The sequence below is a fragment of the Pongo pygmaeus genome, chromosome 5, assembly GCF_028885625.2.
Source record: "Pongo pygmaeus isolate AG05252 chromosome 5, NHGRI_mPonPyg2-v2.0_pri, whole genome shotgun sequence".
Classification (NCBI taxonomy): Eukaryota; Metazoa; Chordata; class Mammalia; order Primates; family Hominidae; genus Pongo; species Pongo pygmaeus.
The window spans coordinates 7,609,722-7,892,873 of NC_072378.2; the positions used below are offsets into that span (position 1 = coordinate 7,609,722).

Here is a 283,152-nt window from a genome sequence, read left to right on the forward strand (position 1 = left end):
AGTAAAAAGGGTGTGGACAATTTCCTCAAGTGAAACTTGCTTGGATAATCGGTGGCTGAACTAAAAAATTCACTTATTTAGACTTTTTACCAGTTTCATAACTAAGTTCTTCTCCAAGAGAGGCTGATGTATATTTATGTAACCATCTTTTAGGGCTTAAAAAGTTTACAATTTCAAAAGACTCCTGCAAGGAAACAGGCCCTATTTTTTCTCCCAAATACCCTGAACTTTGGAGCTAGATAGCTTCTTAGTCTAACCGTAACAAAGGAATCCTTTTGTTTAAGATCTTTGTTCATTCGACTTTTGATATTTCTTGCTTTTGTCAACAAGTTAAATTCTATGTGAATTCATATCCCAGCATGATGTTCTCAATAAGCTGATCCAATTATTGCTTTAAAAATGCTCCTTTTAAAAAATAGAGACCTGTCTCAATTTCTTCTCAATGGAATGTGCAGTGTGTATTCCTAAATGAATTGAAAAAATAGATGTCAAGTAGAAGCAGGTGGTGTCTACATATTTTTGCAGTACTTAAGCAACTAATTGGCTTATTTCTTTTTAAGAAAAACTAATGAGGAAAACATCCTTTTCTAAAGAATTAAACTTAGCATCATCATCATATTATGTTTACTTAGCACTTTCCAGTTTGCAAAGCATGTTTCCTATTTTTTTCGTTATTCAATCATCACAATAATTCCATTAGTACTAGTTAGGTATGATTGTTACTCCTGTTTTACAAATGAGAAAACTCTGACTCAAAGGGCAGAGCCAGGGCTGTCTGCCTGTGTGTTTAGCTGGGTTACATCCGTTCCATGACATCATAGGGACTTGTGATCAGAAAAAGGAAGAATTTTTTTCTGACATTTTTTTCTGAAAACAGGATTTTTTGCAAATGATATGATAGAATATAATTGAATTTTAAAATTAGACAAGGTTTTTCAAAATAATTATTCACTTTATTCGGCAAATTAATTTTATTTCAAAATAGTAATTTCTTTTATTCGACAGGTATTTGTTCAGTAACTCCTGGGAGCCACAAATAATTCTGGGTTCTGGGGTGAAAATGCACGTGGTATAAGTTGTATGAAAGGTATCATCTGCCCTCTTGAAGGTTATGGAGTTCTCAGCAAGATGCCCATTAAACAATCACACACAAATGGATAAATGTTTAAATCGATGGTACATACTAAAACAAACTTTAGAGGGAGCTATGAGAGATGATTACCTGGGAACTCAATTTAGACCGGGAAGGCCTCTTGAAGAAAGTGGTATTTAAGCCTTGAAGTAGGATACAGCTGGGTGAAGGGTTGGGGAGGCGAGGGAAGAGCATTCTAGATGGAGCAAACAAAGTGTGCCAAGTGCCTGAGGCAGAGACATTGGGACCTCTAGGAGATGGAAGCAGCCCAGATGTGAAAAGAGCACAGCGGATGATGAATGCTTTTGAGGCTGCTGAATGTGGGGAGGCCATTAACATTTTTTGAGGAGGGGTACAGTTTACATTTGAAGACCATCATGCCTGCTGCTGGAAAAAGGAGGGGCAAGGAGTTGGAAGAAGGGATAGGATAGACCTAGAAGAGGAGGACTCCCTCAAAACCATGCCATGAGGGTATTTTAAGAACGAGGGAGAGGTGGAGTGTGTTAATTGCCATGAGAAGCTTCCAAAGCAGCTCTTGGACCTGACAAACAGGGTGTGGGGTGGAAGCTAGTTGGGGTGAGTTGACGTGGAGACATTACTTGCAGACCCACTTAATAGGAATTTAGTTGTCAAGTGAACGGGAAAGATGGAGAGGGTGTTGCACGGTCTGAATGTTTGTGTTCCTCCCTAATTCATATGTTGAAATCCTAACCCCCAAGGTGATAATATTAAAAGGTGGGGTCTTTGGGAGGTGCTTACGTTGCAAGGGAGAGCGCCCTTGAGTGGGACTAGTAACCTTATAAAACAGGCCCAAGGCAACTTGTTTTGTCCCTTCCACCGTGTGTGCTGGCAGTGAGAAGATGGCGGTCTACAAACTAGGAAGCAGGTCCTCGCCAGACACCGAGGCGTCCGCTGGTGCCCTGATCTTGGACCTCGTGCCTTTCAGAACTGTGAGTTTCTGTTGTTTAGAAACCACCTAAGTCTAGGATATTTTGTTTTTTGTTTGTTTTTTTGAGACGGAGTTTCCACTTTTGTTGCCCAGGCTGGATTGCAATGGCACGATCTCGGCTCACTGCAACCTCTGCCCCGTGGGTTCAAGCGATTCTCCTGCCTCAGCCTCCCTAGTAGCTGGGATTACAGGTGCCTGCCACCACGCCTAGCTAATTTTTTTTTTTTTTTTTTGATTTTTAGTAGAGACAGGGTTTCAGCATCTTGGCCAGGCTGATCATGAACTCCTGACCTCAGGCAATCCACCCGCCTCAACCTCCAAAGTGCTGGGATTATAGGCGTGGGCCACTGCGCCCAGCTCTAGGATATTTTTGTTACAGCAGCCTGAACAGACTAAAGACAGGGTGTACATAGGGCAGGGAATTGAAGGAAGGTGTTTTTTTGTTTTGTTTTGTTTTGTTTTGAGATAAGGCCTTGCTCTGTTGCTCAGACTGGAATGCAGTGGCACGGTCATGGCTCACTGCAGCCTCGACCTCCAGGACTCAAGTGATTCTCCCACCTCAGCCTCCCGAGTAGCTGGGACCACAGGTGTGTGCCACCACACCTGGCTAAGTTTTTAGTTTTATTTATTTTTTGTAGAGACAGAGTCTCCCTGTGTTGCCCAGCCTGGCTTTAAACTCCTGGGCTTAAGCCATCCTCCCACCTCAGCCTCCTAAAGTGCTGGGATTACAGGCCTGAGCCACCATGCCTGGCCTGAAGGGACGATCTTGAAAGTGGAGCATACTAAAGTATCTGGGCACAATAATGAAAGTCATTCATCAGTGAAGGAGGGATTGATGATGGTGGTGGTGGTGGTGTGTAAGAGAAAGAATCTGAGACAGACATACGCTGTCAGCTAATCAAAGAAGGAAAGCCCCTGGGCAGTCACAAGAAGATGTGGCCAGAATGCATGCAGAGCATTTTACACTGTTTTATGCTGCTCCTGGGATAAGAGAGACACTTCCATTGTGGTAACAAGAAGGAAAGGCGGAGAAGATGGGTTTACAGATTTGGTTTGGGAGGATGAGGACATTTCATTCCAATGGTTGTTTTTTTTTTCCCCGCCTTTAGGAAGCATGAAGTGGGGTCAGAGCGAAGGGCAAGAGGAGAGCTGGGGTTGGGCAGACTGAGGCTGTCTGGATCGATGATATGGCCTTCGTGTGGAGGTGAAGAGAAAGCTTGCTAGTCAGTGTCATTGGAAATGGGTGAAGATGATCTTGACACCAGTCCCCGTACTGGGTATTTTTCCTCAGCAGCATTTAGCTGTGCAGTGTATGGGGTTCATCTAGTTTTGGGAGACTATTGGAAGAGTTATTGGTTGATTCAGATGATTAATAATTGAGTTGGGCATGCTTTCTGAAATGCTTATGATTTCTATCAAAACATTCAATGTGAATATGATGCCACAAGGGGAACCCCTGGAATCCATGGCACTTCCACAGCACTGACATGGCCTTCCTAGCTTCTGTATTTCTTTTGTTGGGAGCAAAGGCAGAGATGGAGACAAAGAACTGGAATTTAGACATTGGAGATTTAGTTTCTGGCTGCTAAATTCCACTGCAGTGTTACATAGTTCAGAAGGCTGGTAAGTAAAGTACAGTGAGTCCCATGACCAGTTTAGAAGTATGCCTCTCTGGAACTCACCATCATCTCAGAGCACAGAGCTGCAGGAAGCTCACGGAGTCACTCTCAGGTCACTTCTCTGAGTTAAAGTGGAACCACCTGCCCACCCACACCTTCCTTCCTTGACCGTGCCCCCCTCCGGTTTTCTTATCTCTTTCTTTCCTTCACAGCAGGCCTTCTACTTCTTCTGCCTCTCTCTTTCTTCCCTTCTCATGAACCCTTCAGCGCCTTAAATGCCAGCTTCTACCTCTCTGCAGCTGCACTCCCCAGGCTCTCAAATGACCTTCTGGTGGCCACAGCCGGTGGAAACTCTCCAACTGCCATCTTACTTGATTTGTCCTGTATTATTTCCACTGCGCTGTCTCCTGCTTAGTGAATTCTATGGGCCTATTCTCTCCTTAGTTTCCCACCTATCTCAATGGCAAATTCTTCTTAGTCTCTTTTGTGGGTTCCCCTTCCTCCTCTCACTCCTAAATCATAGGTCCCTCGAAACTGTCCTGAGTCAAATTCATGTCTCCAGCCAGGCTGACCCTGAGGGCTATTCCTGCCTAACTAGGCAGCTCCATGTGTGTGTGTTCTATAAAGGCCTCAAACTTCATATGTTCAAAGTTGACCTCATCATCGTCTGCTGAACTCTGTTTTTGTAAATGTCACTGCTGTTCACCAGGTTCCTCAAGTCAGAAACCAATGGATCATTTTCAATTTCTCCTTCTCTGTTTTCCTGTACATGTAATTAATCACAAAGCCTCATTCAGTGTGTATCTTAAACACCCCTCACCTCTGTTTGCTTCCCACAACACAACTGCCATCACTCTAGTACAGGGGCTTCTCCCCTCTCACCTGAAACATTAGTAACACCCTTCTTTCCTTCCTTCCTGTTTCTAGATTCATCTCCATAATCTACCCGCCACAATGTCAATAGAATCACCTTTCTAGCATGCAAATTGTCTTGTCGCCTCTTTGCAAGAAATTCTTCAGTGACTCTGTCTCACCTATGGCACATAATTTTTACCCTTTTAGAAGGACACAGAGGTGTCTTTACAACCAGGCCTACACTTGGGACCCAGGTCTTCAAGCCCTTGCCAATGACGCATTTTGATCTACTTCTCAGTAACTATGATCTTGCATGCCTCTTGGTCTCTGCATATGCTGTTCCCATCCCCTGGAATATCCTCCCATGCTTGTTTGTCACACTTGGTGAAACATTTGCCATTTTCCTGGCTCAGTACCTGGAGGTCCAAAATGGAGGCTAGAGAAACAATAAGTACCAGAAACTGCCCACATTTAGAGCCAGACACTCCATCAAGGATTACTAAAGAGTCTGCACAATTTCCTTACAACCCTCAGCCATGACTCTTATCTTTCCCTGTGTTCCCAAGGAGGGTAGAGAGAGGGAATCATTGGAGTCAGTAGTCACTGGTCTGGTGAGGGAATGTATGGCTTTTCCACTTCCTCACCATGGAGTAGGGAGGGCTGTTGCCCTTAAAGCCGAGTGTGTATGGCGAGCAGCAAGAGAATCACTTGCAGAGATGAATCACAAGAAGGGAAGGCTGGTGTCACGCTCTCTGACTGCATGCCCATGAAGCTGGAAACCTATTGGCCCACTCTTGTGCTGCCAAAGAGCAGATGGGAGCCTGGGGAAGGGAATCCTGGGGGAGCCTGACATGTGTCCTGGGAGTTTAGGAGTACACATGTACGTATGTAGAAATGGATGCCTCCTCTGCCTGGAACTCTAAGACATGAGCCTTTCTGGAATAGCCCTTGCCAGGAGAGGGAGTAAAAAACACACAGTTTAGTGTGTTTTATCAAGCTTGTCCAACCCATGGGCCACATGCGGCCCAGGACAGGTTTGCCTGCAGCCCAACACAAATTTGTAAACTCTCTTAAAACATTATGAGATTTGTTTGTGAATTTTTTTTAACTTATCATCTATTGTTAGTGTCGTTAGTGTTAGTATATCTTTTTTTTTTTTTTTTTGGTGAGACGGAGTCTTGCTCTGTTGCCCAGGCTGGAGTGCAGTGGCACTATCTTGGCTCACTGCAAGTTCCACCTCCCGGGTTCATGCCATTCTCCTGCCTCAGCCTCCCAAGTAGCTGGGACTACAGGCGCCAGCCACCATGCCTGGCTAATTTCTTGTATTTTTAGTAGAGACGGGGTTTCACCGTGTTAGCCAGGATGGTCTCGATCTCCTGACCTCGTGATCTGCCCGCCTTGGCCTCCCAAAGTACTGGAATTACAGGCGTGAGCCACTGCACCCAGCCCAGTGTTAGTATATCTTATGTGTGGCCCAAGACAATTTCTTCCAGTGTGGCCTAGGGAAGCCAAGAGATTGGACACCCCTGCTTTAAATGAAGAGGAGATCTCATTTCAGTTCTCTTTGGCCTTTGGGGTACGTGGAAAATGACTTCAGTGACTTCTATGGGTATTGAGCACAGAAGTTAGGTGAGAAACAGAAAGAAGAGTAATTAGGAGATATCTGAGGCAAAAGCAGGTCCAACTCTGAGAGGAGATTGAGAGTGTGGGCCACTGTCAGAACCAGACACATGGCTGCCCCTTTCTGAAGGGGCCATCAAGGATGGGGAAGGCAGAGGTGAGCCTGAACTCGCCCCCTAAAACCACACATGCTGCATTTGTAGAGACCACCATATCAGTAGAGGGCACCAGCATCAGATTGAACCAGAGTGGACCAGAGATGCATCCCATCACCATCACTAGTGGGACAACAGATGCTCAGCATAACCTCAGGTTTCCTGTATGTTTCCTCCAGTCTTCATTCCTGCCAGAGGCAGACTCAGGAGAGGGAGGAGAAGCAGATGTTCCATGACTAGATCACACTCTTCTGTCCACGTCAAGGTGCTGGCATGGGAGGGTACAGAACGGAAGAAGAGATTTAAATTGCACATGTGTGCATGTGCCCTACACCCATACAAACACACACACAGAGTTTTAGGCATCAAGAAAGGACTTGGAAAGATAAAATTAAATGATTTTGGTGTTTGAGAGTTTCTATAGGCCAACCTATCCTAGGCTTTCTTAAATCAGAACATACTGATATGATAAAATGATACAAAATTAGCAAGGACACACAGGATATTTTGCAAACTTGGACTAATGTAGTGAAATACTGGCTCACTGACTAGTTAATTCCTCTAAGAAATCATTCCAAATGTATTCATATCTGTGTTAGTTCTTTCAGGCTGCTATGACAGAATACCATAAACTGGGTAGCTTATAAACAATAGAAATATATTTCTCAGAGTTCTTGGGGCTGGGAATTCCAATATCAAGGCACCAGCAGATTTTTGTCTAATGAGGGTTTGCGTTTATCTAATGAGGATCATAGATGACACCTTCTAGCTGTGTCCTAAATTGGTCCAAGGAGTGAATGAGCTCCCCCGGGCCTATCTTAGAAGGGCACTAATCCCATTTATGAGGACTCTGTTCTCATAACTGATCACCTCCCTTTAAAAGGCCTCACTCCCAATTACCTTGGAGGTTAGAATTTTAACATAAAAATTTGGGGGGAACATGAACATTCAGACCATAGCAATATCCGTTTAAACATAAGAGATATTAAAGGAAGAATAACATATCAAAAGGGTTGAAATTTTGAACAAGATATCTAATATAAATGAATGATTATCAAATCAAAATCAAGATGTACATCGAGGCAATAGTAAATTAAGAAACATTTATATTCACCAGTAAGCAGATGGAAAGCTGTGGATTCATGCACCAGCCGATCAAACTCAGTGATTCCCAGCATTTTCTGATGAATCACAGCATTTTTTAAAGGCAGGCTATCAAGAATTAAGAAACACACAACTTTATAATACAGTTAAATATTTTTCTTATAGTTGTACTTTAAATGCCTTCTAGAGAAAATAAAAGTAGCATAAGATTTTTGCTTTGTTTTGGCAGAATTTTAAAAAATAAGGAGCTGTACTATTTTGTGAGATACCCTCTGTGAACCATTTGTGGTTTACAGCACTGATTACCCAAGTTGTGGCCCAAACAATGGGTTTGGGATATTCCTTCAAAATCTTAGATGTTTTAATGAAGAAATCAGACGGTTAAATAGTATAGACTTTTAAACTGAAAGTGAGTGGCAACTTACTAAATCTTCCCCAATGTGTTAAGAGATGGGAAATAGGGATTTGAGAGAGAGTACAGTTGAATGCATAGATTGGAGAAAAATATAACATGATTTACATTTTGACCCCCCCAAGTTAATACTTCTAAATAAACCAGTTATTTAATACTGTTTGTCAATAGTTCTTTAGTTAACTGAATTTCTTGTTGTTGAAGATTTCTGTTCTTTGCTTTTTCCTCTATATTAGTTTTCTATTGCTGTATAACTAATCACCCCAAAATTTGACAGCTTAAAACAACAAACATTTATTATCTCATGGTTTCTGAGAGTCAAGAATTTGGATGCAGCTCAGCTGAGATTCTAGGACTCCATGTCTTGCATGAGTTTGTGGTCACAGTGCCAGCTTGGGCTGCAGTCTTATCTGAAGACTCAAGTGAAGGGAGATCTCTTCCAAGCTCCCTCATGTGGTTGTTGGCAGGATTCAGTTCCTCATGAGTTGTTGGGCTGAGGGCCTCAGCTCCATGCTGACTGTTGGCTAAAGGTCTCCCTCTGTAATAGGTGGGCCTCTCTACAGGGCAGCTCACAACATTGTGGCTAGCTTCCTTCAGAATGAGTGAGTGAGAAAGTGCCAAAGAGAAAAGTCACATTTTTTTCATAACCTAATCTCAAAAAGGACATCCCATCACTCCTACCACGTTCTATTCATTAGAAGTAAGTTAGCACATCCAGCCCACACTCAAGAGGAGGAGATTGCACAAACTCATGAATAACAGGAGGTGGGGATCACTGCAGGTCATCCTAGTGGCTACTAAATCCTCTCTCCCATACCACTCCCTTCCCTCTACTCTTTTCTCCATAACTCCCAGTCTCACCCAGTGACCTGGCCTCCTATTCTTTAATAGGAGGTAAGGTTTTCTTTTATCTTTTTCCAACTAAGTCTCAAATCTTCTTCATCTTCAGCCATTGTCTTCTTTCCTGTTGTTATCACTGACAAATTGCCCTTCTTTCTGCCCTCACCTGTCACAAATAAAAATGTCCCTAGGCCTCCTTGTTCTCCTTAAGCTATCATCTCATTATTCTGCTCCCTTGTACGTAAACCTCTTTGAACAAGTTGCCTTTACATGTTCTCTCAACACCTCAATTCCCATTCACTCATTTGCCTTAATCAAGCTTCTGCCTCATCACTTCATTGAAATTAGTTTTGTCAAGATCACCGATGATTTCTATGTTGCTGTATCCAAAGAGCATTCATCTGTCCTTGATGACATTCAACATGGTTGGCCGTTTCTTTCCTTCTCTCTTGGTTTCCATGACACCACACTTATGTGGCTACATATTTTTTTTCTAATGACTCTGGTCACTCCCTTCTAGACTCTTTTGTTGGCTTCCCTTCTATCCAGGTTCTAAATATTGGTATTTTCCAGGGCTCAGCCTGTGTCTTCCCTCTTTCCACAAGTGACCTCATTCATTTCTGGGGTTTTAAGAACCACTTAGATGTGGATTAACCTAAAGTTAACTTATTCAGTCAATACATCCTCTGAACTATAGAATGGGTTCTTTAACTGTTTACTTGATAACTCCATTTGGATATCTGAAAGGGACCTCCGACTGAATGTCTATAATAGAACTTCCGGGTTTTCTAACTTCCCTCTCCCTAACTTGTTTCTAGAATTCCCCACCTCCATAAATGGAGCTACCAGCCAACTTGTTTGCTCAAGTATAAATCCTTGGTTCCTCCTCTTCCTCAGTCTTCCATTCCAATCTATCCACCAAGTCCTGTAATTTCCCTATTTTCTGAATATATGTCCAATATATTCCACTATTTCCATTCTAATCTAAGCCATCTTCTGTCACCTGGCTCACTAGAGTAGCTCTCCGTTGACATTCGCTCTGCAAAGAAGCCAATTGGATAGTTTAAAATAATTTATTGGCTTATATTTCTCTTAGTGAAAACCCTTTCGTGCCATCCCTCCATCCTTTGAAAATCTAAATTTCTCAAGGTCACGTATGATATGTCTCTTGCTGATCATCCCTGCCTCAGATCACCCCATTCACCCTGCACTTACTATGTGTTAGCTATATTAGCTTTCAGCAGTTCTGAAGCCCACCAAATCTCTATCATTTCCAGGCCTTTGCACATGCTATTCCTTCAGCTTCAAATGCGTTGCCTCATTATTTCCCCATGGCTGGCTCATGCATTTACCAAAATAAGTAATGATAGATTTATTCATTGTTTATTTATTGCTTACCTCATTAGATTGTAAACCCCATAAAGTCAGAGACCAAGCCTGCTCTGTTCACACTTGTATACCCAGCATCAAGCACTTAAAAAGTATTCAAAAAATATTTGAGTAAAGAAACAATCTCACAGTCTTACATTCGTGCTCCAGGTCTCAATTCAAATCTGCCTCTTTAACAACCTTCCCAGCCCATGAAGCCTTCCCAGATTCCTTCCCAGACTGACCCACGGATTCGCCTCTTCTATATATTATTTATATATTTTACGTGCCTCCACTGGAGCAGTTGCTATGGTGTTAAGAGTTCCTTGTACATCCCTCTCCATGATAGCCCATAAACTCATTGAGGTCAGGGACCTTATCTTTTCATCACTAAAACCCCAAGCCTGCTTTATAGTGCCTGGGGTCCACCCAGCAGGTGCTTCACGCATGTTTGCCTAATGGTGCTCTGAGGGTCCTTGACAGCAGCCCTCTTCTGGCCTTTGGATGAGAAGAAGGAAACTCTTTTCCTGGCTCAGGCATGAAACCCAGGCCCCCGACTGCTGCCAGCTGCCTCCCTCTGGAACCTGCAGCAACCTGAAGCCAAGTCTGAGCTTCTCTGGGAAGTGCCCCTTTGAGGCCCTGAGATTTTGCTGAGTGAAACATACTTACAGTAGGAAAGAACATAGTCTTACAAAGAATGTTTCTTGAGTGCCTCTACTAAAAGGTAAGAGAAAATGACCTAGGGCAAAGGTAATTATTGTAAATGGTTGACATGGAGCACACACTTTCCTAAACTTGTAAGTGATAATAACATCACTTTATTAATTGGATTCAAGTAGCATCTTTCTTTCCCTTTAGTTCATTTCAGATGACAGGGACAGACCCCACTCTTTCCTTAGCAAAGTGTGTCCTGGTGACCGCAGCACCATCCTTCTGGCATTGTCTGGAAGAGCTCCCTTTTACCAATGCTGGGGAGTCTGAATTTGAAGCAGGTGTATGAATGCATTTGAAAGAATCTCTTCCAGATGCCAGAAGATTCAGTTCTGGAGAAGGACGTGAAGGAAAATTATGAGAACAAGTGTCCTATTCACATGCTAGGAAAATAAATGTTTTACTAATCCTTAAATAACATTTTGCTCTGAGGTGTATTGGCAAATTTTAGTTTTATTTCGGTATGAAAGTCTCATTTTTAGGAGTGTGATTTATACACATTTAAGCAGTAGAGGTGACTGCTAAAATTAGCTTCTGTCATCCCATGCTAATGTCTGTATAGGAAGAGAATAATGTAATTTTAAAGTCCTGATATTTTTGTTATGTTTAGTAGATAATTTATTATTTATTATCATTGGATACAATGTAGTTTAATCATTAAAAATGCACACACTTTCCTACATTTTGCAGCCTTCTCATGGTAGAGAAAGTATGCCATCAGAAAGATGGCCTATGTGTTCTGTTTCTCTACTCAAGGCTTAATGAATACAATTCCATCATTAAACAAATATTTGTTTAGCACCTTTTCGTGTGCCAGGCACTGTGCTATGTGCTGGGATACAACAGAGCTTACAGTCTGGATTTTTGGCTAGATGGAAAGTGGGGTGTGGTGGATTCTCACCTGTACAAATCAGACTGGATATCTGAGGAGTGACTTAAAAGTTAGCTATGTGTTACCTGTTCTACCCTGTTCATTTGTTTATAGAGTAAACTCACAAGCCTCCATAGGAAATTTGGGAAAATAATACCGTCTAAAAGCCCAAACAGTAGTTTCTATTTATATGGAATATACCACCATATGGATCTTATTGGAGTAGATTTGGCATATTTAATGTATTTTATTCAAGTAAAAGGAAAAATCAGCATGTACTCATCAATGCAGAGAAATAGTGACTGCATTCATTACATAGTCATTAGAGGAAACTGTCCTGGGACTAAAATTTTACTGCAATTAATAATATCTGTAGATAGTAAATTCTCCCTAGACAGTAAATTATCTGGGTGTTTAGAAGCTGACTCCAGGGAAGCCCCCTCATCCCTGAGGGCCTGACTCCCCTCTCCCATCAAGAGACACCTGGTGGCCTGGGCTAGGGAAGGCCCTTCTCTCTCTTCAGGCAGCACCAGCAGGAATCAGTGGGAACCCCAACAGCAGCAGAAAAACCAAGCAGACCAAGATAACAACACAAAGCCTCTGGAAATTAAATTGCCTTTGGAACCATCACCCACAAAATTAGGCCAGGACCTGCATACTGAACCTAAACAGGACAACTGCCTGATAAAATACAATAGGTAAATAGAACTCCGAGACTGTTAACATAATAGACAAAACATCCAGGATACAATAAAAAATCACCTTCATACCAAGAACCAAAACTTCCCAACTTTAATGAGTAAAGACAATCAACTCTTCACATCATTAAGTCATCAAGGAAATGCGAATTAAAACAACAATGAGACACCACTACATCCCTGTTAGAATGGCCAAAATTCAAACAATGACAACACCAAAAGCTGGTGAGGCTGTGGAGCAACAGGAACTCTTACTTATTGCTGCCAACCACTTTGACAGACAGTTTGATGGTTTCTTACACAACTAAACATTCTCCTACCATATGATCTAGCAATCACACTTCTTGGTATTTATCCAAAGATGCTGAAAATTTATATCCACACAAAAACTTGCACATAGATGTTTATAGCAGCTTTATTCATAACTGCCAAAACTTGGAGTCAATCAAGATGTCCTTCACTAGATAAATGAATAAATAAACTATGGTACATCCAAACAATGAAATATTATTCAGTGCTAAAAAAAATGAGCTATCAAGCCATGAAAAGACATGGAGGAAACTTAAATGCATATTACTAAGTAAGAGAAGCCAATCTGAAAAGACTACACACTGTATTGTTCCAACTAGATGACCTTCTGGAAAGGCAAAATTATGGAGACAGTAAAAAGATCAGTGGTTGCCAGATGGTGGGGAGGAGGGAGGGGTGAATGGGTGGAGCACAGAGAATTTTTAGAGCAGTGAAACTACTCTGTGTTATACTATAATGGTGGATACGTGTCATTACACATTTGTCCAAATCCGTAGAATGTCCAACACCAAGAATAAAGCCTAATGTAACTATGGCCATTAGGTGATTATGATGTGTCAGTGTAGGTTACTCAGTTGTAACTTCTGGTGCAGGATGTTGATAATGGAAGAGGGTATACATGTAGGGGAGGCAGGGAGTATATGGGAACTCTCTGCACCTTCCTCTCAATTTTTCTATAAACATAAATTCTCTAAAGAATAAAGTTTAAAAAAAGACAATCAACTGACATCAACACCAAGAACAATCAGATGTAGGCGTTATCCCACATTATCCAAATCATCAGGAATTTTAATGCAGCTGTCATAAAAATGCTGCCACATTTAATTACAAATTGTCTTCAAACAAATGAAAAAGTAGAAAATCTCGGCAAAGAAAGAGAAGCAATTAAAAAAATGGAAATTATAGAGCTGAAAAAATATAATTACAGAAGGAAAAAAATCTTCTGGATAGGCTCAATCGTAGAGTAGGATGACGGAGAACAGAATCAGTGCACTTCAGAACATATCAATAGAATTCGTCCAATCAGAAAAACAAAGAAAAAATAGATGGGAGGGGCAGTGTGTGTTGAGGGGAATCAGTAGAAACTCAGGAACGTAGAACAATAACACAAGATGCAACAATTTACTGTCAGAGTCTCAGGAGGAGAGGAGCAAGAGAATCAGACTCAAAGAGTATTTGAAGAAATAATGGCTGAAAACTCTCCACATTTTTTGAAAAACACACACGTACATGTTCAGGAAGCTGAGCAAATCCTGAACAAAATAAACCCAAAGAAATCCATGTGAAGACACGTCATAATTAAACTTCTGGGAACTAAAAGTAAAGAAGTCTTGAAAGCAGCCAGGGAGAAACAATTCGTTACTTCCTGGGGAAAAACAATTAGAATGATGGTAGATTTCTCATCTGAAACCATGGCGGCCAAACAAAGTGGCAAAACATTTTCAAGAACTGAAAGAAAACAACTGTCAACTGCAAATTCTATATCCAGTGAAGCTATCCTTCAAGAATGAAGGAGAAATAAACTAATTCTTAGACAAAAGAAAACTAAAAGACTTTGTTGCTAGTGTACCTACCCTTAAAGAATGGCTAAAGAGAATTCTTCAACCAGAAAGAAAATGGTAAAAGAAAGACTCTTGGAGCATCAGGAAGGAAGGAGGAAGAATTTAAAGGGCAGAAATATTGGTACATACAATCGAATATGAATTTCCTCTTGAGTTTTAGAAATCATATTTAGGCCAGGCATGATGGCTCATGCCTGTAATCCCAGTACTTTAGGAAGCCAAGTTTGGGCAAATCACCTGAGCTCAGGAGTTTGAAACCAGCCTGGGCAACATGGCAAAACCCCATCTCTACAACAGATACAAAAATTAGCCAGGTGTGGTGATGCATGCCTATAGTCTCAGCTACTAGGGAGGCTGAGGTGGGAGGATAGCTTGAGCCTGGGAGGTTGAGGCTGCAGTGAGCCATGAGCATGCCACTGCACTCCAGCCTGAGCGACAGAGAGAGACCCTGTCTCAAAAAAAAATCATATATGATGATTGAAACAAAAATATAACACCATCTTATATGTAAGACAATGAGATAATAATATTTAATAGTGGGAAAGTAAAGGGAACTAAGTGAATTGAACCTCAACTGAAGTAGAAATATGTACAAATATGTTGATACCAATATACTGTGATAAGTCACAAATGCATATTTTAGTAACCTGAGCAACCAGTATGAAAGCTATACAAAAAGATAACTAAAAAATGCTATCAATCAATCAATCAATCAATCAATCAAAGTGGAATCCTAAAAACAACGTGCAAGTAACTTACAGGAAGGCAAGAAAAGTTGACACGAAATTTAACATATTTAGGTAATCCCATAATTTTGAGTTAAAAATTAGTTATGGAAAAACTCAACACTAAGTTGCTTGAGACAATGTGTAAGGAAACAGTAAATTGGGAACTAAGAAGCTTGGCTTTAGTAATAATTGATTTAATATAGAATAATAAATTCAATCCTGAGTAAAAACTTAGTGATATAATTTTGTCATTACTAATCTAATTGGAATAAAGGCATGTATTACTTTTTTTTTTTTTTTTTTTTTTAAGACAGAATCTCGCCCTTGTTACCCAGGCTGGAGTGCAATGGTATGATCTTAGCTCATTGCAACCTCCGCCTTCCAGGTTTCAGCAATTCTCCTGCCTCAGCCTCCCAAGTAGCTGGGATTACAGGTGCCCACCACCACACCCGGCTAATTTTTGTAATTTTAGTAGAGACAGGGTTTCACCATGTTGGCCAGGCTGGTCTTGAATTCCCGACCTCAGGTGATCTGCCTGCCTCGGCCTCCCAAAGTGCTGGTATTACAGATGTGAGCCACCGTGCCTGGCCCAAGCATGTATTACTTTCTACAGCAAAGGAGGTAACTGAGCTTTAATTATTACATCCTAAGATTAAAGCTACAAGAATGCTTTTTTAAAAAATTAGCTTTAATTTTAGCATAATTTTTAATCTATGGAGAAATTGCAAAGAGACAGAGAGTTCCTGTATATCTTACACCCAGTGTCACCTATTATTATAACATGACATTTTACATCATAATTAATGAATCAACGTTAATATAGTATTACTAAGTAAACTCTATACTTTATTTCAATTCTATTAGCTTTTTCTTAAAGTTCTCATTTTTGCTTCAATAACTCATCCAGGATACATTTATAGGAGTCCTTTGAAAATGAATACTTAACCATCCTGGCTAACACGGTGAAACTCCATCTCTACTAAAATACAAAAAATTAGCCGGGTATGGTGGCAGGCACTTGTAGTCCCAGCTACTTGGGAGGCTGAGGCAGGAGAATGGCGTGAACCTGGGAGGTGGAGATTGCAGTGAGCCAAGATCGCACCACTGCACTCCAGCCTGGGCTACAGAGCGAGACTCCGTCTCAAAAAACAAAAAGAAAAAAAAGAAAATGAATACTTATTGGCTAAACTTCATATCTTGGAAGAAATTTTATGTTCAGAGATGGAGCTATTATGTTACTACAGAGGGAATCTTGTGGGAAGGCTATTAGGGGACTTGTCTTGAAGCTGTTCTTTCGTAGCACGCCCTCTGAATGTTTATTATGAGTATTATGAGTGGCTTTTGTAGCGTGGGTGCTGATGCCAAAGCTTCTCCAGGCTACTTTTTGGCATGGTCAGCATATTAACCCAAAATCATTAGTGCATGAACACGATCTTCCTCAGCCATAGTCAGTTCACACTACTACCCCAGGCTCTGTGCAGTGGGAAGGACCTCTACAGAAGGAGAAGTTGTTGCATGCCTTGTTTTTCCATGCAATGTGCACATCCTCTTATCATCGGTGTTTGCCTTCAAATGTGTCCAGAATCCAACTACTTTTCTCTCCCTTCACTATTTCCATGTGAGGTCCCCTATGAGCCGTTATCATTTTTTTTGTCTAAGCATAAACAGTTTCCTGACTAGTGTCCCTGATTCTGCCCTGGCAACTCCATAGTCTGTTCTCAACACAGTGACATGAGAGACTCTTAAAATTTAAGTTGGCTCCTGTCACTTCTCGCTCGAAACCATCTAACAGCCCTCCCATCTCACACTTTGTTCTTGTTCTCATACTTATTTTTTTAAACCAAAGTTTTTATTGCAAAGTAACATACGTACAGAAAGCATACAGAGCCTCTGTGTAGCACTCACGAAATGATTAAAATTGACTATACCTGTATAACCACCACCCAGGTAAGGAAATAGACCAACTGTTGGGAAACCCCACGTGCTGTCATTCAATTAATACTCCCACTTGTCTCTCCAAAGGGAAGCACTGCGCTGTCTTCTAGATTAGGTAAGCCTGTTTTTGAATTTTATGGAAATAGAATTACAGTATGTGTTGTTTCTTATCTGGCTTCTTTTCCTCACTGTTATGTTTGTGAGATTTTTCCATGTTGTGCCATCTCACGCTTTTTTAAAAGCCCAAATCTTCTCCAAGGTGTCTGGTGTCCAGAACTCTATAGCACCTTGGCCCCAGTTCTCACCCTCCCTTGGCTTTCTGATCCAATTTCCTACTGTTATTCCCTCTCATGTCCTCTGTTCTAGCCTCACTGCCTTCTTGTTGTTCTCAAACTCACCAGGCATGCCCCTGCCACAGGGCCTTTGCACTTACCATTTCTACTGCCTAGAGAGCTTTGTCTGAAGGTATCCCCATGGCTGGCTCCACAGACTCTGTCAGGTCTCTGCTCAAGTGCTGCCTTTTCTGTCAGGAGGTGATGCCTTACCTGACCATCCACACACTCCCTAGCCCCTCCCCCTGTTTGAATTTTCTCCACAGCACTTATCACCTTACTATATATGTGTTAGTTTCCCATTGTTGCCAAAACAAAATATCGCACATTTAGTGGCTTAAAACAACACAAGTTCATTGTCTCAGGGTCCCGCAGATTGGAAGACCAGTAGGCTAGGCTCCGTTCTTCGTTCTGGGTCTCACCAGGCTGACATCAAGATGTCACCTGCCCTGGCTCTTATCTGGAGGCTCTGAGTAAGAATCTGCTTCTAGGCTTATTCAGGTTGTTGAGAGAATTCAGAATTAAGACTGGGGTTGCTGTTTTCTTGCTGGCTTCCAGAGGTCGCCTGAATTCCCTGGCCTGTGACCTCTTACCCTTCAAAACCAGGGGCAAAAATCATGAGTGCCAACATCCTACCACAGTATACATTCCTAGTTATTTTGTTTACTATCCATTTCCACATCTAGAATCTATGTGGACAGGGATTTCTGTTTGGTATCCCAAAACCTAGACCACTGCCTGGCACATAGGCATGGAAAGATGTGTTGAATGAATGAATGAAGACTGGGTAATTAGCCTTTCTCTTCTTTTTAAAAAGCTGTCAGTGACTTTCATTTTAACCTGATTTTACCACCAGTGTGCTTTTCCCTGGCTCCACGTGCCACTGGTTACAGCTTTGCTAGTTAAGGGGATTACTAACAGGATAATGTCATATTTTTATGTTACCTCCTAGTGACACAGAGACACATCCAGGACAGGAGGTACAGAGTGGGGTCACAAGATGGACTGAAGCTCAGAGGCCAGCACAGGCCAGGGAGCCTCATGCACCCCAGTTGAACTAAGTGTCCAATCATTTCTTGGAATAAAACTCTTCAGGGATAGTAAAACTAGTCATGGAAACGTGTTAAGCATTGTTTTGCTCAGAAAAAAAAATTGAAGACTTAGTCTGCACATGTTAATTACTCAATGAAAATTTCATAAACGATTTAATCATCTGGATGTCTCGAAATACTCTGTTGCTTAATATTATGTAGACCGCCTACATCCTAGGATCATAGAGATCTGAGCTTGTGTGAAAAGTTTGAAACACGTACAAGTAACAGATTTGCTATTTGGGTTACGGTGTGGAAAAAAATCTCTGGAAACAGATTTATGTATTAGTTTTTCACTTTGCCACCAGATGTCCTTCATGAGTAGGAAAATATGATGACTTGAATGATATTTTGAAGTGTGAATGCCCAGCATTTTTGAGTAGACAGTGAAAGCGGAGTGTGACTGAATGTAAATGTTACCACAGACTTTTGGATGAGACACGACTTTTGAAGGCTGTCTTACAGGTGTAGCTTTCAGAAGCAATACTTATTTCACTTGCAAATTTTCATTTCTCATACTCTACAACCATTTATCTATTTTCTTTTCACTCAACTCTAAATCGATATTTTAAAAATTTGATCAAATTATTATACTTCGAAATTAACATTAAGAAGTACTCAGGTCCTTATGCTAATAGTAAAGATAAAAAGTTGGTCTTTGGAGTGGAACTTCTCAAGAATTCAAGGAGGCTAGACCTCAGTCTTTTAAACATGACAGCTACACAGTTTACAAGATTTTTTTTTTTTTTTTGAGACAGGGTCTCGCTCTGTCACCCAGGCTGGAGTGCAGTGGTGTGATCTGGTGATCTCGGCTCACTGTAACCTCCACCTCCCTGGCTCAAGCAATCCTCCCACCTCAGCCTCCTGAGAAGTTGGAACTACAGGCGTGCACCACCACACCCAGCTAATTTTTGTATTTTTTAAAATAGAAACAAGGTCTTACTATGTTGCCTAGCCTGATCTCCAACTCCTGGGCTCAAGTGATCTGCCCGCCTCAGCCTCTCAAAGTGTTGCTATTACATACCTGGCCAAGATATTTTTATTAAGTTAATTCTAAAAGCAGCAACTTACATCTTCAGGAAATGCAGTTGAAAGGGACCAATGTAAAATTTAATATAAAATCCAAGACTGAAGTTGCAGTTTATTGCTAATAATGTAATATAGAATATGTGTTTAATATGTCATATTAATAAACAGCATGTTTACAAAATAGAAACTATTTGGTCAAGTGTGTTATAAATGTATAACAGAAACCCTCATAATATATAAGGAACAAGGACAACTACAGGTTTAAAGGATTTGTTGTGCGAATTACATGGTGCCTTAATAAACACTTGGAGACAGAATTCTCGTCCTAGTCCCACTATCACTGGAAGTATGGGATGAACCTGTGCTAAAAACCAAAAGGTGAGGGTTCCTCATTTCTTCATTAAGTGGGGCAGGGGGGTGGGACAGGCAACCTGTTGCCAGAAAACTGAAGGCCATCTGCATGAAATGTCAGCCAAGCAACCAGATGTTTGATGTGGATTGGCTCCCACATCCGGCTTCTTGATCGAATTCCTCCTCTTTCCACTCAGATGTTTTAGAAACACTCACAGAGAACTTCATGAAGCTTGTCCCGGGCCCACAGAGGAAGGGGCGGTAATATTTTGGTGTCCTGCAGGGGGCGAAGTTACCTCTAATTTTATCAAGTCGGTTTATACATTCCAGCGGACTTCAAAGCCAGATCTGCTCCTGTCCCTCCAACTCCACCCACCCCATGCCTCCTCCTCTTGAATCACATGTGGACGTTGTCTAGCTCCCTGTCCTGAGGCTTCCAGGGGAGCACTGGGGCTGTCTAATGGGGAAGGGTCCCAGAAGCAGGGAGTAGACAAGGTGGGGGTTAGGGGATTTTTATCCACCTAGAGATCCAACTGGCTTGGAGAAACAGTAGTCCCAATTCCGAGGTTATTAAAATCCTAGAACTGTATCTCTTTTCCTGTCCCCTTTGTCCCAATGGATACAAGGGCTTGCCTGCATGTGTCCCGCAAACATGATGTGCACATATTGGGAGCCATAGTGGACAGAAGAGGAGCACATCCTCAGTTGGATGTCACTGTCCTTATGATCATTGTAATGTCTCACTGCACATCTTTTTTAGGAGCTTCTTCTGGCTCTTAAGGGAGATGTGCGTTCTCATATTCATCACCTGGAGGTACTCTCGATACCTCCTCATTCTAGCCCCATTCGACAGAAACTGAGAATCCATCTTGGTGGGGTGAGGAGCCTGCAACAGACCTGAATCAGAGTTGCTGCTCAGATGTTTAGTTGATAGTCACTTTAGACTCATGTCACATGAACTCATCTACTTCTAAGTGTCTAAGGAAAGGGAGAGATGGCGTGCGTGTGTGTGTGTGCGTTCTGCACTAGGTCCACTCCATAGATGCATACACAAGTTGAGTATCCCTTATCCAAAGTGCTTGGGACCGGAAGTATTTCAAATTTCAGGTTTTTAGATTTTGGAATATTTGCATATACATAATGAGATATCTTAGGGATGGGATCCAAGTCTAAACATGAAATTCATTTATGTTTCATATATATCTCATGTACATAGCCTGAAGGTAATTTAATACAATATTTCAGACAATTTTGTGGATGAAAATTTTGACTGTGTTTTGACCATGTCCCATCCTATGAGGTCAGGTGTGGAATTTTCCATCTGAGGCATCATGTCAGCTCTCAGAAATCTTTAGATTTTAGAGCATTTTGGATGTCAGATTTTTGGGTTAGGGATGCTCAATCTCTACAATAGGTGGGTCACGCCTTGATTTTGTGTTTGAAATGACATAGCCCCACCAAGGTGCCCTCGTCCATGCTTGAAATGCTGAGTTTCCTGTGTCTTCCCCACTGCCCTCATAGGTAGAAAGTCTTTTACTCTGCCTGCATCTCACCAGAAGTCTTATGAAGAAGGTGCAACTAGGTTTAAAAAAGGAGGCTCTTGGCAGGAAGCCTAGGTGTATTTGCTGGAATTTCAGATCTTCTGAGCAGAGCTCTTGGCTGCTGTGGGCACTGCAATGAATTTATGTCCCTAACATGTTCCATACAGAAAAAAGAAGTGACGGGGCTCTTGAATTCTAAGGGTCCTGGTATCTCAGACGAAGTATCGTGTTATCTTTTTGGATGGAAGAAATCCCTGTAGAGATGGTTAAAGACTGGCATTCAGGGGTGCTTAGTTTTGTGCCCTGAAATTAATAGCTATCAGATATTTGTAGAAATAAAGACCCTTCTAAATGACCACTTGTGTCTGGGCCAAGACAGAACTAGAAAGAAGGACTCAGTGGGTGGTTGGAGTCAGTGGTGGTCTCTATTTACCCATGAGAAATAGATTCTTGGAAATAGGATAGGAATGCTTATAAGATTTGGACCAACAGAAAGCCTATGATATCATTAATTCATGAATCCCACAGTCTATAATCTATTTGACTTCACTCTCAAATGCCTAGGACCATTTGGACTAAGGCTGGCAAGTCAGAAAATTGCAGTTTTTATTTTCAACTCCACACAATTTTCACCAAGTAAAAAACCTTCATGTTTTACGTGAATTTGCTTCTACGATCCATAGATGACTGGATGTTCTTGGGCAGGGTAAAGGCAAATGAATTTGCGTCCTCATTGGCAAATGGTGTTGGTGGTGGTGTTATCTTGTCTAAAATCCACAGCAACCTGTGTTTCAGGACCCTGTCTATTGTCCTGACCATTTAGAATGAATGCCGAGCCCCCTGCTCTTCCTGGAATTATCTTTATCACCTCTCCTCAAGTTTTATCTTGCACCATATAAGTCACATTGTATTTCAATATTAAAATGCAACATTAATAGATAAGCTGGAGAATCAAGACATTTCCAAGAAGACAGGGGACGCCTTTTCTAATATATTGTCTGATTACACCTTCTTTCTTTTAGGTGCTAGCTTAAGAAGCCAAACCAAAGCACAAATGAACAGATAAGTCAACACATCCGACCCCAAACCCTCAGGACGCTGGCTTGGGTTACATGTGGCCCTCTCTGTGGTCAGTTTGTGAGTAGCCTCCCCAGAGGGTGTGTCCCAACCTCCAGCAGCTGCCGTGGAAAGCCACGTGTCCGCTAAACGCCTACATTACATCAATTAGAGAAACTAAGGAAGGGATGGAAAAGCTATCATTTTTCTTTTCTTCCTCAGTTCTGGCAGTATAGTGATTTAATCGCCGTTATCATTTTTATTTAGTTAAAGCATCAACTTAGGCCTTTTAAATGATGGTAAAAGAGAAAGCTTCAGATCGGGGTATTGGTCAGATCATTCTTACTAGCGATGACCTCTTCGCCTTTGGCACCTCGCGGCTCTTCGCATGCCTCCAAGAATTCCCGGGTGTTGAAACCTACGCGCTGCGGAGGCTACGCCTCTCGGGAGACGGAGGGTGAAAGAAGGGGCGGGGCCATTTAAATAGCCCGCGAGCTTCGCGTTCCCATTGGCTGCCAGCCTGTCGGTTACCGCGGGGCGGGGAGTCCCCGGGGCTGGAGTGCGGTACCTGAGCCCGGCGCGCAGCAGAAAGCCCACGTTGGCCGCTGCGGGGAGCGCGGTGTGGAGAGGCGGGAGACTGCGAATTCCGGCGCCGCTACCGCGGTCGCTGCTCGGTGCACTAGCCCCCTTCTTTCCCATCCTTTCTTCGAGCGGGTTTGCGGGGCAGCCGGGCGACCGCCGAACGGAAAGCAAGATCCTCGCCGCCTCCGCTTGAGGAGGCGTGCGGCGCGCGGAGATTTTGAGGGGGAGCGACGGTGCCGGAGAGCTCAGGGGCGCGGAGTTCGTGAGCGAGAAGGAAGTTAAACCTCGCGGAATAGACTGGCATTTCGGGACGCCTTGTCGCCGCAGCCTGGGCCCTGCGCCGGGGTAAACTTCATGGTGGCCCTGCGATCCGGGGAGGGGCGTGCGCCACGGTGATGCCGGGCATCTCCCGCAGCTCGTGAGCGGCCCCGCTCCCCGCTGCCCCGGGTCCCACTCAGTCGGCAGGGAGAGCGCGGGGCAGCGCACGTGTGCGGCCAGCGAGGCCCAGAGTGACCGCGCCGCGACTCGCAGGAGCCAGGGCGCAGGCTGCAGTGCAGCCCGGACTCGGACGCACCTGGCCTGGACCGCGCGCCTCTAGAGACTTGTCGCGAGGCTGTGAGGCTCCCCTTCCTCCCCTCCAAGCGGTTCTCCTGGTGATCGCCCCTTCGCCACCCCTCTAGCCTGGGCAACTGGGGGCGCCCCGGACGACCATGAGAGATAAGGACTGAGGGCCAGGAAAGGGAAGCGAGCCCGCCGAGAGGTGGCGGGGACTGCTCACGCCAAGGGCCACAGCGGCCGCGCTCCGGCCTCGCTCCGCCGCTCCACGCCTCGCGGGATCCGCGGGGGCAGCCCGGCCGGGCGGGGATGCCGGGGCTGGGGCGGAGGGCGCAGTGGCTGTGCTGGTGGTGGGGGCTGCTGTGCAGCTGCTGCGGGCCCCCGCCGCTGCGGCCGCCCTTGCCCGCTGCCGCGGCCGCCGCCGCCGGGGGGCAGCTGCTGGGGGACGGCGGGAGCCCCGGCCAAACGGAGCAGCCGCCGCCGTCGCCGCAGTCCTCCTCTGGCTTCCTCTACCGGCGGCTCAAGACGCAGGAGAAGCGGGAGATGCAGAAAGAGATCTTGTCGGTGCTGGGGCTCCCGCACCGGCCCCGGCCCCTGCACGGCCTCCAACAACCGCAGCCCCCGGCGCTCCGGCAGCAGGAGGAGCAGCAGCAGCAGCAGCTGCCTCGCGGAGAGCCCCCTCCCGGGAGACTGAAGTCCGCGCCCCTCTTCATGCTGGATCTGTACAACGCCCTATCCGCCGACAACGACGAGGACGGGGCGTCGGAGGGGGAGAGGCAGCAGTCCTGGCCCCACGAAGCAGCCAGCTCGTCCCAGCGTCGGCAGCCGCCCCCGGGCGCCGCGCACCCGCTCAACCGCAAGAGCCTTCTGGCCCCCGGACCTGGCAGCGGCGGCGCGTCCCCACTGGCCAGCGCTCAGGACAGCGCCTTCCTCAACGACGCGGACATGGTCATGAGCTTTGTGAACCTGGGTAAGGATTTGGGGTAACGTAATGACGAGAACATTTCCCCCTTTTCAGTGTCTCGGGCCCAGGGGATGGAGTGAGGGGGTGGAGGAGCTCCCGGCGCGCGGGTCCTGCCTGGTGCGCCAGAGGACGCGGGGACAGGCAGGCTGTGCTCCCGCCACCTGCGCGGCGGTGGGCGGCACATGCGCTTCCCCGCGCCGCGGGCAGGGCTGCGCGCCGAGACCCCGAGAGACGGCTGGCCGGCCGGGCCGCGGGGCTCCGGGAGCGCTGTCCCCAGCGGGCGTGTATTTGAGGACACCCTGAGCACGTTCCGCGCTTTTTTTCACTCCTGCCCAGCTCTGGCCAGGTTAACTCAACTGCAGCAGAAAAGTCCAGCCCGAGTGTGGCCATCCTGGGAAGAGGGCTCTTCAGTACGATTTTTCCCTCTAAACTGCCTTCTTTTGCCCCTTAACTTGGAGTGCAGTTTTCCCACCGAGACTTTTAGGGAATCCGACAGCGGCTGGGAACTTTGAAAACTTGGCACAAGTATGTTTAGAGGTATCCACGGCACTGGGGGAGGTTGCAGAGGGAAGTCCCGAAAGCACCGCGGAAGGCGCTCGGATCCCGGCCGGGCGGGGCTCGCTCCTGTTTGGGGCGGGATGAAAGCTCAACTGGGGTAATCCATCCTGTGCCCCCGCTCACATGTGCCCTTGGCCATTGTCCCCAAAGGCTGAACCTTTAATCAATGCAGCCCAAGCTGCACGGGCAGAGAAAGAGTGCGGGGTAGGGGCCGGGGTTGGGCGCAGAGCTCCTCTGAACCGGTTGCCAGGCAACAGAATGGAAATTCAAGGGCGGCTAAATCGAGCTCCGCCACAAATGTTCTGTGGCAAACCCGGACCGAGTCACATCGCTCTTTCTCCCCCCTCCCACCTCCCTGAGTTTTCTCATCTGTAAACGAGAAGGGTGCAAAGACGACTTTTCTTCGGAGTCAGTGCCTCCGGTTTGCACTGCTTTTCATTCATGAGCTGACTTAGTTTAGCGCAGACATAGGATGGAGGGACGCGCTGTCAGCGGACAGATCATGGGTGCAGTGGCTACGCCCGGGATGGGTGCAGCTGCGCGGCGGGGTGGGTCTTCGCGGGCCTCCTTCCCATGTGAGACGGTGGTTGTGCCCAGGCCCTAGAGTGGGTGAGCAGACACTCGCCAAAGGAGCACACGGGTTTCCCAGCCACGTCAAAGACGCTCGTCTTTTAACGGCATTACTTACTGGAATGATTCCCGCCTAGACTATCTGGGTGATTTCTTTACCAGCCTATCTATGATTCCCAACTCCGCTGAGCTTTGAGGGAGAGAACGTGGGGGGTAAGAGCCAAGGGAGGGTGTGGAGGCAGGGCGATTGGCATCCAAGTGGTGCAGAAATCCTCCTGGGAAATTCGTGAAACAGAATCTCACAGGAGTCCAGGCTCAGGGCCTGCCAATCTGGCTGCTTGCACTGCCCGGGGTTCTGATTGGACAAGAATTTTCACAATTTATTGGAACCAAATCCAAGGTTGAGCCACCTCCAGGAAGCATTCTAAGGAAATTATCATGCCAGTCAATAAAATTTGTAGTGGGTGGGGGCCAGGGTGGCAGAGGACCAGCGCTGTTCCTTATTCGAACTTTTCTGCTGCTTCTGACTTAGTAAATTCCTCCCCTTGCTCTCTTCCTCTCCTCTCCTTCCACCCTCACCCCCCGCCCCCACCCCGCCTCCACCCCGCCTCCAGGTTTCCTGGCAGCTCTGGGGAAATGTTTTATTGCCTTTTGGGGGTAGTCCTAACCTGGACAAAGGGGAGGAAGACTGGCACTCCTGGCTACTTCACAGAGAATCGTGTTACAGTCCCTGGGAAAACAATTCCTGGGCTTGGACCGAGGTTCTCAGCATTAGCTGCCCTGTAGCATCACCCGGGGGACTTAGAGATCTAGGGGGCTTAGAGATCTAGGGTTATTAGGGCCGCTTCGAGGGCCCAGATCAGTTAGGTCAGAATCTTTTGAGGGTGGGACACAGGCATCATTTTTTTTAAGTACCTTAGGTTTTTCTAATATGCTACCATGCTCAGGAAACACTGGCACAGGAGATCCCAATGTCTGAAGGAAATGGATACATTGTCCCAGTGAGAGATGAAGAGCAAAGCTTTCAAACATTGCTACACATTAGAATCAGCTGGGTGTTACGTGGGAGGTGGTGGGGAACGCCTTAAAAAAATCCAGAAGCCCAGGTGGCACTCCGTATCAAATCAGAATGTGTGGAGGTGGAAACCAGGTAGTAGTATTTTTTTGTACAAAAATAAAGAGGATCTCCCAACGTTGCCCAGGCTGGACTCAAACGCCTGGCCTCAAGCAATCCTCCTGCCTCAGCCTCCTGAGTTGCTGGGAAGATAGGAGTGTGCCACCATGCCCAGCAGTGTCATTGTTTTGTCAAGATCTTAGGTGATGTCAGTGTTTGGAAACCACTGCCTTAGATGGTATTTGAAATTTCAAGAGCTGGGCCTAAGGCGAATTTGTAAAGTACAGTCACATTTACTGTATTTAGTGATCCCCAAATTCCCCTTATTCCTTGCTTCTCTGACTTTTCGTGGGCTACAGGGGCACACTGCCTCTGAGTCACACTGCTTAAAGCTGGCTGTCAACTAATCCTTGCTAGGGTGATGTTTTAACATAGTATCTCCCTAGGGATATTGACATTTTTCATAAAGGATTTTGAAAGATATAAAAAAATCCCCTAAAAATTTTCAGAACTCACCCAATAGTGCAATTCCAGGCCCCAGGACAGGATGACATGGAACTGAAAGAGAATTCTAGGATGGGAATTCTATCCCAAGCCCCTCATATTCCCATCACTGGGCTCCTTGTACAAGTTGTAGCTACTGTAGGTCCAGCTCTGGACTTTATACTGATAGTATGAAGAGAAAACCTTTTGCAGGTAAGTAGAATCCAAGCAGCAAGCCATGCCACCTGCCAATGAAGCAATTCTATTTCATCTTAATCCATTTAGCAGTAGGAAAGGGGTATTTCATCATCAGAGGCTAGAATGGGGTAAAATCTGATCGCCATGACTCTGAACATAGGAAGGACAGTTCATTTAAGAAAGTTATTGCGTACCAATGTTGGATTCTCTATATAGGGATGCTAGAGAATTACAGATTTCCTAATTGGTGTCAATGCCATGTTAACTGCCACATTACCTGACTCATCTATTAAAGAATCTACAGAAAGATAAACATTACAGCGCTGTGTTTTAAAGTACTCTTATACCTACTAGGTTAAGTAAATTACAAACGAAGTACAAGGGAAAGTATTACATAGTTGTAAACATCCGACTTCCCTGGGACTTGGGGGAATAATTTACTCATGAAATACATTTGAAACACCCTGAGCCTTGTAAGCCAGCCGGACTATCAGGAAGTATGAATCAACAGGATAAATTTCTCTCTCATAGCGCAAGTGCTGGTCATCCAACCAGCTCATTGTTGTTTATGTTGACTGTTTCAGACTCTTTCTGGGTGAATAGGCTGGGATGTGTCACCTTCTAAGTGCTAACTGTCTGCTGCCTGGGCTGCTGGTGTGCAGAGTGCCTCGGTGAGCTCGTGAACTTGCATTAACTCAGGGCCACAGATGCCATTTTCTATTTGTTTTCTAATGCTAAAAATGTCTTGGCAGCCTATTCAGCATCCCTGCCAATTTGGTGACCTTGGAGAGGTATCCTTCAGGTCTTAGCTTAAAATTCACCTAAGAGAGACCTTCTCTGCCACTCTATATAAACTGGTCATGCCTCCGTCCCACCCACTTCTGTACCATGACAGCACTCTGTTTATTTCCTTCCTTGTACTTATCACAAGTTTTTCTTTTTTCTCGTTAAATTTGCTTACTCATGTGTTTGTCTCCCCTGTAGGATGTCAGCCTCCAAAGGCGGAAACCACACTAACCCACCACAGTAGCCCAAGTGCCTAACATAATGCTGACCACATGGAAGGTGCTTTGAAAAGGCTGAATTAGTGAACATATAGACATAGCCCATGCTTCAAATTCATATTTTACTGATCTGGAAGATGTGATTATTTAGAAAGGGTATACCTGATTTTTATTGAGTAAAATGTTTAAAGTGAAGACATTTAGGACAGGGAGGTTCACAGTATTTGAGGTAAATCATCGTGCTTTATTAATACACCTTTTTTATTAGTCACCCATATGTGTATGAATTTGTAATATGCATTACATTTGAGAGTAGTAAAAACATTTAATTAAATATCTGCATTTCAGATTTAACTTGTTTATTTGAATTCACAAGGTATTTATTTCCAAATGCTAGGATTAAATGGAAATGTAAAAAACTCAAATTATGCTCAAAAAAGGGAAGGGAATCAGTATATATTAGTACAAGCAGCAAGAAACTTGTGCTAAAAATACTGGCAATCTTCTGAACAAAATTACTCTTGGGAAACATAAATAAGAAGAAAAATGGAATACTCCCTACTTGTATTTGTAACTAGATATAATGCACGATTTCTTTCTCCTAAACGTAGCATCAGTAGTACTGTTTTTCATTTAAGCTACCTGTACTTAAGAAGATTTTTGTTAGCAGAAAATAAATCCATGCCTGCAAGCTACTCACAGCAAAAACAGTTTGGAGAATTTGGTTGCAAGTGTGTGATTCAAAGAAGCAGTAGATGTTCTTCTAAAGAGATTACGAAGAGTAAATTTGAAATTCAGTGGCATTTCAACAAAAAACAGTTGTACAAAGTGTTCTTAAACTAAGATCAAAGGGCAAGCAGATACTATTGTTCAGACCTCAGATGGTGTTTCCTCTGGGTGTCCTTCTAAGAATGGGTATAAATCCTTTTTAAATGTGCTGAATCATGGTTAGTTCCTCTATTTGAGAGCTTACCGCTGATCAGCTTGGAGGAGGGCTTCCCTGGGATAAGAATCTGTTTAAATACAAAAACAATGCTAAGTGCTTTCTTTAGCATATAATAATTTGTTGCCTCTCTGTGTCTTCAGAGAGTAGCTACTTTATATGTTGGATTTCAAGTTGATACTTGACTATGAATACTGGCTAAATACTGGCTATCAAATGTAGTATATCAAACGTAGCAAACTAAAAGATAGCAGCTCTGCTGTCTTTGCCTCACTCCTATTTACGAAGGTGAATTAGACAAGGAAAATGAAGAGGGTACGATGTCTTGCATCATTAAGCAGCTTTCTGTAACTTTTTCACAAACCAGTCCTTCACTTTCTGCTTCCCATCTTATATCAAAAATGAACTATTCTAGGGAATTTTTTATTTTTTTATTTTTTTTAGACAGTGTCTTTTTCTGTCACCCAGGCTGGAGTGCAGTGGCAAGATCTCGGCTCACTGCAACCTCTCCGTCTCCTGGGTTCAATTACTTCTCCTGTGTCAGCCTCCAGAGTAGCTGGGATTACAGGTCTCTGCCACCACACCCGGCTAATTTTTTCTTTTTTTTTTTTTTTTTTTTGTATTTTTAGTGGAGCTGGGGTTTCACCATGTTGACCAGGCTGGTCTCAAACTCTAGACATCAAGTGATCTGCCTGCCTTGGCCACCCAAAGTGCTGGGATTACAGGCTCACGCCACTGCGTCCGGCCAGGAATGACTATTGTTCAACTTAGCACAACGTCATTACAGTTTTAATTTTTCTACTTTGATCTTTATTCTGTTTTTCTTTGTCTTCTGTTCAGAATTTTAGTCATTTTGCCATCTTTGGTGCTTCCAGTAGTGGGAAGAAAAGTAGACAATATTTTAATTAGACCATTTTGTTTTTCACTAGGAGTTTTCATAAATATCTGAGTAAAAGGAGTAGAAATCACTACAGAAACTCCGTAAGAGGAATAGACAATTTACCAAGGCCCCATTCACGTAAACAGTTGTTACGCATTAACCATCCTGTCCCACCCTCCCGAGGCCACAGCACAACCCAGCCATGTGCCCAGCAGCTGGGCTGCTCCAGCCGCAGGGTGTCACCTGGGGGGCAGATATAGGGGATAGCTGGCATCTTCTCTTGTGTTCCCCACAAGGAACCAGTGCGTTATGTTGTTCTTCTTTCCCTGTTTTCATCATGACAGCGGAGTTAACTTTATTCAAATACACTTTCTTTTCTGATCATACCCTTACCTTCTCTTCAACACCCTCACTCCCATCTCTGATCCAGCTTCTACCCACTGGAAATGTGTGAGTCAGAAAACGGTACTAGTCTCTCCTGGAATATATGACAGAGGTGATAGTTGTATGAAGAGGGAGGGAAGCCATCACCACTTCTAATTTTTCAGTGCCATTAACCTCTGAAGTTTCGAGAGTACCAGAAATTCTCAGAACCTGCATTCCCCCTGTTCACCTTTTACTACAAGCATTAGAAATCAGTAACACATTGTGGGTCACTGAAAGTTATCAGATTTTATGTTCAGTCACTAGTGTTTTGAAGATTTTGTTCTCTATACTTTTTTTCCAGTGTGAATATATAGTATTTCAGCACCCTATGCATAAAGTTAGTCTGAAGCCAGGCTGGGAACACAGCCACCATCCCTAACATGGTTTTTCTGGGGACATGTATGCCCCAGCAACAGAAAACCCATTTGGGGTTTATTGGTTAAATGAGTTTGGGATGACTGGTGAATGTATGTTCGCCATAGATCATAGAATTTAGAGCTTGAAAAGTTCTTGCATATCATCTAATCTGTTTGTTCGTAGTTAAATTTGTTAGATGTTTTCACCACCATTTTCTCTTTACTGCTGTTACCTTTTAAGGTTGAGGGACAATCCATGAAAACACACAGAGATCCTAGTGCATCAGAGCAATAGGGCTGTTGGCCAGGCTGGAGTGGATAATGGAGGAGAAATTACAAAAGCAGGCAAGAGCACAACCCTGGAAGAGCCGAGGAAGCCCAAATCTGGAATTGTTGGGGTTTTCTCTTAGTGGATAGCATCTTCTCCAAGAACTCTACTTTTAGAAAAGAAAATGCTATGTATATCTATAAATATCCAAAGGACTGTTGACCCCAAAGAATTGTTTTCTGCTCCGAAATTGAGTTGAAAACCACGTTGCTCTGAGCGGCATTGTTCCACTGATATCCACTGATTCTCTTCCTGCCCTTCCCATCTCCATTATTAAGGAGATTGGGTCCATAATAGAGATGATATCTAAATTACATCAGTTAATTCCTTGATGGGTCCCCACAGTCTCGTTATCTCAAACACAGTCCCAGATGACTGGGTCGAAGAATCTCCTTCAAACATTTTTGCAGGATGAGGTTCTGGTTCCAAGTGGGAGAGCCTTCCTGACTTTCAGATTCATAGGCATACGCCCTTGATGACTGATCCTCTTGCTGGCCAGGTCAGGATTGTCCTAGGCCTGAAACATCCTTGCCACACAGTGCCGATTATATGTTCAGATTGTTTTCTTATCACCAAAGAGCTCAGTTGGCCACCGGGAGGAGTGGAGTGGAGTGGATTCACAGCGCGCAGAAAACAGTGCCCCCTGGGAGGCAGAGCCCTGGAGCCCGCTCCACCCTGACCTCCGATATCCGCCACGGGCCTTATTATCACTCTCCTGCCGCTTGCCCTTTCACCGTCCAGAACATCTGCGTTTGTTGATTGTTGTTCCTGTGTTTACAGTCCTGTTGGTTTCCTGTACATGAACATGGGCTGGAAAAAAAAATTCTGATTCGTGTCTCAGCAGAGCATGAGTGAACCATATCATTGGTAAGAGCTGATTAGGCCAGAAGATTTTTTATAATATTAGCCTTGCTTATTCTCTGAGACCAGTTATTTTCCCTCCCTCCTTTTAAATCTATGAATTACGTTTAAATAGTCCAAAGACTGAGTTTTGTAAACTACAAAATTAAGGACTAAAAGTTTTTACTTGACTTTGATTTTTATTCGGATTTTATTTGTAGACTCCCATATCAGAATAAGTTAACAACGGAGAAGCTGTACATTTTTTAGAAAGAGAGGGTTTTTTTTTTTAAGATCAGTTTGAGGTTCACAGCAAAATTGAGCAAAATTTTGCAGAGATTTCCCATGTACCCCCTGCCCCACAGGTGCACAGGCTCCCCCATTATCACCCAGCAGAGTTTGCTATCTTTGTTGCAGTTGATGAACTTATATGGACACATCATTGTCACCTAAAGTCTATAGTTATATCCCGGTTCACTCGTAGTGTTACAGATTCTGTGGACTTGGACAAATGTGTAATGACGTTATCCACCACTATAGTATCATGCCGAGGAGTCGTGAAACTACTCTGCCCTACAAATCCTCTGTGGAGAAGCTGTACATTAAACAAGGAAAAACAAGTCAATGAAAGTATAAAAATTCAAAATATGCAGAGTTTGGGGAAAGAATTACAAAATACCTCAGTTGAAGAATATTTTGTTTCTGGGGTTTTACTAAAGTGGTCCCTAAAGAAGTAATTTTGATTGTCTGTGACAATGTGGGATTTATTTTATAGTGCTTCTATGTGTTGACCACAAATCCATCAGAAATCTTTCTTTTTTCTTTCTTTCTTTTTAAGTCTAGGAGTTTAAAAATCTTTTTTCCTCCACATAGTTTCACTGAGGTGTCTGTCACCATAGTACCTAGACAATCCCTCAGGCAGAGATATGAGTGATTAAATTTCTCCCTGGCTTGTGCCCTGTTTGATCCATGCTAGGCAGGATTTGGGGGAGTAAAATAAAGAAGCCTGAAGAATGAACAAGAATTATAGGAATTCTGTGCTTGTGAATTATTAAAATTTGGGGAGGTTATTAGGGGAGAGGTTAAATATTTTTCCTTCCTTTCTGAAAACTTATATTAAAACTTAATGTGACTTTAGAATTGAGAAACTGACAAAAATATCGTACTGGCCCTAGAGGCAGGATCAGGGGACTTTAAAAGGCTTCCTCAGGAGAGACTATTTAGATCAGAGTAAAACTAAATTAATAGAGACTCCATAAATCCAGAGGTCTTTGTAAGTGATATATTGAATAGACTTATTTGCCTTTGGACTGTTTTCTATGAAAAAGAGCTACACAGGTTAATGGTAAATAAATATGAGAAGACAATAATGGAGACAGAAATGTGGTAAATGAAGAGCAATTCGTTTGAGGGATATTAGGGATTTGTGTTTATTCCTTTACAAATATTGTGCAGGTGAGACATTTAGTGAATTCTCTCCGTCTCTCTTCATGTCAATTACTCATTGTAGTGGCGTATTACTGAATTCTAGCTAAATTGCCCACCTGTTATCTCCCACCCTATTCTGCTCCCTTACAGAGGAAACCTCTTAAAAATAGGGAAGAGGGCTAGGCGCAGTGGCTCACACCTGTAATCCCAGCACTTTGGGAGGCCGAGGAGGGTCGATCACTTGAGGTCAGGAGTTCAAGACCAGCCTGGCCAACATGGCGAAACCCTGTCTCTACTAAAAATACAAAAATTAGCCAGGCGTGGGCGCACACCTGTAATCCCAGCTACTTGGGAGGCTGAAGCAGGAGAATCGCTTGAACCCAGGAGGCAGAGATTGCAGTGAGCCAAGATTGCACCACTGCACTCCAGCCTGAGTGACAAAGCGAGACTCCATCTCAAAAAAAAAAAAAAAAAAAAGGTAAGAGCTTGGGGCCATGGCACTGTCTCTGGGCTTGAGAAATTCAGCCTAGTCTCATAACATCTGACTTAGGATGTGCTGTCGTTTAATACTTCTCTGTGGGAGGATAGGTAGGTGTTTGTTTAATGGAGCAAAAAGAGAAGTGATATCCATGGGCAGGACTAAGGTGTATGAAGGGAAGAGTGAGAAGGCCATAGGTACCTGGAGCCAAAGATACCTGGAGAGTTGCCTTTCTCCCCAAGGGCCATGGAGCAGGCCTTTGCATTTTTATGGGGTGTGTTTAGGGCAGAGCCTCCTAACACCAACTGTTGATTTGTTGAGATTGTTTGACCCTGTTGTTATGCACGCACATACTTGTCATCATTGTAAGATGATCCCACGTGGCTGCAGGGGTGAAGGAGGTATCCAGTGGATGTTAGAGTCCCTTTCTGTCTTGTTTTCCCTTTTTTTTTTTTCTCTTCTTTTCCTCCCATTAATAAAATTGGCAACTCCATTGCACTTATTTCCGCTTTCGTATGTGCTCTTACCTATAGTTTTGGAGCCTTTGCTATGGATCTAGCAGAGCAGATTATACACGTCCATGGAGTCTGGGAGTTTCCTACCACAGAAACGATTCATTTTCACCCACTACAATGGTTAAGTAGCTGGTTTTCTTGACAGTGCTGGAACATGCTTATGATTGGTTTATTATAGAGGAAAGAGAACTGGATTAAGATCCAGGAGGCTTGAATTTGGGCTCTAGTTCTTAGTATTATTCTTTTTTGTAATATCTTCTTCTTCTTTTTTTTTCTTTTTTGTAATATCTTGTTCAAGCCACTTAACCAAATTTCTAGGTCTCTTTCCTTGCCTGGAAACTGTATTGGCTAGATCAGCATTTTTCAAAAAGTTACTACTTTTCCAAAATGTTCTGCAAGAAAAGGCTGTAGAAGCACTTTCTATTCTATTCCTCTCTTTGAGGTTTACAAATCTTTCTCCTGTTAATGCCCTGACAAGGCCAGAAAGAAAGATTCCTGCTAACTTGGTTCAGCAGAGTTTGAACTGACTTTTACTCTCTAACCCCTTTTGGCTGAAACCCCCTTGTGTCAGACCCAGGCCTCTCTGCCTCCACACCCACTCCTGAACCTTCTCCTGTTGTCCTCATAGATCAGGGGAGGGACCCCAGGAGGCTGCGTTTCCAGCTGCTCTGCTCTTTTGTGGCTCCAGCTCTCTCTGGTCCACACCTTATGCTAGGGACCCCTTGGCTCTCCTCCCTCCTTCATGAGAGGGAACGTGGCTTCCTGCAGTTGCCAATCCATGGGCTGCCTCACCTGCTTGGCCGCGTAGCCCTCCCGCTTCTGTGCTACCAGGTCTCTGCATTAAATCCCCTCTGTTGTAAACTCTTGCAGAAGGTTCTCTGTTCCTGGTTGGACCCTCATTGCTAAAGGCTCTTAATTCCCTGGAACACAGTTGAGAAACCCCAGGCTAGATAATTCCCCAGACGATTCTTTTTAAATTTTTTGGTAATGCAGCTTAATTTGACACATTGACGTATAAGGAACAGCTTAAAGTGTACAGTTCGATAAGCTTAGACATAGGTAGGCACGGCTGCAACCATCACGGCAGGGAAGATGGTGAACACATTCTGAGCTACACTTTAAAGAATCTCCTATGCTAGGGAATGAAATCATCACTCCCAACACACAGGAAGTGCTGTGCAAAGTCCCATCTTTCATCGACACCTTGGCTCTTCTTGCTTTTCTCTTATGGGCTTTGAACATCCTTAAGAATGGAATTTGCTGAAGATCCTCATGGCTTGTTTTCTTGGATCAGAGAACCATGGGGTCAAATCTTCACAGGGTCAAGCCTGCTCTTGGCAACTGTGATTGACCTTTACCCTATATCTCACTTTCCACATTGATTTTGGGAAATAATAATAAAAATAGGCAGACCTCTTTTCTAATTTTGGAAGCAAGTGTCTGGGTGTAGTTTTGCATTGTGGTGACCCTGTCAGCATTTTGTTTCTAAAGACTGAAATTTAGAAGATTTGATCCTGCCGGAACACAGCACAAAGATGCTTCCCTGTGTTTCCGTTTTAAATTTGGGCAATTTGGTTAGGGCACAAATCCAAGAACTCTAGGAAAGTAGACTCCAATTTACCCTTGACATTTTCCCTATGCTCATCCTTCTCCAAATGTTCTGGAAGCTTAAATAGAAATTGCATTTTTTTTCTGCACAAAAATACAAGTACTGTATTTCTTTATGGCCTTTTGCCTTGAAGAATGGCTGATGTCACTTATTATCCTATTATCTCAGCAAGGCAAATACTTACACTTTTACAGCTGCAGATACGTAACAGTTCTTACTTTTACAGTAAGAACTAGTAGATAGTAAGATAGGGGAGAATTTGGAGGTTTTTGGAGAAAACTAATATTTAGAGTAATGTTAACTGAATGTTCCAAATAGCACCCAGTCATGTAATAGAACAGTTTTGTGAAATAACTTAACTGTCCCCTAACTGCCCACCATTCGGGGAGGTTACTCTTTCCTTCCCCCTGTCTCCTCTGCCCTTGTGGTCTGACTTCCATCCCCATCCCTCTGCTGGAAGTGTTTCGTTGAAGGCAGCTAATGACTGTCCTGAGTCCTCATCCTCGTTTCCAAAAGGCTTGATCATGTTGATGATGCTTTTTTCCCTACTGGGCTATTTTTTAGCGCTTCTAAAACATCCTCTCCTTAGTTTCTACACCACTGCCTGCTCACTCTTGGTTCCTTTCCTGTCTCGAAGACTGCTGCTGTGTTTGGGGATATTTTCTGAAATACAACAAAAGATTCAGAAGGGTTGGCATGTGGCATGAGACCTGCACACTGGGCTGAGACAGGACACAGGCAGGGAGCTGGGCGTAGGGAGGAGGTCACACCCAGTTGCAGGAGTAAAGAGATAACATGTGGCCATAGGTCAGGATGATGGGCAGGTACCAGGCTCCCAGGTGACCTGCCACCAAGGCTCTGTGGCCTGGTGGTAGCTGTTGTGTTCAGAAAGTCAGATGCATCTGCAGAGGTGTCCCGCAGCTGTGAGTGCCTCCTCACGTGTTTGCCTTCTTTCTTATGACCCGTCCGTTCAGAGCATGCCCGAAGTGTGGTCCCATCCCAGACTCATGCAGCACAGCTTTTCTCAAACTTTGTGCAACAACCACTTGGTTTTTCAAATTTTTTAAATTTTTGTGGACCCATACTTTTGGGTCCACAAAAATTCATTACAAATGCATTACTAGAAAAATGACATGAAAAAAAACCCGAAATATGTTCAAAATCAAGCCTCAACTTTTAATCATTAGATTCCGTTTGTAGAAAGTTGTCAGTCAACTTGCTATTAAACTATCTAAACACTCCATTTCTGTACTCTCATTGCAAGCTGGCAACAAAGTTTGTGGATCAGCACAGATCTATTAACAAGCAGCTTCTTGGACCCCACCCCTGACTCTGGGGATTTGGGTGTGGGAATCTGCATTTTAACAAGCGGTGACTGAGGTTTGGGAACCACAGTGGTAGTTACTCAGGCTTGACTTCAATCTTTGCCCTCATGCCCACATCAAGTCAGTTGCCAGGCTTAGTGATCCTGCTTTTGAAATCTCTTACTCCTATTTTCCCTTCCCATCCTCTTTTCCATCTATCCCTAAGTTCCCTGCAGAAGGTCTTTATAATCATTGGCCTTGACTTTTGCACTGACAGGTTGGCTTTTCTGTGGTGCAGGTGTGATCTGTTAGTCCTCCTCCATCACCTTCATTGGCTCCTGTGGCCACTAGATTAAGCTGATGTCTCTGAGGTCCACCCTGTCCATCTCCTCTACTCATCTTTCCATATACTGTTATCCAGCCAGCGCACTCTGCTCTGCTTTTGCCCATTTACCTAGTGAAACTGCCCATTGCCACATTCTCAATTCTGTTTTTTAAACCCCAGTTCAAATGCCATCTCGTCAAGAAAGGCTTTCCAAAATTTGCTTACCCATGTGCCATGGCTCTTGAGAAGAACATTTGGGGCCAAATGACAGGGGACTTGTCCTATGCAAAGAGGCATGGAGCAGCACTCTTTATTATTATTATTATTATTATTATTATTATTTTTATTTTTATTTTTGTAGAGACAGGGCCTCTCTGTCACCCAGGCTGGAACGCAGTGGACGATTATAGGTCACTGCAACCTTGAACTCCTGGGCTCAAGTGATCCTCCCACCTCAGCCTCTTGAGTAGCTGGACTACTAGGCATGTACCACCATGCCTGGCTAGTTGTTTTAATTTTTTGTAGAGATGGGGGTCTCATTATGTTGCCCAGACTAGTCTCAAACTCCTGGGCCCAAGCGATCCTCCTGCTTTGGCCTCCAAAAGTGCTGGGCTTACAGGCATGAGCCACCAGACCCAGCCTAGAGCAGCATTCTAATTTCTGATGCCTGTTTGCAGCTGAGCTGCATGAGGCTTCAACAAAGGAGTTGGAGGTCTGAAGTTCCAGTGTTGGCTCTGCTACCCCTCAGCTGTGGGATTTGGTGAATCACCTTCAATGCTGACTTCTCTGATTCCTATCCTATTAAAATGTTTTATTCATCTTTGACACATCCCTCCTCCCCCCAAGTGCCTAGCATGGTGCCTTTCCTTAGTTGATACTCAATAAGTGTACATTGAATAAATGTCAGTTTCTCAAAAATAAAACTGGTGTATGCCGTCTCCTTCCATTCTCTCATTACAAATAACATCAAGCATTTGAATGAGAGAATTATAAACTGTGAAGCATGTGTGCTATTATAAGAAATGCTTATTAAGTTCTGTATGTGGCAGTGGTTATAAAAAGGGAAAAGAGAAGTTACCTTCTTGCAGGGTTTATGTTCTGTGACTTTCTAAATTTTTTTTAAAGGCTTTGGGAAGAAGAAATATTATTTTCCTTCTATCTGATGTCATTATGACTGTAATAAGTATGAATACAAGTCAGAAAGACATGCCACTGAGTCTAAATTTAAATTTCCTGGCTGTGCCAGGCACAAAGCTTCGAGCTTTCGTGCATGCAAGGAGGCACGACTCTTCACGCAGGTGCCGTTGCAAAATACTTATCTTGTCAGCTTCCACTTCAGGCTGGCAGGCTTGGCATACATTGTGAAGGTGTTAGACATTCTGTTTACATAAGGACTGAGGGGTGACATAATGTCTATTGAAGCAAAGTCACTTAGCTCCCCACTAGGCAACAGGGAGCATTTAAAAACTGAAAACTGATCAAAGCCATGGGCAGGATTGAGATACCTTTACTCAGGGGGCGGGTGGTCTCTTGGTTCATTGCCCGAAACAGATGTGCATTATTGCTTCACTGTATTTCCAGACCATTGGTAAAATGAATCAGGCAGAATTAAACCCTGAGTGGCCAATCCGGGAGAGCCTGCTTAAGTGGGCACAAGTGCGTCCAAATAGGTTGGAAAAAATGTCAAATCAGAGTAGGCACATACAAGATGTGATGTTTCTCTTTTTATAGACTGCTATAAAAGTTGTTTAAAATTAAACAACCCTTCAGTACTTAAATTATGTATAATGAGACAGGTAGGTCCTGGAACAGAGATCTTTCCCCCCCTTCTTATCCCACTTAAATTTTGCACTCCCTACCAGAGTATGTGAGATATAAACACTTTCATTTCCAGGATATAGTGTAGTCTTAGGATGGAGCAAAAGGAGAGAGAGAGATGGCTTGACATAGACCACAGAAGTAGCAAATATCTTTCACATTTTATTCCATGAACTTCAAGGATGTAGCCAAGGGAAAAATGAAAATAATTTCAGATGCAGCTGTCCTACCAAGTGGTAATCTTCTGTATTTTACACTTCCGAAGTACACGTAGATATAGAGGAAGGTGTATTCTATAGTGTATATTCCCTCTACCCCCCTCCCAAATAAGTAGTTTATTGCTGTTTTGCTTTTTATTTTGGGGGGCTGTATTTAGGAACGAGCAATAGTATGTAATGTTGCATTATTCAGGGTTGACAAGGTTAATGTGTCTTGACAATTGAAATATCTGTGCCCTTTTTTCCCATTTGGCTGGCTTCTATTAGAATCATTTATCTTGTGCCTGTAGGATGCAATCTAACTAGGGCACTGCTATTCTCCTCTCAGTGTTGGATGACATGAGATGCTCTTTTCTGAAGCCAATGGATTGGGCATCTCTGATTTCTTGTTCACCTAGAGGACTTTGTTTTCAGGGCAGGGTAAATGCTTGTTTATTCTCCTGCATGCATGCTCTCCCTCCCTCTCTCATTGAGTGTGATGTTTTCGTGGCCCCTTGGTGCTTGAGACCTGGCTCATAGGAAGCTGAACTCAGAATCACAACTTTTCCTGAGGTGCCACCTAGCATCACTAACCCCAGAGATGACCGGGGTAACCCTGTTAACACTACACAAATAAAATATGTCACCAGAACATTTCACTGAGATGAGGAATTTATTTCCATGATTCTCTAAGGTTCAACTATAGTACATGCTGCTTTTTCCTACTGGGCAGCAAACATGTTTTACTAAACTCTTACCTAAGTGCTTTCTGTTTACAATTCCACAATGAATTCCTGGCTTCCTTCATGTTGATTTCTACAAATATTGTGATTTACTTCCACACCTTTTTGAGGAAGCAAATTCCAAGTTGTGATGCATCTTTTAACTTTCACCAGCATTTTATTGTGAACAAAATTTCAACATATGGAAAAAGGGGAAGATTTTACAGCAAATATCTCTATACCCTCCACTTAGATTCTATGATTAGCATTTACTGTATCTGCTTTATCAGGTATCTATTGTGTTCATCCATCCATTTTCCCATTCAGCTGTCCATCTTTTTTCTTTTTTGATACATTTCCAAGTAAAGTTGCAGACATCACCGGACACAGTTGCTCACGCTTGTAATCCCAGCACTTTGGGAGGCCGAGGCAGGCGGATCACCTGAGGTCAGGAGTTTGGTCTCAAACGTGAAGCCTTGTCTCTACCAAAAATACAAAAATTAGCCTGGTGTGGTGGCAGGCGCCTGTAGTCCCAGCTACTCAGGAGGCTGAGGCAGGAGAATCACTTGAACCCAGGAGGCCGAGGTTGCAGTGAGCTGAGATCGCACCACTGCACTTCACTCTGGGCAACAGAGTGAGACTCCATCTCCAAAAAAAAAAAAAAAAAAAGTTGCAGACATCAGTACACTGCTTTCTAAATAATTCTGTTTGCCTGCCATTAAAGTTCAATGTTTATAGTTTTTTGAGGTAAAATTTCTATACAATGAAATGCACATTTCTTAAGCATACCATTTGATGAGTTTTGGTGTGTGTATACACCACTGTAACCCAAACCTCTGTCAAGATACAGAACATTACTAGAAAGTTCCCTCAGGCTGCTTGTTATCTGCCCTGAGCATGGGTGGTCCAGGAGTCACCCAGAATTTAGGACCATACCTCTCTTCATCTTTCCTTTCCGAGGTTCCCTTCCTTTCTGGGATGCCCCAGATCTGTTCTCTGATTCTCCAGGCAGAAAGACTGTTGGTTTCCTGTTGGCATTCCTGCTGGCCAGCCTGGTGCAGACCAGGCCCTCCCTTTAAGCCAGAAGTCATGAAATTGGGAAATACATACCGTGCTGTTTCCTGCTTCCAGTGTCAGTGCCCAGAATGTGCCTAGTTTTGGTCAATCTCCAGCGCCTTCAGGTAGCTGGGTGTTATTTTTTAAAAATCGTTTTTGCCAGAGTTTATGTTTCTAATCTGTGGGAGGGTCAGTCCAATAGGATTTTATTGGCCATTGCCAGAAATGCAACTGTGTTCATTGTTTTCATAATTTTTTTTTTGTGGAATGCCCAAAAGATCTATTTATAAAAGGATTTCAAATAGCCTATGAAGGAAAAAGTGTATAGGTCCTGTTGCTGCATTGTGTTACGTTCTGGGAGATGCAGTGACAGTGTGTCTCTAAAAAAATGGCATCTAAGGACTACTTGACACACCCTGAATGAAGGGGTTTTTGTTTTGCTTTGTTTGGTTTTGAGTCAGAGTCTCACTCTGTCACCCAGGCTGGAGTGCAGTGGTGCAGTTATGGCTCAAGGCAGCCTCAAACTCCTGTGCTCAAGCGATCCTCCCACCCTAGCCTCCCGAGTAGCTGGGGCTACAGGCGTATACCACCACACTCAGCTATTTCTTTTTTTGTAGACATGGAGTCTCACTATGTTGCCCAGGCTGGTGTCTAATTCCTGGCCTCAAGTGATCCTCCTACCTTGTCTTCCCAAGGCACTGAGATTACAGGCGTGAGCCACCATGCCCAGCCTTGAATAAAAGGTTTTTAAACTCAGGGAGTGTCTTCAGTGTTAGACATGACAGAATTAATTTGGTTGTCCAGTGTTTATTGATCCCTTTCAAGGCACTGCGGTGAGCACTGGCTGCAGTAGGGAGGGGGCAGGATGAGGATACAAATGACAGGAAGATGTGGCAGCTGGCTTGAGGGAAGGAGGAGATGCACAGATGGCTGGCCCAAACAGAGCATGATGGTGTCTATGATAGAGGTGAAAAAAAAAAAAAAAAGAGGCGGGGCACGGTGGTGCACGCTTGTAATCCCAGCTATTCAGGAGGCTGAGGCAGGAGAATCACTTGAACCCAGGAGGTGGAGGTTGCAGTGAGCTGAGATTGCAGTGAGCCAAGATAGCGTCACTACATTCCAGCCTAGGCGACAAGCGCAAAACTGTCTCGAGAAAAAGAGAGAGAGAGAGAATATTGAGGGAGCACCAAGGAAGGTATGGTTAAGTTCAGGGTACATGACATTCAGGCTGAGTGTGGAAAGAGAATTTGGATTTCCCTCGGTAGGTATAGAGGCAAAGGCATTACTGCCCAAGAAATGCATCAGGGGCAGTGCTGATTCGATGGTGCTGTGGGAGCCGTGAGCGATCTGAGGTGCCTGAATCCGAGCGTGAGTGGCTACTGGTGCTGGCACAGGACTTGGCAGGGGAAGAAGAGATTGCAAAGGTACGCTGACGCCAGTTGCTGAGGGATAATGAAGCCAGTCTAAGGAGTTTGGACTTTATTTTGTAGGCGATGAGGAACTATTTACAACTTTTTAGTAAGACTGTGGAATGACTGATGTGTGCTTTGAGAGATATTCCTGGCTGCAGTGTGGAAGAGGCCTGAAATGGGAGACCAACTGGGGCATTTTTGCAATTGTCTAGGTGACAACCCCCCCCCCCATTTAATCTGTATTTATATATAGCATTTGAGGGTCTTTTTGAAATTTTAAAATAGTTTACATTTTTTCTTTCCTGCAATTAAATTTAGACTGTTTAACCAAGAGGGGCAATTAGGTGACAAATTCGTGAATCGCACGAATTTGTGGAAAAAGTACTAATTCCAGTAACTAAAATCTGAAAGGTTACGATTTAAATAGACATTTAAATAGACTTAACCTGGTCCTCCTGGAACTCTTTCCCTCATTCCTCCTTACAATTAAAAAACACACCTTTGTGAGCTGGTTGCTTAGAATTAGGAGTGTCATCTGCCGTCACGGTGCAGATGGTATTCGCGTCTTTGAAGCTAGTTGGCCCACGGGGAAACTTCATCAGTGAGCTGGGCCTTGTTCACAGGTGCTGAGCCACCTGAAATGACCAGATTGAAATCCAGCTTCATTTTCCACCTGGTTTGCTCTAGTCTGTTGGCCAACTCACACCTGTTCCAGGTAGCGTGAGAGAGAGCTGTCATCTCCTGGGGATGGAGATTTGGCAGTGCCAGTTCAAACTGGTGACACACTCTCCTCCTTTCTACCTTCTGAACGAATCCCATAAGGCCTGGCTCTTAAGAAAGTTTTATTTACTGAGTACAATCCACAAAACTTCATTACTTCGGTTCACAAAAACAAGGGCCGCCCTGTGTATGGGAGATGATTTAGAGAAGTTTAGATGTTTGATGTCAGTGTTCGCGGTAGGCAGGATTCCAGCCCCGTGGGCTTTGCCTCCTGGTGTTACGTCTGTGAATATGCCACCTTATATGGCAAAAGGGAATTATGGTTGCTGAGCAGCTGGCCTTAAAATAGGGAGATTATCCTGGATTATTAATCACATAGGCCCTTATAAACAGAGAAGAGGAAGGCAGAAGAATCAGAGGCATTTGAAGGAAGAAGAGGCAAGAGGGACTCGAAACACGAGCACCTTTGAAGATGGAGGAAGGGGTCCCCAGGCCGAGGAATGCAGTGGCCTCTGGAAGCTGGGAAGGGCCCTGAGCTGACAGCCAGCAAAGAAATGGGGGAGCCCAGCCCTGTACTTGTGAGGAGCTGGATTCTGCCAACAACCTGAATGAGCAAGGAAACATATCCTCCCTTTTCCCTCCAGATACGAGCACAGTCCTGCTGACACCTGGCTTTTAGCATAGGGAGACCCCTGTTGGACATTTTTTTCTTTTTCAGACAAGGTCTTGCTCTGTTGCCCAGACTGGAGTGCAGTGGTACAATAATGGCTCACTGTAGCCTCAACATCCCGGGCTCCAGCGATCCTCTCACCTCAGCCTCTCCAGTAGCTGAGAGTACAGGCATGCACTACCTTGACTAGCTAATTTTTTTTTTTTTTTTTTTTTTGTAGAGATGGGGTTTCTCCATGTTGCCCAGGCTGGTCATGAACTCCTGGCCTCAAGCGATCCTCCTGCCTCAGCCTCCCAAAGTGCTGGGATTATAGGCATGAGCCGCTGTGCCAGGCTATGGACCTCTAACCTGCAGGCCTGTGAGCGAATACATTTGTGTTGTTCTGAGCTGCTCAGTTTCTGAAGGCAGCAATAAGAAATGAATACAGTGTTATTTATACAGGGCTTTGTTCCCTTTGAACCTTTTAAATTGGAGTGATCTGGGATGCTGGCATTTGATTGGCAGGTGCTGGAGTCAGACTGTGTTTGAATATGGGCCGTAAGTGTTTGGTTTTAGGTGAGCTTTCCTCTCTGTGCTCCAGTTTAGCACTGTGAAATGAAAATAAATAACTGCATTGGGTTCTCAGGGTGGTTGGGAGGATTGAGATAATACATGTAAAGAGCCTAGCCCAGTGGTTGGTACGTCTTAAGTACTCAGTAGTTAGAAGCTTTTATTAGAGTTGTTTGCAATAAGGGGCCATTAAAAAGATCTTCATGTTCCATACCTGTCATACTATTTCAGACATCATTGTCTTATGCTAAGAGCAGGAAACCATCAAAAAGAAAACTGGAACAGTTTAGGCAGCACTTACTGGGTTTCTGAGTTCTAGAAAGCACTTACATATGATGGACCCTCTGGCACTTGAGCAGATCATGCTTATGAGAGAAACCTACGAAGCTGAAGCATTATGTCAATGCAGGGAAAATGAAGTAGGACCCTTGGGAGCTATGCCAGTTTGGAGGACCACAAATATCCCGTGAATAAGCTCAGTTCCTACAGTCAGCTTCTGACTGGGGTGGAGACGTTTCCTATTATTAAGCTTACCAAGGTGAACGATGAAGATTCATTGCCAGTGTCCAGATAATCATCATGTCCTGAGAAACATTTCCAATTCCTTAGTTGTGCAATTTCAGAATTTCATGCTCCCATAATTTCCATAGTCCTCTAATGTTCTTGCATCTCACCACACCTCCATCTCTAGGATTGTGAATTTCCTGCTATGTTATGATGATGTCCTAATCCTGGAATCAGTAGAGGATGAATCTGTCAAAGCAAAAAATCGGGAAATCCTGTATTATTTAGCAGCATCAGGCGTCTTGGTAAAAGAGGAAAGACCTGTAGTACCACCATTTTGATCTTCCACATTGATGCTACTAGTATTGTACCCTTCCGGACAAGAGCTTAGCGCTTTCCTGCAGATTTCCATTGTCCACAGTGTGTTTCAGCTACAAAAGGCAATCGCTGATGAACTCTTGTACCTCCGCCGGGGAGGGTTGGAGATCAGGATTCCACGTCACGAATATGATTTGCAGAGTATGAAGCTGTGCTTAGCTCAGATTGCCAGTATCAGGAAAATTCAGTATTTTTCTAACAACTGTTGTTTTATCTTATGAATATCGAGACTCTTATAAATGATCATGTTTCTATATTCTTTGGTCACTTCGAAAGTCGGATCAACCTCTCTTTATCATATGGTATTTATTATCCTATATTAACCGTATCTTATTTTCTTGCCCCATTTTCCCTTCATTCCTATTTCCACATATGTTCAATGTTTATTCCATAAAATGGTATTTCTATAAGTTGTCTCAGATCTGTTTTCAGAACGAGGCAGGGGCAAAACGAATTACTGCTCAAAATCAATAATAAATGGTCAAAGGAACTATAGCCTGTTGTCATGGGAGCCAGTAGGTCCCACACCTATCTCTATGGTCATGCCTTTGGGACTATCCTCTGAGGATGAGCCTACACCCTGTATTATGTCACCATGTGTGTGGGGCTGGAGTCTTTTGCCAAGTGATTATGTGTCATGCACAGCCCTGAGTGCAGATGGGACACCGTGACATCACCTGGTTGATTCATTTTGAAGGCATCACTACCAGGTTTGACTTGACATTAAACTTTCTTAAAGTATGGTTCATGGATAATGGGCATCAGAATCAATGGAGGGGCTTACTCCCCGAGATTTCAATTCAGTATGTCTGATCTGGGACCAAGAAATCTGCATTTTAAGAAGCATCCCAGATGGTTTTTAATCAAGTGGTTCATGGGCCAGATTTTGAGAAGTACTGCCTTAAAGGGTTGGTAGGATTTAAAGAGGCAGGGGTGTGCACTTCAGACTATAGAACTGGTGGAAACAGAGGCACAGATTCTGGCAATGGGCACAGTGGGTGAGACAGGATGCTTAAGGGTGGGTGCCATGAACCCTGAGGGTGCTTTTACTCACTGTCAATGCCATTTGTAGATCTACATCAACATTGAAACATTCAACGTCAATATTTGAGCATGCTAGCTCAAACATTTAACATGTTGTGTGCCCTTGAACATCTGGGTGCCTACTGTGCGCTGGCTGATTTGACAGGTGCCAAGGATCCTGAAATACTAAGGCCACATTCGTCTAAGAGCATGCTGTTCCAAAGGAGAGGCTGATGCGTAGATACATGGAACTTCTGAACTACAGAGGTACTATGATAGAGATATGTTTGGGGGAGTATCAATGAGGAAACGATAAGGGCAGGATGAGGAAGCAGAGGAGATCTGAAACTGAAAGCTGAGCAGATATTTTTGTTCTTTGGAGTTTCTGAAATTGTGCAGTGCAGTGTTTTAGCTTAACATTCTCACAGTGACTTTTGCAATAACAATAACTTTTGTTTTTATTGGATGGTTTGCTTGTGTGTTACCTGTCTTTTTGCCGCTTAATTAAATGACCCATATAAATATAGCAGCCATGACTAGGTGTATGTATCTTGAGATTTTTCCAGCTGGTTCTGGAACTTGAAATTTTTTTTTAAAAAGTTAAAAGTCTTCTTTGACTTTTTATTCCCTATTCTTAAAAAACAAAATGACCTTTATTTGAAAGATTTAAAATGGCAAGATTTTAAATAACTTGGCTATTTTTTATTTCTTTTTAAGTCATGTTTCCATGGTCATCAAACACTTTATGACTAAATATAAGATAACCTCCTCACTCTTGTCCACTTCTGCCCCATTCTGAGATGTTTGAGCTGTAATTCTACCCACCTCGCTTCTTGTCCTGAACTGTATTAGCAGTGATGTTGGATGGATCCATCTCAGGATACAGCTTAAGTGACTCTAATTTAGAGTGAGAGCTAAAATTCTCAACCTACTTATCCTTGGCTACAACCCAAAGCTTCAAATGTTGTTGGATTACTCTCTTCCCGGCCATATTAAGCTCAGAGCCTTTGATGTAGCTTGAAGGCAGACTTGACCAAGTGGTATTGCCTCCCGCTGATACTTAGGTGGAAGCCAACACCATAAAAATGAACGTTTTACTAAGAGTGCTTGCTCTACTACCTGCAAACCCAGCCAGTTGCTCTGCCAAATTGGTCAAAGAAAGAACTGGCTTGAGAATTGCAAAGTGTGTTCCTCTGGCAAAGAAATGGAGCTCAGATCAATCTCATGGGGCTCCCTAACTAAAATGTAGTAGACACGTCAAACACTTTAATGGGAAACTTCCAAAAAATACCCATCCCAAATGCTTAGTTTATTATAAAAGCAATTTTGTTAAGAAATGAATAACAAGGATGAATCTTTGATATCTTTTTAAGCCTTACTTTAGTCTTCCACGAGCCCATGCACCTGAATTTCTAGGATACAATACCTAACAGTGCAGCAGATATTTCAGAGTATATAATTGGGTTGACACATATATTTTCTGCCTCGGCATTCTCTATAAGGTTGCAGAAAGATCTGGCAATCTGAATTACACAGAAACATCATTAAATTATATTTACAAATCTCTATGGAACAACCATAGCATGTTAAGACCTATAATGGCTGCAGAATTAGACATGGCTTCTGTCCAGTGGAGTCACTTCATTGGGCCAATTACAGATGAACTGGCAATCAGAAGATGCCCAGGGATCTCCTTAGAGAGCCTGATTTTCTTAGTTAGAATGTGAGATGTTTTCTTTGTTAGTCAAGTGAGACTATTTTTCAAGAAGTCTAATCTGGACCTCTGAGTAATTGATTACATAAAATGATGCAGAATCTCAGAAGTGATTTAATGGTGTACCTTTGAATGGTGCATACATCTCCTTCAGCACAGTTCTAAGCCGGGGTCCTTTAAGAGCTTCTTAAACACTTCCAGCTACAGGAAACTCACTGCTTCACAAAGACACTTCATTTGAATTTTGTACTGTGATAGTTGATAGCTTTCTACTCAGTGGAGTAATTTTCTGCCCCCTTAAAACTTATTGGTCCTTGGTCATCCTTCTAGAGCAGGGGTTGGAACATTTTTCTTAAAGGGCCAAATGGTAAATATTTTCAGCTTTGCAGATGTGATCTTTGTCTCAGCTACTCAACTCTGTCATGGCGGTGCAGAAGCAATACTGCAACAAACAGACATGGCTGTATTCCATTGAAACGTTATTTATAAAACTAGGTGGCTGGCTCATGAGCTGTAGCTTGGTGACTCTCATTTTAGACCTGTGTAATCTGAGTCCTGAAAATGAATTACTCAAACTCTTAATTCCAGGTGGTTTCCCTGACATATAAGGGGCACTCACTCTCCCTTTGTATAGGCTTGATGAGTGAACTAAAAAAGTCTATCTAATGCCATTCAACTAATCTTATCAAAGTTTTTAAAGTCCTAGTAGAAATGAATTTGTAACTGGAATTATCTGTGGTTCTAAATATGTACCTCATATTATTATGGAGTTCAACATAGTTTTTTTTTTTTTTTTTGCTTTTTAGAAGGAGGTCATTTTAATGCTATATAATTTGTTGTGTGTGCCAGAAAGCCATAACTTCAGGAAGGTGCTTTTAGTGTTCCATCATTGAGCTTTCTCGGATGGGAGGTGGCAATCTGGAGGTGAGAAAGATACAGGTGAACAAAAATCTTTGCCCTAAAAGTGTAGACTATTTTTATGGTTCTGAATACAGCCCTCCTTTCAGAGCCATGGATTATAATTTAGATATCTGCACAGAATAGCTACCTGATGCACTGCCCATGTGTTTTCCCCCTTTTCTCTTGGCTCTTCTATAGGGCTGTGGTAGTGCCAGCTTATTATCTGCTGGGTGTAATAAACACCTACACCTAGCCTCCAGGGATCAAGAAACTGGGTCAGCCAGGAGTCAGCCTATCACGCTGCAGAAGCTGGTAATATTAAGCCCAGAACCAGCCTCATTTTAAGATTTTACATTATATAATGGTAAGAGCAATGCTGATGTTAAAAAAAAAAATACCGGTTGGAGTCCAAAGTAATTTTAGACATTAAAGAAAGGTTTCAGAACATTTTAAGTAATGTTTATTAAAGCTAACCCTGACCTCAATCAAGTACCTGCTACTTAATTGATCAAATGGTCACTGGTAAGCCCTGTCTCTTCTAAAGTGACTTCGCCCCAGTCACCCACTGACCTTTGCTCGGCACTTTCTCCAGAGAGGGGAGAGTGTACAAGAGGAAATGAAAAAACAGATTTGGTGGGAATTGTTGTTCCTGGTTGAAATGAAATGTATGCATCCCTGCTACCCAAATGTGGTCTGTGGACCAGCAGCAGCTGCTTCACTAGGGAGCGTGTCAGAAATGCAGCACCCCAGGCACCTTTAGACCGGCATTTACAAGACCCCTAGGTGATTCATAGGCACAGTAAGGTTCGAGAAGCACTGATCCAACCCACAGCCTTCCTTCTGCACAGAGGTAACCCAGCAGGGCCATCATTGTTTCAGAAGCACCCATATTACAAAGAGCTTGAGTTATTCTGGGGAGGTAAGGTAAAGGAGAGAAGTCATACTTCCAATGGCAGTGAGACTTTGCCCAGAAATCTACAAAATAACATTACTCTGAGTGCTAGAACTGTAAGTACTTTCATCACTCTGCTATACAGACTTTTCTAAATAAGCATTAAAGGATATAGGTTTTCGTCTAACATCAATTTTTTTTGATATGTTGTGCTTTCTATTTGCATTCAGTTCAAAATATTTTTAAAATTCCCCTCGTGATTTCTTCTTTGACCTGTGGATTATTTAGAAGTATGCTGTTTAATTTCAGAGTATTTGGGGATTTACTGATTTCTAGTTTAATTCTGTTGTAATGAGAGAACACTGTATGATATCAATCATTTTTAATTTTGGTCTTATTTTAGGGCCATAATATGGTTGATCTTGGTGGATGCTTCCTGTGCCCTTCAAAAGAATATGTGTTCTGTTGTCATTGGGTAGAGTGTTCAATAAATGGCAGTTAGGTCAAGTTAGTTGATAGTGTTCTTCTTTATTGTCTTTTTTTCTTTCTTTCTTTCTTTTTGAAACAGAGTCTTAATGTGTCATCCAGGCTGCAGTGCAGTGGTGCAGTCACAGCTCACTGCAGCCTCTCCCTCCTGGGCTCAAGCGATCCTCCCACCTCAGCCTCCCCAGTAGCTGGGACTACAGGCACATGCCACCATGCCTAATTTTTGTGTCTTTGGAAAGATCAGGTCTCTCTATGTTGCCTAGGTCTCAAACTCCTGAGCTCAAGCGATCTGCCCTCCTCGGCCTCCCAAAGCGCTGGGATTAGAGACATGAGCCACCATGCCCAGCCCAAGTCTTTATTGGCTGTCTTTGTACTTGCTCTATCAATTACTGGATGTTGAGATCTCCAATTATAATTAAGGATTTGTCTACTTCTTTTTTCGGTTCTGTCATTTATTTTTCCCCTTCCTGTGTTTTGAAGCCCTATTCCTGGGAAATCCACATTTAGGACTGTTAGGTCTCTGGATGAACTTGATTATTCAGCACTATATAGTGTCCCTCTTTGTCCTTGATAATAGTCTTTGTTCAGCAGTCATCTTTGTCTGAAATTAATATGACCACTCTAGCTTTCTTTTCATTTGTGTGCACATGGCATAATTTTCTAACCTTTTTGTTGTTGTTGTTGTTGTTTGTTTGTTTGAGACAGAGTCTCGCTCTGTTGCCCAGGCTGGAGTGCAGTGGTGTGATCTCGGCTCACTGCAAGCTCCGCCCCCTGGGTTCAAGCCATTCTCCTGCCTCAGCCTCCCGAGTAGCTGGGATTACAGGCACCTGCCACCACGCCTGGCTAATTTTTTGGTATTTTTAGTAGAGATGGGGTTTCACCGTGTTCTCCAGGATGAGCTCCATCTCATGACCTCGTGATCTGCGTGCCTCGGCCTCCTAAAGTGCTGGGATTACAGGCGTGAGCCACTGCGCCCGGACTAATTTTCTGACCTTTTTAACTTTTAACTTATCTGTGTCTTTAGTCTTTATATATGAAGTGGGTTTCTCATAAATAACATAGAGTTAGGTCTTGTTTATTTCTTGAAGCAATCTAACAATTTCTGCCTTTTAATTGGTGTGTTTAGAATATTTACATTTAATGTGATTATTGATGTGTCTGGGTGTAAATCTACCATCTTGCTATTTGTTTTCTATTTGTCCCATCTGTTCTTTGTTCCCTTTCGCCCCTTTTTCTGCCTTCTTTTGGACTGTGTATTTTTTATGATTTTATTTTATTTCCACTACTGGTTTATACCTTTATGTTTTATTTATTTTTAGTAGTTGCTCTAAAGTTTGTAGTATATGTGCTTAACTTACCACAGTCTGTTTTTAAATATTTTACCACTTCACATAGAATGTAAGAATTTTACAAAAGTATACTTCAATTTCCTTTTTCTGTTCTTTGTACTATTGTTTTCATATATTTTATTTCTGTTTATGTTACAAACCCCATAATACCCTGTTGGTGTTTGCATCAAGCAATCAATCATGTTTTAAATAAATTAAAAATGAGAAAAAATCTCTTATGTCCACCCACCTATTTACCATTTCTCGCACTTTTTATTCCTTTTTGTAGATCAACTTTTTTTTTTTTTAATCTAGATTCATGTTCCTTCTGCTTGAAGAACTTCTGTTAACTTTTCATGTAATACTTGTCTACTGGTGATCAATCCCCTCAGCTTTTATTTATCTGAAAAAATTCTCTATCTGTATTGTGGAAAGATTTTCACTGGGTCTATAATTTGAGATTGACAGTATTTATTTCCCTTTCAGCACTTTAAAGATAGTGTTTTACTGACTTCCACCCTGGATGGCCTGATGACATCTTGGTTCCTTTGTACATAAATTGTCTTCTGTTATACAGCTGATTTTTAAGATTTTCTCTTTATCACTGGTTTTCAGAAATGGTTTTATCATGTGCCTTGGTGTTGTTTTATTTACGTTTCTTCTGCTTGAGGCTCTTTGAATTTCTATTTGTGAGTTTATAGTTTTATTTAAATTCAGAAAAATTTGGTCATTACTTCTTCAAGTCACTTTTTGGCTTTCCCCTATCATCACCTCCTTCTGGGTTTCAAATTACCCATATGCTGGAGTCCTTTATATCTCACGCTTCAGTGTTTTGTTTTGTTTTGTTTCCTCTCTGTGTTGTCTCATTTGGGCAAGTTTCTATTGCTATGACATCAAGTTCACTAATATTTTCTTTTTCAGTATCTAAACTGCTGTTAATACCATCTAATGCATTTTTCATTTGACTAAAAGTTTCATTTGCTTATTTTGAATGTCTTTCATGTATTTCCTTCTCATGCTCATGCTTTTCTTTGTATTCTTGAGCATATATTTATGATTTATAATAGCAATTGTAAGGTCCTTGCCTTAGTCGTTCTATTACCTCTGTTATTTCTGAGTCTGTTTTTATTGAGTGATTTTTCTTTTAGTTATGAGTTATTTTCCTACATCTTCAAATGCTCACTAATTTTTGAGCATGCAAAGATGCTGTGTGCTGGATTTTGTTATATTCCTTTTTAAAAAGTGAGCATGCAAAGATGCTGTGTGCTGGATTTTGTTATATTCCTTTTTAAAAAGTTAGATTTTATTCTTCTGTGCAACGAAGTAACTTGCAGATCAATTTGATCCTTTTGAACTTTGCTTTCAAGCTTTGTTATGGTGGATTCAGACAGGCCTTTATTTTAGGATTAATTTATCCCCTCTTAAGACACATTCTTTTAAGAACTCTACCTAATACTTCATATATTATGAGGTGACTACATTGTGGTTCTCCAGCACACAAACTTTCCCCAGCCTTGTGTAAACTGGTAAATTTTTTTTCCTGCTACTTTCCCATAGTTCTTTCCCTGCCTTGGAGGTTTTCTTTGTACACAAGCAGTTCAGAACTCAGCCAAAGGTTAGAGAAGACCCCTCTGTAGATCTTTGGAGCTCTCTCTCTATGTAGCATTCTCTTTTCCAGTATTTAGCCCTGAAAATTTAGATGGCTTGGCCTCCCCAAACTCCAATCTCTGTCTTCTAAACTCAATGAGATTGTTGGACCCTATTTGGTAGCCCTCTCCCTGGGCTGCCACGTAAACATATAAGTATCCTTCCATTTGTGAAATACATAGCACAGTGTGTTAGTTTCCTAAATCAGCTACAAGTGGATGACTTTAAACAACCAACTTTATTCTTTCATAATTCGGGAGGCTAGAAGTCTGAAATCAAGGTGTCAGCAGGTAGTGCTCCCCCTGAAGACTCTAGGAAGGATTTTGTTCATGCCTTTCTCTTAGCTTCTGATGTTGCTGGCAATCCTTGGCATCCCTTGTCTTGTAGAAGCATCACTTCCATCTCTGCCTCGGCCATCATAGGACGTTCTCCCTATGCCTGCTTATGTGTCTCTTTTTCTTCCCTTATAAGGATATTAGTCAGACTGGATTAAGGGCCCACCCTACTCCAGTATGACCTCATCTTAATTATATCAACTAGGATGCTATTTCCAAATAATGTCACATTCTGAGGTTCTGGGAAGGACATGAATTTTGGGGGGACACTATTCAACCTAGTACCTATGGCAACTGTGAGTCCCAAAGTTGCTTTGATCCCTTGATAAGGAAATTCTTTATGCTGAGATAAGACTAGTTTCAGATATGGTGCCTGCATCATTTCCAGACTGCTCTCCCTACGTCTCTGCCCCCTACCTGGTAATCTGTGAGTGTTCTTTCATAATTATACAATGTATCCACAGCTTCATCTTCATAGATCAGGAATGCCCATTTCCTTGCAGATTCCCTGTCTATTCCTAATTTCAGGGCAGTGAGAAAATTCCATCTTGTGTGTCACTGCATGCCCTTCGTAGCTTCAGTCATAACTGTTCATCATCACTCTCTGACCCTGCTAAAATGACCACTCTGAAAGTTTGCATGTTTCAGAATCTTGCCTCTAATTACCTTCACAAGTTTCCTTCGTGATGCATTTCCCTAGAAGTGGCTCCTTTTCTAGATCAAAGTTCTGCAGATGAGAAACAGAATTATAGTAGATTACCATTGCTGGTAGAGAAGAATGCCCCTGCATGGGGAAGATGCCAATCAAATATAACATTTTCCGCAAACGTTTTGCATATTGTCTTATGTTATAGCCCAGCTTCTTTCTGGAAAGATGACAGTCCATACAGGCCCCAGCATCTTTGTGAATTCGTACTGAGAATGTGAATTCGCAGATTGAATAGCCACCAGACTTAGACAAGTGATCTCCCAGCTATCCAGGCAAGGAGCTGGATAAAAAGATGATGATGGTCACCAAGGTTAGAAATAACTGGCAGAATCAGGAATAGATTCAGTGAGTTTTGGCTCAAAACTCACCACCAGGCATTTTTTTTCCAAGACAAAGAAATCCATCTGGGTTTCTGTTGGGTCCTTGCAGGACCTTACTAGATTTGTGTTTGGAAAATTGCCATACCAACAACTACGGTTTGCAACCAAGCCTATTTAAAACAAGATCAACAAAACCCCTCTCTTCCCTACAGTGCCTTGTGGTATTTGAGTGTTAATTTTGACTTCTTTTGAATAGCTGTGGTGGCAGTGGCTAAAGGGTGAAGCTTTAAGATGCCTTAGAGGATCAGTCATAGAAGGCGGCTTGCCAAGCCTGACACCGAAGAAAAACGCAGCCCTTGGGTCCGGCTGTGCCTTGCAATTCTGGCATCCAATCTTTTCTCTGACCCAACCACAAACCCCTTCACCCTTCTCTCCACCCACTTCCACATGCTCACATGCACACGAGGTGGAGCCACTGTCCCCTTCTCTGTGTGCTCTCTTGTCCACGGATGCATTTGTGGTTGGAGGGGACTCGGTGCAGCTGTGGTAGAATAGAGGTCCTCGTGGAAGACTAACATGAGTGGTCTGTTTACTCATCTGTGCTTCCCACTAGACCAAGAGCTCCTAAGAGCAGAGACTGTCTTATGCTTGTTTATATCTTCAATGTCCAGCACAGTGCCTGCTCAGGACAGCCATTGAATTATCTCCTGAATGGTTAGATGGTACAAGGAAGGCTTCCCTTAAAGAATATCTTGCTGCTGTCTTGGGATTTGACATTCAATGAATCAGGAGATGATTCTTGAAGTTTCATATCCTTTAAGTTCCTCATTACCATGTATGTATGTATGTATGCTTGATACTAGTAATATCATCAATCTTACCAGGAACCTGGCGTCCCCAGGAAGGTCATACATTGCCACAGAATCTGGCCAAATGGTTCCTTGAGCAGTTCCAGGTGGAGGGGACCTCTGTGCACATGAGTGGATAAAAAATGCAAGCAATGCTGTTGAAAGTTAGAACTCAGCTTTTTTCCCCTTGAGGTCCTCAGCCACCACTCAGCTGCTGAAATCCAGAACACTTTGGTTCTAGTCCTGGTTCTGACACTAAGGTGCTGGTGACCTTCGATTCACTTAACCTTTCCAGACCCTAGTTTTGCCTCATCAGCAAAACACATGCTCTTTAAGGCCCTTATAACCCTAAACTCTTGCCTTGAACCTGCTTTGAGTTTTAAGTAATGAACACGTGAGACTAAACAAATCAAATTTTAAAAGCTTGAGTGAAATAAAAGAATTTAAAAAAAATAAGTGAATTTTAAAGACTAATTTCTTTCTTTTTTTTCTTTTTTTTCTTTTTTTTTTTTTTGAGACTGAGTCTCACTCTGTTGCCCAGGCTGGAGTGCAGTGGCACAATCTCAACTCACTGCAGCCTCTGCCTCCCAGGTTCAGGCAATTCTCCTGCCTCAGCCTCCCAAGTAGCTGGGATTACAGGTGCCAGCCACCACGCCTGGCTAATTTTTGTATTTTTAGTAGAGATGGGGTTTCACCACATTGGCCAGGCTAGTCTCGAACTCCTGACCTTTGGTCTGGAACTCCTGACCTCAGGTGATCTGCCTACCTTGGCCTCCCAAAGTGCTGGAATTACAGGCGTGAGCCACCACACCTGGCCTCTTTCTTAATTTTATCTAAGAAAGCAGAATTTCACATCTTAATTTTTATTTTTCAACTTTTTTTTTTTTTTTTTTTTTTAAGATAAAGGATCTCGCTCTGTCACCCAGGCTGGAGTGCAATGATTATAGCTTACTGCAGCCTCGAACTCCTGGCTTCAAGTAATCCTCCCACCCCAGTCTCCCAAATTGCTGGGATTACAGGAATGAGCCAGTGTACCTGGCCTTCAAGTTTATTTTTTGAGGTGGTATGATAGACTAGTGAAATTGAAACAGGAAATGTGAAATTATAATTTATTTGTTCCTTTTCCTGAATATCTTTGTCAGTCTGCATGTGAATTAAAGTAATTATTTACTTTATATCAGAGTAGAGCGAGGAACACCACACCGTGTTTCCACCTTGACTTTGCTGCTCTGGGTGACTTTGGGCAAGTAGTTTAGCTCTCTTGGACCATAGTTTTACTTATTTATTTATTTATTTGTTTCTTTGAGACAGAGTCTTACTCTGTCACCCAGGCTGGAGTGCAGTGGTGCAATCTCAGCTCTCTGCAACCTTCGCCTCCCGGGTTCCAGCGATTCTCCCTGCCTCAGCCTCCCAAGTAGCTGGGATTACAGACGCCTGCCACCATGCCCAGCTAATTTTTGTATTTTTAGTAGAGATGGGGTTTCACCATGTTGGCCAGGCTGGTCTCAAACTTCTGACCTCAGGTGATCTGCCTGCCTTGGCCTCCCAAAGTGCTGGGATTGCAGGCGTGAGCCACCGTGCCTGGCCGGACCATAGTGTTTTAACATGTGAAAGTAGATGTCTGGTGAATAAAAGTTAAAGTAAAGTTTTGAATGCATCAGAAACATCTCTGTGAAATAAGTGCTGTTATGCGGGGCCTCCAAAATGAGTTTTCTTCACCTCGTGCTGTAATTAGTGAGTAGAAAGTCTCCAGTTAATTTTGTAAAATATAAGCCATTGCAGACATTGTTCTTTCTCCCTGGATTAACAACTCCAGCAGATCTGAATGGCAATAGCACATGTTAGTTGAACGAGGGTCAATTTGGCCTTTGCCTTATATATTCGGCATTATTGTTACAACGCGATACAATATCCTCTTCAAGATTCAAGCTTTCTTCTCTTATTTTATGCTTTTCTATGTCACATTTCTCCAAGACTATCTTTGGATTACTTATACACACAGCTGTTTTATGAGACTCTGTTGGAGCTTATGAGTCAGATTACTGTTACCAAAATGTTTGTGAAATCACTTCTTAAGTCATATATTTGCATCATGTACAACCTGTTTGACAATCAAAACATTATGCCCTTCAGCACTTGGCTGGTGATGATAGTAAGTTTTCCAGTAGAGTGTTCCAGCATAATATAATTGGGCAGTAGACAGAAGGAGCACAGTATATTATTTTAACATAGAATTCCAAGTGCATTTCTCTTCTTGTAAGATTGAGAAGGACACATAATATTCTGTAACAGACTCAGGGTGATCAATTAATAGCATAGAGAAATTCCAGTGCAGCTGGGGCATTACCAGGTGCAGCCATGGAGCCAACAGGGTGGATGGAAGGACGGAATGGCCGGAACACAAGACACAGACGTGGCCACTGACACAGCACTGCCTGTCTGTGTTGGTCAGTATCTCAGGCACCTGCTGACACTGGCTGTTCTTTACTTGCTCTTGGCCAACCTTCAAGGCCCATCTCAAATGGTGGCTCCTTCAAAAAGGCTTCGTTGATATCTTCAGAGTAGACTTAGAGACTCCCTTTCCTCAAAGTCTTTACAGCATTTTCTTTGTACTTTCTGATCGCTCAGTTGTCATTTGTCATTTGTTATTGTCTCATTGCCCCCACTTGTCTGTAACTTCCTTGAGGACAAGGAATGTGTCTTACTCCCCTTGGATTTCTTTTCTTTTCTTTTTCTGAGACGGAGTCTGACTCTTTTGCCCAGGCTGGAGTGTAGTGGCGTGATCTCGGCTCACTGCAACCTCCACTTTCTGGGCTCAAGCAATTCTCCTGCCTCAGCCTCCCGAGTAGCTGGGATTACAGGCGCCTGCCACCATGTCTGGCTAATTTTTGTATTTTTAGTAGAAATGGGGTTTTACCATGGTGGCCAGGCTGGTCTGGAACTCCTGACCTCAAATGATCCACCTACCTCAGCCTCCCAAAGTGCTGGCATTACAGGTCTGAGCCACCGCACCTGGCCCACCTTGGATTTCTTAAAAGGAAGGGGTTGTATCTTGATCAAGGTGTGAGTGGTCAAATGTCAATGCAGTGTTATTATATGTCATTTTTCAAAGGACACATCCAAATTCAGCCAGTGACTTCCTGGGTTGACACTTGAAGGTCTGCTTTAGTGATCTTGAAGGTTTGCTTTAATAGTCTTTCACAGTAGTACTGGGCACTGACTTTTGCTAAGGCATGATGTGGGGGAATTGAAACTTTCATGCAGTCAGCCTTGCCCTCTTGGAGTTTATGACATTATCAGGGACAATATACAAATATATAACATACATACATGTGTCCTAAGTGCTAGCTGAGTAAAATGGCACATAAATTCTATAGAAATATAAGCTTCATCCCCAGCTTACTAAATAAATATTCTTTCTAGCTCTAAACATGATTGCATCTGTAACAATGCTTATATTCTGATTAAATAAAATGATGCAACTCAATGTGCATGTCTGAGTGTGTGTCCACACATTTTAAGCGTTTTTCCGGTGGCCATAATATGTCTTATCAACACATTGATTTTCTGTCCATATTCTCGCAGTTCTTCTCCAGGGGATAGGAGTATGTTGCTAGAGGGGATCTTAATAGTTGGCTTGATGTTTAAGCTGCCGGGTGACGCAGATGTGCAGCCAGCTGAAGTCCGTTTTGCAATGACGGTATCCTGGGTGTCTGGAGGAGAAGCCTTTTAACGACTGTGAGATGTAGCCACAGCCCATAAAACGTGGCCGTGCGGCAGGGGCCCAGCTTTCCACCTGACCTCTAAACTCCTATGCGCCTTTGCATCCCCACACTCTGCTTGCAGATACTCCTGTGAATTCTGCAAGTCTTGGTAAATAGGTTAGCTTTTAGAAACCTGTGTTTTAAAGTACAAAGCATGCATCTCAGATGCGAGTTTAGAACTTGGAGAAGGTTCTCCCGTGTTTTCAGCCTCCACTGTCTGCAGCCAACCCCAGGGGAGGAATAGTATGAAAGAGAACTCAAAGAAATGAAAGCACAAGATACCCCTTTACTTTGAAACAAGAGGCCTGTAAGTGTTCATGAAAAAAGTCATGGTAAAATTCTGTTTTCTTACAGAATGATGATCCTCTTATTTTAAAAGTTGTGGGGAGGCACTGTTATGGGAATAAAAAGACGCCAAAAACAAAGCAAGAAGAAAAAGTATTTTTCTACGCAGAAAAACTTCAAGAAAACATCCCATCGCCTTTTATGTCCTAGCCTTTTATCCTTATTCTTTAAAAACACCCATTAAAAAGAAAGAGGCTAACGGGTTTCATGCTAAAAGCTATTTGCTACAGGGGACAATTTGCCAGATATGAAAGTGTGGTTTGTGGGTGTTGACATTCGGGTTTGTCCTATCATGGCTGGGCAGAACCTCTGATGGACTCCACTGGGCTATTTACTGGGCTGACCCCTCTGAGAAGTGGAGACACTGTCCCTCCATTTTAAGGAAATGGCAGGCTCAGATGGTGAATGCAGGTGCAGTCCTTGGCCCCGCTAAAAGGAAAGAAAAAAAAATCTGTCTATAGAATGTGGAGCAAATAATACAAGTTTGCCCTCCATGGTGACCTTCTCTCTACCCGCTCTCTTGGCTCACATCAATGGCAAGTTATAATTGCACTACAAGGACCAACATATTGTGTAGTCTAGAGGGGAAAATGCCAAAAGAAAAACTCTGTTGGATCAAGCATATGTGTCCTGCGTTCATTTCTAGGTCTGTAAACAAACACAGCTGTTGAGTGAAGGATCCGTCTTCAGAAATGGTGAAAAAACAGCCATGCCCTGCCAGTGAGAGCGCAGCAGGGGAGAGTTGTTCCAGGGCTTGGGAGGAGCAGGCGAGGCGCAGCAGGACCGGGACCATGTGTCTCCTCCGTATTCCAGGAGAGGCCATTCTGTGTTTTCAGCTGAGGCTGTTGGAGCATGGAGAATGATGAGTGTGGGAAGGTTGGGAGGGAAGAGGATTCTGAAATTTCATCTGCTTTCCTCAAATTAAACCTTTGTTTAACATACAAGACCTTGGCTGCCTTTTTCTGGAGGTGGTGGAAGGGAACTTGTATCTTTTTCTCTACTAATTTTAAAATAATCTGCAACTTGGAGTAAAAGACATTAGAAACTCATGGGTCCAGCAGCTTGTATTTGTATCAATTATTGCTAATTTATATCAATTACTGCTAAGACGAAGTTTTGGGCCTTACTCCTGTCTCTTTTCTCTCTCTACAGCTAAAACTTAGGTAATATCTATATTGTGTAGAGAACGTGCTATTGCGATGGACCTGCCATTTGCACATCAGATGTTCGTTCTGATGGTGTGATATGGAGGTCAGATTTCTGCACCATGATGGACCTCTGGCTTTTGGTTGCCTCCCAGTCCCCAATTCTTTTTATTAAAATAAATTTTTTAGGGGCAGGGTCTCGCTATGTTGCCCATGTTGGATTCAAACTCTCGGACTCAAGACATCCTCCCATCTCAGCCTGTGGAGTAGCTGGGACTACAGGTATGAGGCCCCATGCCCGGCTGCTCTTCGCATTTTTATTACCGGAAGTGCAGGTCCCTCAGCAGTAGCTGATGCAGGACGAGGCCCAAGGGAGAGTAGGGGAGTGAGGTCAAGGAGGGATTTACTTTATACCTGGAGATCTTCTTAGCTTGGCAGTTGATGGCTTGAGGCTTCCCTTCATGCCTTCATTTATATAATAGACATTTACTAAATACTTATGCTGTGCAGGTAATTCGTTGACTTCCTTGCCAAATTTTTTCTCCATAGTGGGAGACTGGTCGAAAGTTTGAACTTTGGCTTTTTGCAGTTATATTCCTCCCTGCTCCCACTTGCAGTGTCATTTTGAGTGAATCACTGCCCAGGCATGGACCATTCCCAAGACTTGTAGACCTCGAGTTTCCCAATGATTGGTTGATACTTCTGCCTTCTGATTGGTTGGGTGAGTTGGCTGGTGCAGGGATGCTAATGAGCCCAGGATTGTGGATTTATTCCCCCAAAAGTTTAAATTCGTTTCCCAGAGAGGGGGAAACCCCAGTTTGAGCACATTTATTATTTTATTTGTTGCCTCAGGATTGTAGGAGGGACAATGTAATAATCTAACAACTCTCAGCAGTACAGGTAAAGAAAAAAAGACTCCCCTCAAAAACAAAACAATACAAAGCTAGGTCAATCCTTGCTTTGTGTAGTTAGGTTACGTTGCCCCGTGACCACACCTGATATTAATAAGGGATGCGTAAGTGTATCAAAAACACACATTAACCAAGGTACATTTCTCTCCATGTCAGCAGCATCATCTCCCGGGGGAGGGACCACCCTGATTCCTGCTTCTCTATCACTCATCAGCTTGGCCCTCTTTTAGCACATGCTGGTAGACGGCAAGCATGTTTCTTGTGGCTGCTGTCACAAATTACCACAAACCTAGTGGCTTACAACAATCCACAGTTATTCTCTCACAGCTGTGTAAAGCAGAGGTCTGGTATGAGCCTCACTGGATTAAGATCAAGGTGCCGGCAGGGCTGTGTTCCTTCTGGAGGCTCTAGGGAAGAATCCATTTCCTCGCTGTTGCCAGTTCCTAGTAACCGCTTGCATTCGTTGGCTTGTGATACCCTCCTTCAAGTTCAGATTTCTCTCCGTTACTCCCACTTCCATCACCACATTTCCTTTTCTGACTCTCCTGCCTGCTGCATTCCCTTTGTGGGCCCAGCTGGATAATCCAGATCCTTTCTCCATCTCAAAACTCTTACCTTAAGCATTACTGGAAGATATTCACAGCTTCCAGGGACTAGGATGTGGACATCTTTTTTTGAGGGGCAGGGAAATGGCATTTCTCCATCGGCCACGATAAACTTAATGTCTTTACAATGAGTCACAATTTTTAAAGGGGAGATTCTTTCTGCATTTAGTGTGTGCTTCCAGTTTTTTTGTTGTTGTTGTTTGTTTTTTATTTGGCAGATGGAAGAAAGATCCTATGAATGTTGAGGACTGTATCTTGTCTGCTGATTTTCTGAGTGGCTTTGCAATCTACCTCTAATAATGAGCTAAATAAAGTGGATTATAAGAAATCACTAGGCTGGGTGTGGTGGCTCACACCCGTAATCCCAGCATTTTGGGAGGCTGAAGTGGAAGGATTGCTTGAGACCAGGAGTTTGAAAACCAGCCTGGGCAACATAGTGGGACCCTGTCTCTACTAAAAATGTTTTTAAAAAATTAGCCAGATGTGGTGCACACCTGTAGTCCTGGCTACTTGGGAGGCTGAGGCAGGAGAATCACTTGAACCTGGAAGATCAAGGTTGCAGTGAGCCAAGATTGTGCCACTGCACTCCAGCCTGGGCATCAGAGTGAGATCTTGTCTCATAAAAAATAAATAAATAAAAAGAAAACACTAATTAGAAGGTATGTAATTCATAGACTATTTCCTTGCTCCTAAGTGTAGACTTGTTTTAAAGAATAGCCTACATTAAATAAAATCAGTTCTATATTTTGAAGGCATATCTTGTCTTCATGGTACATGTGAAGACATTTTAGCTATCATTCCTATCCTATTGGTGAATTGATTGCTCTCTTTCAAAGACTATTTTTTAAAAAGTCAAACAAAATCAAAAAGAATCAAGTACCTTCAGACACTTAGGATTGGCCCAGTAAGGTATAAATCAAATGGATATGGAATAGTATAATTTTTAAAGATGTTTTTTGCTTATTGTGCTTTTTATAAAAGATAGCAACAATCTTCCAATGAAGTCATTCATTTCTGTTGGTACAGTTCGAATGTGTGTTTTCCGGGTTGGTCTCTTTGAGTTTCTTTTGGCATAGAGCAGTATTCTCACCCTGCATGATCATCGCAGCACCTGAGATGCTTCGTAAAGTGTAGGTCTGAGCCCCACCACGGAGATTTGGATGCAGTAGGTTGTGAGGGGGGAGCGTCGAGCTTCTCAGGAAACCTAGTTCTCAGCTGTTTTTCTCCAGATACAAATCTGTAACTTTTTGTATTTATCTTAGGGTGAAGATTTCATACTATGAGCTCATTCAAGCCAGAGATAATTTCTTATCCAGGAACCAGTTGGCAACTCTTTTGTACCTGCAGTTAGTCCTACTTATTTTAATTTCCTGATTTGATAATTCCAACAGCCCTGCTACGTCTGAGTCTGCTTTTGGTGCTTGCTGTGTCTCTTGTGTTTTTTGCTTTTAGTGTGCCTTGTAATTTTTGTTGAGAGCTGGACATGATATCCTAGGTGAAAGGAACTGCTGTAGCTAGGCCTTTGGTGAAGTGGAGGTAAGGTGTTGTGGAGGGGAAGCCCTCTGTGGTCCGTGATTAGATCTGGGTCTCTTTAATGAGCCTGTGCCCTGGGCTCAGCTTCTTTCTTTAATGACCCTGTGCCCTGGGCTCAGTGGGTCTCAGGTTTTTTTCTCTCAGCTTGGGTGGGACAGGATGGCTGGAGATAGGTATTTTCCTTCTCTCCTGGGGAGGCAAAAGCGGGCAGGAAGTACGCATGTCCCTTCCCCCAGGTGGTTTTGGCTCTGGTTTATTAGTTTTTCCTGAGGGCAGGCCTTGTTAAGAAGGACGGAGTGCTCTGGTATATTGCAAACCATTCCCTTTCCTCTCCCACTGTGAAGTATGAAAGGATTTTTCTCCCACATTCACTTGGAGGACCTGGTCCAGCTCCTGGAAGTAAAACTTGTGAAAGCATGCCCCTCCCATGACTGGGTCGCCCTGGAGTTTTTCACTCTCAGTCTTGTCCATGCTGAGCCTCCAGCAATTCGTCACTTAGGATTCAAGGTTTCCCTGGCGTTGGTTCCTATGGAGGTTTCTGCTCTGGTAAGTTTGAGTCTCTGTTTTGCCCTGGGCAGAGCTGGGTCCTCTGGGTGTTTCTGCCCCATGGGTTCTGGTCTCTTTGCATCTATGTCCCAAGGCTGTCTTCTGGTATTTGCCACCTGTTTCTGAGCATGGGTCTCAAGCCTCGAAATGGCCTCACCTCAGCGTCCTCAACATATGTGTTTACCATTCTTATTTTCCCCCCATTCTTATTGACTGTAGTAGTTCCTCTGAAAAAAGTCACTCCACCCAGCCTGGCATCTTTTTCTCACTTCTGCCCAGTCTGCACAGGGACACAAGGGGTTCCTGTTTATTTTAACAGCTTTCTAAGAGTGCCGATTTAATCAATCCTGCATCATTATTTTGAGCGGTAAAAACATTTCTCCCTCTCTTGAATTCCCCTAACACTTTGTGGCTTTCTTGTTGTACTCATCACAGCTTGCCATGATCTGTCATATATTAGTTATGTGTGTCCTTTTCTACCATTTTATAAACTATAAAACCAGGAGGCCAGAGACTGAACCTTAACCAATTGCTGTTACTTCCAGGGCCAGAAATGATATATTGCAGTCAACATTGCATAACAGCTTTGCTGACTAGATACAACGGTTCAAAAGGAATATACACTTCTCCCCAAAACTAAACATATTCATTGAGTATGTGATGTGTTAATATGCTAATGCAGATAGGAAAAACAAAACCCAAAGCAAAGAAGTTTTGCAAATGTCCCAGGTAATTTCTAAATGAGACTGGCTAAAGGTAGGGCAATTGAGCTAGCTGTTGGGAAGGTCAAAGCGGAACTACACTGATCAGCTCTTCAGAGCCCAGACTGGCCAAAATGATGAGCAACCTGAGAATTGTTTCAGCTAGTGGCTCCCAAACTTTGTTAGAATTACCTAGAGAGCTTTTAACAGCCTGATGCCCAAGTTACACGCCATCCAAATCAGGATGCCTTGGGGGTGGGAGTTTGGCATCAGCAAGTCTAAAAAAGCTCCCCAGGTGATTCTAGCATACAGCAGAGTTTGCTATCGCCTGGCTTTTGCATCAGATGCATTGAGTGGGGGTCAAGTTCTGCACAGGTGTATTTGACCTTACGCCCTTGTTAAGACCTCTGCAGGGTTTTTGTTTTTCAGCATTTTCTGGCCTTTGAATTTAAGACTTGAAAGACTTAACTGGAAGGATCACACATAAATCAAGCATGGGAAAACCCTTATGGTAGTTGCCTTAGGGTTTTGGAATTTCAGGGGGAAGAAACAATTTAGAAAAACAATTCGTGTTACAATGTGTAAATTGTAATTTCACAATTATTTTTAAAAGTCAAAGAAGACAATCTGTGATGCAAAGAGGTTGATCTTGAATGTTTGAGTCCTACCGCATATCTGCAAATGCAGATAGTTTTTCTTTCCAGTATTCATAACTCTTGTCTTTTCATTGTCTAGGACCTTGTCAAATAGATCATAATGACAACAGGCATCCTTGAAAACAGTGACTTGTGTAAACAGATTTTCTAATGTTGAGTCATCCTTGCATCAAAAACCCTTAGTCGTCATATATAATTATTTTAATAGACTACTATTTTAGCATCTTTGGATGTAGTCAGATGAGGCTGCCTATGTCCCCTCCTCCAACACCACCTCCCCGCACCTCCCTTCACCCCCTTTTTAAATGCTGCTTGTCAGGTTTTGATATCACGGTTATATAACCACTTGTAAACTTCAAGAGTGAGGATGGAAACTGCCTTTTTCCTTTTTTAAAAAAATGCAGTGGAGCAGTTTAAATGATACAGTATAAGATTGATTTAAAATAGGAAAATAAGCCACATCCTGTTTTTAAGCGGTTGAACATACTTTCAAGTGAATTGATATCTAAATGCTTCTTCAGTGATGTGAATACAGCTTACATCATTGTTAAATACTAGGTCCTGGTGGTTTGGTTCAAATAATAGTGAAAGAAAAATCCCTTAAGGAATGACTGGAACCACATGTAACAATTGGTTCTGTCTCTGGGTCTTGTGACCTACTCTGTAAAGATTGCATAGTCTCGGAACTGGGAATGTTTTTCACCGTTTGTCTTCATCTGAGTCCTAGACATAGGTTGGGACTGGAACAAAACCTCAACTGGAGGGATTCTGGATTAATAGACGTAAATATGTGTACTTGGAGTCATTACTGTCAATTTAACATCCCTGTTGATTTTATGGTATTACCCACACCCCGCCCTAAAAGTGCTCCTTGTTTTCTGAAGCTTTTGATTCTGTACATCACCTGGGGTGCTCGTAAGGATTCCTGAGCTCCTTTCCAGATTTACTAACTCAGAAGTTCTAGGAAAGGGGGCTGGGGAAATCTGTGCAGTCAGCAGTTACACCAGGTGATCCCTATTATTTGAAATTCATCACAGCAGTGACTCCTAACCTTGCCTTGCATTACAGTCACTGTGGAGCGTTAAGAATCTTGATGCCCAGGCGTCCCTTATTGAGTGAATCCATCTCTGTAGGTGGGGCCTGGGCATCAGGATTTTGTAAACATTCTGCCAGCATTGAGAGTCATTGAGTTTCAGCATTCTTAGGAACTGAGTGGTATTATTTGAGATAATTGTCAGTTCCTTGGCTCGTTGGAAATTCAAGACTGGGTATAACTGAGTAGAATCTGTGTTTTTGCTTATAACAGAAATGAGACTGAGATCCTCATTCTGCTCTGATTTTTATTTTTTTACCTCCTCTTCTCTCGGATTTAATTCTACTTAAAATCATACTGGTCAGTTAAGCTGCTGCAGAAAAACAGATGTGTACCTGACACATAGTAAATGTTTGATAAACATTTAATAAACAGATTCCCCTCCCCTAGTTGGTGTTCCCATTCTCACATTTCCTCTTTAGCTATTTTACTAAACAATTACTGTTACTGGAATCTAGATGTCAGCTGGGCTTGTCCAGCTCCTTAAGCTGATTGCATTGAATCTCCAGTCCATGTCCTCAGAACATCTGCTAATTTGATGTTTGTGGGACTCTACTGGCCTCTGCCTTGGTGTCTGCTGCTGTGTCTAGAGTTGTTCTGCACTGAGTTGACTCAGATGTGAAATCACCCCTCCTTCACACAAAACCCTCATAATAATACCATATATATATAGTACCCACATAAGGTAATTGCTGTCATTATCCACACTTTGCAGATGAGGAAACTGAGGCAGAGAAGTTACATAACGTTTTTCCTAGATTATCCAGTAAGTGCGTGGTGGAGCGGACATTGAGCCCAGGCATCTTGGCCCCACAGTCTGTGTTGAGGTTTCATGGTCATATTTGCTGGCCTCTCAGCAGCATTCTACTGAAAACTTTGGCAGGGCATGGAGGGGTGTTACACAGAGGGTGGTGCAGGGCAGGCTGTATAGCAGAAACCCAAAACTGCGCATCAACCATTCCTTTCCTTAGAAGTCCTTTTAGGTTGGATGCAGTGGCTCATGTCTGTAATCCCAGCACTCTGGGAGGCCGAGGCGGGTGGATCACCTGAGGTCAGGAGTTTGACACCAGCCTGGCCAACATGGTGAAACCCTGTCTCTACTAAAAATACAAAAATTAGCTAGGCGTGATGGTGGGTGCCTGTAATCCCAGCTACTTGGGAGGCTGAGGCAGAGAGAATTGCTTGAACCTGGGAGGTGGAGGTTGCAGTGAGCCGAGATTGCGCGATTGCACTCCAGCCTGGGTGACAGAGCAAGACTGTCTCAAAAAAAAAACACACACACACACACAAAACCCCTTTTAGCTGTCATGCTTCAACTTCTTAGGGTCACCCGTGGGAACTCCACACTCCCCTCCCTCTGTTTTACAGACCACTCTGCTCTCAATGTGCATAACCAAACTCATTCAGGTCCTAAGCCAACAGAGTGGCCTCCAGTTAACGAGACACCCTGTGTCTTCTTGTCATTGTTCACGGAAAAGGCATGGTCCTGTTCGTTACTTTTCTTGCTTTCTCACATACAGAATTATACCTGTTGGGATCTTTTCATTGGTCAATTTAGAGTCTGTCTTAAAGGCCCACAGCCCAATCTGTCAGTAATGAAATTATTTATTTATGATGAAATTATAAGGACCAAGGGGACCAGACCACTCTAGTCAAACAGCCAGAACACTCTCTCCCTATAGATGGGGCCAAAGCAAGCCAAATCCCAAACTCAATGCCAGTTTGTTGATTTACAATGAGAATGACAACTGCCAATGGGACCGAGCACCATGCCTTTCTGCCAGTGTGTCCTCTCCCTCAGGGCCAGTGCTACGGGGGTAAAATTATAACCAATAGCTGGTTAGGCAAAACCAGAACCAGGATGCAAGAATCAATGAGACTTCCAAAATTTGGATTTCTTCTCAGAATCCATGAGGCTAAGTCTCCTCTCCCTCTGGACACCGCTTGGGGAGAATGTATCCTGTCTTTGTCTCTGGACCCTTCTATCTAAGGTCCCATGGCTGGCAGGTGACAGATTCCCCTCCCCTAGTTGGTGTTCCCATTCTCACATTTCTTCTTTAGCTATTTTGCTGAACATTTGATCTGATTACTTTCATGCTTGACAGGCCTGGGAACCACTCTGTCTCCTTGCGGTGGTTTAATTTATCTTAATTCATTATGGGTTGATTTTAAAATGCAATTTTCCGAGGGCAATTTTCTCTTATTTCCAGAGTCTTGGAGGGGACTCTTCCAAGGCCCTACAAGGGCCCTATGTGCCATTAACAATCAGGAAAATGGCAGAAGAAAAATGCTTAGATGAACGTAGCAGATGCTCTGTTATGAAATTTTGCCCAACTGATGCCTGATGCTGTTTCTGTAGTGCTGTTTCTTGTACCTGCTCCCGAATGGTGCACCTAACACCCCAGTGTGACCCTGCCTCTGCCCTTCCTCTCCATGTACACACATGTATACAGCCCAGGAGAACTAGTTCTGTAGATTATGCCGTTTTAGGCAAAGCCAGATGAGTTCCCATATTCCAAAAGGAATTAGGGAAGGGCCAGAAGAGCAGAGAACACCTGTTGTTGTGTGTTCATTCGCCACGGTGCATTTTCCTAGTGAAGGTGATTAGGCAGGGTTCTAGGGAGCGACTGGAAGGCAGAGGTCACTGTGGAGAGTATCCTATAGACAAAATCAGAAATAGGGGAAGGGATAAGTAAGCCAATCTCTACGTCATGCATAAACATAGGCTCAGAAAGGATATGCAAATGACTCATACAATAGCAGAATGTGCACAGTAGCTATTTTCCATTCAATGTATTTTCTTTCAGAAAAAGTATCCAAAAGTTTTAAAAGGAAAGGGATAAAGAAAAATTTGAACAATGGTTAAATTTAAGCACAGGATTTAAAAATTTAAATATTCTAAGGGAAGCCTTCTAGCTTAATTGAACCATGTTCATGGGGCCTTTTCAGAAGCAGCCCACTAGATTGCTTGGGATTTCCACGTGTTGACTACCTGACTTCTGGTCATCTTGTTTAGGCTAGGGTTAATGGGACAGGTTCTCTTCCTCATTTCTCTCTCTTCTGGGTGAGCCTGTTTTCCCAGGCTGTTTGGAGTTTTTGGATAATGGCATTTTATCCAGTTGGTCGTTATTCCTTGGGGATGTATGAAAGGGCCGGGAGCCCTGAACATCTTTGACCATCACCTCTGTTATTTCCAGAGAGACGTGGTCATTCCAGCCTCACCTGCCGGAGGAGGTGTAGTCCTGGGCCGAGGTGGGAGTGGACCGCAGTTAGCAGTGGTACCTGGACTTCACGGAATGGGTCTTAGAGGCTAGAATAAGGTGTTTTTTGATGAAGAGAGAGAGACACATGGTGCTCAATCCACGGCAGGGTTTGGGTGGCTCCCTCAGCCCGGAGGCAGAGAAAATTCTCAGCTTGCTTGCTCTCATTCCTGCTCTCTGCCTTCCACCCAAGAAAGCATAGCAGGCTGGGTGTGGTGGCTCACGCCTGTAATCCCAACACTCTGGGAGGCTGAGGAGGGTGGATTACTTGAGGTCAGGAGTTTGAGTCCATCCTGACCAACATGTCGAAGCCCCGTCTCTACTAAAAATACAAAAACTAGCCGGACATGGTGCTGGGCACCTGTAATCCCGGCTACTCAGAAGGCTGAGGCAGGAGAATCGCTTGAACCCCTGGGAGGCAGAGGTTGCAGTGAGCCAAGATGGCGCCACTGCACTCCAGCCTGGGTGACAGAGGGAGACTATGTCTCAAAACAGAACAAAAATTAGCCAGGTGTGGTGGCACATTCCGTAGTCCCAGCTACTCGAGAGGTTGAAGCCCCTCTTGAACCCAAGAGGCGGAGGTTGTAGTGAGCCCAGATCATGCCACTGCACTCCAGCCTGGGTGACAGAGTGAGACTCCGTCAAAAAAAAGATCAACACAATACATTTTCCTGGACCCTCAGCTTTCTTTCCTTATTGAAACAAACATGGATATTGCCTTAGTTCCTTTTTGGTTGCTATAACAGAATGCCACAGGCTTGGCAATTATAAAGAAAAGAAAATTGTTTGACTTACAATTCTGGAGGCCGGGATGTTCAAGAGCATGGCACCATCATCTGTTTGGCATCTGATGAGGGCCTTCTTGTTGTATTATTTCATGGCAGAAGGTGGAATGGCGAGAGAACACTCAAAGGAGAAACAGAGAGGAAGGGGGCTGAACTTACTCTTTTATCAAGAACCTACTCCTGAGTTCACTAACCTACTCTCACAATAATGGCATTAATCCATTCATGAGGGCAGATCCCTCGTGACCTAATCACCTCTTAAAGGTCCCACCTCTCAACAGTGTTGCATTGGGGATTAAGTCTCCAACACATGAACTTTGGGGGATACCTTCAAACGACAGCAGCTATATTGAGGAATATAATGGAAATTAAGATGAATGTTTGAGATAAGGCACAAGGTGTTAACAAAATTGTGGCCTTTTGGCTAAGCTGGAGATCTGTAGGACATATAAATCCTCTCTCCTTTGCTCCAAGGATGATGACCTTGGCAGTGAATGTTGAAGGTCACAGAGCTGCTGAAGTGGTCCTGAATGGCTGTGGAGACCAAACTTTTATTTTGGAAAGATACAGAACACCCATGGTGTTCACCACGAGCTTGTGATTTAACAATAATCTCCTGCGTGCTCTCAAAGCATCATGCAGATTTTGTTTTTTATCCATAATACATCCATGTTTATTGTAATGTAAAAATAATGTTTGTAATTATCTCCTAGTGATTAAAATAGGAGGAAGATGTGCTCATTAGTCTGTGTGTCCGCCTGCCTGTTGTCAAGTAGTCAAGGGACCAGGTTCATGTCCCCAGTTGTAGAATGTGGTAAGGTCAGCTCTCTGATTCTGTTACCCTATCCATTGCTTGCTTCCCATGTCAAAATTTCTTTTTCTTCCAGGCATCTGGGGTCAGGTTAGTTCTTCTTGATTGTTGGAGATAAATTTGCTAATGTTCTTCATCAACTCCAATGACTTAGTTCAGTATTTATAATCTATTTTCTGTGATTCCAAAACTAAACATTTGGGGTAGCAAAGAATACACCATTCTCTATCTTCTAAGAAGAAATTATATTTGTTTTCAAATAACTTTACTTTGCACTCATTCTACTTACATTAGAATGAAACAGCACTTCATCTGCGTCCATACCACCCTGAATGCAGTTGATCTCGTTGGAATGAAATATCACTTCAAGTACACTTTCTGTGCTTTTCTTTAATTAGAACAATGAACTAAAACACTAGATGATGTTTGCTTTATAAGCAAGAGAGAGAGTAGAAGGTAAATTTTGCAATGCTTGGAAATTGTTTGACTTCTTAGGGGCGGTCACCTAAGTTGAAGCAGAATTTAGAGCTGAGTTAAAGAATTTAGTCACTGAGATAGTTGCCCAAGTTATACACGCAGACATTGAGCTCAGAACTTCCACCACTGCCTCCCTTCCCTCAGTTTTCTCACTTTGGCCCAAGGGCTTTATCTAGTTGATCCTGGACTGGAACATTTAAAGGAGATTTTATAGAGACTTTGATATAGTAAAAGATGAATCAACAGTAACATGAAGCAAAGTTGTCTGGCTTAGATGTATAGCTTCTTTCATGGGTCTCCAATAAAAATGATGGTGCCCAACAAATCTTTTATTTAGTCGGCAAGTCATGTGCCCATTTCCAGTCTTCTAGGAGGAAGAACCTCATGGTGTCAGTCAACCATCTAGTCATTAGGGTGGCTTCCTCAGAGTCACTGGTTCTCTAAAACTTGTTCCTATGTGTGTCATTCCCCAACTTTACTATTGGTAGTTGTCAAATTAAGAGAGTATTAGGTACAAATACTCTGTGTGTGTGTGTGTGTGTGTGTGTGTGTGTGTGTGTGTGTGTGTGTGTGTGTGTGTGTGTGTGTGTGTAAGTAAGAGACAGGGTCTTGCTCTATCACCTAAGCTTGAGTGCAGTGGTGCAATCATGATTCACTGCAACCTTGAATTCCTGGCCTCAAGCAATTTTCCCACATCAGTGCCCCAACTAGCTGGGATCACAGGCAGAGATAGTATTTTAACATTTTTATTGATATGGGAAGCTTCTTAGATCTGTACCCCAGTTTACCTTACAATAATAGCAAGGAAGAGAAGGTGAGAAGATATAAAAGAAGACATATAGTAGGGTGAGAATTGGGTTCTTAGGAATACTGCTCAGTCTGGCTACAACTCAACTATCTATGCCCAAATGTTTTCTTTGAAGATCAAGCACCTACATTACTACAATATGGGGAGGACATAATGAGAAACTTGGTGGTATAGAGCTGAGAATGGCTCCTAAGCCTTCTAAATCACAGCCCTTAGGGCTCCCATGGGGAAGTGGAGTTCATATGCCATGATCTAGCAAGGATATCTTCCACCTGAGAAGGTCATCCTTGGAACTGGCAGGTGCCTTCTGGATCTGTGCATGTGGTGACGGGAAGGAGGTCAGAGGTGCTGGCTGAGTCATTCGGATTAGCCCTAGTGGTGGCAGGTGGCCTTCACGTGTGTTTCAGCTGACAGACTTTAACAGACGTGCACATTCAGGCACATACTTCAAACAGGCAGCCTTCAAGGCAAGGGAGAGGGGAGTGGATGCACTTTTATGCACTGTGGTTTTCAGAATGTTACAAGTAATACATGAATACTTTCTTCCAAGTATTCTAAAGCTCCCTCAGAGTACCTCTGTGTCAGTGGAATGCCTCCTCTCTGGCTCCAGTATGGAGACTGGAGAATTGAAGATACAGAGGAAATTGAACTCCCTTGAGGCCAGTTGGGTAAGAAGGAAGTGCCATGTTTCTTAGAAGACTTCTGGTGTTTGTAGATTTGAGAAGGGAGGTGGGAGAGGACTTAGGTGAATATTAAAACAAACACATAAACCAAATGAAGACCTCTATCTTTCTGGCATCACTAACTAAAAAAAAAAAGGGAGAAAAAGCTGAAAGTAAGGCATAAAACCCCAGTAAACACATCAGAACTACCAAATTAGTCCTCTGCACAAACACACCTTTATATTTAGAGCTGGAACCACTTTGGGAGTGACCTTTCTCGGAGGTTGCTGGCTTGGGCAGCAGTGGGACTCTCCCAAGCGACAAACACTCTTCAGAGCCCCCGTCCGGGACACCACTGTATACATTAGTTCATGTTTTCTTTGGCTTAAGGAATAGTGATGGCATTGCCCTTCTGTTTTTCCCCCTTTCCCAAAATGAGTGCTAATAACTTTTATATAAGGAACATTACCTGTTAGCTCAGAAGTCTGGTTACATACTCCCAGGCAGAAGTGCACTTCCCTGGAGAAGGAGACTGTGCCATTTGGAAATTATTTTAAATTACTGTTTACTGACTGTCGGCGACCATCAGAGCACAGTAGGAAACTTTGTAGGGAGAGGTGTGTAATAAAAGGCGTGACATGTCTTTTAGACACCTTCCTCTCAAAGCAGTGGGAGTACACAGGATAAATGCACGTTGTAGAGAAAGAAGTGTGTATGGGTGCAGAACTTTAAAACAAATATTACTAACAGCTCACATGTATTGAGGGTACTTGTTCCAAACATCGTACTCTGTTCTTTAAAAGTGCTTTCTCATCGAATTTCCTCAATCCTTGAGGTAGTTGCTGTTATTCCTATTTTAGAGATAAGGAGACTGAGGTTTTAAAGAAGTTCAGTGCCTTGCCCAAAGTCACACAGCCAGCAATGGCAGAGTCCACGTGAGTCTGACTCCAAATCCCATCCCTTGGCCACAAGAGGATTCTGCCTCTTTCGAACTGAGCACATGTGGGGAGCTGCTTCCTAGACATTGTTTCTGTGGCGGTAAACTTTCAAGTTTCAAAAACTGAGGCACAGGGTAGACTTGAAGGAGAAACTGGAACTGTGTCATAATTTTAGGGTTTCAGACCTAGAAAAGAGTTTGGGGTTATCTGGTCTTCACCTTCACTGTTTTTGCTGGAGTCTGTATGAAGTAACTTCTGAAAGTCACTAAATGAGTCAGTGGCAGAACTGGAATCGAGTCTGGACACCAGACACCACCTTTCTGCCACTTGGCCTTCATCCTTCCCATTCCCGGAGGGCACTGTCTATCGTTTCTGTTACCTCTATTCATCATTTGGTGTTTACTCATCTGGCCTCACTGATTATTTTCTCCTGTATTCGTATCCTATTTCTCCAACAAGATTATACACTGAGGACAAGTGCTGTGCAGCTTCTTTTTCTCCAAGCTCACAGTCCACTGCCTCAAACAGGTAGGCATTCAAATCCTGTGATTTTAGTGTTGCATTAGGTGTGCCATACAACTGTGCCTTTCGGGAAGCAGTGTTTCCGGACTCGGCTCTGGATCCTGAGGGTCTCTCCAAGGAGCCGAGTAGGAGGACCCATTCTTGCCCTGTGGCCCAGGCTATAGCCCAGCAAATATTTGTGGTGGGTGCCCAAGAAATCCAATACTTTATTGAAGTGTCCCCAGTGCCAGGCAACCATGGTGCCCTCTGGGGGACGCTGAAGTTATTACCTCCACTCTACACCTGGGTGGATTTAAGCTCTAGTAAGATTTTAATTTGTAAACTTATTTATTTATTTATTTTAATTTCTTGAGATGGAGTCTTGCTCTGTCTGCACATCCCAAGCTGGAGTGCAGTGGTGTGATCTTGGCTCACTGCAACCTCCACCTCCCAGGTTCAAATGATTCTCCTACCTCAGCCTCCTGAGTAGCTGGGATTACAGGCACCCACCACCATGCCCAGGCTAATTTTTATATATTTGGTAGAGACAGGATTTCACCATGTTGGCCAGGCTGGTCTTGAACTCCTGGCCTCAAGTGATCTGCCTGCCTCAGCCTCCCAAAGTGCTGGGATTACAGGCGTGAGCCACTGCGCCCAGCCAATAGTGCACTTATTAAGAATGATAATAAAAATGCCATTACTCTTACATAGAACATTCTCTTTGCCCAAGTGTTCTCAGGTGCACTATTTCATTTCATCTGTACTGAGCTCTCATGAGGCCATTATCCTTATTTTAGAGACAAGAAAACCAAAGTGAAGGGGGAGAGGGGTACTCAAACAGCAAAGAGATGCCATCTGAGGTCAGGAAGGGATTGATGAGAAACAGCCTTTTCCTGGTACCTCCTTGGGGCTTGCTGTGTCTTTTTGTGGTGTCTGGTGAGTGTGTTTGGGTGTGTATGGGCTTTCTTCCCTGAAACCACAGGCCACCTTTGGGAAACCAATTTACAGCTCTGGTTCACCTCACTGTACCTTACTCCATGGCTGTGTGGTTGAGCATGTGTTTGAGTGAAGTAGGCTCTAGATAGCACACACACTCATTTATTTCCGTGCTTCCTTCATTTCACCGTAGTGCTCATTGGTCCAGGCTTATTCTAGGGAAGCAGGAATAAATGTTCTCGCACTTGTGTTTCTGTGAGCAGTTTAATTCTGCATCTCCTAGTGGGTGTTAGACTGTTCACCCACCACAGTGGCACTTCTAATTCTTTTTAAAAAGCAAGGGAGGCCGGGCACGGTGGCTCATGCATGTAATCCCAGAACTTTGGAAGGCCGAGGCAGGTGGATCACCTGAGGTCAGGAGCCTAAGACCAGCCTGGCCAACATGGTGAAACCCCGTCTCTACTGAAAATACAAAAAATTAGCCGGATGTGGTGGCTGGCCCCTGTAATCCCAGCTACTTTGGAGGTTGAGGCAGAATAATTGCTTGAACCTGGGAGGCGGAGGTTGTGGTGAGCCAAGATCGCGCCATTGCACTCCAGCCTGGACAAGAGTAAAATTCCATCTCAAAAAAAAAAGCAAGGGAGACTCTTCAAACTTAGTTTCTTTTAATCCTTGACTTAATATACATTTTTTTTTTGTATGTCCCTCAGACAGCTTCTAACTTAGTAAGGGATCAATATATATTTGTTAAATGTGACACAGACAATTCTATTTTTATTTTATTGTTATTATTATTATTATCATTATTATTTTGAGACAGTCTCAGTCTGTTGCCCAGACTGGAGTGCAGTGGTGCAGTCTCAGCTCACTGCAGTGTTGATCTCGGGGCTCAAGCCATCCTCCCCACTCAGCCTCCCAAGTAGCTGGGACTACAGGCAGCCCCTGCCACACCTGGCTAATTTTTGTATTTTTTGTAGAGATGGGGTTTCAACATGTTGCCCAGGCTGGTCTCAAACTCCTGAGCTCAAGCGATCCTCCTGCCTTGGCCTCCCAAAGTGCTGGGATTACAGGCATGAGCCACTGAGCCCAGCCAACAACTCTTTTTTTCAATCTGTACCTCTTAACAACTTCCTAGTCCAAACAGTACAGTGCATCATGTTGCTGTCCTTTATTTGCCCTAACACTATCATTAAAGCTATGTCCATGGTTACTTCTTGTCCCCTCTTATTGAATATTTAGTATTCAGTAGCCAAGAGACTGTTTATATTCTGCTTATTCCTCACCAGATTTCTGCAAAATAAGTAGTATCTTTACTTTTATTACTACTTTACAGATGAGGAAGCTGAGGCACAGAAAGATTGAGTAATGTGCTAAAGTTCCCATGGCCAGTAAATGGCAAAACCCATGCTCGTTCATATGTACCATGCCACTGTCTCTGTCAGCTTCAAGGTGTGCTCCTTGGGGATGTGGGCTGAGGCTTAGTGAGCTTGTCTATTTTTGCTGTATTTGTACAGATTCAGCCTCAGCAAGCACACAGCAGCCCTGGCTGTGGGAGGCAGTGTGGTTTAGAGCAAAGAGTATGATAGCCTTTAGCATTTGTTAGATCTGGCTTTGGCTTGTACTCTGTCACTCACTGTCTCCCCACATTATTTAATTGAGTCTCTCCATTCATTCATTCATTCATTCATCCCAGTGTTCACTGAGGGCCTATTGAGTGTCAGGAATTATGCCCAGTGATACACTTAAATAAAAAACAGACATGGTTATCAATCAAGTGATCATAGTTCTGAGTATCATGACAAACTGAGTGAGGTTCCCTGAATGAGCAAAAGCCAATAAGGAAGACTGGGAGGTCTGGGAAGGTTTCCTGGAACAAATGGCGCTTGGTCAGAGGCCCCATGTCAGTGGGGGAATATGAAACTCTTGGAGAACTGAAAAGATAGGTGAGAAGTGCGAGGTCTTTCAGGTCATATTCAGGGTCTCCACCTTCTTTCCAAGAGCTGTGAGTAGTCATGAAACGGTTTTAAGCAACTGTGGTGAAGATGATAGGGGCTGCCTTGATCACACTTGGAAGGGATGGAGTGGACACAGGGGTCCCATTTAGGAAGCTTTTTAGTAGCTGGGTTGAGAAATGGTGGTGGCTTGAATGGCAGAGGAGGTGGAGAGAAGCAAATGAACTTGAGAGAGATTCAGGGGGCAAACTGCCAACAAGACATGGCAATGGATAAGATGTGAAGGAGTGCCCGAGGGAGGCAAGATGCACAGGCTTCCAGCTTGCCAACCTGGAAGGAGGGCACCTTCTTCATTGAGATAGGGAACTCTAGGAAGCCCCCCACACCAGGTTGGTGGAGGGAGATTGTAATTGGGGCATGCTCGTGTTGAGTTTGAGGTGTTTTTGAGACATCAGAGGGGGATTGTTGAGTAGGCTTTGGTTGACAGAGTTCTGGAGGCTGAAAGGGAGGTGGGGTAGGGGATAGGACTTGGTGCTCTGTGTGTACAAAGTAACTGAAGCAGGCCAGGCATGGTGGCACACGCCTGTAATCCCAGCACTTTGGAAGGCTGAGGCGGGCAGATTACCTGAGGTCAGAAGTTTGAGACCAGCCTGGCCAACATGGTGAAACCCTGTCTACTAGCAATACAAAACAAGCCAGGTGAGGTGGCCCACGCCTGTAGTCTCAGCTGCCTGGGAGGCAGGAGAATCACTTCAACCGGGAGGCAGAGGTTGTAGTGAGCTAAGGTCGCACCACTGTACTCTAGCCTGGGTGACAGAACAAGATTCCATCTCAAAAAAAAAGAAAAAAGAAAAAGAAAACAAAGTATAGATGAACTTGCCCAGGAAAGGAGTATAGAGCAGGCAAGACAGCCCAGGACTGAGTTTGGAGAAGAAACTAAAAGGGAGCAGCCAGAGAGGTAAGAGGAAAACCAGGAGTTCTGAGAAAGGGCTTGTCAAGAGGAAAGGCAATTAACTGTTTAAAATACTGCTGCTGAGATCTCGGTAATACGAGATCCTAAAATATGAGAACTGAAACTTGGTTATTGAACTTTGCAACATGGCGGTCACTGATCATTGAGATCCATTTGGTAGAGAGATCTAGGCAAGAGTCAAATAGGAAAGGATCAGAGTAAAAATAAGAGATAGGGAAATGCAGACATAGGGTCAAGACAGCTTTTATGAAATCTGGCTGTGAAGGGGAGGAGAGAGAAAAGGTCTGCACTGGAGAGGATGCACAGCAAAGAAGCGTTTGTGGCATTTGTATGATTAGAGAAGCAGAGATCTGAGTGTATGTAAATATTCCCTGGGAAGGATCCAGTGGAGACAGAGGAGCTCACTCTCCAGGAGAGAGAATGGATGATTGAAAATGTGAAGTGGAACTATCTTCCCCATAAGACTGTTGTGAAAATTAAATGAGATAACATGTAAAGTGTCCGGATCAGTTGCTGTTCCTGTCCTCTGTGACGCTGTATATTTTTATTGGGTCGCTTCTAAGGTTCCATCTTTCTGGGTCTGAGAAGTCTTAATTATTTTTTATTCCTCTTTGCCACTTATTTTCTTTATATAGAAATGTGGTTTCTTTTCATTTAATTAGGTCCATTTTAATAAAGGGTATAGGAGTTTACAACTCAAAACAATTTGTAAGAACTATCAGATACATACGATAAATCGTACCAAGGGCGCAATAACATAAATCCAGTGGTCTGCAAATAAGAGGTATTGCAAAAATTGTTAAGATTGACTTTCATGTTTTCCCCCTCCTTTCTCTTGTTCACAGCCTGAGATTATGTACATATTGTTTTCTGAGGCCTGATGACCTCAATACTCCTTCTGGCTGGAGAGACCTCCTCATTCAGTCCATTCCCCAATAGTCAGCAGAGGGAGTTCACCTCTTCTTCCCATTGGAATGAGCATGGTCCTTGTCCTTTATTATTTGGTTTGTGTCTCCTAACAAATGACATTAAATGTTCCCTCATTCAAAACATCTTGCAGGCCTTGTGGAATTCTGGTCACTGTTGCCCTCCAAATGCCACACATGAGCCCTCAGGATGAGCCCTACAGAGTTTCATCCTTGTGGATAGGAAGATGTGTATTTGGGAATGAGGCTAAAGCCATGGCTGATTTCCCCAACATGCTTTCTATTTCTATTTTCATTAATCTTTTTAAGTTCAATTTTTAAAATCATCTAAATGGATCTAAACATTCTTTAGCAATTTGCTTAAATCATCTTGTATATTATATAGAAGTGTTAGATGCATTTATTTCTAGCCTGCTTACTCTGTATTTCACATAGGAACCAAAAATAGTCTCCTTCTTCCCAGTTTCCTTTTGTGATTGTTGACATTATTTTACATTTCATCATTAAATTTATGACTTATCTTCTTGTACCTCCACCCTGCTTATTATCTAAGTCCATCCTATCTATTTTTAAGGAATATGAAAGTATGAAAGTAATCTTTAGTGCCAGTTCTTTCCAGATGAATCGACTGTCTTTTCATAGTGCTCGATGGGTCTGTGTGTAGGCGTCTGAGTGTGTGTAGGCGTCTGAGTGTGTGTAGGCGTCTGAGTGTGTGTAGGCGTCTGAGTGTGTGTATGCGTCTGAGTGTGTGTTCGGATCATGTGATAGTAAAGTGTTCACAGTGTTATCACAAGTGTTATTGCAAAATAAAGCTTCTCTGTGCCAGGATAAATTTTTAAAAAATTCATGTCTCAATTCAGATATTTTTTCCAGAGTTGCTTTTTTAAAAAAAAAAAATTAACACATTTGGCAAAATTCACTTTTTCTTGCAAACTCCTTTGAACTTTAAATGACAATGTTTTATATGAGCAAGGGAGAAGATCAAACACAAAAGAGAAGGAAGTGTAGTAAGTTGATCTTGGACCATACTTTGAAGTGGTCTGTTTTCTCAGTAGGATGCTAACCTACAGCTAATAGGAGCAGCTGAGGGAAGGAGGGACCAGCTGTCCCAACGGAGTTTGGCAGCCTTCTACCTTGGGATTGCACAGTCACCTCCTCCTTGCTGGGGCTGCAGAGTTTACACTGAGGAAGTGAAAGAAGGTTTTGTGTTTATTACAGTTTGAGGTGTACTTTTCACTCCAGGAAGGGGAAGCCCCTAGAACTTTTCCCATTTGGCAAGGGGTAACCAATGCTTGCAAACCAAGAAGTGTAGTCATGGAGATGAGAAAGTTTAGATGAATTATGATCTCCCAGTCCCAAGCACCTGTTCCAGGTAGCTAGACGCAGGGAGCCCCTCAAGGTTGAAGGTGTGTAGTAGTACACCAGATAGCTTTTATGGTGGTCTGCTTTTAGCATTTTATAAAAAGTGACTAGTACTTGTCTTCTACCCACTAGTGTCGTAAGAAGCAAAGAAGATAGCGGGTCTACTAAGTTGGGTGTTCTTCAAATAGATGATATTTTAAAATGCAAGGAATTATTGCTGTAATTAATATAGCTGGGAGTGTGGTGGCTAATTTGCTTGTTTCTCTCAATTTCTTTTCATGTGTCATAACTGAGTGCTTATTTGTAGCTTCCTTTGTAAATCAGAAGAGTTATTTGGTGTTAGAAACTCAGAATTGTCAGACACAGTAAGATTGGTTGTGTTTTATTATAGGATTTAATGTCAAGCCTGTCATTTTGAGTGATGAGAAACTGGGAAAGGCGTCCTTCACTGACATAGTAGGAGAAGGAGGCACTTTTGTTTTCAACTCCAATTTGGTCTGAAGCTATTAAAGGAATAAATGGAGGTCGTGCAACATGTTGATTTTAGACCCTTCCTATGTCTGCTGCTAGAAGGAACGTGAGGAGCAGCTTAGTATTTTGTTGTGTCTTGCAGACTTCTTTTGCCTTAAAAAAAGTCTGTTTATGGAGGGGGAGGACATGGCTGAAAAAACACTGGTACATAAAACAGCTGTTAAGCGAATCTCCACACACTGAGATCAAGAGAACGTGAAGAAATATGTCCTTCCGAGGACCCTTTTGCCAACTTGGAGCCTCCTTCAGAAAATAAATACAGCCACGCTACAAGTTTCTGGTAACTTAGTTACTGAAAAATAAATTGAGCTACTTAGACCCTTGAACCTTTATTTAAAAAAAAAATCTCTGAATTCTATTGCAGTGATGCAAATGAAGCCAGAGAAACTATGCAGAATGTTTCTTTTGCAGAATGTTTCTTTGCCCTTTTATTAACGAATGTGCCCCTGAAGAGGCCTGAAAATGCAGGAGGCAGAAGCCCCGGCCTCCTAGTAGAGGGAAAGCAGGTACACGCGTCTTTGGTCTCTAAGCTCCATCTGCAACAAGGAAAGATTGCCTGATAGTGAAGTTTTCTGTGGATTTTTTTTTCCTTCTCCGTGATTTGCTGTGGTGAAGGACAGTTGTGCTCAGTGGCTTCCAGAAAAGCTGGACGTCCCACCATGATGGCACATCTGGGCACACCACACCTCTTCTCTCCACTACTGGGAACACTGGAGAGGACTGACTGCGGCATATGCCCTGTGCTTGGAGTGTTGCTTATGAAAGATGAGGCCCCTTTAAAACCTCATGCTCACACTTAGAGAATTCTGGTCGTGTGCTACAGATGTTTTACAGTTTATTTCCAAACAGCTGCTTTTCCCTTCTTTAGTCTGTTTTTTTTTTTTTTTTTTAATTCCCTCTGGAAACCTTTCAGCTCACATCCTTGGCAATGCTTCCTTAGTACAAGTCCTTGCCTTCTATGCCATGACATTCTCCCAGCCAGCACCTGTTACTATAGGCAGGCCATCGATTTAGCAGGTTGCTGTTCTGTGAGTTAGAAGTACTATTGTGTATGTGGATCAGAACTGTAGATTCAATCAGCCTAGAACAGACAGCCCCCAGTGACAAGCCCTCCCTAGCATTTCGTGAGAATACACAGAAAGAAAAAGGAAAAACTTGACTTATAAAGTCTCACTCGGAACATCAGGTAGAAAAGCCCCATGCAGGTGACTCAATCCAGGGTCAAAGCAGGGAGGGTTTCCCTGAGGGCACAGCAATTTGACAAATGTGTCCTATTTCAAACTTCCCCAGCAGCCAGCTGTCAATAATATCTTTGACCTTCAGAGGTAGGAAGAGCAGGAATAATTAAGATCCACAGATGATCCCCAAATCCTGGTAATGATTCTCACATCCTTTTTTCTCATGATCCTTTTCCCCAGAGCTGCCATTTCTGTAAACTAAAGTGATGAGTGTAAGTTCAGCCTCCTTTTGTTTCTTTTCCAATAATCCTCTGATAAAGATATTAGGAAGAAGTAAAAGTCCAATTGAAGAGGGCAGTATCAGGGAGGGAACAGAAGTAAAGAGTTTGGGAGATCATTCCTTGAATAACTAAGTGTTGATCGGCTCTTAGGAAAATGTGTTGATTTGTCTTCTGGCCAGTTGTACATATGCAGATACACCATCTGTACTGAAAAATATGCATGAACTTCTCTGGAAGCGCCTGAGTGAGTCAGTGTCTGAAAAGGAGCTACACCTCTAAAACAAGTTATCAAGTATTTAGGGATGAGGTGCTGCAAAGCCAAGAGAGTGAAAACAATCCTTAAAGGCGTGTTTGGCCAGCTCTCAAAAATCTTAGACAGTTGCAACACAGTCCTTGGCCCAGACACTGGATTTTTCCCATTCATGTACTTTTTTGACAGATGAATTGTTGCAGGCTGCAAAAAAAGCTCGAAGAGGAATCTGTTAGACTCCTCACTCAGAGCAGGGATCTATTTGCTTGCAATCCTGTTAGCAAACCAAGGTGCCATTTGCTTTGTGTGGTGTGCTACTTGGCCACTTTTTCTTAGCCGTGGCTGCTCTGTCTGAAACGATCATGGTCTCATTCAGCTCTAGCATATTTGCATGTTAGGTTGGAATGAAGATTCTCAATTTAGTAAATACTAGACACTAGGATAACTTCCCTGAATTCCTGCCTCTCAACTCCTATGGAATGTTTATGGCTTTCTTTATAGTAATAACAAGATTTCTTGCACAAAAACTCACTTGACCTTGGCACTTTCTTTCTAGAGCCATCCTTCCTTTTTGCTGATTGGTGGGTTCACATTTATTTTTGGCATGACTTTTTCACCTTCTGGATTGCTGAGTATGGTAGATTGATTTTTTTTTTTTTTTTAAAGAAACGCAAGTCATTTTGATGAAACGATCAACCCAGCCTGATATAACTTTAAGTATAGTTTCACACCACATGTAATAAATGTGACCCTTTAGAGATACTAGAAACTGATGATGAATGTTTAGTTACAAGAATAGTTCAGACCCTCAGGTATGGGCAGCCTTTGCACAACTCTGGAATAGATTTCTTGAATCACTGGAAGACGATGGAGTCCTTGGAAACATGTTGTCAGGGGCTCAATTACCTTTAGACCTTTAAGTGTTCTTGGCCAAAGGCTTGGTAGTAATTATTTGAGGGCATTAGTGATAGACCGCATGTTAAGGCTGTAGCTCAAACCAAGAGTCATCATAAGCATCCAATATGGAAAGAACTGGGGATCATACTTCAGTCTTTCCAGCTAAACTATGTGTGTACCATCAGTAACTTAAGAAACACTGTGTATGCTATTGTGTGCTGGTACACAATGGGGAAAATGACTGGCTGCCTTCAAATACTGTCTTATATGTCTGGGCTCAACAACGGTAGACCCCTTCATATGTTTTTATGCCGAGAACTAAAGAATTTTAAAAATAAACTTGGATAGTTTTAAAGGGTGTAATATCCTATGAATTGTAACACTGTATATATGCCTTAAGTGTATTATCAAAGAGTCAAAGTTGTGGACTTTTCTCCTTCATACTTGGAAAATGTTCATCATTGTAAAACAAATGGCAGCAAAGCCAGTCCTTAGGATGAAGCAAATCAGAAGGAGTGACTTTGTTTTTAAAATTTAAGTAAATTTGTTAACATGTCATTTCAAATAATCATCTTGCTTCTGAATTAAAATCCTAAGATATGTAGACAGAAAAGGCAGTGAGTTTGTCACCTGGTAGAAATAAGATCCCTCCCCACCCCTTATTCCATCCTATCTCTGTTTTTTTTTTTTTTTTTTTTTTTTTTTTTAAGTGTTCTGTGCTTTGCTCTCCAAGGCGCTTCCTCAGGAATGCATTCTCAAATTACTCCTTGTATTTGGCAACCCAAGGAGCTTTTTCCTCCAGCTTTATTGAAGTATAGTTGACAACTAATTGTATATGTTTAAGGTATACAACTTGATGATTGGCATATGTATACATTGTAAGATATCCAGTAGAATCAAGTAACATATCCATCACCTCGGTGTTGTTAACTATAGTCAGCATGCTGTATGCTAGACCTTCAGAACTCGTTCATCATGCACAGCAGGGATTCTGTACCCCTAGCCCTACGTCTCCCCAAAGGCTTTACTACACTGGTCAGTAAAGGGGAGGAGGAAAGGAGAACTGAACGAGCAATCTCAGGCTAATCGGTTTCAAGAAAGAGTTCATATGGAAACTGAGGTTCTGGAAATGTAATCTACTTTTAAGAATCAACCACACCTGTGCCTCCTCCAGACCCTCTTTGTAGTGAATGACTTTTACCAGGCATATATGTAGAGGAAAAGGTCAAAGAAAAACATTTCCAAAGATACTGTGAAAAATAAAATTGTATTTTATCATAGAATTATAAAAGGCATAACTGGGGAAGTTTAAACATGGGTAGAAAAACGGAAAGAAGAATGAGACTCATGAGACAGTAATTCACATGAATCATTGATGTGAAAATATGTGGATGATATTGAGGGACAGACGGACAGACAGGCTGGCAGGTGCTCCTGGAGTCTCATGGAGAGGGGGTCACTTGCTCCCAAGCAGCCAGTTCCAAAGTGTCTTGACAGCTTCCTTTCTGGAAGTACTCCGGGCTGGTTATTAATTATTTCCCAGCTTATGGGATTTCTTAGACTCTCCCTGGCTGGCCTTTTAAAAATGAATGACCCTCCTATCCTTTCAAGATGAAGCAGGCTCTTTAGGCCCTCTGATACCCCTTGCCAGCCCACACTGAGCCTGTGGGACCTAGAGACAGGCAGCTTTTCACACCTTCTGGATTGGTGATTATGGTAGACTGATTTTTTTTTTTTTTTTTTTTTTTTAAGTAAAATCAAGTCATTTTGATGAAATGACCAACTCAGCCTGGTATAACTGGGTCTGCTGCAGGAGCAGGCTGACTGGGTTCTGTGTCCAAAGACCTGGGCCTGCTGTGTTGCTCCTTCTCAGGGTTGCCAGTGCTACTTGGCACTGTTCAGTGTCTGTGGAGGTGTTGTCTAGGGCTGTTCCCTCTGTCCATTTTCTGTGAGCAATACATGTCCCCTGCTCCTTTCCAGAAACCACTTGTATTTTACTAATTGCTACAGTCAGCATTCTGAACCTGGGCTGCTTATTTTGATGCTGGCTTGAGAACACACACACAAGGCTGGGTGCAGTGGCTCACGCCCGTAACTCTCACACTTTGGGATGCAGCAGCAGGCGGATCTCTTTAGCCCGGGGGTTTGAGACCAGCCTGGGCATCATGGTGAAACTCCATCTCTACCAAAAAAAATACAGAAATTATCCAGGCATAGTGGCACACTTCTGTAGTCCCAGCTACTTAGGAGGTTGAGGTGGGGGGATGACTTGGGCCCTGGAGGTGGAGGTTTCAGTGAGCTGAGATAGTACTGCACTCCAGCCAGGGTGACACAGTGAGACCCTGTCTCAAAAAAAAAAAAAAAAAAAAAAGGACACACACATACACAGCTGTTCTTGTTGGGGTGTGTGTATATTAAGTTTGTTTTCAAGTAAGCTTCTCTGCCTCCTGCCCTTCTACTGGGTGATAATTTTTCTAGCATCTAGCAGGGACAGCATGTTGTTGGTGTTGGCAGAGTTTGTCCGTAGCATCATGGTCCTTGAGGCTTTTGTAGTACAAACAAAACAGAATACCACACAACTACCAGTTCTCTCACTCCACAGGACGTCGCCACATGGCCCAATACTCCTTCTTGCAGGTCTGTCCTTGTCACACGGAGGACTCTAACATGATTGACTCTCTTGGGTCAATTTCTACTCCCAGCTCTTCTAGCCTCACAAATCCACTTATCTCCCTTCCCATTTGCATATTTGAGTCCACCCTTTCTGTAGGCTCCTTCCCATGGCATTTATACACGCTTGACTCTATCTTTCAGAAACTTCCCTTGGCCCCTTCCCCCTAAAGCACATGTGTTCTCTCCCCTCTCCTCAGATAAAATCCAAAAGTATTGTCTACGCCCATACTTCCCTTCCTTCTCTTCTGCTCCCCTCGACTCCCTTGCCTCTGGTTTACCCCACCAGAGGGTGGAGGGGGTATGGTCACTTGCATGAGAGGATGGCAGAGTTCCTTCTTTCTTAAAATATGTGACTTCTCCATCATCCCAGAGCAAATCACATCCCGTTCCACTACTTACTTAACTAATGTCAATGACTTTGGACGATCCTAAAGCATTTTCAGACCTGTGAGTCCCTCCTCTGTGTTTGCGTCCACTCCCACTGCTTCGGTGAGATGGATCACTGATCCATCTCTGTCCACCATGGATGCATCCATCCACCATGACTCTGTCATTGCTACCCATCTTCTTCCTGTGGGGAGCAGCATCTTCCCCTAGCTTCTGTGCCACCCCATCTCTGTCTGTCACCTCTACAGTCACTGCCTCTGGCCCCTTAAATGTTAGAATTTTTCAGGCACTGCCCTTGGTCCTCTCTGCTTCTCCATCTTCATGGCAACCTCACCTCCTCCCAGCGCTTCAGTTGGTCATTGAGCTGCTGCCCCTTAACCCAGAATTCTGTCTCTGGAAATTTTGACTCTCCTAATGGCGCTCTGAACATCACTACGTGGAAGTCCCAGAAGCCCCTCAAATTCAGCATGTAGGAAACTTATTTCATCGTGACCCCCATGCCTGCCACTCTGTGTTCTCTCTCCAGCGAATGACACTGCCGTGTACTCAGCTTCCTAAGCCAGCAAAAAGGGCTTTATCTTAGATTCCTTCCTATCTGTTGTCTTATCCCCAGTTTCAATTGCCAAATCACATCCATTCTACCTCAATATATTTTATATCTGTCTACTTATTTTTATCCTTTCCCACCCTTTGCCTCCTACTTAATAATCAAAAACCCTGGAAGACTTCCTTGACCTCATAAGAACAGGTTAGATTCTTGTATCACTCAGAGAAACAGGACCAATTGGATGGATGGATGGATGGATGGATGGATGGATGGAAACTTATTTTAAGGAATTAATCGTGAGGCTGACAATTCAAAATCCATAATTGTGGGAGGAGGGTGCTAATAATTCTGAATCTGTAGGGCAGGCTGTAAACTCAGGCAGGAGGTGATGCTAAAGTGTCGAGGTGGAATTTCTTCTTCCCTGGGAAACCTCCGTTTTTGCTCTGAAAGCCTTCAACTGGGTGGATAACCCCTACCCACATTGTTAAGGGTGGTCTCCTTTGCTTAAAGTTAACTGCTTGAGGATGTTAACCTCATCTATAAAACACCTTCACAGCAACACCTAGATTAGTGTTTGATTACATACCTGGGGACTGTAGCCTTGCTCAGTTGACACGTAAAACTGACCCTCACAGTTCTCCCTCTGGGTGGATGTTCCCACACCACACATCTTCTAAACAGTATTTTACTATATTGAAGTGGGCTGTGTGCTCACCTGTGTCCCCCACTGGACTGCAGGCAGGTATTGTGTCTTGTCCACCTAATGGCTGCATAAAATAGGAATATACACAGACATACCCAACTCAAACAGATGCAAACACATAGACAGGCACACAGGTATACCCAGATGTGTGTACATATCTGAAAGTGAATGAATGAATGTTCTTAGCCTTCTATTTTTTCATGGATGCTCTGTAGGAAGCAACATTCCAACAAGGCAGAGCCAGTAACAGAGGACACTTGATGGCAGGGAATGGTTGTCAGATATGAAAAATGTTTCAATGGGCCCTACAACCAACATGTGGAAGTTTACACTAGCCTAGGTCTTGATTCAGCCATAGCAGGCAAACTGCAAGAGGGAAACCAAAGAAAAGATGAGCCCCTTTGCAGCTGAGTGTTTCATACTCAAGGGTCTAGTAACATAAACTAACTATTGTCTACCATGTATCAGATGCTCAAATAGTTACATGATTTTTTCATTATGTAGCAACTATGCATCTTCATGTCACAAACTTGCAAGAAATAGAATTTCTTTATTATCTTATAAATTGGTTTGTCTCACGTGTCCCACTTCTGCCTGATGGGAGAAACTTAATATAGTTAATGCCGGGAAAACTCAGTCGAGTAAGAGTTTTTTTCAGGTAAGTCTTAATATTCCTGTAGATGAATGGATAAACAAACTGGCACATCCAGATGATGGGCTATTATTCAGCACTAAAAAGAAATGAGCTTTCAAGCTACAGAGGGATATAGAGTTTGCTCTACATATTATTAACTAAAGAAGCCAAACTGAAAAGGTTACATACTATATAGTTCCAACTATGACATTCTGGAAAAGGCAAAACCGTAGAGACGGTAAAAACTTAGTGGTGGCCAAGGGTTTGGGGGAAGGAGGGATGATAGATGGAGCCCACATGATTTTTAGCACAGTAAAAATACTGTATGGTACTACAATGGTAGATGTATGTCATTATACGATTGCCCAAACCCATAAACGATACAACACCGAGAGTGAACTCTAATGTCAACTGTGGACTTTGGGTGATAATGATGTGTCCATGTAGGTCCACCGATGATAACTAATGTACCACTTTGGTGCAGGATGTTGATATGGGGGAGGCTGTGCTTGGTGGGAGGCAGACAGCGGGCATATGAGAACTCTCTGTACCTTGTGCTCAGTATAGCTGTGAACCCAAAAGTGCTCTAAAAGATAAAGCCTATTAAAAAACAAAGTCTTATTAGTCCTCCTCCATGGGGTTGCTTTTCATTAATGGGGAGTTCACATGGCTTCAAAGAAGTGAGAGGTGTGTGACCATCCTCAGTCGCCATCATTCCAAATATCCACGGGCTGTCAGTCTTCTCATCTTGTCCCCAGGCACTGCCTTCCCTCCACCGTGATGCCTGCTGATGTGTCTGTGTTTCTGCCTGAGCCCCAGCCACCTAGTCCAGGCTCGCATCTGCTGCTTTCATACTGCATGGCATTTTCAGAGCTGCCAGCTGCCTGTTCCCCAGCACAGGATCCGCAGGCCTATCTGGGAGTTCTGTTGCTCTCATTCGCAAGCTCTGTCCGTGGGTAAGGCTCGTACTCGGAGGCCTGTGGCACTGATGCTCTTCACTCTTGCTCCTTATGGCCCCTTGGCTTGGAGATTCTTTTTGTGTCTGGGAAGGAGTGGAGGGAGGTACACGTGGCTCAGCATGTGTTCTGTCAAACCTATTACTTATCAAGGGTCTTGACTCTTGAAACTCAAAAGCCAAAAGTTGGGCCATTTGGTTCTCTTGTTCTGCTGTAAGGATTTCTCTCTGGAATAATGGGTTGCTTCATGTCTAGTAGCTCAAATAGAAAAGTGTCATGGGGTAAAAACAAGAATGTACACTTTGGGAGGCCAAGGCAGGAGAATCCCTTGAGCCTAAGAGTTCTAGACCAGCCTGGCAACATAGCCTCTCTACTAAAAATTTTTTTAAAAATAGCTGGGTGTGGTGGCTCATGCCTTTAGACCCAGCTACTCCAGAGGCTGAGGCAGAAGGATTGCCTGAGCCCAGGAGTTCCAGGTTGCAGTGAGTTGTGATAGTGCCATGGCACTCCAGGCTGGGTGACAGAATGAAACCCTGTCTCAAAAGAAAAAAAAAAAAGAAGAATGTAAAGGGTGTGGGAAAGTAATATGTTAGTTGATACCTTACAATAAATTTGCCACATTTACAACCTTAGGAGATCGTATTCCCTAGGTTGAAGGTGAGGAAATGCGATGCAGGGAATTGGAAGAGCCTTCACTTGCCCAGGGTAGTAAGTGGTAGGACAGGGATTTGGACACAGGTTGGTCTGACTTCACTGTGCCATACTGCTCATAAGAAGAGAACATGGAGGAACGATCACTTTCTAAGGGACACCCATCAGTGTGAAAAGACCCATTTATAGTAATTCTGAATCCTGGAAAGGCTCTCCCTATTCTATAGAGAAATTTTCCAAGACCTCAGAATTCCAGTACTATCCATGGGAACACAGGAGTCCTTGACAGGAAACATTTATGTTTTTCCAGAGTTTATTAAACTGCAAAATAACAGCCACCCAGTTAAAGAAGGAAAGCATGTTGAACATCTCTTTGCCAGGCACTGGAGATAAAGCTCCTGCTGTGTGCTGGGTTTTGCAGACATAAAGAAAATGAAGCATTGTCCCCGTGTCTGTAACCTTTCATGGGGAAAAACACAGAGGCAGGCAATTTTCATTCATCCCCACTCAGATTTTGAAAGAGGCATGTGCAAGGGCAGCCAGAACCCCAAGGAAGGACCCTGGCCTGGTCTGAGATGGTCAGTGTGGGTTCTTGAAGGACAGAGTCAAGTCCTAAGAAGGAGAAGGAATTGGCCTAGGAAGATGATCTAGAGAGTGTGACTGGGGAGTGCTCCAGGCTGAGGGGATGGAGAAACAAAGCAAGGCAGTGGTAAAACAGCCCTGTTAGTTCAGGGATCCCCAAGGCAGAGGGATGTAGCTGGACATAGAGTCAAGGTCCTGGCTATAAAGGGCTAGTTTGTCATGAAGCCACTTAGATTCAACCCCACAGCTGATGACAAGCCATTGAGGGAGTTTAATCAGGAGCGATGTGACCAGACTTGTATTTTTAGGTACACTGCTGGGTGGCAACGAGGAGAGTGCATGGGATAGAACTTGGAGAAGGAAGGCTATCACATTGTCCAGCAGAGAGATGAGGGCCTGGGCTAAGGTAGGGATGGAACAGATGGAGAGCAGAAGACAAAGCCAGAAAACCCCGGGGAAGTCAAGTAAGTGGGACTTAGCGCTGATTGGAAAGGGGAGAGCGATGGTAGGGAAGGAGGTGTTGAAGATGACTCCTGGGCACCCATCTTGAATGTATGGGTGGATGGAGGTGCCTCTAAGTGAGTTAGAGAGTGAGGAGCAAAAGTAGATTTGGGGGAAAAGATGATGAGTTCAGTTTGACATATGTTGAATTTGAGGTATCCTTGGGAGATAGCAAGTACGCAGTTGGAGTCAAATCTATCTTGTAAGAAAGATGATAGAGATTTAGGATTGGAAGTCTATAGCCTGGAATAAGAGTTAACACCATAAGGGCAGATGAGATTGCCCAGGGAGAGCACCCAGGGTGAAAATGAAATAGTTCTTGAGATAGACAAAGAAGCAAGCAGTGAAGAGAGGATCTTGGGGAGGAGGTTGGACACAATCAGACATTTATGGAATCCCAAAAATGGAGGAGGCCAGTGGGATCAGTAATGTCACATTCTGCAGAGAAGTCCTTAAAAAGAAGAGTGCCATCTGGATTGCCAGAGGGAACACATTGGTGGCCCAAGGGAGGAATGTTTTGGCAGATTTTATGAGGATGAAGCCAGACTGCCACCCTCATGGCCAAGATGACCTTGATCCTGTCGCAGGAAAGTCCCTTCTGTGCTTGGTAGAAGAAGAATACTTTTTTCACCCTGTTCCCCACACTGTTGCATTAAGCATGCTAAATAGCATCACCCCCTTCCTCATCTATGGGAATATTAATTTTAGGCTTTGTCTTGCTGTCACAATATTTTAACTAATTTTTCCTAAGTTCTTATCAGGTACATAATGGACATTCTAATTAGGAAAAAACCATCCGTATGCCCTAAACCTTAACTCTGAGGGTATCTTCATAGTGAAGAAGTTTCTATTTTGCCAGAAAAAAAGCGATACTTATAAAATAAATGTTTTCTCTTTTACTACTTAGTAGAACCAATACATAATGGAATTTTAGTTTCATTTCATACAATATTTACTCTGTAAGCAAATTAAAGTGACTTTTTTTAAACAAAAGAAGGTTGCTGTATTCACCATTGAATCACATCTTTAGATTTCCAAATTAGTGAACTAATTCTGTGAAATAATCATCTTATTCATAGCTATTCAAATCTTTCTGGATAATTCATTCTGTTTCCCAGATATCGGCACAATCATAGGCTCATAAACAGAACTCCAATGCGTTTCTCTTTGTCATGTGATTTAGGGTTTATTTTTGTTTGTCAATTTAAATTGTAAGAATCTAGATCTCAGTGTCTCCTTGAAAGAATACTTTATTAAGTACTACCTATTTGTAATATGTTTCAATGTAGACTAACCAACCCAATAATGAGTATTTGGTAAAGCAATAGGAAACTTTGCAGTAACTACAACAAATATACGTCATCATACTCTTTGTGGAGATGACACGCTGGAAATTTCAGGTGGTGCTTATTTTTAAATGTATGCTCTATTTAATGTGTCCCTAAGTTCTCAGTCTCCAAAATAAATCTAACATGGGCAGCACCCCCTTCCCATCCGCCACACAAAACATGAGCTGTTACACATCCCGAGCAATGAAGTGTATAGTCGCTTCAACTTTCTCTTGGCATCCGAGGCTAAGGAGCTAATATTCTAAGAGGTGATGTATTTTAATCCTAATAAGCACCTAAGAATTCATTGAGTGAAAAGTTAAGGTTAGCAATTAACCTTGGCAAACTGATGCTTATAAATTATACCAATGTGAAATTGTGTTTGAGGTGAGAAACAAGAGTGGGTGCTGAGAGGGAGTAATAAACCATCCAACTGCAAATGGCGACATTTCATCACACCACTGTTCTCATTGGACATTATTCACAAGCATACTTTTGATTTATTTTTCTCAGTGGGTCTGTAAATCTCTTTCTTGGAGTGCAAATTGCATGAGTAGTAAGTTCCATGTGCCAGAAGATGGCTTGGTTCATCTCTTAGACCTTGACTTTATTAATAACAGCAACAAAAAGAAGAGACCGATGCAAGTTTTAGAGAACCTCAAAATGAAAAGCAAATTTATTCTAGATTCTACCTTTTTGTTTTATGTGTATTTTTCTTTTACTAAACAATCTTATCTGGTAATTTGTTCCATCGTGATGCTTTGAGAAATGTAGAAACTGGTTATTGAAAAGATCAGATGTATACATTGGTTTGTCCTTCCCCTAAGATAGGGTGACTTCTACTGCCATTGTGTTGTAGATCTTGTGCTTCTGTCATTCTTTCCCTTAAGCTAAATATGCTCTAGTACTCTCTATGAGTCTAATCTTATAGTCTGTTAACTAGTTGACTTGTTTGGTGGGGTGTGAAGTACCAAGGAGACCAGCCTTGGATTTAATGATGACAAAAGGCAACCTATATTCCACATATGTCCATATCTCTGTAGAGACCATTAGGCTTCTTGTATTTGAAGGCCACAGGGTATACCTTTAGGCCACTCAGCCAAGTTCTTGCCATGAGTCACAAAGTAGAACCAGATGTAAGACCAGAGGGTGAGGACTCCGAGCCCAGCGGGGACCACAGGGATGGTCTGGACCACTTTCCTCACCTTACTGATGGTGAACTGAAGTAAAAAGAGGTCAAGTCCCTGTTCGCAGTCGTGCAGCCCCTTAGAGTTGGTTCTGGGTGACCACCCTTCCAGTCCAGCGCTGTTTCTGATACAGTGTGTGTGAGCATCTCAGCAAATATCTCACATCATTTTTGCAAATGAGCAAAACCACACTAATTTAGGGTTCGTGTTCTACCTGTTCCCAACAGTCTGCTTCCTACTCCCAATGCCAGTGACATTTTGCCAGTCCCATTCATCATGGGGACAATCCTCAGATGTTCCTTCCACACTCACTCACTCGGTACTGCTGCTTGTCACACACTGTGCTTTGGTTGCAGGAACAAGGACAGACCTCCACCTGTTCAGAAAAACTATTTCAAAATAATCCTCGTCACCACACCACATGTAGCATAAGGAAAATTATAAAGTAATTCCCTTAGACTTAGACTTTGTAATAACCAGCTCAGGAACCAGAGAAACCCCTGCTAGGGTTAGAGGTGACTTTATTTCACAGATTCCATGGCCAGATGCCAGAGTGATACAGAGAAACTCGGAACGTGGTCACCAGTGGGCCTTCTGGCAGGCCTAGGGAGATTGGATCATCTCATTACATCATTTTTAATTATTACCTCTTGACCTCACTCACTTTCTCTTACCACATCATGTACTGGTTTTAATTGGTCAGTAGCCGAAGAGTAACAAGCTTACTCGAACTTTCCAACATAGAACATGAAAACTTTGGCTACTGCAAATTCCAAGGTTTTGGATGGCAAAAATCTGGCAATGACTCCAAAGGAGGGAGAGAGGAGAGAGCAGCTTGTTCAATGGAATAACCTCATTTTAAGGCTGGAGTGCCAAGCTAATTTGTTAAAATTACTATACTCCATTCTCAATTATCCATCTCAAGGTTTATTTATGTTGTGGATTTGTGATGGTCGCCACATCTCAGTCAATCAAAGTAGGGGACAGGGTCAGGTGCTAAATCAGTAATTCTCTATAAAGTAGAATTCAGAAAACTGCTAGTCACTTGGATTAATTCAGGGAAGTCCTGTTCAGATTATTGAAAAGACCAAAGTTATGATTTCTTTTTTCAAAGAAGGGCTATTTGATTCCAACTGAACGTTAGTGTGCCAGTTATTTAACTCTTCTGGGCCTTCCTTATAAATAAGGAGTATAGACAATGATGAAATTATGGTCTCTTTCAGGCAGGCATCCTATACAAATAGAACTATTATTTTGAAATACCTACAGCAACTGGTAATGAGCTGGCAGAGTAGTCCTCACCACTCAGCTTACTTTAATAAATAAGCAGCCATGATTTATAGTTGACAAGAGCACCAGCCAAAATCTATTCTCCTTGACTTATAGTCACACTGTTTATTAAAAAAAAAAAAAAAAGATAATGTTTCTGGTGCTTAAAAGCGTATTATCATAGTCTTTAAAACTTGAAAGGATCTTGATTTTATTCTCTACTCTCATTCACAGTTGAGCCTGTGCCCTGACCTAGGTGTCATCTGCATTTGCTTAAGGAACCGATCACTTATTGATAGGTGCAAATGTTGAAGGGTCAGGTGTCATCAATAAGCATACATTCCAAAATCATGAAGTCCTGAATTGATGAAGTTCTACTGCACGGTTCTTTTGGAGTTGTTTATATTAACTTTATCAGGATATCTTCTCTCATCCAAAAGAGATGAGTGTTATTACGATAAAGGAAGGGGTGTGTGTGTGTGTGTGTGTGTGTGTGTGTGTGTGTGTGATCTAAAAGAAGCCACCCTGGCATATGATTTCTTCCCTCCTCACATACCCACTTCCAAACATGTCAGATTTACTGCAATCCTTTATCTCAGATGCCTGTACTATAAAATGGGATAATCCTTATCTTTCCTACTTCACAGTGAGTAGTGGAGACAAATGAGATAGTAAATAGGAACATTCTTTGAACTCTTATGGATAGAGCTTTTAAATACAGACTTTAAAAAAGAGATAATTCTAGTGGAAAATTTTGTAGATAATCAATAATGTCCATAAAATGTTACATTAGATCTCACATCTCCTTCACAGAATGGCCTTTGTCACTACAGCCTGAGTGTCTCACAAAATCTCTAACATTTATATCCTGAAAAAGCTCTTCTTCTGTCCCTTCCCTGCCCATGATGTCTGGGAGGCCCAGTCTAAACCACGTCTGGGTGGCAAGGTCTTTGTTCTCTTCTTATTAAGCTCTGGGGGTTTGATTGTAGCTCTCCCCTACTATAAAAGCACCTTTCTTTTCCTCTAGGGTTTGGGGATGGATTGATATATTTACTTCTAGTTATCCTGGGGTTCCTTTTATTGTTCCATCTTATTTCCATATGCAGGAGCATGATAGAAGTATTTATTGGACTTTGTTTTACAAACCAACCAATAAATTGATTCATTAAAACTTCATTAATTTAAAGAAATCATATTTAACCCACATTTTCTAGGGTTCTAGGGCCAATGATTGGTCATTTGAACTGGCTAGGGTTTAGGTGTTCAGGCTGTGGTCATAAAATAAAGCGGGGGGGGGGGGGGCACATGTCCTTGACCTTGGCTCCAGTCAGTCAAGTTGGTCAGTGCCACCATGTGTACTTCCGTGAGAGCTTGCCGCAGGTATCTAAGCTTTTCAGAACTGAGACTGTTCTCATCTGGCCGCTTAATTTGGAGGAAGATATGTAACTCAGTTCCAGAATGTAGTAACGAAGGCAAAAATGAAGCAAAATATTTCTGAATTGATGGTCTCTCCTGCACAAATGAATAGTATTCGTTCACTTTGGGTGGCATGGCATCAACTTTTTAAGACAGCCTTTATTAACTCGAACCAAATCCTCTTAAAAGTTTTCTTGCATAATTTCCGAACTGCTTTGTTTACTGTTTTCTTGAAGACCAGTCCTCTTGTTTTTGGCATTGGCTGATACTATTGGACTTCAATCCAGTGCTTCATCGCTGAGCGGTGACGCACTGAGAAACTCGATAGAGAAGCACCTGCAGTGAGTGACGCTCGGGTGGACTCTGCCAGGCTGGATCTGAATAAATCCTTAAGAGCAAACCCAGGTGAACAGGAAATCATTTCCTTCTGGTCAACATTGAGCTCTGAGATCCATAGTGATCAAATGCTGAGGCCCAGGACAATTGGGTGCTGCCAAGTCATGTTTCATCCACAGGCTTGGCATCACCTGTGACTTCAGTGGGTTCTGTGAAATAGCTCAGGGGCTGAAGAAGTCTGTCCAGATAATAGAGCAGTGTCAGAGAAAAATTTTCCCACCACTTTTCCCTCCCAGTCTGGGAGATGTGTGCCAAATTGGGGTGGGTGGGAAGCTGAAGTGGCTTGCAGAATGCAGCATGAACACAGATGCCTTCTGCATCTTTGCAAGGCTTATGGAGAACTGAGACATGGGGGTGCTGCTCATGATTTAGTGGGCTCCTGAGCTACAGTAGACACAACAGATGCTGTTCTTGTTGGCAGAAGCAACAGCCTGATATCAAGCAATATGGGGTGCCGATGGTCCTATACTACAATTGATGAATCCGGTCAGCTTGCTCTAGGTCAGGGAGACATAGGCACTGTCCAGAAATTCATAGAAGGCCCCTTCTGTCAGGGAGATGTGGAGTGCCCCCAGCCAGACAGAGATCCAGAGGGTACATTCCAAATCTGCTTCCTGAACACAGAGGACCTGCCAACAGGCCATTTAGAAGGCATTTGGTGGAATGCTCAAGAGAAATGCAGCCTGGATGAGAACCTTATGTGAGCCATTTAATTTGCTACCTAACTCAGTTCATCTCTTTGTGTCTGTTATTAAAGAAAAAGCTCTATTGCTTACAGGTATTTTGGATTTAAGAGAAGAGTATGATTGATTATATAACGGAGCCCAATGGGAAGAGTGTCTTATTTGATGTTTTCCCTCATTCAATCATTAAATGTTAATTGAGGACCTCTGTTCTCAGCACCAGCTATGATGGTAATGAAACAGGTATGATCCCTTACCCCTCCCTTGAGGCCCATTCAGTCATACGATGGAGCAGCATTCAGAGACCAATGATGGGCCCAATAGCTGTCCTTTATTAAACTGTTTCCCAGATGTTGTAATCCTCACAAGTAAGGAGTTTTTAATAAGGCAGTCAAAATTAATGGAATAGGCACAGTGTTCAGCACGACACTGGATTTGTGGCAGGATTGAGTGAGGACAACACTATCTGATGGGCTTGCATCAGGGAGGGAGGAAGACAGGGCAGTCACTTGATGAGGAGGGAAGGGTACTGCCATCAACAACAACCTATGCACTTTCTGAGCAGGTCACTGAAAGGAGAGGGAGGTGGCAGTGTCCTTGGGTGGACTGAGACTTGTCCTTTGATTGTCACCTGACAGTGAAGGGTTTCTTCATCCCAGAGAGACATTCTCAGGCAATTGCCTTCTTTCCAGATGGTGAGACTGAGTAGGTCTGGGGCCCATCTGGCCTTCTGGCTTAGAGCTGAATATGCGGTAGGGAAGGAGGGGGTCAGACACTCACTTATTCATTCACCAAATGCTCATAGAATGCCTGCTCCCTGCAGTTGCTGTGGGATACAACAGATGCTAAGAGAGATATGGTTGCTATACCGATGAACCTTTCTTTCCAAGGAGGGAGACAAAAGCAAATCGACCTGGGAAGAAAAACACTTCAAGCTATGATGGGTGCTAGGAAGGAAGCCTGCAAAGGCTTGAAGTGTGGGAGAATAGTAGACTCCGGATGGGGTTGGCCAGGGCAGGTCCCTTCTTCCCAGGGAAGAGTGGCACAGGCAGAGGGAGCAGCGTACATCCACCTCAAGGTAGAGAGACCGTGACCGGCTCAAGCTTGGCTAGGCCATCCATGGTCAAGAGCGGTGGGATAGGTTGGAGAGGGAGGTGACGGCCAGATCATTGAGAGTTTTAGCTTCCTTGAAAAAGTCTGGGTTTGGTCCAACTCAAATCCACTGAAGGGTTTGAGCATAGCTGTGATGCCATCCTAGACACCACTACCACATTAATGGACTCTGTGGGTTACGATACAACACTCAAATCTTAGGGGGTTCCCCACTGCCTTCTCATTGGCATCAGCTTGTCTTAATCTTTCATTTCTTCCCATCCTGCACCTTGAGCTCCAACCTAATGGCAACCTCTACTCCCTACACATTTACATTCTACTTCAAGCCTTTATCCATGCCACTGTCTCCACCTACAGAAAACTCCCCACCCTGCAAGGCCTGGTTCACATGGCATCCCCTTCACCATGCCTCTCTTTTGTAGTTTTCTCGGCCCAGATGTGATTGCTCTTCTCTGCCAGCCCTTTGTAACTTACGAATACCACTATATTTCATTGATTTCAAGATGCACCATTTTTTTTTCACATTTAACTTCCAAAATCAGGTCGGGCCTAACAATTGCTAGTGTATTGTTGTTTAATTGGCCATGCTTTTCCTCTCTTAGCAGTTACATAAATGAACGCTACATTTTACTATCACTGGCATCTTAGATTGGATGAAATATGGTAATTAATTTTTACCAGGTACTACAGTAATCAATATAATTGCATTTTCCCCTCTTGAAATCAGATCTCTGAGCATAGGACCACGTGGTGCCCCTTTCAGTATCCCAAGGTAAGCACACTTTTTGACATGCAAAGTTGGTGCCCTCCAATGAATATAAAATGCTAAATGAGAGGAAAATGTGCAGGAAACAATAAGGGATTTGTTCCAGCTGGATCTGACACACTAAATTGGAGCATTATAAGAGATGGAAACGTCTAGAGTGGGATGGGTGACCCGTTTAGTAGTAAGCCCAAATGTCAAGCTAAGGAATTCTGATCTCTCAAGGATTATCCCACACTGTAAATTGCAGGCAAAGCCATCGGGTAGGAAATTAAAGCAGAGGTTAAGTAACTTTTTTTTTTTAAACTCTCACTTAAAACTTACATATTTTTAAAAATTACCTCCTCTTCTCATTAGCCATCTGGCCATGCAAACTGGCTTTCAACACTCCTTTCTTTCCTTTGCTTTTTTCTTTATTATTCATTAGAGGTGCTGGTTTTATACATAGTGATTGTCAGGACAGAGTTTTCAGGCAGCTCTATGACTATTGGGACCAGTCGCCAAAGTCCTTCATTTAAATGACCAATTTCACATTCAGTCTGGACTTCAATGGGGATGAAGATTTTAGAACCCGAAGACACATGGGTAATGCTGGAAGTCTTTTTCTCTTTCCCTATGAATGGCAAATTCATTCATTCATTTAGCAAACATCTGGTGTCTTTTACGTGCCAGTCACTGTGCTGGGTTTGAAGAATACACAGATAAAAATATGCTCGGTCCCTTCACACAGCTTCTATTCTAAACACAAAGAGAGTTTGTTAGTAGATTATTTATACAGTGTCATGTATAGATGTATAGACTACCTTCTGTACTGGATTGGTTTAAATTAGATGATTTCCATGATGGGACTAGAGGATTTTAAGAATATTTGCCAACCTTTCTACAACTGATTTTTTTTTTCTTAGTGTATTAAAAAACACAGCCATTGCACAGAAATAACCTCCCACTTTCCAACCAACCTGACGCTTGTAAAGTCCCTCTCAGGTCACACCAGAGGGATGAAATCTTTAATAGAAAGCAAATTACTATTAAATCCTAAGCAATTTTATTGTTGAAAGTTTAACCCTATTTATATAATACTGTCGTTGATGTGATGTAAATTTTCTTTGCCCATTTCAATGTTTTGTCCCTAGTCTACGGATTCTATTAGATCCAGTAGACAGAGTGACGGGAAGGATTATGAATCCTCCCTGAGGTCTTTGCCGTGTAAAAGAGCTTTGTTGGTTGCTCATCTGTCATCTTTTCAGTGGAGCCAGAATAATCGCTGAGCTCACTGTCCATATCTTATACAGTGCAGACTTCATAAATGTTATCTTTTGGATTACAGAGCTGCACACTGACACACAGGTATGTGAAGAGATCTGTATCTATTCAACACACACAATTATTATCTTGGTTGTAGTCACCTTAAAAAGTAGAATGAAATTTGTGTTATTTTAATGAGAGATACTGAGATGCTGCTATTCTTTGTGGTTTTCTATTAGGTTCATTTAAAGAAGCAAGCCTGTCCTGCTGTCTTATTTTAATGGTTTAGGAAGGATGGAATTTTAGTTGTGTAGATGCAGCAGATCCTTTGGAAGGAAACCAGATCTACCCACATTAGAGTTTTGTAGAGGTTTCAAATAACAGGAATGAATGTGAATCAACCAGTGCCTATTTCATTATGACTGGGGAAAACAAACAGTGTGAATATTTGGTACAAGAGCTGTTCCGTTTTAAAAGAGCACCATGTAAGGGCCATGTAAAGCAAAATAAAACCCCACAAAGAGAATTTTGAGGGTCAGTAGAGATCATAAAATATTCTAGCACAGAAATCAAAAGACCGTTAAAATCTTAAGTATGCCATGATTTGAAAAACGTCCCAGTGAGGCTTCCCACACTAAGCGAGGTCATCGTAGAAGGCACGTTTGAATCTGTTTATCTCGGGTTGGAATGACACATGACTGCAGCCACGTTCAGGCTCATTACTGCTGAAGTGTGAAGTGTCCACTTGGAAAGAATGCATTCTTTCACACATAAAGATTGCTGCATTCTGAGATGTGGGGTCAGCAATGTGGTTGGATGTTTTTTAGGAGATTAACATCGAACATATTTTCTACAAAGCCTGCTCAACGAGTTAACCACTTGGTGCCAGCCTCCTGGGGGCCCAGGGGACATGGGGCAAGCACTGCTCTGGGGATTTCCAGCATCCTGAGACTTTCCCTCACCCTCACACGTAGCGGATCAGGGTCTTCAAGTGCAGGTGACACATACATTGTGATCCACCTCAACTTGATGAAATTGATTTCTCTTAGTACCTATTGCTTCTACATGTGAATAGGCAATCTATAAGTTACATTCCCTATGTCCCATTTTTAGGATTACTAACCAGCTGATTGCCCATGTGAAGACATCTTTATAATTATTTGCGTTATCCTGGTGAGAATTTATGTAGCTCTTCTAATGTGTAAATTGTTAAACTTTTTCTTCCCCTACTTGAAATTTTGACTTACATGTTTATGGCTTTTGTAATTGTATGAATGTATTCTACTGGCTATTGATGGTTTCTCTGATTCTAAGAAACACATACTTCTGCTGATCCTGACAACCAGAAAAAAAAAAAAAAAAAAAACCAAGTGATTTAAACAAAGCAAGTACAAAGTCATTACAGAGATTTCTTTTTTTTTTTTTTTTTTTTTTTTAGTATGGACTATTCTTAGTTATCTTTTTCTTTTCTTGGGTTGGACAATTTTAAATATTTTATACATCCTCACGAAATTAATATTTTCCACTGAAAATAGCTTATCTTGTTGAACTGTGATTGGATTGCTAAATAATTTTTAAAAGAAGATTAAAGTTTCATGCCTTGTCAAGAGGCCAATTAATGTAGCACAGCTAGGCAGGTAGGAAAGAAAAACTTCACCTATCACAAGATAGGAATGTGTTGGTTGATACCCCCTGTCTTCCTTTGAAATCATACCATCGAAATGAAAGTTGTCCCTAGTTTTAATAACCTCCTGACAAGAGGATTCCACTGTTTCTCTGCTGTCCCATTTCAATATTAAACAACTTTCTAAAAGTCTGAGCATCTCTTGCTTCAGATTGCCAATTTTTCTGTTATTGTTAGGAAACAGAGGGTCATTCTCTTATGTAATACTCTCCTTATGATTGTGGTCGGGGAAGAGAATGGTGCCCCACAGGAATCTTAGACCTCCTGTTCCATCTCCATCCTTTCGATATACAAAGGGCAGCAGTTCTCAAAGTGTGGTCCACGGACCAGCAGCATCAGCATCTCCTGGGACCTCGTTGTTTTTTGTTTGTTTGTTTTTGTTTTGTTTGTTTGAGACAGAGTTTTGCTCTTGTTGCCCAGGCTGGAGTGCAGTGACACGCTCTCGGCTCACTGGAACCTCCACCTTCCAGTTTCAAGTGATTCTCCTGCCTCAGCCTCCAGAGTAGCTGGGACCACAGGCCACCACACCCGGCTAATTTTTGCATTTTTAGTAGAGATGGGGTTTCACCATGTTGGCCAGACTGGTCTTGATCTCCTGACCTAGTGATCCGCCCGCCTCGGCCTCCCAAAGTGCTGGGATCACAGGCCTGAGCCGCTGCGCCCAGCCGGGACCTTGTTTAACATGCACGTTTTGGGGCTCAATCCCAGACCTACCAATTCAGAAACTCCGGGAGTGGGTCCCAGCAATTTGTGTTTCTACTGGCCCTCCAGGTGGTTCTAATGCATGCTGAGTTTGAAAACCCTTGTTCTGTTGGAGGTTAGAGAGAATCAGTCAGAAAGAAGACAGAACAATTCAAACTACCCTAAGAGGAATGGACAGCCTTCACCTTCCACTGCACTTCAGGTACACTTTGAAGACAACCAAAGAATGCAGACATAAGCCTGCAAATGCCTGTGCCTGCAATTGATCGCATTTCTTTTTGTATTACTAACGGAAAGTCTTTACATTTTTTTTTTTGAGACAGAGTCTCGCTCTGTCGCCCAGGCTGGAATGCAGTGGCACAATCTTGGCTCACTGCAATCTCCACCTCGCAGGTTCACGCCATTCTCCTGCCTCAGCCTCCCAAGTAGCTGGGACTACAGGCGCCCGCCACCACGCCTGGCTAATTTTTTGTGTTTTTAGTAGAGATGGGGTTTCACCGTGTTAGCCAGGATGGTCTCGATCTCCTGACCTTGTGATCCGCCTACCTCGGCCTCCCAAAGTGCTGGATTACAGGCGTGAGCCACTGCGCCCGGCCTTAAATGTTAAAAGAAAAGAAAATATGCATATAAAGAGATTGCACTTAAAATTAGTCAGCTTGTACTTCGGTTGATAGAAAACAAACTTCTGCAAAATCTGAAGATTTACCGATAGGTGGATGAGGAAGTATTTCTGAAATGTGTTAACCACTCATTTCATTTACCAGAAACTGCTCAGAGCCTCTTGAGGGGGACCATTGCAAACTTAACAAAACCAATTGCCTGAAATTTCTGCATTGCACTTAACTTCTTAAGACTGCCAGTTCTGAATTGTCCATTTTAAACTTTGCATTTATTCTTAGGACATGGGAAGTCTAAAGAAGATTTGGATGTTCCCAGAAACACTTTCCTTCTTCATTTCCAACTAGCACCAAACTTTTGTCTGATTTTATTTACCTTCAGAAAGTTAGGCTGGGCACAGTGGCTCGGGCTCATGCCTATAATCCCAGTGCTTTGGGAGGCCGAGGTGTGAGGATTGCTTGAGTACAGGAGTTTGAGACCAGCCTGGGTAACATGACAAGATAATGTCTCAAACAAAAAATTTAAAAATTAGCCAGTGTGGTGGCATGCTTTTGTGATCCTAGCTACTCAGGAGGCTAAAGCAGAAGGATTGCTTGAGCCCAGGAGGTGGAGGCTGCATTGAGCTATGATAGTGGCACTGCACTCCAGCCTGGGCAACAGAACAAGACCTGTCTCTAAAAAAAAAAAAAAAAAAAAAAACTAGGTGAACATTTACCTACTCTGATCAGAGGCATCCGCTTCCCATGAGCACTTCCGTGCCTTGAGGATCCTGAGCATATGTGATCAAAAGGAAAATTTAGGGCTAATTTTAAAAAATATACGGGTTTGGTGAGGGCTCCATTTCTTCCGATGGGTGTATAGTTCCCCCCCCACTCCCTCCCCCAAAAAAATGCTTTTTAAACATGTTGACTAAAAAATGTAAAAGTGATAACTTCCTTTAAAAACTTTGGACTGGAGTTTATTTAAGTGGAACTTTCTGGTAGCTTTTTGCAACCTGTAATAAACTCATCGGAATGAGCGGGAAATAGATATCATATGTTTCCTGAGCCTTCCTTGGATCCATGGCCAGGAAAAAAAGCTGCTGTTCAAGGGGTTAATGGTGTCCAAACCTTATTTATATTTGTGTGATTAGGGATGTGCAAAATGTGCCTCTTGCACTCAATCCAGGTTTGTGGAAGATTAGCTGTTCTAAACAGAAATGGAAGAACAGCCCAGAAGAATTGTAAAAAGAATGCGTAGCATGAGCAACAGGATTTTTTTTTTCCTGTGTGTGGCTATGTAGAGGCGGAAAAGGATGAAATGCGGTTTAAAAATTAAATGCAGACTAACTGCTTTCCTCCTCTGAAGAATGCCAGAAAACATTTAATCCAGGAGATACTCCTGACCATTGACCACATTCCACCCACCACCATTCAGTCGGAAGCTTCAGACTCTGTGAAATAGGCGGACATGGTTATTACTGCAAATGCTATTTGTTGATTTTTTTTAGGGTCAACAGCCCAATGGGTGAACAGTGCATGATCGAGTATGAATTCATACTGCGTTCAGCTTGCAAAAAAGGCTTGCTATGTACAAAGTAGCCTCATCAGTTTGAATGCTTAGGAATTTTTCCAGGGAACAAAACATGATCAAAGACAGCAAAATTAAGGGAAACTGAGTAAGATTATTAAAATAGATTATATTAATGCCAAAATCTCTTGTACAGAGAGACCACTTATTCATATATTTATTCCCTGAGCAAACATTCATTGTTACCTATTATGCACAGCTAGAGAATGTTAGCCCAAAGTTTTCAAACCATTTTTTTAAAACAAATATGTTTATATGTCCTCTACAGATTCCTAAAGTTGGATCTTATTTTCTTGGTTAATTGTATGTATTGATGAGGAAAATTTTTTAAAGTCATATTCAAATAGATTTCTTTGATTCACTGGAGAATAAGAATTGGACATTTGCTCCAGGCCAGTTGTTCATCTTATCCATAAATAGCAAAATGATGTCACTCAAGTTGTGGGATAACCCCCCAACCTGCCCTCAAAGTTTAAGAAAACAGCTACGTAGATAGCATTATGGAATTCTTAAAGCTCCAAGGGGTATTAGAAGACATCAGTTCAATATCTTGAATTTGCAAAAGAGCTCACTGAGGCCCAGTAATCATAGCTCAAGTGACTTTCCCAAGGCTCCAGAGGCAGCTGGTGGCAGAGCCAATCCTGGCAGCCATGGTCGGTCTTTTCTTGTGTTTCCCTCCAGGTCTTCTGCATGCATTAAACTCTTACCGAGGTACTGACTTGGTTCCAGACATGTACATGGGAAGTCCCTGTACTTGGGTAGCTCATGGTATTCATATTTGTCTTAGATCTTTTTTCCTTGGATATTACAAAGTGGAAGCTTATGAAGTGTGAAAATTAACCAAAGGATCTTAGAATCCTTCAGATTATTTTCTGAGTCATTCATTATACTTAATAATTGCATTCATTGTATTTTACTAAAACTGTGTGTATAAAGCATGAAAATACATTTGTTCTTGAAAGAAGGGAACACTCAAAGTATATGCTACATGTGGCTTTTTCTTATCTTGCTTCTCTGCTACCTAGGCCAACACTGATTCTTGGTGATGGGGTCTCTGAGAGGAAACATCCTTAGCTACACAATCCTGTGGGTATGACAACAGGGTGGGGCTGTCATTCAAACCCCGCCACAGCCATACTTTGAAGCCTGGGTCTGAAACTGGGCCCTCATTGAAGTATCTTCAATGTGTAGGGCCTGATAGGTACCCCCATGTGGCCCCCAGGGCCCCCACCATGGCCTGATAGGTGCCCCATTACCTCAGGACAGCTCATCCTTTGGGACGAATCAGTCCCACTTGGTAAATCTCAAGGCTCATGCTCAAGGGCATCAAAGGCCAGTGTGTAAATTGGGGCTATTCTCATCTTGAGAAGGCATCCACCTGTCACTGTGTCACAGGCTGCTGACACCTCTCAGCCTACATTCTCAATAACTAGCAATGATTCCCAGGTGAACAGAACTACTCCCCGAGGCCCCCTTGCTTCTGGCCCCAGAAGTCCGGGACAGCTCTCCTAGGTGCACGGCTTCCCTTCCCAAGCTCCTCTGGGGGTCTTGGGTTGGGAAATACTTGCTTGGGGGAGAAAATGGGAGACTATCTAGAAGGAAGGTCTGATTTGGAGGGATGCAGCACTGGCATGGTAACTAGTTGCTATGTCCGCTTTTCCACTGGTTGCTATGGGGTTGAGCCACTGTTTGGGCAAATGTACGTTCCCGGAGAAAAGCATTTTCAGTCGGCAATTTCTGACCCACCCTTTGAAACGACTTGATTCAGATACTGTTTATGAAGCACTCTCCGTTCTGAAATGGGGCCTAAGTTCAGGGTAGTGTTCTTTTTTGCTGTTTCATTTGACTGTAACGGGAGTTACACAAGTAACACAGGGTATAATTTGACCTAATTGATTCCAGGCCTCTTCATTGTCTCTCTAACGTCTTCCTCCCTTCTTTATTAAATTCACATGAGTTCACATTTCTCTTCGATAAACTTCCAGTTAAACTATTGCAGAGATGAGAATGCTTTCTGCAGATAACTTCAGTAATGGAAGCACCTAATTTTCTGTTTGGGTGTTAAAAAGCCTCTGGTGATGAAAATATTTACTTTAAAAAACTGGGATTCTTAACTAAGTGAAAAATGTATACATGAAAATTACTGTTCTGCAAATAGTTAGAACAGGGTAGTGCCTCTGCTCAGAGCTTTGTATCAACATAGGCAGGTGTTCAAATGGAGAGAGCAGGGTGGGGGGCCCAAACCGAGGAGACTGAGTTTCCAAATTCAACATTTAGCTGTTTTGGGTTAGGGTTGAGTTAGATCAAGGCTTGTACATTTTATATACTTTGACAGAATTGTGTTATAATTGAATTGAGAAAAATGGAAGGACTTTAGGGAGAGGGAGTAATCAGTGAATCCATCTGCATGTTCTCAGAACTCAGTGAATTAATTCCATATAATAACTATTTTAAATTTTCAATCTTAGAAAAAGGTTCCTTTGGTTTGCTTGAAGAATACTATCCATTTCCAGTTCTTATGAACATTGGCCTAGACACATTTGAAATTCAGTAGACTTTGGGCAACAGAAATTTACAAAATTAAACTACTACAAACTAGAAGAAAATAAAGGTGATGGTTTTAACTGGTCTGTCAATGGAGAAAAGCTTTCTGGCTATAAGTAATAGGAGACTGTATAATGTACATGTACACATGTAGGTATATTTCTTATATATATGGTATATGTAAAGAAATACCCAAATATTAGATGACATAAAATTTTCAAACACATGTCAAAATATAAACAAAATTAAACATATACACATTAACCCTCTGGTATACTTGTTGCAAATATGATGGATGATAAATATGGCAAAGACCTATTCTTATATAAAAAGCCCAAATAAATCAAGAAGAAAAATATCAAAGTCGAATTTAAAATATGTAGAACACATGAAAAAGAAATTGAGAAAGAACTATAAATGCCTGTGGTGTATTTTCAACAGCTCTGTGAATTTCATTATTGTGTTTCTGAAAGTGCTGTGGGGACCTCACCCACACTATTGACATAGTGTCCCATTTGTGAGGACCCACACCAGGATTTCCCCCAGGTCTGGGCTTTTCCTGGGCTACGTTTCTCTGAGTTCTGTAACTGGCCACGTATCTGTGTTTTCAGTGATTTCTGCAAAGGTGAAAAAAAAAAACATGCTCGGTCAGGTGTGATGGCTTACGCCTGTAATTCCAGCACTGGAGGCTGAGGCAGGTGGATCACTTGAGGCCAGGAGTTCAAGACCAGCCTGAGCAACATGGCAAAGCCCTGTCTCTACAAAAAAAAAAAAATATATATATATATCTATATCTATATATATAAAAATTAGTGGGCATGATGGTAGATAAGGGATCTTCATGACATAATTTGTATATCTCTGATAGTGTTTTCTCTCTTCTCTAGTTTCTCATTTATTTTTATGATGATATTTGATTTTTATAAAACACCTCCAATACTTTGTGGAATGACATGAGTTTTAAGTAAATCATTACATAAAAATATATTTGAGGCCAGGTGTGATGGTGTATACCTGTAATCCCAGCACTTTTGGAGGCCAAGGCAAGAGGTTGCTTAACACTAGGAGTCTGAGACCAGCCTGGGCAACATAGTGAGATCCCTGTCTCTCCAAAAAAAAAAAAAAAAACTATTTAAAAAACTAGCCGAGCATGGTGGCATGTGCCTGTAGTCTCAGCTACTAGGGAGGCTGAGGTGGGAGCATCATTTGAGCCCAGGAGTTCAAGGGTCCAGTGAGCTGTGGTCGCACCACTGCACTCCAGCCAGGGTGACAGAGTGAGACCCTCTCTCAAAAAATAAAAAAACCAACAAAACCCAGTATAGAAAATATATATTTGAAAATTTCTATAGATACTCCATAGCATCTCCTTGCAATTTATCAATTTATCTTTATAATTCCCTTGATTCTGAATACCTGAGTTGTAAACAGTCACTTGTATAAGTAGCCAGCTAAAGAGTGACCCCCTCACCCCTACTGCCCCATCAGTCACTCCCTTTTCTGATTTCCTCTATGGAGGGAAAGCCCAGCTGTTCTTAGATGTTGCGACCACTGGTGGCCAGCTTGGGGGCATCCAGCTAGTCCAATCCTTCCTTTCAGGTTGTTGGAAGAATTCAGTTTTGCAGTCATGGGACCGAGGTCCCCCTTTTCTTGCTGACTGTCAGCCAGGGCTGCTCTCAGATCCTAGAAGCTGCCTGTATTTCTCACCAAGTGGCCCTTTCCATCTTCATAGCCAATAACAGCTCATTATGCCTGGGATCCCTCTGCCTCTCTGTTCTGTTACCAGCTAGAGAAAACTATGTGCTTTTAAAGAGCTGCTGAGATTCAATTAGGCCCACATAGGCAATCTCCCTTTTGATTGTACTCAAAGTCAACTGATTAGTAACCTTAATTATATCTGCGGAATCCCTATTGCCACGTAAGATAATCAGGACATGACATCTCATCATGTTTATACTCCTGGGAATTAGGGCAAGAAATCTTAGGAGTCCATTTTAGGAATTTGCCTAAAACAGCCAGATGTCAAAAACTCTTAGCTTCTCTTCATTCATAAGGTTGTATTTCTTCCACTCCCCGATTTCTGTCTTCCTGTTGTTTGCAGACTTTTGCTGTTCTTTAGTTTTAGAGTGCTTTTTTTTCTTCTTTCACATACAGTGTACAATGTCCTTTTAAATCTTATCCTTTGTTACAGTCTCTGAATTCTTCACTAGTAATTGTAGGAAGTATCTCTCTCTACCTTTCTCTTCCTCTCATTCTCACTCTTCAAGCCATTGGCAGGAGAAATGTAATGATGTGAGGGTCAGGAGACCAATACACCAGTTCCTGTTCTGTTCCTACATTAAGTATGTAGCTTGATCTTAGTGTCTTAGTCTCCTCAATCAGTAGTAACTAATAATTCTCTCTATTTAAATGAAAACACATGGACACAAGGAGGGGAACATCACATACCGGGGCCCGTGGGGGTGGGGCAGGGGAGGGGAGAGCATTAGGACAAATACCTAATGCATGCAGGGCTTAAAACCTAGGTGACAGGTTGGTAGGTGCAGCAGACCACCATGGCACATGTATACCTATGTAACAAACCTGCACGTTCTGCACATGTATCCCAGAACTTAAAATAATAATAATTTTCTCTGTTTAGAGTATAAAATGAGCCTATTTAAATGTCTTTTAAAATATTCAAATTATGTGATGCTAAGTTCCTAAATCACTTCTTGTAAAATTATTCTTCCTTTTCTGGGATCCCTTCTCTCATGATATGCCCAAGAATTCCTGGGACTTAAAGGGTCAGCCTTGGTTTCTCTTACCAAGCTATTATGGTCATTACTCAAAATACCTCCTAGAAGCTGAGGACTCCAGACCTCTACCAAGTGCTGTGGCACCTAAACACTGATGAACTTGGAGATATTTTTGGATGTGCAGCAACTGCCTCTATGTGTGCAGAATAGCAGGGTGACTAAGAGCAAGAACTTCTGAATAAAAAATATCTGGGCTTGAATCCTGGCTCTGCCACTGATAAGCTTTAAGAATTGGAGCAAGTTTCACATCAGTAAATTAGGATAATAATGGGATTGAGAGAAATAAATCAGATGTTTATAAAAAGCTTATCACTGTGCTTGGCACATAATAAATGTTTAATAAATAGTACCTACTGTTACTTTTGCTGCTAAGAATTAACATGGCAGTGGCAAAACCTTAGTCTTGGTTGAAATTACAGTATTATGAAAACATTTTGGAGGTTAAAATGATCATAGAAGGATCACACAGTTGAATTACAAATTCAAACAGTTTTAAATACTAAAATTTAAAAATACAGAATACCAAATTTTAAAAAATAGCGACCACACACTGTAATTAGAACCCTAAGAAGGGAAGAAAATGGCTTAATTCATTCCCGTTATAATTAACAGTGGGTGTTTAACAGTAAAGATGTGCTTCGTGTTAACATTTTCCTTTGTCTCCAGTTGCTGGACTTCCTAATACAACCCATTTATCCAAAAATAGAGCAAGAGGAAACAGAACATAGTAGCATTGTAGAAATAAATAGTAGTTCTGGCTGGAAACCAAATGGTTGGCAGGGGCATTTTACTAATCACTGGTGTATTGATATGGCTTAAGCTATGCTTGTTGGCAAAATTGTTACAGTCTGACTTGGTGACTCTTCAGGATGGGGTTGTGATTTTATTTTAGAATATTTCACACAGTAAAGTACTGAGGAAGTCCGGCCTCCTAGGTTGCAAAGCCATCAGTTAGTAGGTTAGAAAATTGCTGGAGAGGCTTGTGTGTGCACTTACACCATTGTTCAGCATTAATTGAGGATGTATTCTGACAAATGGATTAAGAAGGGAGCAGGAAATAGTGGAAACAGAGAAATACATAGAAGTAGTTGAAGAGAATGGAGTTTACATTTGTGTAACTTGTGGGTTCTTTGTTTAATCCCGTCCGTAATCCACAGAACAGATATCCTCCCTGTTTTAAAGGTAAGCAGCTTGGGGGTCAAAAAAACTCTTCAAGGTCATGCTCATTGATAAGTGGTAGAGCTGGAATTTAAACCCAGGTCTGTGTGACCACAAATCCCATGCATTTTCCACTGAATTGACTTTAGATTTGAAGCAGAAGTAAAATTGGGAAAATATCAGTACATTCAGCCATGGCATCACCGGTGGGGGAGATGAAGTTAAAGCAAAATTTGAGAGAATCCCTTCTGGTGGAAGGGCTCTCAGTTAAAGCCCCATCCATAATTGCTTTCTGTTCATGTTGACCTTTATTTTAGACTAATGGTTTGTTTATTAATTAAACTGTAAAAACTAGTTTTACTTGGTTAAAGTGCACAGCAGAGTATACTTTGTTTTGGTGGTGATTGTTTTTTCTTTTATTTTTTAACCCTTAATGTCAGTTTTCCCTTGGAGGGATAATATATTAGATTTAAAAAAAAACAACAACACTATGACATTAGGGGAAAATAGTATAGAATGCTACATAGGCAGAAGTTATTACTCTACTGTTTTTCATATGGCTTATTAGCTGGTCGTTCTTTTTTATTGTGGCAATATTTCAATTACTAAGATCAGATCCGTCAGTTAACCAGGATTGTCTGTTGTTCTGAACTCTACTTGGAAAAGAAAGAGATCAATAAACTCAGAAACAAAGGCAAACAAAGATACATGTCCTCACCTTCTCATCACCAGTCCACTCGAGAGAAACCAGCTTTCAAAACATTCAGTCTATTTTTTAAATACCTTGCTTTTTAACTTTATAATTTGTAACATGCTTTTAAGTGTGTTAATGAGCTCCTTTGATTATCACTTTTTTTAATGTGAGAGAAAATAGGCATATGCTGTTCTTCCCAGGTCTTCTGGTGTTCAAAGTTCTATCAACTAAATAACACTGGATTTCTTACCTTTTCAGTGGATACTTATATGGAGGTGGTGCAGGATGCTCAATTATTAAAAAATGATGTGATTATATATTAAGGTCAAAAACTGCCTGATGCACATATACACCATGGAATACTTACTATGCAGCCATAAAAAGGATGAGTTCATGTCCTTTGTAGGGACATGGATGAAGCTAGAAACCATCATTCTGAGAAACTGTCGCAAGGACAGAAAACCAAACACCGCATGTTCTCACTCATAGGTGGGAATTGAACAATGAGAACACTTCGACACAGGGCGGGGAACATCACACACAGGGGCCTGTTGTGGAGTGGGGGGTTGGGGGAGGGATAGCGTTAGGAGATATACCTAATGTAAATGATGAGTTAACCAGTGCAGCACACCAACATGGCACATGGATACATATGTAACAAACATGCACATTGTGCACATGTACCCTAGAACTTAAAGCATAATTTTAAAAAAACTGCCTGATGTTTTAAAGCTGAATTGAAAGTGTATTTTTAAATTTAGATTTAGCCTTTTGCTAACCAGGATATTAGATATCTAGAACATCTCCTGTAATCATAGAAATGTAGTGTTGCGAAGGGCTTTGGGAATCATCTTGTACAAATGCCTCACATTGCAAAGTGAGAAAACTGAGGTTTGTGGATGGCAAGCCATCAGTCAGCTTGTCTGGGATGTCATGTTGTGGGCCCAACAGGTGGGTAAATTTAGATCAGGTCACACATTTTTAAAAACACATTTATAATTGGACTGGATACTTGAAAACTTTTAAAAAGCATAAAATAGACCAAATCCATGGCTTAGACTGTTTTGTTCTGCTGATTTTTCTCAGAATTTACAAAATACAGAGGATTGCAGCAGATCAAAAATAAGCAAATACACACGAATTAGAGCCGGAGAAGCTTTCCAGATTTCCTGATCTTACTGCCCTACAAGTATGAAAAAGCGTTTCTAAACGTGTCTTTTTTTAAGGTCAAGATGAGCGTGGCAACCTCGTGTTTGTTTTATACTTTTGGACATTTTATATTCCACTCTGCTAAAGGGGACTTGGGGTGAAAAAATAGTAAAGATTTTGGAATCTTTAATACTCCCTGTAGAATCATGTTATTTAACTTACGGCCACAACTTGTGGAATATTTCAGCACTTGTAATTCTGATTTGGAAAGTGTTTTTGTTTTTTCCTTCCAACTTGCTAGCAGCTGTAGGCAGTAACTGACATCTTTATATAAGTTGCACATTGTCGACATAGATAACTGGACAAGTTCTTTAGAGTGGCCTGGCACTTTTAGAGATTTCTTTTCCTGCTAGACGGTGTTTAATCATGAAACAGGCCCTAGAGGGAAGTGCTTCTAGCTGTCTCCATCACAAACAAAGCCAGCACATGGCTCAAACCAAGGGGCCTCCTCCAGAGCCTGAGGTCCTGGAGTCTTGCCCCGTAGCCCTTGCTTTCAAATGAACAGGGGATGTGTAGCCACTTACGATCTGATGTCCCATACCACTGTCAGGTCACACGCCTAATGCCTAGGTCAGAGGCACATCACTTTTAGACACGTTGATACTATCAGAGAAAGGAAAAGACCATCAGGATCTGGGGAAAGGAGATCTTTTGGAGCCAATGATTGCATTTTATAAACACGTGAAATTGGCAAGACATTCTTTCCCGATTTCAGAGAGGGATATCCCATGTCCAACCAGGGTAAGACATGAGGACATGAGTAATTAGAAGGAGAAACATTGTTCATAATGACAAGATGGAATGTGAAAATTGGCTGGAGCAGAAAGGGGGAAAAAGACAAGCTGCAATGTGAGATTTAGGCACACAGACAGGCGTGTGGTGTCTTTGTGTGTGAGTACATATGTGAGTGTGTGACTGTGTTCATGCATACACGTGTGACCTCTAGCCTACCAGACCATGTGAGGCTTTATTGAAGAGATGTTCTATGACAGTAGGGTGACCAATTTGTCCTAGTCTTACCAGGCTGTCCCAGTTTTAGCAGCTGGAGAGGATGATCGGATGAAATTCAAACCTGAGTGTACCGGATGTAATTGCATATGTACTTCATTGTCTCCACAATGAGTTTGTGTAACTTGTAGTTTACACAGATTGCTGGCTGAAGTTCATCCAGGTCAATTTATGTGCTAATGTTTTAGGGATTGCATGGCTGATAACAGTATTTTTTTTTTTACTATCAGATCCAGAAAACAATTGAATTTGAATTTGGGAAACGGAAATAAACAGGGAGAAGAAGTAAAAATGGGATTGTAAGGTGAGAGAAAGGAAGAAAGGGAAGGGGAAAGGCCTCTAAGCCTCATTGGGAAGGTCCTGGTAATGTCACTGAACCAACGTGAGCCCAACCACAGGAACCAAGAATCTGCTCTGGAAATCCTGTTTAGTTGTATTTAAGTTTTTTCCCTCCAGTTACCATTTTCTTCCAAAACTCGGCATGTAAGTGAAGATGGTCTTTAAATCCCAAGTGTTGTTTTTCCATCTTCCAGCTGGAGTTGAGGTAATACTGTGATATTCAAACAGAAACAGAAGCTGCATTTTTTGGGGTTTTTTTTTTCTGGCGGCATTACCATAAATTGGACTGCAGTGAGTAATCTTTTAATCAGATGGAAAGAGGCATTCCAAATATGTTTCTAGTCATCTGAGAGTATTTAACAACTTCTTTAAGAAATAAAGTTAAGAGTTGGTGAAAGTGGGGATATTGGTGGTCTGTTTAAGTGAAATACTTTTAAACTTTTTGTTTTAAATAATGTGTGTTTGATTACAAATAGAATGTACTTAGTATGAAGAATTTATAAAAGAGATAACCAAAAATAAGACAATAGAAATTATTCATACTCCATCATCCAGCTAACTACAATTTTGTTTCAGCCTTTTAAAAAGTATGTGTATGTACCTTTTAAAATGTGTGTGCATATACAAATGGCATCACCCCATACATGTGATTTTGTAAGTAAATTTTTAAAGGTTTGCTCTCTTTTGTTTTGAGATTGCTTTGGGTATTGTAGCATTCCTAATACAGGACTAAAGCTTTTACCTCAAGATGATAGATTCCCACCTAGGTGCATTGGTGGTGGTTTGGGAAGCTGTTGGGAAGCTGTGACCAAAAACTCCACAAGCCTCGCAAATGGAAAGCTCTGAGAAAAGAGTTTTTCTGGCTCTCAGGACTTGCTGATGACTGCACGTTGGCTGTTTTTGCTTCCCGTGACCCCTTCTGTCCCCACCAAAGGGAGCTCTGCCTGGGGACCTTTCTAGCGCTCCAGTTGCCTTGTGGCCTGGGAGCTCTCAGCATCTTTCTGTCTGCCTGCCTGGAGGAAGTCAGGTGGGGACAGTGAACCAGAGCCTGGTCCAGCCGCTCATTCCCCGAGGCAGGTGAGCATGCCCTGGGTGGAGGCCTGCAGCACATTTTTCTAGGAGCTGAGTTGCTCGTTCTTCATCTTTCCCTTATCCCCTAGCACATGTGTCTTAGGCAGCAGTCCCAACCTTTTTGACACCAGGGACCAGTTTTGTAGAAGATAATTTTTCCACGGACCAGGTGGGGAAGGAGGGGTGGTTTGGGATGAAACTGTTCCACCTCAGATCACCAGGCATTAGATTCTCATAAGGAGCACGTGATCTAGATCCCTTGCATGCCCGGTTCACAATAGGGTGTGTGCTCCTATGAGAAGCTAGTGCCAAGGCTAATCTGACAGGAGGTAGAGCTCAGGCAGGAATGTTCATCGCCAGCCATGCACCTTCTGCTGTGTGGCCCAATCCCTAACAGGGCACAGTCCAGTGCCTTAGGTCTGCAGCCCGGGGGGTTGGGGACCCCTTTTCTATGAGACATCATTCTGCCTGTTGTGGGCTGTTTCTCCAGTGGTCCCTTTCTTCCAGGGCAACTTCAGCCTTCTTGAGCTGAATATGACACCAGCCTTTTAAAAGCTTCCCACCTTGTTCTTCTCTCCAGTTTGACCCAAGTCTGGCAGTTTAACCCAAGAACTGTGGGAATTGGGGCCCTAAAGGACTCTCCTGTCCCCACCCAGGGGTGGCTTCACCTGGGCTGAGTGGCAGAACTGATGTTTGCTTCTGGGCTCTTGCACTGTGGCCATGACTGCTGAGCCTTGGGCCAACTCTTTTGTCATCTCTGCTCTCAGAATTATTGAAATGAGCTGGTCATGGTTGCTCATACCTGTAATCCCCACACTTTGGGAGGCTAAGGCAGGAGGATCACTTGAGGCCGGGAGGGCAGCATTGTGAAACCCCATCTCTACAAAAAAAAACTTAAAAAATAATAAAAGAAAAATTAAAGAATGACTCCTGTAGTTATCGGTAGGCATCATAGTGTAATGATGACTGTGTGGGTTTGGGATCATGTCCCGGTTCTGTCCTCATCAATGACGTGACCTTGAGTAAGTTACTTTCTTCTTTGAGAATCAGTTTTCTCCCAAACTGCAATGGGTATAGTAATGGTGACTACCATGTGTGGTGATTATAAAGATACAGTAAGACAGTGCACGTATGCCACTTTGCAAACATACTGTCAGGAGTCAATATATTCATTCTTAAGCAAGACATTCTCCACTGTCTAAGACTTTTCAACACAAGCCACATTGAAAAGGTCTATACAAAGGGACTTTGGCTGTTTGGAATGTGAAGGGGAAAGTTGCAGGGAATGAGATTTAACCTAAAATAGGGCTTACGGTTATGAATTTTAACTATCCACATTCCCTCTACCCAGTGAAACCATCAACTGACTGCACAGAGTTTCGCTCTTGTTGCCCAGGCTGGAGTGCAATGACACGATCTCGGCTGACTGCAACCTCCGCCTCCCAGGTTCAAGCGATTCTCCTGCCTCAGTCTCCCCAGTAGCTGGGGTTACAGGCATGTGCCAGCATGCCCAGCTAATTTTGTGTTTTTAGTAGAGATGGAGTTTCACCATGTTGGTCAGGCTGGTCTCGAATTCCTGACCTCATGTGATCTGCCCGCCTCAGCCTCCCAAAGTGTTGAGATTACAGGCGTGAGCCACCGCACCCGGTAAGGACTTTTAAGCAGCCCCAGCATTTGAAATGGGACGTGGTCTGCAGAATCGGGGTGCATTCTTTTCTCTGTCATCTTTGTGCAGTTGCCTTTGTGCACTGGATGAGGTCCCTAAAATCTTCTTGCCCCTCTTCCCTCACGCCTGCAACCCAGTTCCTGAATCACCTTGTCTGGCACTGATTGCAGCCAGCAGTGGTGCCACCTCACTGCTCTATTTCCGTGGGTTTTATTTCTATTCTGGGAGTGTGTGTACAAATACTTTCTTCTCCTCCCTCAAGCCCACCCTGGCTCTGAGGTCTCTATCCTCTTCTTATGGTGCTGTCGAAACCCAGACGCTCTCCTTTTTCTCACTACCTTTTAGATTCTCCATCCTAATTGTTGGGAACAGCAGTACAAAATGAGGCAAAATGGTACAAGTGACCAAAAGGGTGATGAGACTTTCAAAAACCTGAGTTCCAGAAGGCACCAGTGCCAGCAGCGGTTTGGATCTTAAGAGCGTTTTGGATCTTAAGCCATAGCAACTAGTTCCTCCAGGCCATTCCCTTGTGGAAACCTCAGCAGGACCCCCCATGCTACAGTAGGATTGGTGCTGGTGTGTGTGTGTGTGTACACTGGTAAATAGGGCTCCTTTATTTCTAGTACTGGTCTATTCTGAAGTTTTGCAATATAGAATTACATATTACAGCAGGCCTGCTTAACATTCTTGTAACATTCTGAACCCCAAGTTTTTCTGTCTTATATTCTCCCAGATCCCTCACTTTCTTTTTCCATGGAAAATGTTCTGAGTTGGGGGATTGCAGTTACCACCACGACACATCCCAAACAACATTTCCTGAGCATCTCCTGCAGATGATGATGAGGCTGACCAAATTGTGGACTCTGCTTTGTTCTAAGGCAGTGGACAAACAAATTACACCTTCCACTTACCAAATATTGTACTTGATACTTCTTGAAATGCTTGCACGTATATTACTTCATTTTAGCATTGGACAGCTCTTTGAGGCAGATGAGTCATTATTACCTCCCTTTAGCCAATGAAGAAAATAAATTTGAGAAGGTTACTCAAAGAATTATTGACTATCAGCTATGTGCCATACACATGGGATATTAAAAGGCACCACATGAACTTCTTGCACTCATGAAAGTGCATTCTAGTGGAAGAGGTAACAGTAAATTAATAAATTCAATATAATGCCAGATAGTGACCAATGCTATGGAGATATGTATTTTAAAAAGCAGGCATTTTAAGAAGGTGGAGTATGACCAGACACGCTGTGTTAGGTGGGCAGGGAAGGTCTCTCCAAGGAGATGATATGTGATCAGAGATGTGAGAAAGGAAGAGAGAAAGCTCTGTGGCTGTCTGGGGTAAGAGCATCTACACTGAGGAAATAGCATGTGCAAAGGTCCTGTGGCAGGAGACTGGCTGGGGCCTTCAGAGTTTCCCTGCTGAGAAGCTGCATCAGTAGAATGAAGCTAGGTCAGAGAGCAAGCCAGGGCCCTACATGGGTTAGGCTTTGTGCACCACCCTAATGATTGTGAAAAATATCCTGAAAAGGTTTTTGCTCTGAGGAGGAAGACTTTTGAGGGTTACCTACTGGGAATGATATCATCTGGTTTATATTTTAAAAGGATCGTTCTGGCCACTGTGTAGAGAATAGGCTGGAGGGGCAAAGTAGAACCAAAAAGGCACGTTAGGTGGCTGTTGCAGTGGTTTAGATAACAGATGGCGATGGTTTAGTCCACAGTGGTAGTGGTGGAGGTGGTGAGCAGATTGGGTTCTGATAGATTTTGAAGATAGGGCAGGCAGGGTTTGCTGGTGTCGTGGAGGCAGGTGTCCAAGAAAAACAGGAGTCGGGGGACCCTGAGCTCAGAAGAATTCAAGAAGTCATATAGTCATGTTGTGGTTGGCTGAAGACAGATCTAGACTTCCTGATTAGCCCAGATCTCCCGGCGATCTTTCCAGAGCCTCTTTGAGCAAAGGCAGTGAGTAGCAGGGGTCTCCATCTGGCTTGGCACGTTCTCCTTGAGGCCATTGTGAGTCCTCTAAGAAGGGACTCTGTCTCTGTCAACCCACCTTTGACCACAGACGTTTACTGATCCTTTCTGATTGATAAACAATAGAGGGAGGAGGTTGTGTGATCTTTTAGTTTATCTCAAGGATATCAAAGGGGAGGGGAAGCCCTAACTGAATATCCAGCTAAATAGGAGATACCATTCAGTCTATTTGTAGTATATTTTAAAGTCTGTTTCATGTGCAAATGTGAACTACACAGAGGTAATCTGATAATCCCAAAAGGGTAATCTGATAATCCCAAAAGCTTATTAACATACCTTGTAGATAATAGATATCCAGTTAGTATTAGTTGCATTTAGTGATTTGTGGTTGAATATTGAGTGTTGGTATTTTCTGGAACCTTATATTCAATTCTCTTCCCTATATTTGTGGTTAGAGTCACACTTCACTTTCGGGTGGGATGAGTGTCAGTGTTTCCAGTATTCTCCAGATGAGGAAACTGAGATGGGAAAAAGGGAAAAAGTAGGCATTTAATTTAACCAAGGCACTTCACACCACTGGCTCATTGTCGATGAAACAGGCAGAAGAATCTTCCTGCTGTATCCCAGGCATTCACTATCGGGATTCACGCCCTGTTGTATCATTGAAAAATGCGCAGACTTCAGCTGGATGAGGTGCTCATGCCTGCAATCCCAGCACTTCGAGAGGCCGAGGCCAGAGGGTTGCTTGAGGCCGGGAGTTCGAGAGCAGTCTCGGCAACATTGTGAGACCCCATTTCTACAAAAAATATTTTGAAAACTAGCTGGGTGTGGTGGCACACACCTGTAGTCCCAGGAGTTCAAGCTTACAGTGAGCTGTAATCGCATCACTGTGCTCCAGTCTGCGCAACAGAGCAAGACCCCATCTCTAAAAGGAAAGAAAAAGAGAAAGGAAAGAAATAATGAATGAAAATGTGTAGACTTTAATTCACACTGACCTTCTAAGTTTTTGTTTGGCCTTTATTGACATTGTTATGTCACAACAAAATCTGGCCATCTCTGAGGACTTATAAAACTTCAGTGGTTTTAGGCCAGGCGTGGTAGCTCACACCTGTCGTCCCAGCACTTTGGGAGGCTGAGGCGGGCGGATCACCTGAGGTCAGGAATTTGAGACCAGCCTGACCGACATGGTGAAACCCCATCTCTACTAAAAATACAAAATTAGCCAGGCTTGGTGGTGCATGCCTGTAATCCAAGCTACTCAGGAGGCTGAGGCAGGAGAGTCACTTGAACCCGGGAGGCAAAGGTTGCAGTGAGCCGAGATCGCATCATTGCACTCCAGCCTGGGCAACAAGAGTGAAAGTCCATCTCAAAACAAACAAACAAACAAAAAAAAACTTGAGTGTTTTTCAGAGACATAGTGTTTCCCCAAGTTGTCATTTGAAGTACACACCACTTCTTCCAGCCACATGGGCGTCAGCAACTCCACTACGATCAAAAGGCAGCCTGTCTGACAGAATGTTCCCCAGTCTTCTTCCCTATTGGCATTTTGAGGCAGGGACACACTACAGCAAAGTCAGTCCAGACTCTTATATAAAATAACTCTTCTGTCCACCGCAGTGGCCAATATTTCCTTTTCCTGCCTTGGCCCTGCCTGGTCACACACACCAGCTCTGCAGCCAGAGGACCCCCATGGGTGAAGTGGGCTCTGGGTACCCTGTGAGTTGAGACCATGGTCCCCCAGGAGCATGCAGTGGTGCCTGAGGGTGGTTGGCAGTGGTGGCCGGCTGTGTTATGTGTCATTCTCTCTCTCTCTCAGAGTCTGGTTGGGTGGACTTTGTCCTTGGTTCAGAAAGCTCTCAGGGATTAGCTCCCTGTTCTCTTACTCACAGGTCGCTTCTAGTCGTTTCTTCTGCTGTAGGTTTCACGTTCACTTTCTCCTGTTCTGACTGTCCTCTGTGGCATACACCTTTGCTGTATTGATCTCCCAGGTGGCTTCCTAATCCTCAGGGTGCAGCAGAGGTCAGAGGGGCAGTGTGACCACACACCTGGAAGGGCCTGGGGAAGTGCCTTTTGTCAGCCCAGGTTTGAATGACCTGCAGGCTAATTACGTTACTCACTACTTATGTTGCACTGGGCTCCTTACTGCCAACTTTTGGGCGTTTGAAGGTTATAAAAAGAGAAAAATCAAAGCTCAGACCATCAATTGCGCTGATTACTAATCACTTTGGTGGGAGATTTTGTGGGAAAGACACTAATAGTCAAAGGTGGTTTGAATAATCACCTGTGACTTACCTCATTCCGACTTTTCTTTTGACTACTTATTGCCAATACCAGACAGGAAGAGCAAAAGGCAGAGCAAAGTGTCTGCTGCAGGTGAATCAAGATGTAGCATGATCTTGTCCCAAATATGCACGGCCACACAGTCACCTCTCGTGGGAGCACAGTCCTATGTGTTTGTCTATCCACGCTGCGTGGCTGATTTCTTTCTTGATATATGCTTCCTGTCTTTTGTGGGGGGAGGTGCTCTTTGGCATCTCCAGACAGACCCCTCTCCACTCCTCTCCTATCTCTTGTCTTCTTTTGCCCTATGAGCCGTGATGTTTTAGAATTTCTATGCCTCATTGAGGCTGGAATGTTGGTACAGATCCACCACAGCCCAGCATCAACCTGGAAACCAATGCAGCTCTCCTTGGGGGCTTACTGCCCGTATCTACAGCTTTCTTCACTTTTTCCCCAACCTGCGGAAAGGCCTGTTTTGCTGATCTCATCAATCTGTGATTTGAGATCTTGAAAGAACCAAGATCTTGTGACTTGGCAGGGGGAGCTACCCGCCATGTAGCCCCACCCTATGCCCGCCCTGCCCCCTGTCGCCCCCTGTGCGGACCTGCTGCTGCGCTTCAGGGGAAAACAATGTTAAGTGAGCAGTTTAGCTTGGACTTAATCCGGAGGCAAATCAAGTAACTTTATACTGAGATACTCTCTCCATTGTGTTCTCAGGAAAATGAAGTGAATCACTGGAGCAAAGAATGTGCTCTCTGGTGCTACACCAATAATAAAGTACAATGTTTTGAATTAGAGGAGGGAGAGAGAGTAACTGAGAAACCTTTGGCTGGTCACTTTGTTGTTCCTTGTGGCTCCCCCTTCCCTTCCCTCAGATATATACTTGGATAAGAATTTCCTTCTCCAGCCCAGTATTTCCTAAACTCAATCCTGCAGTAAAATGACAAGGCCGTGTTAGACATGGAAATTATTGCAGAGCAACAAATCCAAGATTGTTATTTCACCAAAGGCCCCAGGAAGTGGAGATGAAGAACTGTGAGAGCATAAGCCTCCAACTCAACCCAAATATGTTTTTCTTGCCCCACTTGTTAATTAGTAAATCAAAACCAAATGAAAAATGCAAATAAGTGCATGCCACAAATCTGTCATACTTGAATGTTTCCCAGTTTTTTCTGTCTTTCTGACTTTATCCTATCCATCATTCTCGTCATCTGTGAGTAAAAGCACCCAAAAGCACCTTGGTAGATTGGAGTCAATTTGGGTCTTATAAATAAAACTGCCTGAGAAATGACAGCGTTCAGGTAGGGATTATTTGGTTAACTCAGAAGTTATGTGATTTATATTTTTTAAGAACAGAAAGATGGGAGTGATAAGGCACTATTTTTCCCACTCTTTTTTAAGTTTCTTACAGGTGTTTTCTGTTTTGTTTTGTTTTGTTTCTAAATCATACATTCAAATGCTCGAGCCTGGTGAATTTTTTGTTAGCTTGCTTGCTTTTGGTCATTTAGGAAGCGTTGCCTGTTCAGATAGACATTTACAATCAAATAGGGCTAAACACACCAGCACAGCTGTTGCTCAAAAGGGACCAGGAGGCCTGGTTGCCCCAGAAAAGGAAAGATATTCTCCAAGAACGGTCCTGGGAGAAGCATTTTGTTGTGTTTTTGCAAGGACGTGGGGATCCAAGTTTTGTCTATTAAAGGAAAGGAATGGCCCTGTTCTGTTTGTGTGTTCAGAGCGCACGGCTGTGCTCAGAGACGTTTGTGCACCCTGCGGTGGTATTTTTCCATTCTCTTGTTTAGAGCCCCTGGGCATTTAGACACATGTCCGGCACACAGCTCAGCATCTGTGATCACATGGTGGTTTAGAACTGAGGTCTTGGTTCTAAACCAAGGAAAGATTCAAGTGTCTGTCCCTTGCTGCTTCCAGGCCAGGCCAGCCAGCTCTTGAGAAGTGTGGCTCCTTCAGGTCCGGATGGGTGGCTCACTCATTCTACAAATAGGTACTGGACACCCGCTATGTGCAGGTACTGTTTCGGGCACTTGGACTGCATGACGAAACAAAACAAAATTCCTTGCCTTCCCTTGTGGGGCATACATTGGAGGGGAGTTTAGCCCTCAGCAGGAGCATGCCTGTTTTCTTTCTCACTGGCTACCGTTTCGGTGTTGTTGAGGTGAAGAGGGACAGCTGTGTGCAGATGCCCCCGATTAGGGATGTGTCCTGACCGTGGCTGCCCAGGGCTCAGGCCAGCCTGGGCCCATCACGCAGACCAGAGGTTGGACGGAACCATGAGAAGGGACTCTTCCCGTGTCCCAGGGCTTGGCACAGTGGTGCTGTGCCGCGAATAATAGGTCATCTGATGCGGTGTAATTTAATAGGAATATGAATCCCCAGTAACCCTGGGAACCAAAGCAAGGAATTGGCCTCTCAGTTACTTTTAACTTTCAAAACTTGAACGTTTCCTTAAACCAAATAGCTCCATCGTCATGGTCAGAAGTCTGCTGTGGAGAAAGGCAGGATTTAGTGTTTATTTAAAGCTGCCACCCAGTGAGAGAAACTGTTGCCCAGTGGAGTTTGACTCTCAATTTTTCAGGGGATGATTTTTTATCTTGTGGATTTTTTATGTATGTCTTCTCTCTCTCTCTCTGTCTTTCCTTCCTTCCTTCCCTACCTCCCTCCAGAAATTTTGATGGGAGCAGGAAAATGTATTGGCCAGGTAAGGGTGTATATGAAGAAAAACCTTGATGGTAGGGATCCTGATAAGTAAGGCTCTTAAAAAGAATGCAGTTAGCCAGGCACAGTGGCTCACACCTGTAACCCCAGCACTTTGGGAGGCTAAATCAGGAGGGTTGCTTGAGGCTGGGAGTTCAAGACCAGCCTAGGCAATGTAGTGAGACCCCATCTGTACAAAAAAATAAAAAGAAAAACATTAGCTATGCGTGGTGGTGTTTGCCTGTAGTCCTAGCTACTCAGGAGGCCAAGGCGAGAGGATTGCTTGGGCCCAGGAGGTCGAGGCTGCAGTGATCTGTGATTGCAGCACTGCACTCCAGCCTCGGCAACAGAGGGAGACACTGTCTCAAATAAAAATACACCATCTGGTGCCATGTAGCACTGTTGGGCGTCTGCAGAGCATTTTGGTCACAGGGTCTTGTTTGCCTCCCGCCTCTTCATATGTAGATGTTACTACCCCACAAGCAGAGGGAGGTTGGTCACCAAATCAGTAAACATGGGCAAATCCATAATAAATGGGTTATTGATACTACATTCTAATATACAGTAAGATACTCTTGTCTTTGTTTCCAGATTTTATGGCCACTCTGTAGAAGCTTCAAGGGACTGAAAATAGTTAAGTCATTTGATGCAGCTAAAAAGAGACATTGCTGCCTTTTGATCTCACATCTTCAGCCTGATGGTCCTGTGTTCTCTTCATATTAGACTCCTGACTTTCAAAAAAGAGACAGTCACCATTTGACTAGGGCTCATCACTTTTCAACTTTTTCAGGATTTCTTTTGGCAAGAGCACACCCTCTGTCTCTCTCACGTGAGCTCACTCTCTCCTCTCTCTCTCATATCCATGTTCAGTCTTCCTCCCCCTGCTCCTCTTCCTACAGTGCTGACCTCTGAGGTATCCTTTTTTCTTTTGACTATCATCAGTCTACAACCTCTGTCTATTTTTCCTTCTCTTAGTCTCTCTGTGACTCCCCTGGATTAAATCTTGTTTCTGCTCAGACTCAGCAAATATTCATTGGGAGCCTACTATGTGCCAGATGCTGTGCTGGGCTTATCACTCAGTATTCACTGATTCCCCAGCCTCTTTCTGCTCAGAGGTCCTACATAGCCCTGGGGTGAGGGTGTTCAGCTAATCCCCTTGTGTTTGGGGTGGGCTGTAAATGAGCTCTGATGGACCATCCTCAGCCCTTCCAGAATGACCTCTGAGGAATCAATGGCTGAGAAGGAGAGATGGAGAGTGTATTAGTCCATTTTCAAACTGCTGTGAAGAAATACCCAAGACTGGATAATTTACAAGGAAAAAAGAGGTTTAATGGGCTTACAGTTCCACATGACTGGGGAGGTCTCACAATCATGACAGAAGGCAAAGGAGGAGCAAAGGTACACCTTATATGGCGGCAACCAAGAGAGAGCATGTGCAGGGGAACTGCCCTTTATGAAACCATCAGATCTCATGAGACTTATTCACTATCACAAGAACAGCATGGGAAAACCCACCCCCACGATTCAACTGTCTCCCACCAGGTACCTCCCACAACACATGGGGATTATGGGAGCTACAATTCAAGATGAGATTTGGGTGGGGACACAGCCAAACCATGTCAAAGAGGAAGAGCAAAAGAGAATGGAAGAGGTAATATGCCCCAAAGAACTGAAAACACGTACTCACATACAAGTACATGCATGTTCATAGAAGCACTATTCACAATAGCCAAAAGGTGGAAAGAGTCCAAATGTCCATCAATGGATGAGTGGATAAACAAAATGTGACATGTATCCATACAATGGAATGTCATTCAGCCATAAATAAGGATGGAGTGTTGATACACGCTACAACACGGATGCGCCTTGAAAATGTGATGCTAAATGAAGCCAGTCAAAGGATCACATGTTGTGTGATTGTTTTCATATGAAATATCCAGAATAGGCAGATCCAGAGAGGCAGAACACAGAATGATGGTTGTTACCAAGGCCGCGGGGGAGGAGGAAAGGGGGAGCTTTTGCTTCATGGGCTTTCTGTAGAGGCGATGAAAATGTTTTGGAATCATTTAGAGGTAGTGGATGCACAACATTATGCATGTACTAAAATGCCACTGAATTGTCCACTTCAAAATGGTTAATTTTATGTTATGTAAATTTTACCTCAATTGAAAAGAATGAAAGATGAAGGAATGTGTTAGGGGTCTATTGCTTTGAATTAAGGATGCAATTTAGAAATCTGGCCTGACTTTCCTATGCATGGTGACCTTGTGATGTGGCTTGAGTATAATTGAAGTAATTTGAGTAGATTAATTTCCTTCCTTGGCTTCTTAAAATTTAACGTGCTTGAAGTTTGCATCCTGAATTTAGAATGCAAAGCAATATGTGGATTAGTATTCTGGGCCAATAGTGCTGCTGCTTAAAAAAACAAACCCGGACAGATGTGTTGAGCAGGTTCTCCAGCTTAGCTGTTTGCATCTTAGAGAACTGTTCCTGGGTCCTGGGGAAAGACCACTGGGGCTGGGGTCAGAAGCCTGAGTTCTCTTCTGCCTCCTTATGCCCATGGGGGATACTGCAGAGCTCAGGAAAGAGCACGAAGCAGGACCCAGTCCTGGCTCACACGTGCATTCAACACACATTCTTGGGCACCATGTACTAAGCCTTCTATGGGATATATGAAGGTGAACCTGACATGGACCCTGCCTTTGAGAGATTTGCAGCCCAGCAGGTAAGGTAGACACGCAAACAGCTGATCGTTTTGATACAAGGTAGGGGTTTGATGCTGAAGATCTCCATGGGACCTTATAGAGGTCTAGAGTTGAGGGTACTAAAACTACCCGGGGGTGAGGTTTGGTGGAAGAAGGCAACTAAGGAAGGCTTCCTGCATTCAATCTTAAAGGAAGATTTAAAATATTGCTGAATTACTGCAATAAACCAAATGTTTGTTTCCACGCCCCTGCAAATTCATATCTTGAAACCTAACCCCCAAGGTGATGGTATTAGGAGGTGGGGCCTTTGGGAGGTGATTAAGCCCTCATGAATGAGATTAGTGTCCTTATTAAAGAGGCCCCAGAGAGCTGCCTCACTGCTTCCACCATGTGAGGGCACGGCGAGAAGACAGCCATCTATGAACCAGGGAAGAGGCCCTCACCAGCACCTGGATCTTAGACTTCCAGCCCCTAGAACTGTGAGAAATACATTTGTGTTGTTTGTGAGCCACCTAGTCTATATTTTGTTACAGCAGCCCAAATGGACTAAGACAGTTACCCATTACGTGTTGCAAGTAGGTGGTTAGAGGAGTAGCAAAACAGGAACTGTTAAAACTGAGTGAAAACATGCTTACGAAGAGTTTCAGTGTGTTATTTTGCACCAAAGCATTAATAACTAGAAATAAGAACACTGACATGCCTACGCTTGTTGTATGGCTTTAATTATTTAGGATGACGTAGGGGCACCAAGCCTTTTCAAAATTTGGGTTCTGTAACAGTCTCAATCCAGGAAGTGAGAGAAGGAAAGGTCACTTCCAGGGCAAGGATATTGTATGAGGACGGCGAAGTCACGAGATCTTGGGCAATGTGGCGGGACAAATAGAGCAATTTAAGACCTTCAAAGGTAGAGTTTAAGGTGGAAAAGGGTGAGGGACGAGGCTGGGAGGTGGCTGTGGGGTACAGGCTGAAGGGCTCTCGGCAGGCCTGTTACAAGTCAGACTTGTGGCCCTGGTGCTAGCTGCAGTGTGGAGAGTGGATGGACATGGGGCAAAACGTGAGGCAGTGGGACTGAGGCTCTGCATGAGAGCAGTGGTGGTGAAGGGAGTGGGACCCACCGGGTTTGAGACACTTCTAGAATGATGCTGTCCAGTAGAACTCACTGAGATGATGGAAGCATCCAACGATGCACTCTCCAATACGGGAGCCACCAGCCACGTGTGACTCTTGAACACTTTCAATGTGACTGATGTGACAGGAACCAAATTTTACATTTTAATTTATTTAAATTTAAATAGCTCCCCCGTGGCTGTAGCTTCTATATTGGACAGTATAGTTCTAGAAGGTAAAAGCAACAAGAGTTGATTAATTGGGCAATTTAGGGTGGCAGGGTAGACAGAGCTAGAGACACAGGGGCAGGTTAATTGTAGAGGGGGGAAAGGTGAGTACCACTGTGTGCATGTTGGCTGCAAGTACGAGAGACATCTGGGGGAAGAAGTATGCCCAGCAGTAAGAAAAACAAGCCTCTTTGGAGAACGCTGGGCTGGAGATAGAAATTTGAGAGCTTTCACTGTTAACTGTGATAAGTGAGATCATAAAACTGAGTAGCACAGGGAAGCCACTTCACTGCTTTTGGCCTCAGGTTCCTGTTGACTTGATGGAGGTCATAATATTTGCTCTGCCTACCTTCTGGGACTGTTCTGAAAAATTCAGATGGGATTACGTGCATGAAAACGCTTTGTAAACTCTTCAGACATTAGGCAGAGTTTATAACATCTTTAGGAGTGAGAGGAATGTGTCCCACATGTTATTTTCCAAACATGAAAGATAAAGACTTCAAATTCTGGAAGTATTGCAGAGTAGATCATCTGCAGGGCCTCCTGCTAAAAAACGAGATCCAGGATAAACAAAAGCAAACTTGCCTAAAGTATGAGTGTCACGGGCTCAGGGACAGCTTACAGGACTCCCCTGTGGGAGTTTCCATGAGCAAACAAACATAAAAGTTGGGTTTCTGTGAATGCAAAGACCAACACTAGCGCTGATCCTGAGACCAGCTTGGGGTCTGGGACAGGGTATTGGGGAGCTGTCCCTGAGGTTCCCACATTAAGCCGGGACCGTCAAAGGGAGATAAAGTGGTTCTGGCTGGTGGTGTTCCTCATAAGAACAAATGCTGATCTTTTTTTTTTTTTTTTTAGGAAAAAAAAAAAAGTAACCCAGTTTAAACATTCATGATGAATTTCAATTAAAAACTACCAAAAAATCAAAAATCTTCAAACACACAAGGAAATACACCACCAAAATGTGTATCATCAGAGTGACGGGAGAGTAATTTCAGTCCCCCAAGAATTTCACATATTGGAGAACAGGCACCAAGTTAGAAAATGCAAGACAATAATATAGAAATACAGAAAGAATGATAGTATAATAAATAATAGTAAATATATGACAATTTACCATTGAAAATGACAGCACAAACCAAACAAAAAGGGAGCAATTTGAATTTTTTTTTTTTTTTAAATCATTGAGGTGGAAAAACTAGGGTGTGGTGACATGCACCTGGTGACATGTAGTCCTAGCTACTTGGGAGGCTGAGGTAGGATCACTTGAGCCCAGGAGTTCGAGACCAGCCTGGGCAAAATAGCGAGGTGCCAACCCAAAAAAAAAAAAACAAATAAACAAAACTCACTAATAGATTATTTAAACTACACATTAAACAGTGAAGGAGAGAACTGGTAAATGTGTAAATAGAAGATATTACCTAAATCTACTCCAGAGATCAGGAGATAAATGGTGTAAAATCAGTACTAGCTACTGCTAAGAGATGTGGACATTAGAAAGTCTAATATATATCTAATTGTCATTTTTGAAGGAAACTCTAAAACAAATGGCAGAGAGGCCATAATTGATGAGTGACTGGCTGAGAATTTTCCAGGACTGATGGGAGCTAGGAACCCACAGACAGATGAACTACGGCGGCATCCGAGCCGGGCAGGATGAATAAACAGAAACGCACAAGTAGGCACAAAACACTGTAGCAAATGCAGTGTACCAGAAGACAATGGCATTGTCAGTGGGACCACAGAACCCAGATCACCCAGGAAGGAATGCTGAGTCTGAAGGAATGAATACAGACTGAGAGTTCTTCTTAGTCATGTGGAGGATATTGTGCCTGTTGTTCCTCTGCAGTGGGAATCAGAGGTGTGGGAGGATCTTTCGTTTTCTCTTTAAGCTGGCCTATCTGTGTTTTGACTGGAGATGTAGCAGTTTTTCTCAAATGTGAAAAAAGGCATGTTGCGTAGATTGATTTTTACTAAATGTGGTCTGATTGCTTCTTTAAGGCAGCCCTTGTAAGGGGGCAAAAATGCGGTTATTTGACATTAATGGAACTCTATCAAGGCTGTGATTATTCGTTTGAAATCTTTCTTCCCGACGCATGTTTATTGACTTAAGTGCCTGAGTGTGCTTCCTCATAGAAGCCAAGGTCCACTACTAATTTCCATAATGAGACATGTATAGTGGTAGCTACTGAGCATCTCCCCAATTTTTTTTTTCTTTTTTTGAGATGGAGTCTTGCTCTGTCACCCAGGCTGGAGTGCAGTGGCGTGATCTCGGCTCCCTGCAACCTCTGCCTCCCGGGTTCAAGCTATTCTCCTGCCTCAGCCTCGCGAGTAGCTGGGACTACAGGCATGTGCCACCAAGCCCTTCTGACTAACTTTTGTATTTTTAATAGAGGCAAGGTTTCCTCTTGTTGGCCAGGCCGGTCTCAAACTCCTGACCTCAGGTGATCTGCCCACCTCGGCCTCCCAAAGTGCTGGAATGTGTGAGGCACTGCGCCCGGCCTATCTCCCCAATTTAAAGTGAAATTAATACCTATATTTGGGTATGAAAATGGTTTTAACCTGATTTTTTTAAGAAAAAAATGACTATTAACCCTTTCTACTAATGATATGTAGGTGCCTAGTGTCCTAAAGCTCTTTATGATATGTGTACTGGATATCTTCTTAAAAAGTCATTTGGAATAAAAGGGTAGCCCCAGAGAGTTTTATAGTGGCAACGGAAGATTTCTGGATCTGGATTTGGGTGGTGGTAACATGGATCTATACGTGTCATAAGGGGTCATAGAATACACATACATACTCAAACGGTGCTCGTGAAAACTGGTGAAATCAGTGGGTGTGGTCTACTGAATGTATTGAGCCAATGTCAGTTTCCTGGTTTTGATCTTGTACTTCAGTTATGTAAGATGTTACTCTGGGGGGAAGCTGGGTGAAGGGTGCATGGGGCTTCTCTGTTTTTTCAACTACTTGTGGGACTTTAATTATTCACAATAAAAAATAAAGTTTAAAAATGTCATTTGGAGCATGGCAACCAGAAAAAATAGATTCTTCTTGATATTTGTGATTCTTATAGAATATGAATACAAATACTTAGAAATATTTGATGAACCCTGGAGGGTAAAGTCTTTTGTTTCATCTTGGTCAAAAGTGAATTAGAAAGTTTAGCTCAGTGTTTGTATTACTATTCAAGGTTATATGCTTGCAACATAAAAGTCAAAAGGCCGCTGTTGTTACAACCCTTGGAAGTCCAGCCAGAAATGTCCTTGTTGCCTAAAATTAAATAAGCTTGTGCCATAGCGTGAAAAATTGCTTACATTAGTCAATGGAATGACCATGTTTCAAAAAAAATTTCAAGTTTGGTATGTAACTGTAAATGGAAATGTGAAATATTTGGAAAATGTAGGATTTATTGAGAATTATTGTAATTGCCTTAACTAATCTAGACTAAATTAACCAGAGAGTAACTCCAGTTAGTGAGAGAATAATGAATATGTGTTTACTTTTAAAGTAAATATGTTAAATCGATTGTTCTGTTCTTTTCTCTCTCTGTTGTTCCCCTTTTTATTTTATCTTTTGTGTTTGTAGTTTGAGATAGGCAGTGTCTTTTTCTCTGGACAATTTTAATTGAAATAATTCAGACTTAGATACCATTCAGAAAAGATCTATATTAAAATATCTTTATTAGCATTAAACAAAGCAGTAGTGAGAAAAAAAGAAAAATCTTTAGTAAGATCAAGGAAAAGTGAACGTACAAATTAGTATTAGGATGAAAAAGGAGAAACAACCATAGATACAGCAGAGATTAAATAATGAGAGGATTCTATGAAAAATTTTATGGTAATAGTTCGCTGCAACCTGGATGGGGTTGGAGACCATTATTCTAAGTGAAGTGACTCAGGAATGGAAAACCAAATATTGTATGTTCTCACTTATAAGTGGGAGCTAAGCTATGAGGATGCAAAGGCAAAGAATGACACAATGGACTTTGAGGACTCGGGGGAAGACTGAGGGGGGGCTTAGGCATAAAAACCACATATTGGATTCAGGGTACACTGCTTGGGCGATGGGTGCACCAAAATCTCAGAACCCACCACTAAAAAACTTACCCATATAACCAAACACGACTTGTTCCCCCAAAACTATTGAAATAAAATAAAATTTAAAACAAATTATGGACATAAACTTGAAAAATTAAAAATGGACAAACCTCTAGAAAACAGACTTAAAAATAGATTCAATACTTCTATGTTTAAAGGAAAATAAGTAATTTAAAATGTCCCCCAAAAGAAAACGCCAGAATCAAATGATTCTACAGATAAGTCTGCCAGATTTTCAGGAAGTATATTACTTCTTGAAGGAGCAGAAAGGCTCCCCATCTTATTCCAAGAGAAAGTGCAGTAGTTCCCCCTTATCCATGGTTTCCATATCCATGGTTTCGGTTTCCACAGTTTGCTCTTGAGGTCTGGAAACAGTTGAGTATAGTATAGTAAGATATTTTGAGAGAGAGAGAGACCATCTTCATATAACTTTTACTACAGTATATTGTTGTATTTGTTTTATTATCATTAATCTTACTATGCCTAATTTATAAATTTAAATGTATCTTCCTAGATATGCATGTATAGGAAGAAACATAGTGTATATAGGGTTGGCACTATTCACGGTTTCAGGCATCCATTGGGGCCCTTGGAAGGTATCCCCCTTGGATAAAGGGAAACTTGTATAACTTGAAACCACACAATGCCATAGGAAATGAGAACATTGCCAGTCTCACTTATGAACTCACACATAAAAATTCCAAATAGTAAATATATGAAAGCAACCCTCTAAACTTTCTCGTTAGGTCCAATGCTTTGCAGTGTGTCTCTTCTTTTCCTATTATTTAATCTTAATAGTACTGAAATGGACTCCAACATCAGACTGGAAGTCAGAGTCCTTGCCGCTCTCCTGATTTTAAAGGCAGTGATGTGAATGTATCACCATTAAGAATGTCCTTAGCTGGCTGGGCGCGGTGGCTCAAGCCTGTAATCCCAGCACTTTGGGAGGCCGAGGCGGGTGGATCATGAGGTCAGGAGATCGAGACCATCCTGGCTAACATGGTGAAACCTCATCTCTACTAAAAATACAAAAAATTAGCCGGGCGCGGTGGCGGGCGCCTGTAGTCCCAGCTACTCGGGAGGCTGAGGCAGGCGAATGGTGTGAACCCAGGAGGCGGAGTTTGCAGTGAGCCGAGATCGTGCCACTGCACTCCAGCCTGGGTGACAGAGCGAGACTCTGTCTCAAAAAAAAAAAAAAAAAAAAAAAAAAATGTTCTTAGCTGTAGGGATCTTTTTGATGTAGACTCATTATCAGGTTAATGGAGTTCTTTCTATGCCTGGTTTGCTAGTTTAAAAGAGACTTAAGAGATAAAATAATCAAGTGTCATGAGTGAACACTGGCTCCTGATTTCAACAAACACATTTAGACATTTTTTTTAGATATATGAGGAAATCCAATCACTTCAACAATTTTATTATTATTTTACAGAGACAGGGTCTCACTCTGTTGCCCAGGCTGGAGTGCAGTGGTGTAATCATAGCTCACTGCAGCCCTGTACTCCTGGGCTCAAGCAGTCCTCCTGCCTCGGCCTCCCAAGGGGCTGGGACTACAGGCAATGCCACTGCACCTGACTGCTATAACAGTTTTTAAGTGTACGGTTCAGTGGCATTAAGGACATTCACATTGGTTGTGCCACTATCACCACTTCCTCTCCAGAACTTTTTCTTCTTCCCAAACTGACTATTTGGGGACTTATTAAACCTGAACTTCCCATTCCCCTCTCCCATAGCCCCTGGTATACCATTCTCCTTTCTAGCTCTATGGCTTTGACTAGGCTTGGTACCTCATATAAGTGGAATTATACAGTATTTGTGCTTTTGTGGGTGGCACATTTCACGTCACACAATGTCCTCAGGGTTCATGTGGTACCGTGTGTCAGAATTTCCTTCCGTTTTAAGGCTGAAGAGTATTCCATCATAGGTCTGTACCACATTGTGTTTACCCATTCATCCGTCAGTGGACATGTGGGTTGCTTCCAGCTTTTGGCTATTGTGAATAATGCTGCCATGAACATGAGTGTACAAATATCTGTTCAAGGCCCTGCTTTTAATGCTTTTGCATATATATCCAGAAAGATAATTGCTGGATCAATGCTAATTTTATGTTTGTTTGAGGAATTGCCACACTATTTGCTGCAGTGCTGCACCATTTTGCATTCCCATCAGTAAAGCACAAGGGTTCTAGTTTATCTAAATCCTTATCAACACTTGTCAGAAACTGCCCATATTTTTAATAGATCTCTATGAAGTAGGGCTGAAGAAGGAGAGGAGTTACTGGTCACCATTGTCTGCACAGCAGCCATGCCCACCTATGACACATGAGCCATTCACCCGCTGACAGGCAGACGACCCTCTGCACAGGTTGCCTTGCTCTTAACCATAACCAGGCCTAGGTTTTCCATGTGAGCCTGCCTGTACAACTTCCATGATGTCTCTAAAAAGGAGAGGGAAAGGAGGAGAACAGAACAGTGTATGATTTAGTGATACACACATGTAGTAGAATTGTTAGGTTTTAAAGGGCAGGGGAGTGATAAACATTATTCCTGATGTGAGGTACCTTTGGAGAGAAGCAGTTGAAGAGAATCAGGAAAGAATACAACAGTCTCAGTCACTTTCTGGTTTTCAAGTTGGGTGATGGTTTCCTTGGTGCTTTATTATTATGCTTCATTACTTCCGTAAGTTGCATACATCCTTTTGTATGTATAATTACATAATTTACATTTTACATCTTAAACCAGTGACTTTTATTCCTTAAGGCTTTTGTTCCTATGTGTTGGCCAAAGGTCTAGGACAGGTCAGAAATTTCCACTGGTATAGTCCGAGGCAGAAAGGAGAGAAGGAAGTGAGTTTTATAAAGCTTCATTTGTTCGGTATGTCCTCCCTATTTTATTTAGTATTAAAAAGACTTTTAGAAATGCAGTGGTAGAGTTAGAGCATGCAGTTTGTTGTTTTGCTTTTATTGTCCTTAACAACGGCAAACAGAAGAAGCAGATAGCCTTGCATAAGGTCACTATCATTTCAAAAACTGTCTTGACTGGTCCTTGAAATTTAAAAATTCTAGGAATTATTGCCTCAGAGAACACAGCACTGCATTCAGGAGCCAGCCACCAAGGCTGATGCTCAGTGAGATTTTGCTTACTGCCCTTTCACAGAATGCCTCACTCGAATTGAAAAAGCTAATTTAGAGGGAGCAGCCATCACTTGTATCTGTAGACTCGTGAATAAATTTGAATTACTCAGCAAAGACATACTCCAAGCTCCGAGGACCTGGATTCTCAAATAACAGCCAATGATTATCACAGCTAACATTGATGGGGCATTGACACTGTGGCTTCGGCTATTTTGTATAGATTGTCTCACCTAATCTTTAGAAATGTTATTATTTCAATTTAACTGATACTGAAAATTTAATATAACTTTAACTCAGCATCATATAGGTAAGAAAAAAGCTAGAATTCAACACCAGTGTCTCAGTTTGACATGTCACCAACACTCTTAACTACGACTTAATTGTGACTGCATCTGGCCCCATCATCAGTAAGCCAAATGCTAATGGGTATAAAGTAGGTACTGAGGGCTGAATTTGGAACTCAGCCCTCTCCCTTTCTCTCCCATTCATATTTCTTGAACTGTCTGGCATTTGAGGAGTGTTCACTCATAGCTTGAATTGCTGAGCTCATTGGAAACATTACTGTTTTACCATTGTGGTGTTCAAGTGCACATACAGGCAGTAACCTAATTGTATTTATTTCTTATATCCCTATGAGACATTAGCAAACAAGCTGTGTACGTTCAATCGCAGGCAAAAGAGTGGGGGGAATGGAGGAGTTCTGAGCAAACTTCAGTGATCAGTGGCTGAGGTATCATGAGGAGAGTGAGGAAGGTGGTACAGCTTTGAGGTAAGAGGCACAGGAGCAACTTAGAAGACCAGACGGTAATGGGATGGGCGTGAGAGCTTAAAAGGTTGTGGGTGGCAATCAGAGACTCGTGGATGGCACTAAGGAAGCCGTGCATCTTTTCTAAGAAGGATAAAGGAAAAGAAAGTTCAGAGTACTTCATGATAATGTTGTTTTGGTGGAGGAAGAATTGGAAAATCCACATATGAGGCAATGGGTTCTATTTTACGTTGTAATAAAATGAATGCTTTGAACTGTGCTTCTGTTTTCTCATTTTTAGATTTTTTATCTCCTCACATCTTCAAATCTGTGAGCATTTGCCAAGATTCTTCCTTAGTCGTACATATTGCCTCCCAGCATTGCACAATCCTTATCCTTAAAAGCTGCATGCAATTTATCCCCTTCCTGGTGTGGTCAGATTTCCCTTCTCTCTCCTCCCTCCTCTCTTCCTCCCATCCCCTTTTCCCTTGTTGTGTTAGTTGCCTATTACCGTGTGACAAATCCTCCAAAACATAGTGGTTTAAAACAACAACGAGTTACCATCTCTCACAGTCTTGTGGAATGACCAGGTTCAACTAGGTGGTTCTTCAAGTTCTCTTGTGCAGCTGCAGCCAGGTGGTGGCTGGGGCTGAGTCATGCAAAGGACATCCAAGATGGCATCTTCATAACACTTGTGGTGCCTCAGCTGAGGTGCTTGGGGACAGGCTGGACAGTTTGTGTGTTCTGTCTCTCTCTTCTCCCACCCACCCCCATCTCTGTTCTCCTCTCCCACCCCTCTGTGTAGCTTCTCTACATGGCTAGCTTGGGCTTCCTCACAACATGGAAGTTTCAGGGTAGTCACACTTCTTAGATGACAGCTGTCTTTCCTCAGACAAGCATTCCAAGAAGTCTAAGTGAAAGGAAATTCCAAGCTTATGACCCAGCCTTGGAAGTCACGCAGCACCACTGTTGAAGACTTTCGTTATGTTGGTCCAAAACAGGTCATAGAGCCAGCCACAGAGCCAGCTCAGAGCCACCCAAAGGGAGCAGACCACCCATGAGCATGGATGCTGGGAGATGTGGTTTATTGGGGATGGCATACCTCTCAAAAGACCAGCCACCACACTTCTCCTTTGTTAAAAATGTCTGTCCCTTTCTCTGCTCCTTATAACTGAAATATCTTAAAGTTACTGTCTTACATCTTATTTCTTATGTTTTTTTCTAAGGAAGTTTATTGAAAGACTTCCTTGAAGAATTCTTACACATGCTCTCCAGCGAATCTTAAAATATTACTTTCATTTAGTAATATTACAATTAGGCCTCCAAAAAGCTCTATAGAGAAAAGCTGTGTGACTGTTTTTTAGAAAGCTCTTTGGAAAATCAGATTTGCTTCAGTTTTTAACAAGCGATGATAACATATCAAACTTAAAAGGCAGATCAGTTTTAGGGAAAAGTGATACACCGTCCTGTGTGGGTGTCCTTGGGTGAACTTCCCAACAATATTGCTTTTCATGCGTAGCCACTAATTAGAAAACCTGCTCTCTTGTTGGGGCTAAACTGTGGTTTACTTTTCTGGTTGGACTTCTTTTTGCTTATATTCAAGCTTTTACAGAAGCCAAAGCTTATTCCTTTTTAACCCTCAAAATAAAAAAAAAAAAAAAAAGAACTCGAATCTAAAACGTGTTGTGTAATTACATGGCAGTTTCAGAAATTCTTTTTAAAAAATCTTGCACCTATAGATGGCTTAACTTAGCTTCTGCAAATGCTATTGAGGACTTAGATTCTTCTGGGGAGTTAGCTTTTTCTTTTCTTTTCTTTTCTTTTTTTTTTTTTTTTTTAAGAAGCTAAATCTCCAAAGCTTTTCTCTGATAATTATGAAAAACAACATGTGTAAGAGAAAGTGGGAAGTTGGAGGTGGCTAATAATTTGATATTTTTTCTACCCACAAACCTTGGGAAAACTCTGCTATAAGGATTAATTTGCTCATGAGATTTCACTTTGGTTGCCATTAAGGAAAAACGAACAGGAACAGCAAAGCAGAAGTGTTTCCTGACTCTGGGGAAAAGAGTCAAGGGTTTATGGTGGGAAACAGAGCACTCCTTTTTTCCTTTTACAGCAATTATAATTTATGTGAGGCATCTGAAGTTTGATATCACTTTTCTCACACAGGACTTTGTATAGACATCTAAAATCTGACTGAAAAATCATCAGTAATTGCAATTTCTCATTTGTCTTCATGCAGGAAAAAGATTTTATTTTAAAAATGTATTTTTTTCTGGCTTCATTGTGGTGTAATTGGCAAATATTGTATGTATTTAAGGGATACAATGTGATTTGATTTACTCATACATATACATTATGACATGATTACCACTATCAAGCTAATTAATGTGTTTATCACCTCACAGAGACATGGCTTTATTTTTTGTGGTGAGATTGTCCCAGCTCCTGGTAACCTCCATTCTATTTTCTGCTTCTGTGAGTTCCACTTTTTTAGATTCTGCATATAAGTGAGGTTGTGCAGTGATTGTTTTTCTGTGCTTTGCTTATTTCACTTCACATAACATCCTCCAGGTTCATCCATGTTGCAAGTGGCAGAATCTCCCCCTTTTTTAAGACCAAATACAAATGCGTTTATGCACATACCACGTTTTCTTCATTCATCTTTCAGTGCACAATAGGTTGATTCCATATTAAAAAACCTTTTAGATTCTATCCTTTCCGCCCAGTTTTTTGGTTTTTTTTTTCAATGTAAACCATGAGAAAATAGCAATGGCTCTGTTGGTGATTTCCTTCCACATCTTCGTGGCATCTGCATGCACATTAAATGGGGATTCCAGCAACTTCCCGTTGTGGAGAGTCCCCCACCGCTCAGAGTCGTGGGGCCTTCAGGATCTACCAGTAGGAGGAAGGCATAAACATTTCCACTGAATAGGCAAAATGTGAAGACCCTTTACACTTCAGGCCCAGGCAAAATGCTTTGCCTACTCCCCTTCCCCACCCTCAGCCATCCCCACCAATGTTCAGCTCAGGGCTGCCCTTCGTTATGTCAACTGCTGATGGTGACACGTGAACCAGCCTGAGGAGGGAAGGGTAGCTGGGAGGAGAGGGGGCCAGGATGGACAGACGGGTTCTTCTTCATTGCTTCATTAATTTTCACACCTTTTCCTGTGAAGTCATATTCTTCCCATTTTTGCAGATGAGAAAACTTTAAGCCAAGAGTTTTCATAACTTGCTCTCGTGCAAATTCATTCGAATAAGTATACAAGCGAAAGTATTTAAACTAAATAAAATCTAAGAATTTTGCTTAATCTTGGGTAACATGAAGGATTTTCATCTCCTCCTCATGGGCCAGCCAGTGGTCTTTTCACTACCCGATCCCCCTAGTAAGCTGTGGGTAACTGGTAATCCACCTATGAAGTCAAACGGGGAAACTGGTGAGGTAAGCCCGTGGCACTTAGTCAAGTAACAATAGTTGTCACTCTCTCTTGTTTAATCTTATAGTGGAGTACGACAAGGAGTTCTCCCCTCGTCAGCGACACCACAAAGAGTTCAAGTTCAACTTATCCCAGATTCCTGAGGGTGAGGCGGTGACGGCTGCAGAATTCCGCATCTACAAGGACTGTGTTATGGGAAGTTTTAAAAACCAAACTTTTCTTATCAGCATTTATCAAGTCTTACAGGAGCATCAGCACAGGTATGAAGGCTCGAGAAAGCCCCAAAGGTGGGGCTGGCCCCTGTTTCCCACCTTTTGTCATGACAATAACCTCAACTATGTCTGTGCAGGGTGACCTGGAGTTCAGGGGCAGCATGTGAGTATGATGAGGTGGGTGTTCTAAATGGGAGTGTTTAGCTGGTGAGATCTTTTGCTATTTGATTTTCCAAATAGCTGTCTTTTCCTAAGAAAGCTAGTGAATGTATTTATTATAAGCATCTTTTCTGATCAGATAACTCCATAATTAGGGATAAAATGTTCCCACTATTGTTTAGTCCTCATTCTGAATGATAGGTAAGGGTGGCTAAAATAAATTCATACATTAAAATTATATGATGCTTGTAAGTGATAATAATTCCAGTGAATACAAGGCTGTGTATTTGTGCACATAAGATACACATACACACATGTATCTTTGAGTAAGCTTGTGTGTGATGTATTTTTTTTTATCATTTGGATACAAGGGAGCTGTAGACTTTTTCCACGTCTATATTACTCTTGTTTCCTAAAACAAGGCCGGACCATTTTACAAAAGAACTGCAGTGAAGCATGTGCGTGGAGCTGCCTAGCAATACAGAAAAACTTACATGGAACAATTGCTGGAGGACTGGAAGGGCTGAGGGATGAAGTTTTAGAGTCGTTAGTATAGAAGAAGCCAATACACAGAAGCCAATGACCTCGAATTTTGCTTAGTATTTAGGGGTCAGTTTAGTAAGTCAGTGAGAATCAAGGCCTTTATGCATAGTAGATTAGTATTACCGTGTACTTCTTAGTGTGTACAAGGTGGAAATTAAGTAGGTGATATGATGGTCTGGCAATTATATGGCAGCTACAAGGATAAAAATGAAGGGAAGTGAACATATAGGGGGAGGGAACTCCACACTTCCAGACTCCATAAGGGATTTGTCAGCTTTGGTTTTATAAACCAAGTCCAGGTTCCCACTTTTGGTCTTGTGAGTCTATTGATTTCCCAAGAATTTCCGAAGGCTTAAGAATGACTTTGGTTTTTCCTGAATGTATTGATCTGTGTGTGGGTCTGTCACAAATACACACACTGAACTCATAGGGAACATTAATTTGCCCTGTGAAAGGTTCATTTTTGTTTTGAAAGCACCGCCAGCATCCAGCCCTTGTGCATATTTAAGTCTGTAATGGGGAAACACAGAAGGAGGAAGGACAGATGCCATGCTTTGGGACATTTCATGGTATGAACGTACATGCTGATAGTTGTAGGTAATTCATAGCTAGGAGAGCTAAATAATTAGTAAAATATATCCATTGTGGTAATTTTATAATGGGCCACGATTTTGGAACAAAAGGGAAGTTTTCTGATATCTGATTCTCACTCCTAAATAAAAATATATTCAGTGGCTATACTACTGAGGGCCTCTTTTGAAAAGCACGTTTTTTGTTGCTAGATTTTTGTCTGTTGATACTTCAGAGATAATTGGTATTCACTGACTCTTTGGAACTGTTTTAGCCATTAATTTTCAGTCTGCCTAATTATTTATTTCATTATATTTCTCTGGTTAGAATAACCTACTGGCATCTTTTTGGCTCAGAAATATATTGGGAATACATGTTTTTCTCCGTCCTGCAGGAAAACCTTTATAGTGAAAACCCTAGGCTTGGAGTTAAGTGACCATGGCATTTTAAAAAATTGTTATTTGTTTTAAAAAAGAGAGAGAGAAAGTTAGCAGAACATGTGTAAGGTTTATACTGAACTCCAGCCAAAAAAGAACAGCTGCCCTGTGCTTAGGATGGTGGTGTCATACTTCCTCGAGGCCAGCAGTGAGTTTGGAAAATAAAATCCTGAATGGCCCCAACCTTTGATGACTCTCTATCAAAGCAGAGAGTTGTAGTTTCTTTGCCTTCTAGGATGGGAGCATTTGGCACCTGCATGTGTTTCATTGTTGTGCATAGGAAAGGGGAAATTCTGGGAGAACTGGGAGAGTTTCATGCTTTTGAAGGGCTCCAGTTTGGCCAGGAAGAGATTTTCTTTTCTTATCTGTGGGCCAGGAGCCCAGGCCTCCTGCCGCCTCCTAGCGTTCTTCCAGAGGCCTCCAGATTCAGCTGCAGGACTCCTTCCGGGGGAAGGTTTGATCTCCCCATCTGTACCATCTTGGGGTGTCTTGTCTGAAAACAATTTTCCAGGCTTGTGAAGAAATGTATTTGTCCAATGTGTTTAAGTGAAATTTGTAGTAGTTGATGGATTAACTCCATTTAACAAGTGTTTGTATTGCAAAATAGTTGGCCTCCTTGAAAAATTAAAAACAGAGTCAGGGTTTTAAATGCTGAGTCACACACTCAGCTGGGGTAGCAGAAGTTGTGTGTCGGCCTTCTGATACTAAAGACAGTTAGGAAGCCTGGCCCAGGGAGGCTCAGGGAAGATTCTTGCAAGATGGGCTTTTGCTGTGAATTCTGCACAAACATGTTCCTTTGACTGAAAAGAAATCAAGGGACCAGGTAAGTTTAAAAAGAAAAAAGGTGGCTACTTGAATAGATGGTGCTTTTAGTAAGAACAAGGAAACACTTGATACTTCACTCAAAAGTTGAGAATAAGCCCTTAGATGGAGTCTAAGTCATAGAAGATTTGATTGAAGCAACTCATAGATTAGAATGGAATCAGCAACGTAATAGGGAAACAGTTTTTGCAAAAATTACATTGGCAAGGGAAATCTGACTTAACTGACTCCATCTTGCTTCTACTTGGCTAAATTGCTCTTGCTCATTCTTGTGCAGAGGCCATAGTGGTCCTTTCCTTGAACAGATCCCCTTCATGTTTGAAAATTGAAACTATATTTGTAAAGAGGTGACAAGGTTAGAATTATGGTAGGGGATCAGGCTTTGCTAAAGAATAGGCATAAACAGTGACCTGCCATTGATCAGCTTACTTGTCTGTAAGTTGCTGACTGCCCCAGAATCATGTAACTGGGGCTCACAAAGTGTATAACTTGCCTAACTACACCTATAGATAACATCACTATTGTGAAAGCTAAAGAACTTGTCTTTGAGATATTTTTCAGAGTTAGCATTTCGGCAGACCACGAGATGCCACCTCGTCCTGAGATTCCTTCCTAGGAACTGACTCAGCTATGTGAAGACAGTTTTAGACACCCCTGTGATTTCATCCTCGGTCAATCAGTGATTTCAGTTCCCCAGCTCCCTGCCCGTCAAAGTACCCTAAAAACCCTAGCCTCCAAATTCTCGGGGAGGCATATTTGAGAAATACCTCCTGTCGTACTAGTTGGCTGGCCCTATGATTATTAACCTCTTTCTTTGCTGTAATACCTGCTGTTTTCAGTGCATTGGCTTTTCTGGGCAATGGGCAAGAAGAACCCATCAGGCTGCAACAATAGTCTGCATCATTAAGCTTGAGTAGCACACGATGCCTTTGCACTTTATTTATTTTTAGACCTTTACTTCATGGTATTGCATGTTGTTTAAAAGATGACTTGGTGTTAAAATTTGGTGTTACAAATCATTGTGTCCTTGTGATGATGCAAGTAAAAAAATTGCATTTATATAGTAGTTACAGTTTGGAAAAGGCCTTCTCTTATATTTTCTTATAAGGGTTTTACCATGACCCTATCAGATAGACAGGGCAGACATGTTATCTTTGAGAGAACAAAGTATGGCACATATGAATTTTGCCAAGACCAAATAATTCCTAAACTGTTGTCTGCTATGCTTCCTAAAAGTCACTTTGATGATGTGGGTACAGTCTCAAGATAAAGATGAAGTACTAGAAAGAGGTAAGCAACCTCCTTATGACACATCCTCACACCTCCATTTCCTTAGGTTTGAAGCAGACATCCCAAGGATGCTTCTGTTTGAATGGCAAATGTTTTCATAGGTAGTGAAGATCTGTGTCTGTTAGAATTCAGACTCTGGTACTTTGATGTCTAAGGCCTTCCTACAGAAAACCTTTGCAAAACTTTGTTGATCTCTTGATCAACCACTGGTCTATTAACAGCTTTTCTAGAGGAGGAGAGTAGAGGGGAAGAAAGATTGGAATAAATTTACACAAAAGTATTATATATTTGTCACTTTACTTCTTTACTATTTTTTCTGTATTGCATACATACTGAGCTGACTTCACACCGGGAGTATAGACTGCTCTGAATGACTTCTGACCTTTCATAGTCACGCATGGTAGCATCATGAGTACATGCTTTTCACAACATGCACTCATGATCTTTGTTCTGTAGCACCTTTATATGAATAGTGACATTTTGAGGTCTTTAGAGAATATCATTCTACATTTTTTTACTTGGTTAAAGGCATACTTTTACTGTTGTAATTGAATTTTGTATACCTAGAAGTCAAAGAGCATCTCTTGAAAGCCAACCGGAAATTGTAACAGACATGTTCAATATCTGAATCGTGGTCCTGTTTGGTCCATGAATCGGCCACACTTGTCTCTGCTAGTTTTGAAATTCCGTGTTCTGCTCCCTGTGTTTTGGCATTTGCGTTGCTTGGCAGTGATGGTCTATATTCTGTGTGTATGATAACTTTTCTTCTCCATGTTCTATCATGGTACAATCTTTTGGGAGACATTTGAAGAATTACCAAATTTAAAATTTATGTTCCATTTAAGCAATATCCCAGGTTACTCCTCTGTTTAGAAATAGGCAAGGATGTTTTTTGTCATTTGTTTTTAGAGTTTGGTTTATATCTTCATTGTAACTTCAGAATCCTTAGGCTTTGAAGAAATGCATCTTAAAATCAAGGAGGGAAATGCTGCTTTATAGTTGGTTTTCATGTTTTTGGTTTTTGTTTGTTTGTTTGTTTTTGTTTTGAGGCAGAGTCTCGTTCTGTTGCCCAGGCTGGAGTGCAGTGGTGCGATCTCGGCTCACTGCAAGCTCCGCCTCCCGGGTTCACACCATTCTCCTGCCTCAGCCTCCCGAGTAGCTGGGACTACAGGCTCCCGCCACCATTCCTGGCTAATTTTGGTTTTCATGTTTTTAATACATTTTTATTGAAGTTAAAGCTACATATAAAATTTACCATCTTTACCATTTTTAAGTGTATAGTTCAGTGGTAATAAATTTATATTCTTTTCTTCCCCCTTCATCCCTCCCTCCTCACTAAAACAGGAAGATTTCCTCAGGCAAGCACAGAAGGCTGCTGCTGGAGTCTCCAGGAACAATCCCAGACTGAATTATTGCTTTAATTTTTGACAGAATTCACAAAATCTTACCTATTTTACAGATAGAATATAATTGTCCCAGGAGAGAAAAGGGTAAAAACACATTTTCCAGAATTTTTAGTTCGATACTGCACTCTGAACCATTCACAGAGATCATGAACACAGGAATAAGCAGGGGAATGAAGATGAGTTCAGATTTGCACGTTTGAGTCATGGTGTCAGTACCCGAGACGATGTGAGATATAGAAGTTTTGAGCTCAGCAGAATAAGCTAAACTACAGTAGGAGATTTTTTGAGACCATAGGCAAGCCACTGAAGTAGGTTACATAGACCAGACGTGTAAGAATAGAAAACCTAATTGACCTTGTACCATTTATTGAAAATACTACCTTTTTCTCATGTGCTTTAGTGGCACCTTTCTCATAAATTTGGTGACTATATATGTGTGAGTCCATTTTTTTGGATCTTTATTCTGTTCCATGGGTTAATTTTTCTCTTCTTGCACCAATACTCCACTGTCTTAATTCCTTCATTTTTGTAATAAGGCTTGATATCTGATGTGTAACCTCAAAATTGTTCTTGAGACTTTCTTGGCTATTAATGGCCCTTCACATTCCCATATAAATTTTAAAATCAGTTTGTTTCCACAAAAAATAAAAACAAAAAAACTTGCTGGGCTTCTGATTGGAATTGCATTAAATCTAGAGATCAATTTGGAAGGATTTACATCTCACCAATAATGAGTGTTTCATTTCAAGAATGTGGTATTTACTTAGGCCTTCTTTAGTAACTCTCAGTAATGTAGTTTTTTATATGTCTTGAACATTTTTATTAGATTAATTTTAGGTATTGAAGTTTCTGTTGCTGTTATAAATGCTATTATTAGTTTTTTAAAAAATTCAGTGCCGAATTGGTTTTTGCTCACATATAGCATACCGTTGATTTTTATTTGTATCCAGCAACCTTGCAAATTTACATGTTAATTCGAATAGTTTTTCTGCATGACCTTTTGGAATTTCTGTGAATATAATCTATAAATATTAGTTTTATTTTTTCCTTTTCAATTCTGTTTTTTATTTCTCTTTTTCTTGTTTTATTGTGCTGGCTAGGACGTCCAGTACAATGTTGAAATTTTTCAGATTTCTGTCAGATTTTTTAATCTCAGATAAAGATTTAATATTTTATCATTAAGAATGATGATTGTTGTAAATATTTTTGTAGATAACTAGTAGATAAAGGAAATTATTCTCTATTTCTAGTTTTCTAAGAGTTTTTTAAAATTACGAATGGCGTGGATTTATCAAATGTTTTTTCTGAATTTTGGGACAATCATATAATTTTTCTTCTTTATAATGTTATGTGTCTGCCATATTAAATGTTAAACTAACCTCATATTCCTGGAACAAGTTCAACTTGTGATTTATTATTCTTTTAATATAAGGCTGGATTCAAAGACCATATCTGATAACGTTGCTATCTGGATCACCTATGGGTCTATTTCCATTATCTGTTTGTTCCCTTAATTTTTCCTTATTTGGTTTTATTTCCTGGCAAGCCTGCTAATTTTCCATTTATGAAATTCTGGACATTATTTAAGAAAAAAGTTCTAGATACTGTTATCTCCTTCCAGACTAGATTCAGTGTTCTTCTGTAAGGCAGACAAAATATGGGCAAATCACCTTTTTCTTTTTGTTCCAGGTTAGGCAGGGTTTAAGGATGTATTAAGGCTTATCTGTTTCTGGTTTTCCCTTTCTCCTAGAGTTTAGCCCTTTCAGCTATAAAAGTCTAGGATGCTGGGCACAGTCAGTGGCTCACATCTATTAATTCAGCACTTTGAGAGGCCAAGGTGGGAGGATTGCCTGAGCGTAGGAGTTCAAGACCGGCCTGGGAAACATAAGGAGATCCTGTCTCTACAAAAAAAAAAAACAAAAAAAACACATTAGCCAGGCATGGTGGCTCATGCCTTTAGTCCCAGCTACTCAGGAGGCCAAGGTGGGAGGATTGCTTGAGCCTGGGAGGTCAAGGCTGCAGTGAGCTATGATTGCACCACTGCACTCTATCCTGGGCAACAAAGCAAGAACTTGTCTCAAAATTTTTCTTTTAATTTTAAAAGTCTTAAAAAAAAAACATAAAAGTCTGGAATGTTCACAAAAGCCCCTCTTCCTTGGTGGACTCTGTACTCGATTTTTTAGCTCCTCAGCACTGTGAGACTGCCAAACCCTCTGCTTTGTTTTTGAGCCTCTAAACAGTTTCTTTCTGCTTGTTTTCTCAACTCCTCATCCTGTATAAACACAGCTTAATATCTGGCAAATACCTCAGATAGAAATGTTGGAGTTCAAGGAGGCCAGGACTCGAAGAGCCAAAGTCCTAGAGGAAAGGGACTACATAGAAGTGACCCAAGCATCTATGAGATCACTTTTATGAGCTTATTTCCATGCAGCCCCCTTTTTTCCTGGGACTTTAGCTCTTCTCACAGACTAGCTGCCTTGAATTTTGATTTTCTCCCAAGCCAGTCATACTGCGTAAAGCTCTAGACCGCTACCACTTGCTGCTTGGTGTCTGTGCCTCATACTATAAATTATCAAATGCCCTGAAAAGAAAAGGCAGCAGCAAACACAAGGCTCACCTTAATGCATTTCCTTTCTCCCTGAGGTCTTGACCCGTCTAGTGTTGCCTTGCTTGGTTGCTCTAAGAGAACTTCAAACAAGTTTGTTTTTTAGTTAATTCAGTATTCTTTAAGTGGGAATGTTAGTTTGATATGTCATGACCAGAAGCTTAAGTCTTTGAAGTGTAATATGTTTTATCATTTTCATTTGGAAATCTTTTTAATGAATCCCGACAAATGTTGACATTTGATTCAGTAATGAAATGGCATAGTCCTGGAAACAAGATCTGGACCCAATAGATGATCCAGTTCCAGGATGGTGGAGAGTGGTTTCTTTAGAAAAGCATTACCTATAGACTGATCACTCTATAAAATCTGTTGGATTTTCAGTGTTGCCTGCTGAAATGAAGACAAAAGTTCACCCTTTTTAGATACCTGAGACGGGTTTCTTTTTTGAAGAGAAGGGCAAATTTGAGAAAGCCAGGATGGGAGAACACTATTATAGTTTGGGCAGAAGAAAACCAAAGCCTTTTATCCCTGTGCCCAGCCACACCTTTTTCTCTTTCTGTGTCTGGCTTTCACAGGTTTGATCCTTAGGGACTCCTGAAATCTTACTGCTGACTTGATAATCTCTGGCTCCCTCTGTGTGGGCCTCGAAAGGCAAGCAGTGAGCTCTTCAGTATTTGTTCCTTTGCCCCTGAAAAAGGGATAATACAAGTGACCCATGGTTCAGGTTATGTAACTGGTTAGTTTCATCTTCCTAGTCAAGGGCATATGACTTATACCTAGAATGGTCTACTTGGGGAGAAAAAAAAAAAGACTGCTCAAGGAGCCATCAGACCTTCTTGTTCCTCAGCCTATGTTCTGTTCTTGGTAAGGCACAGGGTAGAAGAGAATGTTATGGAGAGGAATTAAAGTTATAAAGAATCATATACACTCAAAAGAATGCTAAAACATTTTATGCTGGTGGGAAGAGCCAGTGGGTGGTGGGCAGGAGACGCTGTTCTTTGGGAACTGCCTTTCTACTTGGTAAACATGAAGAGAAAAGAAAATAGGTTTTTATTTCTGGAAACTATGCCTTATATATTTATCATTCATGCCTAGAAACAGATTGCTTTGGTTATGTGCGTCTCCATACTATGTTGTCCAGCTTTGTGGGAGGCAGGCCATGCCAGTGGTTAAGATTACTTTGTAACCCCATAAATAGGTACATCTACTATATATCCATAAAAACAAAAAATGAAAACCTTTTTTAAAAGATTACTTTGTAAAACAACTTTAAAAAAAATCAATAGCACTTTTACTATTTCATTTCCCCACCTTGGACGGGAAAGTGGAAATGTAGAGTTGGTGATGAGAACTAAAACATGTAAGATTTGCATGTCACATGTTTAAAACGTAGCAGGGGCTGGGGGCAGTGGCTCACGCCTGTGATCCCAGCACTTTGGGAGGTCGGGCAGGTGGGTCATTTGAGGTTGGAAGCTTAAGACCAGCCTGACCAACAGGGTGAATCCCCGTCTCTACTAAAATACAAAACTTAGCCAGGCGTGGTGGCATGCACCTGTAATCTCAGCTACTCAGGAGGCTGAGGCAGGAGAATCACTTGAACCCAGGAGGCGGAGGTTGCAGTGAGCCAAGATCATGCACTCCAGCCTGGGTGACAGAGCAAGACTCCCTCTCAAAAATAAATAAACAGACAAACTAACTAAATAAAAATAACAGGTGACAAACTCCGCACTTGATCACTAGTGAAGGTTAGAGTATACCCCAGTGTATGGAAGCATTGTTGTGTTTATGTGGCCAAAGAGAACAGACTGGGTAGCCGTCAATTTGTATAAAGTTTCCATCCTCTTTCCCCCTCTTACCCTGCCTTGGACATATAGAACCAAGACTTCTAATAACACTGATACTTTGGACTCGATCTTACCTGCAGTTCTGTTTATTAGCCTAATTCGATGACTCCCTGAGGGTTATGCCAATCCATAAGACACACTGATTTGTGGAGCAGCCTACATTTGGTTTGCACTGTTTTAGGGAGAGGAGCAAGAAATCTTGAGAGCAGATAGCTTTCAACTCTAGGTTCACAAAACAGGCACAGGTAATACTGCTCATATTTCATGGAGAGGTAGTCTGGCTTTAGGTCCTTGGCTCACAAAGTGTGGTTCTTAGACCAGCAGCATCAGCATCACATGGGAACCTGTTAGAAATGCAGATTCTCAGGCCCCTCCCCAAGCTTACTGAGTCAGAAGCCCTAGGAGTGAGGGGCAGCAATCCATGTGTTAAGCCCCCCAGGGGATTCTGATGCAGGCTACACTTGAGAACCACTGATAAAAGAGCACATACAACACATGAGCCCAACTGCCTGGGTTCAAATTCCAGCTCTGCATCTGCTGGCTGTGTGACCATGTGCAAGCCACTTAATCTCAATCTCTCTCTCTTTTTTTTTTTTTTTTTGAGATGAGTTGTGCTCTGTCACTCAGGCTGGGGTGCAGTGGCACAATCTCAGCTCACTGCAACCTGCACTTCCCAGGCTCAAGAGATGCTCCCACCTCAGCCCATGCCCAGCTACATTTTGTATTTGTTGTAGAGGCAGGGTTTTGCCATGTTGCCCAGTCTGGTCTCGAACCCCTGGGCTCAAGTGATCTACCTGCCTCAGCCTCCCAGAGTGCTGGGATTACAGGTGTTAGCCACCATGCCCTGCCCACTTAATCTCTTTGTGCCTCAGTTTCTTCATCTATAAACCTGTAATAGCGTTAATAGTATTTACCTCTTATGATTGTTGTGAGGCATTAATATATGTAAGAGTACTTAGAACAGTCACATAGAAAACACCATGTTAAGGTTTGCTATGTTAATATTCTAACAGCAAAGTGATTTATGTTGGTTTTTTAAAGATGAAATAGCCCCTACAGAATCAAGGTGCATTTGATATTTGAAACATCTCTTCATACCATGCTAGCCTTTGGGTGAAAACTGAGTAATATCAAAGACTGTAAAAAAAAAAAAAAATGCAAGTGTAGCCAAATAATGTTCATTCATATGTGTTACTCAGATTTGTATGTGTACATGTATGCAGCAGTTTACTCTTGTTTGTAGTACTCTTGTTTTCAAATATATGATGCCTTTTCTATCTTTCTAATGGTAAAAATTTAAACATAATCTATACCGTACCTTACGTAAGGAAAAAGTAAAAAGCATGAGCTTGACTCCTTAATTTTCTAAAATGAAAATGGATTTTTTTTTACTTTCATTCTATTTGAAAAATGAATTTTTCTTATTGCAGAAAGTCAGTTCCTCCGTGTATGAATGTTGTTTTGTATTTTAATTTAACATCAAGTCCAGACATACAAATGCAAAGGAATGTGTTATGGAGAAATAAAGAACAAGACCACAGAATCACCTTATTATTTCATAAATCTGCTTACTTTGAATATATAAATGCCAGTTTATCAAGAGCATTTTCTAGCAAAATGGTTAGTAATAAACACTGCTATACTTTGACCCCGGCATTGTGACCTTGATGGGTGTGTGGTTTGTCAGGAAAGGGTCGAAGCCTGTCCACCAGGAACTCAGGCACCTCCTGCCCTTCTCCGAGGGCAAAGGAGAGAAAAGCCTGCTGTATTTTGGCAATAGTGCTCTCTGTCTCTCAGCCCAGTGGTGTATCACTGATGTGAGCATGTGCCTTGGAGGCTGTGTGATGGGAGGGATACGCAGGGATAAATCTTGCCCACAAACACCACTTCTACTAGTCTTTGTGAGTGGCTTTCTGATTCATCAACTCTAAAGCCAGGGTGAATTTTTGAAATTTTCCAGAAATATCTTATTAGCATATTAATTTGTTAAGAACCTCATTTGCCCAGGATGACCACAATATGAGGAATATCGTGCTCTGAGGTTGGAATAACATTGAGAAGAGTAACACTGTTACATCCTTGAAGATCGGAAGCGTATTCATCATGCAAATATAGGGTCTGAGTTAGTTGAGAACAAAATAGTCGATAACCGCATTCAAAATTATCTTCCCTTGTTTCAAGATTTTCTTTCGTGGTTTGCCAACTTGAGAGTATGTCACCTCAATAGGAAGGTCCAAGTAATCTAGGCATGGTGATGATTTTGGCCAGTCTCTAGGATTCTTTATCAGTGACACACATTTTAGGTGAGAACATCTCTTCTCAACTCTGCCAAAGTGAGATTTAGAAGGGAAAGCTTATTTTTCACATGGCAAAATCAGATGCATCTTCTTCGGGGCTACACTTTTACAGTCCGCAGACTAGGAAGGCCATGTATCCCTGAGGAAACATTAGTACATGTGGGTCAGACCAGAACCGTTTTAGTGATTTGTCATTAATAGCATCTCTTCAATATCTGCATTGTTGAAAGCTTTGAGGGTGAGCCCATGAAGTTGTGTCTTAAAGCTTCATTCCTTTTTCAAGCTCCTGTCCCTGGTGGTGTGAACATATTAGTGATGTTCTCATGCTGGACACAGCATATTCTGCTTGGAAGGAGCAGAGCAAGATTGGGAGGGTCACTGGGGCTCCACCACAATGCCACCATCTACAACTGACACCAGCCATCTCGGGCGCCTTCCTGCACGCACTCTCATACCTACCTGACCCTGATGGGGGAGGCCCACTGGTGATCGATTGATTTATTTAGACAGGGTCTCACTCTGTCGCCCAGGCTGGAGTGCAGAGGTGCGATCATGGCTCACTGCAACCTCCACTTCCCTGGACTCAGGTGATCCTCTCACCTCAGCTTCCCAAGTAGTTGGGACTACAGGAGTGCACTACCATGCCTGGCAAATTTTTGTATTCTTTTGTAGAGGTAGGGTTTCGCCATGTTTCCCAGGCTAGTCTCAAATTCCTGGCCTCTGGCAATCCTCCCGCCTCAGCCTCCCAAAGTTCTAGTATTACAGGCATGAGCCACCACACCCAGCCTTCCCAACTGGTGATTTTTAACCTGTACCTGTCCTGTGTATCTTATTGTATTTTCTGTATCCAGCTGACTTTGGTCCCTTACTTTATTCTGAGCCCTTGGACAGTACTTTCAGCCTCTGCCCTGTCTGCTTCATGACTCTACTTTTTAGATACGTGACGGCTAAGGACCTGGGCTCTGATTAAATTCCATTTGCCCCACTTAACAGCCATGTGACCTTGAGACCCTTTCTGGGAGCTCAGCTGTAGAAGAGAAGACATAGGTCGTGCCTTTTCTGGCTGTCCTGAGGAATAAAGGCTGTTGACACAGTCAATATTCGCTGTTCCTGTATCCCACTTGGCCCAATTATCTTAAGTCCATGCTCTGCCTCGCTTCCCCTTCCAAAGGCCCCGAGCATCCTAGGTCTAAACATTGAAGTCCAAGCCTTCCTTGCTGCGGTAGGACCACAGAGAGTTTTCATCTTTCGAGGCTCAGCCACTAGACTGCACTTGTTGACCTCACAAGCTTCTTGAGCAGTGAGAACAGTCAGTGTTCTCATTGTACGATTAGAAAAGTGTGCCACAGAACAACGCAAATTCATGGGGCCTCAGAGTGACTCGGTAGCAGAGTCGGGATGGAAACTGGGCTCCCCACATCCGTGAATCTGCACTGACTCTGTAGGTGCGAATGCTTCATGTCATGACATGTAATCCTCATCTTCCGCCTTTGCCCCAGGTTTAACTTTTGATTCATGTTCTCCCTCTTTAATTCATTCCTTCTCTTTCTCCTCTTCTCTGTTTTCCTCCTCCTCCGTGGATGACATGCATTTGTCTCATTCCCCACATTCTCTTGGACGAGGCTGCCATTTTCTTTATCACAAACCCTGATCTTTAAAAGTAAAAGCTCATTCTGCCAGCTGTGCTACCCTCACACTTTGAACTGTATTTCTCTGTATCCTTATTATAAGTCTTTAAAATGTAGGTGCCTAATCTAGTCGTCAGAGGTAACTCGGCATGCGCTCATGGGCCCCGCCTTGAGGGCAGCCTCACCCCTGAGATTCCTACCGGGTCTTGATGCTAGAGAGTGCCAGCCACATTCTGCCCGTGACACCGATGTGTGCTGTGCTTCCTCTGGGACCAGGGCTACTTTCCCACAGTGCTGTCTGTACTGTCTGTGTTATTGCTGGATAAGGGTCTTCTGTGACCTTCCAGAACAGAATTGATGTCCTCTTACATCTGACTTCAAAGCCTTGGCCTTCCAATCTCTGCTTGCTGTTTTCCATGGACACCCCCCCATCTCCCTGCTCACAGTTGTTACCTCAGTGATGGGGGGTAATTTGTCAACAGGGGGTGTGACGCATCCACATTGGAGAGAGCTTTCAACCGGGCAGGCCAGAATGTGGCCTCCCGCAGACTCTGTTAAGCAGCTGAGTAAACGACTTTTAGCTGTGCCTACTGTTTATACTTGGAAAAGACGACAATAGAGTTCCCTTCTCACTTTAAGTGGCCATGGAGGCTGGAGAAACTGTTCGCTCCTCCTCTGAGAAATCTGACCACTTGAACTTGATGTTTCACTGGCCTCATAAGTATTTGGTGGATTAGAGATGAAGTTCATTCATTCATCACAGGTGGTCTTTGGTAATCATCTCAATGAGACAGCATGTTATTATGGAAAGCTCTTTGAATCCAAAACTAGGTCCTGTTTTTTCACTTATTAGCTTGAGATCTTGACCACATGATGGTAGCCTTGTGTCTGAGTCTCAGTTCACCCAGCTGTAAGGTGGAGACCGTGACACTCTGCCTGGCTTTTAGGATTGGTATAAGGACCAAAGAGAAGTAGATGAAAGCACTTTGTAACTTATGTAAATGTATGCTCATCTTAAACTTAGTATTTAATTTTAGTCGTTTTTCTATCTCTGTAAGATATTGCAGCAAAATATTTCCAATACCAGGAGCTTTGAGTCTTTCCATGGCTAAAATATAGCCCTCCCTGTCATGGGAATCCCAGGCCATCTCATTCTAGTGGCCATAGGATGGGTACGCAGATTCAGATTGTCCCTAAAACAAACAAAGATGACTATCCCCTGGCACTGACCTATCATCAAATGCAGGTGAGCAGAAGGAGACCCTCACACCATCATCCCACAGCCCCTAGATTATGTTAGTTAAAAACTGTGTAAAATGTCAGAGTCTTCCCTGAGGGGCCTAATGGAAGGAATGGATTCTCTGACTTTGCCTCAAAGAACCCCAGCCGTAGCTCAGTGCTGTGCTGGGTGAACTTTAAAATCACTCAGCATCCACCCTCGGCTACGCGGTCCATACGGGGAAGGACTGGGTACTCAGTGCAGACCATTCAGAGGCCTTAATTAAAATAGTAGATGATTACTTAGGCGTGTGATGTGGCTTCTTGTTTCTCCTTATTTCATAGGAACAAACGAGAAGATTTTCAGTCCCAATTTCAAAACAAGAAAAAACGAGCAAAGCCCAGTTTGTAAATGCTCATATGGATCCAGATTTTTATCTTTTCTCAATCCTGTTTCTCACCGTCTCCTACTTTCCCTGTTTTTATAGCTTATTAGCCATAAAGTAAGCTAGTCACTAATAGTATCATAAATAAATTTTTAAAACATAATAGAAGTATTAAAATGTAAATGCCACTGCACTACAGCCTAGGTGACAGAGTGAGACCCAGTCTCAAAAAATTAAAAAATAAAAATAAAGTTTTCAAAAAAATCATTTATTTGTAATTTATCCTAATTCGCAAAAATATCTGTCATAAGCAGCACTAGCAAGACTTTTGGTGAAGTTGAGAGGGTTTGCCTGTGTCCAGGTGAAAGCTGATTTCTATGAAGCGCCTTATCAGGTGTACCTGTCTCTCCTAATTGTGTCATGCCTGTGTCCTGGGTGGTACCACGCCTTTCAGAGCTACGTCAGGTCACTGTGCTTGTGCCTCACTGGTAGATGTGATCTGACTCGGGCATTTTTTTATCCTGACGCTGAGACAGGAAAGACTGGGAAGGAGCTTCGGGCAGTGCGCTATTCACTGGGCCACTTTTTCTTTCTTTCAGAGATTCTGACCTGTTTTTGTTGGACACCCGTGTAGTGTGGGCCTCAGAAGAAGGCTGGCTGGAATTTGACATCACGGCCACTAGCAATCTGTGGGTTGTGACTCCGCAGCATAACATGGGGCTTCAGCTGAGCGTGGTGACAAGGGATGGTAAGTGATTATCCGCAAGCCTCCAATGTCCAGCAAGTCATCAATTTCATGCATTTCCCTTACAGCAGTTGTGATAGAACCGTGGGCGACAGTCAAGTCCTCAGCTTCAGGATCGCCTCATTTACTGATCCCCCATGACTTGCATTGAGAACCAAAACCTTTCCCGGAGGCCTCCTAGACAGGAATTGAAAACAGGCTTGGGCAACTTGGAGACAGGAGAGTGGTAATGTTTCCAAGAGGATGGCGATGGGAGGACAGCTTTCCTAGGCAGAGGCAGGTTGTGGGGGATGCAGCGAGTAAGAGAGAGGCAGGCGCATCTGTTTAAATCCTGATGGATGAACAGGTTTGCAGTACCCACTCCTCCTGCAGCATCAGAGCCAGCAGCTTGAGGTCCCCACTGCTGATCTGCCCACCAGGGAGGGCAGAGTAACTGCAGATTCATAATCTAGCAGAAACAGGAGAGCCCAGGAGTTCACGCCACTCCTTCATGTGATTCTGAAACTTTGAAAGGAGTGCTTTGATTGTGCCAAAAGGTGCCATCCCATGGGTGCCAGGCAAGGTTTGGGGCTACATGATCTTCTTCTTCACACTCGTTCTTAATTATTAGCACTTGGGAAACTAGGAAATATCCCTTAACTGTTGTAGCTACAGGAATAAGTTTCTGTGGAATAAAGAGATGCATGCTTTGATTTGCATTAAAGGAGTCCACATCCACCCCCGAGCCGCGGGCCTGGTGGGCAGAGATGGCCCTTACGACAAGCAGCCCTTCATGGTGGCTTTCTTCAAAGTGAGTGAGGTCCACGTGCGCACCACCAGGTCAGCCTCCAGCCGGCGCCGACAACAGAGTCGTAATCGCTCTACCCAGTCCCAGGACGTGGCGCGGGTCTCCAGTGCTTCAGGTGGGTTTGTGGGGAGCCTGTGTTTCCAGAAAGCCTTATTGGCCTCAGTGAGAACAAAAGTTGTGTCCACAGTCTCAGATGTTGAGCAGCTTCTGCACAGCAATCCAAAGGCAAGTAGGCGTCATATGCATGATGGTACCTTGTACAGTCGCAGAACATCTACGTGGGTTCTGAGGGCCCTCAGCGTGGAACACTTGTTACCAGAAGACTCAGGCTGCAGGCATCATGACTGCCTGTTGATCCAGACAAGCATCTTTCTGTTTGGTTACATTTCTCCAACTCTTTTTTAAATTCCCATCAAAACCCTGGAAGCACCTAGATTCTTTTTTCTAGTTGCGTTATGCTGGGGGGTTATGATACACAAGCAAACTTGGTACACTTATGTAATATGAACTTGTATTTGTCAGTGCTCTTGGCTGGAAGGGAAGGAGGTCAACTCAGCCCTCTAGAATGGATTTCATTGGCTCACTTAACGGAGAGGTTCAGGGGTTCTATTTTTTTTTTTTTTTTTTTTTTTTTTGAGACGGAGTCTCCCTCTGTCGCCCAGGCTGGAGTGCAGTGGCATAATCTCGGCTCACTGCAAGCTCCGCCTCCTGGGTTCATGCCATTCTTCTGCCTCAGCCTCCCGAGTAGCCGGGACTACAAGTGCCCGCCACCACGCCTGGCTAATTTTTTGTATTTTTAGTAGAGACGGGGTTTCACCATGTTGACCAGGATGGTCTCGATCTCCTGACCTTGTGATCCGCCCACCTCAGCCTCCCAAAGTGCTGGGATGACAGGCGTGAGCCACCGCGCCTGGCCAGGGGTTCTATCTTTAGGCATGGCTGGATCCATGGGCTCAGATGATAATCAGGAATCTCTCTCTTTTTCTGTTTTTCTATTTTTCTTTGTTGGTGGAATTCTTAGTAAAACTATCTCTGTATGGTGGCCAGGAAGGCAACCAGTGGTTCCAGGATTTTGTTATCCTTGGCAACCTCAACCTCAGACAGAGCCCTTCTTCAGCAGAAATCCAGGGCACGACTCCGGTTGGCTTGGCTGGAGTTGCATCCCCTATCCTGAAGCACACTGCTGGGTGGGGAGTGCTCTGATTGGCCAGACCTGAACTGTGTGCTCACCCGGAAGCTAAGGAATAAGGCGAGTCCCATTCTGCTCAGAACAGACACACTCAAAGAGCAAGAGAGAGAAACCAGCTCTGCTGCCTGAGTGTCAGCTGAGTGGTCCTTCAGAAATGTTCTCCCTGGCTGGGTGCAGTGGCTCATGCCTATAATCCTCACACTTTGGGAGGCTGAGGCGGGCAGATTCCTTGAGGTTGGGAGTTCGAAGACCAGCCTGGCCAGCATGGTGAAACCCCATCCCTACTAAAAATACAAAAAATTAGCTGGGTGTGGTGGCATGTGCCTGTAATCCCAGCTACTCGGGAGGCTGAAGCAGGAGAATCACTTGAACCCAGGAGGTGGAGGTTGCAGTGAGCCAAGATTATGCTGCTGCACTCCAGCCTGAGCGACAGAGCGAGACTCCATCACAAAAAAAAAAAAAAAAAAAAAAAAGTTCTCCCCAGTGTGTTTTTAGGAAGTGGCATGGAAGTCCACCCATGGAAGCCCAGAGGAAGGGAGACTGGATGTTCCCTCCCCACAGCCAGTGTCATAGCTAGTTAGGATTGAATGGAAACCCAGACACTTCTGACTCTAATGCCGGTGCTTGCAAATTCTGGGGTCCTTTGGCTATTTAAATAGCTTGAGCATCAACCATAAAGGTGAAGATTGGCAGTGGGATTTGCAGTCAGAGAACTTGTTTCCCGGGTTGCTACCCTGTGATTGTGGACACATTTAATCTGTTTCAGCTTCCGTTTACTCATCTGTAAGATGGGGATGATGAATGCCTTACAGATTTGCTGGAATTAAAAGCATCAAAATCTGGCTCGTAATAGCACTCAGATTATTTATACGCCATTGTAGGAAGTAGGTTCTCAGGGCATATGTTGGGATCCCTGGAAAACAAGTAAAATAATTCTGGAAGATGCATTAATTCTTGCAGGTAATTGTACAGAAATGTCACTTTTGGTGGCCAAACAGTTAATGCAACTTCCCAAAGTACCTATTTCTTCTTTGGGAAGCAGTGTCTCCATTTTGGGTTCCGACTTAAATGAACTGTCTATTTTACCAGTAACTTGGATGTGGAGCTTGGGGATCCACCACCCAGTGTGATGTGACATTTTGCTTCTTGTCATCCTGGTGTTTCTTGGAACCACTGTTCACGGCATGGGTGTTCCTGTATTCACCACTAGAAACAGTCAGGGTTGGGGTTTTTGAAAAAGAGAAGAAATGCTTGCTTTCCTTTATTCACTTCAGAGGCAGCCTGCTGAATAGAGTTAATAATCTCAGTGTTTTCCTTCGGGCTATGATGATGAAGTCTGCCAATGGTAGGCTTCAATTTATTAATGAACTGTGGTCAGTTTGGTACTGGGACCTCAGACATAGAGGCATCTCTTGAAATGTTGATTGCTTTTTAAAATTAAAATTTCACTTGATTTTATTCAGCACCCCCCCACCCAATGCACACACTAATGTTTTTAAATTGAGAAAAGATGTTGTGTCTGATTTTGATTTTAGCAATATCAACCAATTATTATTTTCCAAGTCCGTTTCAACTTTTTTTCAATTTGATGAGTTTAAATTAAATATGGATATTCAAGTTGATCTAATTGGTAATAGGTGCAAATATCTCTGTTTTTCAGTGCTCTCCCCCCCGCCCACCTCCCAAGCCAGTACTTCCAAATTTGCTTTGTCCCTTTCAACAGTACAAAGGCAAAAGGGTTCATACGAAATCTCTCTGGCCTCACCTATTTAAAGGCCCCCAAGAAAGAATGACGATGAAGGATGCTCCCTCCTTCTCATTCTCTTCAAAGATCCTCTAAGTGATCTGGGAAATTGCTTGTGTCTGGCCCACCGAAGCGCTTCTTCATATTTTTGGCTCTTTATTCCTTATCTATTCTTCCATTAATGGGAGTGGACATGCTGAGGAAGAGATTCCTGTCCCAGAAAAGATTTCCAGAGAGATGGCTTGCTACCTGGAGAAATGGGCTGTCTGGTGTTCTTCTCCCTTGGGGTCTCTGTGAGGCCAGATGTTGCTGGGCCTTCATGAACCAGGTAGATGTTACAGTAACAGAAAAGTGGTGTACTCTGGCATGACTGCAGGCAGACTTTCTGCTTGTAAATCTTTTGGAAGTTGGAAGGAAAAGATTGCGTTGTCTCTGCTGCCCCCTTCTTCCATGGCGTGCTCCCAGGGAGTTGATAGTTCTCCACCAAAACAACCACCACCAGAAGCAGCCCACCAGGGATCGTCCTACATCTGGGTAAAGAAGTTAGCATTCATTCATCAAATTGCCTGTCATCAGGGTGAAACGTGGCAAGGAAATAAGAGGCTATTTTTGGAATTGAGCTGTCTATGCCTGAGACGGCAAGACTAGTGCACAGCAGGGGAGAGGCCAGGAGCCCCACCGCCCACCAAAATCTACTCAAACATTTGTACTTGGCTTTCAAGCTGGACTTTCCAAACATGTGCACTGGATAGTGGTTTGGATCAACGTCCCCCTGGATGGCTTTCACTTGCCCTTGCTTGTCTGCAGCTGGCTGCTCTAAATGAAGGCTGGATGTTGGCTCTGTTACACTTCTCCAGGGGCTTGGATAGCCTCTGCATGGTATCATTTATTGTTTTTACATGTGTTTGACTAGTCCTGGTCCCAGCCGTCCTTGCCCCATTGGGGATTTTAACCAATCTACCAATTCTTTTTCAGCCTCCATTTCTTACCAGCCTGCTGCTCTTGCAACACCTGTCAGGTTCTGTAGCTCCAGTTTGATGGTCTCCTTCTACTTGTTATCATTCACCCTCTTTTATGGGAGCTCTCACTTGGGGTTCACTATTTTATCCTCTGGGGGACTGTGATACCACTTGGCCAATCCATGACAAGGTCCATGAACAAATGGCCTTGAAGTTCCATTGGGTGATTGTAAATTTTCATTGGGCTAATTTTCCAGGATCTTTCCAAGACCTCTTTTGAGAGGGTGTAGCTAAAGCGATTTCAAGTCAGCTGGTAAGTCTGAAGTCTGCTCTGCTGCTGCTGCTGTGAGGCAGAATTGGTCTTTGTTTCGATAGATGACAGTTTGGAAACATTATCTGCACTTTAATGATTCGTGTGAAATTGGAGTAGTCTCTTTCAGTCTTGATGTTTATGTTGTCACTACCCAGCTCTGCCAACCATCTATGACCCAGCAGCCTCTTGAGACCCTGTCTGTCCTTTGGAATGAGTCTGCCATTGCACCAATGCCACCTATTAGCATTTCTTTTTTGTTTGTTTGTTTTTAAGACAGTTTCACTCTTGTTGGCCAGACTGGAGTGTAATGGTGCCATCTCAGCTCACTGCAACCTCCTCCGGGTTCAAGCAATTCTCCTCCCTCAGCCTCCCAAGTAGCTGGGATCACAGGCGTGCACCACCACTCCTGGATAATTTTGTATTTTTAGTAGAGACGGAGTTTCACCATGTTGGTCGGGCTGGTCTCGAACTCCTGACCTCAAGTGATCCACTTGCCTCGGCCTCCCAAAGTGTTGGAATTACAGGTATGAGCCACCGTGCCCGGCCAGCATTTCTTAGAGTAAGTTCTCCTTCCCTCCTTTTCCCACCCCCAAACATGTATCTTTAAGGACCTTGGGGGAAAGTGTGGCTCTAGTACATTCAGGGATACTGCTGACCCTTCTTCTTGATAGTTTATATCTTCTGTCCTTTAAGCTTCCCGTTTGGGACTATTCAATAGGCTTTCAGCATAAAGTAACCAGGATTCATCTCTTGCAAAACAACTGTTTGAGTAGTTTATTATAACTGTGCAATCTTTTGCTATACATTTCAAGGAAATCCAGTCCAGACTGGGGGTCTCATTGTTACAGTGTCCTCACTACTTCACCATTGGCTTCCATGGGTTGGGGATAGCCAGAGTTGACTGGGTCGGTCCACTGTGGACATTCAAAGCTTGGGAAGAATAGACACAGCTCAGGACTGTGAACTAGCAGTTTCTAGTTCTCCAGGAGAGTTGGGAATTGTGATTTGTCATTGTGATCTTAAAGTTTTAGGGCCTGCAGCTTGGCTTGCAGATGTCTTGGTTAAGTAGAGTTTGGTTCAGGGCTTCTTATATGAAATCAAACCTTAATTCTCCATAGACATGGAGGGGACAGTCATGGCAAATAGTGTTCTAAAAGTTAGAATCACCAAAAAAAAAAAAAAAAAAAGTTACAATCAAAAGCTTCACTTCTATCATGCTCAACTCTCATTCGAGGATAATGGCTATCAAAGAGTGAAACAGACTGGAAAGTTCCCTTCTACCTCCTCCCAAGGTTCACTCCTTGCAAATGTGCAAATGGCAACAATTCTGAAAGGCAACAAGAAGAGGCTTATGCGGGTACCATGAGATGCCTAAGTCATTCCCAATCATTGCCAACCCTGGGAGGGCACTGGGGCCAGGAGACTCAGTCTAGGAAGTGGCAGAGAGTATAGAAGGTGCTTAGAGCACAGAGGGTCTTAGAGCTAGGTCTTTAAAGGAAATCTTTGTCTATTTGTAGGACAGTTCCATATTCTTTTAGAATCAAGACAAAGGCTGAAAAGAGACCAAAGTCCCACCCAGATTAAATGGGGCCTTATGAGATCCTGAAATCTCTTGGAGCAACCGAAAAATAGGGCCTCACTCTTGCTTCTCAATGTTGACCATCCAAGTTATAAACAAAATCTAGACTCTGAAAATCAAACTGTCCACCCCCACCCCAACCCTATCAACTGTTAGGAGATTATTGACACCAGAAATCAAAACCCCAGTGTGGTCCCTGGCCTCCCGTAGTGTCGGTGACACAAGGAGCTGGCACCTGCTGCGTGTTCCTCAATGGCTGTATTGATTCTGCTGGGCGAGTGGGAGCGAGAGGCTTGTTTTGGATAAGATGGGGCCGATAAGGCCCAGAGATAAGGAAAGAGCGGCCAGGCCCATGAAGACAGAGGTGCCACTTTAACGGCCTCTATGTGGCCCTCATCCTTGTCATTCTAGGAGAGAAGGGAAGTTAAAGTAGTGAATAATGCCCTCTAAAAAACAAGTTTCCTTTGGGAAGAGTCTGTAGCCTGAGCTCAGGAAAGCTGGGAAATACACGTGGAGCATGCCGCTTTGTCCAGTCCCCTGCCGTGCTGGTATTTTCTCAGCGGGGACACCCGGCTGAGCTGGCAGGGCCTGCGGGGTCAGCCCAGGGCAGCCGAGTGGCCCCTCTGCAGAAGCCCTGGTGAGAAGACAACTCCCTGTCCACCTCTCTCCCTCTCCCTCCTTCTCTCCTGCTTTCTGTGGTGTCCCTGACATTCTTTCTCTCCTGCCTTTGTTTCCCTTCTCCCTGTCTTGCCCTTTGTCTCGCTGTCCTCCTCTACTGAAGTTGCAAAGTGTAGCAGGCAGGGTCACTGGGACCCAGGCTGGCTCTGGCTGCCGTGACTCAGGCACACCCGCCCTGGGAGCCCACAGGCTTGCTGCAGCGCCCTAGCCCTGCCATGCTCACAGCAGCAGCTGCATGGTGGCCCTCCAGCCCAGCAGTGCAGCTTCCCTGCACAATGCCTGCCTGAGAATCAGGATGGTGGCTGCGCCCTTCCCTTCTCCTCTGGGTCTCACACCTATGGGACTCTCCTGGCCTCCAGTGCCAGGGAAGCCTGCCTGTCACTGGCCCGTCATGGCATATAGGGATTGAGCTTCAGAGCTAAACCAACAGTGGGCTCCTTTGCACTTCGCTGTGTGCGTGGCTCTTCAGGAGGGCCAGATAAAAAGGGTGCTGGATGGAATTAACCCAGATGTTATGCTTAGTGTAGGGTATGACCCCTGCATTGGGGGTATAGGCAATGTGTACAGTGCATGTGCCGCTGCCTGGGGACATGGCTTCTGTGAGGAAGTCCCAGCCCAGCTAGCCGCCTTCTATTGGGGCCAAGGGTGCCCTGTCCTCACTGCACTGGATGAGAGAGCTATTCTGCAGTTTTCAGTTTGCCTTGGGATGATTAGGATGCCCCGCCCCGTCACCGTGACATGGGCCCCGGCAGCCTTGCCATTTGTTTTCTTCTGTAGATGGAATGTCTCCTCAGTCATCCCAGGGGAGACCAGGACTTAAGGTCGGGGAGCAGAGGCTGTCAGCAAGGAACTGTCAGGGCCAAGGCCCAGCAACTGAGATGAGAACTCCCCACCAGAACTGAGCAGACCGTAGGAGCTCAGCAGAGCCCGTGTGGAACATGCACCAGCAACAGGAGGAGCAGTGGCAGGAAGATGCTAGAGGACAGAGAAAGGGGATCAGCCAGAGGTGTGTGCGCTGTGAGCTGCAGCATGTACCCCTGATGGCCCCCAGGAAGGGAGCTATGCCCCCTCCACCACTACCCTCAGAACAGGACTCTCGGATGTGAAAGCTCAGTTGTGTCTCAAGGACAAGGAGACTCCATCACTGTGTCCTCCCTGCCATCCGCTGGACTCCAGAAAAATGCACCTCCATATGGCTCCTTTCAAGTTAGCCCCCAGCCCCTCCCAGGTGTACTGGCCCCCAGGTAACCTGGAGGAATGACAGATAATGAAAGACACACCTGGGGCTTGGGAGAGGGATGTCAGAGCCATGGCTGGACCTGATGCTTTATTCCAAGATGAATTCTGGATTGGAACACCCCGGTGTCTTACGGTAGAAAATGGCAGGTACTTCCACACGGTCCCGCCATTGGGAATGGATGGGACACTTCTGCCTGTTTCTCTACCACTGATTTCATTGTGCAGAAGGCCTAAATGAGACGCAAGCCTCCCTTTGGCAAAGTATTGGAAAAATGAAGGCAAAGTATTGGAAACATAAAGGCTTCATAAAGGACACGCTTTGGGCACCACGGCTGGGACCTCTCTGCCCAAGTCTGTTCTCCTTCTGAGGGGGACGGTGCCTGTCTCTGCCACGTTCTTTTCCACTACAGATCATGGAGATTCTTGCTGAAGAACCTTCCTTAGGGGAAACAGGCATGTCTGTCTTGCATCTTTTTTTTTTTTTTTTAATTCCTTCCATAAGGAATTAAAAACAACAACAACAACAAAAAAAAACGGGTCTCACTCTGTTGCCAGACTGGAGTGCAGTGGCACGATCTCAGCTCACTGCAACCTCTGCCTCCTGAGTTCAAGTGATTCTCCTGCCTCAGCCTCCCGAGTAGCTGGGACTACAGGCACCCGCCACCATGCCCATCTAATTTTTTGTATTTTTAGTAGAGACAGGGTTTCACCATGTTGGTCAGGCTGGTCTCAAACTCCTGACCTCAAATGATCCACCTGCCTTGGCCTCCCAAAGTGCTGGGATTACAGGCATGAGCCACTGCGCCCGGCCTGTCTTGGATCTTTAGAGTTCATCTCCATCCCCGAAGGGAGTTTTAGAAGCTTCTTGTATCATGGGCCCCACTTGCCTGTCCCACACTGTGAGATGAAACCCATTTAAATCTCATGTCCAAAGCCATTTTTTTCCTACAAATAGTTTTTGTGTGTGTGTGTGTTGAGGGATTATAAAGGAGAGCAGAATGTTTTATCATGGTTTTTGCTTCAGTGGCTTTAGGACAAATTAAAAGTCAACTCTGGTGCTAGAAAAAAAAAATCTCCACTTAAAACCCATGTTCAAGTATCTGTAATGTTCATTTGGAGAAGAGAGGAAGGATTTGGGCTTTTTAATACTAATTGTACCTGAAGGTTTCCCTATGGAAGCAGTTTATTAAATGGGACTGAAAGCCGTGCTGCTAAAGGCAATTAACATCTGATATATTCTCAAAGCTCAAAAATCTTTGGCGAGGGAAATGTTTCTGCCTGCGTAAGAGCAGGCCAGGGAGTTACCTTCTGCTTATGGAAGGAATTCATCCTGGGGGGCTTTTATGATTGTTGAATTTTGTCATCTGTGTCACCTGATCACTCAACAGTTTTTTGCCCAAACCCACCTATGGCTGGACCCTGCTTGTCCAAGTTGCCCTGGATGAGCATCTGGGGCCTTGTCTTGAGGGGGGAAGTTGCCTCTGGGCGGCTGGTGCCCCTGCCCTCGAGGGGGACCAGATTTCACTGTGCATTCAACTTTGAAAAAGCCAGATCCCTTGAAAATGTCTCTCAGGACCAATATTGGGCCTTGACTGCAGCTGTGTCTGGGGATGCTGGGGAGCCTTGGTGTCCCAAGACAGACTTTGTGTCTCAACAGGGCAGTAGCACTACCTATGTGTGAGCCTCTTGTCTAGAGGGCAGCAGTTCCAGTTCTGGTGTCACAGGCGCACGTGGACAGCCAGGGGCCTGATCTCAGTGGCTCTGACTCATGAGTCTGGGATTGGGCTGAGAACTCTGCACTTTAGAGAAGCTCCCTGATGATCCCCAGTATTCGGCACAGGCCACCTTCAAGTCACACACTGAGAGCTTCTGTCCTGGTGGTGGGGAAGGGTTCCTCCATCTTGGGTCTGCTTCTCTGGTTTTTGGTTTGTTGCCTCTCTCTAGCTGTCTCACTTCCTTTCTCTGCCCTGCCCTTGACTGGTGAATCCATTCGGGCAAAGCTGTGTTACCTCCCTTTGTCCCACTGGAGTGACCATGTTCCTGTTGAATTGTCACCATATACGTTTCCACTGGCCCTCTTCAGCCCATTCATCAAAACCAATACCAAGGGCAGTAGGAGTGAGGGGAAAGTTTTTTCTGTAATCTGTCAATCTGTTTTAAAAAAAAAAAAAAAGTGTCAGTGTAATTCCATGCAGAACCCAGGGTACCGACCCTGAGTGGCAGATACAAGTATTGTGAGGAGCATCAACCTTCACAAATATTTATGTGTTCTTTGCCAGCAGTTAACATGGAATTATAAGGAAATTTAAGCATGGCCTGAGAGTATCTGTAGGAAGAAAAACAGGAGAGTTGAATTCCTCCCTTTCCTGTCTCTGGCCCTGATCCTTACTTATCAACAAAAATGCCAGTGTCTGGTGCTAAAAGAAATAGCTGTTCTTACAGAGAAGGTTCTCTTTGTTGAGCATTGAGAGAGTCAAATCAACAGCAGGTTCACAGAAACCCAGAACTGCTGGTGAAGTTAGAAGCAAAGCCCTTTGACTATGTCATCTTGGTTCCATCCAGCAAAAAAAGAAACTGGAAATCCAGACATGAAGTGGTCGTCTCTGCCTGTGTTCTGCCAGCAATTCTCCAACACCAATTAAGTGTCCTGCAATTCAATTTTTTTTTTTTTTTAAGGCTGGGTCTTGCTCTCTCGCCTAGGCTGGAGTACAGTGGCATAATCAGGGCTCATTGCAGCTTCAACCTCCAGGGCTCAAACAGTCCTCCCACCCTAGCCTCCCAAATAGCCAAGACCACAGGCACACACCACTATGCCCAGCTAATTTTATATTTTGTAGAGACAGGGTCTATGTTGCCCAGGCTGATCTCAAACTCATGGGTTCAAACGATCTTCCCACCTTAGCCTCCAATAGTGCTGGGATTACAGGCATGAGCCGCCACATCTGGCCTCAATTCAATTCTGATGATAGACATCTGGAGTTAGCACAGACCCAAGTTAAAGGGCAAGGTCCCCAAGGAGACTGCTGTCATTTCAGACACCAGGCACAAGTGAGGTCCACAGGGCAGCCATGCTTCTGTCTGTCTTGCCTACAAATTTGGAAGTTCACATGACTGCCCTTCGTGTTTGATCATTTGCTGGAACAATTCACAGAACTCAAGAAAGTGCTATACTTAAAATCATAGTTTTATTACAAGGGGTATGACTCAGGACCAGCCAAATGAAGAGACTCGTAGGCAAGGTCAAGGTTGGAGCTTCCACACCCTTTTGGGTGCACCGTCCTCTTGAAACATCAGTATGTTCACCAACCTGGAAGCTCCACTGAGCCTCACTGTCTAGAGTTTTTATGTGGGGTTTAATTTCTCTGCACAATTGAATCATTGGGCCACATGATTGAACTCCATCTCCACCCCGCCAGAGGCCAGGCTAAGCCAAAGTTCCAACCCGCTAATCCTGTGCCTGGGTTTTTTGGTAACTAGCCCCCATCCTGAAGCTAATGAGGTCCTAGAGAGTGTGTGGGGCTCACCGTGTACAATCTAGGGCCTCAGGAGCATAACAGAGACACTCAGGAAAGTCCAAGGGTTGTCAAAGCTTGGTGCCAGGAGTTGGGGACAAAGACCAGAGATTGATTTATTATTTTCACACTGCCCATGTCTGCTTGACCTGGGAAAGTTGTTTGTGGAAATCTTTGCTTTTTACATGACCAAATGATGCCAAGATGGTCTTCGCGGAGATTTTGGTCCCTAGCACGAGAGGGTATTTTGGAGGAAGCTTACTTCACAAGCAGAATGAGGCTGGATGGGGAAAATTCCAGACAAAGACTGTAAGTAGTGTGATCATGCAGTTTGTCATCTAACCCAGGACACCTTTAAGAGCACAGGGCATTAGGACCTTGGGGTCTTCAGGAGACTCCCCTGCTGTACCCAGCTGGCAGGAGAGGAAAGAGTGAGTGGAAGGCTGATGGGGCAGGTAGTTAGGAGGGCCAGGCCTGGCAGTACCACACATCCCTTCTTCCCCACATTCATGGGCAGAATCCAGGCACATGGCCACGGCTAACTGCAGTGGGAAATGTCATCTGGCTGTGTGCTCAGGAGGTCGATAGAGGATGTGGGTTGCTAATAAACACATCACAGCTGCCACATGGTTGTTCCTGGAATAGGTGAAGCAGGCTGCTTCCTCAGGGCCTTCACATTGTCATTCCCACTCTAGGAAATTCTCTCACCCCAGATGGCCTCGTGCCTCACTCCTAAGTCTCCTCCTTTGCTTAGAAGATACCTTAACAGAAAGACAAGGCCAGGCGAGGTGACTCACGCCTGTAATCCCAGCACTTTGGGAGGCTAAAGCAGGAAGATCACTTGAGCCCAGGAGTTCAGAACCAGCCTAGGCAACATAGAGAAACACCATCTATACAAAGTATTTAAAGAATTGGCCAGGTGCGTGATGTACACCCAGCTACTCGGAAGGCTGAGGTGGGAGCATCACTTGAGCCCGGGAGTTGGAGGATGCAGTGAGCCATGATCACACCACTGCACTCCAGCCTGGGCAATAGAGTGAGACCCTGTCTCAAAAATTTTTTAAAAACCCACAAAAACAAAAAAATCCAGACAAGCTTGTCAACGCTGTGAGATAGTACACTGCCACCCTGTACTCTCTATGCCCTAACTATTGAATAATAATTTAGCTAGTCCGGGTTTTTACTAGTCAGAATTTTCCAGAGAAACAGAATCAATAGGAGATACATATGAGGAGATTTTTTATGGGAATTGACTCAGGCAATTACAGAGGCCAAGAAGTCACATGAGCTGCTGTCTGCAAGCTGGAGAACCAGGAAAGCTGGTGGTGTAATTCAGTCTGAGTCCAAAGGCTTGAGAACCAGGTGAGCCAATGGTGTAAGTCCTAGTTGGAAGTCAAAGCCCTGAGTACTGGGGAGGGCTGCTGGTATAAGTCCTGAAGTGCAAAGCCCTGGGAACTGGGAGCTCTGATTTCCCAGGGCAAGAGAAGACAATGACCCAGCTCAATAAAAGAGAATTTGCCCTTCCTCTGTCTTTTCGTTCTCTCTGGGCCCTGAACAGAGGAGATGATACCTACCCGTGTTGGTGAGGGCAGGTCTATTTTACTCAGTCTACTGACTCACATACTTATTTCTTCCAGAAAATACCTTCACCGACACACCCAAAAATAATGTCTTAACAGTTGCCAGGCTCAGTAGCTTACACCTATAATCTCAGCACTTTGGGAGGCCAAGGCAGGAGGTTTGCTTGAGGCCAGGAGTTCGAGACCAGCTTCGGCAACATAGCAAGTCCCCATCTCTACATTAAAAATTAGCTTGTTATGGTGGCCCGTTCTTGTAGTCCCAGCTGCTTGGGAGTCTGAGTGGGAGGATTGCTTGAGCCCAGGAGGTCAAGTCTGCAGTGAGCCATGATTGTGCCACTGTGCTCAAGCTTGGGTGACAGAGCAAAACCCCACCGCAGAAAAAAAAGTTTTATCAGCTACTTGGGCATTCCATAGTCCAATCAAGCTGATACAAAATTAACTATCACAGTGCTCTAGATTGCATGCAGTAGAAGCAGACTGTAATGAGAGAGAAAAATAAGCGTACCAGGGAACTTACCCAATCAGCAAAAAGGCTGGAGACTTAATTCAGGAAATCAAGGCTCACATCTAGTCATGGAACAATGTGCTTTGGATCCCTCCAATGCGGTCATCACCCTAGACACTGGCTGCTGTACTACCCATTCTTGATTTCACCTTTGAGCCACTCCCTCAGGTTATATACTGCAGTGTGGAGACATTTGATTGGCTTTGATGAAGTCATGAGTCCGTACTTCAGATGCTAGGGGACAAAGAGGGGAGCTATCTGTTGTGGGAAATGGGGCTCTCAGTCCCACCTATCTAGGCATTCCCCCACATGCGAAGTGTTCCCAAAAGCTGGGTAGCAAAAGCAGTAAATATCCACTACAGCTGGGCATGGCATTCTAGGTTTGATGGCATCATTTTCATTGTATTTAATTTTTTAATGTGTATTTTTGTTAAATTTGCTATCCATTTTGTGTTTCTTTGTAAGTAATTTTTTATCTCTGGGTTGCTTTTAAGAATTTATGTGCTTGATATAGTTTCACTAGATGTGGCTAGATAAGAATTTATCCGATCCACTTGGAACTCATTGGGCCTTTTCAACTTAAAGATGTTTGTCTTTCTTTAGTTCTAGAAAATTCTAAGTTATTATGTCTTCAGATACTACTACTCCCCTATTACTGTCTTCCGAAATTCCTATTAGAAATATGTTGGACTTTTCATTCTCTCTTCCATGTCTCTTTACAAAGAGAGAGTCATGTATTTTGGCCATTTGACTCTGTGCTATATTTGAAGAGATTTCATATATACTGTTGAATTCCTTAATTCTGTCTTAAGTTATGTGTAATTTGATGCTTATCTGTTTAATGTATAACTAATCTGTTTAATCTGTTAATTAGACAACTGATGTTTAACCTGTTTAATCTGATCATGTTATATCTAATCTGATTTCATTGTTATTTTCAATGATTATGATTTTACAAAGTTCTATTTGACTCTTTTTACTTCTACCTGTTCTTTTTTCATGTTTTTTCCCCAAAATTTTGCTTTAAGGTTTCTAGTCCTTCTTTTCTTCCTTCCATTATTTTAGGTATTCTTCCTTTTTTTCTCTAGTTTTTGTTTGTTTTTAGTTTTGTTATTGTTTTGTTTTGTTTTGTTTTGGTATTCTTCCTTTAGAGCTTAGTTCAGACGACTCTTATCCACAGTCTCTGGGGTCCTCTGGGTCTTCCCTTGCATTCCAGCCATCCTCTTGAGAGACTTCGTGTGTCTGATCCATTTTTGTTCAGGGGTTCTTTTCAGTAGGAAGTTTCTGTCTCATGGTGATAGTTGGTTGATGATTTTTACTGAGAGTCCTTGTCCTGCATTGTGAAAACTTCCCTCTAGGGCTTCTCTGGGGTCCTTGAAGTTACAGGCAGGGTGGTTCTGTTGGGTAACATAGGCAGGTGGAGAGGATGAACAAATTGAGAAATATAAACCACCTAAAAAAGTTGCCCCATCTCTTCTCCCAGTATAGGCCACTGGCCTGAGTTACTGTTTGTCTCTTTTCCTTAAAAAATCATGAAATCTGGTGGGGCATGGTGGCTCACACCTGTAATCTCAGCACTCTGGGAGGCTGAGATGAGCAGATCACTTAAGGTCAGTAGTTCAAGACCAGCCTGGCCAATGTGTTGAAATCCCATCTCTACTAAAAATACAAAAAATTAGCTGGGCATGGTGGCTCGCGCCTGTAGTCCCAGCTACTCGGGAGACTGAGGCAGGAGAATCGCTTGAACCCAGGAAGCAGAGGTTGCAGTGAGCCGAGATCATGCCATTGCACTTCAGTCTGGGCGACAGAGCAAGACTCTGTCTCAAAAATAATAATAATAATAATAATAATGAAATCTGCATGCTCTCTCCTGCTTCACAGCCAGGAAGACTGGGAGTTAGAAGTTAGAAATCAAGTTCAAACAGGCTTTCAACAATTAGGTGACTTACTGGCTTATGTAGTTTAAAAGGGAAGGGATAGCCTGCAAATGACCTAAGCTCACTGACATCCCACATTAGATGACCTTTCTCTAAAGCCTTCTCCTTGCATCTCTCCATCCTCTCTAGAACTCTCAAACACAACTCCAGATTGATTAATCCTTTAGAATCACAGCTCGAAATGTTGCTCTTCAGCTCAAAACCCTGCAAAGGCTCACTTTGTGCCTCTGGTGGGAAGACTGAAGCATCGTGGTTGGCAGCCTAGGCCATTCATTTCTCCAGCTTTATCTCATCTGACCCTGCTTGACACATCCTTAAATCCATTCCAGCAGAACTCCTCTCTCTTCTTCTCACTCCCACTCTGAACTGTCCCTTCTCTGAAGGGACATTTGCTTATGGCCATTGCCTATGTGATATTTGCCTATGGCCTTTGCCCGTAGCATCCATGTTCTGGTTTGTATTGGAGTTATTTGTGTGTCTCTTTTACACCACCCCTTCATTCACTAAGTTCTTGCAGGAGGAAAGCCATGTCTGACTTACCGTCTGTTGGCCGTGGTGCCAGGCAGAAGGCATGTCACGTAAGAGTCGCTCCAGTGGGTCTCAGTGAATCGGGGCACTCCCAGTGCTCTTGCTGGTGATTAAGTTAAGCCAGGCTAGTGGCTCCTGTGCTGCACAGGGTGTGGGTATATGCGCTTCAGCCGAGTCTCATGAGGAACCACTGGCTTAGTAGTATTGCATTAGCACACAAGGGCTCAACCCTGGCAGTGAGTGTCTCCCTCTGCCCCGTTCCTGGGCCTCCTGGTTAGGCCCCACTCCACCATTACTCTTCCTTCAGGATACTCTCCTGGCCTGGCAGCTCTCTTTAAAGCCCCTGTGCAGCTTCAAAATGGTCCCTGTTTGGACTGCAGCAAATCCTGCCTAGTAGCGTTGTCTGATCATGTGAATGTGATGCCTTCCCAGTCAGGCGCCTCCGGGATGTACTGGGCAAGTTGGCCCATGCCTCCATAGGCCTTGCATGCAGCAGGGCTCACAACACACCTCTGTTGCTTAAAGGTGTCCGTTCAAGTCACCCTGCGCCCAGTACTGACCCCAGGGTAGACAAAACGGACTCCATAAGACATTCAAGCCAACAGTCAGGAACTTGATGTAGCTGTTGGGTGACCACACTTGTATCTAGGAGGCTGTCCTGAGCCTAGTACAGAGCCTGACATGTGGTAAACTCTCTTGAAGGAATTAATGAGTTGATGGCTGCGTCTTTTCATCTGCTCCAACAGATTACAACAGCAGTGAATTGAAAACAGCCTGCAGGAAGCATGAGCTGTATGTGAGTTTCCAAGACCTGGGATGGCAGGTGAGTTCTCCAGACACAGGGGACAAAGGTCCTTTCTCAGCAGTTTAGTCTCATCTGAATGGTGGCAGCCATCACCAAACACCTAGAGCTTGAAGGCTGAGCTGCTTCCTTCTGTGGAAGTCCTGAGGAGCCCTCCCAAACGCTCAGGCTCCTGGAGTGAGGCAGAGGAAGCTTAGCCTGTGGGACACCAGGCGCTCCAACACCTTCCTAGGGTGCCTGAGCTCTGTGATCCCTCAAAAATCAATAGCCACATTTCCCAATACTCTCACCTCATCCTTTCAAAGCCCATAGAACATACATTTATTTGGGCATTTAAACAAATTTTAATTGAGACAGGGTTGGAAAAAAAATTACCTAATGGTTAACTTCTCCAATGGCTACAAGCTGGCTCACTGAACGATGCAGAAAAGCACACGTTTGCCCCATACCTGAGAACCATCACTAGTTTGTAAGAAAGGCAGCAACTTTAATCACAGGTGGTGAGCGATAAAAGGTAGCTTCCATATGAAGGTGGCACTACTTGGGCTCCTGGAGAGGCTTTCTTGGGTCCAAGCACATATTGCTGGCAACCTACTTGCTTCCAGGTAGCAGCTGAGGCCCTGTGGGCCTCTGCAAGGAGCGAGGGCTCTGGGGTCAGATCGACCACTTTCACTTCCCAGCATTGCCACTTGAATGTGAACTTGGACAAATTCCTAAGCCTTCCTGCGTCTGTATCCTTGCCTGTCCAATGTGAAAAATACCTTTTCACAGCATTCCTGAAAAGCACAAATAGTGTGAGAAGTGCATGCTAATCTTTTTGTTGCTTCCTTTGCATTAAATTAAGGACTGGATCATTGCACCCAAGGGCTACGCTGCCAATTACTGTGATGGAGAATGCTCCTTCCCACTCAATGCACACATGAATGCAACCAACCACGCGATCGTGCAGACCTTGGTGAGCTCTCGGAGACTTTGTTTTATAAGTGGGAGTAAGCTAAGACTAGGTGTCATTTCTAAGGTACCTTTCTCCCCTTCTGTTTTGGAACAGGTTCACCTTATGAACCCTGAGTATGTCCCCAAACCGTGCTGTGCGCCAACTAAACTAAATGCCATCTCGGTTCTTTACTTTGATGACAACTCCAATGTCATTCTGAAAAAATACAGGAATATGGTTGTAAGAGCTTGTGGATGCCACTAACTCGAAACCAGATGCTGGGGACACACATTCTGCCTTGGATTCCTAGATTACATCTGCCTTAAAAAACACAGAAGCACAGTTGGAGGTGGGACGATGAGACTTTGAAACTATCTCATGCCAGTGCCTTATTACCCAAGATTTTAAAGGACCTCATTAATAATTTGCTCACTTGGTAAATGACGTGAGTAGTTGTTGGTCTGTAGCAAGCTGAGTTTGGATGTCTGTAGTATAAGGTCTGGTAACTGCAGAAACATGACCGTGAAGCTCTTCCTACCCTCCTCCCCCAAAAACCCACCAAAATTAGTTTTAGCTGTAGATCAAGCTACTTGGGGTGTTAGTAAATAGGGAAAATAATCTCAAAGGAGTTAAGTGTATTCTTGGCTAAAGGATCAGCTGGTTCCGTACTGTCTATCAAAGGTAGATTTTACAGAGAACAGAAATTGGGGAAGTGGGGGGAACGCCTCTGTTCACATTTCATTCCCAGAAGTCCACAGGACCCACAGCCAGGGCTCCGTGGGGCGCCTTTGTCTGTCATTGCTGTTATATGTTCGTGCTGGAGTTTTGTTGGTGTGAAAATATACTTATTTCAGCCAAAACATACCATTTCTACACCTTAATCCTCCATTTGCTGTACTCTTTGCTGGTACCAAGACTGATTACACTGAGGTGAGACTACAAGGGGTGTGTAACCGTGTAACCCGTGAAGGCAATGCTACAACCTCTTCTTTATCGAATGGTTCTTTGACCAGCACATTAACTTCTGGACTGCCGGCTCTAATAGCTATTTCAGTAAAGTGGTTCTCTGCCTTTTTACTATACAGTATACCATGCCACAGGGTTAGAACCAACAAAGAAAATAAAATGAGGGTGCCCAGCTTATAAGAATGGTGTTAGGGGGATGAGCATGCTGTTTATGAACGGAAATCATGATTTCCCTTGTAGAAAGTGAGGCTCAGATTAAAATTTAGAATATTTTCTAAATGTCTTTTTCACAATCATGTACTGGGAAGGCAATTTCATACTAAAAACTGATTAAATAATACATTTATAATCTACAACTGTTTGCACTTACAGCTTTTTTTGTAAATATAAACTATAATTTATTGTCTATTTTATCTGTTTTGCTGTAACATTGAAGGAAAGACCAGACTTTTAAAAAAAGAGTTTATTTAGAAAGTATCATAGTGTAAACAAACAAATTGTACCACTTTGATTTTCTTGGAATACAAGACTCGTGACGCAAAGCTGAAGCCACTCTTGACAGTTGTGCTTCTCTAGGAGGTTGGGTTTTTTTTTAAAAAAATTATCTGTGAACCACACGTGATTAATAAAGATTTCCTTTAAGGCAGAGGCTGGTCGAGATGCTGCTGTTATCTTCTGCCTCAGACAGTGTAAGTGGTCTTGTTTCTAAGATTCCTACCACCAGTTACTTTGGGCCAAGTATCCACATCCCCTTGCACATGGGAGGTGGGTGAAGGGTGTTGGATGCAAAGTGGTTATTATTGGAAGTAGCTCGATGGTGAAAGGACAAACACCTGTCTTAGAGCTTAGTCCTATAAGTGCTTATTCCCAAGGGAGATAGTAAAAGTGTTTAATCACAAGGATAGCATGAGTTAGAGGACACTGGCATCAACAGCTGCCACAGCCGTGCACACCAGGGCCAGAGCAGCCCACTGACATCTGTCTGTCTTTGGTCTTGAGATCAAATGCATCCTATTCTTCATACATTAGAAGGTCGACCTCCTTGAAGCAGACCAAGTATAGCAAGCCTCTAAAAGGACTACTGAGAAACAGAATCAGAAACTCTAGTTAGGGCCCTTCAGCAGGGCTGCAGAGCCTCCCTGGATACCCAGGCCTGGGAAAGCCTGTCTGGTCTTGTCGCCCCCAGGTGACAAATACAACTGGAATCTTTCTATGCGTTAATGCAATACTGAGAATGAGCCTTGTGGAATGTTCCATGCCTACCCTTTCTAGGGAAGACATCCGACTGTAAAGTTCACGTGGACTCTGGCTTCGTGTTAACATGATGAACTAAAGAAATGTTTCACCCTGTGAGAAACAGAAGGATCCCCTGAACAGTAACTGATTTGACAAGTATCGACACGTAAAGTTATGGCATCAGCATTCTCTTACTCAGGCACAGTCAGAAGAAACGCTGCTTTCATTATGGCTAACCTCTCACACTGAGAGAAGTATTCACAGAAACAGAGGCTCCAGCAGTGGCCGTGAAGGTATCTTCCAGAGGTGTGGGTTTTTGCATTTAAATCTGCTCCATGCTACAGACCAACCACAGTATTGAGTCAACTGTGACCTTAAGATCAGAGGAACGTCAATACTGCCACAAGGCCACCTTTCCAAAACTCGTGGGCAGTTAACAAACTATGCTTTGGATGTGCTTGCTTTCACCAAAATCACTCAACTCAGGAGCCACAAATAGTCCAGCAATTTGATTTCCCTCAACTCTATTTTAGTCTCAAAGGAAACCATTTAAATTTCATCAAGAGAACGTCAAAGGGGATATATCGCCACTGAAAATGTTTATCGCCACTGAAAATGTTTACACAGTGACCATGAGTTACACATTTACTTAGAGAAACTTAATAAAGAATCTGTAGAGTGTGTTGGCTTGGAAAACACACACACAAAGAAGATACCGCACGCTTAGTATGTTCTGCTTTCTGAACAGCCACCACTGGGAACCCAGTGGCCTCTGTAAGATTGAACTCCTAAACGCAGTGTGTGGGAGCTGGGCAGGAGAGGTGACTTCCAACTGTGTTCCTAGAGTTCGTCTTTCGCTTGGCCCAGGACAAAGCGGTGCAATGAGTCAAGGTCTCTGCCTCCACTGTGCTCGCTGACTTTCTTCCCTCCTCGGAAAAGCAACAACGTGGGGTAGCCTCGTACCTTAAAACAAAAAAGAAAAAGGTTTGCAAACCAGCGGTCCAGATCACATGCAAATTGCTTCCTAAATAAAACCAGATAGACTCCTACCGTTGTGGCTGGAAAATTGTGTGGCTAATTTTTAGAGGTGTAGATGCCATTAAAACAGGAGCAGACTGTTTAGAAAGCAAAGCCGTGGGGCTGTGTGTTCACTTCTGAATTCAAAATGACATCATTAAAGATCAGCGTCAAAGGAACGATTTTCCCCTAAAGCAGACCCTTTCAGTCTTTACTATGCACACAATCACCTGCGGATCTGGTGAAGACGCAGATGTGGATTGAGCAGGCCTGGGAGTCTGCATTTCCAGCGACCTCCCTGGCGATGCCCTGGTGGTCTGCAGACCAGACCATGAGAGCAAGATCCTCTTGAGGATACATTTTTCAGTGGCAACTCGTTTCTAAGAATTTTAGGGCACAAAAAAACAACTGGTATCTTTTAATGATAAGGAAACTATGTCTGGGTTACGTCTATTCTCCATCTAAAAGGCTCCAAAAGTGTCTGAATAACAAAGGAGAAAAAAATGACAAATCTCCCAGGCCATCAGACTGTGCTAACAGCTTGGAATGAAGGCAGTAGTTAACTCAAGCACAGGACTGACTTGCTGGCATGGCCCTTTCAGAAAGGAGGTTATGTTGAAATGATTCTTAGATTCAGCCACTGCATTTTATAATGCTGGCTTATGTGTGAAAAGTGAGTGACTCAGGGATTTATGGCGAAGGCTACAGACCACTGGTCAGTCATCAAGAGTAGCGGTGTGGGAAGCCCCGCAGTCTATGGTGTGGGGTCTGTTACTTCACGGCCTTATACTCAGACAGCAAGGCCTGAAAACCTGCACTGAAACATGGGTACTAACTAAAAAGCGGGCGGAGAAGAAGAATGCCTTTCCTTTGAGAGAGGATCTCTTGCTTCTCCAAACAACTCAAAGGGACATAAAAACCACATTGTGGAGAAGATGAGAGCAGAGTGAGTCATCGTGGTTGAGGCACAGTTCCCTTGGGATCTGCCCCCCTACTGAGAGCTCCCATAAGCATCCATCCAAGTACCCACCGAATACTTGCTGCAAATATTCCGTTCAGCAGTGCAGTCTACTTCAGCGATCTTGACCCCTGCCAGACCAGGGAATTCCTTTTTAGAGAGTTCCTCCCAAGTAGGAGCCAGATTCTTACAATGACCACACCTAAGAAGAGAAAAATGGCAGCTTTGTTGAAATCCTGGGTCGAGATCATTCACCTACACTTTGCTGCCAAGACAAGCTCTGTTTCTTCTGTATGGGACAGTCAACAATTGCCTAGAAATTTGTAAAATACCAAATTCTCCCACTGGGTGCACATTAACTCTTCCTCCTCCTATCCCAAACGAAAAACCCCAAAGTTGATCCGAGGTAGACTTTCAGATAACGTGACAGAAGCAAGCCAGTCTGAAAACAAGTTGAGATTCTGAGACCATTTCCATGCCACGGTGAACTGCGCTAACTGCTTTATGAAAGCACAGGAGCAGAGGAACAGGGAACAGGGCAGATGCCACACGATTTCTAAAAAGTCACTTGAATGCCAAAGACATTTTAGATTTGATCGCTTATGGTCTCAGAATTTCAAAACCATTTTAAGGCCTCCTTGGTACTTCAGCGATGTGGGGTGAGCAAGTTTGGTTCAAACTCTCCCTTCTACCCGACTCCGTTCCCTTGTCTCTTCTGACTCCCTCCTGCCATATGGATGGCTCCCCTTCAGCCAAAGGGGATCCTCTTTCTTGATACTTGATCTGTGGAGCTTTAGGGTTTTTAAATGTTGAAAATGATTTGAAAGGCATTGCTACGGTTCGTTCAAGTCCTGTGATTATTAACTTTTTACCCCTATGGTTAGTTGCTCAGGAACATGTGGAGTTTAACAAGAAAAGTGACGCCTTTATCATGTTTAGATAAACAATCTAATGTCCTAAACACTCTGCTTTTCCAAATGGATTGTTTTATTTGTGAAGACAAAAAGTTACTCCCATTTTTCAGCTGAGAGAACTGGGGTTCAAAGGAATTAAAGGACATCCAAGTTTACTATACAGTCATCTACAGTAAGTCTTAGAACCAAGGTTGTCTGGATCTCACACTACCTGCAATCCACTTCTGCTCTGGGCTCCAAGACCACATGGCATGCAGGTTCAGGAAACTGCGTAGCATACTGAAAGGCTCTAACAGACTCTACTGGATTTCTCTACAAAAGAAATCCAAGTACTTAAAAGAACCGAGGAGCAAAGCTACATCATGACACTCATTGTTTAGCCAAAAAAAAAAAAGCCATCTATTTGGAAAAGTGCAGATACCACTAAACTGAATATGGCCATCATCATTTGCCTCCACTTTTATGTTTTCTCCAAAGTTGATATAACTTTAGCCTCATTCTCCATATGTAATTAAGGCCACTGAAGTTCAACATATTTGAATATAGGAGCATAATGATAATGGTTCCTTATTTCCTACAACATGACCTACATATAAATGTAACATGTGCCCAGCGTTGAGTCTGGAGGGGTGGCAGATGAGCTGAAAACCATGATGTGACTTAGTACACATGGACAAAGTAGTTTCTAATTAAACAGCCACTTACCATGGAGCATAAAACTTGATGAAGGTTATTCCTTGTGCGATGGTGTCATCGAAGTTATTTTCAGTGAGTGCCAACACAGTGCCCTTCAAGGGAGGGAAAAGCCACAGTTCAAGGACATCCCTTAAAGTTGAGCAGGGCCATGCTTTGGGATTGGAGATCCACGAATCAGTAATTTTTTAAAAATGCAGTTATGTAGGCTCCAAGGTCACAAAGAAATACCTACACAATCTGCATTTCATAGGCTACACACAAAGGCAGCTGGCAGCCTCTGAAGGGCAGAGAGATCAATACAAGTCCCTGGGTCCTAAGCCTGGGAGATGTGAGGAGGTGGCTGGACACTGTACAGGGGATTGGGAGGGGGGGGTGGTGGGACTGTCTTTTGGGGATGAGGCAGGTTGAAAACTCTCCAGGGCTCTGTGGTGTGGACCAGGCAGCCCTGGGTGTCCGACGCCTGAGTCTGCACCTCTAGGCTTGGAGTCTCCAGGATACCCACTGAAGTCTCATCCTCAGCTGCTTTTCTCACTAGCCACCCTATTCTCCTAGCACCCTTTGTGACATCCTCTCTATGCAACAGAAAGAACCTAGTTACAACGGCAAAGGCAATGATATGTGTTTTACATTAAACATAAAAATGGAAAGCAGCCTGTTCTAAGTCAATGTGAAAAAAGTTGATGGAAGCTCTGGCTGGAGAATTTAAGGGAAAGGTGCTACATGGTAGTCTGCTTTAAAGCCATTCTCCCTTGACAGTTCTTTACAGAATGACGTCTATGTGTTTCTCCAAAAATGGATCTGCGATTCTCTCCTGAGAGCAGGAATGGGATGATTTATCACGTGGCTAAGTGTACCAGGGCTGTTCCATTTGAGTCTGGCATCGAGTAACATGTCAGTGACGGAGGCCAAGGGGGCCATTGTGGAACACTACCATCTTTATGTCCAGAAACATGACGCCGCACGCACTGAAAAGACCCACTTCATGGTGGAAAACTATTAGAAATAGAAATGGTGCTGCGATGAAAACATCCGCGGTATATAATTATACTCAATTTGGGATGACCTTTGAAACCACTATGACACATACACTCCTCTAACATATGTGGTCCTAACAACTACAAAATCAGCTGTTCACTTCTTCAACCAAAACATCAACTTTCAAACAACACTCAGGCCATCCCTGACCTACAAGAGTCCAACTAGGGACGGGGCTGTAGGGGTGAGGAGGCCCGGTGCGGCCCCACCCAGGGAGGAGGGGGTTGGTGGCTTCACTGGTTTTTCCAAATCCAAATTCCTGGCCTTCGGGCGTGACTTCTACCTGTAGAGGATGATAACGGGCACTCTCGTCCAGTGCAGACCTCCTGCTGTAGCCCCAGGCTCGTGGCTGGAACTGCCACTGAACACTGCCACCTACACAGCCGAAAGCCTTGAAGATCAACAACTTGAAAACCAAGCTCATCCCTTTCCTCGAGCTCTGTCCCCGCCCCTGTGCTGGGTACCATCCTCCACCAGCTATGCAGGAATCAGACTCGCCTGGGACCCTCCCTCCCTCTCCTCCCCGCTGCACAGCAGGCTGGACTCCTTATGCTGGCTTTCTCCTCCTCGCCATCGCACAGTCACGGCTGCAGCATGAGGCTCATCATCTTTAATGGCCTAACAGAGCAGCTTCCCACCTCCGGCACACGCACATGCCAGTCATTTTCCTACAACTCCAATCTGCACAGAGCCTCCGTGGGCTCCCTGTGAATATGGGATACAGTTTGTAATCCTTGGCCAGCTGCCCACAGCCTCTCAACTCCAGCTCCTCTCTCTCTCACTCTCAGGGATCCTACACCACACCCTGACCTGTCTCCCACTGGGTTCCCCCAGCCCCAGCTCTGGCCCTGCAGAAATGCCGGCTGATTCTCGGGTCATGCCTCTGCTGGTGCAGCCCCTCAGTGGTAGCCCTGCCCAGCCTCTCTGTCCAGCACAGATCCCATCAATCAGCTCCTTAGGGACACTTCTTGCCCATTTGCCCCCACTTCTCTCTAGCAACCAAGCCCTGCACACATTCCTGCCCCAGCCCCCTGCCATTGGCTTGTGTGTCTTCTCACCATTTGCCTCAGAGACCTGTATGCTTCAGAGGCAGGAAACCAGTCTTATTTTCATTTCCCGGTGGCCTAGAGCAGTGCCTGTGACATAACAAGGGCTCGATAAAGCAGAACAAACGAATCTAAAACCTCCTGCTATCTGAGTGAAGGAAGGAAGCCCCTCAGTGCGTCAGGACTGCCTAGGCAGGTTACAGCGATAGTCACTGGCCTGATCGCTGTGGATGCCCTCTTGGCTACAGGTCTTCTAGGGGCCTTTACAACAGGGGTAAAGGGAAATGCCTGGAGCAAGGTCAGGAATAGAATCAGGGCCCCGGGGCCAGCAGCCAAGATTTCATAGCAGAAACATGCCGAGCATAGTCATTCTTTAAAATGAATGAAGCGGAAGGGAAGGATTCTCTAGAGATTTTTGACACCAAATATTGTCTTGGGATTTGTCTCACATCCATTTCATGTTTTTAAAAGGAAAGCTTTTGTTTACATTCACCCCTGAAAGCATGCGAAAGTCGATGAAAAATACGTGCTGAAAACGCAGCCTAGCCAACCATCAGAATGCCTCTGTCCCCAAACTGTCATTTTGTCCAAAGCATTTGAGAAGGCCTCTGAGGGTGGGTAGGTGGGGGGCCGGGGGCCACGGGCCACTTGTGGGGATCCCGACGCCAGCAGGCACCCACCTTGTCAGCCTCGGGCTCAGCTGCCAGCACCGGGGCCTCTGAGGGCGTGACGGTCTCCGTCGCTCCAGTCTCTGTGCGCTGCAGCTGCGACTCCACGTACTCCCTCAGTGACTCCAAATCCCGCTTTCCCTTGTACTGATCCACCTGTCCCAGACACGGGCACGCCGCTGAGTGAGTCCACTTCGGTGTTCTGAATCACTTAAGCCTTCCTCCAACCCCAGCTTGCCCAGGTCAGATCTCCCAGATGTCTTAGCTGTGGTGCAAAGTCTGCATGTTCATATTTAGACGGGAATGCAGAGAGGATAACTGAATGCCTCGGCTTTGGTGAGAGAACTGTACGGGCCCCTCTTCCCTCCACGGGGTTACGCATCATGCAAGTCTGCGGCAGAGGCCTGCCAGCGAGCCGTTGTGCTGATGGGGAACTCTGAGCCGCTGACCATCGGCCAGCGAAGGACGGAGGGAGGCAGAACCGGACCAAGTGCAAGCCTTAGCTCGGTTCAAAGGCCTGAAGGTTTGTGTTCACGACCAGAGCACAGTTAACCCTGTGACTGTAAGATCTGGGTTATTCTAGTGATAACTTGGGCCACTGAAATGTTTCAAGGTAGTATAACAAATGAATTTATCTCCACAACCCAAATCTTATCAATTAAGAGAAAGACATTTGTTCCATTACACACATTTCTCCAAACCAGTGCCCTAACAATCAAGATTGGCAATTCACTGTACCCATTAAACCACTCAGTAGCTCAGCCTGATGGGGTTAAGAGATGAAGAACTCTCAATACTAAGAAGTGCAGACGTACCTTTTTCCCATCTCGGAACCAGGGGTTAAGAGATGAAGAACTCTCAATACTAAGACGTGCAGACGTACCTTTTTCCCATCTCGGAACCAGAGGAGAGTGGGATAGCCACGAACCTGGTTTCCGGAGCAGAGCTCATAGTGCTGTGTACAATCGACCTAAGAATAAAGGCAGATCAACTTCCCAGTCAGTTTCTCCATGAACCTTCTTGCTAATGGGAATACTGGACGCTTTGTATGTTACAAATATTCTTTTCAAAATCCAGATTCTGTAGCGACTCTGCCAGCAAAGTGCAGTTTTTGAAGAGAATGTTCCTAAAAGCTACGCTAAAACATACCTGGGCTAAAGGGAGTAAAGGAAAGACTTTAGAGGTAAGATTTATTGTATTAACAGCTCAGTTAAACATGCCAGTTTTTAGGAAGCAACATTTTAACTCGAGCAAGTAAAGTCAGCACCTGGTAGCTAGAGTCAGGGCTCTGGCTTGACATTTGGTGGTGGTGGGAGGGGGTTAGCCTGGCTGTCGGTGACTGGGACCCAGACCAGTTCACATGCCAGCTTAGAATTTACTCTCATGCCCAAGCTTAGAGGGTTTTAAAATCAACAGGGAGCAAGAAGTGCATTCTAAACAGGAGTAGTTGGTATATAATAAAGGTAAGACTACAAAGATGTCAAGATTATAATCCGTCCTTAATTCTATAAACTTATCAACAAGCACAGCTCTTCAAGCTTTTTCTTTCATTTAAATCTCATAAAGCTACTGCTAGCCCAACATTTTCATGAAACATCTTATTCTAAGTCATTGCTTGCTTTTTTATTTTCTACCAGCACTGTAACAGGTAGGACTAAGTTGTTTTTCACTATGTCAGCAAACGGGGGTAAAAATACTATTTCAACACCTAATACCCGTCAGAGAGCAGCTAAGGTGCGGAACTGAAGTACAGGAGGCCTCAGCCCAAGGTCGGGAGAGGACAAGCATTTTTAAGGGTCCAGTGTAACCCAGCCACACGTGCCAGGGATGAAGGGCTTCAGCATGGTCACCTAGGCTTGTGTCTGCTCACGCCTGGGTCTGCTAGGATCCTCTATGGATATAAACCTAAAAGAATCTCCCATCAAATTTCATACAATAACTAAGTAAGGATACAAGGAATGGGGTAAGACAGTAGACAAGATTATTTTATAATTACTTCCCCGAAATGTTCAATAAATATAAACTGATAATCATAACATGTATAATTAGTATATATTATCGTCAGCGTTTAAGAGGCAACAGTGAAAAATCCGTTTAACTGACAACAAAAGTGATTACAATTTACTAAGCATCTGCCTCATGCTGAGCATCACACGAAGCAGTGTACTTTCATCTGCCCAGACACCACACAGTAGATCTTAGCTCAGTTTTGCAAAGGGGTAGACCGAGGCGTGGAGAGATTTTGCCCAAGGTCAGCCAGCCAGGTCTACCCAACCCCCAAGTTTACACTTTTGACCATCTCACCATCCCAAGTAGATCATCTTGTTAACCATCATTCAGTCCTAGACATGCAGCATTACTTTTGTATACAAATCAGCCCCATGGCAAGGTAGAAAAATGAGGTTTTTAAGAAACGAAATCTATGCATGGTGTCTGGTGGGGGCTGGAAAGTGGACAAGAATAAAAGTGATGTCCCTGGAGCTACACTGGATATTTCCAGAAAATCCAGTTACACAGAAGTTGTCAGACATCACTCTTGGCTTCTCTGTATAAAATGGGAAATGCTGGAAAGAATCCCAGGCACAGTGCAAACTGAGGGAGGGTCTTCTGCGTGCCTGGGTGAGCACAGAGCCAGGGTCCTTTTAGAGAGAGCTCTTGGGTGAGGTCGAACGTGGACGGTCTCCAAGTTCGTCCAGTGAACATTCTACAAGGCTCTACCCCATATCTTTGCAGAATGGGCTCTGGGGCTGCCAATTCAGATTTGGCCATCTCTTCAAAATAAACAAAGCAGCCGAGGCCATAATTTATCTCTAGGCTGTGGAAAAGCCAGCAAAACTCAAAATCAGGCTGCCATCTGTGAAGGTGAAATGAATTATCAAGTGGCACACTAAATGGAATTAATAAATCAAGTTTGCGACTTTGCACACAGAATGAATAATGGGCTGCTCTGCTAATTAATCCAGCCCAAAGCAGTCCATTTCCAGTTTAATAAGGGCTTTCACTCACCTTGCCAATCTTGACAGTTTCGGAATGTTCAAGGCCCAGAGCCAGCTGCTCCCAGGTTGGAGCCAGAGCTTTGCAGTGACCACACCACGGAGCGAAGAACTTGATAAAGTGGTCGCCTGGAGTGGAGAGCCACGGCAGAGATGGGGGAAAGAGGAACTGTAATTTATGTCAGACCTCACTAGAGAGTTAATTGAAGAATCAGATCTTTGTCCTGCTTAGCAAATCTCAATTCGGCATGAGCACTTTAATTGGTACAAAGGGACTCCATCAAATGTGTTTCTGTTCATGAGTTCATAACAATACTCAAAACCAAATTTGTCATCTTTGATGGACAATCAGCAATCAACTCATTATTTGGAAAACTGTAATAAAGGGAAAGAATCAGGCATTTCTCCCACCTCTCCTATATGCACTGTACCACTGAATAACCAGGTGATAAATGAGGGTGAGTTTCTCTTGGTTAAAAAATGAAGGGATGCTTGAATGAGTCTCGGCACTTGGCAGCCCTAAGGAATGAATGGACCCAGGCCCTGCCTGTCATGGTCACCCACATCCCAAAGAGAGACAACTGGACGTTCTGTGCCCCTACCAGCTATGAGGTCTTCCTGTGCCCCCAAAAAACATCACACTGAAACTGATTCTGTCCCCAGACCCAACTACCAATTTCCAGGAAACAGAGAAATCAGGGAAACATGTAGACCACACTACGGAGACACAATTAGCAAAGTCTGGACCACGGGGAGCTCTACAGGTCAAACCACCTATGTCTTCAGCAAGAAAGATAAAGAGATGTCTGGAGAACATGCAGGTTAAAAAAGAGCCTTAAAAGATATATAAACACACACACATATAAAACTATAGTGCTCAGGAATGTGCACTTCAGTGATGAAACCATAAAAGGAGTCGTGATATGGTTTGGCTGTGTCCCCACTCAAATCTCATCTTGAATTCCCACATGTTGTGGGAGGGACCAGGTAGGAGGTAACTGAGTCACGGGGACAGGTCTTTCCCATGCTGGTCTCGTGATAGAGAGTAAGTCTCATGAGATCTGATGGTTTTAAAAACGGGAGTTTCCCTACACAAGCTCTTTTTGCCTGCTGATATCCACGTAAGATGTGACTTGTTCCTCCTTGCCTTCCGCCAGGATTGTGAGGCTTCCCCAGCCACGTGGAACTGTGAGTTCTCCATTAAACCTCTTTCCTTTATAAATTGCCCAGTCTCGGGTGTGTATTCATCAGCAGTGAAAACGGACTAATACAAGTGGTTTCCACAAATGTCAGGCAAGTGCCTTCTTGGAGAAGAAGGGAGGGTGGGCTGTGCCCTGGATGGGACACAAGAGGCTGGCAGTTTTATTTCTTGAACTGGACAGTAGTTACAGTGTGACCACTCTATAAAAATTCATTAAGCCCTACATTTGTTTTCTCGATCTGTATTATATTTTATCATAAAAAAAGTTTAAAAAATGAAACCACCCCCTTGGCTAGGGGGAAAAAAACAAATAAACCCTCACAGCATCATTATTTGGACACAGAAGGTGTTTAGCTGTTCTACCCTGACATTGGGCTGATACCAAACTGAAATCAGGCTGTGGCCGGGGAGAGAACTAACCAGTGGCATGTGCCTGGCGTCTGAGCAGGACTCTGCCACACTAAGGCTCACAGCTACCGCCTCCTCAGCACAGCAACAATGCACTTGAAGAAAATGGTGAAAAACTTCCTTTAAAAGTTAACAACTTCCATTAAAAAATGGGCAAGGCTGAAACCATGTGCAGGTGCACGGTAGATCCTGTGCTGTAAGGTGGAGACAGGCTCTCTGGGAACCTAATCAGAGTACTGACGGGAAGCCAGCAAGGGCAGGAAGCCACCATGCCACCTACATGACACAGCTCTGTGGCAGTGACCCACTTAGGGAGGCGGTGGCTAGGCCTGCCGGAGTCAGTGTGTAACAGGTGATGTGGGAAACACATCCTGCTCAGAGCCCAAGACAATCCCAGCTGAAAATGCATTCCCGTAGCGGAAAGCATGCTGAAGTTCCGCCGTCAGGGCACTGGTATGGATGAAATAACTTTTAGCAAAAATGGGAAAAGGCTGAAGGCCTCACGATAAGTTACTGTGGACAGTAAGTGTGGTGGGGGAGGGGCTCTGACTCCCAGCAGGCACAAGTCACAAGGCCAGAGGCAATCCAAGCCATTTCTCACGTTTCCAACCTAGTCTTCTAAGGGGATTTCTCTCCATGGTAGCATTTGGTAATGGGAGCCAGCCAGGAAGCCAAAATTGCTTTCAAGTCATTCGGTGTTGGGCCAAGTTTTCTGAAACACATCTATGTGTGAATAAAGGGAGACTTATGTATTCACACTGGAAATTTTATGGGGATCATTCTGATATTAGGAGACCATTTTCAAAAAATGGGATGTGGTATAGAAAGATCTTTTAAGTGTAAAGAGTAACTAATTTGATTCATATTATAACGGTGTCATTAAATTCTGGGTTTTGTTTGGTTGTTTTCTGAGACAGGGTCTCACTCTGTCGCCCAGGCTGGAGTACAGTGGCATGATCACAGCTCACTGCAGCCTTGACCTTCCAGGCTCAAGTGATCTTCCCACCTCAGCTTCAGGAGTGCCTGGCACTACAGGCATGTGCTACCATACCCAGCTTTTTTTTTTTTTTTTTTTTTTTTAAATCTTCTGTAGAGACAAGGTCTTGCTTAGGCTGATCTCGAACTCCTGGGCTCAAGCAGTCATCCCACCTTGTTCTCCCCAAGTGCTGGGATCATAGGCATGAGCCACTGTGCCCAATCTAAATTCCGTTTAGACAGGGAGAAGCTTTTGTTTCTGCCTGAGGTCATTAAGCATATGATTACCATTAATACACAGGCATACTTCCGAGATACTGTGGGTTTGGTTCCAGACCATTGCAATAAAGATAATATCACAATAAAACAAGTCACACAAATTTTTTGGTTCCCTAGTGAATATCAAAGTTATGTTTACACCATAGTCTATGAAGTGTGCAACAGCATTACTTCTTTAAAAACAATGTACCTTAATTTAAAAATATTTTATTACTAAAAAGATGCTGACAGAGGGATACAAAGTAAGCACAAGCTGCTGGAAAAACCGCTAGACCTGCCAGATGCCGGGCTGCCAAAATCCTCAATCCGTAAAAAATGCAGTATCTCCAAAGCGCAATAAAGTAAAGAGCAATCAAGCGAGGTGAGTCTGTCAATAAACACTCTTAGCCAAGGATGCACTGTCCAGCTAGTGTGCGGGTCACGTGTGCTTAGCATTAGACTCGGCGTTTCTATAAGGGCACAGACAAAAGGAGAACTCATGTTTAAGAGGAGGTGCACCGAACAACGGTCCCAACAGCTCCTCTAGAGTGACCCTTTGTCAGTGCCACTGATGCTGCTATCTAAGAGCCCTTGAGTGGCAGGAAGGAAAAGCCCAACACGCCAAGGAATAATAGTGATTCTCTGAAGCTGGCATCAGGACTTCCTCCTTACCTTGTGCAACGTGCAGCTCAAAGTTGCTTGCTGAGAGCTCATACAGCCCCTGCTTGAGCTCGGGGGTGCTGGGTGGTTCCACTTCTGGCTCTGGTGTCTAACAGGAGGAAATAAAACAGTCCTGGGTATGTCAGTGGAGACACAGGGAAACCATCCAGGAGGTGACTGTGTCTGTGGGGAACCACCTGCAGATGCCTCCCTCACCCAACAACCTGGAACCTTTGTACGATGCTGCTGTGCTGAGTGAGGTCAGGTCAGGAACTGATCTCATCAAGCCCTCTGGAAGCTTCAGCAAAAAGCCCCTCGTCAGCCTCACCCTCGGTGAAAGCTCTAGGTCTGAGGCTCCAGGGCAGCCAAGTGATAGCTGTCCCTACCCCAAAACCCAACCAAACAAAGCAGACAATGCAAAGGACAGTCTTACCCTATACCCTGTCCTCTTCTTTGAAACGTACTTGGATACTTCACAAAGAATACAAAATACAACACCCGATGGACGTATTCTGAAGGGGTCAGCACTTGCAGACACCAGAGTGCCCAGCGCACTGGCTCGTGCCTGTAAACCTAGCGTTTTGGGAGGCTGAGGCAAGAGGACTGCTTGAGCCCAGCAGTTCAAGACCAGCCTAGGCAACAGAGTGAGACCCCATCGCTACAAAAAAAAATTTTATTTACCTGAGCATGGTGACGTGCGCCTGTGATCCCAGCTACTTGGGAGGCTGAGGTGGGAGGATCACTTGATCCCAGGGGGTGGAGGCTGCAGTGAGCTGAGAACATGCCACTGCACTCCTGCCTGGGCAACAGAGTGAGACTCTGCCTCAAAAAACACACAAACACTAGGGTGGCAAAATGGACAAAGCTGAGAATGAGAAACTCAGGGACCAGGAGGGCCTGGTTATCCTTACTTCACACAAATGACAGGGAAAACTGTGAGGAAGACACAACTGTGGAAGACTGATCAGAGAAAAGGAGGTGATGAGAAGGAAAATGCAGGTGACTGAAAAGCAACAGAGAGAAAACCATGGCATGAACATAAGCTGCACCTTCAAGAAAGAATGTAATTCATGTGACTAAGTCTGGTACAGAAAGAGGGGGAAAGGGGCTTTTCAAAAGATGCTTCTGCCAGGACCCAAGCAGACAGCAATGTGTGCAGCTGTCTAGTCACAATCCTACATTTCTCAACTTTTCAGACCAGGTACAGCTGTGGCTTCCAACCAAAGTAACCAGAAATGAGGGAAAGATAATGAATGGAATCAGTGTTCTGCTGCAGACACATTAAGTGTGTATTACTCAGCTTTTATCTGGGGGTTCATATTCCTATTAAAAAGAATATCAAGCTAAGTTGTTAAAGGCTTTAAAAGTGCTGACAGTTCAAAGCTGTGCAGGGCTGGAATCATAAAGAATCATAAAGTTTCCCTTCTGCTGCCAGTGCGTCAAGACTTTCGAAGTGCTAAATACCCACACAAAAGAATGCCCGAGGGAAGAATGGCTAAGTGAACAGTCAGTGAGTTCACATAAGGTGAAATAAAATACTGTGTGCCACTCTCCATGAGATGTTCAAGGGCCTTTCAGTATGAAGTGTTCATTTATGGCACGTGCGGGGGGCCTCTAGTTGCTTCCTGGGTTCCTGGCGGACTCCAGAGCAGTCCCCCGGCACAGGAACACCACAGTGCATCCCAGAAGCAGGTCACTTCTCGCCCTACAGTGGCAGCATAAGCTGATATGGTGCTTAAGAAACCTGGCAATATTCATCAAGAGCCATAAAAATGATCTCTTTTTTTATTCTTGGCCTTACAATTTTATGTCTGGGAATACTATATTCTAAAAATATCACTCAAAAGAAGGGGGGGTGGAAAGTCTTTTACAAAGATAAACTTGTTCCCTACATCATTACTGATGATGGAAAAAGTATAAATAACCTAAATATCCACTGACAGAATTAAGAGTTGAATTATGGCAAGTCCACATGATAAAATAATATAAGACATGATCAATATAAAGACCACATAAATATATAAAATCATTAGTGAGATAAAACATGTTTGTGTAACTGTTCAAGAAAAAATACAGAAGCAAACATGGAAATATAAAAATTGCAGTAGAATGTACAAAGTGACAAATTGTCTTTTGAGTTTCTTGAATATTGCCACAACACTTAAAAAAAATCTAAATTTATCCCACATGAATATTAAAAAATGTATGTACTAAGTTACTTAGGTATACAGATAAAGAACTTTTTTTAAAGTTTTCACTTAAAAAGCTAAGAGAATTCTGGTTTCCAGTATAAAGTGTATATACTTAAACTTTTCCACAATAAGGCGCATTGTCATTGTTTCTGGCAATTATCTGGGGCCTCCTATTGCTGGAGACACTAAAACATGGCAAGTAGGTGACTGTGGTTCTGTGGTGGCATGGGGGGATTCCACGCGGCCATCCTGCTCCCACACTGAGGAGACAGAAAATCCCTTGCAGAGCCTGGACTCGGCCTCTCAGCCCTTCCCAAACTGCAGGTGAGGCCGCCACCTCCACTAGGGGAAATGGGCCGTGAGATGAGGTCTTTCTGCCATCCCGATACTGGCTGCTGGTTTCTTGAATAAAGCCATCATAGAAGACGGGCTTTTTTGGTGAATTTATTTGAGGCTATTAACTCCTCCTTAAAATTGGTTTCCTACCATCCAATATACGTGTCCCCTCAAAGGGAATATTTTCATAAAGGAAACAATGTCTAATTTAAATCTACATGAAAGTCACACCTGCTCATTCAGCTTTCTTGCCAGGACAAAGATGCAGATTTCCTGAGAGGTCTGCGGTTCTCTCTTTTAGCTAAAGTTAGGTAAGTCTCTGGTTCAATGACATACATCACACACCAACAGTCTCCACCATACAGTTCAGAGAGTCTTTTTTTTTTTTCACGACAGTTTTTGCTCTGTTGCATAGGCTGGAGTGCAGTGGCACGATCTCGCCTCACTGCAACCTCCGCCTCCTGGGTTCAAGTGATTCTCCTGCCTCAGCCTCCCGAGTAGCTGGGATTACAGGCGCCTAGCACCTGGCTAATTTTTGTATTTTTAGCAGAGATGACGTTTCACCATGTTGGCCAGGCTGGTCTTGAACTCTTGACCTTGGGTGATCCACCCGCCTCAGCCTCCCAAAGTGCTAGGATTACAGCCGTGAGCCACCACACCCAGCCGAGTTGAGAGTCTTTACAGGTGAGGGATAGAAGCACTGAATCAGCAGCCAAGTTTCTGATGAGGTCATCAGAGAAGATGGGGCAGAGCGGAAGAGCCGCACAGACACACTGGAAAATGGCACCAGTAAGTGGCAAAGCTCCAAAAGGACCACCACAGACCACCTTCAAATCAGTGGGCGCTTAGCTGATACAAGAAGGTAGTCTTAGGTATTTGTTGAAATTGAAATTACAAAGACTTCAGATGCTCTTCCTAGCTCATCAGGATCCTACAGTGTAGGAACATGGGAGTTTTTCCAGTCCCTCTCCAACACAGCAGCGTGACCCACCAGGTCTACCCGGCCTCCAGGGGCCTGAGCGCTCGGCATTAATCAGAAGGCACCACCCACAAAGGAACACTTAACCAGTGGTTTATGACCATGATGATTTATAACAAAGTGAAGACTTCCAACATCAACTGGGGAGGGGGAGGATTATAAATCCTTTTTAGTACATAATATTCTAAGAGTCTACAATCTCCTGATATTAGCCTTAGTATGGGAAGTACATTAAGACACAGAGTATTAATGGTACAAAATGATGTTATAAGCAAAGCCCATTAGAGACTCAGGGACTGAGCACTGAGAAGAAAAGGAAGGATCCACCCTACAGGTACAGCTGGCGGGCTAGGCCCGAGCCAGAGGGCTGCAGGTGGTGGAGGGCAAAGGTCGGGGGGATGGGAGGAGGCTCCAGTGCTGGCTTGGATAGGAGATTCTAGGCTGGGCCCAGCCCTGACCCCAGGTGGTCCAGAGTCAGTCTCTGATGCTGGGGTACAGTTGTGAACCGTATTACCTGTGACAGTGGCAGGGTGGCAGTGTTAACAAGGAGTAAGTGCTTATGTGTGAGACCACACAAGTGACTTCCCTGAAGACTGACTACACCCAAACAAGGCGCAGGGTGGCGGGGAAGACAAACACCGAAATGGTGGTAACTGCTGAAGCTCAGGGTTTAGTCTTCTCTTGACTTCTGTGCACATTTCGGTATTTCCATACCAAAAAGTTTCTGTAAAAGTTCATCTTTACCTATAATATCAATAAGCTCCAAAAAAAAGCAGAGTTGCTTTAAAATGGCAGCCTTAATCATTAACCTCAACTGGCCTCTGCCCCGTTACATATTACCCCAAAGATGTAGGCAGGGAGAGAGGGAGGGAGGGAGGGAAGGAGGTAGGCACTCACCGCTGGCTCCTCGTTCAGTGTCTGCAGCATCCAGTTTTCCAGTGTCTGGAAGTCCCGAGGACCCTGGTACTTCACAGCTTCTTGGCCTGGCTTGAAAAGCTTTAAGCTGAAAGAATAACAAAGGATTACACAGAGCAAAAAGAAAGTTGTCTTATCAGAGAGCAAACTCACTTAGTGAAACAATCAGAAAATGAGCTGTCAAGGGGCTGCAGCCAGGCACATATCTGCTCCTCTCTGATAAAAAGGAAACAAAAATAACGTTCCGGGAGATAATACATTCAGTTAATCCTAAACTTTTAGAAGTTTCTGATTTTATTCAAGGAAAACTAAAATGAGGTGAAAACTTCCAGCCCACTGCTGTGACTGAGGCCTCAAAAGCTGCAAGTATTCAGTGCTCCTAGGAGCAGCCTCGGGCCTTCCCTGCAAGCTACTGTTAGGCTTTCCTGGCTTCAGCAGTTGTTATTGTGTCTGTGTTCAAATTAGGACTGGAGTAGATACAGTGTTGTTTTGCAATTAAGGTATTCTTCCAGGCCACCTGGCAGGTATTCAACTCTTACAAGGCCTGAATATCCAGTTACTGTGAGAATTCAAGTTTCCAGCTATAAGAACATCCTTGACATTGACTGATGCCATCCATTCACCTTCCCACAGAGAAGGAATCTTTCTTTTTCCTACAAATGTTGGCCTCTGAAGGAATCTGCAGAGAGGATACGGGAGTAGGTCCTTTAACCGTAAGCAAAAGACATCACCAGAGGATGAAATTAACACTCCCAGTTCCTGGATCCCTCCAGCAGTCATGGGAAAACATGCTCTAATACTCTAGATAAAAATCCATAGACGGTGTCAAGGATAGGGAAAAATGTGACTATAATAGAAGAAAAAAGAAATACAGAGTACCATTTGTTGGCAAGCCTGCTCATCTAAACACCCCTGCCACTTCTACAGCACATATGTGGATTTTGTGAGTAAATGCCTAATGTACGGTATCAGAATTGTAAGACGGCAACATATGTAAAAATCTGACATGAAGGTTTGAATAGTGTCTTAGTTTAACGGCTGTAACAGAAGACCACAGGCTGGGTGTCTTAGAAACAACAGAATCTATTTCGCCTAGTTCTAGAGACTGGGAAGTCTGAGATCAAGGTGCCAGCAGAGTCAGTGTCTGGTGAGGGCTTTCTGGTTCACAGATGGTGTCTTCTTGCTGTGTCCTCACATGGCAAAAGGGGAAACAGAACTCTCGGGCCTCTTTCATAAGGTATGTAACCCTATTCATGAGGGCTCCACCCTAATGACCTACTCCCTCTCAAAGGCCCCACCTCCTATTACCAGCATTGGGGATTAGGATTTCACCTATGAGTGCTGAGGGACACAAACATTCGGTCCAAAAAAAAAAAAAAAATGGCTGATTCTCCTTAAAATGAAGTCACATGTCTAGATTAGGCTTTGAAATTAAAATCGGCATACTGGCCTTACCCAGAACCTAAGATGGCATGATGGGGCATAGGTAAGGTCCGTAATGTGTCTCCAACGCAGAATATACATCCAGCTTCCTCAGCAGCTCAGACTCTCAAAACCACAAAAACCAGCCAAAACTTAACTAGATTTGGCCAGTACACCGGCTACTTCACAAAGTTCAACATAAGCAACTGCAACATCTGCGGTATCAAAGATGATTGCCCTCACCTAGCCTGGCATCTCCCCAGGCTCCCACAAGGTGTGTTCTGCACCTGGAAACAGAAACTGCTTCCTGCACGGCTCTGTCTCCCACTAACGCTCTTCAGGAAGGGAAATGGGTGGATCCTCAAGACATCAAAAAGGACCAGGGACTGTCACACTTGTGTCTTTGCTAAAAGTAAAATACAGTAAGTCCTAGCCTATGATTTCTTTTTGTAATTTGCTATTCATTTGCAAAACAAGTAATTTAAAAAATATATCTTCTTGTTGTTGGACTGATAATCGTTCTAACCTGCCCAAGAAGTCTGAGATTCTTCCTCGGTAAGTTCACAGAGCCCAGGGACAGAGTGGACACTTTTGGTCCAGACCTTCCAGTCAGTTTGGGGCATCTGACTTCAATTCTCACTGTCGATAGGGGTGAGGGAGGTGATGGAGACTGGGCCACAGGGTACAAGCCCAAACAAAGTATTGCCCCAGATTTCTGCTATTACCAAGCCTCTACATGGGCACTTGAGTCTCCTCTATCAAGGAGACTGCAGGGAGAAGGTCCCCATGTAGGTACTGCCTTGGCAAACAGCATGATGAAACTTCTACTACTGTAGACAGTGTTATCAGTTGAACTGTGTCCTGCAAAACAGATCTGTGTAAGTCATAATCATCAATCTCAGAAGGTGACCTTATTTAGAACAAGGTCTTTACAGAGATATTCAAGTTAAAATGAGGTCACTAGGATGGGCCCGAATCTAGCATGACTGGTGTCCTTGTAAGAAGGGTTTGGACACAGACACACACACACAGGGAGAAGGGCACATGAGGACAGAGGATGGCAGTGATGCATCTACAAGCCAAGGAACGCCAAAGATGACCAGGAAACCAATGAGCCAGGACGAGGCAAGGGAGGATTCCCCTACAGGTTTCAGAGGCAGCATGGCCCTGCTGGCTCCTTGATTTAGGACCTCTGGCCTCCAGGACTGTGGAGAATACATTTCTATTGTTTCTGGCCACCCGGTTTGTGCAACTTTGTTACAGCAGCCTAGGAAACTAACACAGGTAGTTTCCGCCCCCCTCGCCCCCCGTCAGTCCTGCCCTGCTGTAATGATTCGTGACTGGCCCAACAGGAAGACCTCAAAACATTTTACTGAGCACAGCCAGCCATCTCTAGGGGGCATGGGAGCCCAAACTCCCGGCCCCTCCAATCCTTTACTCCAGTTACACTTGCCAGGAAAGAATAACGGAAAGCTCATGTCCTGCATGTCCTGACACATGCCTGGACTCAGGCAGGTACAGTCATCATCTGCTTCAGGCCTCACAACCACTCTATGGGATGGGTACTGTCTTGGAGGAGTCAAAGCTCACTCAAGTCAATCTACAGATGCCCCAATGCGACCACATTTCATACAGCACATTCCACCTCCTGCATTCTCGGGGGGAAAATAATCTGTTCTCGGAGCTTCTGCAGGGCAGTGATGGTCACAGAGGTTCCTTCCCAAACTGTGTTCAGTGTGGTGTAAGTTCATTTTTGTTCTTTTTAATAACACAAAACCAGCCCATGGTTTACTTGGGGAGACCAGATCTTCTCATTAAAAATCTAAACACATGATCCAACACGGGCCTTTTTAAATTTGTGACTTTTTAAATTTGTGATGGTTTTTGGTGAATACCAACTATGGAGTAGCTGATACTGCAGCTGATAGCTGTTATGGTGGAAGCCTTCACTTCCTTCTCTGAAGCCCCGTAACACATACCACGCTCAGCTCCATTACAGGTCCTGTGTCACCTTCCCTGTGGCACGGGTGCACAGTCTCAGGCCACAGATGGTCAGCAGGTTAAGTGGAAAGACACCACAGCCAGCTCACCCCTGAACTTTGAAAGCAACAGGCTCTCAACAGGTAAGAGTTCACCTCTTCACCCTCATCTCTGCTCACTACCTGCTTCTTTGGGATGCTCTTGATCCACACTTTCAGTGCAATACTATAAAGCATAGAATAGCTAATGCTTTTACATAGATACAGATAGTAGGCAATTTTATCTCCATTGATCTGATTTAAAGTAAACCCAAATTATGCCACGTACATTAGCAAGAAGTCACCAAAGACCAAGAATTCCAGAGTCGTTTGTGGAAATGCCCACATTTCCAAATGGTAGGGAAAACCCTAACATGTATTGGGTGTGCTCAGATTGGTGTCTGCACACATTCCATGTAAGTCCTGTAACAATGTTTGGGGGATCACCTTACTTACAGGTTAAATGATGAGGCCAGAGCTGGGTGGTAAGTAAATGGTAGAGCTGGGATTTGACTACGACTTCTAGGTTCAAGCCTAGAGCTCCCTCCACTTTTCTGCCTCCCAGGTTTGAATATAAGCTCCAATTGCATGCTTTATTGATGGTCCCCTATATTACTCCATTAAGCGATAAACTGTATAGAAGTGACTTCATTCCTCAATTGAAACAAACAGCAAGGAAGTGACTGTGGCAATCCTTCCACCTCCTTCAGAAACAGCTTCTCTTTTTTGAAGAACTGCTTTTCCCTTCAACACTTGGCACATGGCGTGAATGGGCATGTGTCTTGCTATAAGCTCCTGTTTCCCTGGCCACAGTGACTATTCCTGGAAGGAATATTCCAGCCAAGCAGGGCCAGTCAGTGGTGGGCCCTTCTGTGCAAAGAGAGATACAGGCCTGGAAAGCCGTCATCTCAAGGGAGGCGCAGCAGAAAACAGACCCCAGGCCCCTGAAGCTGGGTCTCAGAGGTTCCTCCACAGCCTTTTAAATAGTCCTTTCTTTCTGTTTAATAAGAGAACAATTCTATTTCTAGAATTGAGAACATTTCAATTTCTATTTCTTATAACCAAAAAAATTCTTAACTGTCAAGGAAGTAAGTAGCATCGTCTGTCAGACGCTATACTTCTTTCCAACAGGAACAGCCCTGTGGGAGTCACACGGGACGGAACTATAGGAAGGGTGTTTGTGAATAAGAGTCACCAGAAAAAGCAAGCCAAAACTGACGACAGTCTATGCACACTGTGTAAAATGTACCGGTGAACATCTAGCATGGCGGGACCGCCATTTTTGTCTTGCAAACACATTCTCTTATAAACAGGAAAACCCAACACTGATGAATTAAAGGTTATCCAAGTATAAAAGCCATCTAAAACAGACACAGCATTAAATGCAGTTTCTCCCTAATGACAGGGACTGCCTGCTTAAATTTAGTATCTCTTCACTCCTTTACCAAAAGTTTAACTAGGACTTTCTTTGTAGCTAGGAGCCATCTGGGAAGTGTACCCCCTTCCTTCCAACTTACGTGGGGTATCCTCGCACCCCCTGGGCGGAGCACACATCGGCGTGGGCCGTGCAGTCCACTTTAGCCACATAGACTTTGGCATCTTCCATGCTGTTGTATTTGTCTCCCAGGTCATTCCAAGTCGGCTGCAGCCGCTGGCAGTGTCCACACCTGGAACAAGGCAAGAGTACAAGCACACTGAGTATCAGGTCATAGGGCAGCCGGCCCACAACTTCAGGTCTGTCCAGGGGGCAATGGGGCTCTCAGTCCTTTCTTTACACCACTGCAGATGGCAGCTCCTGGACCAGTACTCCAGGGCCTCTCTCCCCTGCTCCCATCGCTCCAGAGTCGCTGCCCTGTTCTCAGCATGAAATCTTGGCCTTGTTCCAGTATTAAACTTAGCAAAGTGTTGCTCTGGATCCTACTTGTTCTGGCCCTGCTGACCTCCCGCTTGACTTCTATCCCAGAGACCGCCCTCCCTCCCTTGTGGCCTACTCCTGAGCCCGACTGCAGCATCTGCAGTGTTCCCAAAGGACTATAGCTTGGCTTGGCCCTGGGACACATTCTCTCTTACACTTCCTCCCTAAACTCCACCTAGCTAAATCTATCTGCCCTTCAGGTTTCGTTTGGGTGTCACTTCCTCCAGCAAGTCTGTTCAGCACCCATTCTCTTCTCCTGCCCTTCTGGAAAGCCTCTCTACTCCTCCCCTGGACAGTAGCTTAGCACTTCCTGCTGTATCTGCTACTTTTATTCGTCAAGTCTCCTCCACTATATAACCAAATAGCTACAAACACAAGGCAATCTCAAAGTTTAATCAACTGCAATTTTCTCCAATGAGAAGGAAAAAAAAAAGTTTGTGGCCACCTAAACTTCTAGGGTTGAAATAAGCAAACGTCTATTCATAGTATTCATTGTATGAATTCAGTTATGTATAAATATTTTAAAATCACCCATCATTTAAAATAGTATCTTAATCAGGCTTCTTGCCACGCTTCACATTTCATGAGGATATCAGCATCTTTCCCAACACTAGACCTTGAGTCATACAGCTGACCACAGCTCTTCCTACGTTCTCAGGACAATATGTCTACAGTGCCATACTCGAATTTTGAATGAGACAACCCTAGAAACTTTATCCCAGGTTTCAACTACAATCCCATAGCATTATGACACATGGGTTTGTTATTTAATATGGTAGGAACACACTGATGCCTACAATGTAACCACTTTGCTGTATCGCTTTTTAAAATGCTTTTTTTTTATTATACTTTAAGTTTTATGGTACATGTGCACAATGTGCAGGTTAGTTACATATGTATACATGTGCCATGCTGGTGTGCTGCACCCATTAACTTGCCATTTAGCATTAGGTATATCTCCTAATGCTATCCCTCCCCCCTCCCCCCACCCCACAACAGTCCCCAGAGTGTGATGTTCCCCTTCCTGTGTCCATGTGTTCTCAATGTTCAATTCCCATCTATGAGTGAGAACACGTGGTGTTTGGTTTTTTGTCCTTGTGATAGTTTACTGAGAATGATGATTTCCAATTTCATCCATGTCCCTACAAAGGACATGAACTCATCATTTTTTATGGCTGCATAGTATTCCATGGTGTATATGTGCCACATTTTCTTAATCCAGTCTATCATTGTTGGACATTTGGGTTGCTTTTTTTTAAAACACACTTGCTTGTAAGAACACCCAACGCTTAGAATTGTGACTTCTTCCTCAAAATAATTTAATAATCTCTGTTAAATCACTTTTTATTTTCTGACAGATTACCTCAAAAATAAGCATTTAAGTCGGATGCAGTGGCTCATGCCTGTAATCCCAGCACTTTGGGAGGCCAAGGCAGAGCTGCTTGAGCCCAGGGGTTCAAGACTGGCCTGGAAAACACAGTGAGACCCCCATCTACAAAAAATTTTAAAAAATTAGCCTGGTGTGGTGGCACACACCTGCAGTCCTAGCTACTTGGGAGGCTGAGGCAGAAGGATCACTCGAGGCCAAAAGTTTGAGGCTGCAGTGAGCTATGATCACACCAATGCATTCCAGCCTGGGTGACAGAGTGAGATTTTTGTCTCTTAAGAAAAAAAGGATTTAAGCCAGGTGTGGTGGCTCACACCTGTAATCCCAGCACTTTGGGAAGCTGAAGTGAGCAGATCATGAGGTCAGCAGTTCGAGACCAGCCTGACCAACATGGTGAAACCCCATCCCTACTAAAAATACAAAAATTAGCTGGGCATGGTGGCGTACGCCTATAATCTCAGCTACTTAGGAGGCTGAGGCAGGAGAATCACTTGAACCCGGGAGGTGGAGGTTGCAGTGAGCTGAGACCATGCCACTGCACTCCAGCCTGGGCAACGGAGCAAGACTCTTGTCTCAAAAACAAACAGATTTAAAGGTAGCACTGAAAAAGTCTGCTTCAAGTTAATGTGTCTTCCCTAAACAGCACTTTCTTGGCCAGCTAAGAGAATCCCTGCTTTATGAGATACTCAGATACAAAAAAAAAAAAAAAAAAAAAAAAAAAGCACAATGAAACTATACATGCAAATTTAACTTCTGTAGATTCAACAAGGTGAGTTTGTTGGGGGAGGGAAGAAGGAAACAAGAAAAAAAAAAAAAAAGGCAATTCCCACAGAACCCTGAAGTGTGTGCAAGCTGGGAGATGTGAGGTTTTTGTTCCTCAGCTGGCCTTGGTTCCTACATGCTTCTCATGGCATAAGCATCTCTCCGACTACATTAAGTGTGACCCTGCTGTCTAAGGGCACAGGTTTGAGAACTAGTCCATTTGGTGTTTAACCAAAGAAGCCATGATAGTTCTAATGCTGGAGGAAACGCTGGCAGTGAGGACTTACTGACTGACTGGGGCAGTGTCCAACAAGACACCTTCCTAAGGGACTGTCAGGGGCAGTTCTGACCCTAGGGGACTTTGATCAGATATGCTCATTCTGGAACTTTAGAACTCCTCTGCAATCTTGACAAGGTTTTGTTTTGTTACTGCCTTTTTTTTTTTTTTTTGGGAAAACACAAGATTAGATTAAGAATGAGAGTAGACAATAAATAAGTTTGTGGTGCACTAAATCAAAACTGACCATTCTGGGCCATCACCAAGTTGGGCGTGCCCTTGCTCCTGGCTGTGATGGGGCCACAGGTGTTATCTAGTTGGCCCTGCGGCTACAGCACCCAGCTCTGAGACAGGCAGCTGCATTCACAAGGTAGCCTGTGGCCAAGAAGTAGAGCAAAGCTGCCTGGTCCAAATCTTGACCTCACTGTCACCAGGTTTGGGGTGACTCACAAACTGGCCATACAGAAGCTGTGACCTGATGTTGGCACAAAATCTACAGCAGCAGGACAACCCTGCAGCTGCCAAGTTCAGGGCAAAAATACACAGATCAATGTTTTTGTTACAGGGGCCGCAGCCCCTTAATCACACGTGGGCTTTCACCATTACACGGCAGGTGAAACTGGAAAAAGGTATGTGTGTGTTGAGGGGGAGTCCACTGAGTGTTCTATCTGAGCTCCAAATGCTCAGCTCACCACTCCAGGACCTCCTTCCCTCTCTTGCATAGACCCCTCCAGAGTCACCACCTTGCTCTCAGCCTTACACTTACCAAGGTGTTGTGCCAGGTATTGTTGGTCCTACTTGATCTTGTCCCTGCTGACCTCCCATTTGACCTCTCTGCCCACTCAGCCTCTTTCCTGGCAGCCTATTCCTGAGCCCTACTGCAGTATCTGCAGTTTTCTGAAAGGGCCCTCTTAAAAGTCAAACTGAAATACCATCATAGAAACCCACATATCTCTATTTAAATATCTGTAGTAGACTATCAAGAAGTCAACAAATACGCCAGGCGTGGTGGCTCACGCCTGTAATCCCAGCACTTTGGGAGGCAGAAGTGGGCGGATCACGAGGTCAAGAGATCAAGACCATCCTGGCCAACATGGTGAAACCCCATCTCTACTAAAAATACAAAAAGTAGCTGGGCGTGCTGGCGCGCACCTGTAGTCCCAGCTTCTCAGGAGGCTGAGGCAGGAGAATCGCTTAAATCCAGGAGGTGGAGGTTGTAGTGAGCCAAGATTGTGCAACTGCACTCCAGCCATCTCAAAACAAACAAAAAACACAAACAGTTAATTTTTCTGGAAGCATCCACCTAAATGTCTAGAAGCCACATATAATGGAAAAGGAATTTACTTAATACCAAGTGCCCAGATGTGCCAGTTTTCTCTCACTCAGCCCAGGACTAGCTGGTATTTATTGCAAAGATTCTAAACTTAAAATTCCTTTGGCACTGCAGGGACTTATTACATCTACGTGTCAGTTTTTCTTAAAAAAAAAAAGTAAAGGATGGGATGTGATGGCTCATGCCTGTAATCTCAGTACTTTGGGAGGCCAGGGCAGAAGGACTGATTGAGGCCAGGAGTTTGAGACCAGCCCCGGCAACACAGCAAGACCCTGTTTCTACCAACTACAACAACAACAACAACAAAATAAGCTGGGTGTGATGACCTGCGCCTGTAGTCACAGCTACTTCAGAGGCTGAGGCAGGAGAATCACTTGAGCCCAGGAGTTAGAGGCTACAGTGAGCTGTGACTGCATACCACTGGTTTCAGGCTGGGTAACAGAGCAAGATCCCATCTCTAACATAAATAAATAATGAAGAAAGAAAAAAGAAAACCCATGGACAGATGTATTCCACTGAAATGGGCTCCAATTAAGTAGTATATTTAATTGAAATAGTTGCTGAGAATACTCCCATACAGAGAGAAACTGTTAATATTGCCTGATTGTTTTATGTTACAAAGTAATTTCTAAACCATTGGAGTTCTAAAAATTCGAGTCAGTTGGTTCTTAGGAATGTGAAACATAGTGTACTTCATATATACATTGCTAATAAACCCACAGTGGCCCAAAAAGTTGATTTAACTCCAAATGAACTGAAACGCAGTAACAGCCTGAATAAGGGTTAACAGAAAAACGTTTCTCCCAGTTTGAAAAGTACAATTTCTGAACTGGCCATTTTTCTTAGGGTACCTTTTCTCTATGCCTTCCTACATCCCTTTCCCAAGTGAGCCTCTACTGAGCTTTGGGGAAGAATACCAAGTTCTGCAACAAGAACCTGCAGGCTATTCCAACCTCTCAAAGGTCTTGTGTCCTAAAATTATGGCTTTCTGCTCTGGCCTGTGATCACTTCCCTTCCTCGGGGCATCCCGGCGCTGGCAGGAAAGCTGTGCACATGCTTGTGTGAATGACAGGAAGCCATTCCGTGGGATGAGTGCCAGCGTAGGGGTCTCTCAGGTCAGCAGCGAGGCCCACACCAAAGCCTCGCCCAGAGAACCAAAGCAAGAGGGACCATCTGCTCAACGGAGGGGCTTTCCCGATCTCACACATAACAAGTGACCTGGACCCGAGAGAGCAGCAGGGTGGCGACAGGACAGCCTGGAGTTGAGGACCAGTGGGCTCCGTTCAGACAGTACATCCATCCTGAGCTGCAGGGGGGGCGGGGGGGGGTTCCAGAATTCGCACTACCTTGGTCTTCCAGGGGTAGCTCAGCAACCCTCCTCTGCCTGGACCACTCCTTCCTATCCCACAAAACACGCACAAAGTGGGAAACCACACCTTCCTGGGTTCTATTTTTCAATTAAAGCCTCTGGAAGGGGACGTGCCCGCAGTCTAAGTGTCCCAGCCGACCCTGGTGGCCGCGGCAGCAGCAAGGCCGCTCTGGTGAGTGCACGTGGCCCACGGGCAGGCCGCGCGTCCGGCCGGCACAGGAAGTTTGGGGCGCTGGGCAGGGACCGCGGGGTGACATTTGGATTCCCGGCTGCCCGAAAAGGCGACGACCCCACCTTCCCCTCCCTCGGTGCCGAGGTGCAAGAGGGGGTTGAATTCAGGAGCGCGGCGCAGGGCGGGCTTTTCCCGGCTGTCCCCTCGGGGACCGCCCCCTCCTCCCGCACCGCCCCGGCCGCCGAGCGCCACGTCAGCCGCGAGTGCCCGGCCCGCTGCGCTCACGCCCCCCGACCCGGAGCCCCAAGCCCTCGGTCCCCTGCAGTCCCCGGCTCCCGGCCCCGAGCCGCGGCGCCCGCGCCCCCCCACCTCCCAGCCGGAGCCCCGAACCCGCAGGGTCCCCGCGCTCCCGGCCCCGCGCCCCCAGTACTACACCCCACAGCCCTGAGCCCCGAGCCCCGCGCCCGCAGCGCGCACGCCGCTGACCGGAGCCGTCGGCGTCCACGTGGCCCCCGGTCCGGGACCCCCCGCCCGCGGCGCCCAAGCGCCCCACGCCCCCCGAAGCGCCAAGTGCGGAGCAGGGCGCCGGCCTGCGCGGCGTTACCAGGGCGCGAAGAACATGACGAAGTGCGCGGCGCTCTGGATCCCGTGCGTGAACATGTCGGCCGTGTACAGGTGCTTGCTGTGCGGGTCCTGCCCGTCCCCGCCGTCTGCCGCTGGGGGCCCGTCCGCCGCCGCCGCCTCCTGAGCCCGGGCGCCCCAGCGCCCGCCGCCGCCATGGCCCAGCAGCAGCAGCAGCAGCAGCGCAGTCAGGGCCGACGGCCGGGCCAGCAGCGGGAGGAGGCGTCCTGGGCGCGCGGGCATCGCGGCGGGGCTGGGCGCGCTCTCGCCGCGGCCGCCGGTCCCCTCGCAGCGCCCGCCCCGCGCCCCGCCCCGGAGAGGCCGCGCCCCTTCCTCTCCCCGCCCGCCCGCGCCGGCGCGCGACCGCTACCCGCCCGAGGCCCGGCTCCGCGCACCGGCGGGGAAGGGCTGGAGCGAGGGACCGAGTCTGGGAGAGCCTTCCGAGTCCGGCCTCCTGCCTTCCCGCCACGGGACGGCTCGCCCCAATCCCGCGAGGCTCCCGCGCCTCCGCAACCCAGGCCCTCACCCCTTTCCCCAAGGGCCCGCTCTGCTCGGAACGGCGGTGAACACACGAAGTAACGATGAGGCCAGCGGGAAGCCACGGAGGGGCCGGTCAGCCTCGGCTAATCTCAGCTCACACAAGCACCCCGCGATTTCAGGCCAAAGGAAGGAGAGAGCTGCTGTCAGCAGAATGTAGGAAGTCGGGCAAAAGACGGTGCGGTTTGCACCTGAATGAGTCAGATTCTTGGCTAGAGCCCAACTGTGATTTTCGACCTGGGCTCAGAGGGTTGATGAAACCCGCTTCCCAAGTGAACCCCTTGCTGGTTACCCCTGCCCGGCCTTAACTCGGGGATGAAGAGGAAAGAACGTCAAAGCGGCCTCTTCTAGGCAAGAAGGCACCTAGCAGGACTGGCTGGGGTCCTACTGTGCCCTCATTTATCCCGGTTGCTAAAATGAATGACAGCACGCCTGCTCTGGCTGAACTCAGCCTGTGGAATGGCCGGAAGGCATCCCTGCCCGGCGCCTCATAACTCGCACCTGCACACACACCTTACAGCAGATGGTAATCGAAAGCTCCAGCCCTACCCCGGGGATCTGAGGCTAAATTAGGGAGAATCACCGGGTTGCTTTCCGGGATCCTGCCTGCTCTTTGATTATCCTCAACCCAGGAAGCCCCAGGTGGTTAACTCCTGGCTTGGCAACAGGGGACGCGCCCACTGTCTCACCTGTCATTATTCTGCTCCTGCCTTAGGCCCAGCCACTTACGAACCTTTAACCATGGGTTGCCAAACACCAAAACCATCAATCTCCCTCCAAAGTCTGTTCTCCCAGCCACTTAAGCTTGAAACATGGGAGGCATCTTGCATTGCTTGCTCTTTTCCCTTGTGTCTCAAAATTCAACCACATTTCTTGTAACCATGATTTCCTTCCAGCATTCTCAGTGTTCATACCCTGAATGGAGACTAAGCCTGGCCTATTGCAGTAGCTTTCTAAGAGTCTCTTTCATTCACATGGCTGGAAAATTAATTTTCCTAAAGCCTGCCTTTGACCAAGACTGCTGCTTAAACTTGGACCAACACACCACCACTGCCCCCATGGCCTTGGCCTATGGGGTGAAATACTAATTCCTGGGGCAGCCATTCAAGGCCTTCCGTGATGTGGTTGCATCATGCTTTGTGTCCCTGTGAAACTCACTCAACACTAGAAATCCAGGGATTCTCTCCAATAACTGTTATTGCCAAACTCTAATCCCTGTGTTCTCCAACACCTCAAACCTCCCAAACCCCCCAAACCCTTCCACGGTGCTGTTGGGAAATTCCCACAAGCATCGCCATATACTCTTACAGCATCAGTGTCTTTCGTTTTTAACTGAAACACAGTTCTAGGAGCTCTCTCAAGTGTTGGCTGCTCATTCTTTCACACCTGGACTCCCTCAGAGCCAGGAAGTAAAGCTGATGGCTTCCTGGTTCCCCATTGCTCCTTCCAAATCCTACAAAACCCTCAGTTCTCCTTAAAGTGATGCCACTGGGCATGGCACCCTTTGCCCTGCCAGTTCCTGTCATTCTTCCACATCACTGTTCCTGGTTCAGTGAAGACTTTGGTTCCTGGCTCACAGTGTTCCTGGCCACCCCTTTCCTGTCTTTCATTCCTGGCATCTTCAGCATCCAGGTGGATGCTCCATCTACCTTTCCCTCAGTAACTCCCACCCAAAAGGGAGACCCTAGCACCTGTCATCATCAGCATCTGCACCATCTCCAAAATCTGAAGGCATCCACTCTGCCCAGTACCTCCTCGACTTGCAATCTCTTTGCTCAAGAAACCCATTTCTGCAATGATTCTTCCTCATCATGACCTCTGAGCTACCCACCCCACCATCTTCTACAGTCCCCTCGCAGCCCAACAGACTGCTATGTCTTCTCTTGCCTCTTGGCCAAGTTACAGCCCATGGAGTCTCACCCTTCACTTCCTGCTCTGCCACATTCTCCCCACAGATGCTGGTGAGCTTTGTCTCTCTGGGTTCCCTGTGCCTTCAACCAGGTAGCCAGACTCTGCTGGAGAAAAATCGCACAGTCAAGCAGCACGTCTCCTTCACACTGGTAAAAATAAGCCTTAAATTCCTCCTCACCCCTGCCGTAAAACTGATTACCTCTCCCTAGGCAGTGTACTGCCCCACTCTCTTAGATGCTTCCATACTTCCACTGACACTGCCCCTCCTCTCCTCTCCCCACCCCACCCTGCCAGTCGCCATCCTCTCAGCTGCCAGCTTTATCTCGTTTCTAAGAAAAATGAAGCCAAAAGCATGAGCTCCCTTATCCCTCCCCCGCCAAATCTACACACGCCTGCACAGGTGCCTTTCCCTCTGCCCACAAAGGAGCAAGTCAGTATATCCCTGCCTAGCAAAGACCAGTCCTCCAGAATAATGCCCCTCACAGATATCCAGGTCCTAATTCCTGAAACATCTGATTGTTTCTTTATATGGCAGAAGGCTTTGCAGGTGTGATTAAATTAAGGGTCGTGAGCTGGAGAGATTACCCTGGATTATCTCGGTGGGTCCTAAATGTGGTCACAAGTGTCCTCATAACAGAGGAGCAGAAGGAAATTTGACTACATAGCAGGAGGCAACATAGCAAAAGCAGAAAGAGATTTGAAGATGTTACACTGCTGGCTTGGAAGATGAAGGGGCCAAGAGCCAGGAAAAGCAGCTCTAGATGCTGGAAAAAGCAAGGAAATGACTCTGCCTCAGAGCCTCTGGAGGGACCTGCAGTCCTGTGGACAATTTATAGTCCAGTGCAACTAGTTTTGGCCTTCTGACCTCCAAAACTGTAAGAGAATACACCTACCCGGTTTTATGCCACCAAGTGTGTGGTGTTACAGCAGCCCTAGTAATCTCATATGCCCTCCCTGCTCCCTGCTCAAAGGCTTTGTTCTTCAGCTCCTCTCTTTCTCTCCTGCACAAGTTACTCATCACTCCTTCCTACTGGACCATTTTCATCAGTGTATAAGCAAAAAAAAAAAAAAAAATTATCTGTATTTCACTTTCCATTCATTCTTCAGCTCATGCCACTCTGACTCTCAAACCTGCCACACACCAAGTCTTCTCAAAGCCACTGAAGATGTCCACATTGACAAGTCAAATGAACACTTTATGTTCCTCATCTTCCTGGGCTTCTCAGCAGCGTTGGTACAACTGCCATTGGCCCCATCTGGATCCACCGTCCTTTCTGCTTCTCTGATCTACCGCCTACCATCCCCACGTCACTCCTCAGGCTCTTCAACCCAAACTTTGATGTCAGTTTTCAGCGCTTAGCCTCCAACCCACTTTTGTTTCTCTACACTCACTCCCTAGGTGATCTCATCCATAGCCATGGCTTTAACACCATCTATATGCTGATACCAAAGTGTACATTTGCAGCCGAGGCCTCTCTCTGAGCTCTCACTGCCTACAGGATGCCTCCTCTTGTTTGTCCTGCAGGTGTGCTGAAGCTGACCTTGTGCTTCTCTGCAGCAATCTGCTTGTCCTCCGATTTCCCCTCCTCAGTAAATAGTTCTTCCTCGCTGTTGCACAAACCAGAAACCTGAGTTGCAAACTTTGTCTCAGACTCCTGGCCTCAAGTGATCTGCCTGCCTCAGCCTCCCAGAGTGCTGGGATTACAGGTGTGAGCCACCACCCCTGGCCTCTGAGTTATAAATTTCGTTCCCCTTTTTCCTTATTGCAGTGCCTTGATCCCCGCCTCCTACTCCATCTCCCCATCAGCAAGTCCAATCATTGCCATCTCTGAGCAACAGCTCCCACTGACTGATTCCTCTCCACTGCTGCCACATCCTTCTCTGTCTGCTACAGTAGCCTCCTGAATGTTGTTTCCGCCCTTAAGTCCTTCCAATCCATCCTTCATCCAGCAGCTAGAATTGAATCGTGTCACTCCTTTGCTTAACATCCTTCAGGGGCTTCCCTTCACATAGAGTCAAATTCCAGCTCTTTGCCTTGGCTGGCAAGGGCCTTCGGGAAACATGCAATCTCATCCCATACTACTCTGCCCTCTGCTCGCCTACATTCTAGCCATTTGGGATGATTCTAAATACCCTCCCAGCATTCCCCTTCTCAGGCCCCTGTGTGTGGTGCCCTGTGCTTGTTCCCTTCCTGTCTTCTGTGACTGGACTCCCTGCACCCTCAGGTCTCTTGCCCCCACGCCACCTCCTCAGTGCCTGGTGATGCCTTTCCACATTGGCAAGTCAAAGCCTCTCTCCGCAGCAGCCTCCCTCTGCCCACTGGGCTCTCGCTAGTGCCATGCTGTTTAATTTCTGCATAACACTTTTTATCATTTGATGCCATTTTGTTGCAGACTTAGCTGGTTAAGGTGGCCGTCTTCTGCATCAATAAGCTCCTCGAAGGCCAGGGGCGATTTGCCACATTCACTACTCTCTCCCTAGTACCCAAATGCCTGAATACAGTCGAGGCTCAACAAGTGTTGGATGAAGGAACCCCTCTTTCTAACCACATCTCTTTCCCAGACTCCACCAAAACAAACTGACTCACTGTGCCTGGCACCTTCTCTCACATGCGGCCTTGCCTGCATCACCCGGCCGCCCCTCCACACAAGCTGCTCAGGGTCACTTCCTCTGAACTCCCAGCCCTCCCAAGGGACTGACATGCTGCTTCATATGGTAGCAGCCACACATGGTCCTGCTTAGATTCCCATCGCCAAGCAGCGTGGCTTCCAGCTCAGAAAGCCTAAAAGTGAAGATACAACTGAATTTGTGTACAGCAATGGAGTAATACAATGTTCTCAGTAAAAAATTCCCTGACCTCCAGCTGGGGTTAGGCTTCCTGCACTAATATCTTGTCCTTTCTCCCCATATCCCTTCACAGAAGGGGAATTATTTGGTTGTGTAATTTTTTGTTTAGCCTCAGACTTTCCCTCTAAACTGTAAGCCCCGTGGCCTGAGAGGTGTTGACATGATGTCTGGTACACAGCAGGCATTTAATACCTGATATGGTTTGGCTGTGTCCCCACCCAAATTTCATCTTGAATTGTAACTCCCAAAATTCCCATGTGTTGTGGGAGGAACCCAGTGGGAGGTGATTGAATCATGGGGACAAGGTCTTTCCTGCACTGTTCTCTTGATAGTGAATGAGTCTCATGAGATCTGATGGTTTTAAAAAGGGGAGATTTCCTTCATAAGGTCTCTTCTCTTGTCTGCTGCCATGTGAGACGTGACTTTCACCTTCTGCCATGATTGTGATGCCTCCCCGGCCACTTGGAACTATAAGTCCAGTAAACCTCTTTCTTTTGGAAATTGCCCAATCTCAGGTATGTCTTTATCAGCAGCGCAAAAACGGACTAATACAATACCTGTTTGTTGAATGAATGCATGAAGGAATGGATGAAAAGTCACATTTGTCTACCCTCAGAGGATGGCTTGCTTGAGAGAGAACCCTGTCAAAACCATGGCCTTTCCCAAGCAGAAAAGGCAATAGGTATGTTGGTCTGTATTGTTAGAAGTTAGTACTACTTCTAGCAAAATAGTATTGCTACACTGCCTTCTTTTTTTGAGACAGAGTCTTACTCTGTCACCCAGGCTGGAGTGCAATGGCATGGTCTCGGCTCACTGCAACCTCTGCCTCCTGGGTTCAAGCAATTCTCCTGCCTCAGCCTCCCGAATAGCTGGGACTACAGGCACGTGCCACCACACCCAGCTAATTTTTGTATTTTTAGTAGAGATGGGGTTTCACTATGTTGGCCAGGTTGGTCTCAATCTCCTAACCTCGTGATCCACTCACCTCGGCCTCCCAAAGTGCTGGGATTACAGGCGTGAGCCACCATGCCCGGCCTACACTGCCTTCTTTTCGCAAATCTACAGCCTTCAAGGAGCTGCACTCCCTTCTGACAGCAGCCCTGTAGGTGCATGGCAAAGCCTCTCGTTGGAAGCTGTCCTCATCCCAGGGAGCACATAAGAACTGACATGGGAGTAATGGCTACTGAATGGGAAAAATACAGCTTTTGTTTTCCACCTCCAGAGGATAACACAAGACCCAAATGTGTTGTAAGATTGTCAAGACAACCCCAGGACATTCAGAAACTGAAATGCCACCATTTGAACCACTTTAACAGGTGCATCCTGAGTTATTATTGGGCGAACAGTACTGCTTTTAGGAGGTACTGAAAGCATTTACATCCTGTTGTTCTAATTTGGTCAGAACACCTTGGTAGATGCCTCTAAAGAAGAAGAAAAACTGTGTTTTTCTTGATGAGCTCATGTGACCATTCAAATGTGATTGTTGAGAAGTGGGGAAAAAGCTAGAGGATTGCTCTCATCAGAGAAAATCTAAAGAAAAAGACCAAAGTGAATTCCCAGGCTGGAGTCACACAGGGAGTAGAGCTGTTTTCAGTGTATTGAAATGGTTAATGGAAAGTTCATATTTACTCACTACTCTCACAAGCTCCTTGGGCAACACAGCCTACTAAACAATTAATAAGCACCAAAAACCCACATTACATTATAACATAATAGATTCGGGTATTTGGCAGCTGAAAGCTTTCAAAATCCACGTGGGATCTGTGAGGTCTCGGGGGTAGGGGGGTGCAGAATAAAGAGAGTTTCTTTGTTGACTGGATCATGACCACTAAGCTGAATGATCTGTGCTGTTTCTCAAAGTGCACAGAACACTCACTCCAGCTCCCATGAGCTCATTCAGTCCGTGCAAGTGCTGGCTCTTCTCGTTCATGCCCCTGCCATTCTCCCAGCTCTTTGTCTGCTAGATGCTATTACAGGAGTTCTTCTTTTTCCCAGAGTCCCCAGGTGCAGGGCCAATAGGCTGGTCCAGAAGCTGATGCTCACTAGCACCTGGACTTAATAACAGGAGAGAAGACTGCTCCCTGATGCAGGTTGCTCACTGAGTTGTTCCACTCCTCTCTCAGCTGTGCTGGCCTGCAGTGACGGCCTTGGCCTTGGATCTGTGGCATTCCACACGGGCATGGGGACGTGCCTCTCGCAGCACTTAGGGGCCAGCTCTTCATAGCTGCCTGAGTTTCAGAACACTGTTCCAAGTTCAGAATCCAGGAAAATGTTTATCCTACCTGGGGGTTCTCAATTCTGGCTGCATATTGCAATCATCTAGGTCTTGAAAGCAATACTGATGGCTTTGTCCTACTTCCTAGGGTTGAGAATTACTGGGATTAGAGGAGACACAGCCAGGATCTCAGTCCCTGGTGCTCCTGTGGAGGACTGGAGCAGGGCTCTGAGAGCACAGATGTGGAGCAGACCACCAAAGGAATGCTGATGTTTGCTGGAAGTTAATAGGTGTTTTCTTAAGAGAAGAGCTCTGACTGAGACATGTTTGAGGAACACTTGGTTAGGGTTAGGGTTAGGAGATAGAGAAGCCAGGAACAATGCCCAAATTAGACCACAATACTGCTCAAATTAGATCACAGTACTGCCACCACTGCTACCACCTCGACATGCAGATTCCTCCTGTCCCACCTCTGGTACAGGACACTATATGTGACCATGGGAACCTCTGCAACCGCTGCCCTGCAGGATGGACTTTGCATGACCCCTGCTTCTTCGCAAAACTAGCTTCCAATGGAAGCCTCACTGCAGTAGGGCTCAATGGTCTATGCTGTATCCTAACTTGTGGCGGTTAGGTCAGAGGCTCCACAAATGCAGGAAAGGTGTCCAGTGAAGCTGGGCAGCCTGAAAGAATGTCAACTGTTGATACACTGGGTCCTTTTTTTTTTTTTTTTGAGACAGAATTTCACTCTATTTCTCAGGCTGGAGTGCAGTGGTACGACCTCGACTCACTGCAACTTCTGTCTCCTGGATCCAAGCAATTCTCATGCCTCAGCCATTGGAATAACTGGGATTACAGGCGCCCGCCACCACACTAAGCTAATTTTTGTATTTTTAGTAGAGACAGAATTTCACCATGTTGGCCAGGCTGGTCTCAAACTCTTGGCCTCAAGTGATCTGCCCACCTCAGCCTCCCAAAACACTGAGATTACAGGCATGAGCCACCACACCTGGCCAACACACTGTGCCTTGAAGACTACTTAAGAATTGGCTGGATGAAGTGCTAATGGAGGAAGAAAGAAAAAGATAGAAACCTATTTCCTAAATGATTTATTAGAGATTTTTATTTGTGATTGCACCATCTGAATCCCTAAAAGTATCCTATGCAGTATTTCTCAACTTATTTGATTGTGGACTCCTTTTTATTTGTGGTGTCTCTTGTGTTGTTAATCCTCTGTAAAACACTCTGTGAAGTATTATATATAGAAGTTTGGGTCATATTTCACATGAAAGGATCAATGTCTGGTTTCCTTTGCTTATTATAGCTGCAACATCTCCTCTTCCATTGTGTGCATTTAATTGCAAGAGAATTCACTCAACAAATATTTATTGGATCTAGTCTGTGTCAGGCACGTTTTTAGGTGCTGAGGATCAGCAACAACTGAAATAGACAAAAACCCTAGTCCTAATGGAACTTCCATTGTAGGTGGGGAAACAACCAATACATAAGATACAGAAGATAAACACTATGTTAGCCAGTGGTAGATGCCCAGAAGAAAACAAGGCAAGGAAGGGGGTATGAAGTGTCAAGTTTCAGATGGGATGTCAGGGTTGGGATAGGCTTATTGGGGACATGGCTTTCAAATAAAGACGTGAGGGAGTAACACATGTGAATATCTGGTTCCAGCCGAGGGATCAGCAACTGCAAAGGACTTAGAGTGAATGAATAAGAAGGCAGTACAGAATGAGAACACTGGCTTATAGAATGAGAAGGGAAGTCATCGGAGGGTTTTCAGAAGAAACACGACAGGATCTGGCTTCCAATTATTTCCACAGCATGGCTCTGAGAGCTGTAGCGAGGAATGCGAAGGGGGCAAGGATAGAAGTGAGGCGACCACTCAGGGAGCAATTACAACCATCCCAGCACAAGATACTGGTGACTCATGCTAAGGCGGAGGTGGGAGGGTGATGAGAAGCAGGTTCCGGGCTCTTTTGATGTATGTGCCAACAGGATTTGCTGACTCAGCAGATGTGGGCTGAGGGTTGTGAGAGAAAGAGAGGAGTTAAGGATGACACTGAGGCGTTCAGCCAGAGTGGCTAGGAGCACTGAGTTGTTATAATCTGAGATGGGAAACAGGTTTTGGGAAAGAGTTGCTCAATGTTGAACATACTACATTGGAGAAGTCTGCAGATACAGAGTGGGCAGATGGCTATTCAAGTCCAGGGCAGAGATGCGGGCCAGATATAAATTTGAGACTCATTAGCATTTGATGGTATTTAAAGCCCTGGGACAGGAGGAGATCCCTGTGGGAGTGAGCGCAGAGGAGGGAAGAGGTTCAAGGGCTGAGTCCTGGGGCATCTCCCTGTTTTGAAGACCAGGAGATTAGGAGGAATGGGCAAAAGAGACTGGCATGGAGTAGTCAGGAAGGCAGGAAGGAAACCTGATTACTGTTGTCCACAGGCCCAGAGTAGAAATGTTTCAAAAGAGGGAAGGAAAAGCTGTTTTGAATCTGCTGATACATCATGGTTTGCCCCCAGGCAATCCCAGTTTACACCTACTGACATGGTCTAGTCATTACTCACAGCCATTCCCCCTCCCACGTGTCTCAGTTTGGACAGTACATTGACAGGGCATCCTGCTGACAGTTCAGGCGTAATGAGCTCTAAGCACTCACCTTTGGATTTGGAGACTTTGGTAATAGTAGTTTTGGTGAACAGGTGGTAGTAAAAACCCAACTGGAGTGGCTTCAAGAGGGAGAAGAAAGGAATTAGAAACAATGAATACAAACAACTCTTCAGGAGAACTTGTCACATAAAGCAAAGGAAAAGAATACAATAGTAACTAAAGGAGAGGGAGGGGCCCAGAGGGTTTTGTTGTTGTTGTTTTTAACATGAAAGAAAAGTCAACATGTTTGATTGTTTGATGATCCAGAAATAAAGAAAACATTGGTTGCCACAGGAGACGGAGAATTTCTGGAGCAGTGGCCGGAGGGAGTGCAGGAGGATGTCACTGATGAGTAAGGGTGGACGTTGGCTTTCCAAGGAGCCCCAGTGGTTGCCTGTGATAAGAGGAGGGCAGGCACAGTGGGTGGGCACAGATCCAGAGAGGTGGGTCCAGGTGGCTAATGGTGGGAGCTGGCACCTGTCCCCTCCAGTGGCTTCTGTTTTCCACTGTAATAGAAAGCAGTATCATGAGCTGACACTGAAGATAGGGGAAGTGCTGGAGGTTTGGGGAGGGCAGCGAAGGTCTGAAATAGAGGTCACAGTGAGAATGGGAGAGGGAAGGAACAAGGCAGTTTGGTATTAATGCCTGGTGGCCTTGAGGCTCCACTTGATGTCAATGTGACATACCCGGATTTTCTCCAGGTATGTTCTGCTGTGTGGTTCAGTCACACAATAGACAGTTGGATTTAGTCAGGCCTATGATTGAGCTAAGTGAGGAAACAAAGGCAGAGAGCGGCAACAGAGCGAGAGTGTATGTAGGGGAGAAATGATAATACTTGACTATGGAATTTAAGCAGGGGAAATTATAAAACATTTATCTTAAGAAGTTGTAATACTCAGCCTTGTATACACGCAGTACACAAGTTCGTTATCTCTTTGACATGTTGATAACTTCCAGTGGGTCACGTGTCAGTTCATTTATTGAGAAGTCCTATTCCACGCCTTCCTCTCTATGTCTAATATGACCGTGTGGCTCAGGCCTTCACCACGTCCTTCACGGATTATCTCCGCAGTGTCTTGGCCATGACTCCTGATTCCATGTGCTCCCATCCAAAGAGTGTGCAATTGTTCTGGCCAGGATCATCTTGAGACAACAGCTTTATCATCTCACTGCTCTGTCCCAAAATAAAGAATAGCTCTGTATTTCCAATTATATCATATCACAAGTCCTCTGCCTGGCTTCTGTAGCTCCCTCTACTTTTGCAAACTTGTCTCTGACATTGCATAACTCTGCTCCAGCCAGGCTTGCTTTCCTATTGTCCCTGCCAGATGTTGTATCAACTCTCTTCCTTTGCTCATGCTGTGCTTTCTGATTGAAATCCTCTCCTCTCTGCTTTCAAAATCCTATATCCACTATACATGGCAGACAGCAATAGTGGTTGGTACAGGAACAGAGGTAGGATTGGAGTGGGCCAGGAGTAAAGACACACAGAGACATATATATATACGTATCTATACATATATATACATACATATATATATACACACACATTGTGTATGTGTGTGTATATATGTATATACATTGACCCTTGAACAATGTGGGAGTTAGGGGCACTGACCCCCACACAGTTGAAAATCCATGTATAACTTTTGACTCCCCAAAACGTAACTACTAATAGCCTAATGTTGATCAGAAGCCTTACAGTTAACATAAACAGTCAAATAACACACATTTTGTAGGTTACATGTGTTATATACTGTATTCTTCCAATAAAGTAAGTCAGAGAAAAGAAAATATTAAGAAAATCATACAGAAGGGAAAACACATTTGCATCACTGTACTGTATTTATCAATACCATAAGTTTATGTCATCTGTTTACAAGATGCCTCATCTGTCTGAAATGGCAGCAACCACAGCTGCAGACCTCAGTGCATATCAAACAATTCAACTTTTTTCTTGTAATGTCATGACTTTTCTCTGCTTCCTGGGAACCCTTCCAGCATCCCTAGTGGTGCTTTGTATGGGTCCCCTGGTGTTATTCCAGGTTTATGGTATTGCAACAAACACAATGAAAAAATATATGCGAACCACAAGATCACTTTTTACTGTGATATGCAATTTACTGAAGAGAGGAACTGCTTGAAGGGAGATGATGAGCATCACACAGCATTTGAAGCTGATACTCACAACGCTTGAGCTCACTGCAATAGCTATAGGAGGTGGCTGCAAAATTATTATAGTAGTACAGTACGTGCTACAGTTAATTTAATGCAGTTATGATTTAATACTGCATCTTTATGTTTGTTTATATGTCTCTTGACTGAGAATGGTGCCATGTATGGTCTGTAAGTGTTTACATGCATGAGTTTTGATATATTTTAACTTTTTATAATAGCTTTGTGTATATTTTATGGTAGTAAACGATAAAATAGAATCTACATATATTTTATGTATTCATGACATACCTAGTTTTTTCTTAATTGTTAAGTATTTCTAGGTTATGTGCATATAACTAACATTTACATTTGAATTTTTGCAATAAGCTTGTCTTCATACAACTTCTGTAATTTTGTCATTGAAGAGTTTAAATGTAATTTTTAAAGGACTCTTCCTAGTTGCTATTTGGCAATAGGTATTTTAAATTTAGATAAGTATACATTTTGACCCAGCAATAGGTCCAGGACTTTATCCTTGGGAGATAACTTCACAATTTCATTGCAGCATTGTTTATAATAGCAAACCACGGGAAGCAAACTGCTACTCCTCAGGAAAGCACTGAGTAAATTAAAAATGGCATAGGTAGACCATGTGCAACATGCACAGTGGTGTATTTTAGTGGTTCATGCTGCAGCCTCTGCCATCAGACGACTGACAGGCTTGAATGTCAGCACTACTCCTTCTGGCTGTATAACTTCAGGTGATTAAAATGTTCTGTGCTTAAATTTCTTCATCTGTTAGAGACTTTAGGGATTTTTTTTTTTGTAAAGAAGAGATAAACTATTTGAAACCATGTCTGGTTCCACGTAGAGTACAGAAAGCAGGAAAAATTATTCCCCTACCCTAATAACAGAAAAATAAACTACAAACAAAACAAAACAAAAAAGACCAGATATACTACAACATGGTAACTTTTCATGAACTCATCAAAGAGCTGAGGGCACGGGGCAACCAAATATCCTTAAATCCAAGAAAAGTCAGGCTTCTTCAAGGAAAGATGGAGCATCCTCACTGATTTCTCTGTAGCAGAGACCAGGAGGAAGAGATGCTGGGACTGTACAAGTGGGTAAGAAGAATTTGGCTAAACTTTACGATTAAGAGCAAAGGCCAAGTGTGGGCTGGCACAAGAGTATAGCACCCCTGAGAACTCCACACACAAAGGGAGTTTGCACTCACACGCAGGACCTTCTACTGGGCCTCCACTGGATGCTCATGAGAAAGTCTGGAAGCAGAGCAATGAGACCAAGGGAACCTCCTTTGGTGGTGTGGACCTGAAGAACGGGAGTGGTGGTTGTTGTAGGAAAGTCACAAAATCCTGACTGAACTCTCTTCTCCTATAAATATAGTTTAGGTTTCCAGGGCACTGGCAAACTTGGGGGAGCTTGGAAAAGCGTAAAAAGAAAAGAAGTAACATCCTCTACCCCTGGAGAAGGGGCAGGAAAGAGTTCTGGGTCAAGGATCGTATATATGACAATATGAATAGGGGTCTCCAACATGTGGGGGAGGGGCGAGGAACTGTCCTATTCAAGACCCAGCACAGATATGAGGCAGTTGGGCAGTCACTGGGAAGAAGAGCAGGATCACTGAGAAAGTCCCATTCCCAAGACCTAGGCAGACAGACTTGCCTAAGACTGAAGCTGGATCTGGACAAGAGAGAACCTCCCTTCCCTGTCTCCACCACCAAGCAAGCACCAAGTAACAAGCAACAGCAGTCTGCTTCTGGGGAGAGGGCAAGAGCATGGAGAGAGGCCTCCCAGTCTTTGTCACAAACTGGTAAGACTGAAAATTGAGGGTGAAGCAGGAGCTCTGAGAAAAATCTCCTGGAACCCCAGCCTCCATCATAAGCACAAGGTAATGCTAGAAAAATTGAAGTCAGTGATGTACTGAAGGTCACCATAGCAACAACAAAACTCAAACCCACCTCAACTCGTAAGTAGTTTACTCAGGAGAATATAATATCTCATGATATAGCATTGCCAACATTAATAGGCTAGCACAGGAGGCATGCCCATTTGCAGGAATAAATACTATTTACCATAGTGTTGGTTATTCTATACCTGATGCCCAGCATTCAATCAAAAATTAGAAGACACACATGGAAAACAAGATAAAAGCAACCAAAGTCAAGAGACAATGCAATCAACACAACCAGACTCAGGAAGAACCCAGATATTAAAGCTATCAGATGAGGAATTTAAAATAACTATAACTCATATGTTAGATGCTCTAGGGGGAAAGTGTCAGCATGCATTAAGAGATGAACATTTTCAGCAAATAGATGGAAACTGTAAGAAAAAGTCAAATGAAAATACTAGGGGATTTAAAAAATATATTAAAAACGCTTTTTTAAAAAAGAAAATACTAGGGGAAAGAAAACCATTGTGACTTAGCTGACTCTTCAGTAGACTTGAGAGAACCAATAAAAGAATCAATAAACTTGAAGATAGGATATTAGAAATTACCCAAACAAAACACAGAGAAAAGAGTTAAAACACACACACACACACACACACACACACACACACACACACACAGAGAACATTGAAGAGCTGTGGAACAATATCAAACGATCTAACAATGAGTGGTTACAATCCCAGAAGAGAGATATAATTGTTCAAAGAAATATTTGCAAGGAAATTTTCAAAATTAACAAAATACATCAAACCACAGATCCAAGGAGCTCAGAGAATCCCAAGCAGAAAAATGACAAACAAATAACAACAGCAGCAAGATGGCTGAATACGAACAGCTCCAGTCTGCAGCTCCCAGCGTGATTGACGCAGAAGATGGATTATTTCTGCAGTTGCAGCTGAGGTACCTGGTTCATCTCATTGGGACTGGTTGGACAGTGGGTGCAGCCAATGGAGGGCGAGCTGAAGCAGGGTGGGGCGTCACCTCACCCAGAAGTACAAGGGGTCGGGGGATTTCCCTTTCCTAGCCAAGGGAAGCTGTGACAGACTACCTGGAAAAACAGGACACTCCCGCCCAAATACCACGCTTTTCCAATGGTCTTAGCAAACGGCACACCAGGAGATTATATCCTGCGCCTGGCTCGGTGCGTCCCACACCCACAGAGCCTTGCTCACTGCTGGCACAGCAGTCTGATGTGGAACTGCAAGGCTGCAGCCTGGCTTGGGGAGGGGCATCCGCCATTGCTGAGGCTTGAGTAGGCAAGAAAAAGTCAAATGAAAAGTGGCTGGGAAGCCTGAACTGGGCGGAGACCACCACAGCTCAACAAGGCCTACTGCCTCTAGACTCCACCTCTGTGGGCAGGGCATAGCTGAACAAAAGGCAGCAGACAACTTTTGCAGACTTAAACGTCCCTGTCTGACAGCTCTGAAGAGAGCAGTGGTTCTCCCAGCACGGCGTTTGAGTTCTGAGAATGGACAGACTGCCTCCTCAAGTGGGTCCCTGACCCCCGTGTAGCCTAACTGGGAGACACCTCCCAGTAGGGCCCAACAGACACCTCATACAGGTGGCTGCCCCTCTGGGATGAAGCTTCCAGAGGAAGGATCAGGCAGCAATATTTGCTGTTCTGCAATATTTGCTGTTCTGCAGCCCTCCACTCGTGATACCCAGGGTGGACCTCCAGCAAACTCCAACAGACCTGCAGCTGCGGGACCTGACTATTAGAAGGAAAACTAACAAACAGAAAGGAATAGCATCAACATCAACAAAAAGGTCATCTCCACCAAAACTCCATCTGTAGGTCACCAACATCAAAGACCAAAGGTAGATAAAACCACAAACATGGGGAGAAACCAGAGCAGAAAAGCTGAAAATTCTAAAATCAGAGTGCCTCTTGTCCTCCACAGGATCGCAGCTCCTCACCAGCAACGGAACAAAGTTGGACGGAGAATGACTTTGACGAGTTGACAGAAGTAGGTTTCAGAAGGTCAGTAATAACAAACTCCTCCAAGCTAAAGAAGGCTGTTCCAACCCATTGCAAGGAAGCTAAAAATCTTGAAAAAATATTACATGAATGGCTAACTAGAATAAACAGTGTAGAGAAGACCTTAAATGACCTGAAGCTGAAATCCATGGCACGAGAACTTCATGATGCATGCACAAGCTTCAATAGCCGATTTGATCAAGTGGAAGAAAGGGTATCAGTGATTGAGGATCAAATTAATGAAATAAAGTGAGAAGACAGCTTAGAGAAAAAAGAGTAAAAAGAAACAAACCAAGCCTCCAAGAAATATGGGACTATGTGAGAAGACCAAATCTACGTTTGATTGGTGTGCCTGAAAGTGATGGGGAGAATGGAACCAAGTTGGAAAACACTCTTCAGGATATTATCCAGGAGAACTTCCCCAAGCTAGCAAGGCAGGCCAACATTCAAATTCAGGAAATACAGAGAACACCACAAAGATACTCCTTGAGAAAAGCAACCCTAAGACACTAATTGTCAGATTCACCAAGGTTGAAATGAAGGAAAAGGTGTTAAGGGCAGCCAGAGAGAAAGGTTGAGTTACCACAAAGGGAAGCCCATCAGACTAACAGCAGATGTCTTGGCAGAAACTCTACAAGCCAGAAGAGAGTGGGGGCCAATATTCAGCATTCTTAAAGAAAAGAATTTTCAACCCAGAATTTCATATCCAGCCAAACTAAGCTTCATAAATGAAGGAGAAATAAAATCCTTTACAGACAAGAAAATGCTGAGGATTTTGTCACCACCAGGCCAGCCTTACAAGAGCTCCTGAAGGAAGCACTAAACATGGAAAGAAACAACTGGTACCAGCCACTGCAAAAACATGCCAAATTGTAAAGACCATTGATGCTATGAAGAAACTGCGTCAATTAACAGGCAAAATAACCAGTGAACATCATAATGACAGGATCAAATTCACACATAACAATATTAATCTTAAATGTACATGGGCTAAATGCCCCAATTAAAAGACACAGACTGGCAAATTGGATAAAGAGTCAAGACCCATCAGTGTGCTGTATTCAGGAGACCCATCTCACGTGCAAAGACACACATAGGCTCAAAATTCAGAAATGGAGGAAGATCTACCAAGCAAATGGAAAGCAAAAAAAAAAAAAAAAAAAGGAGGGGTTGCAGTCCTGTTGTCTGATAAAACAGACTTTAAACCAACACAGATCAAAAGAGACAAAGAAGGCCATTACATAATGGTAAAGGGATAAATTCAACAAAAAGAGCTAACTATCCTAAATATATATGCACCCAATACAGGAGCACCCAGATTCATAAAGCAAGTTCTTAGAGACCTACAAAGAGACTTAGACTCCCACACAATAATAATGGGAGACTTTAACACCCCACTGTCAATATTAAACAGATCAATGAGACAGAAGGTTAACAAGGATATCCAGGACCTGAACTCAGCTCTGCAACAAGCAGACCCAATAGACATCTACATAACTCTCCACCCCAAATTAACAGAATATACATTCTTCTCAGCACCACATCACACTTATTCTAAAATTGACCACATAATTGGAAGTAAAGCACTCCTCAGCAAACGTAAAAGAACAGAAATCACAACAAACTGTCTCTCAGACCACAGTGCAATCAAATTAGAACTCAGGATTCAGAAACTCACTCAAAACTGCATAACTACATGGAAACTGAAAAACTTGCTCCTGAATGACTCCTGGGTAAATAACAAAATGAAGAGAGAAATAAAAATGTTCTTTGAAACCAATGAGAACAAAGACACAACATACCAGAATCTCTGGGACACATTTAAAGCAGTCTGTAGAGGGAAATTTATAGCACTAAATGTCTACAAGAGAAAGCAGGAAAGATCTAAAATTGACATCCTAACATCACAATTAAAAGAACTAGAAAAGCAAGAGCAAACAAATTCAAAAGCTAGCAGAAGGCAAGAAATAACTAAGATCAGAGCAGAACTGAAAGAGATAGAGACACAAAAAACCCTTCAAAAAATTAATGAATTCAGGAGCCGGTTTTTTAAAAAGATCAACAAAATTGATAGACCACTAGCAAGACTAATAAAGAAGAAAAGAGAGAAGAATCAAATAGATGCAATAAAAAATGATAAAGGGAATATCACCACTGATCCCACACAAATACAAACTACCATCAGAGAATACTATAAACACCTCTATGCAAATAAACTAGAAAATCTAGAAGAAATGGATAAATTCCTGGACACATACACCCTCCCAAGACTAAACCAGGAAGCAGTTGAATCTCTGAATAGACCAATAACAGGCTCTGAAATTGAGGCAATAATTAATAGGCTATCAACCAAAAAAAGTCCAGAACCAGAGGGATTCACAGCCGAATTCTACCAGAGGTACAAAGAGGAGCTGATGCCATTCCTTCTGAAACTATTACAATCAATAGAAAAAGAGATAATCCTCCCTAACTCATTTTATGAGGCCAACATCATCCTGATACCAAAGCCTGGCAGAGACAAAACAAAAAAAAAGAATTTTACACCAATATCCCTGATGAACATCGATGCGAAAATCCTCAATAAGATACTGGCAAACCAAATCCAGCAGCACATCAAAAGGCTTATCCACCATGATCAAGTGGGCTTCATCCCTAGGATGCAAGGCTGGTTCAATATACGCAAATCAATAAACGTAATCCATCACATAAACAGAACCAATGCCAAAAACCACGATTATCTCAATAGATGCAGAGAAGGCCTTCAACAAAATTCAACAGCCCTTCATGCTAAAAACTCTCAATAAACTAGCTATTGATGGAATGCATCTCAAAATAATAAGAGCTATTTATGACAAACCCACAGCCAATATCATACTGAATGGGCAAAAACTGGAAGCATTCCCTTTGAAAACCAACACAAGACAAGGATGCCCTCTCTCACCACTCCTACTCAACATAGTGTTGAAATTCTGGCCAGGGCAATCAGGCAAGAGAAAGAAATAAAGGGTATTCAATTAGGAAATGAGGAAGTCAATTTGTCCCTGTTTGCAGATGACATGATTGTATATTTAGAAAACCCCATTGTCTCAGCCCAAAATCTCCTTAAGCTGATAAGCAACTTCAGCAAAGTCTCAGGATACAAAATCAATGTGCAAAAATCACAAGCATTCATATCCACCATTAACAGACAGCCAAATCATGATTGAACTCCCATTCACAATTGCTACAAAGAGAATAAAATACCTAGGAATCCAACTTACAAGGAATGTGAAGGACCTCTTCAAGGAGAAATAAAAACCACTGCTCAATGAAATAAAAGAGTACACAAACAAATGGAAGAATATTCCATGCTCATGGATAGGAAGAAACAATATCATGAAAATGGCCATACTGCCCAAAGTGATTTATAGATTAAATGCCGTCCCCATCAAGCTACAAACGACTTTCTTCATAGAATTGGAAAAAACTACTTTAAACTTCATATGGAACCAAAAAAGAGCCCGCATTGCCAAGACAATTCTACGCAAAAAGAACGAAGCTGGAGGCATCACGCTACCTGACTTCAAACTATACTACAAGGCTATAGTAACCAAAACAGCATGGTACTGGTACCAAAACAGATACATAGACCAATGGAACAGGACAGAGGCCTCAGAAATAATGCCACACATCTACAATCATCTGATCTTTGACAAACCTGACAAAAACAAGCAATATGGAAAGGATTCCCTATTTAATAAATGGTGCTGGGAAAACTGGCTAGCCATATGTAGAAAGCTGAAACTGGATCCCTTCCTTATGCCTTATACAAAAATTAATTCAAGATGGATTAAAGACTTAAATGTTAGACCTAAAACCATAAAAACCCTAGAAGAAAACCTAGGCAATACAATTCAGGACATAAGCATGGGCAAGGACTTCGTGACTAAAACACCAAAAGCAATGGCAACAAAAGCCAAAATTGACAAATGGGATCTAATTAAACTAAAGAGCTTCTGCACGGCAAAAGAAACTATCATCAGAGTGAACAGGCAACCTACAGAATGGGAGAAAAATTTTGCAATTTACCCATCTGACAAAGGGCTAATATCCAGAATCTACAAAGAACTCAAACAAATTTACAAGAGAAAAACAAACAACACCATCAAAAAGTGGGCAAAGGATATGAACAGACACTTCTCAAAAGAAGACATCTATGCAGCCAACAGACACATGAAAAAATGCACATTATCACTGGTCATCAGAGAAGTGCAAATCAAAACCACAATGAGATAACATCTCATGCCAGTTAGAATGGCAATCATTAAAAAGTCAGGAAACAACAGATGCTGGAGAGGATGTGGAGAAATAGGAAAGGTTTTACACTGTTAGTGGGAGTGTAAATTACTTCAACCATTGTGGAAGACAGTGTGGCGATTCCTCAAGGATCTAGAACTAGAATTACCATTTGACCCAGCAATCCAATTACATGGTATATAGCCAAAGGATTATAAATCATGCTACTATAAAGACACATGCACATGTATGTTTATTGTGGCACTATTCACAATAGCACAGACTTGGAACCAACCCAAATGTCCATCAATGATAGACTGGATTAAGAAAATGTGGCACATATACACCATGGAATACTATGCAGTCATAAAAAAGGATGAGTTCATGTCCTGTGCAGGGACATGGATGAAGCTGGAAACCATCATTCTCAGCAAACTATCACAAGGACAGAAAACCAAACACCGCATGTGCTAACTCACAGGTGGGAATTGAACAATGAGAACACATGGACACAGGAAGGGGAACATCACACACTGGGGCCTGTCACGGGGAGTGGGGAGCTGGGGGAGGGATGGCATTAGGAGAAATGCCTAATGTAAATGATGAGTTGATGGGTGCAGCAAACCAACATGGCACATGTATACCTATGTATCAAACCTGTACGTTGTGCACATGTACCCTAGAACTTAACGTATATATATTAAAAAAAGGCTTAGGGTAAAGTAAAAATAAACAAATAAATAACAACAACAACAAAATATATACCTAGGCACATCTTATTCAATGAGTATGTTTTAAAAATGTATGCATAGTATGGTGTAATTTGTAAAAACTAATTGGTCTGTGTTTTGGAAAGATGATCATCAGAACATTTACAATGATTCTTTGTGTATAATGATAGCTCAGGAGAGCTATCATTTTGTTTCTGCTTTGTATTTTCTATTTTCTTTATATTAAAGATGAGTAATAAAACTATTTTCAGTGACAAAAATCTGCCTACTTCTTTGATTAGGGAGAGTTTATCCCATTTACATTTGTTTTCACAAATAATGTGTTCTGATTCATTCTTCATTTTTATTTCTTTATTTTTTATATTATATAAATTTTCTTCCTTTCAAACAGTTTGTTATATAGCTAATTTGTAATTTGGCATCATTCACCTTTAAAAGCTTCAAGAACATCATCGAATATATATGTCTACCAATTCCAAGAATACAACATCCCAAGAATAAGAACTCTTGAATATCTTTGAACTAGACCGCACAATAGGCTCATTTTATTTCCTGTCACCTACCCCTTCTTCCTCTCTGTTTATGTTAGATTTTGGACAATATTTATTTTCAAGTTACTATTTTATGTTATTGTGAAGTAGGTTCACTGTGCACTGGTTGCCAACTTGCCTGAGTCCAGTGAGACAGAACACGCTCACATGCAGCAAGTTATATGAAGTGAGTTTATTACTTGCAGATAGGCAGCAAGAGGCAACATAAGCCTAGGCTGTCTTGTGAGCTGGTCTCCCAAGGCTCAGGAAAGCTGCTTGGAGAGATGGAGTTTTGAAGGTACATGCTTCACTTGCACCACAGCTGAGGGACCCTGAAAGGCAGCCCTCCCTGGATTATATATCTCAGGGGCAATGTGTCACACTAGGCTAAAGCTTTGAAAGACATCCTGCTTCTAGGGAGAGGGGCACAAAGCCTGGGCTGTCCTGGGCAGTTCCTCCATAACTCAAGGTGTTACACTCCCTCGGAGGGACAGGAGCAAGGCCCAGGCCGCTTCAGGTAGTTCCCTCCATCTCAGAATACTGCATTCTCAGCACATTCTACAGTTATTCTTGAGAACCATAAGCAAAAAGCGAAGAAGGTTGGGTTAATCCAAAGCCACCGGAAGAATTGCCCTGCAATTATATTAACATATATGTAGACCTTCAATATACATTTATTAATATTTGATTCTATGGTTACTTAAGTTAAATGTTCACTACAGTCCTCAACTATGACTTCACTGTTTTGAGGGTTTTACAGTGTGATTAATTACTTGGTTTACTACAGCAGTCCTTCTCAAACCTTAATGTGCATATAAATCACATGGAGATCTTGATAGATTGCAGGTTCTGATTCATTGGTCTGGGGAGAAGTTTCTGGTTTTCTAACAAGTTCCCAGGTGATGAGATGCTGTTGCACGTGGTCCATAGTTTAAGCAGCAAGAGGTTACTTCTCTGAGAGCTCTTCCCTCCATGAATAATATATGGACTATTTACTCATGAGCCCTTGAATCTTTGAAAAGCTTTCTCTGTTCTTGACAGGTGAAAACCAGCTTGGCTATGTAAGGAAGTTTGGGTCACAACGTTTCTCCCTCAGAATTCTACAGATGTTGGTTGCTTCACTGATTTTAGCATCTATATTATTTGAGACCAATCTATATTTCCCTTTCCAATCTCTCTCTATCTCTTTTTTTTTTTTTTTTTGGTGTATGACCTTGTTTCAGGATGTTCTTTATTTATAAATAAATTTCAACTTCGATCAGGGTATGTTCAGTGTTTGACTCTCTTCATTTTGCCCAGTACCCAGTGAACTATTTTAATGGAAATATTTAGGTTTCTAGGACTTTTATATGTCTTTAAATATTAATTTTTATTCCATTTGTTCTGGTGTTTTCTTCTTAAATACCAATTATCCACATGTTTTATCTCCATCATATGGCCATGAAATACCTCATATTCTTTTCTCCTTTTTTTGGCATTAGTTTTTTGCATTATGGCATATTTTTTTTTCTGGGCTCTGTTCTGTATGACTGAAATAGTTCTTGGCAGGGTTGATTCTGCTCTACTGGTTCTGATGCATTTTGAAACTTTAGTGTTATCTGTACAGCTCTAAAACACTTCTTCAGTGCCCCCTTACTTTCCTTTATGGTTCTTCTTACGTCTCAGCTGAATCTTCTGTTGACATGTCCTCTCACGGTTCGTCTTACTTTAGGGAGATCATATTTCTAGAATGCCATGGAGAGTAAAAAGCAGATGCTGTCTGAAATTTATTTTTTGCCAACAATATTTTTCAAAAATAGACTTCAAAAATATTCCAGGAGTCTGGAATCTCTGAATCTTACTGATGGGATGTCATGATAAAGAATCTTTTCCTAGACACCATGTTAGTTTTGTTCTTGCTTACTGATTATCGTTAATCCGTCGATCCGTTTGAGGACAGCGGACAGCATTTGAGCCACAGGCTATGCTGCATAGGGAACTTTGTGTCATTGCCCCTCTGTTCATAGTGAAGCCACTCTGCCTGGTAGCAGGCTTGTTGTGGCCAGGCCTCCAATCTGGCACATATGTATCTACCTGTTCAGCCTCGTATTTCTATATAGCTTTCACTGTGTCAACAAAGACTGGCCTTTCTGTGAGCCCCCATCCAGGGATGCTGCTCCCACCAGGACCAGCAGCTTCTTGTTCAGTGTGGGGGGTCCTCTCTCTGCAGCCTCCCGCACAATTTTACCAGGCTGCTCATCACCACGGTTAGGATCATCTTTACACTGGGAAAAGCATAAGTTCCCCTCCCCAGAGCCACAGAACCATGGTTCTTCACTAATTGCAGTCATCTGGACCTCTGAGTTCCTGCACTGACCCCCAAAACAGGGATTCTGGCAGTCCACATACCTAGACTCCCTTCACCTGGAGCTTTCCAGGTATCTTAGTTCATTCGGGCTGCTGTAATAATACCACCAGACTGGGTGGCTTAGAAACAACAGAAAGTTATTGCTCACAGTTTTGGAGGCTGGGAAGTCCAAGGTGAAGGTGCTGGTAGATTCAGTTTCTAGGGAGGGCTTCTTGCTGTTTCACAGATGGTGCCTTCTTACTGTGTCCTCACATAGTGAAAAGGGGAAGGCAGCTCTCTGGCCTCTATTTATAAGGGCACTAATCCCATTCACAAGCACTCCACCCTCGTGATCTCACCACCTCGTAAAGACTCACCTCCTAATACCAGCACATTGGTGATTAGATTTCAACATATGAATTTGGTAGGGACACAAACATTCAGACCATAGCCCCAGGTGAGTCTCGCAGCCCACTCTTTCCTCCAGAACTCTGCCCTCCAAACCTAGAGATTCACAGGGAACAGAACTTTGCCCATCACTTCCCAGGAGGCTGTGCCAACACTCAAGGTGGGACTTCTTTCTGCCCTTTTAATGATTTTCTTCCTTAGATTTCTGTATAAGTAGAGGCTTTTGCTAAATTTACATTTCTTAGGTTATTTATGTAGAATTGGTTGGGGTATTAGTGTTTAGAAATAAATTGTGTCCCCAACCCAAACATCTTTACCTGAGAGACCAGAACATCTTTTTCAAATGAAAGAGCAGGCCGGGCGTGGTGGCTCACGCCTGTAATCCCAGCACTTTGGGAGGCCAAGGCAGGTGGATTGCCTGAGGTCAGGAGTTCAAGACCAGTCTGGCCAACACGGTGAAACCCCATCTCTACTAAAAATACAAAAAAATTAGCCAGGCATGGTGGCATGCACCTATAATCCCAGCTACTCGGGAGGCTGGGGCAGGGGAATTGGTTGAACCACGGGGGTGGAGGTTGCAGTGAGCCAAGATTGTGCCACTGCACTCCAGCCTGGGTGACACAACGAGACCCTGTCTCAAAATGAAAAAATAAAAAAGCATAATTATCTTAGGTGTAGTGATTACAACAGTTTTTGTTTTCCCTTCCTTTTCTCTTAAACTATATGATCCTTCCAAATTGCACATTCTAAACCTGAAAATTGGGAATTTTTATTATTTTTGCATTGTAGAGTACATGGACTGTAAACTGGACACTGCCTTCACAATTAATCTATTTGTAAATTTATTTGCTTTAAATTAAGAAGTTTGAGCAAACTTTAATACCTTCACTAACCAGTGAAAGACTCCACAGTCCCTATTGTATTTTATTTAATAAATAGCTGATTTAGAAATATCCTACCACTTATTACATATACATTAATTCAGAGTAAATTAACACCTGTCTCTGAAAAAAGGCAACTTATCAGTGCTTGACATTCAAATGTCTAAAGATGCATCAGTTTATTCCTTTTTACTTCCAAAGGATACTGCATCACTCAATACATCTATTTCACTTAATGCACATATCCAAATTTTCTTTGTTTGAGTCAAAATTTCTGGTATCAAAGACAATAAAATTAATTTCAAAGTTACTTATAAACAGAATCTCTTATGAAAAACTTAGAAAAATATTTTTAAAAACTTAACAAGTATATTTTCTCTTCTTCTCTCTTTGCTGTTTAGTGAAGTTATAACTCCATAGAAATAAAAATCTTTTTTTAGAGAATTTTAGTCCATATTTCTTTTTTTTCTTTTTCTTTCTTTCTTTTCTTCTTTTTTTTTTTTTTTTTTGAGATGCAGTTTCTCTCTTGTCGCCCAGGCTAGAGTACAATGGTGCAATCTCGGCTCACTGCAACCTCTGCCTCCTGGGTTCAAGTGATTCTCCTGCCTGAGCTTCCCAAATAGCTGGTATTCCAGGTGCCCACCACCACGCCCAGCTAATTTTTGTATTTTTAGTAGAGACAGATTTCCACCATGTTGGCCAGGCTGGTCTCAAACTCCTGACCTCAGATGATCCGCCACCGGTCTCCTAAAGTCCTAGGATTACAGGTGTGAGCCACTGCACCCAGCCTTTATTCCATATTTCATCTCCTGTGGCTATGTCATTGTCATCTTCTTTATCCTCTCTTTTTAATCCATATGTGTAAACATAAAGGTTAAGAAACTTTAAGAACTGATTTCATTCAGGTAACAAAATCAACGTAATATCCTAAGTCTTCAGACTTATTAATAATGGGAGAACTGTGAAGCCAAGTTCATAAAAAATCAGGTCTTGGATACCTAGTATTTACTCAGTTGTGCCTCCTCGCTCAGTGTTTAAACACGGGAGAATCTACAGCCTCACACACGTAGGTCAGACATAATATAAAATATACCACATGCATTTAATGATGGACAAACCCCAGTGATGTAAGTATAATTTTTCTGCTCAATTAAAAAAACTCTCTGCATTTTTCCATAAACATAAACGTGATTTTTGTCGCTCCAGCCAAACCCTGACACCCACAGCGGCAACTGCCCTTTTGTATCAAAGGAAGAGTTGTGGGGTTCTGAGGTGTGTTGTGTTGCTATGTTCAGCCGAGCAGCTCCAGGGTACCCCACCAGAAAGAGCTGCTCGTCGGCAGTGGTAGCGGCTCACATCTGTGTCACTGAGGCTGGAGGAGTCTGGAATTTCTGAGTTACAGGGCTGTCTCTGCCAAAGACTTGCTGGCAAAGTTTTTTGTCTGCAAAATAGACACAATAATGAGGACCTCATAAGGACTTTAAGAAGTCCCCTACACCCTGGAAACTTCTGTTGGCAGAAGTGAAGGGAGAAATTAACTCTTCCCCTAGGAAAAAAATTTTTCCATAGCAGTTCTAAACTTTGTCCCTTGTGTAGGACGATAAGTGGTTTTTAAATGCAAATAAGGCTAGTGATGGAATTTTACAGCAGAGCTCTAAAGACAAACCCAAATGGTGTCATCCTTGATATTCTTTTTTTTTTTTATTGAGACAGAGTCTCAGTCTGTTGCCCAGGCTGGAGTGCAGTGGTGCAATCCCGGCTCACTGCAACCTCCGCCTCCCAGGTTCAAGAGATTCTTCTGCCTCAGCTTCCAGAGTAGCTGGAATTATAGGTGCGCACCACCACACCAGGCTAATTTTTGTATTTTTAATAGAGACAGGGTTTCAACATGTTGGCCAGGCTGGTCTCGAACTCCTGACCTCAAATGATCTGCTGGCCTCAGCCTCCCAAAGTTGCTGGATTACAGGCCTGAGCCACGCACCTGGCCCGAGATTCTCGAACTGTCCTTCCTAGTCACACCACGGCAATCCTGTCCGGTGAGGCCAAAAGCGTGCCTGAGTTTAGCTGTGGGAGACATGGACTCTGAAGATGCTCTCTGTTATGGGCTCTGTTGTGCCCCTCCCAAATTGAAAAGTAGAAGTCCTAACCCCCAGGACCTCAGGTTTTCTACAGAGATAATTAAGTTAAAGGGAGGCCATTAGGGTGGGTCCTCAGCCAGTATGACTGGTGTCCTTACAAGCAGGGGATTAGGACACAGAATCACAGGGGAAGACCACGTGGGGACATGGGGAGAAGATGTCATCTACAAGCCAAGCAGAGAGGCCTCAGGAGAAACAAACCCTGGTGTTTGAGCCACCCAGTCTCGGGTACTTTGTTATGGCAGCCCCAGCAAAGTAAACCACCTCCAAATCTTCCCCCACTTGGCAATACCGAGCCTCTGAATACGCTTCCATTTTGGAAGGAGACGTGAATCTCAGGAATGAATCATTGCTGGCTCCAACTAGATGGCTTCTGCCTAGGGATACACAACTCTTTGAAGGAGAACCTTTTTTTGTTGTTGTTGTTTGAGATGGAGTCCCACTCTGTCCCCCAGGCTGGAGTGCAGTGGCACGAGGCACCTTTTTTCTGCTGTCCTGGTGAACTTCCTTTTTTATTCCCCTCTCTGCACTTTTTTAATATAACACAAGACAAGACTGAGGAGCTAAGAGAGCTCCAGCACTGTCCCGCTGTCCAGAAGCAGAACAACCTGAAGTCCTGAACTGCTTAGAACTCTCTGCCGGTGACTCTCCAGTATGTGTCCCAGAGGTCCAAGTGACACACTTTTTACACAAAGTATAGTAAAGCCATTTCTGGTAGCCACCAACTAGGCATCTTCTGTGAGTTAGGCAGTTTTTGCCATTTGTAGCATAAAGGAAGTAAACCTTCCTTTGGTTCACATTTTAATCCACAGTCAGTCATGTCAGCCTTTCCGGTTCATCTAGGAAACATCTTGTCTGCTGACACTTTATTCCAACATCAGGAAGCTTCTTCTGCTTTGCACTGTGAGCTGACAGTATCTGCTTATTATATATGGTTGTTACATTTATTTGATGGGATGCTTCTCCAGATGTGGAATTATTCATTGTCAAAGGTGCTCAGCCTTGCAGATCTTGATAGCGGCTATAGTAAATGTTGTCTTCAGATTGGGAAATAATCACTTGGTCCCCCATAGTTATCAGCTGGTGATATAAGTGCCCCCCAGCCTTGTGGACTAAGGGGAATTTGCATGGCAGGCCGGCGTTTGCTCCATGGGCTGTTCAGGAGCACTTCTACCCAAGCTCACACTGGGCCTCCACACAGGAACAAGACTCATGACAGCGGCTCTACTGACAGCGCCCAGTCACGGCACCCACGCCTGATCTCTCAGGGCCTCCGGAGCTCCTGAACTTCTCTCTGACTCACTTGCAGCAGCAACAATTTTTACATTATATTTTTGATATTACTTTTAAACAAGCAAACCAATTAGAATGTGCTTTGAGGATTTACTAAGCTCACAGCAAAATCTGTTTGGTTTTCACAGCTGTGCTCACACGCTTGAATGATGCCATTTCGAGGGAGATAGCATGATGTAATGTTGACGACAGCACAATTGTCATCCTGCTAAAGAGTATTGTGAACTCAATGGAAACGAAAAGTGAGGCTTTCATCTGTAAGCTTAGATCCCATTTATGGCAATCATCTCAACCTCTGTGCAGGGCTCACAGTGGAAATTACTACAAGCTGCCGAACACAGATGACATCATCTTGCCACCCACAAATGTTATGGGTTTGACAGCCCAGAAGATGGCATCCCCTAGGAGGAATACAGCTCTAACTAAGTTGACAAGTTTTGTGTGTTTGAGAGGAAATAGTTTCATAAAAGTTGTTCTCCTCTCCGTTTTCTCTTTGGGTTTGGCAACTGCCACTACAGTGAAATTATGGTCAGGACAAAGAGCCATTAGCTTTCCCCAGACCCATGAGCCACAGCTCCCTCTGCGTGGAATGATGTGAGTTTGCAGCCCTTTCCTGTTAGAGCTTTCACAACTTGGGGCTCTGGAGGCTAAGATTTAAACCAGTGCCTATGCTATTGTGCTGTTAGTCCTTTGCACTCTTCTCTGCTGTACTGCTAATCACCAGGGCTTTTCAGTTAGGCCACCAGAGCTCATGCATGCCACACAGCTACTGAAGTTGTCATGGATCATAAAGACAGTGTTTCCTGCCTGCTAATTCTGCAACTGCTCTCCTGTGTTTGATGGAAGGCTGGACATATTTTTTTTTTTTAATGCTCAAATTATCTTCCATTAAAGGACACACACCTTCTTTACATGACCTGGAGCTGTTTCTACCTGCAGCTCTGGAGTCATGGTCATTCCAGATATGCTATTATATCCATATTATGGAACTATGACTTTCTAGTAATCATAAAAGTGGAAATAAAAGAAAAGAGGCAGATTCCACGGAAAACAAAAAGAAAAAAAGAAGAAAGAGAGAGAGAAAGAAAACGAGAGAGAAGAAAAAAGAAACGAAGAGAAAGAATGAAAGAAGAAAGAGAAAGAAAGAAAGAAAGAGAGAAAGAAAGAAAGAAAGAAAAGGGGGGGGGGGGGCGGGCAATAATAGAAGCACTAAAGCCATAAGCCACCCTGGATATAAATAAGGCACCAAGAGATAAAAAAAAAAAATTATCTGGTCTCTCATTTATTAAATCTCAACACTTGGTCTGGCCAAAATAGGGTTAGTGGAAAAACTGGTTTTAATTACATTTTAATCATCAGTGTCTTTCTTCACTATCCACAACTCTATCGGTGGCTTTAAGACCAATGTATTTCAATATCAACCACCCCCCAAAATGGGGCTTTACCATTATTACCCTTTTAGGGGCAACTGGCATTTCTGAACTCCTGCACTAAGTCTTCTCTGCCACAGCGCCACCTCTGGTAAGGAAGACTATCGACTCTCCATAGTTTGGAATGACTGGGCACTGTTCCCCCAATCTTTACACCTTCAGTGTGTCTCATCACCCTGGGGAATGTTTGGGGAATGCTGAATCCACAGGATCCCTTAGTGCTCACAGAAAGAGTGTCAACAACACAATGTACTACTTAGAAAGAAAAAGGACTGAAAATATTGAGCCTTTAAACAATCTTCTCTCCCTCTTTGCTGCATGCAGAATGGATTCCGTCACCTTCCTGGCCCGGCCCTGGGCTCTCACCCATCTTTGTGATCTGATTATCATCCTGTTACAGCAGTGAGCTCAATATACCTTGTGTTAAATTAAAATAGAAGTGTTTTCCCCACTACGATGCAAATTCCTTGGGAGCAGCAATCACCACTTGCTAGTTTTTATATTCCCACACAAAGAAACTTAGTCCATTTTCTGTTGCTTACAACAGAATACCTGAAACTGGGTAATTTATAGAGAAAGGGAATTTATTTCTTACAGTTATAAAAGCTGAGAAGTCTAAGGTCAAGGTGATGCATCTGGTGAGGGCCTTCTTGCTGGTGGGGACTCTCTGCAGAATCCCAAGGCAACACAAATCATCATGGTGAGGGGGCTGGGTGTGCTAGCTTACATCTCTCTTCCTCTGATAGGAGCCATCAGTACCGCTCCTAAGATAACCCAATTAGTCCATTAACCCATTGATCCATTAATCCATGAATGGATTAATCCATTTATGAGGGCAGAGCCCTCATGACCCAATCACCTCTTAAAGGCCCCACCTCTCAATACTGCCACCTTAGAGATTAAGTTTCAACGTAATCTCAATAGAGGAGACAAACATGCAAACCATAGCAGAACCTGCTCAGTAAATGTTTGTTGTACTGAATTATGCTCTCGAAAATATTACCAGATCTGAGGCTCATAGATTTAGCCTGAATAAATCTACTGGCTCATAAATTTACCCTGAATAAAACCACTAGAGCATGTGTTTTATTCATGAACTTAATATACCTATTCAGGTACACACCATGCCTTATATAAAATCTGGTATAACAGAATTTTAAGATTTTCAAAAGTTAGTTCCTGTATATTACATAGCATGTTAGCACTGTGTACATTTACAAAAAGTGTAAGTACAGAAATAAAAACTAGCCTCACATTAGCGAAGATTATGTTTTATGACCAAATAAGCTTGCTGAAAACATATGAAAAAAAAGTCTTTGCTTTCAAAGCTTTTTGGATTTCAGAATAATGATGGATTGTGGAACTACAGTTGAAGAAAAAATGAGTCACTTCTTTTACATTAAACTTCTATAACTGATTTAATATTCCTTAAAAAACATCCTATTTTATTTCTGTACACTTTCGTTTTAAAATTACAAGTAATCTATTAAAACATGCTCATTACTTAAAATTCTACCAATGGAGATAAAGCAAAATCCTCTTAGATGGCCCTCCTTCTCACCTCAATTTTCTTTCCACAGGAATCCCTTGGCCTCCTGGTTGCTCCACAGGCACTCATCAAGGCACGGAGCAACACCTTGTCTTTATAAAGTCCCCTCGCAAAGCACCCTCACCTCCATCTTCCCCCATGACCTTTCCTCACTGCATTCCTTGGAGGTCTATAAGGCAAATTGTATTATCCTCCGTGTTGAGAGATGAGAAAAATTACAGTTAAACACATCAAGATTCTTGCTTCCTGTGATAGCGCTAACAAGTGGAAAAGAAGGAACTAGAACCCAAATATTCTGACCTTCAGCATTCTTTATGTTTTCTGTCATCACAACCCAAATTCTGCTATCATGTGTATTCCCAATACCATGTCTATAGCCAGGGGTCATTGGTGTATAAACAACTTTTCATCTAAAAGGGTGATATGGGTTGGCTCTGTGTCCCCACCCAAATCTCATCTTGTAGCTCCCATAATTCCCACATGTTGTGGGAGGGACCCGGTGCGAGATGACGAAATCATGGAGGTGGGTTTTTCCCATGCTGCTCTCATGATAGTGAACGGGTCTCATAAGATCTGATGGTTTTAAAAACAGGAGTTTCTCTGCACAAGCTCGCTCTTTGCCTGCTGCCATTCACATAAGATGTGACTTTGCTCCTCCTCACCTTCCACCATGATTGTGAGGCTTCCCCAGCCACGTGGAACTGTGAGTCCAATTAAACTTCTTTCTTTTTTTTAAATTATACTTTAAGTTTTAGAGTACATGTGCACAACGTGCAGGTTTGTTACATATGTATACATGTGCCATGTTGGTGTGCTGCACCCATTAACTCGTCATTTACATTAGGTATATCTCCTAATGCTATCCCTCCTCCCTACCCCCAGCCCACAACAGGCCCCGGTGTGTGATGTTCCTCTTCCTGTGTCCATGTGTTCTCACTGTTCAATTCCCACCTATGAGTGAGAACATGCGGTGTTTGGTTTTTTATCCTTGCGATAGTTTGCTGAGAATGATGGTTTCCAGCTTCATCCACGTCCCTACAAAGGACATGAACCCACCATTTTTTATGGCTGCATTGTATTCCATGGAATATACGTGCCACATTTTCTTAATCCAGTCTATCATTGTTGGACATTTGGGTTGGTTCCAAGTCTGTGCTATTGTGAATAGTGCCACAATAAACATACGTGTGCATGTGTCTTTATAGCAGCATGATTTATAATCCTTTGGGTATATACTCAGTAATGGGATGGCTGGGTCAAATGGTATTTCTAGTTCTAGATCCCTGAGGAATCACCACACTGACTTCCACAATGGCTGAACTAGTTTACAGTCCCACCAACAGTGTAAAAGTGTTCCTATTTCTCCACATCCTCTCTAGCACCTGTTGTTCCCTGACTTTTTAATGATTGTTATTCTAGCTGGTGTGAGATGGTATCTCATTGTGGTTTTGATTTGCATTCTCTGACGGCCAGTGATGATGAGCATTTTTTCATGTGTCTGTTGGCTGCATAAATGTCTTCTTTTGAGAAGTGTCTGTTCATATCCTTTGCCCACTTTTTGATGGGGTTGTTTTTTTTCTTGTAAATTTGTTTGAGTTCTTTGTAGATTCTGGATATTAGCCCTTTGTCAGATGAGTAGATTGCAAAAATTTTCTCCCATTCTGTAGGTTGCCTGTTCACTCTGATGGTAGTTTCTTTTGCTATGCAGACGCTCTTTAGTTTAATTAGATCCCATTTGTCAATTTTGGCTTTTGTTGCCGTTGCTTTTGGTGTTTTAGACATGAAGTCCTTGCCCATGCTTATGTCCTGAATGGTATTGCCTAGGTTTTCTTCTAGGGTTTTTATGGCTTTAGAGCTAACATTTAAGTCTTTAATCCATCTTGAATTAATTTTTGTATAAGGTGTAAGGAAGGGATCCAGTTTCAGCTTTCTACATATGGCTAGCCAGTTTTCCCAGCACCATTTATTAAATAGGGAATCCTTTCCCCATTTCTTGTTTTTCTCAGGTTTGTCAAAGATCAGATAGTTGTAGATATGTGGCATTATTTCTGAGGCCTTTGTTCTGTTCCATTGGTCTATATATCTGTTTTGGTACCAGTACCATGCTGTTTTGGTTACTGTAGCCTTGTAGTACAGTTTGAAGTCAGGTAGCATGATGCCTCCAGCTTTGTTCTTTTAGCTTAGGATTGACTTGGCAATGCAGGCTCTTTTTTGGTTCCATCTGAACTTTAAAGTAGTTTTTTCCAATTCTGTGAAGAAAGTCATTGGTAGCTTGATGGGGATGGCATTGAATCTATAAATTACCTTGGGCAGTATGGCCATTTTCACGATATTGATTCTTCCTACCCATGAGCATGGAATATTCTTCCATTTGTTTGTATCCTCTTTTATTTTGTTGAGCAGTGGTTTGTAGTTCTCCTTGAAGAGGTCCTTCACATCCCTTGTAAGTTGGATTCCTAGGTATTTTATTCTCTTTGTAGCAATTGTGAATGGGAGTTCACTCATGATTTGGCTCTCTGTTTGTCTGTTATTGGTGTACAAGAATGCTTGTGATTTTTGCACATTGATTTTGTATCCTGAGACTTTGCTGAAGTTGCTTATCAGCTTAAGGAGATTTTGGGCTGAGATGATGGGGTTTTCTAGATATACAATCATGTCATCTGCAAACAGGGACAATTTGACTTCCTCTTTTCCTAATTGAATACCCTTTATTTCCTTCTCCTGCCTGATTGCCCTGGCCAGAACTTCCAACACTATGTTGAATAGGAGTGGTGAGAGAGGGCATCCCTGTCTTGTGCCAGTTTTCAAAGGGAATGCTTCCAGTTTTTGGCCATTCAGTATGATATTGGCTGTCGGTTTGTCATAGATAGCTCTTATTATTTTGACATACATCCCATCAATACCTAATTTATTGAGAGTTTTTAGCATGAAGGGCTGTTGAATTTTGTCAAAGGCCTTTTCTGCATGTATTGAGATAATCATGTGGTTTTTGGCATTGGTTCTGTTTATATGCTGGATTACGTTTATTGATTTGCATATGTTGAACCAGCCTTGCATCCTAGGGATGAAGCCCACTTGATCATGGTGGATAAGCTTTTTGATGTGCTGCTGGATTCGGTTTGCCAGCATTTTATTGAGGATTTTTGCATCGATGTTCATCAGGGATATTGGTCTAAAATTCTCTTTTTTTGTTGCGTCTCTGCCAGGCTTTGGTATCAGAATGATGTTGGCCTCATAAATGAGTTAGGGAGGGTTCCCTCTTTTTCTACTGATTGGAATAGTTTCAGAAGGAATGGTACCAGTTCCTCCTTGTACCTCTGGTAGAATTCGGCTGTGAATCCGTCTGGTCCTGGACTTTTTTTGGTTGGTTGGCTATTAATTATTGCCTCAATTTCAGAGCCTGTTATTAGTCTGAATTCAGAGATTCAGAGATTCAACTTCTTCCTGGTTTAGTCTTGGAAGCATGTATGTGTCGAGGAATTTATCCATTCCTTCTAGATTTTCAAGTTTATTTGCATAGAGGTGTTTATAGTATTCTTTGATGTTGGTTTGTATTTCTGTGGGATTGGTGGTGATATTCCCTTTAGCATTTTTTATTGCATCTATTTGATTCTTCTCTCTTTTCCTCTTTATTAGTCTTGCTAGCAGTCTATCAATTTTGTTGATCTTTTCAAAAAACAAGGTCCTGGATTCACTGATTTTTTGAAGGGTTTTTTGGGTCTCTATTTCCTTCAGTTCTGCTCTGATCTTAGTTATTTCTTGCCTTCTGCTAGCTTTTGAATGTGATTGCTCTTGCTTCTCTAGTTCTTTTAATTCTGATGTTAGGGTGTCGATTTTAGATCTTTCCTGCTTTCTCTTGTGGGCATTTAGTGCTATAAATTTCCCTCTACACGCTGCTTTAAATGTGTCCCAGAGATTCTGGTATGTTGTGTCTTTGCTCTCGTTGGTTTCAAAGAACATCTTTATGTCTGCCTTCATTTCGCTATGTACCTAGTAGTCATTCAGGAGCAGGTTGTTCAGTCTCCATGTAGTTGAGTGGTTTTGAGTGAGTTTCTTAGTCCTGAGTTCTAGTTTAATTGCACTGTGGTCTGAGAGACAGTTTGTTATAATTTCTGTTCTTTTACATTTGCTGAGGAGTGCTTTACTTCCAACTATGTGGTCAATTTTGGAATAAGTGCAGTGTGGTGCTGAGAAGAATGTATATTCTGTTGATTTGGGGTGGAGAGTTCCATAGATGTCTATTGGGTCTGCTTGGTGCAGAGCTGAGTTCAATTCCTGGATATCCTTGTGAATTTTCTGTCTCATTGATCTGTCTAATGTTGACAGCGGGGTGTTAAAGTCTCCCACTATTATTGTGTGGGAGTCTAAGTCTCTTTGTAGGTCTCTAAGGACTTGTTTTATGAATCTCAGTGCTCCTGTATTGGGTGCATATATATTTAGGATAGTTAGCTCTTCTTGTTGAATTGATCCCTTTACCATTATGTAATGGCCTTCTTTGTCTCTTTTGATCTTTGTTGGTTTAAAGTCTGTTTTATCAGAGACTAGGATTGCAACCCCTGCCTTTTTTTGCTTTCCATTTGCTTGGTAGCTCTTCTTCCATCCCTTTATTTTGAGCCTATGTGTGTCTCTGCACATGTGATGGGTCTCCTAAATACAGCACACTGATGGGTCTTGACTCTTTATCCAATTTGCCAGTCTGTGTCTTTTAATTGCAGCATTTAGCCCATTTACATTTAAGGTTAATATTGTTATGTGTGAATTTGATCCCGTCATTATGATGTTAGCTGGTTATTTTGCTCATTAGTTGATGCAGTTTCTTCCTAGCCTCGATGGTCTTTACAATTTGGCATATTTTTGCAGTGGCTGGTACTGGTTTTTCCTTTCCATGTTTAGTGCTTCCTTCAGGAGCTCTTGTAGGGCAGGCCTGGTGGTGACAAAATCTCTCAGCATTTTCTTGTCTGTAAATGATTTTATTTCTCCTTCATTTATGAAGCTTAGTTTGGCTGGATATGAAATTCTGGGTTGAAAATTCTTAAATTCTTTTCTTTAAGAATGTTGAATATTGGCCCCCACTCTCTTCTGGCTTGTAGAGTTTCTGCTGAGAGATCAGCTGTTAGTCTGATGGGCTTCCCTTTGTGGGTAACCCAACCTTTCTCTCTGGCTGCCCTTAAGATTTTTTCCTTTATTTCAACTTTGGTGAATCTGACAATTATGTGTCTTGGAGTTGCTCTTCTCAAGGAGTATCTTTGTGGCATTCTCTGTATTTCCTGAATTTGAATGTTGGCCTGCCTTGCTAGATTGGGGAAGTTCTCCTGGATAATATCCTGCAGAGTGTTTTCTGACTTGGTTCCATTCTCCCCATCACTTTCAGGTACACCAATCAGACGTAGATTTGATCTTTTCACATAGTCCCATATTTCTTGGAGGCTTTGTTCATTTCTTTTTATTCTTTTTTCTCTAAACTTCTCTTCTCACTTCATTGCATTGATTTGATCTTCCATCACTGATAACCTTTCTTCCAGTTGCTCAAATTGGCTACTGAAGCTTGTGCATTCGTCACGTAGTTCTCGTGCCGTGGTTTTCAGCTCCATCAGGTCCTTTAAGGACTTCTCTGCATTGGTTATTCTAGTTAGCTATTAATCTAATCTTTTTTCAAGGTTTTTAACTTCTTTGCCATGGGTTTGAACTTCATCCTTTAGCTCGGAGAAGTTTGATCATCTGAAGCCTTCTTCTCTCAACTCGTCAAGTCATTCTCCATCCAGCTTTGTTCCGTTGCTGGTGAGGAGCTGCTTTCCTTTGGAGGAGGAGAGGCACTCTGATTTTTAGAATTTTCAGTTTTTCTGCTGTTTTTTCCCCATCTCTGTGGATTTATCTACGTTTGGTGTTTGATGACGGTGACGTACAGATGGGGTTTTGGTGTGGATGTCCTTTCTGTTTGTTAGTTTTTCTTCTAACAGTCAGAACCCTCAGCTGCAGGTCTGTTGGAGTTTGCCGGACATCCACTCCAGACCCTGTTTGCCTGGGTATCAGCAGCAGAGGCTGCAGAACAGTGAATATTGGTGAAAAATGTTGCTGCCTGATCGTTCCTCTGGAGGTTTTGTCTCAGAGGAGTACCTGGCCGTGTGAGGTGTCAGTCTGCCCCTACTGGGGGATGCCTCCCAGTTAGGCTACTCAAGGGTCAGGGACCATCTTGAGGAGGCAGTCTGTCCGTTCTCAGATCTCACGCTGCATGCTGGGAGAACCACTACTGTCTTCAAAGCTGTCAGACAGGGACATTTCAGTCTGCAGAGGTTTCTGCTGCCTTTTGTTTGGCTATGCCCTACCCCTAGAGGTGGAGTCTACAGAGGCAGGCAGGCCTCCTTGAGCTGCGGTGGGCTCCACCCAGTTGTTCGAGCTTCCTGGCCGCTTTGTTTACCTACTAAAGCCTCAGCAATGGTGGGCGCCCCTCCCCCAGCCTCGCTGCTGCCTTGCAGTTTGATCTCAGACTGCTGTGCTAGCAATGAGTGAGGTTCTGTGGGCACAGGACCCTCTGAGCCAGGTGCGGGATATAATCTCCTGGTGTGCTGTTTGCTAAGACCACTGGAAAAGTGCAGTATTAGGGTGGGAGTGACCTGATTTTCCAGGTGCCGTCTGTCACCCCTTTCCTTGGCTAGGAAAGGGAATTCCCTGACCCCTTGCGCTTCTCAGGTGAGGCGATGCCTCGCCCTGCTTTGGCTCACGCTTGGTGCGCTGCACCCACTGTCCTGCACCCACTGTCTTGTACCCACTGTCTGACAGTCCCCAGTGAGATGAACCTGGTACCTCAGTTGGAAATGCAGAAGTCGTTTGTCTTCTGTGTCGCTCACGCTGGGAGCTATAGACTGGAGCTATTCCTATTTGGCCATCTTGGAACCCAACCTCTTTCTTTTGTAAATTGTCCAGTCTCAGGTATGTCTTTATCAGCACATAAAAACGGGCTAATACAAAGGGGGTCTCCTCAGATCAACGTAGGCCAAGTTATACAGGTGTGCTAGAGACCTCCCTGCTTCCCCCACCCCTTTCCCAACTTAGCCTGGGAGCTTCACAAATTCCTGGGAGTTCCGAAACACTTCACCAACAGAGATTTGCCAGATTTCAATAACAACCCATCCTATCCCTCAGCCACCCCTTAACTGGACAGTCCCTTAGTGCTAAAGTCACCTTTGCATTCTCACAAATGTGTGCAATTCACCAATTTTGGTTCTCCAAAATCACCTTTCTCAGGATCTTATTTGTATTATGACTTTCAACAAAGAGTGCACATACCTTCACATATTGTCTGTTTGTTTGTCTTTAAACTGAATTCTAAGAGGAAGGAGGAGGCACTCTTATTCTTCTGCTATGGATAAGCTACATAAGCTTCCATGGCTTATAGTCTGTGTTTTTGCATTCCAGAAACACATCTGCTTGGCAATATAGAATAGGCTTTCCCAATCAAGAAAGAAGTTTCCTAAACATATTCTGAAGCATAAACATCTTCAAATATAACATCCTAAAGGCAAGTAGAGAAAGTTCCCGGGAACAAAGGGTTATCATGAGAGATGAGAGCTTATTTTATTAAGCTGGTATCACATACAGTCTGTTAAAAAGAGATGAGTACTTATTAAGTGAATCTGGTATCAGTAGCTGCCCTAAATAGAACACATTATTCGGCAAGAGCTCTTAAGGAACTTGCCCTACCTATACAAAAGCAAAGAAAGAGTAGCATTAGCCATAGTGTTCTTAGGAAATGGTTTCTCATTTTAATTATCTGTATTTTAGAATAAGTGCAATGGTGTAGAGTATTTGAATAAGCTATTTGCCATCATCAAAAGTAATCCCTTGCAATCATTTTGCTTTTTTTAGAATGGATAATCACTTTCTTATACAATAGGGGTGACTTTTAAAAAATCTTTTATTCCTCATTAAAATATTTTAGCTTTTTCTTGGGGGAGATGAGGATAGAAAAGGACAGGTAGCTTTTTCATTGGCAATTTATTTTATTTTATTTTATTTATTTATTTTGTTTTGAGACGGAGTCTCACTCTGTCACCAGGCTGGAGTGCAGTGGTGTGATCTCGGCTCACTGCAACCTCTGCCTCCCAGGTTCAAGCGATCCTCCTGCCCCAGACCCCTTGTAGCTGGGATCATAGGCACATGGCACCAAGCCCAGCTAATTTTTGTATTTTTAGTAGAGATGGGGTTTCGCCATGTTGGCCAGGCTGGTCTCAAACTCCTGACCTCAGGTGATCTACCTGCCTCGGCCTCCCAAAGTGCTGGGATTACAGATGTGAGCCACCATGCCTGGCCTCATTGGGAATTTTAGAAGAAGCACTACTGTATATAATTTGGTGTGTTCTAGAAAACATTGTTATAATTCTGTTACTAGACCAACTCTTATTCAACTAGAAATGATGGAGAAAATTATTTTTAAAAAATATTCCCAAACATTATTAGTTCTTTGCTTAAATCCCATCTTTAAATAGGAATGGGTTTCACTTTCTCCTATCTCTGATCATTCTTAGCACTAAGCAGGGCTAACAAGGATTTAAATGGCAGATGATAGAAAGAAGGGAGGTCTGAAGAGGTAAACTGAGGCCTGGTCAGAGCAGCAGGGGTGGTTTGACAGAAAGGAGCCAGATTTGGGAAACTCCCAAGTGACACCAATAAATGACAGTGACCAGGTGGAGTTGAGGGAAAGGAAGGGGCTAAGCAGTATTCTGAAGTTTCTAGATTGAAAGCCACTCTGAATAAATAACTTAGCTTTACTCAGGAAGATGGGAAACACGGAAAAGGAAAAAGGCAAGTGAGAAGCGAAAGGATAGAGGAAAGTTGTGTGGGAGGCTTGAGTGATGGAGCTGAGAGTGGGCGCTCTGACTTGGAGAGTCCCTAGTTCCACAGCTGAAGGGTGCAAAGTTTTGTCCAGTCAGCTCTGAGCCCATCCATCCAACTCCTCACTAATTCTCAGAGCTCCTTCTCTCCTCTTCATCCTCTGCATCTGTGGCCTTGGTTGGAGGCCTTCGGCTTCCCTGGCCTGACTTTCCAGCTACATCCTTCCCCTAACCGATCTCCCACCATTCAGTCTTATCTACTGCCAATCCTTTAAATTCCAATTCCAATTTCATACCATCACAGCATTGCTAAAAACTGATCAAAGCCCAACTGCTCCAGAATAAAACCCAAATTCCCAATCTCCAACCTCTGCCTCTTTTGGCTCTTCCTACTCCCAGCCATACACTGTCAGTCCCAAGACACTGAAGTCCTCCAGGTTCTCTGAGCCGGGATGGTTCTTTTTCTCTCATATCCAGTTCTTTTTGCAGGCTGCTGTCTGTCTACAATACCCCTTTCTCGTATGGCCAGCTCCTTCTGTGAGACTCAGTTGTTGACTTCCTCCAGGAATGGTCCCTGATCTTCTGGCCTCACTGTCGGGCAGACACTTTTCTGCTCTCTATCTCTTCATACCACTGGGAGACTATTTCATTGTCACCTGTGGATTGTCTATCTCCCTCCCGACAACGGAAGCTCAGAACTAGCAGAGATTATGTTTTCTTCATTTTTAGAATTTTTTGTAGAGACAGGGGTCTTACTATGTTGCCCAGGCTAGTCTTGAACTCCTGGGCTCAAGGGGTTCTCCCCCGTCAACCTCCCAAAGCTCTGGGATTACAAGCATGAGCCACCGCATCGGGCCCTTCATTTTTGTTTCCCCAAGGCGAACAAATTCTGCCACTCTCCATAAAGATTTGTGAATTAAAGACAAAGGTGGTATTGCTTCCATTCCAAGGGGAAAAAGGCTCTTGTATGAGGGTGGAAAAGCTGCTTCTAGTTTACTACTTGTCCTTTTCCTTGTTAAGAAACAGCAATGAGGGGCAGGCAGGTGGCCCACCCCGTCTGCCCTTACCTGGGAGAATAGCAGGCAGCTTTCACCTGAACGTGCCACAAAGGAGGGCTATGCGCAAGGGAGAGCCAGGTTTTAGGAAGCTGCTCACCCACCCCCATTTTAAAATTCTATCTTCTTTCAATTGCCCAAATGTTTCTTGGAACTCTTAGTTATAATATAGTCAAGTATGGGTATATTTTACGGAGAGACCCTGAAAGGAAATCCATCAGAGACTGAAGAACTCTTCGGCAGGGGCATTTTGCAGCAGCACCGGGTATATTCAGAAGCATAAAATTTCCTAGCATCCAGCCACCCAATAGGAATCTAAAGGAACTGAAAGAAAGGCAAACACCAAAAATATTAGTAAAAAATGATAAGAATTTGGAAAACCTGTATCTACTTTTTCCATGTATCTTGAAAACTGTTAGTAAAGATGACTTTTTTTTTTTTTTTGAGACAAGGTCTTCCAGAATAGAGTGCAGTGGCGCAATAGTGGCTCACTGCAATCTCCAACTCTCAGGCTCAATCAATCCTCCCACCTCAGCCTCCCAAGTAGCTGGGACTCCAGGCATGTGCCACTACGCTGGGCTGATTTTAAAATTTTTTGTAGAGATGGGGTTTTGCCAGGTTGCCCATTGCTGGTCTGGAACTCTTGGGCTCAAGTGATCCTCCCACTTTAGCCTCCCAAAGTGCTGGGATTACAGGCATGAGTCACCGCGCTCTGCCTAGTAAAGATGTCTTTAAACATGGAAGCATTATAAATAACTAAAGCAACTTTAACTGCCGTTTTAAAGTTGAATGCTTAATTGCCACTGAAAAGAGCACAAGGAAGACTTTTTTCCAAGTTACTATCATCCTTTAACAGAAAAAAATTCTTTGTAAGGACTTGTAGCATATAGTAAGTGTTTGATACATGATTGACAAATGTTCTTGCTGAATATATGTAAATAAAATATTGTTTTCAGTATTACATAGAGGGTATATATATATGCTATAAACAACAGTAAGAATAAGTTTAGGACTACTAAATATTATTAAATATTAAATATAATCACTTAATCTATATTACATGTTGATAGTTCACACCACCCAGGTCATAGTTCATTTAATGGAATAGCACTTTTTTTTGAAAGTTAGTGAGAAAATAAGTTTATGCTTATTTTATCATCAATAACTTTCTTTATAAAATTGTAGGCATATTCTAACATATGATACAATTAGGGAAGTACAAATCATAGTAAAGAAGTAGACAAATTGGGAAAAGTCACATTTTTAATGAAAAACCTATTTGAAAAGCCACATCAATATTTATAACTCAATGTACAATACTGAGAGTTGAAATATTTTACCAAGAATTATATTCCCTTGGGCCCAGCTAAATCTACAGAAGCTGGAAAAGTGTCCTACCTCAAATTAAATTCATGATTTTATTTCTACCTCAAGGCCAAAAAAAAATCATTTTTAAGCCACAGGCTTTTAAACCACAGTCAAAGGACATGTATTGAATGCCATACATTGATGGCACTAGTTTTTTTAGCCTTAACAATATTGTTGCCTAAGAAAATATTCCTGGATGAGTCTAATTGCTTTTTTTAAATGTGTAGGTACCAGTATGAATTCAGGAAGCCCATTATAAATGACTCATGAGTAATAGGATATGGAACAAAATAAGACTCTCAGCTAGCGTCCAAGGCAGACCAAAGTAAATATGCAACTACTTTCCCACCTTCTTAACTAACAGAGGAAATATGATTATTTCAATTTAGATAAGTTCACCAATGTACAGATGATATTTACCTTTTTTATTACAGCTTGATTCTGCAAAGAAGAAGGAACTACTATTACTAGTCATCTACCAGTTAATTCCTTTTTTGAAGAACCCATAAATGAGTCTAATTGTTTATTAAAAAGGTAGGGAAAGGTACTCAAATACTTGGTTATAATTTGTTGTTTTTTTTTTTAACCTGCGTTCTTGGTATTTTTGTGAAAACAAGTTTTTTAAAGTTTCCAATTACACTATATCATTTTCTCAAAGGGACAAAACGAAGTCATAAATGTGGTAGCATATTTCAGAATAAAATCCAAATCATGAGGCTGGGTGCTATGGCTTGCACCTGTAATCCCAGCACTTTGGGAGGCGAGGTGGGAGGATCCTTTGAGCCCAGGAGTTCGAGACCAGCCTGGGCAACATGGCAAGACCTCATCTCTACAAATAATAAAAAAATAAACTGGGCGTGGTGGCGCCCATTTGTGGTCCCAGCTGCTTGGGAGGCTGAGGTGGGAGGATTATTTGAGCCCAGGCAGTTGAGACCATGATGGTGCCACTGCACTCCAGCCTGGGTGATAAAGCAAGCCCCTGTCTAAATCAACCAACCAACCAATCAATCAATCCAAATTATGAGAGAACTGGAAATCATGAGCCATACAGAGGCTTGAGGTCAAATCTGCCTTTACCAGTATTCTTCGTACTCTTCCTTTTGTCTCTCTAGGAGGAATTTTTACAGTTCTTCCATATTTACCCAAGACTATCATTTTCCTTGGTCTTAAAAGATGAATTTCCTTTTGAGTTAAGGGAATATTAGAGTTGACCTCTGTAGTTTTTTATTTTTACTTTTTTTTTTTAAGAGATGGGGTCTTGCTGCGTCGTGCAGTTTGTAGTGGAGTGGTGCAATCATAGCTCACCATAACCTCAGACTCCTGGGCTCATGCAATCCTGCGTCTCAACCTCCCAAAGCGCTGGGATTACAGGCATAAGTCACCATGCCTGGCCCTAGAATTGACCTCTTTAATGTCCTCACTGCTTGATATGAACACTGCATATGATCTTGGTATTTTACCCATTGTTTCTGGACAGCAAGGACACATAGAGGATCTACATGCTCTCTTTGGTGCCAATGTTGAGAGTATCCAGAACCCTCTGGGGACTTTTCCAGGGATGGTAGTGGATACTGTATGTCTCAAGATGCCCACAGCTCACAAAGGCATAAGGTCCCAAGATGTGATCTCCACATTCAGATATCCCCACACTGCCAGCTAGACTTACTTCTCCTCCTAATCTTTCTTGATAATTCCTTAGCCACGTGTCTCAGAGCTTGCATGTTATGGTGAAGGAAGGGGCCTATGTAGAAAAATGTTGCGGTGTGGGTTTTAAACTATAAAAATGTTCATAAGGCATTTAAGCCTATAAAAACTTAATAGAATTATTCCTTTGAGCTGAAAAAAAGGCAACTGCATGGCCTCCCTGAGTGGTTTAAGTAGGTATCATGAGCCCAATAAAGCGTTCCACAATTTTGCCAGTCAGATGAGTTCCCGGCAACTCAGAATTTGTGGCTGCTGCAGAGGCAGCCCATGAGTGATGTCATTCACTCTGTGTACTAAATTAACTGATTGTTTACACTACTGAAAAATACCACATAATCGTTAAACCCATTTTCTTGTGGACATATAAACACTGAATATAAGAAGAATATCTCTTGTAATATCTATTAATAGGCTAAAAATTGCCCGAGTCCTGGTGTTCAGAACTCTTTCTAAGAATCGATCCTACGAAAACAATCTTGGAGGCCAGGCACAGAGGCTTATGCCTGTAATCCCAGCACATTGGGAGGCTGAGGCGGGCAGATCACCTGAGGTCAGGAGTTCGAGACCAGCCTGGACAACGTAGTGAAACCCTGTCTCTACTAAAAATACAAAAAATCAGCCGGGTGTGGTGGCACGCACCTGTAGTCCCAGCTACTTAGGAGGCTGAGGCAGAAGAATCGCTTGAGCCCAGGGAGGCAGAGGTTGCAGTGAGACGAGATCGTGCCATTGCACTCCAGCCTGGGGCACACAGAAAGACTCCATCTCAAAAAAAAAAAAAAAAAAAAAAAATTCTTGGAGGTAACAAAATATTTTCTTCCTTGTTGGGTTTTGTTTTGTTTGTGATTGCAAACAGTACATGTCATCAACAGTATTTATTATAATAGCAAAAAAAAGTTCAAAAAATAAAAGATTTGATTAAATACATTTATTTAAAATATTATGCAGTTACTTAAAGTGGTATCTTAGTAGATTATTTAATGAAAACAAAGTGTCACACAATTTATTAATTTAAAAACTGCCAGGAAATACATCAGAGCCTGAGCCCATTAATTACATGAGGCATTGCATGTGAGAGGCTTATATCGTGCTGAGATGTTACTGTTGCTCATGCACATAAATGTTGATTATTATTGTGGATTATAAAAGGCTGGACCGCATATACTGAAACAACAGTGGTGGTGTCTGAATGATAGGATTATGAATAATTTTATTTTCTTCTTTTTGGTTTGTGTATTCTAAATTTTCTACAATGAATATGTAAAACTAAAACACTAATGAAAATGACTACTCCTCAGAACTGTATTTTTATACAGGATGCCCAACTGAGATTCCTTTTTAAAAGTACTTGGAGCTGCTGAGCGTGGTAGCTCACACCTGTAATCCCAGCCCTTTGGGAGGCCGAGGCAGGCAGATCACCTGAGCTTAGGAGTTCGAGACCAGCCTGGCCAACATGGTGAAACCCTGTCTCTACTAAAAATACAAAAATTAGCTGGGTGTAGTGGCGCATGCCTGTAGTCCCAGCTACTCGGGAGGCTAAGGCACGATAATTGCTTGAACCCAGGTGGCGTAGGTTGCAGTGAGCCGAGATCACGCCACGCACTCCAGCCTGGGTGACAGAGCAAGACTCCATCCACCCCCCCAAAAAAAGTACTTGGAGCTAATTTATATATATCAGTGTGTGTGTGTGTGTGTGTGTGTGTATACACACACAGTGATATATAATATATATAAATTATAATGTTTATTAGAAATAAAGTTTCAGAATAGATATTTACTGTTTATCTTGCAAAGGCAAGATAAATAAGTTTGATATTTTTAATAAGAAGGAAAAAATAAAAAGCTTACTTGTAGAATTGTGTGAGAATATTTGAATTTCATGTGGCATCAGATTACTGTTTTCCTCTCAAAAAAGTCTGTATCTTCTGTACAAACTAAACTGCATATTAATCACATTATAAATTTTTTGAGGGCCGGAATTATTTCTTATTGGCTTTTGTTTTCTTAGAACTTGGTCCCAAACAAATACTCTATATTGATCAAATGAATATGTTAACAAAGCCTTAAATACGTTTTAGACAATCTAATTTTCCTACTACGTAACTATTAAATACCCTCATCTACATTAAGAAACATTTATCTCTAGAAAAAAACTTGTAAGTTGGACAAACCAAGAGGATAGACTGTATAATGGAATATTATTCAGCCTTAAAAAAGGAAAGAATCCTGCCATTTATAATAACATGGATAAACTTGGAGGATGCTATACCAAGTGAAATAAGCCAGATACAGAAAGACAAATATTGCAAGATATCACTTTTATGTGGAATCTAAAAAAAGTCAAACTTAAGAAAACAGAGAAAGGTCATTTCCAGGGGCTGGGGGAGGGCGGAGTAAATGGGGAGAGGTTGATGGAAGGGTACGAAATTTCAGTTATGAGTAAGTCCTAGAGCTCTAGTGTACAGCATGGTGACCACGCTCAATAACACTGCACTGTGTACTTGAAATTCACTAAGAGACTGACCTAAAGTGTTCTCACCACACATACAAAGAATAACTATCTCAGGTGATGGGTATGTTAATTAGCTTGTTTGTGGCAATTATTACATAAGATACACTTACATCAAAACACCGTGTTTTACACTTTAATTTTCTTTTTTTTTGAGACAGAGTCTCACTCTGTTGCCCAGGCTGGAGTGCAGTGGCACAAGCTCGGCTCACTGTAACCTCCGCCGCCTGGGTTCAAGCGATTCTCCAGCCTGGGCCTCCTGAGTAGCTGGGATTACAGGCGTGCACCACCATGCCCAGCTAATTTTTATATTTTTAGTAAAGATGGGGTTTCACCACGTTGGCCAGGCTGGTCTCGAACTCCTGACCTTGTGATCCGCCCGCCTCGGCCTCCCAAAGTGCTAGGATTACAGGCGTGAGCCACCGCATCTGGCCAATTTTCTATTTTTCAATCATATCTTAATAAGCCTGGGGGGAAAAGGATAGTATTTAGAAAGTGGCTTCTATGGGCTGTTTACCACTGTCTCCTTCTATGGAACCAAGAATATAATTGTATAATAGAAGTTTAAATGCTTTGGCTTTGGGTGAAGTGGCCAAAGGTGATGCTTGTGACCACGGGTTAGAGTGTTTCCTCTAAACCACGAGAACTGACCTGAAAGGAAACAGACAGGGAATCCTTAGTCTGTAACCAACTGAACCAGCCAAGCAAGCTCACCAGTGCCTGTCAGCCTCAGTGGCTGAAGACTACTATGTGTCAGGTCAATGAGATATCCTGCAACTTGCCCACAATAGAAGGATGGGGCCAATTTTTACTCTCCTTTTTATTTTATTTTTTAAATTTTTTTTTTTTTTTTTAGATGGAGTTTTGCTCTGTCACCCATGCTGGAGTGAAATGGTGCCATCTCAGCTCACTGCAACCTCCGCCCCCCAGGTTCAAGCGATTCTCCTGCCTCAGCCTCCTGAGTAGCTGGGATTACAGGCGTCTGCCACCATGCCCAGCTAATTTTTGTATTTTTAGTAGAGATGGGGTTTTGCCACATTGGCCAGGCTGGTCTCGAACTCTGGACCTTAGGTGATCCACCTGCCTCAGCCTCCCAAAGTGCTAGGATTACAGGCATAAGCCACCGTGCTCGGCCTCTGCTTTTTAAATGACAATGGTTTTGGGGACTGTATGTTCCTTGAGTGAAACATTCCTTATAAGCAGTCTACACCATTCACCACCACGTAGTTGTGGATTTTAGCATCCTTCCATGTGCACAGGCTTCTCCTGCCTTCAGGAGTTCACATCTGAGTGGAATCTACCCCGGTAGGTCCCCGGAAAGGTTCAAAAGCTCCTCTCAGAGCAGGAAGTTATTAACTCCTTAATTTCCTGGGCCAATTTTACAGACTAGTCTTAGGAAGCTCTTGGTGTTGACAGCGACCATGTGGTTTTCTTATTGAAAACCCAAGTGCCCAGTAAATAATCCCAACTACAAAGTAAAGAAGAAACGTGGTGCTCAATTCCAATGATTCAAAAGTTTAACTATTGCTTTTAGGAGTTAATCACTCAATGACATATTTCCTTTCCTAAATAAACATTGGCTTTTTGACATCTGGTGTTGGATCTCTTATGTATATGGGTATGGCTCAGTTCCTGGAGAGAGTAGAGATAGTGACACAGAATGGGCCATCAGGCCACACCTCAGTGTACTTGCGTCAGGGACGCACAGTAGTGTCACAGATTCCAGCCCTGCAAGTAGGGCCATGAGAGGAAAAGTGGTTGTTTTTTGTTTCATCGTCAATATTCAATATAAGAAAAATGAGTTGGGCACGGTGGCTTATGCCTGTAATCCCAGCACTTTGGTAGGCCGAGGTGGGCGGAGTTTGAGACCAGCCTGGCCAACATGGCGCAACTCTGTCTCTACTAAAAATACAAAAAATTAGCTGGGCATGGTGGCAGATGCCTGTAATCCCAGCTACTCGGGAGACTGAGGCAGGAGAATCACTTGAGCCTGGGAGGCGGAGGAAGCAGTGAGCCGAGATCGCACCACTGCACTCCAGCCTAAGTGACAGAGAGAGACATTGTCTCAAAAAAAAAAAAAAAAAAAAAAAGATAAATGGTTCTTAAACATGAGAATGGCAGGGGAAGTTGGAAAGTTTTCTTGTAGTAAATACAGATTTGATTTGGTTACTCCACGAGAGTCATTTTAGCACCAAGTATATTAAATGATGACACGAAGAAGAGCTTCACGTGCTGAAGAGACCAACTGACAACCCGAACTTCCACAGGTTCTCACCTTCTGTGGCTTATTATAGCTCATTTTCCTTTCAGATCTTACAATCTCCCACTTTAGGAACTGAAATTCTTCGGAATTTCCTGTGATTATGTTTTCTATTGTTACGGGAAGGAAAATTATCTTTAGGGTTAGACAACATGTAAAGTTGAATACTGAATTCAACAGAGATCTTAAAATACAAGTCCAGGAATGAAAAGGATTAAGAATGTACACTGGGCATAATTAATGTAGACTATAACTAGGTTCATAAAACAATTGTAAAAATTGTCTTTGAAGAGAAAGTTTATTAACTTCATTTTAATATTCACAATACAGATTCAAGACATTTTATGGAAGAAAAACCACAAAGTTCTAATCCTCCTTAAGAACTAGGATGTGTCTCTTCATTGCTCACAGGCTGTGAATTAAGCTTTCAATTCATTCAACAGTGAGTACCTACTATGTGCCAAAAAATGTTGCCAGCAGTGGGAATGTTCCAGAGAATGCCCTTGTTCCCATGGGGTTTACAACCTAGTGAGGGAGACAGTTAATGTACAATAAAGAAATAAGTACAAGATCTTTATACAACATTATAAGATTAAGCAGTGCCGAATGTTAAGAACAAAATAAAACAGGGCAGCATACATTTATCTAGTATAGTTGCTGCTTTGGCATCCATTTTGGGTCTGAGGTAAGTTATTGAAACCCGGTCGTACCCTGTCACCTTTGGTCTAGCTAAAATGTTCCCTCCCTGTGTGGTTGTTTGTGATACAGCCTGCTTGCTCTTCACCCCACAGCTGCTGACCACAATAAAACCTAATGATCAACACCAGAGTGGTGTAAGTTCCCCCTTTTGCACATTTTTAAATTTAACTAATTAATTAATTTGTTTGTTTGTTTTTTGAGATGGAGTCTCGCTCTGTCACCCAGGCTGGAATGCAGTGCTGCGATCTAGGCTCACTGCAACTTCTGCCTCCCAGGTTCAAGCAATTCATCTGCCTCAGCCTCCCAAGTAGCTGGGATTACAGGCGTGCACCACCACACGCTACTATTTTTTTTTTTTTTTTTTGTATTTTTAGTAGAGACGGGGGTTTCACTTCGTTAGCCAGGCTGATCTCGAACTCCTGACCTCAAGTGATCCACCAGCCTCGGTCTCACAAAGTGCTGGGATTAGAGGCATGAGTCGCCGTGCCCAAGCACACGTTTTTTTAAATTAGCCAATCCACAACCCCCATGGGAAACCCTAAGGGATAACGTCCACGGATCTTAATAAAGGCATAATCCCACAGGTCCTCTCTCTCTCTCGCTCTCCCCTCTTTTTACTCCCCTCCCTCCCTTACTCCCCGCTCCCTCTCCCTGGTTGAGCTCTCTGACACCCCTGGACTTTTCCTTAGCCTCCTGTTGGTAGCGCTGACATTTCCGGGATCTGTAAGTTATACAGTTCTTCTGTTTCAGCCATTTTGGTTTCATCCCCTCATTTTGTGTCACTTGATGGACACACGTGAACCTAGCTCCCCCACCCCACGCTGTTAGGGCTCTCCCAGAGAGTGGCTTCTTGGTTTTTGGCGTGTGTGTGTGTGTGTGTGTGTGTGTGTATGGTGTGTGTGTGTGTGTGCGCGCGTGCGCCGCAGTCTCGCTCTGTCGCCCAGGCTGGAGTGCAGTGGCACGATCTCGGCTCACTGCAACCTCCGACTCCCGGGTTCACGCCATTCTCCTGCCTCAGCCTCCTGAGTAGCTGGAACTACAGGCTCCCGCCACCACACCCAGCTAAATTTTTGTGTTTTTAGTAGAGACGGGGTTTCACCGTGTTAGCCAGGATGGTCTGGATCTCCTGATCTCGTGATCCGCCCACCTCGGCCTCCCAAAGTGCTGGAATTGCAGGCGTGAGCCACCGCACCGGGCCAGGTTTTGGCCACTCTCAAAGTGGAGACCTCAAGACCAAATTAGAAAGAACCACAGCGATGGAACTCACAACACAGGGTAATGGGATAAAGAGAGAAAGGGAGACACTTCAACATCCCTGTATTAGCCTTGACGGCTCAATTCATCAAAAAATACAGATTGAATATATAAGAAATACATATAAAAATGAAAAATATAATTAAAAGTACACATTACTTCATCATAACTTAAAAAATTAAAAGCTAATTAAAAATTTTTGGTTAAAAAGCTATTTAGAAAATGTTTAAAAACTCAGTAAGTGGTTAAAGGAGAAAATTAACACTACAGTTACAATTATTTAGAAAAAATATGAGAAAATTTAAGTAAAATTATAGGAGACAAATTTTGCTCCTTGAGGCAAAGATTTTCACAGATTTCCCAAAAATAACATAAAAATCACTTACCATAAAAGAAAAATTTGATAAATTGGACTTCATCAAAATTAAAAACTTTTGCTCTTCAAAATAAACTGTTTTTTGGGAAGCTGAAGAAAATGTGCATTATCTTGATTGTGATGATGGTTTCAGTGGTGTATATATGTCAAAATTCATCAAATTGTACACCTTAAACATATGTAATTTATTGTGGTCAACTATACGTCAATAAAGTTGCAATGAAGAACTGGAAATAAAGGCACCATGGCAACTAAATACTATTTTTTTGTTTCGAGACAGGGTCTTGCCTGTCACCCAGGCTGGAGTGCAGTGATGCCATCATGGCTCACTGCAACCTCTGCCTCCCGGCTCAATTGATCCTCCCCCTCAAACTCCCCAATAGCTGGGACTATAGGTACGTGCCACCATGCCTGGCTAAATTTTGCTCAGTACAACTTTTTAAAACATGAATTAATTGTTGAGAAAATTAAAAGGCAAGCCATCAACCAGGAGAAAATATTTGTAATTAATGAGTCTGGCAAAGCACTTAAATTTAGAAAATATAAATAACTCTTAGTATTCAACGATGGAACAAACAACACACAACCACACAGCCCATAAACTAAAGAGATCGGCACTAACCCCCGAAATGTACAAATGACCAAAAATAACATGAAAAGATGCTCACTATCTTTAGTCATCAGAGAAATGCAACTTAAAACCACAAAGAGATACCATTATACCGAACCGAGAACAGCTAAAAATAAAAAGACTACTAATAATCTCATTTATATACAGAATCTAAAACAAAAACCAACTCATAGAAACAGAGAGGAGAATGGTGGTTGGCAGGAGTTGTGGGTAGGGAAATGGGGAGGTGTTGGTCAAAGGGTACAGAGTTTCACTTACAAAATAAGTAAGTTGGCCGGGTGCAGTGGCTCACACCTGCAATCCCAGCACTTTGGGAGGCCGAGGCAGGCAGATCACCTGAAACCAGGAGTTCAAGATCAACCTGACCAACACGGTGAAACCCCATCTCTACTAAAAATACAAAAATTAGCTGGGTATAGTGGTGCACGCCTATAATCCCAGCTACGTGGGAGGCCGAGGCAGAGAATCGCTTGAACCCAGGAGGCGAAGGTTGCAGTGAGCCAAGATCAGAAGATCACGTCACTGCACTCCAGTGACTCTATCTCAAAAAAAAAGTAAGTTCTAGAGACCTAATGTACAGCACAGTAACTGTAGTTAATAATAATGCATTATATGCCCGAAATTTGCTGAGAGGAGGTCTTAAGTATTCTCACTGCAGGCGCACACATGCACACACATCCCCCAAAAGGTAACTATCTGAGGTAATGAATATGTTAATTAGCTTGTGATAATCATTTCACAATGTATACATGTATCAAAAATCATGTTGTACAACTTGAATTATATAATTTTTTATAAATTATACCTCAATAAAGTTGAAAAAAACTAGGTTCAAGTTATAAAACATAGATATGTATAAGGATGTGAATATGTATATAAGCAATCAATATAGGAAAAATACATATACACAAATATATGCACATATACATTTCCTATTGAAAAGATGACGGCACCACATCCCTCTGTCTTGTCAAAGCAGTGCTTAGTTAAGAACACACCCCATCTACCACCAGGCAATTCAGGAAAAACAATGATTGCTTTGTTTTTATGAAGAGAAGGTAATGTATATAGTCTGCCACAATAATTTTCTGCTGTCTGCTTTTTTCATACTTACAACTACTCTGATAACTCTTTCTAGAACATTCTCAGAATTAGTTCTAACCAAGCTCTAGCCCGAATGCCACTTTTACCTCTCAAATAGACTGCTTTTCCTACTGCCTGGACATCAAAAATGTCCAAATCAGTGACCAAGAAATGGAAGAACACTTTTGAGTGACTGAGGAAGGGAAGAAATTAAATGAGCCAAGTCAGAACTCTCTTTAAGGTGAAGGTGAATGGGAAGCATTGGGAAAAATCATTACCACTTTTATGAAATGTATACATTTAAGATTATTTGTTGTTTTTGCCAGACTCCTTCCAGGCAAAACATACATTTATAAATGTTTAAGTGTATTTGTTTTAAGTTCATTGCAGCTATGGAAATTGTTCCATAATGTGGAAGCCCCTGCCAAGTTTCCAGCTTTCAATTTCCCGAGATGTATAATAATAATAATAATTATTATTTTTTTGAGATGGAGTCCCACTCTGTGGCCTAGGCTGGAGCGCGATCTCGGCCTACTGCAAGCTCCGCCTCCCAGGTTCACGCCATTCTCCTGCCTCAGCCTCCCGAGTAGCTGGGACTACAGGCGCGTGCCACCACACCTGGCTAATTTTTTTGTATTTTTAGTAGAGATGGGGTTTCACCATGTTAGCCAGGATGGTCTCTATCTCCTGACCTTGTGATCCACCCACCTTGGCCTCCCAAAGTGCTGGAATTACAGGCATGAGCCACCGCACCCAGCCAGAATTATATTATTATATTATTTGATTAAATGATTTGGCTCCGTTTCTTCTGTATTAATGTTGATGTATCTTTCAGTGCATACTTGATACTTAAAAAAAAAAAAAAAGACGACCAATACCAAGTGTTGGCAAGGATGTGGAGCAACTGAAACTCTCCTGTACCACTGGTGGGGATATAAAATAAAACATCCATTTTGGAAACGTTTGGCAGTTTCTTACAAAGTTAAGGATGCACTTAATGTATGATTTAGCAAATCTGCCCCCAGGATTTTGCAAAAAAGAGATGAAAACACATCCACAAAAGACTTGTCTATGAATATTCACAGCAGCTTAATTCAAAATAGCCAAAGGTGGAAACAACTCAAACGTCTATCAGTGAGTGAATGCATACACAAGTTGTGGTATGTTCATACAGTAATAAGATGCTACTCAACAATAACAATAAAAGAACTGTTGATATACAGAACAACATAGATGAATCTCAAAAACAGGCTGAGTGAAAAAGGTCAGATACAAAGATTCCACTTATGTATGCATGGTTGTACTTCTAGCAGCTTTCTGGATGGATGGAAATGTTCTGTACCTCGACTAGGGTGCTGGTACGTGGATTTATACATTTGTCAATACTCATCAAACTGTTAAGTGTACACATCTTAGTGTACATAAATTATACCTCAATAAAGTTTATTTAAAAACACAAAAAGCAGCCATTCTGTTATAGCTCATCGTGTAGGAAAGACATGTACACAATTTTGATGTGCTTGTAATAATTACAGTGTAAACCGTGTTAAGAGCGCAAGCATGAAGAATATAAGCACACACCTTCATATAGCCAAATCCACAGATTTTCACTTGACAAATTGACCTTAAAAACATTTTGAGTCTTTGCTTAAAATTTTTCAGATACTCAAAATGGATAAAACTGGAAGACAGGTTAGGTTTTGATTATTTTAACTACTAGTAAATCCACAAATAATTTATATTAGACACCTGCTATGGTCTGAACATTTATGTGCCCCCAAAATTCCTACATTGAAGCCTAATCCCCAATGTGATGGTATTAAGAGGTGATTAGGTCCTGAGGGGGATTAGTGCCCTCATGAATGAGACTAGGGCCCTTACAGAAGAGGGGGCTTTTTTGCCCTTGTATCGTATGAGGGCACAGCAAAAAGCCACCATTTGCAAACACCACCCTCACCAGACACTCAATCTGCTAGTCCCTTGACCTTGGACCTCCAGCCTCCAGAACTGTGAGAAATAAATTTGTGTTGTTTATAAGCCACCCAGTTTATGGCATTTTGTTATAGCACCCAAACTGACTAAGATAACACCATAGCAAAAACCAAAAACGTGGCTGGAGGATGTCATGGTGGCTGTGGAGGTGGATTCTAATACTGGGTCCACCACACTGGCTGCACAGCCTTGGGCCAGCTATGAAATCATTCTGAGCTGTAGCTTCCTGTCTACTTTGTAAGTTTGTGAGGGCTAAATTAAATGAGAAAACCTATGTAATGCTTTTAAAACAGTGGCTGTTGGCCAGGTGTGGTGGCTCACGCCTGTAATCCCAGCACTTTGGGAGGCCGAGGTGGGTGGATCATTTCAGATCAGGAGTTCGACACTAGCCTGGCCAACGTGGTGAGACCCCGCCTCTACTAAAAATACAAGAATTAGCCAGGCGTGGTGGTGGACACCTGTAGTCCCAGCTACTCAGGAGGCTGGGGCAGGAGAATCTCTTGAAATTGGGAGGTGGAGGTTGCAGTGAGCCAAGATCATGCCGCTGCACTCCAGCCTGGGTGACAGAACGAGACTCTGTCCAACACCCCCCCAGAAAAACAGTGGCTGTTATTAAATAAGCCCTCAACATAAATATGTAATGCTATTACTATTGTCACGGGACGTTTGGATGAGTTCTGTCTGGGAAGGCAGGTGCTCCTAGTACAGTCCTATGCCTGCCCTTCCTGAGTTTGCAAATACAGAGAAAAATAGACAGGAATTACCAACCCCATCAAATATATATATTCAGATCCACACATCCACCATCAATGTCTTTAGGAATACATAACAGGAGTACCATACAGCTAAACTTCTCAGGTGGGAGTATCACCTAATGGATACCATCCCAGTATTCCCATCAGAGGAAAAGGGGCCAAAAGGGATCAGGATTGAAGGGAAGCGGGAGGTTGAAAGCAAGTGAGAGGGCACTGAAAGAAGAGGGTTGGAGCACCACAATTTGAGAGACAGAGACAAATTAGAATTCAGAAGGAGGACAAGTACGTTGGTGAGGGAATTTGAAAAAACTTGATATAAAAATCTTCACTGAAATCAGTGTGTTCCATCTAGGGATACGACACATGAAAGATTCTGTAGCCTCTCTACTCGCTATGCCTCCCATCAGGCACACAACTATTTCCAGTGCATAGAGAGAAATTTCAGCCCAATAAAAGAAAGAACCCTCTAACAGCCAGAAGTGTCCAACATTGGAACCAAGAGCCCCAGGAGTGAATGAACCTGGAACACTGGTGGGGGGCTCTACCCGGAGCCTTAATTCCCTGTTGATAGAGCAGTCTTGGGACTTGCTGGCTTGTTTATTTCTACTTCTTGCACTGATACTATTCTCTTGAGTGTAATATGTTTTCTACAGGCAACTTTTCATTATTTACGAGCAGGCTATTCCTGATGAGTGGTTAACAAAGTCTTTATAGAGCAGGCGATACCCTAGTAGTATAGCTAGGGTAGTGTTCTGGCTTGGGAGGCAATTCCTGTTGACTTTCTAACTTCCTGTGTGAATTCATCGGGGTATAGCTATCAGTTTGGCAGGAGCTCGAAGGAGAAACACCTGAAAAGAATCCCAGCTTATCCTTAGGATACGCCCCTGGGAATGCTCTGTACATTTCTATTTCTCTCCACTTCCATTTCTCAGTGTAACAAGTGAGATGGGGAAGATGGGAGAGAGAGCCTTGCCAGGCCATACGAAGTGATGGTCCAGTATGGCATGGGGAATGGTGAGCACAAGGTGAGTGGAAGGAACAGAACAGGAAGTGAGAATGAAATTTTGGAACTTCTAGACAAAAGGATTTGCATACAAGTATTTTATCATCTATTAAATTAAGTTGGATTAAACACATTATTCTGATGTATCAATGCAGATGACTAGAAATGGACGTACCTGTATTTCAGATGAGTTACTATTAAGGACTACAACAAAAGTGTATCTTTAAGCCACAGTTGAGACTTAAAAAAATATCTGTTCATAAAATATTCTGAGCAAGTTGCCTTTGGTGCTGAACATACTCATATTTGGTCTCAGTCCGAAAGTGATTATTTTCCCCTTGCATGACTTAATAATAAGGCATTCAGTCACCTAGGGGCTGCTTATAAAAAAGCAGCAAATGCCTGCGGAGTGCTCCTGGCTCCCAGCATTCTTCCCAGGTCACTGTCACTGCGGTGCTGGTGTGCTCCCCACCAAGATGCCCAAAAGCAGAAGGCCTCACGGAGGGCAGCCGGGCTGCCTGTGACCTGTGTACCATAAAAATAGACTCAGTCACCACCTACATAAACAGAGGGAGGGTTAGTTAGGAAGAGAGAGAGGAGGGGAGGGAGAGGGAAAGGGAGGCAGTGAGAGGCTGAGCCGTGGAAGGTAAAGGAGCAGCATCAAAAAGGCTCAATCCTGAGCTATCACTTCAGCAGGAAACTCGTATGGCCCCCAGAAGCTCTCCTGGGGACACTAAGGGGACCTGTGTCCCCAAAAGAGCTTCTGGGGGCCATATAAGGGGAGGATGCAGTAACCTGATCATGTGGTTTTATCACACTGGCCCCCAGAAAGGACATCAGGGCTCTCAGGGCAGAAGGCTTTCCTGATGTGAATAGCAAACTCAAGCTGGACATATTTTGCCCCAATTTCTCTGATTTCAGAACTTGACTTAAGATCCAATGCTGCCTCCTCAGAAAGGCCTTTTCTTTCCGATCTAAGCTACACACCACCTCCCATCACTCTCTATCACCTTAGCCTAACATTGTTTTTATAGCCTTTATCACAATCTAAAGTTATCTTGTATATCTGTTTACTTATCTGTTGCCTCAGCCTCTAGACTGGGATTTTGCAGAGGATGGGTGCCATGTTTTGTTAAACACTGCTCTATCCTGATGCTAGAACAGTACCTGGCCTGGAAGAGGCACTCGAGACTGGATAAATGAATAAACAAAGGCTCAAATGAGTGAGTGGATGCACTAAAGAAGTAGGCCAGGAAATGTTGCTTTGAGGGATGTATAGAATAGATGAACAAAGAAAAAAAAGAAAGAAAAGGAAAAAAGAGATCAGCTTGTTTGTAACCTGCAACCACCAGGAAAAAAGAGATCAGCTTGTTTGTAACCTGCAACCACCTACTACTGTCTGCCAAGTCTTCCTGCCACTCCCATGCTACCCAGCCACCCTCCAGGTTTAAATGCAAAAACCTGCTTTGCAAGATATCTAGTGGCAGTTTGGTGAGGACCCAGGGAGCAGTTCCCTCAAACACTACTACTGGCGATCTTAGATTCAGAAGGGCTGAGGATGACTAAATTTGTATTTGCAATTCAACTATAATCTAGCCCAGAAATTCTTGACATACTGGAATCTCTGGGAGAAAGGACAAGTAAAGAAGTATATAGAGCTTAACATGACCCAGATTCTAACTGCTTTGTTTGCTTTGGGACTTTTAACACTTTTTAAGCAGAAGTATGTTCAAAAAGGCTAGAAAGTAATCTAAATAGTGCAGTTAGCAGTCAGACAAGACTTATACAAAATCTTAATAATAAAAGAGAGTCAAGGGTTAATCTAAAACTTGGAGCTCTCATGTCCAGGAGGGCAGTGGTTTTTATTGATCATGGGGAACTTGGGAAGCTAATTTGGGAAGCTAATTTGGGACATGACACTAAGCATAACTTGAAAATTGCTGAAGTTCAGATGACAGCAACATATGCTGCAAGACTGCAGTAGCCTGTAAGTAAGCCAGTAGAAAGGTAAGAGTTGGAGCCACTAATAAGAATCTTATACAAAATCTGTATAATGTGGTATAATGGAGACCATAGATCTAGTTTTTATTCCCTGTTCCTGGGGCAGAACTTCAAAAGCCCTTTGAACTTCCTGAATGACAGGAATTGTTATGCTAATGAGGTGATCCATGGTGGCCCCTAGGTAGCTTCAAGATGGGGGCTGGTCACCAGAAAGACCAACTGTGTGATTAGAGTGTTGGAATTCTTAGCCAGTCCAACCTCCAGGGAGAGGAGAGGACAGGTAGAGACTGAGTTCAATCTTGTGGCCAATGATTTAATCAATCACATCTATATGATAAGGCCCCAGTAAAATCTCTGGATACCGAGGCTCAGTAGAGCTTCCTGGTTGGTGAACAACTCAGTGATGTCCTGGGAGGGTGATGTGCTCAGATTCCATGGAGGAGGGCATGGACACTCTCCATCTGGGACCTTCCCAGACCTTACTCTATAAGTCTCTTCCATTTGGCTGATCTTGAGTTGTATCTTTTATAATGAGACTGTAGTCATAAGTATAGTGGTCTCCTAAGCTCCCACTCTTACCATGTGAGATGCCTGCTCCCCCTTCACCTTCCACCATCACTGTAAGCTTCCTGAAGTTTCCCCAGAAGCTGAGCAGATGCCCGGTGCCACGCTTCCTGTACAGCCTGCACAACCATAAGCCAATAAACTTCTTTTCTTTATAAAATTACCCAGGCTCAGTTATTTCTTCATAGCAATGCAAGAATGGCCTAATGCATAGAGCCTGAAAACATTGCTTGTATATGCACATATGCATTACACAATAGTTGCCAGGATATACAGGGAATTTCAGAGGCCTACCTTCAAGTGGAAACATTATTGAATTTTATATTTTATTTCTTACCATTCTGAGTCATTAACTGTCAGTAATTAAGGAATTCTAAATGTTATAATGGATAATAATTTTGCTTACATCTTATTCAAGAAATGTAGAGTAGGATGATCACTCTTGTATGTGACATTAAGTATATGTATCACAGCCACTTAATCAAAAATAAAAAAACCTAATCTTTAAACTTTAATATGTGAAATTACAGGCTCTGAGGAAATCTAGAAAAATTACATCTCTGTTTAATTCTTGAAACTCTTTATTCCTTTAATTTTAAGACATCACTAATTTTAAGATGATGACAGACTTTGGGGGAGCTGGGGAGAAAAGGAACACTCACTCATGAAATACAGATGCTCCTTGACTTACAATGGGGTTACATCCCAATAAACCCATTGTAAGTTGAAAATACCAGATGTTGAAAATGCATTTAATACACCTAACCTACCAAACATCATAGCTTAGCATAGCCTACCTTAAGCATGTTCAAATACTTACCTTATCCTACAGTTGGGCAAAAATCTTCTGGTAATGCAATACACTGTTGAGTATTAGTTGTTTAGCCTTGTGATTATATGGCTGATTGGTAGCTGTAGCTCACTTGTGCTGCCCAGCATCCAGAGAGATTACTGTACTGAATACTCTACAGAATACGGTATTGCTAGTCCAGGGAAAGAGCAAACTTTAAAATTTGAAGTACAGTTTCTACTGAATGCATATCACTTTCACACCACTGTAAAATTGAAAAATCATTAAATTGAACCATCATAAGTCAGGGATATTTATATAGTGGAGTATAAATATCCACTGTAAGGTATTATTCCGCTTCAGCAAAGGGAGCACGTAAAAAAATTGAGTGCACCTTATATTTCAGAAAATACAGTAATATGGTAGGAATTCAGATTGTCTTTACTTCTTTTTAACTTTCGGATGATTTGCCTTAAATATGTTGAATGTAATCACTTTTACCTTACACAATTTTCTTTTCCAAAAATATGGTGGTCTGAAAGCAGAACTGTATTTATAATAAAATGTCCAGATTCGGGGTAAAGTGGCTGAGATAAGACAAGGGCCAATTTCATTCTATAATAAGCAGTCTGAAAACTTTAAAAAAATACTTAATTTTCTACATTAACTGAATTTTGGAAGGCAATTTTTCACTAACCACATCTTAATACATTATAGACTAACAGAAACTAGCTTTTTCTCATATATACATGTAAAGTGCAGGCCTTCTATGGAGCAAGGAGACTTTATTCTCCCACTGGGCACCATTTTACTGTGTGGAGAAAACCACTGACAACAAGACACTGTCATCAAGCCTGTACAGTGTCAGCTTAATGGACATGAAAATAGGGGGAAATGGGAACAATAGCAAAGGATGTAAATACTCAGAGTGATTTCTATGCAGAAGCTGGTAGCAAATAACAGAAACACCGAGGCCTCTCAGGGCAGCAGCTCATGGAACGGCCCCTGATCCCGATGCAGCAAGCGATGGATGGTGGGTCGCTTTGCCAGCAGCCACCTGCAACCCTAGGGCTTCTAGACAATGGCATCACTTCCCACCTGTCCCCTAGATGGCTGGCCCAAAGGAGGCAGTATCCACAAAATTCATGATTATATTTTTATGGCTCTGTGAACGAAAATCCCCTCATAACAAGTAAGTCAATCTTCTCTCTTTCTGATCTTGAACTTTCTTTGGGTTATCTATGTGAAATTAGCAAACCACCCAGTGCAAGAAACGGCACTATTGAGTTCAGATGGCGAATCACAGCCTTGCTTAGACCAAGAGACTAAGAACACTACAAGCAAAGTGTGTGGTCCTTACCCAAGCCTAAGCAAACTAGCTAAGCTTCGCCTTAACTTGCTAGAAACATGCTGAAAATAGGTTGTATGATCAGGCTTTGATCGAGGTAAGACTCACACTCTGATGAGGTCCCTCTCTTCAGGAGGTTTAAGTCATCAACATTTAAAAACAAACCTATCCACATATTATGAAAAAAGGGTGCTGTAAAATCTGAAGTGAAGAACATTCTGCCTTTCAGTAGATGACCTAATTAACACAATACCATGATAGATGCCTGATAAATACTTCTGGAGATGATGCTGATTATTTTATAGTGCTGTCCAAAAGTGAGTAGGTGTTAGGTCGGGGGAAAAAATATACAGCCGTCCCTTGGTATTGGTGGGGGATTGGTTCCAGGACCTCCAGTGGATACCAAAATCTGTGGCTGTTCAAATCCCTTAGAGAAAATGACGCTGTATTTGCATAAAATCCATGCACGTCCTCCTGATATCCATTAAAAATCTCTAGATTACTTCTAATACTTAATACAATCTAAATGCTACGCAAATGGTTGTTATGCTGCCTTGATTCTTACATGTGTTATTATTTGTTGTTGTATTGTTATTTTTAATTGTTTTTTTCTGAAATTTTTTGTTTCTCCAGACAGAGTCTTGCTCTGTCGCCCAGGCTGGAATGCAATGGTGCGATCTCAGCTCACTGCAACCTTCACCTCCCGGGTTCAAGAGATTCTCCTGCCTCAGCCTCCCAAGTAGCTGGGATTACAGGCATGCATCACCATGCCAGGCTAATTTTTGTATTTTTAGTAGAGACAAGGTTTCACCATGTAGGCCAGGTTGGTCTTGAACTCCTGACCTTGTAATTCACCTGCCTCGGACTCCCAAAGTGCTGGGATTACAGGCATGAGCCACTGCGCCCGGCCTTTTCTGAATATTTTTGATCCACAGTTGGTTGAATCTGCAGATGGGAAGCCTAAGGGTAGGGAGGGCCGACAGTACTGTATTTATACATGGTGTAATTAAGTTACTTAGTACTGACATGGGAGCTTTCAGGTTGAATTGTAAGTCATTATGTAAATATTAACTATGTATCAAAATTCTTATAACAAGGCAGGCTATGGCATTTGCTTTGAGTCAGTGTTGAAGAACAAGCTCTGTGACTTTGGAAAATGATGAAACAGAACTCATCTTCCTTACTCCCCACTGTCCTTGAGTTAATAATGGTTAATAACACTGACGTTGCCATTCAGGACTTACATTGTACTTTAGCGGTTAAGTGATTTATAGTACAATACTGAGCTTGTAATGAAAACAATCACTATTTTAGTTATTATAAAAAATGTCTATGAGACCATGAAAGGCATTTTTATCACAAGTTTACAACAGAATCTTTCAAAGGTGATGGCTACCCGTGCATCTAATGACTTGGGCTAAAGAAGCCTGCAAAGCAGTGTAGCCCATCTCTACATCTAAATGGTGCAGGGCAGGTGAGCCCCAAAGTGGGACTTAGCCCACGAGGGTTCTTGGCTTTGCCCAGGAAAGAATTCAAGGGCATGCTGGAGGTAGACAAAAACAGCTTAACTGAAGCAGCAGTGTTATACCTCCATGACTGCTCCTGCAGATCCAGGCAACCCCATAAGCGGAGAGGAGCAGCTCAGGGCAGCTTTGCAGTCATATTTATACCCACTTTTAATTATATACAGACTAAGGGATGGTTTATGCGGAAATTTCTAGGAAAGGGGTACTAACTTTTGGGTCATCAGATCATTGCCATGGAAAGGAGCGATAACGCCCGGATGTTGACATGGCAATGGTAAACTGACATGGCACACTGGTGGGCATGCCTTATGGAAAGCTGCTTCCACCCTGGTCCTGTTTTAGCTAGTCCTTAATTTGGTCCAGTGCCTGAGCCCCGTCTCCAGAGTTGGGTCCCACCTCCTACCTCATAAAGGCAAGGTTAGTGAGTGGAACAGTTAACACTAGTTTCAGAGGCTCTTTAGGCAGCTCAAAACAAGCAGGTCCAGTCTTAGGCTATTCTCAATTGCCTCTGTAGGTTATCAACCCCATCCTTTGAGAGTCAAGGATGTGTCAACCATCAAGAGAATGATTTATGTGACAATCAAACCCTCACCCTGTCAGATAATCATGGATTTTTTTTTCTGAGAGCAATGGACAGTGAGCAAACTCTTCAAGATGAGTTGATTGCATTAGTTTTTTTAAAAAGTTAATAAGTACTCTTAAGATGACAGCAAGGAGTAGGGGGAAAAGTTAAGTACTCTTTATGTGACCCAGGAGTAAACGAGATCCTTTTGGCAAACCTCAGAATGTTGGATGCTGTTGGCAGCATGGACCGGGCAACCAGGAAACCACGTGCTAATTGGCTGCTTCATCCCTTTTTCCTTTTCTGCGTCTGCCAGGTGGGGCCCTGAGTTCAGAGCACGTCTGGCTCTCTGCGGCATCCTGCCTGTTATCTCTGTCTGGCAAACAACCACTCCATGCTCCCCGAACTTCAGAGCCTTCCAGGGCACTGATGATAAGTTATTCTCAGCCCGCTATGCCAAAGGTTTTTTTGGCTGAGGGACTGAGGAAGACCATTGTTGTCGCTGGCTGTTATCTCTCGAGCCGACTCCACTTGGCAGAGGCACAAGTCCATCTCTCTGGTGTGGAACAAGGCACTGGGCTCTAGATGAGTCAACACGTTAATAAACAAGAGGCATGGAGGAAATAGCAGCCAGTCTTGAAAACAGAAAAAAGAAACATTTTGAAGTGTACTGGATGCCGAGATGTTTGTCCTCCATAGTGCAATCCTGCTTTATCTCACTCCACAGCCTTCCTACCAAAGAAATGGGGAAGTTAATAGTTTATCAAATGTGAATCGGCTGTAGTGTTTATGCATAACTTACATAGCATGGAAAGTATTTTTTGGTGCTGGGGGTACTGTTTTCTTTCATTGCAAATTTATATCTTTGTCATTCATCTCCCTTTTTGTCAGACTACATATTTTAGGAAGTCTTCTGTCTACCAAGACATTTATTGTCTCCTGAACTTATCCCCATGCCATCAGGGAAACCACCGCAACTGTGGCTCAGCAGTTCCCGGAGTGAGATAAAAAACAGCAAGCTTTCCCCTAATGTAGACAGAGAAGCAGGATGGAAACCCTGCTCTGGGGAAGGTCCTGTCTCTGAAGCAGAAGACCAGGGCAGAGGGAGAGCATGCTGTACCACACATGTGTTCCCTGCAAGCACAGCGTGGTGCTGTCAAGTAAACACTGGCCACAGCAACCAAGCAGCAGCAAAGCCCTGCCTCTCAGCACCTGCGTGAGTCACTGTGCTGGCTCACACCAGGTGCACCAACACCACACTCTGGTGATTTAGCAGGAACCCACAGATTCCACATGAGACGGGAGCTCAACTGTTGAAAACACAGTGTGTCGCCATTAGGATTCTTGGGGAAATGCAGGTGGAGGAAGCCAACTCTAGTCCCAGGGCAACCTTTGCTTCCAGAGATCCCGAATGCCCAAGAGTGTTCCCTGAGCTTGCTCTGGATTGGGAACACAAGGGAGACAGGACTTCCTAGGGTGACACACAGACACCTCGTAATAATCCTGTGTTGACAGTCGTAAGGTGACCGTACCTCTGCTTCCTCCAGAAAATCCTGGTTTTGTCCTGCTGTATGTATTAGTGACACCTACTTTCATGCTCAAAAGGTGTCTTCATGTGGATGACAAACGCTCCTCTTGTCAGTCCACTCCCTCATGGAACTAAAGATCAGCTTCACTGATGCCACAGCTGCACTATTAGGGCCACTTACCACCTGTACTTTATTTCAGCAAATGCCTGTTAAGCACCCGTGGGGCATCCCCTTTGCTTCCCACTGTGCTTGGCAAACCAGACAACATGAATAGATGGTCCTCACCACAAGCCTTAGTCTAGTCAGAGAGACAGACACCTCAATAGATGACTACACAGCCCTGTGTTAAATGTGACAGCAGAGGCACACACAAAATAGGACTGCAGTGTCTCCTCTCAACGTCAGTTTACCGTCCGCTCACTTGGAGAGTTATCTAGGGGATGTCCCAGCTTGCCAGTGGGGACGGCAGTGCTGGCGTCAGCAGCGTGAGCAGACAGAAACTCAGAAAGCCATGGAGTAGGCGTGTTTCTTGCTGTGCTTTGGGAAGCGTCATCAGCATCTGGAGAGCAGAGTGCAAACGGGGACACAGAAGTGCTCACTTTTTCCCCTAAAGATATGCACAATTTTGTAATTTAAATATTTACTTCTGTTAGTGCTTAGCTACTACAGAACACAAAATAAATCCTCTCTAAAGAAGCTAAGATCCAGGTGTCTTAGTCAATTTAAGCTGCTATGACAGGATACTATGATTTGGGTGGCTTATAGAAAACAGAAATTTATTGCTCACAGTTCTGGAGGCTGGGAAGTCCAAGATCAAGGTCCCGGCAGATTTGGTGTCTGGTGAGGGCTGCTTTCTGGTTTACAGATGGCACCTTCTCACTGTGTCCTCATGTGGTGGAAGGGGGAAGGCAGCTCTCTTTTATAAGGGCATTAATCCCATTCATGAGGTGTCCACCCTTGTAATCTAATTGTCTCCCAAAGGTCTACCTTCTCATACTGTCACCTTGGGGCTTAGGATTTTTCTTTTCTTTTCTTTCTTTTTTTTTTTTTTTTTTTTTTTGAGGTGGAGTCTCATTCTGTTGGCCAGGCTGGAGTGCAGTGGTGCGAACTCAGCTCACTGCAACCTCCGCCTCCTGCGTTTAAGCGATTCTCCTGCCTCAGCCTCCCAAGTAGCTAGGTCTACAGCCATGTGCCACCATGCCCAGCTGATTTTTGTATTTTTAGTAGAGACAGGGTTTCACCATGTTGGGCAGGCTAGTCTCGAACTCCTGACCTCAGGTGATCCACCCATCTTGGCCTCCCAAAGTGCTGGGATTACAGGCATGAGCCACCTCTCCTGGCCAGGGGCTTAGGATTTCAACATGTGAATGCAACATGTGACCAAGACACTAATGACAAAACTGCTACAATCAAAGCATGCAGTCCTTACCCAAGCCTAAAGAATCTAGCTAAACCTCACTTTAGCCAGCCAAAACTCGCTGAAAATATGTGTATGACAGCCAGTGAACATGACTTTGATTGAGGTAAGACTCACACTCTGATGAGGTTCCTCTCTTCAGGGGATTTAAATTACCAACATGTCAAAACAAACCTATCCACATATTACAGAAAAAGGGATGCAAATATTCAGACCATAGCACTAGGCATGGAGTTTAGGATTAAAAAGGAAAACTTCTGCTGATTCTATTTTTACCCATGCCCACTGGAGGCAGACCCTCCTCTCAGCAGTCTTTAGCACTGATGCAAAATTTGTAAAGCACTGAGTTTTCTCATTGTCTTTTGAGAGGCTGAGTGGATATGCCTGCATTTTAAACTTTGTTCATTTCATGCACTTTCTACGTAGAACATCTGATACGGTTTGGCTCCATGTCTCCACTCAAATCTCATGTTGAAATGTAATCCCCAATGCTGGAGGTAGGGCCTGGCGGGAGGTGATTGGATCATGGGGGTGGTTTCTCATGGTTTAACACCACAGGGCCCTTAGTGCTTTTGTCACAATAGTGAGTGCTCATGAGATCTGGTTGTTTAAAAGTGTGTGGCACCTCCCGCTTCTCTCTCTTGCTCCTGCTCTGGCCATGTAACTCCGCTTCGCCTTCCGCCATAATTGTAAGTTTCCTGAGGCTTTCCCCAGAAGCTGAGTGGATGCCAGCATCATGCTCTGTGGAACTGTGGACCAATTAAGCCTCTTTTCTTGATCAATTACCCAGTCTCAGGTATTTCTTTATAGCAATGCGAGAACAGACTGATACAACATCCCTCTCCCTCTTTTTCACTTGTGGAAAGGTGCCAATCCAAAGAACAAACAGAGAGGGAGACTCTAAAAGACAATTATGTTTATTCGGGAATAGGGCGTTGTAATGGGAATATGCACGCCATAGTCAAGTATGTGCGAATTCAGGGAGATTAATTTAAAAGGCTTTTAAAGGAAAATGAGGATTACATAATTGTTTTGAGATAATTATCCATGGCTACAAGGATCAATAGCAAGGATAGTGCCAGTCTGAGGCTAGACAGGCAGTTGCTAGGCAGACGTCTTCACAGAAGTGTTTTTGTGTGTGTTAGGGTTGCAAGGGCCTTTGTACAAGGTTGTGGTATTGGCAAAGTCTTTTGTGGTAGTTCTTGTTATCAGGCATTCATGCATGAGTACCCTGCATTCATGGCCTTCCTCAGCTCTATTTGCCAGGGCTTTTAACACAAATGACTCCATTTTGATTCTGACGACTTTCACAATGGCAAATCATGAGACCAATTCACAGGTCAACTCCTTAAAAAAAACCAATCCCTGATCCTACGAGGCAGGACTGGTCCTAATCTTATTCTGTATATTAATCCTTGATAGCACTCGTAATATGTTAGTGAATTGTCTATAAGTCATTGTCCACAGTTAGACTCTAAATTCTTGGAAGCCAAGCACTGTCTCTGATTCGTTTTTCTAATTCTAGCATTTAGCATACAGTTCAGTAAATATTAAACACTAGTTTGGATAAACATAATCATAGTTTTAAAAAGTGCACAGCTCAATGAATTATCCAGAGAGAATACACCTGTGTAACTATCACCCATGTCAAGAGTTAGAAAATTAGCAGCACCCCAGAAGCGCCACCTTGACCCACCTTCCAATCCCTGTATACTTCCGTCTCTTAAAGGTAGCTGCTATTTTGTCTTCTACCACTACCAGGTATTAGTTTTACTGTTTTCAACATTATATAAATGAAACCATATAGTATATTTAATTTTACGTTCAACTTCTTTCACTCAATATTATGTTATATATTATCTATATATATATCTATATTATTGTAGGCAGCTGAGTTAGTTCATTTTGGGAGGCTGTATAGTATTCCACTGGATGAATATACCACAATTTATCTACTCGACTCCTGTTGGATATTTATTTCCAATTTGAGGCTTTTACATATTATGCTCTTATAAAGTCTTATATGTGTTTTATAATATACATGGACACAATTTCTGTTAGAAATGAATTTTCCAGGTCTTTGGGCACAGCTCTGTTCAGCTTTAGTAGATGGTGCAAAACTTTTTTTCAAAATGTTGTGCCAGTTTATACTCCCAACTGTACTATGTATGTTTCCATTGCTCTGTCTCAAAAAAAAATTAAAATAAACAAACCTAGCTATTAATATTTTAATAAAAGCATTTAGTTGCTATGTAGTTAACGTATGTCTTGATATATTGGGGTTTACATCCTCCTAGGCTTCATGCTTCTCTTGCCTATTCTAGTTCCTTCTCCTGTACCTCCTCCCCCTTCCATTTTGCTTTCTTTTGAATTAACTTGGTATTTTAAAATAATTTTCTCCCATTAATCTAGCATTTTACAATTTTTCATTACTTTTTAGTAATTTCTTTACTTTTCATTACTTTTTAGTAATTACACCATGCAGGCCAGGCACGGTGGCTCATGCCTGTAATCCCGGCACTTTGGGAGGCCAAGTTGGGCAGATCACTTGAGTCCAGGAGTTTGAGACCAGCCTGGACAACATGGTGAAACCCATCTCAACTGAAAACCCAAAAATTAGCCAGGTGTGGTGGTGGGCGCCTGTAATCCCAGCTACTTGGAGGCTGAGGTAGGAGAATCGCTTGAATCTGGGAGGCAGAGGTTGCAGTGAGCCGAGATCAGACCACTGCACTCCAGCCTGGGCAACAGAGCAAGACTCCTACTCAAAAAAAAAAAAATTAATTTTAAAAAACAAAGCTAACATCATTAACACTTTTACTTCAAAATGCAAAGGACTTTATAATACTTTAATTTTGTTTAGATCCCTCATTTTTGTTGAGACTTTAAACAATTATGTTTCTAAACTCCAAAGCATAGCATTAATATCATTTTTTGAAGAACAACATTCATTTGGATTTACTCATTTATTTACCCCATTTCTCTTGCTCTCCATTTCATCCCCCATCTCTAAAAAATTAGAGTCATTTTTCTCTTGCCTGAGAATGTTCTTTGGTGTTCCCTTTATTACAGGGATGCTTCTGGTAAATTCTCTCAGTTGTTGTTTACCTGAAAATGTCTTTGTTTCCTTGTCAATCTTGATAGTTCTTTTTGCTAGGGATAGAATTCCAAAATTCAAAGACTTTATTCTTCTGTCTTCTATTATTTCTGTAAAGAAGTTAGTTGTCAGTCTTATGATTCATTCTTTGAGGATAATCTCTCCTCACCTACCACCTCACTTTGTTTGCTTTAAATTTTCTCTTTGCCTTTCAGCAGAATTTTACTATCATTTTTGTTTTTATCTTACTTGATGTTTACAATGATTCTTAAAACTATGACTTTAAGTCTTTCATCAATTTTGAAAAATTCTCAGCCATTATCCCTTGAAATGTTGCTTCTGTCTCATTTTCTCTCTCCTTTCCTTCCAGGACTAAATGTTACATTCTTTCACTGTATTCCCTATCTTTTCTTTTTTATGTATTTTCTTTCTTTTCTTCCTATCCTTTTTGTTTGTTTGTTTTGTTTTTGTTTTTGTTTTTTGAGATGGAGCCTTGCTCTGTCGCCTAGGCTAGAGTGCCATGGTGCAATCTTGGCTCACTGCAACCTCTGCCTCCCAGGTTCTAGCGATTTTCCTGACTCAGCCTCTGGAGTAGCTGAGATTACAGGTGGCTGCCACCACGCCTGGCTAATTTTTGTATTTTCAGTAGAGACAGGGTTTCACCACGTTGGCTAGGCTGGTCTCAAATTCCAGCTTTCAGTGATCCACCCACCTCAGCCTCCCAAAGTGCTGGGATTAGAGGCATGAGTCACCACGCCCAGCCTCTTTTATGTATTTTCTAAACTTTTATTTTTCTATGCTTCATTCTAGATATTTTCTTCAGATTTTCCTACTCCACTCCTTCTCTCTTTAGCTGTCTCTAATCTGTCATAAATCTTATCCATTGAGTTTTTCTTTTGTTATCATAATTTCTAGTTGTAGAACTTTGTTCTTTTATAGCATTTCTAGTTCTCTGCTTAAGTTGCCAATCTTGTCTTTTATTTCTTTAAATATATTAATCAGTGTTACTTTAAAATCTGCATAAGAGAATGACATTACTGGGATATGGCAGGATCCCCTGTGAGTCCATTTCTATTGTCTATCATTTCTCCTGGTATTCAGTCACATTGTCTTGACTCCTTATGTACATAATAATAACTGCCTGAATTCTGGACATTACACATAAAAAATGAGAGAGAATTTAAGGTCTAGGAGAATCTTATTAATATATTTCTCCAAAGAGGAATATAAATTTGCTCTTTACAGACATCTAGGGATATTACCCATCTCAATTATCTTGATCCCACCAGGGATTGAGGTGATTCGCAGCTGAATTGCAGTGTCTGTGAGGAATGGTCTATTTCTATACACATTTACTCCCATGCTATATAGCCTTTCAGGGTCTCAATCCAAAGTTTTGGGAAGTTTACCAGACAATTGCTGTATCAGACCCCAAACTCAGTTTTTTGTTCCCTAATCCACTGAGTTTGTCAAAAATTCTGCTAAGCTTATCAGACTCTCAGCTACCTCTAATGGAACATGCAGAGGTCCCTAAGGAAACAGTGGGCCCAAATGCTCACCTCTCTGTATTTCTTTCTTTTCCCAGATCTCAGTACTATAATTATTCACTAACTTCTTAGGACTCCAATGTATCCAACCAAATTTTTTTAAAAATTTGTTCTCTGAGGAAGGTTGGTTTAAATTGACTAGTCTGCCATAAACAAAAGCAAATCCCCATTATAAATATTTTATTATCACAAATACTTGTCCATTCATGATAGTATGCTGGGGGCATAGCAGCACACAGAATAAATTTCATATAAATTAAGTGTACAATTTTTCTGTCTCATTAGAGAATATATTTGCGGCATTATTTATTAGCATGTCATTATCATAGGTTTTGACAGGATGGTAGGGAATAAATATTATTCCTTAATTCCATAGGTTTTAGAGTATGGAGGGATCATGTAAATTCACCTAAACTCCTCTCTTCCCATTTCATAGAGGCAGTAATAGAGCCCCAGGGATGTTGAGTGACTTATCCAAGATCAAACAATCAGCTAGTGGCACAAGCAGATTCTTAAATCAGTCATCACACTTCCTAGAGCTCTGAGGTCTTTCTTCCATAACACTGGTGTTGTTTGAGAAAGCTTCTATACATGAATTGGAATTTCAAGTATGTTTCTGATACTAAGAGAGAAGTGAGGCTAGAGGACCTGAGATGATAGGGCATTCAAGTCATTAGGTGCAACTTGAAAAAAAAAAAAAAAAAAAAAGGCTTAGGTAGGAATGGGTTGATAGGTAAAGAAACTGATGGATCGGCTGGGCACAGTGGCTCACGCCTGTAATCCCAGCACTTTGGGAGGCCGAGGAGGGTGGATCACCTGAGTTCGGGAGTTCGAGACCAGCCTGACCAACATGGTGAAACCCCCATCTCTACTAAACATACAAAATTAGCTAGGGCGTGGTGGAGCATGCCTGTAATCCCAGCTACTTGGGAGGCTGAGGCAGGAGAATCGCTTGAACCCGGGAGATGGAGGTTGCGGTGACCTGAGATCGTGCCACAGCACTCTAGCCTGGGCAACAAGAGGGAAACTCCGTCTCAAAAAAAAAAAAAAAGAAAAAAAAAAAAAAGAAAGAAACTGATGGATCGAAGCGGCTGGGTTGGGCGACAAACAGGTCGTGGGTAGGGAGGACAGAGAGGCGGCGTTCGCTCCTCTGGGACTTTTCATGTCTCGTTTTTTTTTTTTTCCAAATGTGTCTTGGTCTTGACGCAGGGTCCAAGCAGTCCGCTTGAGCTTACTCTTTTGTGAAAGGGGACAGTCTCCTCTGTGGAAAGCGGTTAAACTTGTGGAGGGGGTGCGAGACGGGCATTCTCCCCCATGCCAGGCGAATGGTGCGGCCTCCAGCCGGTCCAGCATCCGGCTCGACGACGTGTCTGAGGGAGGCCCCGGGGGGGCGGGGAGGTGGCCCGCAGAACGCGGATTCTGTAAAGACACGTGGAGAAGATTCGATTCCCAGAACAGGAAGAGGCAGATGGAAAGAGAGCCAGGCGGCTGACGGGGAGGCGGCTGCCAAGATGGCGTCGGCCTCCTCCCAACCGTCGTTGGCGGTCGGTTTTTCATCCTTTGATCCCGGGGCCCCTTCCTGTACCGCGTCCTCAGCATCTGGAATCAAGAGCCCCGTGGCATCTGAGGTGGCTTATGCCTCTGGCAAGCCCATCAAGAAAACAGGCCATCGAGGTGTTGATTCCTCAGGAGAGACAACCTATAAAAAGACAACCTCATCGGCCTTGAAAGGTGCCATCCAGTTAGGCATTACTTACACTGTGGGGAGCCTGAGTACCAAACCAGAGCGTGATGTCCTCATGCAAGATTTCTACGTGGTGGAGAGTATCTTCTTCCCCAGTGAAGGGGGCGACCTGACCCCTGCTCATCACTACAATGACTTTCGTTTCAAGACCTATGCGCCTGCTGCCTTCCGCTACTTCCGGGAGCTATTTGGTATCCCGCCCGATGATTACTTGTGCTCCCTCTGCAGTGAGCCGCTGATTGAACTCTGTAGCTCTGGAGCTAGTGGTTCCCTGTTCTATGTGTCCAGCGACGATGAATTCATTATTAAGACACTCCAACATAAAGAGGCGGAGTTTCTGCAGAAGCTGCTTCCAGGATACTACTTGAACCTCAACCAGAACCCTCGGACTTTGCTGCCTAAATTCTATGGACTGTACTGTGTGCAGGCAGGTGGCAAGAACATTCGGATTGTGGTGATGAACAATCTTTTACCAAGATCCGTCAAAATGCATATCAAATATGACCTCAAAGGCTCAACCTACAAACGCCAGGCTTCCCAGAAAGAGCGAGAGAAGCCTCTTCCCACATTTAAAGATCTAGACTTCTTACAAGACATCCCTGATGGTCTTTTTTTGGATGCTGACATGTACAATGCTCTCTGTAAGACGGTGCAGCGTGACTGTTTGGTGCTGCAGAGCTTCAAGATAATGGACTATAGCCTCTTGCTGTCAATCCACAATATAGATCATGCACAAGGAGAGCCCTTAAGCAGCGACACTCTTCAAGTGTCAGTTGACACTCAAAGACTGGCCCCCCAAAAGGCTCTGTATTCCACAGCCATGGAATCCATCCAGGGAGAGGCTCGACTGGGCGACACCATGGAGACCGATGACCATATGGGTGGCATCCCTGCTCAGAATAGTAAAGGGGAAAGGCTTCTGCTTTATATTGGCATCATTGACATTCTACAGTCTTACACATTTCTTAAGAAGTTGGAGCACTCTTGGAAAGCCGTGGTACATGACGGGGACACTGTTTCAGTGCATCGCCCAGGCTTCTACGCTGAACGGTTCCAGCGCTTCATGTGCAATGCAGTATTTAAGAAGATCCCCTTGAAGCCTTCTCCTTCCAAAAAGTTTCGGTCTGGCTTATCTTTCTCTCCGCAAACGGGCTCCAGTGGCAACTCCTGCATTACTTACCAGCCATTGGTCTCTGGGGAACACAAGTCACAAGTGATAACAAAGGTGCAAGTGGAGCCAGGTGTTCACCTTGGTCGTCCTGATGTTTTACCTCAGAATCCACCTTTGGAGGAAATCAGTGAGGGCTACCTATTACTGACCACAGTTTCTCACCTGTAGTTGGAAAGACTTTGCATATGCTAACTACAAGTACAACCTTGGAAAAGCTTGAATGTACAGAGTCAGAGTTCACCCATTAAGCGCAAAGCCTCAGAAGACCTGGAACAAGATTCTGCCTCTCTGCGATCCCAAGATGTCAGCCCTTGCCCCAGCAATGTTGAATTTTCTTCTACTTGGTCATCAAAAAAAGGAGTGTAAAAGAAGCGAGGTGCGCTCTCCATCTTCTTCCTGAAGAAGAGCCTCCTCTCCTTCTCTGTCCTCATAAATGGGCATTAGTGCCTCGGACAGTTAAGGACCACTCCATCCTCTCCACAGCATCCCCTCCACTCCAGAGTTGGGTGGCACAGATTTTCAACTGGCTAACCTTGGCTTCCACAACTGAATTTTTTTCAGACCCCCATTCTTCATGCTGGAAATGAGATTACTGGACTTGGCAGTTTTCTTTCCCCTCATCTTTCACCAGGAACTGGACTCTTAATTTCCTCAGGACAGACTAGCTGGCACATTATCCCCACCTTAGTTCTTTCTCTCTGATCCCTGGAAGAAGACCCCTGTAATCTCTGTATAGGTTTTTGGGGGATAAGGGTGTTTAACCACCTCCCAACTTTGTTTTTTTTTTTTTTTTTTTTTTTGCCCCTGAAAAAAGGAAAAAGTGCACAGCACCAAATTTCAAGCCAGTTTTAGATCAAAAATCCAGAAATGTTGATGAGATGCCTATCCGTAGGGTTCCCTCAGAAGAGCCACGGTGTTTGTGTAGAGAAAAGTAGTGATTGCTCTGCCAGAAGCAGCTCCTCTTTAAACTCCTCCTTTCTTGATGAAATTTCTTAAGGCTGAAGGAATGGAGAGAGTGGGACGTGGGGTAATCTTTACCCCTTTTGTTAAAACATGAGGCAGCCATGGGTTGGGAGATCATAGCCCTTCCTAGGCAGAATCCTATTCACTGCCAGGCTATAATGATTATTACTGTTTTGCAATTTGAAATATATTCTGGTTGCTTTTCTAAATATGAAGACTTACCAAATGAATTTTAGATCATTCTCCAAAGGAGATTTTTTTGCTCTTCCCATCTTTTTCCAACAGTGTTCTCCTGTTTGTGGTGCTAAGGTGAAGAGGGGACACCTCTGTCTGTTTAACAGGCAGTCCGTATCTAAGAGGCCAGCAAATATTTTCTTAAATTCATGGGGAGACAGTGGATTCTTGCCTCGGTGAGGTCATTGCTATGCCATATGTCCTACCCCCGTCTTCACGCAGAGAAGTTGGAAATGGGGGCTACATATGCCCTCTCCTCCCCACCTACAAGAGTTGTGGCTTTCCATCTGATCCTTCCACTGTTGTCAGAAGAAGGGGGCCTTGTATCTCAGGCATATTGTTGAATTCCTGTTCTATCCCTTCTCTATCCCACCCTGCCTTGACAGTAGGTTAGCCCATACCCCAAATAACTTTCTATATTAGACACCCCCAGCCAGTTTCTGGCTGCCTGTCTTTGCTGCCATGTTCTTTTTTACAAGAAGAAACAATTCTTGCTATTTTTTTCATAATTTACTATTTATGATGTATTTAAGTGTTTTATTAAGGACAGAGTTCTGTAAGGGGTGGGAGAGAATATTTGAGGGAGGGCTGGGTCTTAGGGAAAGGAATGGGGAATCAACATTTTAATGAAGTGTCTCTATTTGCCTCTACTTTGTATCGTTCAGAAAAGGCAAATGCAATATAAAAGTGATATATGGTTTTAATGTAATAAACTTTTATCAGTTATTTAGAAAAAGAAAAGAAACTGATGGATCATTTTGATAACAATGAAGAAAGGAGACAGGGACAAGGAAAAGTGGAGGTTATCCTGCAAAGCATCTTAAAGCAGAAAGCAA

The 283,152-nt window shown here is 43.3% G+C and overlaps 3 protein-coding genes across 3 annotated transcripts; 2 read left to right on the top strand and 1 right to left on the bottom strand.

The window, feature by feature from the left end:
* Nucleotides 1–22,837: 22,837 nt before the first annotated feature.
* On the top strand, nucleotides 22,838–177,353 carry BMP6 (bone morphogenetic protein 6). The gene is made up of 7 exons (XM_054490858.2): nucleotides 22,838–24,375; nucleotides 141,358–141,550; nucleotides 157,307–157,455; nucleotides 158,157–158,354; nucleotides 174,749–174,825; nucleotides 175,649–175,759; nucleotides 175,853–177,353. Exons 1-7 carry the CDS (start codon nucleotides 23,715–23,717, stop codon nucleotides 176,000–176,002), a joined length of 1,539 nt encoding a protein of 512 aa, XP_054346833.1. The 5' UTR covers nucleotides 22,838–23,714; the 3' UTR covers nucleotides 176,003–177,353.
* On the bottom strand, nucleotides 177,153–206,763 carry TXNDC5 (thioredoxin domain containing 5). Its single transcript, XM_063665792.1, has 10 exons — nucleotides 206,451–206,763; nucleotides 200,149–200,298; nucleotides 195,174–195,279; nucleotides 190,782–190,878; nucleotides 187,281–187,396; nucleotides 185,158–185,244; nucleotides 184,287–184,430; nucleotides 181,535–181,617; nucleotides 179,988–180,117; nucleotides 177,153–178,903 (listed from the first exon to the last, which is right to left on the bottom strand). The coding sequence occupies exons 1-10, from the start codon at nucleotides 206,708–206,710 to the stop codon at nucleotides 178,781–178,783; spliced, it is 1,296 nt and encodes a 431-aa protein (XP_063521862.1). The 5' UTR covers nucleotides 206,711–206,763; the 3' UTR covers nucleotides 177,153–178,780.
* A 72,747-nt stretch (nucleotides 206,764–279,510) lies between these two features.
* LOC129038181 (phosphatidylinositol 4-phosphate 5-kinase type-1 alpha-like) lies at nucleotides 279,511–281,525 on the top strand. The gene is given in 2 exon segments (XM_054490860.2): nucleotides 279,511–281,252; nucleotides 281,255–281,525. Coding segments are annotated over 2 exon segments (1,836 nt in total). The 5' UTR covers nucleotides 279,511–279,529; the 3' UTR covers nucleotides 281,368–281,525.
* Nucleotides 281,526–283,152: the final 1,627 nt, after the last annotated feature.

Excerpts from the sequence above, each read along its gene's own strand:
- TXNDC5 (XM_063665792.1), bottom strand. The coding sequence starts at position 206,710 with ATGCCCGCGCGCCCAGGACGCCTCCTCCCGCTGCTGGCCCGGCCGTCG. Across the intron at positions 195,280-200,148 it reads GGGGTGCGAGGATACCCCAC|CTTAAAGCTTTTCAAGCCAG; the intron begins GTAAGTTGGAAG and ends TTATTCTTTCAG. Across the intron at positions 187,397-190,781 it reads TGAGCTGCACGTTGCACAAG|GCGACCACTTTATCAAGTTC; the intron begins GTAAGGAGGAAG and ends TCTCCACTCCAG.
- BMP6 (XM_054490858.2), top strand. The coding sequence starts at position 23,715 with ATGCCGGGGCTGGGGCGGAGGGCGCAGTGGCTGTGCTGGTGGTGGGGG. Across the intron at positions 24,376-141,357 it reads CATGAGCTTTGTGAACCTGG|TGGAGTACGACAAGGAGTTC; the intron begins GTAAGGATTTGG and ends TTAATCTTATAG. Across the intron at positions 158,355-174,748 it reads GCGGGTCTCCAGTGCTTCAG|ATTACAACAGCAGTGAATTG; the intron begins GTGGGTTTGTGG and ends CTGCTCCAACAG.